A 262,472-nucleotide genomic window follows, 5' to 3' on the forward strand; every position below is an offset into this window, starting at 1 on the left:
TTTGCTAAATTCACTTATTAGCTCTAGTAGTTTCTTTGTAGACCCTTTTGGGCCTGTTAGATATATTGTCATATCATCCGCAAATAGTGATAATTTAAGTTCTTCTTTTCCTATTTTTATGCCTTTAATTTCTTTCGTCTGTCTAATTGCTCTGGCCAGTGTTTTGAGAACTATATTGAATAGAAGTGATGATAGAGGGCATCCCTGTCTTGTTCCAGATTTTAGAGGGAATGCCTTCAATTTTTCTCCATTCAGAATGATGCTAGCCTGAGGCTTAGCATAGATAGCTTTTACAATGTTGAGGTAAGTTCCTGTTATCCCTAGTTTTTCTTTTTTTTTTAAAGGAGAGAGAGAGAGAGTGAGAATGAGAATGAATATCTTTTTTGTAGATGAACACAACACAATGCCTTTATTTTTGTATGTGGTGCTGAGAATTGAACCCGGGTCCCGCCCGTGCTAGGCGAGCGCTCTACCACTGAGCCACAATCCCAGCCCCTATCCCTAGTTTTTCTAATGTTTTGAACATAAAGGGATGCTGTACTTTGTTGAATGCTTTTTCTGTGTCTATCAAGAGGATCATATGGTTCTTATCTTTAAGTCTATTGATGTGGTAAATAACATTTATTGATTTCCGTATATTGAGCCATCCTTGCATCCCAGGGATGAATCCTACTTGATCATGGTGCACATTTTTTTGATATGTTTTTGTATCTGATTCGCCAGAATTTTATTGAGGATTTTTGCATCTAGGTTCATTAGAGATATTGGTCTGTAGTTTTCTTTCTTTGAGGTGTCTTTGTCTGGTTTCGGAATCAGGGTGATGTTGGCCTCATAGAATGAATTTGGAAGAGATCCCTCTTTTTCTATTTCCTGAAATAACTTGAAAAGTATTGGTATTAATTCTTCTTTAAAGGTTTTGTAAAACTCTGCTGTATACCCATCTGGTCCTGGGCTTTTCTTGGTTGGTAGTCTTTTGATTGCTTCTTCTATTTCATCCATTGATATTGGTCTGTTCAAATTGTGTGTATCCTCCTGACTCAGTCTGGGCAAATCATATGACTTAAGATATTTATCGATGTCTTCACTATCTTCTATTTTATTGGAATATAGGTTTTCAAAATAATTCCTAATTATCTTCTGTATTTCTGTAGTCTCTGTTGTGATGTTGCCTTTTTCATCCCATATGTTAGTAATTTGAGTTCTCTCTCTTCTTCTCTTCATTAGCATGGCTAAGGGTCTGTTGATCTTATTTATTTTTTCGAAGAACCAACTTTTAGTTTTGTCAATTTTTTCAATAGTTTCTTTTGTTTCCATTTCGTTGATTTCTGCTCTGATTTTAATTATTTCTTGCCTTCTGCTACATTTGCTGTTGTTTTGCTCTTCCTTTTCTAGGGCTTTGAGATGAAGTGTGAGCTCATTTATTTATTGGTTTTTTCTTTTTTTGAGGAATGACCTCCAGGCAATGAATTTCCCTCTTAAAACTGCTTTCATTGTGTCCCATAGATTCTGATATGTTGTGTCTGTATTTTCATTTATCTCTAAGAATTTTTTGATTTCCTCCTTTATGTCTTCTGTAACCCATTGATCATTCAGTAACATATTGTTCATTTTCCATGTGATGTAGGAATTTTCCTTCCTTCTTTTATCATTGATTTCCAGTTTCATTCCATTATGATCAGATAAAATGCATGGTATTATCTCCACCCCTTTATATTTACTGAGGGTTGCCCTATGGCTTAATATATGGTCTATTTTTGAGAAGGATCCATGTGCTGCTGAGAAAAAAGTATATCCACTTGATGTTGGTTGATATATTCTATATATGTCAGTTAAGTCTAGGTTATTGATTGTGATATTGTGTTCTATAGTTTCTTTATTCAACTTTTGTTTGGAGGATCTGTCCAATGGTGAGAGAGGTGTGTTGAAGTCACCCATAATTATTGTGTTGTGGTCTATTTGATTCTTGAACTTGAGGAGAATTTGTTTTATGAACGTCGCAGCACCATTATTTGGTGCATAAATATTGATAATTGTTATGTCTTGTTGGTGAATGGTTCCTTTTAACAGTATATAATGTCCTTCCTTATCCCTTTTGATTAACTTAGTCTTGAAGTCGATTTTATTCGATATGAGGATGGCCACCCCTGCTTGCCTACGGGGACCGTGTGCGTGGTATATTTTTTCCCAACCTTTCACCTTCAGCCTGTGTATGTCTTTTCCAATCAGATGTGTCTCCTGGAGGCAGCATATTGTTGGATTTGTTTTTTTTAATCCATGTTACCAGCCTATGTCGCTTTATTGGAGAGTTTAGGCCATTAACGTTTAGAGTTACTATTGATAGATGGTTTGTACTTCCAGCCATGTTTGATTATTTATCTTTTTTTTTAAATTTAGTTTGTTTCTCCATGATTAGCTTTCCCCCCGCCCTCTGTCTTTACTGAGGCACTTCACACTGATGGTTTTGGTTATTGTTTTTCATTTCTTCCTCGTGTAGTGTTTTGCTCAAGATGCTTTGCAATGCTGGTTTTCTGGCTGCAAATTCTTTTAACTTGCAACTTTATCAGGAGATAGAGATTATAAAAAAAATCAAACAATAATTCTAGAAATGAAGGAAACTATAAACCAAATTAAAAACTCAAATGAGAGTATCACTAACAGAGTGGAGCAAGTAGAAGCCAGAACATCAGATATTGAAGACAAAATATATCATCTTGAAAAGAGTCAAGCCAACTCAGAAAGGCTGGTAAAAAATCACGAGAAAAACATCCAAGAGATATGGGACAACATAAAAAAAACAAACTTAAGAGTCATCGGGATAGAGGAAGGTATAGAGGTTCAATCCAAGGGAATGAGTAACCTGCTGAATGAAATAATTATAGAAAACTTTCCAGAAATAAAAAAGGAAACGGATATACAAATTGTAGATGCATACAGGACACCGAGCATACAAAATCACAGTAGACCAACGCCAAGACACATTGTTATGAAGATATCCAATATACAGAACAAAGAGAAAATATTAAAAGCTACAAGAGAAAGGAGGCAGATTACATTCAGGGGTAAACCAATAAAGTTAACAACGGATTTTTCATCACAGACACTGAAAGCGAGAAGATCCTGGAACAACGTATTTCAAACACTGAAAGATAATGGATGCCAACCAAGAATTTTGTATCCAGCAAAATTAAGCTTCAGGTACGACAACGAAATAAAAATCTGTCATTTTTTTAAAAATATTTTTAGTTATAGATAGGCACAATACCTGTATTAAATTAATTTATTTTTATATAGTGTTGAGGATTGAACCCAATTCCTTTTGACTAGGCAAGTGCTATACCACTGAGCCCAGCCCCAGCCATGATCATATAATTTATATTTATTGTGACAATTAACACTGTAGATGTCGTAGCAGTAACTATTTGATTTAATGCTATATAGTGCTTGCATTTATTATTGTTATATTTGTCTTCCCATAAACTGTGAAGGTACTGGAAATAATCAGTGTTTTCACAGAGTAGTAGCTCCACAGGATAAGTCCACAGGGTAGAAACTCAACTGCCTCAGATTCATACTGTTAGATGGGTATACACACAAACAACATAAAAAGGCAAGGGAACAAATTGCCCCAAACATACCAAGACACTTCAATAGCAGAATCCATTGATACCACAGTGTGAGAATGTCAGAAAAGGAGTTTAGAATGTACATAGTTTTGCTGATCTGTGAGGTAAAAGATGAATTAAGGAATAAAATCAGAGAGAAAATACAGGAAGTGAAATATCAATTCAACAAAGAGATATAGATTCTGAAAAAAATCAGGCAGAAATCCTTGAGATGAAGGAATCAATAAGCCAAATTAAAAATTCAATGGAAAGCATCACCAACAGCATAAACCACTTGGGAGACACTTTCAGGCAATGTAGACAAAATATATAATCTTGAAATTTTAGATGACCATGGAGAAAAGATGTTAAGGGACCATGAACAGAACTTCCAGGAAATATAGGATAACTGAAAAGACCACGCTTAAGATTTATTAGGATAGATGAAGGTTCAGAGTTATGAACCAAAGGAATGCACAATCTTTTCAATGAAATAATATCAGAAAAATATCCAAACCTAAAAATAGAAATGGGAAATCAATGCAGGATGCGTATAGGACCCCAAATGACCCAACAGCAAGGCACATTATGATGAAAATACCTAACATAAAGATTGAGGATAGAATTTTAAAGGCTGCCAGAGGAAAATAAAGGTCACATTTAAAGGGAAATCAATCTGGATCTCAGCTGATTTCTCAACCCAGACCCTCAAAGCTAAAAATGTCTTGAGATAATATATACCAAGCTCTGGAAAAAAATGGATGCAAGTCATGAATACATAGGTTGTTGAAATCTGTTTTCAGGTATGGTTCCTTGGTGACATAACAGGCTGATAGTACCTCCATGTTTCATAGTACATTACCCAGTGATGTGACCTGAAGAACACTGTGCTAGATTCTATGCCAAGTATGGCCAGCATAGGGGGGTTTACCCATTAGGTCAGAAACAGTGACATCATTAGCTTACTTTGCCCAGTTATATGGCAAGCATCTCAAGCAGCTTAGTGAATGTCTGAGAAATCAGTTTCTCCAGAGAGCACACGTTTGCTACAGTTTTCAATGTGTGAATACTGAGAGATAGAAAAAGAAGGAGAGATAATACAAAGATGAATATATAGGTTCAGGACTGCTCTCAGTGTTGCATTGCCTTGGCAGGTTCTTGGGAATGACAGGGGCATTTCTGGGACATGGTATTTTACTGTCCTTTTTATTTTTAAGGATGACTCAGGTGGACATCAATCTCCTCTGAGGGAACATCTGGGCACATAAACAGGCAACGTGCCAAGACAGCAGCACACAGCCTGTCCAGCAGTGCTGTACCCAGGGCCCAACCAAGAGTACCTGGGTGACCAAAATAATGCTGCTTGCCTGCTTTGTTGACCTTCCCCTTACTATGTTCAGATCTGCTGACAGAGTGACTATTTTCATCGGCTCTTTTGCTGTTGTGACTATAGGACCTGGCCAGAACAATAATAGGGGAGGAAAAGTTTATTTTGGGGGCTCATTTTTTTCAGAGGTCTCAATCCATACACAGCAGCCTCTCTTCCTCGGGGCTCATGGTGAAACAGAACACCATGGTGGAAGAATGTGGCAGAGCGAAGCAGCTCAGTTGGTGATCAGAAAGCAGAAAGAGCAAGATGAATTTATTTTGACTGGATAATTTCTCTTGTCATTTCAAAACTCTAAAATTCAGTAATTCTGAAAAGATACAAATTATTTCTCAATGCTTCTTGAACTTCTTCCTAAATTTGAAATACTCAGCTTCAGCATCAGCATTAACCACACATCCTAGATACCTATTTTACATACAGTTTCTGCTATCAAGATCACAACTTGAATGGGAAGGCAGTATATTTTTAAAAATTTTGTAACAGTAATTCCTTAGTATCATTAGTAGTACATTCAAATTTCACCAATTGCTTAAAAATTCCTGCATTAGTCAGGGTTCTCTAGAGGAACAGAATCAACAGGAAGTATAGTTATAAAAAGGGGACTTATTGGGTTGGCTTATGCAACCAGGAGCTGGACAGTTCACAATGGCTGTCTGCAGGCTGTAGAGCTGGAAGAACCAGTAGCTGCGTAGTTCAAGAGGCTGAAGCCCCAGAACAAGAGGGATAAATGGTGCTACCCTAGTGTGAGACCTAAGCCTTCTGGAGAATCACTGTCAGAGTCTGCATTGGAAGAGTGAAAAAGCAAGAGTCCAGTATCCTCAGATAATTGCAGCATCAGTCAAGAACCTGTTCAAGAAGAATGGAGCTTGCATCTGCTGCTGCTTCTTGTTCTTCCAAATTTTATTCCATCCAAGCCATCATCCTATTGGTTGGTGTTGCTCACATTTAGGAATGGTCTTCATTTCAGTTAGCCATCCCGCATGCCAATCATTCCTAGACATACTCTCATCGACATACCCATGATCCTCTCAATACTTGGTATCTCTTAATCCAATCAAGTTGAAAATTCAGATTACAGCAGGAGGAGACCTGCCTCTTCAACTCTGGGGCCATCTGTAGGGCTCACTCTCTGTCTTCTGCCAACTCCATACCTAACCTAGAGCTTGCCCTTGCCCCATTAGTCCAGCTTGATTCCTGATCCCTGCCAGAGAGGCCCTGAGCCATGCATAGCACACACAGGCTCCTTCTGTTGTGTCTGGCCTTGCCCTTGCAAGCAACCCACTGCCCAGCTGGTGGGCCTCCCTTGGGTTCATGACTCACTGTTCACCCAACTATAACTCCCCAGGTGTCTATAACTCCTGAGTTCTTTAGGAGGATGGTCACATCTGGTACCTCAGACCTTCAAAGGAGCCCAGCACAGAGAAGGGAGGCTGTGGGGTAGACCACCTGCCCAGTCTTACTTATTCTACAGCTGCACATGGAGCCACCTAAGACCTGGACACAACTGAGCATGGTGATCAGATTTCCTTCAGCTCTGCCACAGCTGGAATAAAAAGGATAGCCTCAACATGCAGCACAAGAGAATTGGACTAGGTACTCAGCAGAACTTCCTTATAGGATCCTTTGATGGTCCTTCTTCTCAGGTCAGGTCACAATGGCCATCTGTGTGTGGGGTCAGCCACCTGTGTCTTGGAAAAGCTGGTTCTAGGGGAGGAAGACCTATAATTACAGGTGGGACAGAGCCTCTGATCCTTCAGCTAGTATAGATGAGAGGACCCAATAGGCACAACAGAAGCATACCCATCCATTCTCCCTGATCCAGCCTCAAGCCCAGTTACTGGAAAGGCATCTGTCATTTTACTGTCTCCTCTGTCTGTATTGGTCAATGTCTAACATGTTCTGTTCCTCCCACATTGCCCAGAAACTTGGTCCACACTGAGCTAACCTGGTGACCCTTCCACCCAGCCATGGCTCCATTCAGGTCTCTCCCCACAACTGACTCCTCTCAAGGTTCTGCTCTCCCTAACCTCTGTGATTCTTTGTGGGGCACTGCCCAAGTCTGGCAGCCCCAAGATGGGCCAAGAAATACCTGGTTCCTCTTCATTCTCAGGTCTGGCCCTTTGATCACTCTCTCTGCAGTTCAAGATGTAGTAAGGGGAAGACCAAGGAAGCAGGCAGACAGCGTTGAACTGGGCATCCAGGCATTCTTGGTGGGGCCCTGGTCATAGCACTGCTGGACTGGCTGTATGCTGCTGCCTTGGCAGGATGCCTGTTCCCTCAGAGGATATTGGTGTCCACCTGGATCCTCCTTAAAGGAATAAAAGAAGGACAGTAAGCATCATGTCCCTGAAATTCCCCTTTCCATTCCCATGAATCTAGCCAAGGCAATGCAACACTGAGAACAGTCTCAAAGCTGAAAATCCATCCATGCATTATGTTGAAGAACACTGTCCCCCTTCCTATATTTCCCAGTATGTGCACCTTAGAAACTATAGCAAACTCATAGTATCTGCAGAAACTGCTTTCTCAGACATTTGCTAAGCTGCTTGGGATGCTGACCATATAATTGGGCAATGTAATCTAATAATGTCACTACTTATGACCTAATGAGTAAACCCCCATGTTGGCCATACTTGGCATGGAATCTAGCACAGTGCTCTTCCAGGCCAGCATCACTGGGCAATGCATGTACTATGAAAGATGGAGGTGCTATCAGCCTATCATGTCACCAATGATAGGAACCAACCCTGAAAGCAGCTTCCAATAACCTATATATTCTGGGTTGGCATGAATTTTCTTTCAGAGTTTGATATATATTATTCCAAGACCTCCTTGCTTTGAGGGTCTGGGTTGAAAAATCAGCTGAAATCTGGTTTGGTTTCCCTCAACATGTGACCTGTCATTTTTCTCAGGCAGCTTTAAAAAATTCTTTCTTCATTTTGTATGTTAGGCATTTTCATCATCATGTGCTTTGCTGTGGGTTTGTTGTAATTTTATACATTTGGGGGCTTTCAAGAGTCCTGATTTTGATTTCCCATTTCCTCTTTTAGGTTTGGAAATTTTTGTGATAGTATTTCATTAAAAAGATTGTGTATTCCTTTCGTTTGTAACTCTGAGCCTTCATCTATCCCAATAAATCTTCAATTTGATCTTTTCAGGTTATCCTATATTTACTGGAAGTTTTGTTCATGGTATCTTAACATCTTTTCTCCATGGTCAACTTTATTTCCAAAATTATACATTTTGTCTCCATTGCCTAAAACTCTGTCTTCCAAGTGGTCTAGTCTGTTGGTGATGCTTTCCATTGAATTTTCAATATGGTTTATTGATTCCTTCATTTTGAGGATTTCTGTTTGATTTTTTCTTTCAGAATCTCTCTTTATTTAAGTGATCTTTCACTTTCTGTATTTTCTCTCTGATTTCATTCCTTATATCATCCTTTACCATGCAGATAAATTTAACCATGTACATTTCCAACTCCTCTGTGTTGTGTCAATGGATTGTTATTGAAGTATCTTGTATGCTTGTGGCCATTTGTTCTCTTGATTTTCATGTTGTTTGTGTATCTCCCCATCTAACAGTATGGATCTGAAGCAGTGAGGTTTCTACCCTGTAAATTTATAACATCACTGAAAGTTTCTAGTAACTCACAGTTTAGGGGGAGACAAATAATAACAAAATCCAATGCAAACAATATACAGCATTAAACCAAATAATTCCCCCTATGACATCTACAATGTTTATTGTCACAATAAAAAAATGATGTGAACAGTTATTGCCTACAGTAAAACAGTAAGTTTGCAAAAAGGTTTACAATTTTGAAAGGTGGATAGGCACGGAATAGAAGTGATGTAGGATGTGATGATTATAAGGGAGGAGGAGAGAAGACAGAAGTAAAAAAAATTAATGGGAGATTGAAAAGAGAATAATAGATATTGGCTGTTTGCAGAAGAAAATAGAGAAAGGTAATCATGGGGAAAAGATAAGTGAGAGAAAAAATACATTTACAACTAGATGGTCTGCACTACAGAACATTCTCAGTTAAATATCCCATGAGTAGAAAATGAGAAAAAAACAATGAAAACCAGCAAAGGGAGGAACTACACAAAGTCTATCAAAGGAGAAACTTAAGTCAAGTTATATAATAATAAATATAAATATAATAATAAATATAATAATAATTATTATTATATAATAATTATAACAATAAATTAAAAATAAACCAAAATAAAACAGGAATACAAATCACCTTGAATGTTAATGGCCTAATCTTAGCAATTTAAAAAAAACACAGAATGGCAGATTGGATTAAAAAGAAAGACCCAACATTAGGCTGTCTTCAAGAGATTCACCTCGTATGAATAGACATCCATAGAATGAAGGTGAAAGGTTGAGAAAAAACATACCACTCACATGGACTGTATAAACAAGCAGGGGTTTCCATCCTCATATCAGATAAAGTAGATTTCAAGCCAAATTTAGTCAGAAGGGATAAAGAAGCACATTTCATACTGATTAAGGGAATCATATATCAACAAGACAAAACAATCATAAATACTTATGCCCCAAACAATGGAGCATCTATGTACATCAAATAAACCCTTCTCAATATCAAGAATCAAATAGACCACAACACAATAATACTGGGTGATTTTAAAACATCTCTCTTACTGCTGGATATATCTTCCAAACAAAAACCAAAAAAGAATCTATAGAACTAAATAATACAATCAATAATTTAGACTTAGTGAATATATACAGAGTATTTCATTCATCAACAAGTGAATACACTTTCATCTCAGCAGCACATGGATCCTTCTCTAAAACAGACCATATTTTATGGCACAAAGCAACTCTTCGCAAATACAAAAAATAAAAATACTACCCTGAATTCTATCAGATCAAAACAGAATGAAACTAGAAATCAATGATAAAATAAAAAGTAGAAGCTACTTCAACACCTGGATACTAAATAATACACTATTGAATGATGGATGAATAGCAGAAGAAATCAGGGAGGAAATAAAAACATACTTAGAGGTACATGAGAACACGAATAAAACATACCAAAAACTCTAGGATACTATGAAGGCAGTGCTAAGCAGAAAGTTCATTGCATAGAGCTCATTCATTAAAAGAATTAAAAATCAACAAATAAATGACCTAACATTACATCTCAAAGTCCTAGAAAAAGAAGAATGACTCAACACCAAAAGCAGTAGAAGACAGGAAATAATTAAAATCAGAGCTGAAAACAATAAAATCGAAACAAAAGAAACAATTCAAAAAATGAAAAGTTGGTTCTTTGAAAAAATAAATAAAATTGATAAACCCTTTGCTACACTAATGAAGAGAAAGGGAGAGAAAACTCAAATTACTAAAATTCATAATGAAAAAGGAAATGTCATAACGGGCATTACCGAAATATAGAAGATAATTAGAAACTATTTTAAAAATTTATACTCTAATGAAATAGAAAATCTCAAACATATCAACAAATTTCTTTTTAAAAAAATATTTATTTTTTAGTTTTAAGTGGACACAATACCTTTATTTATATTTATGTGGTGCTGAGGATTGAACCCAGTGCCTCATGCATGCTAGGTGAGCGCTCTACCACTGAGCCACAACCCCAGCCCCCATCAACAAATTTCTAGAGACTTATGATCTACCTAAATTGAATCAGGAGGACATAAGATATTTAAACAAATCAATTTCAAGCAATGAAACAGAAGACATCATTAAAGGCCTACCTACAAAGAAAAGCCCAGGACCAGATGTATTCTCAGCTGAGTTCTACAAGACCTTCAAAGAAGAATCAACACCAATACTCCTCAAAATTTTCTATGAAATTGAAAAGGAGGGAACCCTTCCAAGCTCATTCTATGAAGCTAGTATTACCCTGATACCAAAACCAGACAAAGACACATCAAGGAAAGAATACTTCAGACTAATATCCCTGATGAACATAGACACAAAAATTCTCAATAAAATTCTGGCAAATTGCATACAAAAACATTTTGAAAAGATAGTGTACCATGATCAAGAAGGGGTCATCCTAGGGATGCAAGGTTGGTCAATATATGGAAATCAAAAAAGGAACTCATCATATCAATAAATTACAGACAAGAATTATATGATCATCTTAATAGATGCAGAAAAAGCATTTGACAGAATTCAGCATCTCTTCATGTTTAAAACACTAGAAAAACTAGGGATAATAGGAACATACCTCAACATTGTAAAAGCTATCTATGCTAAGCCCCAGGCCAACATCACTCTAAATGGAGAGAAATTGGAGGCACTCCCTCTAAAAACTGGAACAAGATAAGGATGCCCTCTTTCACCACTTCTATTCAAAATAGTCCTTGAAACTCTAGCCAGAGCAATTAGACAGAAGAAAGAAATTAAAGGGCTATGAATAGGGAAAAAAAAAAGAACTCAAACTATCACTATTTGCTGATGACATTATTATATATTTAGAAGATCAAAAAATTCCACCAGAAAACTAATAGAACTAATAAATGAATTCAGCAAAGTAGCAGGATATAAAATCAATACACATAAATCAAATGCATTTCTATACATTAGTGCTGAATCTACTGAAAGAGAAATTAGGAAACCTACCCCACTCACAATAGCCAAAAAAAACCATAAAATAAAGTATTTGGGAATCAATGTAACAAAAGCTATGAAAGATCTCTACAATGAAAACCACAGAACACTAATGAAAGAAATTGAAGAAGACCTGAGAAGATGGAAAGATCTGCCATGCTCTTAGATAGGCAGAATTAATGTTGTCAAAATGACCACAATACCAAAAGTGTTATACAGATTTAATGCAATTCCCATTAAAATCCCAAATGATGTTCTTCATAGAACTAGAAAAAGCAATCATGAAATTCATTTGGAAAAATAAGAGGCCCAGAATACCCAAAGCAAGGCTTAGCAAGAAGAGTGAAGCAGGAGACATCACAATACCAGAACTTAAATTATGCTACGGAGCAATAGTAATAAAAATGGCATATATTGGTACCAAAATACACATGTAGACCAATGGCATAGAATAGAAGACACAGAGCCAAACCCATATACATACAGTTATCTCATACTAGACAGAGGTGCCAAAAATATATATTGGAGAAAAGACAGTCTCTTCAACAAATGGTGCTGGGAAAACTGGAAATCCATATGTAGCAAAATGAAATTGAATCTCTCTCTCTCACCCTGCACAAAAATCAAGTCAAAGTGGATCAAAGACTCAGGCACTAGAACAGAGACTCTGAGCCAAATAGAAGAAAAAGTAGGTCCAAATCTTTATCATGTCAGCTTAAGACCTGAATTCCTTAACAAGACTCCTAAAAACAAGAAATAATCAAGAATCAATAAATGGGATAGATTCAAATTAAAAAAAACTTCTTCTCAGCAAAGGAACAATCAATAACATGAAGAGAGAGCCTACAGAATGGGAGAAAATCTTTACCACATGTACCTCAGAGCACTAATCTCCAGGATATATAAAGAACTCAAAAAAAACTTAACACCAAAAAACCAAAGAACCCAATTAATAAATGGGCAAAAAAAACCTGAACAGACACCTCACAGAAGAAGAAATATAATTGATTAACAAATATATGCAAAAATGTTCAACATCTCTAGCAATTAGAGAAATGCAAATCAAAACTACTCTAAGATTTCATCTCATTTCAGCCAGACTGGCAATTATCAAGAATAAAAGCAATAATAACAGTTGGTGAGTATGTGGGGAAAAGGCACACTCATTCATTGTTGGTGGGACTGCAAATTGGTGCAACCACTCTGGAAAGCAGTATGGAGATTCCTCAGAAAATTTGGATGGAACTACCATTTGACCCAGCTATCTTACTCCTCGGTTTATACCCAAAGGACTTAAAATCAGCCTACTACAGTGACGCGGCCACATCAGTGTTTATAGCAGCTCAATTCATAATAGCTAAACTATGGAACCAAACTAGATACCTTGCAACAGATGCATGAATAAAGAAAATGTGGTGTATATATACAGCCTTAAAGAAGAATGAAATTATGGCATTTGCAGGTAAAAGGATGGAGTTGGAGAATATCATGCTAAGCAAAACAAACCAAACCTCCCAAAACCAAAGGCTGAATGTTTTCTCTGATAAGTGAATGCTGATCCATAATAGGCGGGTTGTGGGGCTTTAGAAAAGATTGAAGGAACTTTGGATTGTACAGAGGGGAGTGAAGGGAGGGGAGGCGTGGGGATGGGATGGACGGTGGAATGAGATGGACATAATTACTATATATATATATATATATATATATATATATAAAATTGCACAATGACTGTGACTCTGCATCATGTATAGCCAAAGGAATGAGAAGTTGTGCTCCATTTGTGTACAACATATCAAAATGCATTCTACTGTCATGTATAACCAATTTGAACAAATTTAAACAAATAAATATATTTAAAGTAAAAATTTAAGAATTAAAAATAAAAGAATACAAAACAAAACTGAAGTATACTAATTAAACATGTTAATCCTCATTAAACTGGTCCATGAAAAATAACTGGCTTTAGAAATGACCAAAAAATATGAATAAGTATAAGTGTCCCTGAACCATTTTGGTCACAATGAAACAGAGAAAAGAAGTCTCAATTGAAAAGTTTAAGAATTGTTTCCACTGGAGTCCAAAAGATTCTCAGTTTGCTTCTCATCATTAGGTTGGGTGGTCTGGAGTGGGATGCTTGCTCCACCCGCAGAGTGGGGTTGCTAGAGTGAGAGAGGTAATAATGTAAGCTGTAATCCTGGAGGCAAGGTTTAGGCTTAGGCAGGCTCCAGGTTCTTTGCTGAATGCCAGTTGGGCTGGAGATTTTAAATCAGAGCAGAGCACCTCTAGGTCCTAGCAATTGCTGGTCCATGCTGGAAGACTGCACCCCAAGGGATCTCTCCTGGTTCCAATCATGTGGTGGAGGAGCCAATTTCTACTCCAGTCCATCATCTGCAGACCCTAAGTTTCCGTTCTCAGGTTAGTCTCCATTACTCCCAGTCCCTCCACTTTGAATTCCTGACCAGGCATGTCCTTCCTAGAGGGTCCTACTACCAGCTGGATTGGAGGAGGAGGGGGAGAGCCGGGTGGGTTTCTTTCACCACTATTGCCCTATGTAAATGCCTCTCCATGTTTGATTTTCTCCTGGTCACTTAGGCACACTCTATGTTGTGCAGTGGGTGTTTGCCAGGCCTGTATTTTGGGCCAATCTCTAATTCACTAGGAATCAGCTCCCACAGCTGCCGGCCCTCATGCTGCAGCTGCAAAACGTTCCTTCCTCTGTGCTCCACACAGAGCCAGGAGAGATGCAGCTTCTTTCCTGCACAAAGATATTGTGCAGCTAGCCTTTCAGATTCATCGGGCAGTGTCTTTGATCTCTAAACACTCCATGCCCAGAAACACTTTAGGTCTTCTAAAAATTTGGGCTCCTTTAATCCCCTTATCTCTACAATTTGCTCTGTAAAGGAACCATTCTGGCTGATGAATCCAATAGGGGCAGTCTGGTAGTGTTGGGTATTTCTTCCTAATTTTTATCATCTCCAACTTCTCGAGTCCCTGATTTACTTTGTCCAGTATTAAATTCTCCCTTATTTTTGTTCACCCATCTGCAAATGAGCTGCCTATCTGCTTTCTTGGATTCATGCCTTGGAGGAGCCAGGAAAGAAATCTTCTCTATTCTGTGATCTTGAAAGCTAAGTGCCCAACATTCATCCTTCATTGATGTTTCAGCCCAGACTAAACCACTGAAACTCCTGTTAAGAAGCTCCTAAACTTGCTGTCAGATTTGCAGGACATGACTAGGTCTTCATTGTCCATACTCCCCGAGCAGGATTCAACAGAGGTGGCCTGGTCCATTTGAAAACACATTTTGTTTGGCTCCAGTGAAACTACTCTTACCTGATTTTTCTTCCCTACTACTGGGCACTTCTTCCTAGTGTCCTTTTCTGCCACTTCCTTCTAAATGTTGAAACATTCCAGAATTTATCCCTCCACCCAGTCCCTTCTCATCTTTGATGTGATTTTATACACTTTCTATAGCTAATGATTCCCAAATCCTAATCTCCATCCTGGGCCTCTGTTCCCCTTACCCATTCCCGGGATCCACTCGACTGGCTCGTACGGTTCCTGTGGAGAGGAACATGCCCTAAGACTCTGCCTTCAGAAATTATTTCTTTTTTTTTTATTGGTTGTTCAAAACATTACAAAGCTCTTGACATATCATATTTCATACATTAGATTCAAGTTGGTTATGAACTCCCAATTTTATCCCAAATACAGATTGCAGCATCACATCGGTTACACATCCACATTTTTACATAATGCCCTATTAGTAACTGTTGTATTCTGCTACCTTTCCTATCCTCTATTATCTCCCCTCCCCTCCCCTCCCATCTTCTCTCTCTACCCCATCTACTGTAATTCATTTCTCTCCTTGTTTATTTTCCCATTCAGAAATTATTTCTATTATTCGTTCCTGGAGAAATTTCTCTGACCTTGTAGAGTACTGGAACCATGATGAAAGGGTCCAGAGTTCCCTCCTGAGGGTGAAGGTAGCTCTTGGTGTTGCTTTACTACAAACATTTTTTGGCCATTTGTCATTTCTTCTCTCCTATATTTTGGGAAGGTGAGAAGAGGGAAATGCTTCTGAGATATTTCCACTCACACAAAAAAAGGACAGTATCATGACTGTCCTTTCTAGAGTATACCTCATTCCCACCAGTATGATTTTTTTAAATGGGTCTATATTAATGTCACATGGCACCTACTACAAATTGCAGGGTTTTGTGTGTGTGTGTTTCTCCTTGTAAAATGAAAGCACCAAGGAAGAAATGTCTCCATCTTTCATGTTCAGTATTGTAGCCCCTCTCCTAGGGGAAGCGCTGGGAACCACCGCAGCCTCGCCAGGGAGTTGCTGTGTGACCTAGGACAAGCCACACTTATTTCCATGGTTACTGGTTGGATGTGTAAACACCTCTTCCTAGCTTACTGACATCTTAAGGGAATCAGATGATGTTGCTATAAAGGTTAAGGTTTTCTAGGATGTGTTCCTAACTAAATGTTGCAAATCTCCAGATTAAATCCCAAGGATCTTAACTTTCTTTAAAGGACTCCCCTGCCCGTAGACCAAGTTATCTGAGAACAGGTATCAGTTCACTCATTTCAGCAGACCATCTGCCCCTCCCCACCCTCCTGTGTCTTTCTCTCCTCTCACCATCTAGTGGCCCTGCCAGTGTCCCAGGGGCTGGGCCTCATTTTCAGATGGACTCTGTTGTTAGAAGCAGCACAGCTTTCTCTCTTCCTCCATTTTCCATTTGTCTCACCTGAGGACTCTCCACCATGAAGACACAGGAATGGTCTATAACTGTGAAGAGGTGAACAGCAGGGACCAAAATTATAGGAGCCCAGAGGATGCCTTGTGTGGGATGGATACACTTGAGGAACATGCTGGTCCTGACTCATACAGGAATGGAACTGAAGTGGTTCCATATCAGGACTAGGTGAATAGCCAGGTGCCCTGGTGCCACCTGTCATCCAGGTACTAGAAGGCTGAGGCAAGAGAATCCGACTTCCTGGCCGGCCTTGACAACTCAGAAAGACCCAGTCTCAAAGCAAATATAAAAGATCCAGCCTGGGGATTTCACTCAATGGTAGAGCCCTTGTTCATCATATTGAGTCCTTGAGTTCAATTCCCAGCACAGAAGGAAGGAAGGAAGGAAGGAAGGAAAAGTAGGTTATTCTTCCTTCTTTTTTGGGAGTACTGATCACTGAACCCAGGGGCACTTAAACACTGAGTCACAACCCAAGCCTTCCTATTTATTATTCATTTTGAGACAAGCCCCAATAAGTGGCTTAAGGCCTCACTAAATTTTTGAGGCTGGCCTTGAATTTGCATTACTCCTGCCTCAGCCTCTCAGGTCACTTGGGTTTACAGACAGCTGTCTCTATGCCTGGCTACTTTACTATGGCTTGAACCCAGGGAAGCTTAACCACTGAGCCACATCCCATGCCCTTTTTAATATTTTATTTAGAGACAGGGTCTTACCATGTTGCTTAAGGCCTCACAAAGTGCTGAGGCTGGCTTTGAACTCCTGATCATCCCATCTCAGCTTCCCAACCCGCTGGGATTATAGGCATGCGCCATCAAACACAGATCCTTTTTGATGTCTTGATGCACATATCATCACCTCTCAACATTGTCCAGGGCTCTGAGGTCATTCTCAGGAAGGAGTCTGTACTAATTGTTCCTATAAATATTAAACAGGTGCCTCCCTTAATCTCCACAGCATTTACTAATCTACAGAAGTTGCTTTTTCTTTTGGAAGTCTGTTCTGAGGACCTTGCACCTGCTCAGCACCTGCTCCACTGCTGAGCCACACCCCACCTCCTATAACACAACATGCCATTGACACTAAAATGTATTAGGTTTTATCTTTGTTTACCATTCCCGAGCTTCCCCATTATAGAAACATCTCTGAGATAATTAGCTCGTGGAGAATCCAGGTTGATTTTGACAATGGTTTCAGAGGTTCTAGGCCATCCTCAGTTAGCCTTGTTGCTTTGGAGTTCATGGAGAGGCAGCAAATACTGGCAGGATTACAATGTGGGAGAAAACCACTCACTTCATGGCTGGGAAGCAGAGAGAGCAAGAACAGGCCAGGGTCCCACTGACCCCTTCAAGGACATGTTCCTAACAACCAAAGTCCTTCCACGAGGTGCCACCACTTTAAGATTGAAGCACATCCTAAAAACACCTCTCTGAGGATCAAGGCTTTAGCACAGAGGGCTTTGGTGACACTCAGTGTCCACACTGTAGCACAGCCCTCTGGAACATGTTCACTGTTCCTACCTCCCCTCCTCCATTGGAGTATAAGCCCCAAGAAGGCAGGAGGCCCGCCCCAAGAAGGCATGAGGCCCTCCCCACCTACCCTAGGCCCTCCTGGAGCATGAGCCCAGAGACTCCTGCATGCCAGGCAAGCACTGCAGCATTGAGCTGCACCCCCAGCCTGAGGACGGGATTTCTGTCTGCTTTGGACACTGGTGTTTCTGAGCATCTGTAACGGGGTGCATCAGCAGATGGGGAGGGGGTGAACAGAGGAATTAGGTCAGTCACACTGGGACATTATACTATGGTAATTTGTGAGCACAAGTTAGGTTGAGTGAGATCATTTTGGCCACACAGATGGGTGGGAGGCCTCCCTGGGGCCATGGCTGGGCTCAAGTCCTTGGCCTTGAAGGCCAGGAAGGCCAATGACCTGCATGTGCAACCCAGGTCAGCCTGATCAGCTCCTCGGGCTGGAGCTCACACTAATGACTCAGGGTCAGCGACTGCAGGCCAGAAACACTCTGGGACCTGCCTTACTGTGTTGGCCTCAGAACCTATGGAGGAAAGTGACATAGAGGAAGGGGAGCCCAGGGCTGGCCCATTCTCCTCTCCAAGAGAAGAGGGGGCTGGTCTCTCTGACACTGGCTCTTATCTCTTCCTCATTACTGCATGTGGGTGCCCCAGGGAGCAGCCTGAGAGGGACTTTAGAGACAGTGTGTCTGCTGCAGTGGGCCTGGGGAGGGGCAGGGAGAGGCCCAGGCAGAGGGGCCACTGCCTTGCAGACCTCAGCTGACCCCACAGGGAGCTCTGGAGCTGAAATGCCCCTTCAGAGCAGAGGTGTCTTGTATTTGGGCCCAAATGGACCAGCCACTGGGTGTGGTCACCAGGAAGGGTGTGACCCTGGGCCAGGTTGCTCTGTGCCTCATTCCTAGCTGCTGGTTGGCAAGCACTTTGGGAAAAGGGAGTCTAGGGAGTCCCTCTCTTTTCCTGTTCTTAGGATTGAATAGCACTCTTTCCATGGAGCCTGTCTAGATATAAATTTCTCTTTCATTTTGAGAAATTTGCTTCCAGTGCATTTGGTGCATAAACTAGCAGGTGGACTCTTCTAGATGCATAGCATTGCTCCTGTCAAGGGCTCCCAAACTTCTGTGACAAGGATCTGGGGGCCTGGGGTAGGCAGAGGTCCTGGACTTCCACCTCTGTGTCGCCTGTGGTACCTACCCTTCCAACAATCCCCTTAGCACACCTTTGTTGCAGCCACAGGCCTGGGGCACTGCAGGGGCTCCTCTTCCCCAAAGGCTTCAGGCTCTGCAGTCAGGGCAAAGTCAGAAAGTCTCATCATCTGTTGACCCAGTGCAGCAATTCCATGGCGCTGGAATCGCAGGCCACTGTTTCCTGGAGTCAGACTATAGACCTGAGGCAGTACCTTGACTTCTCTATGTACTGGGATAGGCCCTGTGGAGATGGATGCGGATGAGCATGATCAGGGAGGCGGTGGGGAAAGTGTGGGCACCCAGGAGCAGCACAGACTGGGGTTCCAACTCAGGAGTGCAGCTAATACCATGGGACTGAGGTCCTTGGGCCAGGTGGATCTGGAGAGCACTCAAGGGTAGGTGCAAAATGGACTGAACACTTCTGTTTTCAAGTGATTGAAGACCAGCTCTCAGTAACAGCCACCAGCATCCTCACCTTCAGTTGTGGAACGGGTCTCCCTGGGCTATGACAGAGGGACACCTTCCTCTTCAACAATGAAACCACCACTGTTGTACCCTCCTCTGTCATCTGCCCACCAGACCCCTATTGCACTTCCCATTACCCCATTATTCAAACCTCTTCCCTAGGCCCTGGTAGAGGGCCCCTGACCATAGGCAGAGCACACACAAGCCTTTTCTCCCACTCTGGCCTTGACCTTGCAACCCAACACCAACCGAGCCAACCTTACTTAGGTCCATGATCCAATACTCACCTGCTAGGTCCCCCAAATGGGTTCCAGGGCCCAGAACCCTGGGGAGGACAGGCACCTGTGGGGCCTGAGACCATCAGAGGAGCCAGGCACACAATAGGGAGGCTGTAGGGGTTGCCCACATGCCCACTCTCACATATCCCACAGCCCCACGTGGAGCCCCTGTAAACCTCAGCAGAACTGAGCTGGGGATCAGACTTCCTTCAGCTCTGCCACAGCTGGCATAAAAAGGAATTGGCTGGACACACAGTAGAAGAGAATTGGGTTAGGTACCCAGCAGAGCTTCCTTGCAGGATGCTTGGGTTGTCCTCCTGCTCAGGCCAGCTTGGATCAGTAGGCCTCTCTGTTTGGGGACAGCTACCTGTGGCTGAGAGCAGTTGATGCTGGGTGGGGAAGGCCTGGAATTGCAGATGGGACAGAGCTTCCTATCCTCCAGCTAGTCCAGAGGAGAGGACCTAACAGGGCCAACACACCCTCCCTACTGCATTCTTCCTGATCCAAACCCAAGCTAGTTACTAGTGAAGTATCTTTCACTTCTCTCCATCCCCTGGTTAGATGGGGTCAGTGTCCAACAGCACCTTCTGCTCCTTAAGACTGGTTTCTCCCAAGCATTCTCTCCTCCTAGGCCCTGCCAGTACTTGGGCACTCATCACAACAGGCAGCCCCAAGATGGGCCACAGTGGTACCTGACTCCTCTGCATTCTCACTCATGGCTGTTTTGGCACACTTTGGGCAGTATGTGGGGTGCTACGCAGAGGTGAAGGCCAGTAGACCAAGGAAGCAGGTGGCAACAGAATGCTGGGCATCCTGGTACTCCAAGGGAGGCCAGGGAACAGTTCTCCTGGGCGGGATGAATGCTCTGCCTTGGTGGGCTATTTATATTTATATTCCACAAGTTCTGTATGAAGCAACATTGTGGCCATCTGTGTGGTCCTCTTAAAAAATATTAGGAAAATAGAACACCACGTCCCAGAAACACCCCTTTCCATTTCCAAGAACCTGGCCAAGTCAATGAAACAATAAAAGCAGTCCCGGACCTGAATGTCAATATATGTTTTATCTTGAAGATCTCTCTCTCTCTCTTTCTCTGTCTCTCTCTCTCTATCATTGGAAACTCTAGCAAACTACTGCTCTCTGTAGAAACTGCTTTCATGGACATTCTCGAAGTTGCTTGTGATACTGGGGTCCTATTATGGGGCAAAGTAAGCTATGCCGTCACCACAACTGTCATAACCTAGAGCCCCCTCTTCCTTCCTGGTGTGGACCCCAGCCCTGTGGTTGCAAAATGCACTACGAAAGACATGCTATGACCCCTGCCTGTCACTAAGGGACCTTTTCCAAAAGTAATTTCCAAATAACCTATATCAAACTCATGATATCTGGAAAACTGCTTTGTCGGACATTCACTAGGCTACTTGGGATGCTGGCCATATAATTTGGCATAGTATGCTAATGATGTTACTGCTTCTGACCTAATGGTTGCCCGCTATGCTGGCCATACTTGGTATAGAACCCAGCATGGTGCTCTTCCACACTGCCCTCGCTGGGCAATGCACTATGAAAGATGGAGGTGCTCTGAGTCTTGCCTGTCAAAAAGGAAACTTTCCTGAAAGCAGTTTCCAACAACCTGTGCATCACACTCCATCTCAGGGCGTGTTCCTGGGGTCTCAGAAAAGATCCACTATCCCAGCCCAACTGGGATGGGATATAACCAACGCCTTCCCCAAGGCTTGCACAGCCACCAGGTCCTAAACCATCTGCAGTATTTCAGGCATCTGGGGACACACTGGTCTGTCTGTGCTGGATATGTTAAAGCAAGGGCTCAGGTGGCCAGAGTGATACTGACCACAGTGTGACAGAAACTTATAAAATTATGACTCAGTATTTGGGAAAGGGACATACTGTGTGTCATCTGGAGATCATCTCTGAGCACTCTGGCTGTCTTGAGGTTGCTGGGGGTCACAGGGCCCATTCCCCATGACACTGCCCCTGGAATATGGGCAGAGGTTCTAGGGACTGCTGTGTTAGGAGCAGCATCATGCTCCAGGAATTGTGATTCAGGGGACAGCCAAGATTGTGAGGTCTCATCCAGTTAACCCGTGGCAGGACAGGTGGCAAAGAAAGACACATCCAGTGTGGCCATTTTAAAGGCTTTGGAAAACAAATCCCTTTCTGCAGCCTCATGGGCAAGGTAGCCACTGTGTGGAGTCAGAGTAAGGTGACAGAAGAAGCACAGGGGACTGTTCCCATGGGAACAGGGTTGTGATTGACTTTAGGGAAAATCTGAGGATGCTCCCACCACTCCCATGCCACTATATGTTACAGTTCAGGGACTCAGGCCCTTAAACTGGAGACCTTGGGGTCAATTCTGTGGCATGTCCCTCATCACAACATTGTCAGTCAGAAAGATGGGCTGGGAAGACACTGTGAGGTGCAAGAACTCTAGGGCCAGTAAGTTCACAGGTGCAAGGAGATCTTCATGGGTCCCAACAGCCACCTGCCCCTGCAGTTACCCTGGACCCTAGGAAGTGACATATCAGGCCAGGGTGGAGTGGGGTCCATGTGAGCTCTGGCCTAAGGTGGGAGGAGGAGTTTTCAGTGAATGGACCCAGCTCAGGAAAGCTGCCATGTTCCTGACCTCAGCCTGGCAAGTCTAAAGGGTCAGCCTCTCTCACCCAGGCCACTAGAGTACCACTCTGGTCCTGGACCCAGGCTGGGAATCCATGCTTCTCAGGCTGTGCACACTCCCCAGTTCCCCCAGCCCTTGCAGGTGCTTGGCTCCCTCTTGAGGCATGAGGGCCCTTTAAGGAAACTCCAGGGGATAGGTGGATTCACCCTACCAAGTACATTAAGAGGTGGGGTAGACAAGGAGGGAGCCTGCCACACTGAGGGCCTGACACAAGCCTTTCAGGAATGACCTCCTAGGGACTAAAGAGCCTTCAAAAAGAAGTCATGGGAAGTTCATATTAGGGACACTGGAGACCAGTGGCCAGGGGCAGGACCTGTCCTGTATTGGTTGGAGTTTCCTGATTGCACAGGTCACTGATCTCAATGCCTCACTTTCCTCCAGAGTAAAGTAAGGCAGAGCAGAAGCCACTGCACAGTTGTTGTGGGCACTGAATATTGAACATGTTAAAGTTTGAGGAAACTGTGCCATTGTGCAGTTCATGAAAAGTAGTATTGTATTCTTCAGGTCAATCCTAAACGCTGAAGAAAATTTTCCAGATGTAGCAGCTTCCTGAGTCAGGTGAGGAAGAACCCTTTCATCCACCTGTGTCCGGAAACAGGCCAGGTTGCAAGCCACTGTCCACGGGCTCTGTGCATTGTAAGACAGGCCAAGAGCAGATGTGCATTGCCCACACCTTACCCTCCCTGCACTTTCAGTCCTAGTTCCTATCTGAAAACACTTGGAACCAGACTGATTCAGGAGCACAACTGCTGGCACCAGCCAAGACATCCCTGTCTCCATCAGCCATACCTGCCAGGGTCTTCATTCTAACACCTTCATTTCCACCCCAGGTCCCATTGTAGACCCCAAAGTCCACTTGGGCACAGAGCCTGCTTTCCAAAGTAGCCACCACTCAGAGCACTGAGTGATTGGGAAAAGTCTCTTTACTGTTGACTGGTTCCATTTCAAATGCAGCATCTCACATGTCACATGGACCCCCAGACAACCCACCTTCCTTCCATACTTCTCTTGTGGTTTTCCTTGTCAAAATGACTTTTTCACACTTTCTGCAATCTCACATTTCTATGCCTCAACTCCTGATGTTGATTCATACATTTTGTAGGAAAGGAAGACTAACTCTTTAACCCTTCGTCATTACATGTACCCTTCATCCACTGTCTCCTTTATACAATGATGACATGAAGGTTAGAGCAGCATGACCAGTTTGGGTACAACCACATCCTTCTGAGCTAAGCCACAAAGGAGAGAGAGAGAGAGAGAAAGATCTTCAAGATAATATACATATATATATGGACATTCAGGTCCAGGACTGCTTTTATTGTTTCATTGACTTGGCCAGGTTCTTGGGAATGGAAAGGGGTGTTTCTGGGACATGGTGTTCTACTGTCCTCCTGTATTTTTTCTTTTTAAGGTATGACACAGGCGGTTGCCACGTTGCCTCTTGCGGAACCTGTGAAATATAAATAGACAACCCACCAAGGCACCAGCACAGATCCAGCCCAAGAGCACTGTTCCCTGGCCTCACCCAGAGAAACAGGATGACTGGCAATCTGCTGTTCGCCTACATCATTGGCCTGCTGGTCTTCACTTCTGCATGCCACTCCACGGGCTGCAAGCATGGTGTCACACAGGGCAATTCAGAGTCAGGTACTATTGTGGACCATCTCGGGACTGCCTGTTGTGATCAGTGCTTAAGCAGGGCCTAGGAAGAGAGAATGCTTAGAAGAAGCCAGTTTTAAGGGGCATAAGGGACTGCTGGACACTGAACTCATGCACACAGGGGCTGGAGGGAAATGAGAGATGCTTCTCCAGTAACTGGGCTTTGGCCTGGATTTGAGAGAATGCACCGGGGAGGTCTGTGTTGGGCCTGTTGGGACCTTTCCTCTGGACTAGCTGGAGGATAGGAAGCTCTGTCCCATCTGCAATTCCAGGCCTTCCCCACCCAGCATCAACTGCTCTCAGCCACAGGTAGCTGTCCCCAAACAGAGAGGCCTACTGATCCAAGCTGGCCTGAGCAGGAGGACAACCCAAGCATCCTGCAAGGAAGCTCTGCTGGGTACCTAACCCAATTCTCTTCTACTGTGTGTCCAGCCAATTCCTTTTTATGCCAGCTGTGGCAGAGCTGAAGGAAGTCTGATCCCCAGCTCAGTTCTGCTGAGGTTTACAGGGGCTCCACGTGGGGCTGTGGGATATGTGAGAGTGGGCATGTGGGCAACCCCTACAGCCTCCCTATTGTGTGCCTGGCTCCTCTGATGGTCTCAGGCCCCACAGGTGCCTGTCCTCCCCAGGGTTCTGGGCCCTGGAACCCATTTGGGGGACCTAGCAGGTGAGTACTGGATCATGGACCTAAGTAAGGTTGGCTCGGTTGGTGTTGGGTTGCAAGGTCAAGGCCAGAGTGGGAGAAAAGGCTTGTGTGTGCTCTGCCTATGGTCAGGGGCCCTCTACCAGGGCCTAGGGAAGAGGTTTGAATAATGGGGTAATGGGAAGTGCAATAGGGGTCTGGTGGGCAGATGACAGAGGAGGGTACAACAGTGGTGGCTTCATTGTTGAAGAGGAAGGTGTCCCTCTGTCATAGCCCAGGGAGACCCGTTCCACAACTGAAGGTGAGGATGCTGGGGGCTGTTACTGAGAGCTGGTCTTCAATCACCTGAAAACAGAAGTTAAGTCCATTTTGCACCTACCCTTGAGTGCTCTCCAGATCCGCCTGGCCCAAGGACCTCAGTCTTATGGTATCAGCTGCACTCCTGAGTCGGAACCCCAGTCTGTGCCGCTCCCGGGTGCCCACACTTTCCCCACCGCCTCCCTGATGGCGCTCACCCGCATCCATCCCAGTAGACTCTCCGGTAGGACAGAAAGCGCCTCGGGCGACTCAGAGTCTCTGTTTTCCTTAGCACACGGGCATGAAAACCGAAGGCTTTCTGGGGCTTCTGCAGGAGAAGCAGCAGGAGCAGGAGCAGGAAACGACGACGAAGGGCTCTCAGGGTCGGCCGCAGCAGCAGACAGCGTGCCCGGACTGTCTCTCACAGAGGGACTCACAGAGGGACTCACAGAATCAGGAAATGCCGCGGAGAACGCTCTGGCGGCCATAGCCAACAACGCCGCCGCGGCTCTGGCGTCGCTAGCAGGACAAGATAAGGACGCCGCCCCCGCCACCGCCGAGCTGCTCCGGAACAATCGACAGGCAGGGGCAGGCCAGCTGCCTCTCGTGCGCCGGGCGATCGCTGCGCTGCGTCGACGGCACGAGCTGCCCGCCCCAGCCCTGGCGGCAGAGCCCGCGCACCTCCCCAGGCCCACGCTGCAACAGAGGTGCGCTACTGCGGAGGGTGGGCGGGGCGGGCGCCCACCGGGGGGCACAGAGGTGGAGGTCTGGGAGCTTTGTCCACCCCAGGACGCCCACACTCTTATGGACCTTCCCACAGATAAGTGCTCCATCGATTCCGCGTGCCACCAGGACTTTGATGAGGCTTGGCAGCTAGCGACAGGAGGAGCAATGCTCTGCAGCTAGAAGAGTCCACCTGCTGCAGCTACCTGGGGATGGAGCCAGCCCAGCTCAGAAGGCCCATAGGGGTCTGAGCTGCCTTCACCTGCCACCCCAGCTTCTTTGCCCTCCCCTTTGCAAGGAAATAAACCTTCGTAATCGCACACCAGCCTCAGTCTCTCGGGGAGGGAAAGATGATACCAGCTGGGGCACAGACCCCCAAATACTCCAGCTAGTTTATGCAAAAAAAAAAAAAAAAAGAACTGGAGGCAAATTTCTCAAAATGAAAGAAATTTATATCTAGATGGGCTCTATGGAAGGGGTGCTGTTCAATTCAGAGAACAGGAAAGGAGAGTCACTCCCTAGACTCCCTTTTCCCATAGTGCTTGCCAATCAGCAGCTGGGAATGTGGTCAGCAAGTGGCCTAAGGGCACAAAGCAACCTGATCCAGGGTCACACCCTTCCTGGTGACCACATCCAGTGGCTGGTTCATTTGGGCCTAAATGCAAAACACCTCTGTTCTGAAGGAGCATTTCAGCTCCAGAGCTCCCCGTGGGGTCAGATGAGGTCTGCAAGACAGTGGCCCCTCTGCCTGGGCCTCTCCCCATCCCTCCCCAGGCCCACTGCAGCAGACACCCTGTGTCTAAAGTCCCTCTCAGGCTGCTCCCTGGGGCACCCATATATGATAATGAGGAAGAAATAAGAGCTGTGTCTTGAGTGGTCTCTGAGCGGCCTGCCCCCTCCACCCTTGCTGATGAGTATGGGATAGCCCTGGGCTTTTCTGTCCTCATGTCACCCTCCTCAAGGACGTGGAGAGGCTGAGACAGTCAAGCAGTACCAGAGCCTTCTGTCCTGGAGTTGCTGACCCTGAGTCATTAGTGTGAGCTCCAGCCCTGAGGAGCCGGTCAGGCTGACCTGGGTTGCACATGCAGGTCATTGGCCTTCTTGGCCTAGAAGGCCAAGAGCTTGAGCCCAGCCATGGCCCCAGGGAAGCCTCCTAAACACCCTGTGACCACATTGACCTCATCCAAGCCAACATGTGCAAATAATTATCATAGTATAATGTCCCAGTGTGACTGACCTAATTCTTCTCCCCATCTGCTGATACGCCCCATTACAGATGCTCAGAAACACCAGTGTCCAAAGCAGACAGAAATCCTGTCCTCAGTCTGGGGGTGCAGCTCAGTGCTGCAGTGCTTGCCTGGCATGCAGGAGTCTCTGGGCTCATGCTCTAGGAAGTGGGCCTACATTAGGTGGGGAGGGCCTCCTGCCTTCATGGGGCTTATATTCAGGTAGAGGAGGGGAGGTGGGAACCGTGAACATGTTCCAGAGGGCTGTGCTACAGTGTGGACACTCAAGGTCAACAAGGCCCCTGTGATAAAGCCTTGATCCTCAGAAAGATGTTTTTAGGATGTGCTTCAAAATTGAAGAGGTGGTGCCTAGTGGGAGGACTTCGTTGGGACCACGTCCTTGAAGGGGTCAGTGGGACCCTGGCCTGTCCTTGCTCTCTCTGCTTCCCAGCTGCAAGGTGAACAGTTTTGCTTCACATTGTGACCCCTCAGTATACGCTGCCTTGCTGTGGACCCAGAAGCAACAAGGCCAACTGATGAAACCTCTGAAAGCATTGTCAAAATCAACTTGAATTCTCCATAAGCTAGTTATCTCAGGTATGCTGCTGTAGTGTGGAAACCCAGCAATGGGAAACAAAAGTAAACTATAGTAGATTTTGGTGCAAAGACACATTGTGTTATAGGAGGTGGGGTATGGCTCAGGTGCTGAGCATATGCAGAGTTCTGGGCTCAATCCCCAGCACAACCCCTCAAAAAGAAGAAAAAAAAAACTTTCGTAATTAGAGAATGAAGGAGGGGCCTGTTTGCACATTTCTAATGGTGGTCATTGTTGACTCTTCCTGACCATGACCTCAGAGCCCAGGGAAATGGTGAGTAGAGATGCCATGTTCATGGAGGCAGGAGCAGTGGGACTTTTTGCAGTGCTGGGGATCTCCATTCCAGGGGCCCCCAGTTGCTGGGCAAAGTTTTTGCCATTGAACTGAATCTTCAGAACTTTTCTTTTTCTTTGAGTCTGTGTCTTGCTAAGTTGCCAAGGCTGGCCTGGAAGTTGCAGTCCTCCTGCCTCAGCCATCCAGGAGCTGGATGACAGGTAGCACCAGGGCACCTGGCTCTTCAGCTAGTCTTGGTGTGGATCCACCTCAGTTCTGTACCTGTTCGACTTAGGACCAGCATGTTCTGCAAATGTTTCCATCCCATCCTCTGGGATCCTATAATTTTGGTCCCTGCTGTTCACTTCTTCACAGTTACAAATGATTCCCATGTCTTCATGGTGGAGAGTCCTCACATGAGACAAATGGAAAACGGGGGAAGAGAGAAAGCTGTGCTGCTGCTAGCGCAGAGTTCATCTAAAAATGCGGCCCTGTCCCTGGGACACTGGCAGGGCCACTAGATGGTGCACATGAGAGGAGAGAAAGACACAGGATGGGTGGGGAGAGGCAGATGGTCTGCTGAAATGAGTGAACTGATACCTGTTCTCAGATAACCTGGTTTAAGGATAGGGGAGTCCTTTAAAGAAAGTTAAGATCCTTGGGGTTTAATCTGGAGATCTGCAACGTTTAGTTAGGAGAACATCCTAGAAAACCTAAAACTTTTATAGCAACATTATATGATTCCCTTAAGATGTCAGTAAGCTAGGAAGAGGGTTTGCACATCCAACTAGTAACCATAGAAATAAGTGTGACTTGCTCTAGGTCACACAGCAACTCCTGATGAGTCTAGAGTGATGGCCAGGGCTTCCCTCCTTCCCTTCCTTCTTGCCATTATGCACTGAAAACCCCCCATGTGACAGACCCTCTAGCAGGAGAGGCCACAGTATGGAACATGGGAGATGGAGACACGTCTTCCTTAGGGCTGTCATTAGAAAAGGACACACACACACACACACACATTGAACTGCAAATTGCAGTAGGTGCCATGTGATCTATTAACAGAGACTCGAGTTAGATAATCATAGTGGTGGGAGTGAGGGATACTCTATAAGAGAGTCAGGACGTGCTCTTCCTTCTTTCTTTCTTTCTTTCTTTCTTTCTTTCTTTCTTTCTTTCTTTCTTTCTAGTGGAAAGCTCTCAGGCTGCATTTCCCCCTTATCACCCTCCTGAAGAAGGGGATAGAAGAATAATCATCGATGGCAAAAAGACAGTTGTAGTAAAGCAACACCAAGAGCTGCTTTCACCCTCGGTAGGAAACTCTGGGCTCTTCTTCGTGGTTTCCAGAACACTTCAAGATCAGAGAAACTTCTCCAGGAACGAATTCTAGAAATGATCCCTGCAGGCATAATCTTAGAACTGGTTCCTCTCCCTAGGGCCCATATAAGCCAGTTAAGAGGATCCTGGGCAGAGACGAGGGGAACAGAGCCTTCTGGGACAAGGAAATGGTAGGATCTAAAGCAGGACTGGCAAGAAGCAGATAGAGTTGTGATGCATGTGAGAGGTAGGACTGACAAGGGTGAGGGAAGAGAAGGAGCAGGGTGAGTAGGGTGAGGGTCAGGTGTGGGAGGAGCAGCTGGTGGGATGGTGGTTGATGGCAGAGTTGGGGAAGCTTGGGAGATGCAGGGGGCAGCAGAGAATCCAGAATCCAGTTGACTAGGTTAAGTCTCAGAGGCCCATTGGACACGCACAGGGAGGTATCATTGGGTACTATAAGTCTGACAGTTGGGAGAGAGGCCCAGGATGGAGATAAGAATTTGGGAATCATTAGCTATAGAAAGTGTATAAAATCACCTCAAATAAGAGAAGGGAAGGGATGAAGAAATAAATTCTGGGTTGTTCTAACATTTAGAAGGAGGAAGCAGAAAATGACATTGGGAAGAAGTACCCAGTGTTAGGGAAGAAAAATCAAGTAAGGATAGTTTCACTGGAGCCAAACAAAATGTGCTTTAGAAATGGATCAGAGTAACTGTGTTGAATGCTGCATAGGGAATATAGACAGTGAGGACCTAGTCTTATCTACCAAATCTGGCAGCAAGTGCATGACCTTGCTAAGAAAAGTTTCAGTGGGTTGGAGTGGGCAGAAACCTCAATGGATGGAGTTGAAGAATATGTTGATTTGGGATTAGCATGGCAGATGGCCACAGATGAAAAACAAAGGCAATCACTAACTCGTGGGAATACAAAAAGCTGTTCTGAGATAGAAGAGTCATCCTTCATTGTTGTATGAAGGAGACAGTGAATGGAGGGTACACTGATAAAGAGGGGTAAAAGAGCTAAGCCTTCCCTTTTTAAAAGATGTATGAATCAACATCAGGATTTGAGGCATAGCAAATGTAAGGTTGCAGAGAGTCTGGAAAAGTCTTTTGGGAAGGGTAATTATAAGAGAAGTGTGGCAGGAATGTGGATTGTCTCATGGTCCATGTGACATGTGAGATGCTGTATTTGAAATGGGTCCAGTCAACACAGTGAAGATACTTTTTCCATCCACTGAAGGCTCTGTCACAGTACTTGACTAGGGTCCCAGAGCTGGTAACTGTTAGGGTAAATGGTTGTCAGTTCTCATGGACTGTCTCTGCACCTTTGAGCTTTACTGGTTCTGGAGATCTTGCTCTTTAGAATAGCTCCTCAACCCTGAGAACTGTAATAGGGGACATGTCACAACTGTTCCCTAAGGTTCCGAGTCTCAGGGCCTGAGTCCCTGAACTCATAGTGGCATGGGTGTGGTGATAGCATCCTCAACTTTCCCCTGAAGTTGGCCACAACCCTGCCCCCATGGGGACAATTCCCTGTGCTTCTGTCACTTACTCTGACTCCACGACAGTGGATACCTTGCCCATGAGGCTGCAGAAAAGGATTTCTTTTCCGAGTTTTTGAACTGGCCTTTCCTGGTCTCTTGTCCTGCTCAGGGCTAAATGGATGGGACCCCACAACCCTTGCTGTACCCTGCATCACCACTCTGGGCTGGAGCCTGACCGTATTCCTAACACAGCAGCCCTTACAACCTCCACCCCTGTCCTAGGGGCTGTGTCAGATGGTCCTTTGACTCTCAGTAGTCTCAGCACAGCCAGAATGCTCAGAGATGGTCTCCAGGTGACACACAATCTGTCCCTCTCCCTGAATCCTGGGTCACAATTACAGAAGTTTCTGCTACACTGTGGTCAATAACACTCTGGTGACTTGAGCCCTTCCTTTACCATGTTTGGCACAGACAGATCCATATATGTACCCAGATGCCTAAAACACTGCAAATGGCTTGGAACATGGTGGCTGTGGAAAAAGGGGTTGGTAGCATCCCAGCCAGTTGTACTGGGGCAGTGGATACTTTTCTGAGAGGAACACACCTGAGATGGACTGTGATGCATTGGAAACTGCTTTCCAACTGCTTTCAGGAAAGGTCGCTTGGGATAGGTAGTGCTCACAGCACCTCTCTTTCATAGTGCATTGCCCAGTGTGGTGGCCTGGAAGAGCACAGTGCTGGATTCCACACCAATTACAACCAGCATGGGGGGTTTACCCGTTAGGTCAGAAGCAGTGACGTCATTAGCTTACTTTGCCCAGTTATATGGCCAGCATCCCAAGCAGCTTAGCAAATGTCTGAGAAAGCAGTTTCTGCAGATACCATGAATTTGCTATAGTTTCTAAGGTGTGCATACTGGGAGATATAAGAAGAGGGACAGTGTTCTTCAACATAATGCATAGATGGATATTCAGCTTTGGGACTGCTCTCAGTGTTGCACTGCCTTGGCTACGTTCTTGGGAATGGAAAGGGGAATTTCAGGGACAGGGGGTTTTACCATCCTTCTTTTATTTTTTAAGAAGGACCCAGGTAGACACCAATCTCCTCCGAGGGAACACCTGTGCACATAGACAGGCATCCTACCAAGGCAGCAGCACACAGAAAGTCCAGCAGAGCTGTGACCAGGGCCCCACCAAGAATAAGCCTACCTGCTTCCTTGGCCTTCCCCATGCTACAACCAGAACTGCCCAAAGGGTGGCCAAAGGGCAATGCTTGAGATTGAAGAGGAGTCAGGTACTTTTATGGCCCATTGGGGCTGCCAGACTTGGGCTGTGCCTAAGGACTGGAGGGATTAGGGAAGAGGGAGTCCTTGGGAGAAGTCAGTAAGGGGAGAGAGATCTGAGTGAAGACGCCATGGCTGGGTGGAAGGGTCACCAGGCTGGGTCAGAGTATACCAAGTTGCTGGGCAAAGTGAGAGGGTCAGAAGAAGCTCTTAGACATTGACCCTGTCCAAATGGGGGATATAGAAAAATGAGGGGCGCTTCTCCAGTAACTGGGCTTGAGGATGGATCAGGGAGAATGGGTGGGGTGCTTCTCATCTAGACTAGCTGGATAATAGGAGGCTGGGTCCCAACTGTAATTCCAGGCATTCCCCACCCAGCACATACTTCTGCCAGACACAGGTGGCTGACCCCACACCCAGAGGGCCATTGTGACCTTTCCTGAGAAGACCACCAAAGGATCCTGTAAGGAAGTTCTGCTGGGTACCTAGTCCAATTCTCTTGTGCTGCACGTTGAGGCTATCCTTTTTATTCCAGCTATGGAAGAGCTGAAGGAAATTGATCACCATGCTCAGTTGTATCCAGGTCTTAGGTGGCTCCATGGGAAGCTGTAGAATATCTGAGACTGAGAGTGGGCTACCCCACAGCCTCCCTACTCTGTGTCGGGCTCCTTTGAAGGTCTGAGGTACCAGGTGTACTTTTCCTCCCAAAGAACTCAGGACACTATTGACACCTGGGGAGCTATAGTTGGGTGAGCAGTGAATCGTGAACCCAAGGGAGGCCCACCAGCTGGGCAGTGGGTTGCAAGGCCAGACATGGGAGGAAGGGCCTGTGTGTGCTGTGCATGGCTCAGAGCCTCTTTGGCAGGGCATAGGTATTAGGTTGGAGTCATGGGGCAGGAGGACATTCTGGAATAGGTATGGGGTAGGCACACGACAAAGGGTAAACCCCAGAGATGGCCTCAGAGTTGAAGGAGAAGGTCTCTGCGTGCTGCACCCCAGGGAGACCCATCTGACAGCTGAAGGTGAAGATGATAAGGGCTGTTCCTGAGAGGTAGTGTTCAATCACTGAAAACCAGAGTTACTTAATTCATTCCTCTCCCACCCTTGACCACTCTTCACATTCCCCTTACCCAAGGTTCTACAACCCCATGGGTATCATTGGTGCTGCCGAGCCCTGAACGCCAGTATGTGTCCCTCCCACCCACCCGACCTAGGGTGGTGGAGCACCACTTATCCACCACCTATGGATCACCTGTACCCATCCTCACAGTGCATCCCCTACAGTCCAGAGAACATGGGGCACTGTATGGAGCCCTACATCTATGCCATGACCAGATGGGTGACATGGTGTGCTCGTGGAGACACTGTGCTGCTTGGAAAACTTTGTGACTTCACCCTGTCAGTGGGTTCTGAAGCCTTGTAGGAGCAAGGATCTGTGTGGCACCTCCAGCCTGTGCCACAAGGAAGGTGTGCACTTGGGACAGACAGGTCCCCACTGATAACAAAGAAGATGAGGTCCCAGAGCTATGCACACCCCCAGGGCATACGTGTTCTTTCCATCCAGGTGAGTGCTGGAGCAACCTGCCCACCACTATGCCCGTCACCACGGGGCGAGTCAAGCCGGTTTTACAGAGATCTAAACGTTTGTAAATGCACCCCAGTGTCGGTCTAGGTCTCTGGGAATGGGCATGGGAGAAGAAACTGGATATCCCAGCCCCCGCTGTCGCCACCTCCTGTTCTTGCCCTGGAAGTCCTGGGCATATCCACCCTAGAACCGGACACATCTTGTCCTGGAAAAGATCTTGGGTACAACAGAGAGGGAAAATCCCATAGGAGAAAGGAAGGAGGATGGAGAGTTCAAGGCCAGCCTAGGCCATTTGGCAAGACAGTGTGTTAAAAAAAAAAAAAAAATCCTGTCGAGTCTTCACAAAGGACTGTTTTGTTTCTATATTTTTATATAAATAGTTTTTCATCTTATCAGCCTCCCCTGTTGTTTTTGTGTGTGTGGTTGCTTTTTGTGTGTTTTATCCTGTTTTGTTTTTGCAATGTCAGGGATGGAACCCAGGACTTCTTACTGGCGAGGCCTGTGCTGTACCACTGAGCGCCTTGTTTGTGTTTTCTGTCCTTTGTTATTTTCTGTTTCTCCTTCATGTATGTTTGGGCTTTTTTTGTTCCGATCTCTCACAGTTCTCAAGTTCAATATTTAGCTCATTAAGAAACAGGCAGAAGTTGGAGGTGGAGCTCAGTGGGACTTTTGGTGGAGTGCTCCAGCTCTTATAATATTCCTATATTGGGGATCCCAAAGGACCCCCAATATATGGAGATTAGTTCAGGACCTTCATATAATCCTTGAAGCAATGGTCCCTTGCATCCAGTTGTTCTACTCTCCTTACCCAGATTCCCCAGGGAACTACTTATTATACTGTCCTAGATTTTTAGGAAGTCTTTTTCTGCATTCCTTTACATCCAAAAAGCCAACCTCTATTTGCCTTTGAGGATCCTATTCTAAGGCAGGACACGTTACCTGAACAGTCCTTCCCCAGAGATTTAGAGATAGTCCCCATCTGTTTGAATGAGCACTGACACAAGACCTTATGGACTGGTCACACCCTAAAACAGTGTTCCTTCAGTATGTAGATGGCCTTCTTTTATGTGGCCCTTCAGAAAAAAACTGATTTCTGAGGACACTGGCTCTCTTTTCCGTTTCCTGATCACTAGGGGGTATAAGGTCTCCAGAGAGAAGGCTCAGCTGTGCTATCCCAGGTTACTTACTTGGACATGGTATTGAAAGGTGAAACTCGGAAGCTTGGCCCAGAAAGAATTCAACCCATACTCCATCCCCTTCCTCAGACGGTAAAGTGACTCAGGGGCTTTCTGGGAACAGCCCAATTGTCCCATTCCCGGCGACAAAAACACTCAGAGTCACTACTGGGGAACTGGGCTGCACAAAATAACCACACAAGAGAAAGAGGTACCTTTTTCTTTGGGGTCAGGTGACGGCTCCTCTGACCTTAAGGGTTGGGGGAGAGAGAGAGAGAGAGAGAGAGAGAGAGAGAGAGAGAGAGAGAGAGAGAGAGAGTGCTGGCCCCTTTTATTGAGGAGAAGCCATTCAAAAGAGGCAAGGGGTCAGGTTTCAGGGGGCTGAGTCTAGTTTCATGATGTTCACTGTCAGCAGGTTAACTGACATCTAGGAAGGCCACACCCAAGGGCAGAGTAAAGAAGGGGACACACAAAGGTCATTTCCATGGAACATTCTATCCCAAACAGGGCAAGGGGGTAATATCACAAATGAACTGGTGAGCGTAGCTCGCATGGGGCTGCAGGAAGGCACACCTACTCATGAAGACACATTTTGCGACATTTTGCGACTTCTGGGATCAGGGCAGCCATCTAGGGCCACGTTGATGTGGACAGATCACGGGAAGTGACTGACAGAACCTCAACCAATCAGGTAAGGAAAATACTGGTCGCACAGCGCAACGGCCTCCCACACTCCATATTGTGGAATTTTGATCCCTGAATATGCTGAGAAGGCAAGACCCCTCTATGAATGCCTTAAGGAAGCACAGGCAATTATTAATTGGACTCCAGAGGTGAGGAAAGCCTTCAATATGTTAAAAAGAGCTGTTACCCAGGCCCCTGCTCTGGGCTTGCCCACTCAGTTGGGGAATGGATTGGCACTATGCAATCATGAGGGGCCGCTCTCCAGCCAGGGAGATACCTAAGTAAAGAATCATACAAGGTGGCCAAGGGGTGGCCTGGATGTCTTAGCACTGTGCCTGCAATGGGACTATTGGTCCCTGAGGAACATAAACCTACTCTGGGAAGCCCCGCTAACTCTACTTACCTCCTATGGCACAGGAGGAATCCTAAATGCTAAAGGTGTTCTCTGGGTAACAGACAACCATATACTCAAATATCAGGCTCTTTTGTTGGAAGGACCTGAAATTACCTTAAAGACTTGTCATAACCTCAATCCAACCTTTCTTACTTGAGATAGAGGAAAAACCTCTCCACTCCTGTGAGGAAGTTTTAATGTAAACTTATACTGCCAGACCAGATTTATCTGAGCATCCTACAGATAATCCTGATCTCACTCTGTACACCAATGGGAGTTTATCGGTGATTGATGGGACTTGGAGATCTGGATATGCTGTTGTGACAGATTTTGAGGTTCTTGAATCAGAGCTACTCCCTACTAATACCAGTGCTCAGTGGCAGAATTAGTTGCGCTCACTAATTAAGTGAAGACTGCTTAACTGCTGTAAAGCATGCCAAGAAGTTTCTTTGTCTCCTAGAGGCAATCTTTCTGCCTGAGCTCTCAGGTAGCAGTTATCCACATTTCTGGACATCAGAAGGGAGAGGACACAATAGCTGAAGGAAATAGGGCTGCGGATGTAGCAGCCAAGGCAGCTGATTTACAGGGTTCCACAGTTGCCCCACTCCTATAGGAAAATTCTTTTCTGTCCCCTGAATGTCCCCACTACTCGATGGAAGAGACTCAGCAAGCTATTAATCAGGGATACCAACTAGATTATAGAGGGGGGTGTGTTTCTCCTGAGGGCATCCAATCACTTCCCCAAGCATCCCAGTGGAAAGTTTTAAAGTCTATCCATCACCTCTACCATTTGGAAAGAGATAATACTCTCACCCTAATACAGAAAATGTCTTCAGGAAAACACTTGAAGGACATCATCCAACAGATTATCCAAAGCTGTAAAATCTACCTCATGGTTTTTTTCCTTTGCTTGTGCCTCTGTCAGCCCTGTTGCTAATTCTTTGGGGTCCTTGCATTATCAATTTGCTTATTTGCTTTGTTTCCTCTTGGGTAGAGACAATAAAACTTCAGATGGTGTTACAAATGAGCCCCCTCCAGACTTCTACCGTGGACCCATTGATGGACCCACTGATGTCTATCATCAGTGTTGGCCTCTGGACCTGCCTGCTGCTTCCCACTTACCCTAGACCTTCCTCGGCAGGATATCCTGGTTACTCCATTGATGCCCCTTGTAGACCTGAAATAGCTACAGTGGTCATCGCCCCAACTCCCAACAGTAGTCAGGGTATCCTCTGAGAGGGAAATTGAGGGAGATGTAAAAGGACTTAGGCAGCCACGGTAAGATGGTTAGTGAGGAAGTTGGGGGCAGGGTCAGAACAAAGGAGCGTGGAGAGGTCTTCTGATGAGGTCAACTTCCTGGTTGACAAAAGTACTCATGGATACAAGCAGAGGACCCAATTATAGAGACACTTCCATACTTGTGCTCCTAAGCAGAGGACCCAATAGAAAAACTGAAACAGATGTGTGGATGGAGGGGGGACCAATCAATAACAGTGAGGAGAGCATAGACAGGGGAGAAGATAAGGAAAGGAGAAAATTCCAGAGACCATAAAAAGAAAACGCTAAAATTCCCCCACTGGATTCCCAGGTATGCATCCCCTTCTCTTTGAAATCTATATCTTGCTTTTGCAAAAAACATACTACTTGCTTGCTATCTCTGTGTCCTGTTCTTCAATTCTTTGCTGAACAGAGACGATGAACCCTCCCCTAGACAGTAAAACACCCCTCCTGCCTCAGCATAACCAGTAGCTGGGGTTACAAGTGCACCACCACGCCCAGCAGTTTAGTTAATCTTATAAACTAAACACTGTTTCACCAGCTTCCAGTCCAGGAAACAGGATGTGAGCAGCAATCCAGAAGTCTCTCAGCATCCCTTTGTGTCATTGTGCCATCCTAGAAATCCAGCACCATACGTTAGTTTTGACTATTTTTATAATTGATATATACAATCTTCAATCCCCATCACCAAAAAAATAATTGGTAAATTAATTTCAAACCTTGTATCCTCACAGAATAAATTTTTGAGTCTCTACCTTGTGATTGAGCCTCACCCATTATTGGTGGGCCATTGAGGCTCATTCTTGATGGTCTCCACTTAGTCAGATATGGGAGAAAACTACAGAAATGAGATATTTAATTGTTATTTACTTGTACTTTATTTATTTATATGATTATTTATTTTCACAGTGTTAGGAACAGAACCCAGAGCTTCCCTCACATGAGGCAAGCTCTCTATCAGTGAGGTACATTCACCCGCACTTTGGAGTAGGCTATGAGCAGGGCCTTCTGAGGTGTGGCCAGCCTCATGGGCAGGTGAATGAGGCGTGTTCTGGGAGAGAGGGATGGGCTTTTATCTGATCCCACAAAGGATCCTTGACCTGGGAATAGGTGGGCAGTATACATGGAAGGGTCTCGTCAGTTTGCTCTCCCCTCTGTGCTTGGTGGTCATTTCTGTGGCTGTGGGTGCTGAGGACTGCAGGTCCTCTGGGTGGTGCTCATCTCTGACAAGTTCTGATTCTACACAGGCAGGAGTCAGGCCACTGGGTTGAGACCCAGCTATAGGGAGAGCAGGGGAGTGTCTTGTGGGTGCCCCAGTCCAGCCTCCCCAACTCAGCACAGCAGTAGCCTCCTTGGGGTGTGACAGTCCAGCTCTTTGAAACATGGTGGTGGTCCTTCAGCTGTCCCCCCAGAGCTGTCCACTTGGCCAGCTCTACCCCTTCAATCTGCAAGCAGGAGTACGTAGGCAGCCTCTCTCCAGGAGTCAGGGAGTCATTGGATGCCCACTGTCCCTTCCCCTTCCCCTGTTCCCCTCTCAGACACTGTGTGCAGATGACAAGATGCTGTCCTTTTGGACTTCCTCAGGTGTGCCCTGCTCCAGGTCCCAGACCCTGCTGGAAGTGGGATGCTGGGTTCTTTTCACTGCTCTGGAGCTGGCCCTATTGGGGTATTTGAGACCCTCATGACCTCAGTTGGACCAGCACAGCTGAAATGCAGTCCCAGTAGGGAGCAGTCACTCATTCCCTGATCCCTCCCCTCATTTCTGACAGACGAGAGAAGAATAGGAGAGGAAAGATCTACTTTATTTCATTTCATTTTATTTATTTTTGCAGTAGAGGGGATTGAACACAGGGCTGCTCTACCACTGAGCTACATCCTCAGCCCCAATCATTTTTCACTTTAAGACAGGGGCTCCACGGCATCGAACTTGGGATCTTCCTGCCTAGACACCAGTCACTAGGTATACAGGCGAGTGCCACCGCGGTGGTTTTGTTTGATTCTCATTACTTTGGGGGTGCCTTTGGGAAGGGAGGGGTGCGGTGGGATATGTTCGAAGTACCACCCGAAGTCATCATTCAGAAAAGTTGGTCTCGGGGTCGCAAGCGGGGTCGGTGCGGCAGCCATCTGCAATGAGAGTTGTTGTCAGTGGCGGTTTTCCCTCGCATCCCACCCAGCCCGGGTCCCCGCGCTGGCCTCCCAGGGCTCACCTGAGCTGCAGCAGAAGCCCGCGGCCGCGCACCGGCCCCCGCTCCCGCAGGGCTTCTGGCCCGACTGGCAGGGCGACGGCAGGTAGTTCTCCTCCTGGCAGCGCAGCGCCTCGGCTGTGCCCACGAAGCAGCCCAGCTCGTCCCCGCAGCAGATGCTGGGCCCGAAGCAGCGCCCTTTGCCACCGGGGCCGCAGGGGAGGCACTGCGGGGAACCGAGAGGTTGAGTGGGAGGGAGATCGCGGGGAAGGTGGGGACCCCCTGGAGGCTCCACCCCTCGGGGTACTCGGGATTGGGTTGCCGGGACTGAAGCTAGGATCTGGCTCCGCAATGCTGGCCAGATCCAGGGGGCTAGAGGTCCTGGGGCCCGACTGAGCTCTAAGGGCAGCAGTGGAAACCTGCCAAACTCCTTGGGTTCCCATGTGAGGAAGGGACGGGATCCAGGGGACAGAGCGGCACGGTGGTGGTCCCTGTGGGCCCTAGGGTCGGGTGGCTCACTTTGCGCACGTCCAGCTCCAGCGTGGCCCTCTTGCCGCCCAGCGGGCAGTTCTGGATGTAGCAGGCAGAGGTCAGAGCCAGGAGGCCCAGCAGGCAGCAGGCGAGGCTGTGGCTGGCCATGGTGTTGGCTACTAGGTCCCCGGGATCCGCAGCTGCTGGAGGTCTCTCAAGCCTGGCCTTTTTATGCCTGGGCGCTGGACTTGCCTAGTAGTGTCTAAGAAGGCAGTCGCATTACTAGTCACAGCAGGTCACTCGGGTCAGACCATGTCAGCCAGGTCGGTCCCTCATTACCACAACAGAGTCAGAGTCAGTGTCTTGGCTAATGGACTGATATATGGATGGTGAGTGCTCTAGAGAAGGGAGCAGGCTGGGTCACCTGGGGCATGAGTGTAGGAAAGGGAGAACTGAGTGATGGGCTTGGGGGAGGGGAGTCCAACCAAGGGATATTTTTCCAGATTTCCGAAACCTAAAGGAGGCTGTAAGGGTTGTGTTGGTGGATCCTGGGGCCTCTCCAGGCAGGAATAGCCTCTGGCTAGAATCCCCATCCATACACCCTGGTCCATACACATTCAGTCCTTGACCCCTAGTAAAGGTCTCCTCTTCCTAAGCCTAAATAACCAGAAAACCTCCCCACCCCAACACACAGCCACAGCCACTTCCCTGCCCCCAGCACTTGCATGGACGAGATCCCAGCTTTCTCCCACCTCTAACTGCAAGTCAACCTTTCCTCCAGCTAGGAGCTGGGCTACAGTCCACCTGTACTGGAATTGGTAATATCTGTGGCTATGTCACCAACACAGGTGACAGGCAACCTCCCATCATGTACAGTTACTGCAAAAGTCTCTAAGGATTGTTTAGAATCATGGTCACCTGGAGATTAGGGCATTCTTCTGTCTGCCCCTAGAGTTTGTAATCGAATGGTTTATTAAAGAATCAGATTTAGGACAAAATCAAAATGTGTTGTGTCATATTGACACCTGAATATAAATGTAATTGGTTTCTTTTGTAACCCATCATCTTTTGTGTGTATGTGTGTGTGTGAGTGTGTGTGTGTGTGTGTTGATGATCAAACGCATCTTTTGTTTTATATATTTAAAAACTTCTGGGGGCTGTCCAGGTGCAGTGGCACACGCCTGTAATCTCAGCAGCTCGGGAGGTTGAGGCAGGAGAATAGCGAGTTCAAAGCCAGCCTCAGCAATAGTGAGGCCCTAAGCAACTCAGTGAGATTGTGTCTCTAAATCAAATGGAATATGGTTGAGTGCCCCTGACTTTAATTCCCAGTTACCCCCCAAAAAAATTTTTTTGGAGGCTGATATGGTGGCACGCACCCATAATTCCAGTGACTTGGGAGGCAGAGGCAAGAGGACCACAAGTTTGAGGCCAGCCTCAGCAAATTAGTGAGGCCCTAAGCAACTTAGTGAGACCCTTGTGTCAAAATAAAAAATAAAAAGGGCTGGGGAGGTCATTCAATGTACATCATCCCTGGGTTCAAAATCCCCAGGACCAGAAAACAAAGAAACAAACTTTTGGGGAACTGAGAGATAGCTGAATTCTAGAAAACTTGTGCAACATGTGAGAAGCCCTGGTTTCGATTGCTAGCACCGTGGGGGAGTCATTTCCTCCTTTATAAGTTTCATTTTAGTGGAGCAGGAGAGGTGTGAAATATCCTAGTGAACAACTGCTTATAGTTGTTCCATCTAGCTGTTTCCCAAAAGGTCACGTGTTAAAGGCTTGGTCCTCAGGATGCTGTTCTTAGGATGTGGTTCGATCTTTATGAGATGGGACCTAGTAGGAGCACTTTTGGTGGTTGGGTGCATGTCCTTGAAATGGCTAGTGGGACCTGGCTCCTCATGGCTCTCTCTTGCTTCTCGACCATGAGGTGAGTGGTTTTGCTCCACCACATGCTCCTGGTGCCATATGCTGCTTCCCTATAGACCTGTAAGCAACAGGCCCAAGGGACCGTGGACTGGAACCTCTGAGAGCATAAGCCAAAATAAGCCATTTCTCTTTATAAGTTAATTATCCCTGGTATTTTGGAGTGGTGACGAAAACCTAGCAACACAGTTAGGAAACAAAGATCAGCCTTATTTTTCTAGCAATAAGCACATTGCATCCGAGGAACTGGAGTGTGGCTCAGGGGTAGTGTGCTTGCCTAACATGCACCAAACCCTGGGCTTGATGCCTGCACCCACCCCCTGGTAATATTTTTTTTTCTTTTTTTTTTTTAGAAACAGGATTCGCTATATTGCCCAGGCTCGTCTCAGTTCTCTGGGATCAAGAAAGAGATCCTTCTTTCTCAGCCTCCTGCATAGCCAGGATTTCAGGCATGTGCCACTGCATGATTTTAGCAAATTTAAACAGAAATGCAACTCTCCTCATGATCCGGTTTTAGGATACTTCCACCCCCATAGAAACTTCCCTCATGCATCAATCTTGTTCCCATTCCCAGGCCCAGGAAACCACTGATGTACATTTACCATTTCTAGAAATTCTCCACCAATGGGACCATAAAATACATTATTGTTTATGACTTGTTTTGTTTTTTAAGAGGTGGGGATGTGATTCAATGATAGAGCACTTGCTTAGCATGTGTGAGGCCCTGAGTTAAAACCCCAGCACTGCAGTATTTAAAAAAAAAAAAAGTGAGAAAGATCACCTCCATCTATGGGGAAGTGCTGCTGCCTGGTGGTCCCTGAGCACAGACCCTCCCTCTCCAGATGCTGGAGGGAGTTAAGGCTGAGTGGATTGTGAGATGATGCACCAAAGCCTTGGTCTTTGGTCACATGTGTTCAGCCTGTTTAAGATGGATGCTGAAACTTCCTCCTCTATTTCTACACCCCACTGGCAGTGCTGCCACCAGAAATCTCAGAGCTGTGAAGAGTGACGCAGCGCTGGCTCTGGGGTTCCAACTTCACTGAGGCTATGGATACTGTTCACGTATATGTCTATGTACATCAAGTCCTCCCAGTTGCACACCCTGAATATAGATAATTTTTATTTGTCAATTATACCTCAGTAGTGTTCCAGAAAATAAACAGAAAAAAAAATGTTTCTCGTTAATTCTTTTTCTCTGTTATCACCCCATTCATGTTGTTGTTGCTGGGAGAGAGACCCCATGTTGGCTGCTGGTACAGAACACAATCCCTTCCCCAGATGTCTCTGGGCCAAGAGCCATACCTGGGCTTCAACAGGCTGTCCTGCTGTTCTCCAGGGCCAGCTGCCTTTGGTGGATGGGTGCTTGGTTAGACCAGAGAATCCATTGCCCTCCTCTTTTCCTATAAGTTCCTGGATCAAAAGCAATGTGTCAGCCTGAGGCTGTAGCCCAGGGTGGAGTGCTTGCCCAGCTGTGCAAGTTCCTGGGTTCAATACCTAGCCTGGAGGCGGGGAAAAAGCATCTTTGAATGTTGGTGCTGGAAGTAGCTTGCTGGTCCCCAGGGAATAGTGCCCAACTGTGGTATCTGCTATTGGTGGAAAGTACCAGGTTGGCTTTGATGAGAAGTGTGGTGGAGCCTATGGACAGCCTTGCCACTGTTGAACCCTCGACGCAAAGAAAAGACCACTGACTCCAATTTAAACCAAATTAAAGCAAGCTTATATTGTGTACACAAGAGGGCTGACCAGTGACCACCTCACTCAGAAGCCGGCCAGAGAACAGCCCTAGTCTAAGGGCAGAGGGGGGTTTTACAAAACAAGGTACAAAGGCAGCTTGTTTTGGGAACTTACAGCTAACAGGGTTCTGGCAAGCGTAATACAAAGGCAGATGGTAGGTGAATGATCTACATGACTTCATATTTCAAGTAGGGAGTAAATTCAGATTCTAACATCAGAATTTATGAGGCACCACTGAGTTTTCAGGGAGGCTTGTTATCTGGTCCAGGAGAGCCAGGCACGGGTGAGTTCAGAGCATGGGCAGGAATTCCAAACAAGCTTAAACATCAGAGTATGATTAGGCCAAATACAAATCTTAGCATTTTATAGTAAAACAGAAATGAACTTTTCATGACCTTGTGACAAGATGGCTACCAATCTTAAAATGGAATTAGGCTGAGTTCATCAGCCACCATGGCCACTTTTTGTAAGGATTCCAGTTGGACAGTGTTATCAATAAGATATAAAATTTCATGTTATTTTTTACACTGGCGAACAATTTAAATATGTTTCTAAGTTAATGAGAGCCTAATCTATGTAAAGGTTGACAATTGTAAAACACAAAAACGTTTTGCTACTTTTCCACAAAAGGTTAAAAGCTCCCAGCCTTTCTTTAATTCATGTTTTAAATGTAATATCATGTGTTAGCTAATATTCATGTGAACTCAACAATACATGTAAACTTTACAAAATGATATTTATGAAACAAAGATCAGCTTCAGAACTAGAACACTTCCCCTAAGATTTGTGAGGAGCTCCACCTTACCTGAGATAAGGCTCGCCTCCCACCTTACTACTTGTCAGAATGACTCCAAAGTAGGCCCCTGAGCCTATCCCACAGCACCACAACTCCAACTCCAAACCCCTACCCCACAAAATCTCAGCACCCAAACATCTCGGGGCCTCTCTCCACCCTATAGAGACGGCCTTTATTGGTCAGCTTTGACAAATAAGCCTTTGTGTGGATCTCTGCCTGGTCTCTGTCCTTCATTTCTCGCTTGCCCGTCTCTTGCTTTCTCACTTTCCTTTCAGACAGGGACAGAGAACCCCTGACAGGCAGTCATCTTGTTTACTTGATTAGTGATAGCCACTTTTGCAGTGAGTCTTTCTGCTTAGCTTCCAAGAGGGACATAAATATTCTCCAACTTTAGGTCCATTCTAATGATACCACCCGTTATCTGTGAGTTCTGCTTTCTCAAATATTGAAGTTTGAACATTAGAGAAGCACCGAGGCAAGCATATAAAGCAGGTTTTATTTACAAAATGTAACACAGAATTCTCCTGGGAGACAGAAGGGGGCCATAGCTGGTATCCCAGTATCCCAAGAAGTGAAAGCATCCTACCCCTTTTATACATTTTAGACTTTCTTTGTTCTCCTACTCTCTTCCCCCTTATCTGTCTCCTTCCTGCATAAATGACTAGGCCCAGGAGATGGTGGTGGGATGGCTTGGGGAGAAGCAGGTGGGCTGGAAGGGCCAAGGTGGAGTGATCAGGGCAGGAAGGGAGCAGCAACCCAGGGGGCCTTAATTAGTAGCTCCCTGCCTGTTCAGGGGGTGCTTCATTACCAACCTTCTGGGAGGGGCACTATAGGCAGGTAATCTTGATAATCAAAGTGCTCTGGAGGCATTAACATTCTAATCTCCCAGGGATGGTTTCCAACTTCCCGGACCCAAACCGGCCTCCATTTTCTCCATCTGACCCGATTACCTATCTACACTGACTGCCTGTCTTTAATTCTTCTTCACTAAGAGATCCATCCAAGCACTCTTCCACAAACCTCCATGTCATCATCCGCCAATCAAATTCATACTAGGTTCCAAATCCTTTATCATCCAGCCAAATCAGTAGCTACTTGTCTGTCCCCAAGGCTTCTCTAGTTCCAAAGTGGTTGTCATATTATTTGGAGAAGTAGATTCCCTTTCCTTGTCTTTCAGAAACACCCTGAACAAGACAGCAACGCCATAACTATCTGCAATCTGCATATGAGCTATCTGAAAACTGGGTTCCATTTTTTTCTCTTTGGTCAACTGTGCCCCTGAGGTTTTAAACCTTAGTTAGGGAAGAGGACCCCTGCCTATAAGGCTCATCCACCCCTGCTTTCAGGAGCAGAGTGGTCCCACCTAACATTGTGGCCCATTGTTAGAAGACAATTCTCCATAGTTTTCTCCATGGATTTCTCACATTTCTGCATAATTCATGCCTTCTTGAAAGTGGAGATGCCAAGCAAATGGTCTTGGGAATTAGAAGCGGTGTGGCTTCTGGAGGTGTTTAGAGACATATCTTTTTGGAGACACCCTAGAATAGTAAAGATAAAGCTGCCTCCCCTCCCCTATTTTTCTCTTCCCCTTTAGGAGATTTGCTTAAATTCCAGAAAATGGATAACCTCTATTTCCAGTGGTGGAATATGTATCAAGAATGTGAGAGGCCCTGGGTTCACTTTCCAGCACTGAAAAAAATTAAAAATTAATTTTCCATATAAGGCAGCAATTCCATCTCTGAGTATATATCCAAAACAATCAGAAGCAGGGTCCTGAAGAATCATTTGTGCCTCCATATTCATAGCATTATTCCCAATAGCCAAAAGGTGGAAGCAACCTAAGTTTACAGTAGTGGATGAACAGAGAAGCATAATGTACTCTGTACATATGATGGAATTCAGCCTGAACTAGGAAGGAAATTCTGCCACAACGTGGAGGAACATTGAGGACATCATCCTAAGTGAAATAAGCCAGTCACAAAAGGTCATGATTCCACTTACATGAAGTACATAGAATAGTCAAATTTATAGCAACAGATGTAGAATTCTGACTTCTAGTGACTCTGGGGAGGAGAAATGGAAATTCAAATGTTGGGATCAAAAGTTATTTGATTTCTTGGGTAGATAGTGGCATTCTGGTTATGTTGGAGGGTCCTTGCTCTGAAAAGATATAAGTTGAAGTATCATGATGTCTGCCATTTACTTTCAAACGAGAAAAAGACTGTAGATGCAGAGAGCAGCAGATTAAAGTCAGTGAGGTTTCAGAGAAGACAGAAAGAGAATAACAACTAGCTAATTTCCTTTGTGTTTTTTTTTTTTTTTTTGGGGGGGTGCTTATACTGGGGATTGAACCCAGGGGTGCTTTACCACTGAGTTATATCCTCAGTACTTTTTTTTTTTCAATTCATCCTGCTATATTTTCTTTAATTAAGTACAAAGACCTCTACTCTGTAGGCATATCACCTAGGGACCATTTATTTCACCCACTGCTCTGTTTGGCAGCCAGTCTCTTATCTCTCTCTTCAGCAATGGTGAGTCAGATTCCTTTTCCTCCGGAAGAGAAATCCATAGTTTGTTGCCTCTGCCAATAACAAAAATGTTGGAGAGCTGAGTGGCAAAGCTGTTGCCATTGGCATCTTTCACATGAAACATGTCAAAAGAGCCAGGATGTCTCTCTCTGTTGGTAATCTCACCAATTCTTCCCAAGTTAGCGCCTCCGGTCACCATACACAGGTTACCAGTGTCAAACTTGATGATATCAGTAAACTTGCCAGTCTCCAAATCAATCTGAATGGTATCATTCACCTTGATTAGGGGATCAGGGTATCGAATGGTTTGAGCATCATGAGTCACCAGATGAGGGATTCCTTTTGTGCCCACAAATATCTTTCTCACTTTGCACAACTTGTACTTGGCCTTCTCAGGTGTAATGCGATGAACAGCAAAACGACCCTTGGTGTCTTGTCTTAGATCAGACAGAAATTCTCTCCAGTCTTATCAATGCTGATGACATCCATAAAACTGGCGGGGTAGGTTATATCGGTTCAGACTTTGCCATCAATCTTGATGAAGCGCTGCATGCAAATCTTTTTTACTTCCTTTCCTGTCAGGGCATACTTAAGTCTGTTCCTTAGAAAAATGATGAGAGGAAGACATTCTCTCAGCTTGTGGGGACCAGTGGATGGACAAGGAGCAAACACACCAGTCAAGTTTTCCAGCATCCAATGCTTTGGAGCTGCTACCCGCTTCAGATGCTTCTTGGGACCACAAGCCATGGCTGCTGTAGGCACAGAAAGAGGCCCACCTTCTTCCCCCCAGAACTTTTTAATTATTTTATTTTGAGACAGGGTCTTGCTAAGTTGCTTAGGGCCTCACTAAATTGCTGAGGCTGACCTCTAACTTGCAATCCTCCTGCCTCAACTTCCTGAGCCACTGGAATTACAGATATGAACCACAGTACCGGGCTCCAGCTAGGTTTCTAACGCCCTTCCTTCATTATTTCGTTTGTTTAAAAAATAGGGGCTGGGGATGTGGCTCAAGCGGTAGCGCGCTCGCCTGGCATGCGTGCGGCCCAGGTTCGATCCTCAGCACCACATACAAACAAAGATGTTGTGTCCGCAGAAAACTAAATATTAAAAAACTTTCTCTCTTAAAAAAAATAATAAAGTACTTAATAACACTGGTAGTGAATTACAGGTGAGAAAGCTGAGGCACAAAGATGTGAAATTATCTCCAACTATAAAGAAAATTGTATAAACAATTGGAGATTACATTGCATTGTTTTTCACAGAATTTGGCAGCTGGAGAACAGGAAGGGCAAAATCTACTAGAAATGATTCAGGCTTGCAATACCTAGATTTTTATTTATATCAACATTCATGTATAGTGCTGTGCTGACCCAGATGGTCACTAGAAAAGTGTGGGGGCTGAATGAAGTGTTGCTATGTAAATGTCACAATATGTCTACCTTGGACTCAGAAAACTTAATAGTACCAAAGGGGTTATTGTTTTTGTTTTCCAGTACAAGAGGTGTGATGGACTCAGATGGGATTGTGTTATGTATCTTCTATCCTTCTTTTTCATCCTCATCTGTGAAAAGTCCCAAAACTAAGTGTTGAAAGAACTTTAGATGTTCTCTAGTTGGTTACATGGCTCTTGGGACCTCAACTAATAATTTGATTGATAGTCAACTGGGAGAAGCAAATGAGTTTAGAAACATAAGGAATCACCTGTAGCCACTGCGCTCATGAAAGAAGTATATGGACCTTCTTCCTTCTGTAAAGACAGTCCAATTTCCCCACCTTTTGAGCATAATTCGCTGGGATTTTCCTTCAGTAATGTACATAGTTCTCCCAATGATTTGCTGGCTTCACAGATACTTTCTTTTTTATATAATATTCTTTTTAGTCATAGATGGACCTAATACCTTTGTTTTATTTGTTTATTTTTATGTGGTGCCAGGGATCGAACCCAGTGCCTCACGCATGCTAGGCAAGCGCTCTACCAGAGCCACAACCCCGGTCCCTACACTGGTACTTTCTCAGGCCAATCCATTCACATTTTATTTGAAGTAAAGGTCTTTATATAATAATAATAAACATAATAAACTCAAATTTACCAGCTTCACCTTCAGAATTTTAAGAACCCTGTCACTATTTTGATGAGACTGTCCTCTGCTGGAAATAAGGGGAACTGCAGGCAGAACTTGGCCTCTCAGGAATTCATTCCCAATTGAGTACATTTGGCAGATAATTCTTCTCCTTCCATGATATGAGATTGAGACCACTCTCCAAAAAAAAAAAAAAAAAAAAAAGAGGGGAGTGGCTAGGGGTGTAGCTCAGTGGTATAGTGTGTGAGACCCTGGGTTCAATCCCCAAAACAAACAAAACAAGTGCATCTAACGTGTATTGAACATTTGCATCCTTGTCACCAACTTTAGAGCTTAGCTTTACATAATTTCTCATTTAATTGCCACAACAGTATTATAGGTATATACCAGTATTATCCTTACCTTACTCTTGAGAAAACTGAGGCAAAGAGCAACTAAGAAATGTTCCCAAAGACACGCCAGTGATAAGTGGACAAGCTGGGATTCAAGCCCAAGGAGATGCATCAATCTTGTAATTACAAAGCTATGTAGCCCTTTCTGGTGCTTTCTCTATTTTTAATTTATTCTGTATGGATTTCCATGTAGAAGAGGTGAGTGGGGCATCATGCAAACACTCTTCCATTTCTCTTGGAGAATTTCCTCCTTTCTTGTCTTCCCTCCTTCTCTCTTCCCTTCGTTCCTTCTTCCTTTTCTCCTCTTTCTTCTGCTTCTCTTCTTCCTCTCTTTTTTTTTTTTTTTTGGCAAAGTCTTGTCAAAGCATATTGGTCTCAAATTTGATTTCACTGTGTTTTAAAAATGTCTGGGGTTATAGCAAAGCTCTGGGTTTGATTTCCAGCACTGAATAAAAAAAAATTCCCTATAAAATAATTCCACTTTCCCACTGTTAATTCTACAAATTGTGAGAAACAATTCTTCTAAAAAATTGGTCTGATGCTGGTACTTTTTCTGTAGTTCTCAGCTCCCAGGGAAACTGCAAGCCTGAAACCACATTTCCCAGATTTCTTTACTAGCTGGCTTCTCTTTAGGAGGAACAATAATCTAGGAGACATTGGAAAAATATATTTTTTTTTATAAATGACACATAATGATTTTACATGTTCATGGGGTACAATGTGTATGTGAAACTATTATATCCATCATTTTAAGCATTTATCATTTCCTTGTCGTGAGAACATGCCAAATCCTCCTTCTTTAAAACAGAGCATTATTGTTACCTTACTGTGCAAAAGTACCAGCATTTATTTATTTCTGCCATCTAACTGTAACATTGTACTGGTAGACCAACATTTCCTCTTAAAAGATTTATTTTTATTTATTTTTTTTAGGGGCAGAGGAAGGCAAATCCATTTTCCCATGTCTGGGGCACCTCTGGCAGTTACAACAGATGAGGGCCTGAGTTCTGCAAGTGACTATTGTCCAACAACAGCAGCAACGAGTAGCAGCAGTAGCACCCACAGGCTATGGCTCTGGCAGTAAAGGCAGCTGTGCCGTAGCCATGATTGACATTTAGGCCTCAAATTTCAAATTTCCCAAACACAAAATTCTACTCCTAGACCATTTCTCTTCCTTAGTAGCCAGCAATTAAAAAAAAAAAAAAAAAAGGAAGAAAGAAAAAAAAGTGTGAAATACAACATAACTTTCCTAGAAGCTTTAACCATGTGTGCATTATTTTATCCCCAATAAGGGGAAATGCCCAAACACATGGGGAAGATGACTGGGTATCGGTGATCCACAGGCCACTGTGCAGTACTGGTGAGGGTTTATGTTGCTCTGAAGCACTGAGCTTCTGTCACTTTCCCAGTCCCTTTGATGGCACTACAGTGGGATTCTTCCTCACAAGTTCTTGACTTCAAGGGGTTATAGCCTCTGAAGTTGACCCAGGCAGTGTTTTATTCTTTGACATGGATTTTCACTTTATAATAATTCATTAAGCTTCATATTTATTGTTTATGTACTTACCTGTACTGAGAATATATTTGTTAAAGTACCCAACCAGGGAAGTGCCCACTATCATCCCTAGACTGGTCTGTCTCAGGTTTTTTGGATTGCAATATTGTCTCCCCCTATCCGCCACTGTTGGAGATCCAATCCAGGACCTCCTGAATGTTAGGCAAGCACTCTACCACTCCACAGATTCTTGGGGGATCCCCCCAGCCCTGCAATATTTCTTTGGACAGAAGTCCTGCGTTTGGGAAGGAAAAAAGAATTCCAAGCTTGACTCTTCCTGCCAGAATTGTCCTATTTCAGCAGTCAACTGGGCTTATTACCCATGTGTCGGTTTCAGCTCTGTACTTAGAAGTTTAGGGGGAGTTTTCCCAAAGATTTCAGAGAATATTGAGCACCTGTGACTGTTTTCCATGCAGAAAATTGAGTACATTGGAAAAATATGGAGAAGTAACTTCAATTAGACCTAGTGAGGTGTCCTTGATAGAAAAGATTAACAAGGCCCCAGTGCCTGTTAACTTGGCAAGCCCATCCTTCTCTTTTCCTGTCTGCCCACCATATAAGCTGTTTCCCTTCGCTTGGCAGCAGTCTGGCACCCTCACTATTCAGCCTAAGAAATGACCAACTCTGCAAATTTTCAATCTTATCTTCAAGACCTTAACCACCCATCCATCCCTAGGACTTCATGAAAGTCTACCTCATTGATATCATGCTGCTTAGCTTGGAGGATTAGAAGGAGCCAGAGCCAAGTGTAGTAAAACACTTATTCATGAATGAGTGGGGAGACAAATCCTGGGGCAGGGTGGGGGGCCCTGTACTTAGAAGTTCAGGGGGAGTTTTGGGAAAACTCCCCCTGAACTTCTAAGTACAGAGCTGAAACCGACACATAGGTAATAAGCCCAGTTAACTGCTGAAAATAGGACAATTCTGGCAGGAAGAGTCAAGCTTGGAATTCTTTTTTCCTTCCCAAACGCAGGATTTCTGTTTCTGGAGGAACAGAAAACCTTCCCTCCCCCGAGTGGAAATACAAATTGCACTTGTGTCCTGATCCACCCTGTTTACTCCAGATACACAAATTGACCCTCCTCAAATCTTACGAAAGCTCTCACATTTGGATGTCCTACTCCAAATGTATTCACTGGGTAGCCCTCAAATCTACCATTCATCTGTGAGACCTTGAACAAGGGAAGATTCTCTAGGTGGTCCAGGCTGCAGCAAGGATGATTCTGGCAACCCTATTCCTCACAACACAGCAGAGCATGTATTGTAAATAGGAAACCTAACCATTTGGAACTTGAGGCAAGAATCAGAAGAGACCTTGGTATCTGAGAAAGACCATGGCCATCCAGGATTCTGCTGGAAGTTAGACCATCTAAAGGGGGATCCCACAAAACTGCAGACCAGACTGGTGGGAACTGATAGCCTATCTAAGCCCCTTATAGCACTAATTCATTAGAAATAGTACAGATTGACTGGACTTGAGTTAACCTAAAGGTAACACAGGCTGCCTATATGAGGAAGATGGCTGTGGGTAGAGAAAAAAATGCTGAAGCTTGGTTGATAGGTAGACATGTATGACATACTGACCTCAGCAGAAGGTGAATGCTAAGGCGATATAGCCCCCATGCAGGATGTTAGCAGTAGTGAAGTGAAATCAGCCCAAAGAGCTTCAAGATCTGAAGACAGGGGCTGGAGTTGTAACTTGGTGGTAGAATGCTTGCCTTGCATGTGTGAGACATTGGGTTTGATTCTCAGCACCACATATAAATAAATAAAGGTCCATTAAACAACTTAACAAAAAATCTGAAGAGACAGATGGCTTGTGTCTCAATCTTGGCACAGAGAACTTGGAAAGAATGAAACTGGAAGATGGTGACAAGCAGGCTGAGAGAGGAGTACATACATAAAAATGGGTTTCCTAACACAGGCTATGTCCCATGTCAAAGTTTACCACAGGCTTCCATTGCAGGGAATCAGATGTTGTCTGAGGCTGTGGACCAACTGGTCAAATCATGGCCCACAATGTGTGCCCATCAGCTCTCATCCTGGAAGCTACCTTGGGCACCTGAAAGCAGAGACTCCACTGTGCTCTAACCAGAATCAGTGCCCCATGTTACCAGCTGAGGAGGAGGCCATGGCTCTCAGGGTTTGAGTGCCCTGGGGGGGCTGGGTACAGGGCACCACCTCTGCTTGCCTCTTCACAGCTGTTTTCCTCACCTAGAAACATGAGGGTCTGCCCATATTCCTTAGTCTCCATGAATTCTTGGGGATCCCAAAGCCTTCTAGAAGTTAAGGGTCATGGAAAGAAGCTGGGTTTGGTTCTTTTTCCTCTTAAGGTATCTAAAGTTCATGCAAATAGCAGCAAAGGGGAAGCAACTCTATCTGGGAGAAATGTGTCTTTGTCTTTATGTGACATGTAGCTTTAGGGCCTGAACTGGGCTATGGATCTACCTGCTCACCTTATTCAACTTTCTGAATCTTTTTAAAAAATTTATTCTGGTTTGTTATACTTAATGGCAGAATGCAATTCATTTCATATTACACTTATAGAGCACAATTTTTGAAGACACTGATTGTACACAAAGTATCTTATAATATTCAACTTATTGGGTTGCAAATTGTAAACTCAAAATCCTAGTTATTCCATAAGAGTCAAGTTCTGTTTACAAATCTTAATACTCTATGAACAAATCTGGCAGATTCTCTATTCACCTTAAAAGGAGATTTCCTTCTCAGTTAATTAAAATTATTTTAAATGTTTCAAATTCAATGAACTCAAACATGACATGGTTTCAAATACTTAAAATTCTAACTATATACATGTTATTTCTAAATTTTCTTGAAGTTAAAGATTTTTTTCCCCCCAAAAGGAAAACAACATGTCAAGCTAGACAGTTTTAGAACCACCTGCCCAAAGGATAATGGAGGGTTGGGAGTGGGGAGGAAAGCTGGTACTATGTTCCATCATTACTTCATTTTCAAATTGAATTAAAACCACAAATTCCTTCCCAGGTGACTATACAGCTAACTTGACTTTGCACTTTTTTTGGCTCTTAAAATGATTATTTTCCATCTCATTCCAAAAAACAAAAACAAAAACAAACTTTCTTCATTTTCATCCTGTTTGCTAGGAATACACAATTCTTACAAATATTAAAATGATATGATATTCAATAAATGTTATTAAATATAAAAAAAAAAATCCTACAATTTTCTGAATCTTGATCACCTGTATCCCTGGCACCCATAAGGCTTGGTCCAAGGGCTTGACAAGCCACATGAACTCAAAAAGCCTTAGTCAACCAAGCCTCCCCTCCAGCACCAATTCTGAGTGGCCCAAGAATACTGGGCATGCCAGGGCAGATGTAGGTCACTCAAATCACAGGTGGAGAGCAACTAGGAGAAATGCAGTCATGGACATGCCACACCTAGCCAGCAAAGCCCAGGATTAAGCAAAAGGAGACCCATAGCTAATGGTTAATTTGTAGCTCAGGTACCAGGTGTTACCTACTCTTAGCCAGTAGTGTCTAAAGCTCCAAATCAGGGACCAATAAACTTTTTCTGTAAAAAGTTATAATATTTTAGTTTTGCAAGTCATTCAGTAACTATTCCAACTCTTCATCTCTATCATTGTAGTAGCACAATAGTAGTAAAAGAATAGACAAGGTTGTGTTCCAATAACACTTTATTTACAGGCAGGAGGCCACACTTGGCTCAAGGACTGTAACTTGCCAACTACTGTCCTTGATGTTAGGAGATGGTCTGGCTGCCCAAGATAACTGTCACCCAGTCCAACCCTCTGTGAAATGGAAAACATTCGACAGTCTGGTACAGTCCTAAGGTTGTACTTGAGGAAGAACAGGTTACTGTGGTTGAGAATTTCTGACCAAGTGGTGGGTGCAGAGACCAGATGTGAGGGTGGTCCTGGAAAAGTCTAAAAGCTTTCCTCCTTGGAAACACAACTGCTTCATTCTAGATCAGGCCCAGCCCTCCTACCCCCATACATACTCTGTCCCTGATAGGAACTGTCCTTATTGGCCCACTAGGAGCCCCTGTGCTGAGGTCTGACCACCAGACCCTCTTTGGTGATGGCCCAGTTGTAGTCCTTTGGAGAGTCCAAAGCTTCTTCTATCCGGGCCTCCAGATTCTCTTGGGTGATGAAATTTTTAGCCTCCTCCTATTGGGAGAGAAAAGGCCAGCTGCATGGGAGCCCTGCCCATGCGGACAGCCTGGGAAGCCTGCTGGCCTTTAGCCCACCTAGGGAGAGGCTCCAAGCTCTCCCTAGGAAACCATACCTGGAGCCCAGGGCCTATTTGAGTGCCGCACTGACATTCCAGTGGAATAATGTCAGACAGCCTTGGTCATATTCCTCTTTCTTAGACAATCCTCCTGGGTCACAGCCAGAACTTCAAGCACCACCTGTGATAACCTCTGTGTCCCAAGGGGTGGATTCAGTTCCTTGATGCTACCTGGTTATTCTCACAAATTCGGTACTTTCTGCCCTATTTAATTCAAGTCTCATCCACTGCCTCTGGATTATGCCTCACTGGTCTTACATGCCATTCTCAGCTTAGCATAGTAAATCTTTATGACTTTATCAACTGCAAGGTCAAACACACCTTCCTTGTGTGCCCGAGCTACCACCTGCCATAAGCTTGTACACTTTCCCAATTCCACTCCCATCTCCTTCACTCTTGGTGCTTCACAGGCATTCCCCTTGGGCCCCTTCTCTCAGATCCCTCTGGTAACTGAGTCTGCATGCCCAGGAGCCCCAGCGCCTCCGGAGCCGTGGCCCACCTGCAGCTGTAGCACCTCTTGCTCCTTGAGCTGCATCCAAGCCTGCTCTTCTCGGGTGCGGCGGGCCCGTTCCTCGGCCTGCCGCTGCTCCTGCTCCTGCGCCTCCAGCCGCAGTCTCGCTAACCTGCGAGGGGCAAGAGGCCGAGGCTGAGCGGGGTCCAGCTAGGCCAGGGCACCCGGCCTCGGGTCCCACTCACCGCAACTCGTGCAGCCTCTGGTTCTCCGCCTGGTTCCAGGCCATCAGCTCCCGGTGCTCGGCGGCGTCCTCCTGCGCCTTGCGCTCCGCCAGGACCCCGGCTCGGGCCTCGTGCACCTTTTTCCGCACCTCCGACACGAACTCCAGCCTGAGCGGGGACGCGCTCCAAGTCGGCACCCTCTCTACCCGCCCGCTCGCCCCAACACTCCCCAGAGGGCGCCGACGGTCACCTGCCCCTCCGTCACACAGACCTGAGGGCGCGCACAGTCTGGCGATACTGCCGGTAACGCTCCGCCAGCACGAAGAATTCCGCAGGATCCACCGCGGGCGGAGTCTTCACGCGCCCGACCTTAGACTTGGCGGGAGGGTCGTGGCGGGTCTTGCGGCCGCGCGCGGGCAGCAGTAGCAGGGCCGGAGCCCGGCACGGGGGCAACGAGCCCAGGCCGCTCAGCGTGCGGAGCATGGCCGCGTCGCTTTGCAGCTGTCCGCCGCCGCCGCCAGGCCCGGAAGCGGCCGCAGGGCACCTCGGGACCTGCAGTCCCCGGGACCCCGCCCCTCCCCGGGGGGCGGAGCTCGCGCGCGGCTATCCCACCACTCATCCCCGCCCCCGGGCTCGGTCCGGCCCTCCCGGCAGGCGTCCAGGCGGCGGGGTCCTGCCGCCCCTGCTCCATTAGGGAGTTTCTGGGGGAGTGGGATTGGGAGGGGATGAAGGAAAGAGCTCGAGGCAACAGCTTCGCAAACTTCACACTTTTATTGAAGGATGGCTGGACGGGGCGCTCGGGCTGCGTTCTGTGAAGGGAGAGGGGTGGTCATACCTCGGGCTGCTCGGTCCCCTTCCCTCCTGCCATCTGGTCATTTGACCTGCTTTCACGTTGCTCGGATGCACCCGGCTCCTACAGGAGCCTGAGAACCCAGCTTGGGGATTTCCAGCCCGTGACCCTGTTCACCCCAAGCAAGCTTGATGTGTCAAAGCCCGAGCTAACATCACTTAAATTAGGCGATAAGGCTGTGCCTCCTAGGAATTTACCACTTCCTCCTTTAGTTAATGCGCACCCCTGGTGCACTTTACATGTGTTCTATTTGCAACTAGTAATAACTCATTTTCCTACACCTGTATTCTTCTATGGTCTTGGGGAGGTCTACAGTCACTGAGTTGTTCCGAGTCCAAGTCAGTGATCATTTGGCTCTTTGAGCTCTGTGTGAGGTGCACTCCTTCCCTCTTCCCTCTGGCCAGAGGGCCTGCCCACCTTGAAACACACCGACTTGGCTGTCATGAAGTCTAGGGAACACCACAGCTACCACTCTTTTATATGGGCCTTTTTAATACCGTTGTTCTACTGGGGAAAGGGGCATCCCAGTGGTATTTCACACTCCCCAGTCCCCAGGCAGGATGGCCAAAGGGGACCCATGGATAGTCTTGACCGAAGGGGACCTCTTACCACACTCACCATTAGGGTCTACACCAGGTGCTGGTTCCTGTGGAGGGACAAGCGGGCCATGGTCCTGCCCTTCCAAGACATTGGATCCTCAGGGGGAGCCAGTGCATCATTTGGTAGGCTATCGGCAGCCTGGGTTGGGTTGCCAGCTGCAGGGCATAAGACCCTTCCTCAGAAGGGAACAAAGGCACCTGCCCCCACCTCCCTAACCCCAGGAACCAGCATTGTCTTCTTCCCACTCAAGCTGGGAAGACCTATCACCAACCTGAGGACCTAAAAGCACTTGGGAGGTCCTGGAGTGAGCTGGAGGCTCGTTTTCCTCCGGGGTACCAGCCATAGGACCAGTGCTGAGCCCTCGAGGGTCCAGGGTGGACAGTCAGCAGCAGTAGGAGCAGCAGCAGAAGGCCTAATCTAGAGCTAGCCATGGCAGCACTGCTCTGTACGACAGTGGAGAGCACTCAAAAGTCTGACACTGCATCTCAGGGCAGCTTATTATTTTCCAAAGCCTTTCCCTCTGCGCCAGTCCTCCCCCAGAGCTCTGGAGCACAGGCTCCCTCCCCAGTTCTGAGGGCCCTCTTAGTTAGCCAGGCCCATCCCTCCTTCCTTTGGGAAGTTCTAGAAGTGGAAGATTAAGAGGGGAATAGACTTCAGGCCAATAGATGGGAAGATGGTTGGATGGTCAGGGGAATTCTCCATAAGTCAAGTGGCAGAGTAGGGTATTTGGAGCACCTGAGTTTCTGCTCCTTTTCTCTGTGGCCTGTTATCTCTCTTCTTTGGTAGTTGGGGATATGGAATGGATGTGTGGTGACTGGAGTAAATGTTTCCACCCCTGTCCCTCTCATGCCAGGAGTGACAAGCTCAGGAAGAGATTAATAGAATTGGGGGAAAAAGGAAAAGGGGTGGAAGGGCTTGGGAATAGGAAAGAGGGACATTGTGCCATGCACCCAAAGAGAGCTCCAGCTAGGGCGGCATTCTCACTCACCAAGGGAGAGCTGTGGAGGTTGCTCCTTCAGGCAGCTGCAGACCCTAGTCAGACAGCCCCGGTATTTATTGACCAGGAGGTGGCTTCTCTTGCTCCTGGCCCATGGATTCCAGTGACGTCTTGAAAAGGAGGTGGGGTGGAGAAGTGCTTGCCACTCAACCCCCTTCCTGCTGGCTCTAAGGCCACCAGACCAATGCTCCCTCTGCTCCCTCATCTTCCCAGGGGGCTTAAGTCAAACATAAAAATCAAAATGGCTGCAGAGTGGTCAAAAGGAGAGCAAAGATCCTTTTCCAAGTCTTGAAGTTTTACTGACAGTGGTAAATTGCCACAAGGTTTCATGTTGGGAAACGAACTTGACAAAGGGCACAAATTTCTATTATTAAATACCTTGTAAGGTTTGAAAAACACCACAATGACCAGTTTTATCTCCTGACCTGGATATTTCAATGGACTTAGAAAATTCACCACCACCCCAATTTGCACTGGACTTCACTCGATCCTATTTCTCTCCCAAAGCTGCATGGTCCCTTTCAGAGACACCTAACCTGTTTCCCAATTTGCAAATCTATTTTGCACTTGGATAAGACTAGCTTTGCTTTTATTTTAACCTTCTTTATGATTTCTTGTTTACAGAAGTCACAGGATTTCTGCTCTAGCTGGTCCATGTCCTGGTCTCACCTTTCCACTTCCTAGGGTGTATCAAACTCTTGCCCTGGAGCTGTATATAGCCCTTCCTGACCCCCAAAGAAAACTGTGGCCGAGAGAGGGGCAATGCATTGGGATTCCCTGACCCAGCTCAGGGCTCTGCCCAGTGGAAAAGAGGTGAATAGAGTGGGGTGCTCAGCAACCTAATTGGAGATCTGGGGGAGGCGTGACCACTCTCCCGGAGAGCTTGTTACTCACCTATAAAATGGTCTGAATGGAAGTGTTCACATTCATACACCTGGCACCAGGGTTGGGTCACTCCAGTTGTAGGTGGGTTTTTTGCTGGGGTATTACCTACCCCTGCTTGTTGCCCACTTAAACATGCCCATGTTTGGGGACCTGAAGTCTCCTTTAAGCTATCAACTGGGGATAATTTTGTCTCCCAAGGTTCAAACCCCTTTTCATCCTGTGCTTAACCCAAGACCATTTGTGAATTGGACATAGCTAGCCTGCGATCCTGGAAACCAGCCTTTGCCTCCAATCCTGTGTCAGTGGCTCAGCCTTCCACTGCTAACCACTGGTCTCAAGGGGTCAGAGCTCTATTTACAGAGTTAATAGCCTATCTCCACATCTGAAATCAACAGCAAATGCCAGTGCCAGGGTCAGGCTCGGCAGCGTGGTGACCAGAATCTTTGGAGAGAGAAGATGCGTCATATCCTGTGATAAGGATGGGGAAAGGTCACGACAGACATGAGGGGCAGCCCTGGCACCTGGGCTTCAGGATGGGCCCAGATGTGACTTTCCAAATTGACTTATCAGCAGAGACCTGAAATAAATCTGGGGACTGTATGTTCAGTTAAACTGTATTGGGAAATACAGAGACTTTGTTAGCTAGGTTATTCTTAGGAAAATATTTGCTTTATGCTTTAGTGAAAATAATAACTCTTTGAATTCGATCAACTAGTCTTGTTGTCTGGTTGAGTTACAGAATGTTCCAAAGGCCCCAATGGTGTATGCATGTACAAATGTGTAACAACAAATCCCACCATTATGTACAACTATAATGCACCAATAAAAAGTATGGAAAAGAAATAAAAAACAGTCCCTGGTGGTAGTAGGTGTGTTGATGTACACCCTGTAATCCCAGCAACTTTTGAGGCTGAGGCAGGAGGATCATGAGTCTCAGGCCAGTCTCAGCAACAGCAAGGCCCTGTCTCCAAAACTGAAACCAAACAAAACAAGTCATAAAGTTCCTGGTAGTTTGCCATCCCTCCTGGCCGGGGGGTGGCTGTGGGGATCCAACCCAGGACCCTTGCACATGCTAGGCAAATGCTCTATGACTGAGATATATCCCTGTGCCCTTGGTGTTTATTTTAAAAGAGGAAAGAGAGGCTGGGGTTGTGGCTCAGCGGTAGAGTGCTTGCCTAGCACGTGCAAGGCGCTGGGTTCAATACTCAGCACCACATAACAATAAATAAAATAAAGATATTGTGTCCAACTACAACTAAAAAAATATTTTAAAAAAATAAGAGGAAAGGGGTGACTTTTTACATTTGTGTGTGTTTGGGGGTGGGGTGGGATTAAACCCAGGGCCTCATAAATGCTGCATGCTAGGTAAGAGATATACCTATGAATTAACTCCCCTTTTCTGTAACCCCACCCCCAACACACACCAAAAATTCCAAACCAAACTAAGCTTTTTTAAGGCAAGGTCTGGTCCCTTTCTTTCTGGCCACATGCTTAGCTTTTCAGGACTGTTTCATGTCCCTTCCAGACCACCAACCCTGGAATTCATCCTTGTATCCCTTTTGGCAGAAGAGGAAAGCCACTTATTTACTACTGAGTTCCAACTACGCCTGGTTCTGAGGGTATCAAATCACTCACTGTAGCTAGGGTCAGTTGGGAAAGCAGAGGGTGAGAGCAGAATGCTTAGGTGTTGTGGGAGACATGCACAAACCTTGGATAGTGGCCCAGGGCCAAGAATAAAGATGCATTAGCTAGCCAGGTGCAGTGGCGCATGCCTGTAATCTAAGTAGACATGGGAGACTAAGGCAGGAGGTTCACAAGTTCAAGGCCGGCTTCAGCACCTTAGTGAGAACTTGTCTCAAAAATTAAAAATAAAAAGGCTGGGGATATAGGTTAAGTACCCCTACCCCAAAATTAAAAACATATGCTGTTTGTAAATGTTATGGTTTGGATGTGAGGTGTCCCCCAAAAGTTCACGTGTGACAATGCAAGAAGGTTCAGAGGAGAAATGATTGGGTTGTCAAGAGTCTTAACCAAATCAGTAACTGAAGTGGTAGGGTGTGGCTGGAGTAGGTGGGAATTAGGGCATGTCTTTGGTGTATATATTTGTATCTGGCAAGTGGAGACACCCTCTGCTTCCTGATGATGCGAGCTGCTTCCCTCTGCCACACTTCCACCATGATGTTCTGCCTCAGTTGGAAGGGTGGATCTGCTTACCATCCCCAAGGAACGCAGCTGGCCTTCTGCGGACTAAGACCTCTGAAACCATGAGCCCTTAAACTTTTCCTCTCCTAAAATTGTTCTGGTCAGGCCCTTTAGTCATAGTAGCAAAAAAACTGACTAAAACAACAGAGTTGTGGACTCAGAATGGTATTCTGGGGTGATCTAGCAAAGGGACAAAATGGAGAAGGGCCAACAAAGGAACTGCTGGTGATCTGTGGGTTCTAGCATGGCAGGGTGGAGACTGGGTGGAACCCGAAGGACTGGGGGAAGCCTGGGGATGGGGGCCAGCGACAGGTACCTCTGGACCACTCTGGGGAAAGGAGGCAAGTGGAGGAGAGCTGAGGGTCCACATACACAGTCCAGGACCTCTAAGCTCTAAGGAAGGAGACTGGAAGCAGTTAATGAGGTCCAAAAAGAATCACTAGTGTTGGCAGCAGGTCCACCTTGGCCCCTGGAGCCCCTACCTCCACTAGTTTGTTCTGCATGCCAGTGTGGCCAGCTCACAAGGCCATGGCGAACTTGCGGTTTTTCTGTTCCTGCTTGTCCGTCTGAGACATATGTATCCCACGGGAATGCCTTGATCTTTTCTGGTCTGATGGACTTATTGTTAAGGGAGGTTTCAGTACCTGACAATATTGGATGTTGAAACTAAATTTCTCCCCCCTCCCTCCTGCTTTTGGGTAGTTTTCCACTTCTGCTGCTTGGGGTATAAAAAAAGGTGTGTTAGCAATAAAGATTATTGACTCCTGGATGAAGAACCTTGGTGTCCTGTGTGTCTTTTAACCTCGCCGTCCCTCGCCGGACTCGGCTCCCTTGGCCGGATGCGGCACACTAGTACCAGCGGGGAGCTGGTGGACAAGGGGAAAGGGATCCCTGGGGTTTAGCACCTAGGCTGCCCTGGCAAGAACCAGTGAGAGTCGGGGTGAAGTGAGGAAGAAGTAGTAGTCAGAGGAGAGACTTTCTTACAAGCAAATAGGGACTTATGACAGCATTGCAGGGGAAGAACTTAGGTCTGGGGGAAATGACTTTTCCCCCTTTTTTCTTCAATGAAAGAGACTTGAGTATCTGGGGGTGGTGGTGAAAGAAAATGAAGCCCAGAAGGGAGCCGACTCAATATTAAGTGAGATCTCTAATGAGTGGCAGGACCCAGAATTTGGGGTGCACAGTGGGCGCTGGCTGTAACTCTTCCCTGCAGGGAAATAAACTTACCCACCCTAATTCCCTGGGGCCACAGCTGATTGGATGTGAGGTACCGGATGAAGCAGTCACCCCAGCCCTTCTCACACACTGTGCTGTGAACGCCCAGGACATTGTTCTTTGAACTTACACTAGTTCCTGTTGGGTTCATGTCTCTTGCACTCTGAGTAAGAAAAGAGTTAAGGGGGAGGGATGAAGGGATAAGGGTTAGTTCTATGGAAAGGAAGCAAAGAGATGAGGTAATTCCTGCTGGAAGATAATTGATTAGTAATCAGGTGAAATTTAAAATATTGGCCCAGCCACTGACCAAGTCAGCACAGACTCTAGCAGAAACCTCAGAAACCTGGTGAGGCCACATTGATGTGCTCTGCCCAAAGCCAGCCTTGCAAATAGGAGATGAGCCACTTGCTGGGAGTGGAAAGGCAACATAGGGACAGAGCTTCACTTGCATGTTCAATGATGGCTTGCTGACCCCACCACCATACTCCTATATCTGCTGGACTTAGTCACACAGAGGGTTCAAAGGGTAGCTTGCAAGGGCCAGGGTCTTCTCTTCAAACCAGCATCCCTAATTGGAGATCTCTCAGATTCTTTGTTTATCATGCTTCTTTGGAAACTACTGAGTTTTGAGTCAATTGCCTCCTGTAGTTCCAACAGAAGGACTGAATGCCTCTAATGACTTGCACTCACCTCTTGAAGCTTCCAGAAGTAGTCTGTTGTAGTGTCCCTGCCTCCTGTAGGCCTCTGGACTTCCTTTCTCTCGTACTTCACCCAAACATCATGAATATGTGGTGTACACTGAGTGCCCTCTTGAAGCCCGAGTTACAGTCTCATCTGGATTTAGAGCCTCTGTAATGCAGCTCCACTTGATCTTTTTCCCTCTATATTCAACTCAATTTCCAGCATCCCTTCTTGGATCTAGTTCAAGCTGCATTGCTCCAGCAAGCCATGGAACACTGACCTGAATGTGCCTCCATGGGCCAGGCTGGAGTGCTACCTCTCACTCTTGAAGCCTTTGAGCCCAGAGCCTGCCACAATTCTTCAAGGAAGGCCAGAGGCTGCAGGCTTCCTCCCTCAGCCCTGCCCTGCCAGCCTGGGCAATCAGTTTATCTTCTGCTCCCATCATGAGCTGCTCCTGAGGCTAGGAGGAGTGATAAGCAGACCCACCCTTCCAACTGTATCCCAACTAAAGGTCACACTTCTCAATACTCCTTGTAATTAGGTACAGCCATAGGATTATGTTTTAGCTACTGGGCTATGAGAAACCAAAAATGCAACTTTTGAGCTGGGAACAGTGGTGAATGCTTGCAATCCCAGGTACTGGGAGGCTGAGGCAGGAGGACTCCAAGTTTGGGACCAGTTTCAAACTTAGTGTCTCAAATAAGACAGTGAGAACCTGCCTCAAAACGAAAAATAAAAAGGGTTGGAGATGTAGCTCAGTGGTAGAGCATCACTGACTGGGTTCGATTCCCAGTGTTGCCTGCCCCCACCTGCCACCACCAAAAAAGCAACAACTTTTGCTAAAAATGAAATTGTTTTGTGTTTACACTACATACTTTTCCCCCCTTGCCTGATTCAGATGCAGATGTGGAAGTGATTCAACTCCTGCCACAGGGATGAGAATTATATTTTGAGGACCATGAATCTGGAAGGTAGAAGGATACTGGGTCTCTGGGTAGGGCAGACTGTTATATAAGGAATACATAAACATTTATATTATTTAAGATACAAAACTTGACATGTTAAACACATCAGATTTGAGACCAAGTTGAAATCTAAGAATCCCATCATCTTGGCTTCTGGATTTGAGACTTTTCCACATTAAAGTCCTGGAAATTAGGACATATATGAAAGGATGTGGAAGCCATTTGACACAATCAATGTGGACACAAAGACTTTTCTGGGTAGTGACACAATCTAAATGGCTTTGAAGCAAAGCAGCAGAGCTGGAGAGGACAGAGACCAACCTCAGGTCTAAGGCTGAGCCAGTTCCTCTTCTCCTGGTGGCCCTACCCTTTGCCATCTTCTCCAGGGTGTGAGGCTGGATGAGACCACTAAACAAAAGATGTGCTGGGAAAGAAAGGAGGGTCTTGGAGATCACATCAGAGATGGAGGAGCTGTGAATGATAGAAATGGAGAGCTGGGGAACTGAGAGACAGCAGCAATATAGTAGGGCCAGGAACAGCCTAGCCCTGTCTGGTTGCCCCACCCCAGACAAAGGGAGAGACATTTCCTCAGGGAGTCAAAGCTTTTATTACCTGATAATCCCTAGTGTGGTGCCAGAGATACCGCCCTGGTCCCATTACTCCCCCCAGGGGGCTGCTGGGATGTGGAGGTGTGTTTGAAGGAGGTGAGATAGAGAGAGGGATATTTACAGTGTAGGCAGGGAATGGAGACTTGCATGGGGATCCTGGGACAACCATTTCCTCAAGAGTTCTGAGAACTTTGTGCTTTTTTCTTAGCTGGTGCCAAGCTACCTGGAATGGGTTTATCTTCTTTAGGAAAAGATGTTTAAACCAAAAAACAATCCAGCCCAATTTCCAGGCTGAGGATTACACGATATCAGTCAAACATCACACTATTTAATTCCCCAATAAAACATTGGAAAAAGGACTATCAGTGCTAACACATTTACATATAAAATCTCCACCTAATAGGTAATAGAAGCCTATGTACCAATTTCTAAAACAGTTATAAGATATATACACAATTTTGGGTATATTAACAAAACAGAATATTACAAAATATTAAAGGCAATTCTCCTGTCCACGGGGCCTTGTCGCCTGTTACTTGAAGTTGGCATAATCTGAGAATGCATCAATGTATTCCTGCACCACCTTGTAGCAGAACTCATACTGCTCCTGGAGAATGAAAGTGGGAAGAATGCCAAGGTTATTGAAGAGTATGTGGAACCATAGTTCCTAACAGAGCTGTTTTTAGAATGGAAATTGGAGAGGAAATGAATGTTTGTGGACTTCCACATGCACCTCGACCTGTCTGCCCAAGTTCTGATAGCTCTGCCCTCTGGATTAGCACAGTGGATGTTCTGCAAATAGAGCTGACTGGACTGGCAAGGACAAATACGAGTATGCTGGGCTGGGAAATGGTGCACCTTCACCATGGCTGCCAGACTGGCATGTGTTCTGCTCTTAATGTCTCATCTCCTGGTAAACCTCCTAAAATTTACTTTTCTTTTTCCCCTCAAACATTTCTCACTCCAGAAGTTTTAGGAAAACATTTGTGGATGTCCACACTGTTAAAAGTCAGATCTCTTAATAGGGAGCCTGAACAGAACAAAGGTAAGTAGTCCTGCTCCCCGACCCCCAACCCAGGGAGAAGCATAAACAAGCCCTGGGGGCACCCGAGTACCCCTTGTCTAACGTGTCACATTCCCACTGGTGATAGAGGGTATATTCCCACTGCAATCCTGCCTCTCAAGGCACTTGTGGGTTTGGACACCTTGGGGAAGGGTGGGACTCCTGAGGGGGACTCTGAAGGCCTTCTCCCTGATGGGGAAGGATTGCAGATGGTGGTGGCACAAAGACATGAGCAGCATACCAGTGTCTGGACCATATGTGGCCTCTGAAGCCGCAGGCTCTTGACAGTCTGGAAGACATCCAAAATCCCCTCTGCTTTCACTCGTTCCAGGACTGTGCTCAGGGCACAGAAAGTCCCTGTCCGTCCTGCCCCGGCGCTGAAACAGAGCAGACAGACTTACCATGCCTGCTAAAGCTCTCCAAGCAGAGTGGGTGAGTATGAGTGACAAGGAGCAGACTGAAGCTGAGTCTGGTGCCTGGGAAGGTGCATGATCCATAGAGCTACCACAGGAGGGTATGAGTGGGGCAGGAGGCCTGTGCTCACCTCTGCCAGCCTAGAGGAACTCAGCATACCTCTGGGGAGGCAGTGACCCCTGCTGCCTCTCCTTCATGGCACAGGTTACTCCTACTGAGGGCTCACCTGTGGGACCATGCTAACAACCCTCATCTACACTCCACAAGTACTAGCTCTTGACGTTCACCTACCAACATGCCCAGGTTGACCTGACCCTACCACTGGATCAGGTTAGAGTTCTATTCCTCTCTTCCTTTTCCCTGACAAACCATTTGCAATGGTATGTACCTGCTGGTTCTTTCCTGTGTCTCTTATCTTCTTTGTAAATCCAAGGAATTCAGACCTTGACAGTATCTACCCCGCTCAATGTCATCAGCTGATTCTCTAACTGGACATTGAGTGCCTGCTCTGTGGCAAGGACTGCGGGGCTTAGCAATCTTTCTAGAGAAAAAGACATGCAGTCAGGGAAGGAGAAAGAGGAGCAGAGTTCAGGTAGGGTGCTCAGGAAGGCTCTCTGAACGAGTGCTGTGTGAGCAGACATACCAAGAAGGTGAGGGTGAAGTTCTATGGATATCTGGGAAAGAGTCTCTCAGGACAAAGGCAGGAGTGTGCCAAGGGTGCTGAATCTGATGTAGGAAGGAAGGATAGTGGTGAGGGTGAGGTCAGAGCCCTGGGAGAATGCCAGCCTAAGTTGCATCCTGCTTCCTGGCCTGACAGGGAGCCCTCAGATCATGTTGGGCCCTTGTTGTTGGGATTCTAAATAAAGGAGAGATTTATAGTTGTTTATATATATGTTTGGTGGTGATGCGCATAGAACCCAGGGCCTTGTGCATGTTGGCAAGCACTCTACCTCTGGGCTATATCCCCAGACCATGACTTACATTTGAAAGGCTCCTGAGGCAGGGCGAGAGGCAAAAATAAATAAATAAAATAAAAGGCTCTCTTAGGCTGCTGTGTTGAGAACAGATTGCAGGTGAAGGTGACAGCAGAGAGACCAGCCAGGAAGGAGATTGGTACAATTACTGCAGAGGGAAATTGGCTTGGACAGAGAGGATCCTGGAGGAGGCAGTGAAAAATACTTGGATTGTTAGATTATATGCAGGTAGAACACAATTTGATGATGGATTAGATATGATATCTGAGAAAGAGCAGAGAACAGGTTAGTTCCAAGGTTTCTCTCTGGAGTTATCTGGGAAATGGCAAGCTACTTACTGATGTGGAACAGCAGGCCTTGACAGAAACACCAGCAGTTCTCACTTGAACCCTAAGCTAAGGATGCCCATTAGATATCCTTGTGGAAATGACAAGTAGGTAATTGGATAGATAAACTTGGTGTTTGGGGGATCACTTAGAGAACTGGTAATAAAGACTTGGGAATTGCTGTTAAAGCCAGGAGACTGAGTGAGCTCTCCTAGGGGTGTTGTCTGTTGATAGAGAAGAGGTTCAAGGACTGGGCCTTGGACCACAAATGGGGAGGAATCAACACAGGACACAGAAGAAGAGCACATGAGGATGAAAACCATAACAGAAGCCACTTGGGGAGTGTGCTGCAGAGAGATCAGTGATAAACTGTGTCCAACACTGATGAAAAGTCAAGTATGATGAGACTGAGAATGACCACTGGCTTTAGCAATCTGGAGGCCACAGGTAGCCCCAGTGGTGCAGTTGAAATGGAGTAAGTGTGTGAGTGGGTGGTATGACTGGAATGGGCTTGACAGGATAAGAGAATAAAGGAAAGGAACTAGAGAGCTAATATGGACAAATCTGTTGAGAAACTTTACTATTAAGGAAACTCAGGGTAAACATTTCTTTTTCCTAAAATGCAATCTCAAATAACATGTTCCATGTAAAATTCACCTTTTCTCTCCAAACAAGTCTCCTTATCATCTTTTTTTCAGTTGCTTACATCAACTGCTACCAGTAACCTAGGCTCAAACCTGAGAAGCACCCTTGACTCTTCTGCTTTTTTGCTAAGCAGTCTTAGTCTTTTCATTTTCCCTTGACTGTTTTCAGAACATTTGCCATTTTCTTTCCCTGTGTTTAAGGAGGCCAGGCCCTCATCCTCACGTTGCCCAACTAGTCTCTCTATAGCTCTCCCATCACATCCCACATGTTCCCCTGCATAATACCTCACATTGTTCATGTTGTTAAGTTCCCTAGTATTTAATGTGCCAAATTCAAACTCCAAGACACTCTCTGAGCACTCACTCAGCTCTGTTATGACTGTCAAACTTGATTGTCACAAGTGCTCACCTACAACCTGCTCCTGCACAGCTTTCCTCACCATCTGACACATGTTCACCACTGCACCCCCGCCTCTGCCACCCATCTGAGAGCTGGGGCCAGCGATACCTGCAGTGCACAGTGATGGGGTGGTTCCCCGACTGCTGCTGCTGCTTCTGTACAGCTGCAATGATGCTGATCATGCCCTTCCCATCACTGGGGATGCCCACTTCAGGCCAGCCATGGAAGTGGAACTGTCGGATCTGCCGGCTCTTGTTCTCCTTTGGAAAAAAGAGGGTCAGGGAGGCAGGGGTAGCTCTGCTTTCCCTGAGGGAGGAGCCCCACCTACCGCACATCTTACCCTGGTGTTGGTAACCAGGAGGTCTCGGACGGTGTAGCTCTCACATTCTTCCTCCTTCTTCAGCTCCACTGTTATGTCTCCATAGGATACAAGGCCATCAGATGGCCAGTACTGGGCACACTTCTCCTGGCGAGACAAATAAGAGAGGCCAGGGGCTAGTACTAAGTGTGGCAAAGGCAGCATTGCTCGTGAGCAGCCTGACCTCTCACTTTTTTTTTTTTGGTACTAGGGGTTGAACTCAGGGGCACTCAACTACTGAGCCACATCCCCAGTCCTATTTTGTATTTTATTTAGAGACAGGGTCTCACTGAATTACTTAGCACCTCACTATTACTGAGGGTGGCTTTGAACTCGTGATTCTCCTGCCTCAACCTCCCTAGCCACTGAGATTACAGGCATTCTACAAGAAATAATTAGTTAATCATTTAGTGTCACTTGTTGACAATCTAGTTTACAATATGACAGAGTCTATGAAGAACTCTGCTGCTCAGTGCTATTCAACACTCAAATGGCTGTGGGGAGGATGAAGAGGGATGGATGTTTTTGTTCCACCCTTAATCCATGATTCCATATTTTATAGCTGCTTACATGTGCCACCTTGCTAATCCAGAAAAGTGGAACCCATTTACACCCTCACCCAGCCATGCTGCTTCACCATAGCCCAGTTCACAGTATCCTTTTATTCCTCTGATCTCGATCTCCTTAATCTGCAATGGTACTTTAAGGTTGCTAGTTCTAGCACTCCTGTCCTTGCAGGAGATGGTTTACTGTCTTTGCTTGCACCTAACTCAATTCCTTCTAAAGCTCCCTGCGTACAGGGGAAAGGATCTATCTCAATTCATCTTTGCATCTTTAGCACCGTGACCCAGGCCTGGCATTCTATAGGCTCTCAATAAGTTCCTGGTAAATGAATGTGTTTAATGTCTTCAGAATAAGTCAAGGCATAAATATGTAAGTAAAACGTGGTCCATTTCTTTAGAGCATTGTGTGTGTGTGGGTGGGGGGGGGGTCTGAGATTTTTTAGTTTTTAGTTTTTTTTTTTTTTGATGGTACTAGAGATTTAACCCAGGGCTGCTCTACCTCTGAACTACATTATCCAACTGGTCTCTCTGCTGTTGGTCTCCCTTGCTGCTCTCCTGAATCCCATCACGTCCTGCATGCTCACCTGCCCAATACCTCATATTGTTCACGTTGTTAAGTTCCCCAACATTTAATGTGCCAAGTTCAAATCAGTCCTGCTTTTTATTTTATTTGAGACAAGGTCTCACTAAGTTGCTGAGGCTGGCCTCCTGCCTTAGCCTCCCAAGTTGCTAGGCTAACAGGCATGCACCACCACAACAGCCGAAACTTAAAAATTCTCAGCCATACATGTGCATTAAGATTTGAAAACATTAAGTACAAAAGAAAAATCATTGATAGTCTCACAGTACAAATAAAATTACTATTAAAATACAATTTATTGGGCTGGGGCTATAGCTCAGTGGTAGAGCACTTGCCTTGCATGTGCACATGTGAGACACTGGGTTCCATTCTCAGCACCACATAAACATAAATAAAGATTTATTTATCTTTATTTGTTCTTCTACAACTAAAAAAAAATTTTTAAAAATCCAACTTATTTATGTGAGTCAAGGCAGGCCTTGAACTCCTGGCTCAAGTGTTCCTCCAGCCTCAGCTTCAGTTTCCTGAAAAGCTGAGACTCCAGGAGTGTCACCTCATCCAGATTAAAAACCCATTTTACGGACTTTTATTGCTTTTCCTAAGTGTGATCATTCAGTAACTCCTTTATAAATGACAGTGAATTCATTCTAACAGACAGGTTATTAAAGTATTGGAGCAAAGAAATGCCGTAGACCAGTGCTTTTCCACCTGTGCTCTCCAGAAATCTTGAGGATCCCTGAAGATGGGGTGCTGAACCACTCTTCAACCATAACTGTTTAAAAAAATCCTAACTAAGGTGCACCTCAACTAGTTATTAATCACTGGTCTCCAGGGCACTGGCAGGTAGAATGATTTTGCTGTCACAGTTCCCTTGAAACAATACCGCCTTCACACAATTTCTCAACCAGGACTGAAGATGGACTTCAAAGTCATTAGAATCACTAGGTTCCAGATGGGAGTGAGGTCAGCAGATTGAGATAGAGGGAAGAGAGCAGCAAGACCATATTTTACAAGAGAAAGAAATACTATGGGCCCTGCAACCAACAGCTTTTAGTACTTTAGATCTTCTTAGGTATGCATAGCAGAGAAAAAGGGCAGAAGGTGGGGAGTCCCCAGGCAGGCATAGCTGGGAATTATAGGAGAGAAGCCCTTCCTAAAGCTGGAGACAAGGGGCTTATCAACAGAGACAAAAATGGGAACCCTTCCTTGGTTAGCTAATGGGGACAGTCAGTCACTTGAGGTGGTTCTGACTGACCTCAGGGGGCAGACTTGTACAGTGAGTTTCAAGGGGACACAGCTATTAGAGGGTTACAGGGAGGCAGGTAAGGTGGGCTGAAAGAAAACAAATCTGGTAAATATGTGATTAGGATTTAAGGAATGACATGGAGTAAAGAAAAGCTACATAAGACTATAGGACAGATAATGGTAGGGAATTATCTTACTTATCCTGGCGAAGGGGACAGGATTCATTTAATTTAGCCCTCCACATGGGCTCAACAACAAAACCAAAGGAGCAGGTTACACTCAAAAACAAAGCCAAAGGCTGGGTATGGTGGCATGTGCCTATAGTCCCAGCTACTATGGAGGCTGAGGTAGGGGGGAATCACCTGAGCCCAAGACAACTTGTTGAGTCCCCATCTCAAACCAAGTCAAATCATCTAAGAGGGAAAAGGTGGGAAACAGAGGGAAACAATCCCCAGAGGCCTCTCTCTCTCTCGTCTATGAAACGGCGGCAGTGACAGCTGTCTGGCATTAGTTCACAGGCTGTGGTAAGTTGATGGAAGGCACAGAGCAGTTTCAATCAGATATCTATTATCCTCTGGGCTAAGGGACCCCTTCCTTAGGAGGCAGGATGTAGGTTTAAAGAATCCAGAAAAAACTGTAGCAGCACTGGCTATCCTAACTGTAGCCCAGGCTAAAAATGCCAAGATTCTGCTGGGATGGAGAAGTGAGAGAAGGACAATGGGAAATGCATGGCCATGAGGAATACGGGAGACCCGTCTCAAGGACAGAGGCTGTGACCCAGCATATAAACCATGCCCTACTTAGCCCATTGAGGGTAGAGGGGATAGGAGAAAATGAAAACTAGGGGATTTAAAATAAGCAAGTGAAACTAAAAGGAAGGGCCCAATTTAAGTGTGGGGACTAAATAACCAAAAAAAAAAAAAAGTTTCTAAATTTCATATGCATAGGTAGATTTTTTTCCTCAAGGTCTCTAAAAGCCCAAAGATGATTTTAAGATAAAGAGTAACATGATTACATTTGTATTTTTCAAAAGGGTGCTGTGGAGATTGTGGAAATCAAAGAAAGAAATATTCCTGGCTGCCATGTGAAGAACTGACTCAATGGGACTGGAAGCAGGAAGACAGGTTGCCAGGAAACTCCAGGTTGACCTAGTGCTGGCATGGTTTATGAGAGGTGTAACCACTGCCCCATGTGCATGTCCCTTAGTAGGTTAGAGATGATGGTATATTGTATGAGTGGCATTGTTAAGCTAGAGTGAAGTGGATATGCTCAGCAGGTATCAAGATTCACTGATAAACTGCATGTGGTGGTGACGAAAAGAGAGTAAGGAAGGGAAATCCTAGACTTGTAGCAGGAGCAGTGGGGTGGAAGATGGTCCTATTTATTGAGACAGTTCAGAGTGGGGTGAATTAGCATGAAGTGTGGGGAGAAAAATCAAGTTTCATTTGGGCCATATGGAGCCTTAGATTCTTTTTTGGAGAGGTACTGGGGATTGAACTCAGAGGCACTTAACCACTGAGCCACATCCCCAGTCCATTTTTTTTTTAAAGAGACAGGGTCTCACAGTTGCTTAGTGCCTTGCTTTTTGCTGAGGCTGGCCTTGAACTCACAATCCTCCTGCCTCTGCTTCCTGAGCAGTTGGGATTACAGGCATGTGCCACTGGCCTGAGATTCTTAATAATCAACCACATGAAGATATCAGGTAGGTACTAGATACATTAGTACACAATGGGAAATGCATGGCCATGAGGAATATGGGAGATCCCTATTGGAAGGGGAGTAGGTAACTGTGCTGGGGGCAAAGATTTAAGGCTTTGGTGTATGGGTTGTATTTAAGACCACAGGCTTGGCTGAGATCCTCAAGGACAGCATGTCATAAGAGAATGGGCTAATAAGGCCTGAGTATAGAATCCTCCAGAGAGTGTTTAGAGGTCATGCAGAGGAGAAGGAGGTCACAAAATAAATGACAAAGGAGCTAGCAAGGCTAGTGACAGGGGTGAGATTGTGGAAATCAAAGAAAGAAATATTCCAAGAAAGAGGGAAGCACTGACTATTTCGAATGTTGGTATAAGGACAACAACAAGAACAAACAAAAGGAAAAAGAAAAAAAAGAGAGAAATGATCTTTGGATTTGGCAAGATAACAGTCAATGTCACCGTGATCTTAACTAAAGCAGTCCCACTGCCGTCAAGAATGAAAGGAACAGAGTGAGGTGAGAACCTAAAGGGGAAAGCAGATGCTTTAAAGGAACTTATCTAGAAAGAAGTACATAAAAATAGTATCTAGATGGAAGGGGATGTAGGATTAGGGGAGATAATTTTGTTTTTTAAAGACAGGAAATGTAAGAGTGTGGGCTGCTAAGTAGAGAGGGGAGCTGTTGATGGAGACAAGACTAGCAAGGATCTTCCAGTGGCAAGATCCTTGAGGGAGGTGGGAATGGGACCAAGAGCACAGTGGATGGCTGCATCGAGCTATAGGATCCCTTTCCCCAGGATGGTAAGAGAACGGTTACAGATGTGAATGGGCTGCTGCTTGAGGAGGATATTCTTGTCCAATTTCTTGAAAAATGAGGCCAAGCTATAGCTAAGATATATGGCGGGATAGGCAAGGGGATTCTGCAGATCTGAGGGAGAGAAAAAGGAACAGGGGGGCTGGGGTTGTGGCCCAGTGGTAGTGTACTTGCCTGTATTGTGAGACACTGAGTTTGATTCTCAGCACTGAATATAAATAAATAAAATAAAGGTTTATCAACAACTTAAAAAAAAAAGAAAAAAGAAGGAACAGCAATAGAATTGCTAGGTAGTGCTTTACCCACATTAGATTTGTGGTGGTGAATTCAGTGGGAGAACAGTCAGCAGAGTTTTGGTTTTTTCCCAGTGATGTTTGCTATCATATGTAGATATGTAACTGGATTTAACAGAATAGAGGCCTTGCCATGAAAGAAAGTAAGAAAGTATGAGGCAATAATGGGTGTTAGAAAGGGAAGGATAATAATGACAAGCCACACAAACTTTACAAACAGAACACACAGGAAGGTGAAAATATGAACCAGGTGACTGACAATGAGAAAGTGGAGCAGTCAATGGCTCTAAGATTTGGTGAAGATAAACAATTACTGGAATAGAAGTAAGAAGTACCATGTTGTATTGGAGGTGATAAACAGGGTATAGAATGTCCTATCAAGATTCTAAAGGCATGGGGATGAAAAGATCATGATTTGACCATGGGAACTGGTAGCTGAGGAAGCCAAGAAACAGAAAGACTAAGGGTAGATAGATCATCCTCATGGATACTGATGCCTCCAAAACCAGAGATAGAAAACCAGGCACAGGGACACATGCCTATAGTCTCAGCTGAGCTGAGGCAAGAAGATCACTTGAGCCCAGGAATTCAAGATCAGTCTGGGCAACACAGTAAGATCCCACTGCAAATCAACCAACACCCCCTCACCAAAACAAACACCAAATCGACAAAAGAACAGAAACAGGAATAAAGGCCCCAAAGGGGTGGTAAACCAGGTGAAGAAGTCATTAAGTGGGAGAAGAGAGCTTGGGAGCTGAGGTTTAATCTCAGATTTAATTTTCAGGTTATGGACTCTATACAGTGGCATCCTGATGAAGCCTAAGCCCAGCTTTTCTGTCTTTTCTCCTGTGGTCTTTGTTCACCCTCCTTGCCTTAGACAGCACTAAGTCTCTTTATGGTACAAGGCTGACAACAGTAGTAGGGACTCAACTTTGTGGGCATCGTGTTCTACTGATGCTTTAAAGAAGCAGAATGAGAGTCAGATTGGGCTGGCACAGTGCGGGAGCTGGTAGCACTGCCCTGCTCACACTGATGCCTGTTCCAAGCTGTGGCCACTGAAGGAACCCATGCCTTCCCAAGCATCTTGATGCATCCTTTTGGTTAAAGTGGAGAAGAACGAGAAAACTCAAGAGAAATTTTAATTCCTTTGAGATTTTTATTTATATGGTAGAAAATTTATATTTGGGGATCAGACTTTTATACTACTGACATAAGGAGTGGTGGTGTCACTTTGTATAAACATACACACCCTTCACTATGTTATTTAGGCTTACTGTGTTTATCTCTGGGAGCTACACCTGACATGAATGAGAGATGAAACAATAAGTGAAATTTTATCTTGGAGGCCAGTGAGGCCCTATGAAAAATGCGACTAATGTCCTGTTCTGATTCACTAAGAAGTTTCTAAGATCAAAAGCTACTGGCTATTTTGATAGCCCTGGGAAGACAGAGGCTAAGGCACAGTGGCAGAAGGAAAGGGGGTCCACCCAACTGATAACAGGCTTGACCAATGGATTGGAGGACTAAGTGTGCATGGCTCTTCCCCTCACTGTTACCCAAGATAAATGCTTCCTGCCCCTCTACCCTAAACTCTCATTAAGCTCTCTTCAAGACTGAAAGAGTCTGAGGGGTAGGGATGTAGCTCAGTGGCACAGTGTTTGCTCAGCATGTGCCAAGCTGTGGTTCATCCCCAGTACCAAAGTAAGTTTAAAAAGAAGCCTGATAATCAGACTAGACAGGGTCAGAGATATTCACTGAGCTACATTTCATTATAGGGCAGTGGACCAAGAGATGTCTCTGAGCTTCCTATTCTAGCTCTTCTGCCTATTCTTTGGGCCTTCCCATCATTCACCTGCAGACGGAATGGGGAAAAACATGTAAAGCTCTGGTCTAATCCACATATCCCCTTGTGGCTATCAGAGGGCTAGCAGACATGCACTAGGCCCTGATAACACAGCCATTTCTGTCCCAGTTGGCCTTTGTTACTCAGTGCATGTTTTCTTGAGTGCAAGGCCAAGGACTTAACCAAACCTCCCATTTCATCAATCTTGTTACTAATAATAGACAAAGATCTATGAGGGATGCCTGTCAATTTGGTACATAATACAAGCCTGGGAAGACTAGCTACTGAGTGAAATGACTGAGCAAAAAACAAAAACCCACAAACTACAAACCTGACATAATGAAATGTTGGGGTATTGATACAGGTATGAAGCCTGTATCAAAGTTAAATAAACTGCACAAGCACAGAATGGGAACTAACTGCTTGGAACCAATGTAAAACATGCTTAATGTTTTTAATTTTTAATTGACAACAAACTCAGTGACTCCTGAGTGGGTGCTGTGCTTAACTCTTTTCCTATTGGGCCCTCCTCACCTCTCCACTCTCTCTGACCAGCTCAGCAGAGTTCAAGCCATCAATAAAACTTCCATAGTTCCCCTCTGCTTCTGGCTTGCCCATTTCTCCTCACTGTTCTCCTGGTGTTACCAAGGGATTAAAAACAGAACAAACAAAAACAAAAACAAACAAAAAAACACACCACAAACTGGATTTGTCAAAGACTCTTAAAGTGCTTTAAAAAGTCTCAATTCTTCATTATAGCTTAGGAGAAACTTTCCTACCAAGCCTTGCTAGCTTCTCCAGGATCATTTTATTGATTCTGATCCTTGTTACATAACATCCCAGGCCTAAAGAAGCACCCAATTACTTCACTGTATAACCTCAACAGAAAGAGTGTTTATAAGAATAAGTGGGCTGGGGATGTGGCTCAAGCGGTAGCGCACTCGCCTGGCGTGCGTGTGGCCCCGGGTTCGATCCTCAGCACCACATACAAACAAAGATGTTGTGTCCGCCGAAAAAAACTAAAAAATAAATATTAAAAAAATTAAAAAAAAAAAAAGAATAAGTGGGCTGGGGATGTGGCTCAAGCGGTAGCACGCTGGCCTGGCATGCACAGGGTGCTGGGTTTGATCCTCAGCACCACATAAAAATAAAGATGTTGTGTCCACCGAAAACTAAAACACAAATATTAAAAAATTCTCTCTCTCTTAAAAAAAAAGAATAAGCACAGTGGAAGCACAGACTGGCTGCCAGTAATGAGAGTTAGAGGGAGAATCCCTGAGATGAGAGTGCCCCATGGAGGTGGCATGACTGAATCAGTAGTAGTGGTGAGATTTCTTCTATTCCCTGGGAGCTCTGGGGGACCTCTGAGTCCCCAGACAACACTTTTTAACTGACTTGAGGGAGTGTTTTTTTTTTTTTTTTTTTTTTTTAAGACTTCCTTGTTAAGCCTGTGAAGCATGGCTGGTCTGGCACTGGGTCACTTTGTCCTCTGGCTTTATCCCTCTTAAATCACGTACTCAGCCAAAAAAGGGCACATGTTTCTAGGGGGAAAACTCCATTTCCTTATTAATGAAATTTAAGCTGTACATTTCTTGCTTTTGTTATTTCTCAAATTCTATTGTTTTCTTTCATTTAGCCAGAAGAGGTGACCCCTTCTTAGAGACACTCACCATGCCCTGGACTGGCTCTGTATCCCTCCTCTTGCCGGTTCTGCCCTGCCTGGGGGGGCTGGGTGCAGAGAATGTGTGCAAAGGCTAGGCTGGGGGCTGTATTCTGGAGAAAAGTGAAAGGGTGGGAACTGTTTTGCTTTCCAGTCCTGGGAGAAGCTGATGATAGCTCAGACCCTAACAGACTAGATAGTAAGTCTGAAAATGGCTTTGTGGACAGTATAATCAAAGTAAAAATTAAGAACTACCTTCTAGCCTACCCCTACCCCTATACACACACTTGTTCACACTGTCTCTCTCACAGCCCAGGCCCTTTTTGAACTCACCTGGCCTCTCTCCTCCAGTTCTGTTAGCATCACGATGGAACATGATTTCCACTCCCAGATCATACGCCAGAAGTCTTCAATTGTGTGGAGAAGAGGGCCCTGGCTGGCAATGTAAGAGTCCTTCTGCCGGTAGCCCTATACAGACAGGTCAATTACAGGGACGAGGTGGTATAATCAGGGAGGGGTGAATGGAAAAGATGGGCCTTTCTGGGAGGCAATGAGACAAGACACTAGGAAAGGATAGGAGCTGCTGGAGGCAAATCCATCCCAGGCAGAGCTCCCCAGTGGCCAAAGATCAAACTCTGGGGAAAGGAAAGGGGTGCTGGAGCTAGGATGAGAAGAACAGGAATGGGAAAGGTCAGGTCAGTTTTTTTAGCCTAGATGAGTGTGTGGTAAAGTTTCACTTTAGGTATCACACTGGAGTGCACTATGTTTTGCCCACCTTCTATTCTTTGGGGCTGGACAAACCTAGTAAGCTAGGTGGGTGGGAAGGTATCAGAATTCAGTAATTGCTGACTGATTCAAATAAGATCCTCCCAGGGAGATTTGTGAGGGAAGCACTGTTAAGTCCAGGGAATTTCTATGGGGTGCTGGGAGCTCAGGCACAGCCAACACTTACATCAATGAAGGATGCATTCACATAGTCTGTGTTCTCTTCACCTCGCTTAACTGGAATGATCACTCTGTTGAATTCATCTGCAGGAAGAACAGTGGCTGGTAGCTCACCAACATGCCCAATCTCTTTCTTTCCACTGCTCCTGCCCTTGGCCCTTAGCAGATGTAATCCCAGCTGGGCAAGGGCAAGCTTGTTTTTTGCCCAGGAGAAAGAAAGGCTTTGCCTCTTTATGATATTTTATTTACAGGGGCCATTAAAGCACTGGGAGCATCAAGAGGTAATGCCCTGATTCTTGTCTCCAAACCAATCATTAATTAGTCCCTGAGAAGTAGAAAGGGTGGAAAGAATTAGGAGATAGGGCACTTACATGGAATGATCTGTAAAACTCTGTTCTTCTTCATGTTGGCTGGAAGGTTTCCAGTCCGCATCTTGTCATTCTGGATTTTGATTGATGTTAACTTCTGAATGAGGGAGGGAAGTAGAACATTATTGACCCAAGTAACTACACCTAACAAGACTGCCTGTCACCGGACCTGCATCTCCAGGGTCCTTGTCAGCACTCTGTTCTTCCCCTAGGGTCCTGATCTCCATTTCTACATGTTTTTGTTGGAACACTGTTTCTTTCTTTAAGCTCAGGAACAAGTCAAGTCAGTGTTTAGTAAATACTGCCTTCCAGGCTGTTTTTTTTTTTTTTTTTTAATATTTATTTTCTAGGTGTAGATGGACACAACACCATGCTTTTATTTTTATGTGGTGCTGAGGATCGAACCTGGGTCCTGCCCATGTTAGGTGAGCGCTCTACCACTGAGAGACAACCCCTTCCAGGCTGTTGTATGAGTTCTTCTGGGATTCCTTTGGCCTAGAACTTTATGATCTGGAGCTAGGATTCCAGTATGAAGAAGGAACTAGGCCCACCCGATGCCCACCTTGCTGTTCTACCCCCAGAGGTAGTCTTAGACTTCTTAGAAAAACTTATCCAAATGTGTATCCCCTCTTCCCCTCATATTCTTCCTGATCCTTGCTACTCAGAGTGTAGCCCATACATCATCAGCATTGTCCCCATTTTGTTAGAAATGCAGAATGTCAAATGCAAAGTGTCAGGATCTAACTCAGACTTGCTGAATCAGAACCTGTATCTGTCAGGATCCCCAGCGTATACACCATAGTATGAGAAGAACTGCTTTTAAGGAAAGGTGTCATTCTCACCTGAAACTACAAATCACTTGCTTCTGGGAGCACTTTTCATTGATGAGAGCATGACTTGGGATGCTTTTGGTGGAAAGGATTAAACTCAGGATCTCATGAATACTAAGTACATGATCTACCAGTGAGCTACACAGCCCTGACACAGGCCTTATGTGTTGAGAGACATTATCTAATGGCATTCAGTAGCAGTCAGCAATCTAAGATCCATAGGCTAAATCCAGACTGCTGCCTATAAATAAAGTCTTATAGAAACAGCCCTACTCATTTGTTCACAATCTGTCTATGCCTGCTTTGGTGCTACAATAGCAGTAGTAAGCAGTTGGGACAGAGACTGTATGGTCTACAAACTCTAAAATATTTATTATCTGGTCCTTACAGAAAAATTTTGCCCTGGCTATATATAATCACCTGTGGGCTTTTTTTTTTTTTTTTAAACAAAACAAAACAAAAACATTGTTACCTGTTTTTCTTTCCCCCTAAACAAAACTGAAGTGACTCCTAACAAGGAAGATGAGTTGAGAATAACAGGAGCTGAAAGGGCCACTTCCTTAAACCACTGGCATGCCTCACCAGGGGTCTTACCATCTGCGGGCAAATGCACAAGGAGTCATTTACCCAGACCCACAATTCCCAGACCAAATGGACCCTTCAATCTGGAGTTGGTCATCTAGTACCAACTCACCTTAAACTCTTCTTCCAATCCATTGTTGCTGGTCCCTGGAATTTTGTTGTAAATTTTTTGCAGGTGGGTTTCTAGAGAGGTCACTTCCAGTTCTGTATCCCCATAGAGATAATGCTCCAGAAGGGCTTGGTATATAAAAACATACTGCATCTGAAACACAGATGATGCCAAGTTCTCAGTTATAGACAACACAGTCCTAATGATACCACATCATCCCTCCCATCCCCAGACCATTTTTCTTTTCTTTTGATCCTAGCAGGGACAAAATGATTCCTCTTACTGCCCTTACTCAGAGAAGCAGGACTCGAAATGCATGAGTCCTTCTGGTGGTGGTTAGCTTGGAAGGCAGTATTCCTATCTGCCTTGGGGATGGTGGAAGCTTAGTGAGGGGGACACATGCAACACTTCTCATTCTGAGAGGGCAGATTCAAGTTTGAAAGGACTGTCAGAAGTAGAGATACATAAAGTCTGTGATAATCTGTAATGGCCAGCCTCCTGACAGCTTCCCTCCTCATGCTGTGCCCTGGCCACAAAGCCCATCTCATTCCTTTTCTTGGATGTGGCTGAGCTACATCATGACTCACTTGCTTTCCTCAAGGACTGTTCCTTTTTTTTTTTTTTGTGGTGCTGGGGATTGAACCCAGGGTCTTGTGCATGTGAGGCAAGCACTCTACAAACTGAGCTATATCCCCAGCCCATGTTCCCTTATCTTTTAAAGACCAGTGAAATGACAGCTGCCTTCCTGACATGCCCATACCCAAAGTCAAAACCTCCTCTGTGCTTGCTTGCTTTCTTTTGATACTAGGGATTGAACCCAGAGGTGAGGGGTGCTCTACAACTGAGTTATGTCCCCAATCCTTTTTTGAGACAGGGTCTTGCAAAATTACCAAACTGGTCTCATACTTGCGATCCTGCTACCTCAGCCTCCTGAATAGCTAGAATTATAGGCATAAATCACCGCACCCAGCTTGTATTCTCTTTAAGCACTTTGTTTTGGTATCAGGAATTGAACCCAGGGGTGCTTAAGCCACATTCCCAGTTCTTTTATTTTTTTGAGACAGGGCCTCACTAAATTGCTGAGGCAGTACTTGAACTCGTGATCCTCCTTGCCTCAGCTTCCCGGGCTGCTAGGATTACGGGTATGTGCCACCGAGCATGGCTGAGTAGATAATTTATAAGGGCTCTTCATCACACTGTATAATGACGATCATTTACAATAACCTGGGAGACTGAGTGAGCCCTTGAGGTAGGCAGATATTTTAGCCCCAGGAAAAAACCTACCGCCACCTTCATCCACAGATTACTCACATCTGTTTGCACCATCTGGCAGCGCTGGGCCCGGATTCGGCTCACAAAGCCATATACATCCACCTTCCGCTCTGTATGCATCATGTCCAGCATGGCATCAATGACGACAAAGGTACCAGTACGCCCTACACCTGCACTGTAGCCAGAGGGCAGAGGATGGTTACTGGGATGAACAGCATGCCTTACTGGAGGAGGCAGGGAGGACAACAAAGGCTGGGGCTCTTTTTTCTAGGCCTCTAAATTCTAATTCTGAAGGGGAGGGAGTTAGGACTCTCTTGGAACCAGAAACTCCACTCTTCCCTGACTTTCTGATCTCTAGCTATCAGCATTAAGAACTCTGAATCTGAAGCTGCAAGGATACATGGTCATCACATACTCCAGCTCCACAGCAGGGTCTCCCCACTACCAACCTTGGAGGACTGCTCTTCCTTCCCTCTTTTCTCAAGTCATATTCTCTACCAGCAGTAGAACTTGAAGAGTCTCTCTTGGTGCTCCCCCCTGGGGCCCTAGTGCTCATGTTCTCTATGCCACCTTCCTCAGCCAGGGACCCTATGCTGTTTCCTGCTCTGGCCAAGTGGGCAGAATGTGGGGAGCAAAGAGTCAGGACATACTGACCTGCAGTGGACCACAATAGCCCCTGCATACTGAGGGTTACAGGCCTTCACTTTCTTGAGGAACTTGAGCATGCCGATCGGGGTGAAAGGCACCCCAAAGTCTGGCCAGCTGGTAAAATGGAACTGAGTGATGAGGCGCTGTGGTTTTCTGTTGGTCACATCACCCACCTGTGAAATGAGGAAATCTTTTATGTTGGCCTTGATAACCAGGACTGGGCATCTCACGGGAGGGAAGGTACAACAATGATTGTCAGTTACAATGAGAAAGAGAGAGTGTATCCAGAAAAGTTCTGACCATGGCCAGAGAATCTTCCTAGTAACTCCTAGTAACTCCATGAGTTAGGCAGGGCTGTTAATATTATTCTCAACCTATAGGTGTGGAAGGTAAAACTCAAGAAAACTTCAATGACCTATCAAGGCTTCAGAATGAGTAAATGGCAAGGTCAGAACCAAGGCCCTTTCCAAAGCACCACAGGCTCTTCAGCTAAAGGCAACTTTGGCTCAGGCCTCCACGGTTGCTCTGGAGTGCCAAGAATATGCCCACCTGGTCCTTGTCATCAGAAGCCTTTGAAGTAGGAAAGGTGACTCTAGTACCTGGCAGATTATGCTACCTCCCAATCCCCTACTCCATAGTGCTTGGTCACATCTTGGATCAAACTCCACATCAGTTGATACTTTACTCCCAAGTCATGAAAACATTGTCCTCTTAAGGTCTGAGAAGCTCTCTGAAGGTCAGATCTCTGGTTTCAGACTTAAACATATTGCACACTTAGTGATTCTTGACCATATTGGATAGGAGTGGGGACAATAGCCTGTTCCCATCCTCTCAGTGGTTAGCTGATCCTAAACAAGACTGGGAAAGGAGGCGGGAGACAGTACCTGCTGAATGCAGAACTTTCGTACTGTGTAGTCCACCAGGACAGTCACATCCTCTACAGACACACGGATATTCCCATAGGTCCAACAGCCTTGATCTGGCCAGTACTGGGCACACTTACACTGGAAAGAAATAGACACATACCCCCTCATCTCAGATTGCCCCTGGCTGATGCAAAGGGCCATAATGAAGTCCCCAGAAAGCCCTAGCACTTCTATTTTCACCTCAGGAAGCTGTGGACTTATTCATTCTAACTTCCTTTTATCAAATTCCTCAGCTTCCATAATCTCTTCACAGAGCATCAGTCCCATACTTATCTTTCCCACACTCACCCCTTCAATTCAGGGCAAATCTGAAGTAATTTTATTTATAAAATCTGTCCTTCCACAATATCCCAGATCAGGATTTAGGGGCAAGCCTGTCTGAACTCCTGGAGCCAGCAGTCTGATATGAGAGGGCCACCAAGATGGACTATGGCAGACTATAAACCTGCTATGAGAGGTCTAAGGCCTTCTCTGTTCACCGAGTCTTCGGCAGCTTTAAAGAATCAGAGGTCTATTTGAAGGAATCTAAACTAAAGCCCAGTCCTAGCACTATCCCTCTTAGGCACTGGGGAGCTGCTGATCAACCCTTAAACACCCCAGGACGGTGAGCAAGGTGATTCAAAGGCCATCCTTGAGAAATATTGCCACAAACGGGGATTCTTCTCTGGGGCTTGATATAGAACCCAGAACTGGCACTGGCTGTGACCCACTGATGATGCTGGGTAAGGCCAGGAGTAGTCGTGGCAGCCACACAAGGAAAAGGAGCAATCAGAAATCTGACTACAGGAGCCAGGCCCCAAGCCTCAGGTTGTTCTGCATTCCTTCAGGGTGTCAGTTCGCACAGGTCCCTCTGTCAACTTTAGGATATACCTAAAGGCCTCAGGAGATGGGATAGGAAACCAGGGGAATAAGGGACTTGAGAAACTACGGGAGAATAGCCTCTGTGGTTTTCCCTTAACTAAAGGCCTATGTCTTCCTTCCAAGTTATTTTAGAACCAGAGCAAGCTGTTTGACTACCAGATGTGGGAATCTGCCCTAGCCCCCCTAAGTTCATCTGAGGCTTCCAGGCCATAGAAGAGTCTAGTACACACATCAGCTTGTGTTTGCCTGAATGATCCATGGCACAACAGCCACAAAGAATAGATAGCCAGGCTCCAACTCAGAGCTCCAGAGAGTAGCCCTTCTGCTGGCCACATCCATATCAAGACCCCCCTTATCTAATTTCTCCACTCACCTCTTTTCGCTCTTTTAGGTTGGTCACCATGACGATGGTGGCTGTGTTTTGTTCCCAGATCATCCTCCAGAAATCATTTACTGTTTCTTCTTTTGGTCCTAAAGTAGCCAACAGCAAAGATTAAACACACACACACACACACACACACACACACACACACACACAAAAGGGAAGAAAGGTGCTAAGAAATTCGGAAGATCCATTTCTGGCTTTTGAAATCCTATGTCCATGTTTTCAGCTAAATATCCAACCCAGCTACCTAAAAGTTGAATGTTTCCCTTGTAACCACCATGTATGTGCCAGGCACTTGACCATGATTGGAGGCAAGAAGCTGTCAAAACATAACAGAACACAGTGTCTCTCAAGGATATTAAAGTTATGGATTAGAAATCATGACTGCTTACTGAATACCTACATTATGGTCCAGATAGTAGGCTAGATGCTTGATGTGACATTTACTCCTTCCTATCATGCTGAAGTGAACGTTTTCAGCCCCAAAGATGAGTGACTTGTCTAGGCTGGAATTCAAAATTTATAAGAAGATTCTAAACAATTATCAGGTAACAAAGAGAGAAAGAAATGGGACCTAACAGAGACTAATGAAATTCCCAGAGTGTTTGTAAAGGGAAGCTTTAGGAGACTTAGGAGGCTAGAGAGCCTCTGACAACCAATCCAACATGGAGCCAAGGAAGGCTCCAGAAGGAATTTAAATTAATTTTTTTTTTTAAATTAAACCTTGTGTATCTGAAAGTACTGAGAGGAAATATATATACTTCTAATAATGATTTTAGGGGATGCCTAGTGTGTGCAAGGCCCTGGGACTGATCACCAGCATTGCAAAAAAGTTTAGGGGAAAAATTAGAGGTAGGCATATTAAAAAGGTAAATGACTAAGCCTCCTTATATCAAAGAAAACATTTGGCATTTGGTTTTTTGGGATTGGCTAACTTCACTTAGCATTATCTTCTCTAACTCCATCCATTCACCGACAAATGTCATGATTTTATTCTCTTTTATTGCTGAGTAATATTCCATTGTGTGTATATGCCACATTTTTTTTAATCCACTCACCTATTGAAGGGCAACTAGGTTGGTGCTATAGTTTAGCTGTTGTGAATTGTGCTGCTATAAACATTGATGTGGCTGTGTCCCTGTAGTATGCTGTTTTTAAGTCCTTTGGGTACAGACCGAGGAGAGAGATAGCTGGTTCAAACGGTGGTCCAGTCCCAATTTTCCAAGAAATTTCCATACTGCTTTCCATATTGGTTGCACCAATTTGCAGTCCCACCAGCAGTTTATGAGTATACCTTTTTTTGATATAAGGAGGCTTATTCATAGTGGGAGAGGGAACATGGGAGGAATAGTCGAACTCTAGAAAAGGCAGAGGGGTTAGAGGTGAAGGGACGGGGCATGGGGTTAGAAATGATGGTAGAATGTGATGATCATTATTATCCAAAGTACATGTATGAAGTCACAAATTGGTGTGAATATACTTTGTATACAACCAGAGATATGAAAAGTTGTGCTCTATTTATGTAATAAAAATTGTAATGCATTCCACTGTCATGTATAAATAAAAATAAAGAAAGAAAGAATGGGGGCTGGGGTTATAGCTCAGTTGGTAGAGTACTTGCCTCACATGCACAAGGCCCTGGGTTCAATCCCTAGCACCACCCCCCCCTCCAAAAAAAAAAAAGAAAAAAGAAAGGGAGGGAAGGAGGGAGAATAAATGACTATGAAAAAGTGCAATCATTAATTCCCAAAAAAGAAGGGGCAAAATGTACAAAACAACACAGTATTCCACGTTTCAGTTGTGAATATATGTATACTCATGAAAATGGAAGTAACAAATATTACCTTAACTCAAAACTGGGATCCAATTTTATTGGGAAGATGGGGAGAAGGGCACATTGTGCATGGCTGCCTGACTGAGGGAGAGGAGCTTTATAAGGGATTAGAGCACCTACCAGGAGCCAACAGATTAAAAACATTGCCTCAGAGGCATTAGACCACAAAACTAAAGAAGAAAGGGGAGAAAATTGTTGTTGATTTATATTTGTTTATGAGAAAGGACCCTGCTATGTTGTCCAGGCTAGTCTGAAACTAGTGAAGTGATTCTACCACCTCAGTCTCCCCAGTTCTGAGACTGCAAGTATGAGCATAAATTTGTTTGTTTACAAGTTTTACATTCCCTTTGACTTTCTTAAATTCTTTTTCTTTATTTCCTGAATAATCCATGGTACAAAAGCCATGGATATATTTATATATATCCAGTTTTCTTGATTCTTTTCACTTTTTAATTTTTTTCCTTCTCTGCCTTTTATTACTCCAAGTATTCCCTTTAGTAAAAATAAAAACAAATTTTATTTTTCATTTTTTACCTTTTTTTGTGTGTGCTAGGGATTGAACCCAGGGCCTTGAGTGTGCTCTACCACTGAGCAACATCCCCACCCAAAATGAAATAGTCTGAACTAAGAGGTGGCTGTATACAGAGGGAGGGAAAGCAGAGCCTTGTCAGGCAATAGGTAGGCCCCAGGGGAGGCTGCTGTAACAAGGAGTTTCTGAGGCTTTCCCTGACTACCTTATTTCATTGCTACATCTGTTTTAGTTTGTATCTTTTTTATCATCTGATAGAACTTTCTGCAATTATGGAAATGTTTTATATCTGCACTAACACAGTAGCCTCTAGCAACATGTAGCTATTGAGCCTTAAAACAAAAGATCAATAAGTCTTAGTACACAATCAAGAAACAAACTTTAAATTTTATTAATTAAAATTTAATGTAATGTGGGTTTTTTTTTTTTTTTTTTTTGAGGTGCTGGAAATGGAACTTAGAACCTCACACAATAGGCAAGCTATATCAAACTTAAAATTTAATCTTAAATGGCCACATGTGGCTAAGTGGCCATTATAATGAACAGCATAGTCACTTATTCACATTTCTGTTAATATGTTTACTTGCCGCAAACTTTACCAACTAAATGCTCCAAAAAGGCAGAGACTTTATATTGTTTCATTCCCTCCATAGCCCCATCACTTAGGCCAGTGTCTATTATATAAGATATGGTCAATAAATAACTGAATAAGTCAGTGGACCACATTAACATCAATTACTCACTCCCCCACCCCCCACCCCCCGCTTTTTTTTTAAACCCTTGGTACTGTGGATTGAACTTAGGGGCACTTTACCATTGAGCTACACTCCCAGTTCTTTTATTATTGTTATATTTTTAAATTTTGAAATAGGGTCTACATTGCTAAGGGTCACTAAGTTGCCCATGCTGAACTTGTGATATTCTTGCCTCAGCCTCCCAAGCTGCTGGGATTACAGGTGTGTACCACAGTGCCTGGGCAAAAGAACCTCTTTTAAAGGATCCCTGGATATCAAGTCATCAAGATGAATGAAAGCCCTTAGTTGTAACCTGTGAGGTGGGTTTCATTTCTTTTAAATAGTAATAAAACTACAGAAAAGCTACTGCATTCTCGCTAATCCATTCAGTCTTTGGAATAGGGGAAACCCCAAATCCACTGGAGATCACGGTTAAGACCAAGAATAAAATGTTGTCATTACTTTACCTTGTGCAGCAATGAATTTGTTTTTTTCCTGGTAGCCCTGGGAGGCGGGAGAATAAAGTGAGAACAAAAAGTTAATAGGAATGAAATTCTCTAGTCTAACCCTGAACCAGTTAACAAGGCCTTCCTTGTGAAAAGGTCCAGGCAATTAATGAGAATTTCCATTACAGAAATTCCCAAGAGATTAGCTTTGAGGATAAAAACAAGATTACAAACTGCAAACAGTATAAGTAGTCTTTTCAAAAAATTATTAGGGAATACTGGTATAAGGATATTAAAATAACAACTCCTAGGCTAGACTATGTTTCTGATGTTTTATCAGCAGCCCATAATGTATGTTTTAGTGTTACTGGGTAAGAACCTTCCAAGACAGAAGCATATGAGGTAATTGCAGGGATGAAGCTGGGCCTACTCTGAGAAGAACAAAGGGTTGTTTTATTTCTTTACGTAGCTATGGGGGGGGGGGGTCTCACTATATTGCTCAGGTCTGAAACTCCTGGGCTCAAGTAGAAACTCTCACCTCAGCCTCCCAAGTAGCTGGGAATAGACTCATATCACCATGCCCTAGCTTATTATTACTTTTTTTGAGGGTGTTTTACCCAATGCAAAACATTCTGGGAATAGCTCCAAGTGTTTTGAGAATAGGTTTCCCAAGAAAGGCAGTGGGAGACAAGAAGCAAAGGAGCCTGGAGAGGCCACTCAACAGATAAGGAACCTCTGAAAAACTAAAACTGCATTAACTTTCTTCTTTTAGTCCTTACTGTTCCAGTTACAACTTTCAACCTAATAACTTACATATGGTACTCACTTGAGAAGTCATAGGAAAGTGAAAAATCATTTTAAGGGCTGTGAATCACCCTCTTCCCCTTTTAGACAGCAATACAATGGGCAGTGAAGGAGGAAGTTTCGATGGGATGCCAGGTCATACCAAGGTAATGATATGAAACACAAGTCTACAAGTCAGAGGCCAAATAGAAGAAGGGGCCTAAATCTGAGAAGCCATTTTCTATTCCAGTTTAAACAAGGGCAGCATAGATGTGCTTCTGAACACAGAAGGAGAAAGCATTATAACTCAGAGATGGACATATGCAGAGTCAGCAATAGGAAGCCTATTAAAATTTGTACTGAGAAGAATTTAAGTTTGGGCAAATGTTTCTAATCACTGGAAGATAAAAACTGAGATATATTTTTAAAATATTTGGTCTTTTAAAAAAAATCAGACTTAAGGAAAAATGGCAAATATCCCTCCTAACATACAGCTGGGAAAAAACCCAACAGATGGTAGACAATGGTCTTTCAGGGAGATAAATGAGAAAAGCATGAGTTCCTTACATTGATGAATGAAGCATTGATGTAATCAGAATCCGGAACCCCTTCAACAGGTGTCAGGTGGACTCTAGAGTGGTCATCTAGGAAAAATCCAACAATTACTATTCCAGTAAATCCAATTTTATTTCTCTCTGATGCAATTGTTTAGGTCAGCTGAGACATCTGCAGTCTTATGTGTACTGAAATACTGATGTATAAAGATGTCATTCCAACATATTTTTAAGATCCCAAATTCTTAAACACAACTATCATCAGGGAATACATACTCACATATACCCACTGTATGAAATACTAACCAATTGATAAAAAGGAAATTGTTTGACAGATGAACTGATAATATATAAGGTAAAAAGAAAAAAGAAAGGGGTTTGGGGATCTAGCTCAGTGGTATAACATTTGCCTCATGTACAGGAAGCCCTGGGTTCAATCCCCAGCACCATCCCCCTTCCACGCCCCCCCCCCCCCGCAAAAAGTTCAATGTGTACAATATACCAATTATATTTTTAAAATATATAGCAAATACATTTATGTATATACATATATAAGTATACAAATAAGTGGCTGTAAATGTCTAGTAGAGTGGTCTTAATTTTTTGGGTCCCATATGTAACCAATAAAAATTTAAGCATGCATCTCCAACATATGTTCATTTACTGATAAATTATGCATAAAAGCTAACATAACTATGACCCTAAAATATAAAAATTTTAGAAGGATAAATTTTTTAAAAAGCAATATAAAATCAAGTTCAAATATTTTCCTCTTATACCTGCCTGGATTATGCATGTTCCATTCTGGAGACTACTGGGCTACAAAAATATTTTTAGATTGTAGATCAACTGATGAGCAAAGACTAACTCTGGGAAGGGGTATAAAGAAAACTCTGTATTGGAATTTCTTTCAATGAGCATTACAATAAAACAACACCCCAATAACCTACTTCCTGTCTGGTCCTATTAAACTTTTCTCTCTGGCCTCCTAAAACTTTAAGTCTGCAACAAAAATCTTGATGAACCAGCCCAAGTGACCCTGTGGGGTGGCAAGAGAAGCCATGTAATGGATTTTTCAGCCTGAAGTCTTGACCCTAGTCTAGCTATCACCCTCCCGTGATTCTTTCCATCCTCAGAAAATCTGGTCAGAGATTAATTTCAGGTCATAATCCCCCCCAACACCAAACCCAACAAACACTCACAAGGCAAGATGTTTACATAACGATTTTTTTCCTTGTTTTCCTCTTTGGAGGCAGCCTCACAGGTGGCCTGGATAGGACAAGCAGGGAGAGCCTGAAAAGGTAAGAGAAATTAGAGGACTTTAAAAAGGGATAAACAGTAAACGTACAGACTCTCACCAAACCTGACCTGGCAGCAAGTTCTACCTTTACTCTGGGGATGAGGCCTAGACTCAGGTGAATACTTACAGTCTAACAGAGAGAATGCTCCTCTCCTCTAAACAACTGCAAGCCCCTCAGAATTAATACCAAGAATCCCCAGGAGGTGAAGTGCCATTCCTGCTACTATAAGCATAGCATACTTTTTTTATGATACTATTTGATTAGGGCCTGTTACAATGCTGGGTCGAAATAAACCACCTTGTAATAGTAATGGGGTACATAACAGAAAAAAATGGGCCATTCATCCTCATGCATCTCAGTGAACCCAACAAGAGGGCTGATTTAGGCTCTCTTTAGGTCTCTCATAGAGGGGCATGGCACCCCATCCTATAGCATCATGAAGCAAGAAAGCAAGGACTAATCGGTGGGAGGGAGGGCATTCACATGGATGTAGCAGCTGGGAAGTAGAGTTGGGTAAAGTGGCACTGTTGCAGCAGTTTTAGAGCAAATGTAATTTAGATAGCACAGGGAGGTATGTGGGCAAGCATAAAATGTTTTGACACAAGACAGCTTAGGTTGTATCAGCTTGAGTAAGCCTGTTAACCTTTCTAGGCTCAAGTTTCTTCATATGTGACCCTGCGATAATTACACCTGCCACAAGAATAAATGAGATAATCTTACATGTGGCACAAAATAAGCATTCAATAAATGAGTTTTACAAGAGTGGGAAGCTAAATTTTATTCAAACAGTTCGATTCTTATGTTCTATTTATTTAAAACTAAGAAAACAAAAAGGGAAAATAGTTTAAAATTCCAACCTAGACAATCTTTCTGAGAAGTGATTTGAAAGTATATTTTATTAGCCTTGAAAAGAGTCATAATCTTTTGACCTAGTAATTTAACTTCTCAGAATTTAATCTGAGGAAATAAAAATCTCTATGTTCAAATCATTTACTTAATCATTACTCAGAATAACCCAAAACTGAGAACAACCTTAGTATTCAGCAGTAGGAGAATATAATTAGTAAATTATGGTTCATGTATTATTTTTCTTTCATTTTTTCAACAAATAAATATTGTGTACCTGTTAGGCTAGGTACAGAGCAAACAGTGGTGGATCAAGCATATACACAATATAAACTTGTGGGTGAAAGACAGACATTAAACAGATAAAACAAATATATAATTACACATCATGATAAATACTATGAAAGAACAGGACACTATTAGAGATAAAGTATCAGAAAGGGCCATATTTAGATTAAGGGTAGGTGTTCATAAGGAAGGATGAGTGTGGAAGACAGTATTCCAGGCACAGCGAACAGCACTTGTGATGACCCAAAGGCAGGAGAAGGCTTGCCTGTGTGAGGAACTAAAGGTCAGTGAAGGTGTCACACACTTGGTGAGGTTGGTGGCGATAACAGTAGGAATGGGAGGAGATCGAACTTAAGGTCAGATTATTCATTTACATGTAGGTCTGTGAATAAAGTTTGGATTTCAAGTGTGAGGAAACTACTGAAGGTTTTAAAAATGTGACTCAATTTACTCACTCCAATTGCTACGTGGAAAATAACCGTGTAGAGACAAGAATTGAAGCATGAAGTGGAGGCAGGGAAAGATAGAACAGGGAGATGGAATCATTTAAGGTATACTCTAGAGTTAGAATTACTAGATTTGTTGACAGAAGGAAAATTGCCCAAGTAGAGAAAGCCAGGAATGAAAAATGACTTTTAGATTTCTGGCTTTATACAAAAAAAAAAAAAAAAGATAAAATAAAAAATGAAGGAAATGCCAGCCCAATGAGAACCAATTTTGCCAGAGGGAAACAAGTGCTTTAAGAAGGAACAAATATAACCACCATGATAGTAGTAGAAAAAATTAAACTGAAAGACCTCAAAATAAGGGAAATCAGAGTCTCATAATCCATCTGACTTCAATTACTCAAGGGATTTTCTTTTCAGAGTTAAAATTCTGGAAGTTATGCATGTCATTTTACTAAGGGGGCAATTCCCTTTGCCCCAATTCTGTCAATACATGAAAGGGAGAAAGTTTCCTGGGCTGGACTCTTGTACATGGAACAGAGACCATACTAAAGACTGGAATTTCCTAAATCACCCATAGTTTGCCTTCTCTTCCTTCTCATAGATTTCCATAGGTTTCCATCCTGGTTTAAATCAGGATGAAACACCAATTTTTTAAGCCCTCAATACCAATATGGAGCATACTCTTTCTCTAAAATTCCTGTATACCCCTTCTCTAAGTGATGTAATTTAGAAATAGTAAGAGCAAGACTCTTGAAAATAGTCTTCAGTACTGAAGGGTCAGAATAACAATAATCATCACCTCACAGTCCTATTGGAATCCCTTACTCCCCTAGTCATGATGAAGAAAAACTAGGTCTCCAGGTGGGCTAAGGCTCCTAAGAGGAAAGTTAGGAAGAACAGGAACCACTGTTTAGCAAGAGAAAAGACAGGGCTTGCCTCGGAGAACAGTGTTAGCTGCAAGATTCAGGCTGAAGAGCCTAAGCTGGGGATGAAAATAAGGGGAATCCTACTGCTTTTAGTGTCTACTTTTAAAAACATAGCCCACATAGGTAGGGAAGGAGCAGCTGAATCACAAGCCTGCAGGATGTTATATTCTCTGAACAGTAGGTGGCATCAAGCACCATTTCATCTCTTGCTCAAGCCTTAACTATATCCAAGGCTAAATCCTCATTTTTTAAAAAAACATGCCAGTTTTTTAAAAAATTGTTTTTCTAATTCAATTATTTTTAAAACATGTGCCTAACATTCAATTAGAAGTTCTCTTTGGATTCCTATGTCCTCTTCCTTCCCCTTGCATAGGTAAACTTGGAATTATATGTTTATCATTACACTGCTTTAATATATGTGAACCCCATATACTTTGCCTCCTTAAATAATATATTACTATTGTTCAGTCTATTTTTTATAAAAATAAAATGATAATCAAGTAAGTGACTTGCTTTTTTCCCCCCTTGGCTCAACATCATGTTAAGATTTTTCCAGGTGGTCATATGTAGCTGAAGTTCATTCCCTTTACTTTGTAGTGCTCCATTTTGTAACTATACCAAAATTTATTATTCTGTCCTACTACTGATGAATATTTGGGTTGTTAACAGTTAACAAACAGTCCTGCTCTAAGCATGAATTTCTATGTTTTTTCTACAAGCAATCAAGAATTTTTGGGCATGAGTATCTTTAACCTTAACAGATAAGACCAGACTGTTTCTTACTGTATTTATACTCCCACCAACAATATAAAGTGGTCTTGTTGATATGTATCTTCATCAATATTTACTAAGGTCAGAAATTTATTAAACACAGTTTTATTTATGTTTCTCTGATTATTGAGGGTCATCATCCTTCCTCAGTTTATTGGTCAAAACTGATTCTCCTTCCATGAAGTACCTAGTCTAGAGTTTTTCCCAACATTCTACTGGATTATTTTCTTTACAGTTTGAAGGAGTTCTTTAAATAGTCTGGATACTTATTCATCCTTTTTACCAAGTTTGTGGCTTGCCTCTCATTTTCTTCATGGTATCTATTTATGAACAGAATTTTTGAAACCTTATATAGTCAAATTCATCAAATTTTCCCTATATCAACATTTTTTTTTTTTTTGGTAGTGTGGGGAACAAAAGCACAGTCTTGCAAATGCTAGGCATGTGCTCTACCTGAGCTATACCTCTCAACCTCCTTTATGCATATTTTAAGACTTTAGAAATTCTTTCCTACTGTGAGGTCATATTTTCCTACACTATGGTCTCTATATTTTCTAGTACTGTCCTTTAAATCTCAATGTTTACACCAACTGGGATCAGTGTTTGTGTCTAGGATGAGACAAACATTCATTTCACATACTCCCAGAGGATTGCCCAATTGTCCCAGCACTATTTCTGAAAAGTCCATCCTTTCCCCGACCAAGACAGCAGCAGCATTTCTATCATAAATAGGTTTCCATTTACACATGGATCTGCTTCTGGGCTCTCTATTTTATTCCACTGATCAATCAGATCTATCCCAGTGCCAATATAAAACTGTCTTACTTATTAAAATTTTATAATAACTCTTTATATCTGGTAAGGCAGGTCTCCTCACCTTGTTCTTCTTCTTCGGGAATGTCTTGGCTATTCTTGGATCTTTTCTCCTCCATATAAATTTTAGAATCAGCTTGTCAAGTTCCACAAAAAACCTGTTGGGATTTTTATTGGAATTGCATTGAATCTATGCATCAGTTGGGGAGAATTGACATCTTTACAAAATTGAGCCTTCTAATCCATTGATCCTATCTCTTCACTAACTTAAGCCATTTTCCTTTAATGTCTTCAAACATTTTTATAATTTTCTCTAAAGCTTTTATAAATATTTTGTTAAATTTATGCCTAAGTACTTTACTTTTCAGATGCTATTGCAAATGGTATATTTTAAAAAGTTACTAATTTTTTCTGTTTGTAGCCTATGTATAAAAATGCCTTTTTTTCAAGCTGCTTCTATATCCAGCAACCTTGCTAAAATAACTAATTCTAATAATTTATCTAATGAGTCTTTAGACTTTTCTGAAGACAATATTCTCTTGAGTGAAAAAATTCCTATTTTGTCTCTACTTTTGCAATTCTCACGCCTGACATTTTTTTCTTGCTTTGCTGGGCTGCCTAGGATTTCCAGAACATATTGACTCTCATTCACTTTTAGGTTTGAATCCCCTTTTACATACTCTCTCCTAATAGTCACCAGTGCCCAAACACTCTGGGATTTTACTAACTTTCAAGGCAGCTCTTAAAACGAAGGACACAACATCCAGATACACAATTTCTTTTGAATTTCCCCTTGTACTAACTAGTGTAAACTAAGATGTCAGCTGGTGCTTTCTCTGCCCCTTGCAAAATTGGAAGCCCCTGCTTCCTGGAACACTGAGTTCCAAAGCCCTTGTCACAGTTGCTGATAGTCCCCATGGGACTTTAGCTCTGCTTCATTTATTAGGAGACAACTTATCAAGGTAGAGGCTCTTTTGTTCCCATCTCAACTTAAATGTACCCCCTCAGTCCCATTAACAGATGACTCGCACAGCCCTTCTTCACCTAGTAACCAACAATGAAACTGTCTTATGGGTCCTGAGGAAGTCAGGCTCACCACACACAGATACTGGCTCCACCTCTTTCACTCCCTTGTCTCTCTCCTGGTCCCTTCCTATCAGGAGCTACCCATATTTTATCTTTTTTATTTTCTTCTTAAATCCTAAAGCATACTTTTTGACCTCAGTAAGTGGCTTTTCAAAGTGTTTCTATTAATCAAATCCAATGATTCCTCCTAAGACAAATGCTGGTGAACAAAACAGTTCCAGCTTGCAACTAAGATGAAAGCCATAGCCTGGAACTTCCAACCATGGTGGGGATTCATAGAAATGCTACACAGTCTCCTTTTAGCCTGAAAACAGTTGTCATGTGGTATTCAGATTGTTCCTTTCAGCTGTTCAGCCCTGCGCTACAGTTTCTCTCCAGAACAAAAAACCATTTGATGACATGACTTTTCATAGTGACCTGACCACAAGTCTTCTGGCACAGTTCAAATGAAACAGCAATTCCTTCATTCTACATGCTATATATCCACCAATGCATATTACAGACATTTAGCTTTATTTCTTACATAAAAAAAAAAAAAAGTGGGGTATGTGGATACAGGCTTAAAATCCCAAAGACTTAAGAGGCTGAAACAGGACAAATTCAAGGTCCACCTGGGCAAATTACCAAGACCCTGTCTCAAATTTAAAAAATAATAAAAAGGGCTGGGGATATAGCTCTGTGATTTAGTATTTGCCTAGCACATGTGATGATCTGGGTTCCATCCCAAATACTGGGGGAAATAAATAAATAAAGCTACCTTGTAAAAGGTAGCTCAATAATTTAGTAGAGCAAAACTTCCCTGTCACTGTCTTTCTTATTTTCCATACCCCTTGTAGGTAGCCACTGGTTAAAGTTTGCAGTTTCTTCCAGACTAAAAAAAATGCATTAATACATCTGAGCACACACAGGTGTATTCATAGAAATTCTTAAAAACAAGGGCTGGGGCTGTAGCTCAGTGGTAGAGCACCTGCCTCGAATGTGTGAAGCACTGGGTTTGATCCTCAATACCACATAAAAATAAACAAACAAACATATTGTGTCCATGCACAACTAAAAAAATATTTTTAAAAAATGGGATTACACTATCATATTTATCTGTAATGTGTTTTCTCACATAATGTCTTTCTATGACAACACATTTAATGACAGTGTAGAATTTCATAATGGATATGAAAACATTTTGCAATTTGGTTATTTGGTAAATTTTATTTTCTATTGTAAACAATTCTGTAACGAACACACTTTTACAAATATATATTTGGTTGGGCATGTGAAAGTTTTTCTGTTAGAGCCTCAGAAGCTAGATAATATAAGATTTAAATTTTGGTTGACAGTGCCAAATCAAACTCCCTTATGCTTACCAATTCAAACTGTCCCCCAACCTGTGTAGAAGAATATCTGCAATCCCCTTCTTTTGCTCATACTTGATATCAATCTCTTCAAAATTTCCAATCCGACAGGCCTAAAATACTGTTTGGCTTTAATCTCTACTTCCTTGATTACTAGATATAGTTGATCTTCTTTCTGTATGTTTATAGACTATTTGTATTTCTTCTGTGAACTGCAAATTTTCCAATAAATTATTTACCTTTTTCTCCCAGGTTGCATATGCTCTTTACATATTATAGAAAGTTCTTTGTCTACCTCTGGCAAATAGGTTCTCACAGTTGGCTACTATTTTATGACATCATTTATCATAGAGGAATTTAATATTTATTCATTTCATAGTACTATGGAATGAAACCAGAGGCACTCTACCATTGAGCTACAGTCCCAGTCCCTTTATTTTATTGTTTTTGAGACGAGATCTCACAAAGTTGTCCAGGCTGGCCTCAAACTTCAGATCCTCCTGCCTCATCTCCCAAGTAGCTGGGATTATAGGCTTATGCAACCACAATAGGCTGAGATGCTTAACACTTTAATATATTAACTTTTGTTCTTTTCCATGCTGACACTTGAATCTGGTATTTTGCTTAGAAAGGCTTTCTCCTCTGGATAATTATAAAATATTACTATGGTAGTAGACATAAACTGGAGTGTTTGCAGCTGGGTGCTGTGGTGTATGCCTGTAATCCCAGTTACTTGGGAGGTTGAGGCAGGAAGACTGCAAGTTCTAGGCCAATCTGGGCAACTTAGCAAGCCCCTGTCTCAAAAATGAAAAAAAAAAAAATTAAAAAAGTTGCAGAGCACTTGTTTAGCATGTGTGAGACTCTAGGTTCCGTCTCCAAGGTGACATAACATATACAAGTTAGTTTATTTTCCCTGTGTGCTGTTTTTTCTCTTCCTTCCCTTGGCTGACTAGTCCAAACAGTCACATCTGACCCAATCAGATTCTCTTTCCCAGGATTTTGAAAACTGGGAAGACGTAGGGGTTGCCTTAGGAGGGTCTCAGAGCCATCAAGATAGGGTGTACTCTGACAAAGTCTTGGTTCTTAAACTCATCTTTTGATTCTGCCAGCTTCCCCAGTGTCTTTCCAGTAGACAGCTGTTTGTTTTTTGTAGTACTGGGGACTGAACCCAGGGACTATGTACTAGTCAAGTGCTCTGCTGCTTAACTAACATGCTATATCCCCAGTGCTTTTTGTTTTGAGACAGGGTCTTGTTAAGTTGCCCAGGATGGCTTTGAACTTGTAATCCTCCTGCCTCGGCCTCCCAAGCAGCTGGGATTATAGGCATGCACCACCATCCGCATCAACTTGTTTTTTAAGCCAGAAAACGCTTGGCATTAAACAGAGGAGACCAGAGTGTTATATGGACTTCAATGGGCTCAACCTTTCTATTGACATCTTCACTGTGTCCCTGATGGGATCTATAACACATGCCTTGCTGGAGTGTATAGACTAGTGAAGAAAGCACTGGTATCTTTCATAATAATAAAAATGGGAGGCAGAAGACCTAGCTTATTTGAGAAGATTACCAGACATACCACCATTCTAAAGAAAGGGTCCCCCTTATCCAAATCCCATGCCTAGGGCCATTTCATAGACCCAGACCCCTCAAATAAGAGGGAGAGGTCAAAAACCTATGAGAAATAACTCTGCCAGAGCATATCAACATTCATATAATATGAACCTCCCTATTCACCCTCTCCTAAGAATTTTAGTTATTTACCATGATGATAACGGTACATTGAGTAAAGGGAAATGCATACTTTGGAGTCTACTGGGTTCTGGTCTTGGGCTAACTTATTCCTGGGAACCCAGAACACCACTATGATATGATGATTAGAATGGAGCCTTAGCAGGCCAGGTGATAGGATAAATTTTAGCTTGAATTGGCCTCACATTAGGAGCTACCTATTAGACAGCAAAACACCCACAATGATCCCCTAATTCACTGAATAAAGAACATATAGAAAGAGCAAATGCCAGCTCCTAGAACAGTGATCTCTCTTTACCAAAAGGTTAAGTCTCTAGATGAAGAAGAGATAAGTGCTACAGAAGACTTAAAAGATTCAGTGGTATGCACCTGTAGTCTAGGTACTCAGGAGCCTGGGGTGGAAGAATTTGCTTGAGCCCATGAGTTTAAAGCCAGCCTAGGCAACATAGTAAGAGCCTGTCTCAAATTAAAACAAAAACAAAAACCTGCAGGACAATGATGAGATAATCCACTACAATCCCTGAGTTTAATGATGAAATGGAGTGAATGTTCAATAATTACCATTACTGATGTTTTCTGCAAGCCACCAAACACATTTAACACAAGAGATTGATGGATGGTCTTTAAGAAACTCAACAGATTATGGTAAACTAAATCAGTTGGAGCTACAGACTTATAGTTGCTTCCTCAGATTAACATACAGCCCACAGTGCCTGGAAAATCCCTATTGATGTTCTTTCCAAGTTGCACAGACTACTTGAAGCAGTCTCCCTCTCATGAAAGGAGCTAACTCAGTGATAAATCATCCTAACCTCTCTATGCTGCAATCTGGTTCATCAGGATTTTTTCTCACTGTTTCACAGGACATCACCCTGACAACCATACTGATGATATCACGCTGAAAAAACCTGAAGAACAGGAAATTATGCATCTTAGATATATATGCTAGACATAAGAAAACATTGGCTTGGTTACTCAGCTGAGTTTTCTGAAGGTCAAAGGCCTGCAGCTTGTTAGGGCTTTCTCCTCTAAAATAAAGGAAAAGTCACTATTTCTTGCTCTACCACATCTCCCCAACTAAAGCAGAGCAATGCTTTCTGGGCTACTTTGGGTTTGGAGATAGCATATACTACATTCTGATATACTGTTCTGGACTATTTATTGAGTTATCTGAAAAGAAGAGGCTCTCCAGCTAATCTAGGTCAGGGAGAAACTGACTCTGGTAGATTCTGTGGAGCTCTAAATAAAATGTCTACGGTAAGGCTGAACAATGAATCACAATGAGCCCAGTGTGGTGGCACACACCTATAATTCTAGAGACTCAGGAGGCTAAGGCAGGAGGATTGCGGGTTCAAAGTCAGCCTCAACAACAAGATGCTAAGCAACTCAGTGAGATCCTGTCTCTAAATAAAATACAAACAGGCTAGGGATGTGGCTCAGTGGTTGAGTGCCCTTGAGTTCAATCCCTGGTACCCATCCCGCAAAAAAGAATCACAATGAAAAAAAAGTCCGATGATATAGAAAAAAGACCATAATCCTGTTAGCAATACCATGCTCCCAGCTTAGAATTGAGGTAGAATGGAGAATGTGAGCCTGATTATGGGACACTAGGTATCCAAATGACTTCAATTTCCCATCATATACTAGGTAGTATTATATGAGCAATAAGCTACAAATCTGAACATGTCCAGAAATCCATCATAGCTGGAAGTGATGTACACAGAATACCTGCCACATAACCCATTACTTCAACAGACACTTCTGACTTCCTGTTGATGTCAATGGCTGACCAAGGAAGAAAAAGGCCAGCCTGTATATGATGACTCTGCGTGACATGCTGGTCCATGCTGGAAGTAGTCTGCTGTAGAATGATGTACTTAAGTTATAGCTCTGAATGAGTATGAAGAGAAATCCTAGGAATACCATACTCCAGGAATGTACTCCAGGAATGCTTTATTATAGGCTCTCAGGGAATATTACCTCTGAAAAGAAACTCATTTCATTTCACGGAAATGTATGGCAATATACCCCATCATCCAGGAGCAGTTGGTATTACAGATTACAACACACAGTATAATGCCTATCACAAATCCAGCTATGGTGCTACAGTGGTGTCTTGTGAAATGTGGTAAATGTTCTCAATCATTTTTCCAATAGTCAAAGAAAAGGGTTCAAGCTATTCCATTAACTCTTGCCTGGTAAATGGTCTCCAACTACAAGTCTTGCCTCCCTTTCATCTGTTTATATTGAAGCTAGTAATTTGCTCAGGATTTGACCCTAGTGATTTGACCCTTTGGTGGTAGAACACAAAGTGGTAACTCACCCACCCAATAATCATTCCTCTTTTCTTCCCTGCTACAAGTGTTCCCATTCTGTGGAGGCTGTCTACTTAGGCCCAGGAATAATTTGAACTGATCTTAGCTGCAGTAACCCTATTTTTCCCTTGCTGTGGTTTGTTTAAGAAGAAATAGGTAACAGGGAAGCCTCCAGAAGCTTCTGGGAAAATGTACCTCATTGACAAAAGGAAGAAACAGTCATTATTTTCCCACTGGACCTGATTATATCTCCATGTAACACCTAGAACTGGGGCAGCTGTTTTGACATCATGAAAAGAGCCAATCTACAAGACAAAGCTGACACATGGATCAGTGGAAAGATGTGAAGGTATGGAACTGCTCCTCTGTGTCAAGTCCATTCCTCTTCCTTAATCATTAGCACTTGAGGTCCATCATACAAGCTCTTCTGGTCTTAACAACTGCTGTAACCCCCAGCTGTATTCCCCGTAACTATTCTTATCTTACATAGGCTATTCTCCATAGAATACCATTCTTTAATTTCCTGAATATATTCTTCCCTCACTCCTGACAACTTTCTTCTGCTATTTCTAGTGCCTGAAATGTCCCCTACTCCCCTTCCTCTTATTTCTTCATCAAAAATTTTGACCTGTGATGAGAACTGGTGGGCTAGGATCCCCAACTGGTGGTTTAGACACATTCTATTTCCTTCATGGAGTTATAAAAAAATATAAGAATTTCAACACTTAAGATGAAACCTGTTCTATTGCAGTCTGCCATGGTTCCCATTTTCCACACTGATCTACTTCTATTGTCTATTCTAGAAATTTTGGCCCACAGATCTAGACTCTAAAATATCACATCTTTTTTTTTTTAAATATCTTTATTTATTTATTTTATGTGGTGCTGAGGCTCAAACCCAGTACCTCACATGTGCGTGGTAAGTGCTCTACCACTGAGCTACAGCCCAACCCTCAGGTCACCTCTTAATATGGGTTCCTACAACTATGTACCAGTCCTTCATGTCCTATTTTGTTGTTTGAATTACTCATTACTTTTGTTTGTGGAGTTTCCCTAAAGGGCAGTAAGTTCCTTAAAAAGTAGGGACTGGATCTGGTTTTGCTCCCCATCATATTTCTGGCATCCAGAATACTGCCCTAACACACATGAGATGCTTGGTAAGTATTTATTAAACAATGAAGTAACAGATGCAATAATGAATGGATGAATAGATGGATGGGTAGATGAGGGAGGCAAAGCAAATCTTTTTTCACTTCTCGACCATTAGAAACCTGTTTTTCACTCTTGACTCAAAAGGCCTGACCTTAGGTCTGCCTTCTGTCCTGCTGATACACCAGTCACAACAGAGAACTCACGTTGAATTCTTCCCTGAAGAGCTTATTGTCATCGGCCATTCTCCGGTTAATCTCCTCTTCCAGCTTGTCCACAGGCAGGGGTGGGTACTTCCTGTTGGTGCTTGGGGACCTGGCCAGAAGTGGCACACTTTGGGGCTCTGCAGGGCAGAAAAAGGGAAGGTCATTCAGGTGCTCTGAGGATTTGGCTCCCAGAACCAGAGCTGGTTTCTTCAACAGTCTTTTTTTAAAAATAGTTTTACTATTTTTTAAAGGATGGAGAAACCCCTAATATTTTGGTTTTCTTCTCTGTAAAGGGTCCCCATGCCTTACCCACATCCTCAGTGCGGCCATTTGATAAACGGAAAGAATTGGAGTGGCTCCCAGCTTGTTTATATTTCTTAAACCTAAGAAGAAAATGTTCTTAATGAAAAACTAAGCATAGAGGCAGGACAGGCTAATCACTGGCTTTGTACTCCTGCTCAGACTCAGTCTTTCTAACTCTCTTCTATCAAATACTCAGGCTCTTTTAGAAACAGGTTAATTCACATCCTGAGGCAGCTCCATTCTGTGGAGCACCTCAAGGTATTCGTGCTTACTCTTGGCACACTAGACTCCAATCCAAGTAACACTACCAATATATTCTGGCTTGTTTGGCTCCTCTATACAGGTCTAGTTCTAGAACGCACGACTGCACAGCCACACCAGGTAGAGATAGGGTGAGTAGAATTCAATGAGGGTAGGGGACAACAGAAGATCTTATATGCAACAAAAATCCTGGTATTTCCCTAGTACAGCTTGGGAGTTGCAGGGACGAGAGCTCCAGATTAGACTGACACAAATCTGGGCACACTTCTACAGAATAACAGAGACACAGGCCAAATTAAAGTGAGGGTAGAGGAGGCATGAGTGGATACAAAATCCCTCCCCAACTTTTTTTCTGCAGAGGAACAGAGGGAAAACAGATCAGGTTAAGCCAAAGATAAGGCAGAGTTAAACACAGGTGGTCAGGGCAACAATTTCAGCAGGAAGAGAACCAATGTACCACCCTCTTCTATCCTTTGGGTTCCTTCTCCTTTCTTCAGCTCACAGTTTGAGGAGGTAATGTCTACAGACCCTTGAAAGAAGGCCAGAAAGAGGAAGCTATTACTCCCATGGTTTATATCAGGACAAGGGGTCCCAGAGGAGTTTAGGGGCAAAGTCCCAATTAAAAACAAAGCAAGCTTTTTTTGTTTTGTAGTGCTGGGGATTGAACCCGGGCCCTGTGAATGCTAGGCAAGCATTCTACCATTGAGCTATATCCCCAGCCCTAAAATAAGCTTTTGTTATGCATGTGATTTCACTGGGGCCCTTTTAGGATTTGCTTGAGCAGCGCTATAGCACTGTCATGAGTCATTCCCTTTCCATGCTATTCACTGTCCTTATCCTACTATCTTCTGGACTATGTGGGCTTACTGAGACTCTGCAGTATTGAAACAAACTGCAGAAACATTAGCATACTCACCTTAACATGTACAAAACTATGATAATAAACACAATCACCAGCAGAGAGGACAGGGCCACCATCACTGCAATAATTGGAGTCTCATCTAAAACCAAGAGAAAAGAACAAGTCATTACTGTTTCCTAAGCAGCTCAAGTCAGCTGCTTAGGAAAACACCCTGATGAGGAAGAAGGGCTCATTCAATGCTTCTGTAGATGGTAGGATATGGAACAGAGAGAGAGAGAAAGAGAGCAAGGGAAAGACAGTGCATCTCCCTCTGCCACCACAGGCTACCGGGCATGGAGTAAAAGGGGGAAAACACAGGGCCCAGGGTGACATGACCACCCCATTTCAGTATGTGTTTACTCTCTGTCTCCCGGCGTTAGAATAAAAGCTCTATGAAGAAGGCAGAGATTCTTTCATTCATTGCTCTATCCTTTGAGTATAAAACAGTATTTAGCACACAGAGAGCACTCAAATATGTGGAGGCACAAACACATCCAACTGTGATGGCATTTGGGGTATGCAGGGTCAACCCTATATTCTCTTCCAGCCTCAAAAGACTCCATCTAGAGGAAGATGCCAGAGAAGAAGGAAAAAGAGATGATTTTTTTTTCTATCACATAAACCCAAATGATTTCCCAACACAGAGAATATCATTCTTGATTAAAACAAGGAGATACATAGATAGGTGCTACTTTCTACCTCTTCCCTTATCCTGCCTTCCCCATCCACCATCTGCCAGGACTGCTCACTGAGAGGAAATATCTAGAGGCTCCTGAAATAATGTCAAAAAGAGGAATCTTGCAACCCCCCAGGGCCCCAACTGTAACTTCTGGCTTGGCAAAGACAGGCAAGCCTCCTTCACGTTCCACAGGGCCTGGTTCCCCTTCCACCTAGTACCTAGCACCATTTCTCCTATAGCAACCAGGTTAGGGCTCTACTCTCTCTCCCTCCACAAACTGCACAAGTCTACATTTATAGCTATCTTTGTCATTTACATGTTTCTCCCATATAAAGGTTAACCCTGTCATTTGGGCTCTGATTTACATTTATTACTGCTACCTCAAAGATTTATCTTCTTGACCTCACTTAACTTCTGCAGATACCACCAGTCCCATGTCTGTCTTCTCAGTTAACTTCTCAAAACTGTTGTCTAATATCTTTTCTCTAATTACTTACTTCCAGGTTCTCCTTAATCAATTTGTTCTGACTTGCACCCTTAGTGCTCCATTTAAACTGTTCAGCAAGGACACTGACAAATGGCATACTATCAAATCCAACAGAAATATTCCTGACCTCATCGATTTCAACCAATTAGCATCGTTCATTCAAAAAATACTTATGGACCAGCAAATGTATGCCAGGCATTGTTTGGACAGTGGAAATAGAGAAGTGCTTAGGTGACAAGAAACAGAAAGCTTACATTCCGTGGGGAAAGTGGACACTGTTCATAAATAAGCAAACAATTTCAGACAGGGATATGAAAAACAAAACAAAAGAGTAAAAGGATAAAAAGTGATAGGGAAGCAGTGATAGAGTTGTTTGGGAAGGTCTCTCTGAGGAGATTATATCTGAGCAGAGTTCTAAATGATAAGTAGTGAACCATGCAAATTGGAGTGAAATGCTTTCTAGGCACAGGAAATAACAAGCATAACAGCCCTTATGAGCTTGGTGGGATCAAGACATAGCACAAAGGCCAGTGTGGTATAAGATGCAGCTGAAGAATGGGCAGAAGCCAGATGACTTCCATTTTGTAGGCCAGGGCAAAGGGTGTGGATTTAATTCTGAATGTGATGAGAAACATTAAGTGACTGGAAAGTTTGAACAGAGGAGAGATATAACTGTGTTTGTGTGTGTGTGTGTGAGAGAGTAAGTGTGTGTGTGTGTGTGTCTCCAGTGCTGGAGAATCAAACTCCGGTACATTTATATTCATTTAAAGATCGGTCAAACTGACTCAAATAGCAGCTGGCAGATGATTTCTAGTGGAAAGTGATTTTGGGGAAACCAAGAGTAGTTTTTCAAGGAGGGAGTAATCAACCCAATCAAATACTGCCAACAGATCAGGTAGGATGAAGACAGAGACATGAAACTATACTTTATAAGGCAGCCCTGGAGACCTTTTTGAGTGGTTTCAGTTGACTATAGGGGGGAAAAAATCTAAATGGAGTGAAACGAAGATAGAGGATGGAGACAACTGCTCCTTTTATGAAGACTTTTAGGGATGCAGAGAAAAGCAGCAGCAGTTAGAGGGAGATATGGGGTAAAGTTTTTCCCCCCTAAGAGATGGGAGATATCATACTTTGCTTCTTCTTTCTTTTCTTTTAGTACTGGGGATTAAACCCAGTAGTGTTTTACCCCTGAGCTACATTCCTAGTCCAGGGTCTCACTAACTTCTCCCAGCTGGCCTCAAACTTTTGATTATCCTGTCTCAGCCTCCTGAGTCACTGGGATTATAAGCATGTGCCACCATGCCTGGACCATGCTTCTCTGTTGATGGCAATTTTCAAACATACTGTGGCTATCATCTTCAGATGAGCATTCATACTGGTTGACCACTGCCTCTTTCTTCAAGTATTTTCTTGCTTTCCATGACAGAGCACTTCCCATATTCTTTCTCTCTTGATTGCTCCCTCTGTTTCCTTTGCTAATTATTGTTCTTCTAACACCAGCTTTCTCACCATGAGAACTTCTCAGGGCCCTGTCCTCGGCACTCTTCTTTATACTCTATCTAGCTGATCTAATCAGGTAGATGGATGTAAGTACAAATGATATATTAGCAATTCCCACATCTGTATTGCTTGACCTGACTTCTCTTCTGAGCCTCAGGCTTTCAACTGCCCATCTGCCACCTCCACTGTAAATTTCATAGGCATCACAAACTTTCTGCATCTACACTTTTCCCTTCCCATTCAGTGGCTAGCACTTCCACCCTCCCTACTGTTCAAACGATACGGAAATCTCCTTGATTTCTTTCTCATGCTTACCATCTATATCCAATCCAACTGCAAGTAATGTATTTTATGGCTAGATCAATATCTCAAATCTGTCCACCTTTTTGCCATTCTCTCTTGTCACCATCCACTGTGGTCCCAACCTCCATCCTCTCTTGCCTGGCTCACCATAGTAAGTTCTGACCCCTGCCAATCCATTCTCAAAAAAAAAAAAAAAAAAAAAAAGAAAGCAAATTGAAACATGTTGCTCCCTTTCAATGACTTCCTGGGCCTAGAATAAAGTCTTGTTTCTTATTCTGGCCTATAACAACCTCCCTAACTTACCCCTACCTATTCTATCTCCTGCTACTCTTTGCTTCACTAAAACTTAGCCCCTTGCATCTGTAGAGAATGCCCAGTTTATCCACCCTTATAACTCTGACCATGTTATTCCTCTGCTTCACATGGCCCCCCTTCAATCTTTGCCTAACTTCTATTCAATCAGTTCTTATTTTAAGTGTTCCTTTCCCAGAGAGGTCTTCTCTGACTGCCTCATACTAAATTTATCATCTATAAAGTCATTCTGAAGATTAAATCAGATCATCTATATGAAGTTTTTGGCACAGTTACTAAATAGTACACATTATTAATTTGGTCAGTGTTATGGGCTTTTATTTTTATACTATTCTCATACAGCACCCTTACTTCCCTTGGTAATATCTCTCCACCTTGGTAATTACGTATCTATTTGACTATAGCTTATCAACTGAGTGTCCCTCCTTTATGCCACAAACTTCACAAAGGCAAGGATTATATATCTGTGTTTATTCTCATTGAACAACACCTTAAAACCTACCACAGGATCTCACACCACTATAGTGGGAACTAACACTACTGGGTTATGTTGAATGAATGAATACAAGAACGAATGATTTATCACTAAATATGCCTTTGTTAAATTCCAAGCACAAAGGGCAGTATACCAAGAATTATAAGAAGGTAACCAAAAACATCTAGCTAATACGAAGGGAAAAGACTGGACTTGGCATCCTGAAGCCTGCACACTAGCAGACAGTGTCAGTCTGACTTCACAGGTTCAGGCAGGTCTTTAGAACAGCAGTCAGCAAACTACTGCCCAAATCTAGTCCACCACCTATTCTCGTGACCACAGTTTTATTGGACACAGTCACGTTCATTCATTACGTACCGTGTATGGCTGCTTTTGCACTACAGAATTAGAGATGAGTTGATGTGATGGAGAATGAATGGTTGCAAACTGAAACTATTTATTGTCTGGCTGGCACTTGATAGAAAAAGTTTGTCAAGTTTGCCAACCCCTAATCTAGAACTTTGTTAACTCCTCTCACACAGTTATAGTTTGAATATCACCTTTTCTGAGTAAATCCTTCTCTAAGTACTACCTTTGACAAAATTAATTGCCCTCTTCTTGTACTTCAGTAACACTATGTACCTATTTGGCTACAACATTTATCACATTGGATTAAGGTCATGGATTATATGTCCATTAAATAATAAACTTCTTCTTCTTTTTTTTTTTTTTTTTTTCATTTTTTAGTTCTCGGCAGACACAACATCTTTGTTTGTATGTGGTGCTGAGGATCGAACCCGGGCCGCACGCATGCCAGGCGAGCGCGCTACCGCTTGAGCCACATCCCCAGCCCCAATAATAAACTTCTTAAGGACATGGATTCAAGACCACCTCCAGATATCACAATTTATTCTTTAGGGTTGAAGATATAGAACAGTGGGAGAGAGCCTGCCTAGCATGTGTGAGGTCCTGGGTTTGAGTCCCAGCACTGGGGGAAAAAAACTCATTCAGTAAATACTGAGTGAATAACTGTTTTAGATGAGTCCTGAGGATTCAGCAGTGAACTAATGATAGTTTTTTGCTCTTATGAAGCTTATATTCTAGTGCGAAACACAGAATAATAGATAAGTAAGGAAATGTATATTACAGGTAGTCATACATGCTATGAAGAAAAAATAAGGTAGACTAAAAGAAGGAATGAGGTGGTCAGGAAAAACCACAAATGAGTGAGTGAATGGAACAGTGGGCAGTTTCTAGTGAAAAGTGGTGTTAGGGACACCAAGAGCAGTTTTTCAAGGAAGGAGTAATCAAGCCAATCAAATATTGCCAACAGATAATGTAGACTGGCATTCTTCCTTATCTATTGTTTACGACTACGTATGTTATCTGTCGGCAACCTATCAGGCATATTGTTTATGACTACTAAGAGAACTGACAATTACAAGCAATATGGAAATAAGGGATGCACCTAGCTAATTTAGAAATCATTATACATATGTTGCTGGCACACAGCAGAGCTCAATCCTATATTGTAAAATTCTTACATATCATTTTTATAACCCTATTTTACAGATGAGGAAACTGAGCTGAGAAATTAAATAACTTGCTCAGGATTACACAGCTGCAAATCTAAAGCAAGAAAACAAATTTACACTATTTTCTAGACTCTTGATAAATTATAGGATCAAGAGCACTTTAATTCTCTCAAGCTTACAGGCCAGAACAGTCCACCCTCATTAAAAGTCACATTTTATTAGAATTATTCTCATGTTTCTGTTGTGATTAGAAGACAAAACAGAGAGCACAGATGTCCCCAGACTGCTGTGAGGGAAGGAGACTCAGCTCAATTAAGGGAATCAGAGAAAACTTAGTTCCCTGTGCTTGGATATAGCCTCAGAGTCAAGTCACGCTCCTATGGTCCCTGCAAGACCAAACAGATTCATCACTTATGTTCAGGACTGTCCTGGACTTGGTAATCCAAAGAGATGGACCTGCACAATGCAGGCTGGTACAGCGAAGGTCTGTTCCATCCTGCCCAATAACTTTGTTCTCAACTCCCATTCTAACAAAGTTTCACTCTCTAGACTCAGGCCAGGGGTGCAAGCATTTCAAAACACAAACAAGGCATCGTGAGACAACAAATGTCTACTTGCTATACCTCTTTTTCAATAAAATCAAAGGGTCATATTAATCTAACAGCTCACATGTAGATAAGTGAATTATATAAGTTCTTAAAATATACTTTGGTTAAGTACAAACAGTGAAATCAAACTCCTATACACCTAGTCCCTAAAGCTCATTTATTTATCTTGTGTTCACACTTTTTAGAAGTATTTATTGAGTCTCAAAGGTGTAATATTGTTTCAAGTACCATTCAGAAACCTTGATATCCATTGTTCATCTGTCTTCCCTAAGGCCTCTGGATAATCTTTCTAGAACAAAACTGATCATGTCACTTCCTCCCTCCCTACCACCTACAGGAGATTCTCTTGACCCCTGAGCTCCATGTACCACCAGGCCAATTCTGTTGAGGCCACCTCTGACCACTCTTTACCTTGTGTACATCAACTCTGCAGAGTTCCTCAACATGATTTGTTCTTTCATGTCTCCCGCTTTTGCCCTCCCTACCTGGTATATCATTTTCCCCATTACTGTTTTAAACTGCCCAAAGCTCATCTCTGTGCCTCCTTCCCATTTCCCAGGTATAAAGAGTCTTCTGAGTTCTCTGAGTACTCTGTGCAGGACATCTAATAGCATGTAATTGAATGGACTTTGATTCCAGGAGTTCACATATTTCCTCCAAGACAGAAAGAATTTTCTTTTTCTTTGCTAGAATCCTCAGCATCTAACAGGTACTGAATGAATACTAAATGTATTATTAAAGGTGCTTAGGGAAAATCATACATGGAATTCACAAGAATAATGTTGCTTACTATGATAATCCAAGAACACATCTTTAAACAAGAATGTTAACCCCATTATGGACTCCAGCTCTTCAAAATACTGAAGGAGAAAGCCAGGGGAAGAGGATCCAGATGATATGAAGAGCTGAGAAACTTTAAGGAGTCTGTGGGTTTCAGTAGAATGCTTATCCTCACTGGTTCTGGAACTCTGTAGGTCAGGGACTCTTTTATAAAAATAAGACGGCATTATTTTCTTATTTTAAAAGGCAGCTAAGTAAATGATTACATCTAAAATAATTTTAGAGTACATTTGTAACCAGCTTTATCTTTTAAAATTTTTTAGTTGTAGATGAATATAATACCTTTATATTATTTATTTTTATGTGATGCTGAACCCAGTACCTCACGTGTGCTAGGTGAGCACTCCACCACTGAGCCACAACCCCAGCCCCAACTTTATCTTTGATATTTAACAAATACCACTTGAAAGGTCTTCACAAGACTGCCCCCTCCTCCGCAAAAGAATCAAATTACTAAAACTAAAAAGTAGGGCAAGACAGATTTAAGCAAAATTTTGTTTAAAAGATACAAGGCAAGGGCTTGGGGTTGTGGCTCAGCGGTAGAGCGCTCGCCTAGCACATGCAAGGTGCTACGTTCAATCCTCAGCACCACATAAAAATAAATAAAATAAAGGTATTGTGCCCAACTATAACTAAAAAAATATTAAACAAAAAAAAATACAAGGCAGCAGGTTGCTGTGATACACCTGTAATTCCAACTACTTGGGAGACTGAGGTAGGAGGACTACAAAATCAAAGCCAGACTGGACAACTTAGAGAGAAGCTGTCTCAAAAAATTTAAAAGGACCGAGGTTATAGATTAATGGATATAGCTTAGCAGTACAGCACTTGCCTTGCATGTGTGAGGCCCTGGGTTCAATTCCCCGGACTGCAATCAATAGTAAAGGGCAGGGAACTGGCAGGGAACTGCACTTGTGGTTGTATGGTTACACAACAGGTTCCTAGTGGTTTGTGAGAATGGTTGAAATTCTCAGGTCTAATAGCAATGGTAGCAGAAAGGTGGTGGTAACATAAAGATAATAATATGACAGCTAACACTAGCTGAGCAATTGTTATGTACTGATCTCAGCACTTCATATGCAATATCTCGTTTCTCACAACAACCCTGTGAAAGAGACAATGTTCCTATCCCATTTTGAAAATGGAAAAGTGAGGCACAAGGAAGTTACACATCTACTCATCCTGCTAGTAAGCAGCAGGCTTAAGACACCAACCCAGGTGGTCTGACTTCAGAGCCCATGCTTTTAAGTACTGCACTACACAGTCTCCTCATATATTCTACTATTTGTGCATTCTCCAGCCTCAATACATATGTCAAAATCAATAGCATTTTCTTAGATGGGAAAATCTTTATTTGCAAGTGGCATCCCTATCTTGTTCAGACTTCACAGGAACTATAATGGATAGCAAAATCTCCTTCAAGACCAAAGAACCTATTCCCCCAGCTGCTGGGAGGGTTAGTGGCTAATAGCTCTGAGCTATGTCTATTCCCAAGAACTGTACTTGGCCTAAGAGAGCCTGGCCCAGGGGATTCCAGATCCAGAGTTTCCTATGTGATTGGCCTTAGCTCTGATCACATGATGTCTCATTTCCTTCATCTATCCAATACTTCTGCCTTCCCTCCAAGGTGCTATAAGAAGAAAATACTTTCCCAGTAAACGTGTTACATGCAAATCTCTATCCCAGTTTATAACTAATAATTGAGCTATAAAACCAGTGAAGGCCAAGTAACAATTGGAAAACATAGTCATTATGACCAATGACTTCAGTGCTAAGGAGTTACTTGGCAGACAATGCCAGACTAATTTCAATGCATTACTACATATTACATAAATTATCCAAACTGACACCAATAAAAATGCTTGAATAAAGGAAACTAGTTCCAAAAGGACAATGTATAATAATGGCATTTAAATGAGGCATGTAGAATAGACAAATTCATGAAGTACAATAATGGTTTCCAGGGGCTGCAAGGAGGAGGAAAAGGAAGTTATTGTTTCATTTGGGATGATAAAGAAAAGTTCTGGAGATGCATGGTTCACAATGATAAATGTACCTAATGCCACTGTACACTTAAAAATGATTAAAAGGTCAATTTTATGTTAGATATATTTTACATAATTTTTCTTTTCTTTTTTTGGTGGTGCTAATAGTAGAAAACAGTAAAATATTCTTTTATTAAGAAAATATAATTAGAAAGTAACAAAGTAAGAAATGAACAAAGTAGATTATGAGATTAATATGAAAACAAGCGAAAGTAAACAAAAAACACAGACACAGAGGTACAAGGTTACCAGACTGAGCAGAGGAAACACTGAAGAATACACTGTGTAAAAGGGACAACAGATACAAGGTGAGCAGCTCACCTCTTCTGTCCTTCGAGTCAGAATTACCTGTGTAATAAGTGACAAATAAAAACATTCACTCAGGTTAAAGAAAAACATTACTAATCAATTTAAGGTAAAAACAAAACAAGCTCCAGGAATATAGATACTCTTTCTCCAGGTACAATGTTGGCCTAGAAGGAGGTATCCTCCAACAACTGAGAAATAAAATTGTCCAGATTCACTAAACTTTAGTCAGCAGCCTGGCCTTCTTTTTGAGTACACAAATAATGTAACATCAATATTCATAAAAAGTATAAGAATGCAAGAAGAAATACAAATTACAGAACTTTATATTTCAGGAGTTCATATCTTTTGGATCATTAAAACTCAAAAGGACAAAATGAAGGAAGGATATAAGACCTAAATGATAAGAGGTAATAAAACCTAACTGGTATATACCCAATTCTATATAATTACAGAGAAAATCTTTTCAAAGACCTGTGGAACATCTGTGAGTTCTTACAAATTCCCAGGAATAAAAAACAGTACAATATTCTTTTATCACCATACAATAGAATTAAAAATTAACAAAGTAAATTTGATTAAAAATCAAAATCCACATCAAAATAAAAAACATCTAAAAATAATAATAATAAAATAGAGGTATAGCTTAGTGGTAGAGAACTTGCCTAATACATGCAAAGCCCTGGATTTGGTCCCCAGCACAGCAAAACCAAGCAAAACACAATGATGAAAACACCTCTTCTTGCCTTTGGTACAGACCTCTTATTTTTTAGCTGAGCACAAAGTTGTCCAGCTAGAGACTATATTTCTAAGAATCCTTTGTGCCAGAGTCATGTGATAAATTCCAGCTAATGGGATGTGAGCAAAAGCAATGTGGTAATTTCCAGGTCACATCTTTTGGAAAAGAAATTGTTTATCTCCATTCCCTCTGTTCTCAGAACCTAGAACTAAGGTCCAATGATGAAAGCAGATAATCAAGAAGATAAAAGCAATATTGTTGGGATGAAGAAAAAAAAAAAAAACAAAGAGACTTGGACCCTGATAAGGCAAAGCACTCTGCCCACCTCTGGGGAGAGAAAGATACCGTGGTCTTACTTCAGTCACTGGATTTTGGTGTATCTTTGCTAGAGCAGCTCATACTGAATCTTGATTAACACGACTAAGTACAGGAATACCTATGGAGTATGTATGTCTAAAACTGTGCTTGTACAAAATTCACAACATTAAATATGTTAATTAACACAAAGAATGATAATAATTAAGCATTCAAGATAGCAGTCTGCACAAAATAAATTTAAAGAAGGCAAAAAGAACAGGAATTTAAAAATATCAGTGAAATTAAAACTGAAAAATGAGAGAATAAATAGTAGGTTCTTTGGAAGAAAAAAAGCAAAGGACCATGAACTCAAACAAGAAAACAAAGAATATTAAAAAATATGCAAAGAGAACTATTCATAGCTATGCAGGAAATTAAATAATTTTAAGAAACAACTTTTCCTCAAATTCATTCAAATAAACTTTGTGAGTTGAATGGCTGGTTTCCTATGTAAATTTTCAGATTCTTTTCATGAAACAAAACACTGATGAATTAAAACTTATCAAAAACCACAGATCAAGTTCATTTAGAAGTTACTTGCCAGTATCAAAGGGAAAAATCCTATATAAAATAATATCAAACAGATTGCAACAGTTTGTTACGAAAATGATACATTACCAAGGTGAGTTTTGCAGGAATGTAGACAGTTTAGAATTTTAAAAATCTATTAATATAATCTACCATAGCAACAGAACAAAAAAGAAAACAAACAGATCTTGCTGACACCAAACAAGCAACTGGCAAAATTTAATGGCTATACATAAATCTTCATTAAAACTGGAATAGCCACGGGCTGGGATCAGCGGTAGAGTGCTTGCCTGGCACGTGCGAGGCCCTGGGTTCAATCCTCAACACTACATAAAAATAAATAAAATAAAAGTATTGTGTCCAACTACAACTAAAAAATAAATATTAAAAAAAAAAAAAAACACCTGGAATAGCCAGGAACAGTGGTTCATGCCTGTTATCCAGCTACTAAGGAGATCATCCCCAAATAAAAAATTAAAAGGGCTTGGATAGCTGTGTTATAGTGCCTCTGGTTCAATCTTTAGTAGTGAAAAAAAACAAAAAATTCTACAGAAAACACAATGAATGTCCCCAAATACTCAAGTACATATGGGAAACTGAATCTCCATATCACATATAATAAAGGTGACATTTCAAATCAATTTTTTTCAGGATGATTCTGGATTTTTAAAAATTACTTACCACTTCATAATTGGGAGCAAAAATAGATTATTCATTAAGGGGCATTGGGATAACTAATTAGCCATTTGGGGGAAAACACATCTATAGCTCACAATTAATATCAGAATAAATTCAAGCACTCATCTTCGGGCACACATATCCACTCATCCTCCCAAACTCCCCCACCTCTGCAAAGAAATAAAAGGAAACAAAGAAAGAAACCATAAAAGTCCAAAAGAAAACACGAAGTAATTTATTTTAGAATTTTGGAGTAAGGGAGGCCTTCTTAAATATGGCCCATTACCTAGAGAACATTTAGCTAAACAAACTCATATTCATATTTTAAAAATTAAAAATTCCTAATGCTATCTTCTGCAATACAGAAAAGCTAAAAGATTAAGGTATGTGTGGGTGACATGTGCCTGCAGTCCCAGGTACTTGAGAAGCTTGAAATAGGAGGATCACTTGAACCAAAGGAGTTCAAGACCAGCTTGGGCAATATAGTGAGACCTCGCATTTAAAAAAAACAAACTTCACTGTAGGCACAGAAATCATTTCCCAAATTTTTAAAGAATGCTTTTGAGTTCAAAAAAATCTGACACCCTAATAAGAAAAATGGTTGAAGAATATCAACAAAGAATGCTCAGATAAAAAAAAATACAAATGGTCTTTTACAATATGGAAAGGGGGAGTTGGGGGTGTCATTTAGTGGTAGAGTGTTTGCCTAGTATATGCAAGGTACTAGGTTTGATCCCCAGTACTATAATATTAATAACAATAATAAAAATTTTAAAAGGGGAAAGGTCCTCAATTTTATTCAGAGGAATGCAAATTAAAGTTACAATGAGAAATTAATTTTATCTACCAACTTGGCAGAAATCCAGAAGTTTGATAATTCACTGTATTGAAGAGTATAGAAAGACAGGTACTTTGATATAATACTATTAGGAAGACATTTCCTAGTAAAGAAAAGTTGGCAATATTCATCAATTTATAAAATGCACACTTAAAATAAAACTTATCCTACTAATATGCTCATACATGTTTGAAATGACAAGCTGTATTGTTGAAAAGAATGCTCTGAAAACAACCTGAATGTCTTATTCATAGGAAAACTGAATAAATATATTAAGATATAACCACATTACCAGTTCTTTACTAAAATATAGAATAAGTTGGCTGGGAGTATAGATTAGTGGTAGAGCGTATGCCTAACATGTTTTAGGCCCTGGGTTTGATCCCCTGCAATATACTGTTTAAAAAATACACATACACACACACTAAAAAAAAAAAAAACAAGTAGATAAGCTAACTGAAAAAAATCAATATGCAGAAATGAATATAATATATTGTTTTTGTTACATATGGAAGAAAAAGGGAATATATGTATGTGCCTCTGCTTTCTTTTCTTTTCCTTTTCTTTTGAGGTACTGGGGATTGAACCCGGAGGTCTTACCTGTATAAGCAAGCACTCTACTAATGAGCTACATATTTTATTTTGAGACAGGGTCTCATTAAGTTAACCCAGGTTGACTGCCAACTTGTGATCCTTCTTGCCTCAAATTCCCAAGTAGCTGGGATTACAAGCATGGGCTACTGTCCCTGGCTGCTTATTTTCAAAAGGAAAAAAAGAGACTCAAAGGAAAGGTCAATAGGAAAGAAAAATTAAAAAGATTAAGGAATGAATCCAAGAATAATCCAATATCTAAATAACAGAAGAGTTTTAGGAAAAATTCGAAGAAATAATAAAGTTTTTAAACACAAAAAAATTTCAGAACGGAAGGACCAAGGCTTCAGAGGGCCTATAAAGTAATAAAAATATGAATGAAAAAGACCCACATCATAATACAACTTGATGAAATTTCAGGAAACTGATGATAGCACCAGGAAGAATTAGGAATTAGAACAGCAACAGAATCCTTCAAGCTTGGTAAATTAGAAGTCAGGGCAGCACTTCAAAAATGCCAGGGGAAAATTACTTTCTAAAATTCCATACACAGCCCTAAAGAAGCTTTAGACATGTCAGGTCTCGTGTAGTTTACCTCCAATGGACCCCTTTCTCAAGAAGAATGTGTTCTACCAAATGATAGATGAAAGAAAACAATATGGAAGACAGGAAGAGCAAGGGGAATTCCCAGATTGACAGAGAATAAATATTCTAGGCTGATATTTGTATACAGCCCTAGAGATAACAAGCCTAGACTGGAATAAGACAATGGAGACCTCAGAGGGAATTGCTATAGGTTTAAAAAAAAAAAAAAAAAAGAAAAAGAAATATCAGATTATCTAATAGGCCTGCCTTTGTAAAAACTGTACTGCAGGGCTGGGGATGTGGCTCAAGCGGTAGCGCGCTCGCCTGGCATGCATGCGGCCTGGGTTCGATCCTCAGCACCACATACAAACAAAGATGTTGTGTCCGCCGAAAACTAATAAATAAATAAATATTTAAAAAAAAAAAAAAAAAAAACTGTACTGCAGGGCTCTGGAAAATGTGGGAATTGGCCAGCAATAACTAAAAAGAAAACTAAACAAAAAGTCATGCAATTACCAAATTCAGGAAAAAAAAGTACACAAAGAAAAATAATTAAATGGTTACTTATAGTTTGGTAATAAACAATATTTCAAGTCATAAAGACTTAAAACGGGGCTGGGTATGTGGCTCAAGCGGTAGCGCGATCGCCTGGCATGCGTGCGGCCGGGTTCGATCCTCAGCACCACATACAAACAAAGATGCTGTGTCTACTGAAAACTAAAAAATAAATATTAAAAAAAAAAAAGATTCTCTCTCTCTCTCTCTCTCCCCCCTTCCTCCTCTCTCTTTAAAAAAAAAAAAAAGACTTAAAACGTCAAATACTAATTAAGCAAATATAGTGAGTATTATGGGAATACTGGTAAGATGATGAATAGGATGTGGGGTTTAAGACCATGAAATACTCATGTACCCATACAGTTTCCTTGTTTTACTGATCTCCAATAAAAGTCACTAGTGATATGTAACTCAGTCTCCTCCGACATGAAATGTGTTAAATATACAATGGCTGGATTCTTAGCTACAATAAAATTCAGGCCTACATCAGTGTACGAAAGATGTGGGAAAGCCCACAAAAGTGAGAAATATGCTTAATTTCCTACTTATAAGCATTGATATCTAAAGCAAATCATTTATGCTCTCTATATAATCTTAAATTAAGCATGTATCAAAAGGAGCTAATTATCCATGTCTCTTCATAAAACTGTCAAATGAAGGACATACAAAATAGAACATGAGTCATAAAATTAGTTAGGCCTGAGTACAGTCTCACCTCATCCACTTACTCCTTCAGCTCGTACAAGTTATTGTATGTTTCCTCTCTAAGCAATTACCATAACCCACAGCAAGAAATACATTTTACAGTGTCATTCAGTAGACATATCTACACTGTGCTTGTGTATAACAAAAGTTTCACAAAATTATATGCATAAGATTTAAAAAAAAAAAAAACAGAAATAGAATAGGACCATTCACTGAAACAAACAAACAGCAGTGGTGGACCATTAAACTGATTTCATGAATGGGTCATAAACTGCACATTAAAAAATACTCCATAGGGCTGGGGATGTGGCTCAAGCGGTAGCGCACTCGCCTGGCAAAATAAAAAATAAAATAAAGATGTTGTGTCCGCCGAAAACTGAAAAATAAATATTTTTAAAAATTCTCTCTCTTTAAAAAAAATACTCCATAAATTATAGTTTCATCATTAGAAAACTCTTTCACCTATAAAATATAAAACTCCCTTAATCAGATTATTCCATAAAACTCTTATATGTTAGGCATTGTAATAACTGATAAAGTATAATTAAAGCCCAAAGCAAATAACAGACCTTATTTGTTTGCAGCTGTCTATCTCATCAAGGATAGTGGAATGCCATTACATTCATTTATTTTATTAGTAACTATCAGAGCAATAATTGTAACATAATAAAAGCTAAAACTTCAAAAGAGTGCTTATCATGTGCAGGCACCATAATATGTAATTACCCGTATTAATCTGCTTAATCAGAATAGATTCTCTGTAAGGTAAAAACTATTACTATCATTCACACCTATTTTACAGATGAAGAAATTGAAGTACAGGATTAAGTAAATTTGCCAATGGTCACAAAAGGAGCTTCTGTCAGAGTTGGGATACAAACAGGTAAAATGGCTCTATGCTCTTAACTGAAAATGCTACACTGCCTTTATTGCAGAAAAAAATGAGATTAACATAAGCAGATATTAGGTCTGGGCTTTGAAGTCTAGATGAAAGATGTCATCTGGAATAACCAAATAAGATGTGATTTTGCAAGTACTTTCTGAATGCTCTCCCATGCACCAGACATGAGTCCACCCAGGGGAATTCATAAAACAGGGAAGAAATTTGAGCTAAAAGGATGAAATCATAGAAGAGGCAACAGTGATTTTGCTAGAAAAAGGAATGACAGTAATATGGCAATCAGAAAACAACTATTTATTCTTCACAGAAGCTCTTTCAGGGATCCTCTAATCATCTTAGACTAGGAACCTGATGTTCAAAGTCAGAAACTTGACCTATTCCACCTGGTCTCAGACACAGGGCTCTAATTCTATCTCAGGGACCACCTCTGCTTTAATCCACTGGTGCTGATTCAAGGAGAAAGGGGACTAGGCCAAGGTCCTAAATAATTGTCACTGCAATGTAACAGTTTCCCTGAGCCCCTTTCTAATTCCATGCCTTGACACTGGTCTTCCATTCTGCAGCTAATTGTTATGGGACATTCATTTTCATTTTCTTTCTCATGGTCTCCGTGATTCTCTCCTTTTCAAAGCTAATCATTACTCAGTCTCTGTATCCTTTCATCTTCAGTCTCTTGCATCATCAATTAGCTCCCCTCTTTTGCTTGTATTTACAACCTTTTTCTTCCCTTTAAACACACTTAGGCCTCCCCAACCTAAGTAGGATATCACCTAGCAAAAAGATATCCTCTAGAATCTTCCTTTCACTTCTATCTATCTATCTGTCTGTCTGTCTGTCTGTCTGTCTATCTATCTATTTATTGGGGCTGGGGATTGAACCCAGAGGTACTTAACCACTGTACCATATTCCCAGCCCTTTTTTATATGTTATTTTGAGACAGGGGCTCACTAAATTGCTAAGTTGCTAAGGCTGGCTTTGAACTTGTAATCCTCCTGCCTCAGAGTCCTTGCACCACAGCAAGTACTTCCTTCCTCTTAACTCTATGCTCACCAGATATTCTTAAGAAGTTCTTACATCCAAAATAAATAAATAGAATAGAATAAAAAGAAGAAGAAAAATAAAAAGAATTCTTTACACCTAGGTTTTATTACTTTCCTTGGGCAATTTTACTTATTTCAAGAAACTTTACAGCTAGAAAAAACAAAGATGATAAAAGGGTGAATACACTCAAAAAGTGAAAGAAGGAGCAAAAACCATCTCTGGTACCTGAAGGAGGGAAGGTTTCTGGAGTGGTTGCTGCAGTACTGGAATTCCCTTCCCAGGGTTCTGTTCTGGCATCTGTGAATTGGTGATCTGGAAGCCATGTTCCATTTGGTGAAATGGTAGTGCCTACAGAATCGGTGCTTACAGATCGTGTGGTCCCATTGTCAGAGTATGAAGAATTGACAGTGGTTATGTAGGTAGGTCCCAAAGTTATATTTGGGCTGAGTGTTGGTGCCACAGAAAGAGAAGTTACTGATGAGGTTGGATTTGAAGTTCTGTTCTGTTCTTTGACTGATTCTGCTGTTGATGCTTTAATTGATCTTGTAATTTCCAAGGAAGGTGAAACTACAAACAGCAAAACATAAGAAAACATTACACAAAGAATGCGAGACTCAAAAGTTATAACATAAGGCAGTAAACCTTAATAAACTCATCAAATATCTGGAGATCAGACAAAGGCCACACACACACACACACACACACACACACACACACACACATTTTTATCTTAAGTGAATCATTCCTCCAAAGGGCTACCTATGGGAGAAGTAAATGAAATTCTTCACTCAGTTCAACTTTTTTTTTTTCCAGGAAAGATCACATTTCTGATATGTTTAAAATAGTAACATGTAGAACAATGCTAAGCATTCAACACAATTCAGAGATTTCCAAACGTATTTATTTTACTATCATTTTTAAAGAAAAGTTTAAAATTATATCAACTAGGTCTTCAAATCTGGGTCATTATATGTGAAAGTAAAATTCTGTTTCAAATATCAGTTTTATCAAATGACAATTTACCTGTGGTAGCATTACTGGCACTGACGTGTATCAGTCCACTGCCAAACAGAACAAGAAGAAACCAGGAATCCATGCTGACCTGAAAAATGGGAAGTCATGTCAGACGAGGCCCTATATTATTATAACTATGTCCAAATTATTCAAAATACAAGTATTTGGGGAAGCATCCTCCTAGCTGTTAAAATATGTTTACAGGGCCAATGATCTTTATGAAGTCACATTTCTTCAGGAGTTCAACTATTAATTGAATCTTTATACATATAGAAGTCGATCTAAATCAGAACACATTTTTAAAGGCAACTCGATTACACTTTAGAATCACCTGAAAAACTGTTTAAAATTCCCAAGCCAGAATGTACCTCTGTGGGTCACAGCTAGGTAACAGTCCTTTTCCCAAGCTGATGGCTATCTTTATAGTCCAGAGAAGTATCAAGAATGTAGTCTGAATGCATTAATGTACTACTCTTTGAAGTAGACATTATACAACTACTATCAAACTATCCTACCTCAAACCACATAAGACAGCAGCATATTCCCACCAGTAATAGTGACTCATTCATCCATTCAGATTTCTTTGCCCTAATACTGGGCTAGAAATTAGAGGAACAACAGGGAAGCAATTTGCTTATGAACTCCACTTCATAAGACGTCCAGTCTAGAAGTAATTCAATATTGTACTCACTCTTCAAGGGAAAGAGTATATGCTTTCTTAAGGGGCACCTGAAAATCTCAGGGGGGAAGGGCAGAAGTGAGAAAAGACTGAGATGTAGAAGGTTCATATACATCCTGTAAGTTTGCCATGGTTAGCATGGCAATGCCAAGCAGGGGAATGGGTTCAGACAATGGCTTTCACCAGGTGCAGCCACACAAAATTTTGACCACTTCTTCATTCTTTGTGGGTTATGATTATTAAATCAGTGATATCTGTATAACACTGAAAGATCTGGACAGCAAACAAACATTGATCTCTAATAGAAACCAGTTCAATTCCTAACCTTGCTATATTTTAAAATTGGCAATGCACATAATTTTTTCCACGAGGATCAGGAAAATTGGAAGGATGACTATTATATATCCATCAAATCTATTATTGATAAATCAACAGGAAGTTGGGAAAAATAAATATGTAGTTGAGGGGAAGGAGTTAGTGCATCACCTTATTCCACATACCAAAATAAGTTCCAGCTGGGTTAAAGAATTAAATGCTTGCCAGGTATAGTTACACATGCATATAATCCCAGCAGCTCAAGAGGCTGAAGCTCTAAGCCACTCAGACCCTGTCTCAAAAACAAAATAAAAAGGGTTGGGGATGTGGCTCAATGGTTAAGCACCCTGGGTCCAATCCCTATTACAAACAAACAAATAAAATCAAATAGTTAAAAGTCACACTTAAAACGAAGATAAATAAATATTATGTGAGCTCAGGATGAGAAGTTTCTAAGCATAAAGACAACGCAAGAAATTGTGAAGGTAACAATGGAATAAAAAATAAGTAAAAGGGCTGGGTTGTGGCGCAGTGGCAGAGCACTTGCCTCACATGCGTAAGGCCTTGGGTTCCATTCTCAGCATCATATAAAAATAAAGAAATAAAAATAAAGGGGACCATATCTAACTTTAAAATAAATAAATAAATGCCACTAAATGTAAAAGAACTCAATCTTGAACAGATAGGAAAACTCAATAATATTAAGATATCAGTTCTTCCCAAGCTGGTCTATACATCAATATAATCTTGATCAATATCCCAGGTAGTCTATAAATGGCCTCTAAAGTTTATATGGAGAAGCAAAAGACTCAAGAAAGACAACTCAAAATTGAAGTAGAAGAAACAGTCAAAACTGAAACTACCTGACATCAAGACTTACCTACAAAAATACAGTGATTAAGACAGTGCAATGCTGGCAAAAGAAATGCACAAATAAATCAACATAACAGAACAGGACAGACCAGAAATAAACAAACATAAATTTGAAAAAAGAGTAAAGGTAATACAATGGAGCAAAAATAATCCTTTCACCAAATGGTGCTGGAACAACTCACCTACCATCTACCTACAAAAAATTCTAGATCAAACATCACACTTTTCACAAAATGGATCACAGACCTGCATGTAAAACACTAAAGTATAAAATCCCTAGAAGACAACCTAAGAAAAAAATAACTTCATATAATTTTTCCTGTATCCTGACAATGACTTTTTAATAAAACATCAACCAAAGGCACAATTCAAAAAATAAGAAGCAAGAAAAAAAATAAGCTGGACTTCTTTAAAATAAAACTTCCACTCAAGAGAACTAAGCGGGCAAGCCACAGACCAGAATAAAATATTTACAAAAGGCATGATAAAGTGCTATTCTCCAAAATATACAAAGAACTCTCAAAACTCAGAAAATTACATTTAAAAAACAGATAAAAGATCTGAGTAGACACTTTTCCAAAAAAGATAGATGTATAGCAAATAAGCATGTGAAAAAATGAACATTACTATACATATTAAGAATTGAAAAATTAAAACAAGAATGATAGATCATTATACAGAAATGATCAAAATCCAACACTGACAATATCAAATATTTGTGAGAATATAGAGCAACAGGAACTCTCATTCACCCCTGGTGGGAATGCAAAAGTAAAGTCACTCTGAAAAACAATTTGGCAATTTCTTATTTTTTTTTTTTTAAGTTATCGGCGGACACAACATCTTTGTTTGTATGTGGTGCTGAGGATCGAACCCAGGCCGCACGCATGCCAGGCGAGCGCGATACCACATGAGCCACATTCCCAGCCCGGCAATTTCTTATAAAATTAAACATACCCTTATCATACGTGACCAAGCAAGTGTGTTCCCCTGGTGTTTACCCAAATGAGTTGAAAACCTTTGCCCACACAAAAACCTGAAGAGATGTTTATAGCAACTTTATTCATAATTGTCAAAACTTGGAAGTGTAATACAGCCCCTTTGAAATTAAAAGACTCAAAGTGTTTTTTCCTTCCCAACTTCCTGGTATCCGCTTTTCTGCATCTGGAGTTTGCTTGTACTAAGTGGAAACTGAGAAGCTGCCCTCTGGCCTAGGCAGGTGCATGCGCAAACCGAAATTATAACAAGTTCCTATAGCACAGCTCCCCCGGCCCCTGCATAGATTGTAGCCACTTCTATACTAGTGGAAACAGTTTGGTCAAATTGTAATTAAATTCACTTTTCCTTTTTACAATATTTGCTTATTTCTTATGAAGGCAGATGACCAAATGCAGTCAGCCAGGACCTAGGCAGGTTCTCTGGCTTGGCTGGCCAAAACAGAAGCAACCAAGATATAAACTGGTATGAAATATTATGCACTGTTATTATTGTGATGCCTTCTGCTTCACTTTTTTCGCTGAGGACTGCTTTGACTATTCTGGACCTTTTATTTTTCAAAATGAATTTCATGACTGCTTTTTCTATTTCTATGAAGAACGTCATGGAATTTTAATAAAAATTGCATGAAATCTATACAGTGCTTTGGTAGTATGGCCATTTTGGCAATATTAAGGAATTAAATCTTGCAATCCTAGAACACAATATTTTCTTCATTTATTCAAGTTTTTATGTCCTTAAAATATTCTTTTTCACCCAACACATTTCTTCCTGTATTTATTCTGGAGTATTTTATACTACATTATACTATTGTCATTTATGGATTATTTTCGGCGGGGGGCTGGGGATTGAACTCAGGGACCCTCAACCCACTGATCCACATCCTCAGCCCTATTTTGTAATTGGATTTAGAGATGGGGTCTTACTGAGTTGCTTAGCACCTCATTTTTGCTGAGGCTGGTTTTGAACCTGAGATCCTCCTGTCTTAGACTCCCCAGCGGCTGGAATTACAGGCCACACCACTGCACTGGACAATTTAGGGATATTTTTTAAAAATAAGAAAGTCATTGGTTTTTCCTCTTCCACCATTACACATTATCAACTATGGGGAAAAAAAGGTAAGGCATGTTCATTAAAAGAAGTGCAAACCAGAGGGGTGTAAAACATTCACCACCTGCTAGTCCCATTTCCCAAAAGGGATTGCTAAATACTTCTTTCTATTGCCTTCAGAAGTTTTCTGTACTACATGAGTGTATAGCCACACTTAAAATATAAACAGAATTCTATTATACATGTCTGCAACTTACATTTTTTACTTATACAATAAATCTTAAACATATGCCATTATCAATACATAGTTATCTTTCTTGTCAATGGCTGCATAGTGTTTAATCATATGGATACACCAGTTATTTTAACTATTTGCTTTTGTTAAGTGATTTATATACAATTTCCTCTCCTGTCTTATACATCATTTTCTATTAGGCAACAATGCCCTGAGTAAAAACAGAATTTTATAGTCCAGAAAAGACACAATAATGGGAGAAACCCAAGTTTATAACTGTTCATTTTTCAAAGCACACTTTGTGAACCACAAGCTTTTGGTTAACTGAGTACAGACAACTGAACAAGGAGATTTGGGGAGAAGAGTCATGAAGTCTGGGCATTTCCCTAATATACTGGACACAATGGCACACACATTGTGTTCTCCTTCCTGTTCCACCCACTCAAAAGGCCAATATATGGTCCTTTCATTACAAAAATATTTCTTACTAACTTAAAATAATATTTCTACTGTATATACATTAGGTTGCTCAATTAGCAAAGTTCAACATTCAAATAACAAATAAAAGCAAGATGCCATTAGTAACAATAATTTCAAAAATACTGAATGTCTAAGAACATTTCCTAAATATACTTAAAATTCAAATTCAGCATTGTAGATTTGAGATATTTTCTATGGATATATGTGGAAGCTCTCAACTCCCCAGTGGGCTCTTAAATCACTCCCAATCTCCCACTGGCTGTTAAATCATTCACACCTGCTCTCTCATCACAAAAGCCAAGTTTCTCTGAGCATTCTGTATGCCTCATTTCATTTAATCCTTATCAACCCTGTTACACTGATATTGGTGTTATTATGATTTACTGTGCTGTGTACCTGGAGGTGTCTCTCTTGAATTACAGAAACTTTGAATGTTTAGTCCACAGACAATTGATTAAACATGCTGACATTCATTTCAGGAGTAAATTATTTGAAATATATGTCCTGTACCCAAGATGAAGGAACCATTCATGGGCATGCCCAGTGCCTGCCTCCTTGCCCAGATACACATTCCCTCCCTGGCAATGGATGCTAAGGCCCTGAGGGCAGTGCCTTCTCACAGGAGGGCAAGGAGAGGAAAAATAAAGAAAACTGAATGCTAGTATAAGGAGAATATACCTATTCCTCAAATAAGTGTGGACAGGTGATTAAACTCTCAGTCAAGGAGAGAGAAACCAAAATATGTTATGAGATCTCAATGAACAACGTGGTTTAAAAGGGAGGAATTGAGTCTTTTTCCTTTCTTCCCTTCTGTAATCTGAAATGCAGATGTGATAATGAGAACTCAGGCAGCTATTCTAGACCTTTACGTCAGAACAAGAGATAAAAGACTAGGTTCTTTGATGACACTGTCAAACTGCCACACCAGCCCAGCTTACCTTCATATTTTATATACCTGAGAAAGAAATGAGTCAATTCCATTGTCTGATGTATGTGACCTACCCCAATCCTGATACAGCTGCTCACAAGGAGCTGTATTCAACTCCTCAGATTATGACCTATGATGCTCGTGTGATCAGAATTACCAGTGGGCCCTGCATATACTTACTCAAAGTTATAAAAAACATTATGAATTCCTCACTAATAAAGGAAAACTAATCTGCACATTTTCCAGAGTTTACACTTTGGTTGTGACAGCTTTCATTAAGAGTCTTGCTACTCAAAATTAAGCATTCCATATTTATTCATTATTACTGATACAATGCGATCAAATGACATCTGTGACATTTTCTCAGATGTCATAGCAACTCTTCAAATTACATACTCTTACTTCCATTTTGCAGATAATGAATGAGAGATGGTTTCACAGTTTGTATATTGCAGAGGTAGAATTCAAACCCAAGATTACCTGGGTTTTTCTTCACCTATCACTATTTGATCTTTAAAGATTTAAAGACTAATGAAGAAATAGGTGAGTCTTCCCAACACCAACTAAAACTAATTTCGATTATTTCCATTTTATACCTTTCTCAACAGAGGGGCAGTGATTTTTTAAAATGTCGTCTGATATCTAATATCTACATTCAAGTACTAGTCTTGATTTTTAAATAAACTTACCTCTTTGGGGGAGATTAAACTCTTTGTGGGAAAGATACAAGCTCAACTCTTAGTCTTGCTGAAGATGCCTCCAGGGTGTGAGAGAAACAAAGCAGCAGCTGGGAGCAATAAACTCTGCCCTAGAGTTGGGCAGGTTCTCTAAGGAAAAGGTGACTAGAGGGGTTCAGTAGCTTCAGTTAAGTTGTTTACTTAATCAGAGTTGTTTACCATTAGGAACAGAAAATATTTTTCACAACTATAATCTTTGGTTGCCTGCTGTGTGCTAGGCACTGGTTATTATACTTTTTATGTACCTTTAACCCATTTAATCCTCATAACCCTATGAACCAAGTACTATTTTTTTTTCCCATTTTGCAGATCATGAAACAAAAGAGCCCAGAGATTAAGGAATTTGTACAAGGACACATATTTAATAAACATCTACTGGTATTCAAACTCAGGGCTTTTGAAACTCCAAAGTTCATATTCTTCCCTTAATGACTGACCAAATATTGGGGGGCACACAGGTAGAGTAGTTGTGGACACTGTCACCAAGGAGTTCGCTAACTAGTAGTAGGCACAAATAAACTATTCAAATCCTGAATTTTTACCTGCATTAAAAAAAAAAAAAAAGAAAAAAAAACTTGAGCCAATTAACTCTAAGGTGAGGAGGGAAAACTGTATACCAGAGAAGGAATTTTCAAGGAGAGAAGATGTTAAACATGGAAGACTATGACTAGCTAGCCTTTCAAGCAGAGAGGAACTGGAAACTTGAAAAAACATCTCATTCCAGGAATACAAAGAGCTGGGTAAGGCCATCAAGCAAGACTTCAATAAATTTCTGTTAAATGAATATAAAAATGACAGACATGAAAGACTAATGTCCATGAGGATGCAGGCAGGAGGTTAAATGAACACCATGAGGCGAGAAGAGGAACCTTTTCTCAATCATGATGTAGACTGAACACAATAAAAAGCACTCCCCCACAAAAAAACAAACCAAACAAATAAAACAAAGTAGGGGCTGGGGATGTGGCTCAAGCGGTAGCACGCTCGCCTGGCATGCGTGCGGCCTGGGTTCGATCCTCAGCACCACATACAAACAAAGATGTTGTGTCTGCCGAAAAAACTAAAAAATAAATATTAAAATTCTCTCTCCTCCCTCTCTCTCTCTCAAAAAAATAAATAAATAAAACAAAGTAATGACTTACCACTTAACACAAAGGGGAACCACTAAAGATTTTGGGAAGTTGACTGGAACAATTTGGATTTTAAAAATAATAATTAACTGCAGAATGGAGGATTCAACTGGTAATATTTATAGTAAGGCAGGTCACTATCCAAAGCCTTCAAAATAATCTAGCTAATAAAGTAGGAGGACCTCAGAGCAAAACAGGAATTTCTACAGGAGACTTGATTATTTATGGGAGTCAAATTAAAGACTTAATGAGAAGCTGAGGTAAGGAATTCCAGTGCTATATGCTGGAGGATGACTGGTTTGGGGGCATACCATGTGGAAGATGATGAGTGTAGTTCTGAACGTGAAGAATGTGCAATACTGCAATACATGTTGTAACTGCAAGAGGTGGTGGGAGAAGGGGCAGGATAGCAGACATGCAATGACAAAGCAGCTGCCATGGAAGACAGGCAGGAAGCCAAAGTAGGGAAGAGGACAGCTGTACAACTGACAAAGGCAGCAATGAGCAAGTCAGGCAGGAGACATCTGACAAGCAGAGTAGGTGGGTGTTGATGAGTAGAAAACTGATACTTGCCACCAGGAGAGTGGGGTAGGAACAGCACAGTGAAGAGCTGTTACTGAGAAAAAAACAGCCTGAAAAAATGCTGAAGAGCTAAAGCTCCAGGACATCAGAACCCCACTCTCTTCTTAGGTCTTCTCTTGAAAAAGGCGATATAATAGAAAAGTCTAAATCAAAGGATAGAGGACCCCCTGCAGCTAGTGGCCCTGGAGAGCAGCTCCCTTCTGCAGATGAAATTCCACGGAAAACAAATCTGGACGACTAAGGAAGGCTATGAATCAAGATTCTTAAGTTCTCCTGCCTTTAGGTTACGCCTCAGGCAAAACTCAGTTTGGGGCCCTGGCAGAGAAGACCCTGGAGGTAGGAATGTCAGTCATTGTTAGGACAATGAACAAACATAAAATAGAGTCTGGTATACATTTATATTGCAAATTAATTAAAACATTGAACAATATGGAAAAGTATTTGTTTTTAAAGCATGCCATTAGATACATAAAACCACACATAGTATAGCTTATCTATATAAAACCTAAAACTGAGACAAACCAGGAAAATAAGAGAGAGGAACCTTGCTACCCAATGTTAAGGTTTACTGTGTAGCTACCATAGTTAAGATAGTGTAGTCTTAGCACAGAATAGACATAAAGAAAAATGGGATAAAATACTGAACCATGAATAGACACACACAAATATGCTCAAATATTTTTTTACAAAGGTGCAAAAGCAATTCAATGGACAGCCTTTTTAAAACATGTAGCCTGGAAAACTAGATATTCACATACAAAAAACTGAAGTCGGATCCTTGCCTTTAACTATATACACAAATTAACCCCAAATGGGTCAAAGACCTAAATGTAAGAACTAAAACTATAAAACTCTTGTAATAAACATAGGGCAAAACTTTCATGACACTGAATTTGGCAATGATTTCTTATGACACCAAAAGCATAGGCAATAAAACAAGAGATAAATTTGGACTTCACTGTTTTAGTCAGTTATTTCGCCACTGTGAATAAAAGACCCAACCAGACCAAAGTAAAGGAGGAAAGGTTTATTTAGGGGCTCACGGTTTCATAGGTCTCAGCAGAGTGGCTGGCTCCATTCCTCAGGACTCAAGGAGAGGCAGGACATCATGGTTGAAGAGTGTGGCAGAGGGAAGCCACTCACATGATGATCAGAAAGCAGAGAAAGACACTCTACTCTCCAGGCAAAAATACAGCCACACCCTCAATGAACCACTTCCTCCAACCACACCACACCTGCCTCCAGCTACCACTTAGTTAATCCCATCAGGGATTAAATCAGATTAGGTTAAGGCTATAACCCAAAAAATTCTTCCCTCCAAACTTTCTTGCATTGTTTCAAACGTGAGATTTTGGGGACACCACATCTATACTATAACATTCATCAAAATTTAAAACTTTTGTGGGTGTTGATTTATAATGGGGCTGGGGTGGGGATGGGGTTGCAAGCAGAATGGAGGAACTTTGACTGGGCCAAAGGGAGGGAAAGAAGGGGCATGGGGGTAGGAAAGATGGTGAAATGAGATGAACATCATGACTCTAGTACATGTATGACTGCACATGTGGTTCAACTCTACATCATGTACAATCAGAGAAATGAAAAGTTGTGCTCTATTTGTGTACAATGAATTAAAAGCTTTCTGCTGTCATGTATAACTGATTAGAATAAAAAAAATTAAAAAAACTTCTGTGAATCAAAGAATACTATCAACAAATGAAAATGCAATACAAAGATGGAAGAAAATGTATATAAATCACGTATCTAATATGGAATTGAAACCCAGAATACATAAAGAGCTCCTACAATTCAACAACAAAAAACAATCTGATTAAAAAACAGGGAAAGGACATGAACAGACATTTTTCCAAAGAAGATATCCAAATGGCCAAAAAACACATTAAAAGATGTTCAATATCACCATTAGGGAAATGCAAATCAAAACCATAATCAGAGACCATTTCATACCCACTAGGTTGGTTACTACTAAAACAAAACAAAACAAAACAAAAACATAAAAACCAGAAAATAACAAATATTGTTGAAGAATGTAAGGAAATTGGAACCCTATGCACTGCTGATAGAAATGTAAATGTTACAACTGCTTTAGAAATCAGTATAGCAATTCCTTATAAAATTAAACCATACAAGCCAGGTGTGATGGTGCATGCCTATAATCCCAACAATTTGGGAGGCTGAGGCAGGAGGATGTGAGCTGGCCTCAGCAAAACGAGGTGCTAAACAACTCAGTGAGACTCTGTCTCTAAATAAATACAAAATATAGCTCAGGATGTGGCTCAGTGGTTGAGTGCCCCTGAATTCAATCCCAGATATGTATGTATGTATAAATGAATGAATAAACAAACAAACAAAAGTTGTTGAGTGCCCCTAAATTCAATCTCTGATATAAACCAACCAACCATATGATCCAGAAATTTTAATTCTGGTAATATATCCAAAAGAATTGAAAGCATGGACTTGAAAAAATCATTTGCACACCAATGTTCATGTAGCTGCACTATTCACAATAGCCAAATGGTGGAAGTAACCCAAGCATCCATCAGCAGATGATAAATAAAATGTGGTATATACATACAATGGAACATTATTCACCATTGAAAAGGAAAAAAATTCTGACACATTACCACATGGATGAACCCCGAGTATATTATACTAAGTAAAATAAGACAGGGACAAAATGACAAATATTGCATGATTCCAAGAGTAGTCAAATCTAGGAGTTAGAAAATAGAATGATGGTTGCCATGGGTTACAGAGGAAAAAGGAATGGGAAGTTAGATTTGAACAGATACTTTCTTTTCTTTTGTTCAGTACTGGGGATTGAACCCAGAATTCTACCAATGAGTGGCACGACCAGTTCTTTTTATTATATATTGAGACAGGGTCTTGCTAAGTTGCTGAGGCTGCCCTCAAACTTGTGATCCTCCTGCCTCAGAGACCCAAGCTGCTGAGATTACAGGTGCACCTACACCACACCCAGCTGAGCAGATATTTTCATTGAAAAAAATACACAGAAGACAATCAAGCAGATGGAAGATGCTAGAAATTATTATTCAGGTACAGTGAGACCAACAGACCAGCGCAGAATGTCTGTGACTGAAAAGATGGTTCCAGTTTTAAGGAGGAAGGTACCTGTCATGCCATAAGGAAACTAAAGGAGGAAATACTAAAATCAGTTGGGAGGCTGAGGGAACAAGGTGAAAACACAGGCAAGAATCCTTATTGTGGTTTCAGTGGGAAGGAATGGGCAAGGAAGGGTAAGGAGGCTCAGGATTGGCTAGTTTGAATAATTTCAGTGGGTTCTGGGGGCTTGGGGCTGTCCCTAGTTTTCTGTTACCTAGTGATGAAGTAAACAGGGTAGGCACAGAGTGGTCCACAGTGTGAGAGTCCCTTGGGAGCCTGATAACTGAGGCTGATCAGTGGGCTCCGGATTGGTTGGTTTGTATTTAAAAGGCACCTCAGAGCAAGTGAATTTTTTTGATACTTGGAATTAAACCCAGAGGGGATTTACCACTGGGCCACCACATCCCCAGTCCTTTTTATTTATGTTTATGTATTTTTAAAAAATTTGAGACAGGGTTTCATTAGGTTGCTTGAGGCCTCACTTAGTTGCTGAGGCTGACCTCAAACTTGTGATCCTCCTGCCTCTATCTCCCAAGTCCCTGGGTTTTTACAGGTGTGCGCCACACGCAGGGCCCATCTTTTTAAGATTTCTATGTGATGTATGTAGCAGGTCAAAGCAGAGAGCCAGGTGAAGACAGTAGGATAAAGTTTTTGTAAGTGATTAGTATAGTAATAATGCTGCAGAAAATAATAGGAGGTGCTGACTTTGGGCAGCCCAGATGAGGTAAGACCCATTTTTCTAGACTTCTTCTCTAGAAAACTGCTCTATACACTAACAATTTGGAGAACACACAGAATCAAGGTTTTGCTGGATAAATGTAATAAAACTATAAGCAAAGGGGTTGAGTACTGGCAAAAGAACGGCTGAACTGCTGAATCACTAAGCATAGTATATTGATAAGAAGGTAGATAGCAATAATGATTGATAAAATAAAGGATTTAAGAGACTAACACCCCAAAAGATGTTGGAGAATATTTTACAGTGGGAACAACTGCAGCAGGATACTGGCAGACCCAAGACTTATTTCACCAAAATTGAATGGAACCCATTATAACTGATGGGCTGTAGTCCTTCAAAAATCAAACTTATGACTAGCCCCATATAGTTGTAATTTTCTTGAGAGGTATGGATCTTAACAGAATGCAAATGCCAGTAAATGTAAACCCTTTATTACCCCTAACTATCCCTTGCTAAAAGCAAGTTGCTAAGTATTCCTTCAAAATCCCAAGTTTCCTTTTCTTCCACTCCTGTGGTCAAAACTTGAAAAATTTATTTCAATGTTAACCAGCTTCTTTAAAATTTTTAATTATGCGTACATTAACTAGATTATTTGAAGCATTTATAAACATCCTATCCAACTGAAGTGACAGAAATTTATAGATAAATTTCAGATATGTCACTTTAATATAAACACTACTTAAACTTTGGCCTCATAATCTGGCCAAAATAAGGTTGCAAGTCACCATACCTATTAGATACTGGCAGACACTAACTTCTGTGGCTGTAATACTAATCAATACTGAATCTCTAATTTAGAAGGAAAACTATTCATGGATTCAGTGTTTGCAAAAAGATCCTGCTGAGCTAAACATAGTCTAGTGTACAGTCTATGAAAGAGTCCATGAGACCAGCATGGGGGAGGGTGGGTAGCTTAATTCTTTCACAATGCCTGTGGAGAGTCTGGCAGTGATGAAAGCCTAGAATACTCATGAAAGGCTCTTTTATAACTAGGGTGAATGTGAAGCACAAAAGCAAAGTCAGATGACCTACTTAAAGCTTTGCTTTTACTGATGAGAATTCATTCTCATTCCAGATTAGTCTCTTTCTAGAAAAAGAAAACCCTACATAATAATTGGAGAATTAAGATACAAGAAGTATAACTACCAAGTTGCAATCTTTCCCTCCTAAATATCACCTCAAGTCCTAGGGTCCTTAACTAAAGGCAGAAAAGACTCAGAAGGCTCTGAGAGGTACGCTTGTTTACCTCAGAGTAACAAGTTCTCTGATTGCTGGGTTTTGAGGACATTTCAATTATATAATCCATGGGCCAGATCAGAAGTTTGGGCTAGTAATATCATCAGAAGAAATAGTTTCTTAATCTCTTTATGGAATGCATATAAAACAAATGGATGGTAAACTACTTGTAAGGTAATGATAGTCCAAGTTCCCTTAAAGCAGAGAAACACTCAGTGATTTGTTAATTACATTCCTTGTCTTGTGTCCTGTGTGGAGGCAAAGAATAAAATAGCTCCTGCCCTTGAGACATTTTCTCACCTCTCTTACTCAAGTTGCCCAAAACATTTCAAGTTAGTCAACAACTCTTTTCATTCTGAAAACAAAAAAAATCAATGTAACTTTTCTTCATTTTCATTCATTTACTCTTTCCTTTAAATAGAGAAATGATGGAAAATTCTTATCTTTTCTTTAGTGATAAAAAAAATTATCTAATCTGTTCTCATTCTGCTAAATTAACAGGTATACTTTTAGAATGCCTACTACAAATATCAAACTGCAAACACTTGTGAGCAACACGAATTTGTCAGTCTTCATGTGCTTCCTTCCATATTTTCTATCTCACGTTCATGTTTGCCATCTTCTTCCCTTCTTTTGCTTTGTTTTGAACGAAAAGAAATTAGGTAACTAGGCCTAGATCACAAAGCTAAATCCAGAGTCCAGATTCATCAATACTTAATTCACCAATTTTTCTGAAGGGAAATAGGAGAAAAATGGCAGCTAGGTAATGTCCCAGAGTTCATTATTATAATTCTAAGTCAATCTTACATTCCCTTCCCCACTGTCCTCTTCCCTTTTATCTCTCATATACTTTTTTGGTTGTTATCTAGTTTTCACTATGGCAACAGTTTCTGACTAGCAGTTTCTATTCCTAGTTCTTTCTCATCAGCCAGGTTACATCTTAAACAGAACTTGCCCCAGTTAGTTATAATACAACCATTCTCGTTCCCTTTCTACTCCAAATACTATCACAGCAGCCTATTGTGTAAAGTATTCACTGCTTTCACAGAACTTAACATATTAATTGTATATATATTTACCTGTCAATCATAATCATGCCTTTAATTCATGTAGACCAAAGACCAGGTCTGTTTTGCTCACAGGACTTACACAGCATCTAGCAAAGTGTTTCACACAAAATAGGTGTAATAGGCAGTAGACTGAAGTTGACCAGCCCTATAGTGATTGTGATACTGCAACCTCTGAAACTGCATTAAAATGATTTAAGGCACCTAGGAAAGACTAGAAAAAATGTAAATCCTTTCTACAAAAAGATAGTATCCTAAATCTCAACTATTTCTACAAACAATTTTTAAAACACAGTGTATTAATTCATCAAAAGACAACATGAGCATCAGTAGAAAGCAGACAAGAACAGTCTAACAAAGAATTTCAGCCAAGAATTAGTGCTATTAAAAAGAATGTTAATAGTAGACCTAAAATAAGGGTCAAATAGAAACTCAAGAATTGAAAAAAAAAAAATACAATAACTGAAACAAAGATTTCATTAGATGGATTTAAGAACAATAAAATACAGCTTAAGAGAGAATTAATGAAATGAAAGATAAATCAGAAAGAAGTATCTAGAATGACACACCAAAGGATAAGAAATAAGGAAATAGGATAAAAGGTAGAGAAGATACAGTGAGATAATCTAAACTTACATGTAATTTGAGCCTTAGATAGAAGGGAAGAAAGAAATGGAACAGAAGAAATATTTAGAGACCAGGGCAGAAAATTCTCCAAATCCAACAAAAGACACCAAACCACAGACTTAAGAAGTCCTAAGACCCTCAAGCAGATAAATAAAAAGGAAACCAGCGTCCCTGTGTCTAGATACACCTCAGTCAAGACTTTTGAAAACCAGAAGAACTATTAAGGAAAAAAAATCTTAAGGCAGCCAGAGGGGAAAAAAAGACATAGTGGGTCAGACATGGTTGCGCACACCTGTAATCCCAGCAGCTCAGGAAGCTAAGGCAGAAGGATCGTGGGTTCAAAGCCAGCCTCAGCAATGTAGTGAGGTCCTAAGCAATCCAGTGAGATTCTGTCTCTAATAAAATATGAAAAAGGGATGGAGATGTGGCTCAGTGGTTAAGTGCTCCTGGACTCAATCCCTGGTACCAATACTTACATACATACATGCTACATAGTGGTAGATTGTTAGCAAAGATGGATACAAAAACTCCCATCCCTGTCCACATACCTTTTACAGTGAGACACTGCCACTTTTCCTATAGAGAGTTGAAGTTTATTTTCCCATTCCTATAATTAGAGCTGGCTCCATAACTTGCTTAAACCAATAAAATGCAGAGGTGATGATGTGATTTCCATGTTGACGCCATGAAATCTTGCAGCTGTGGAAATGCTAGTGTCATAATGTGAGGAGGGAGCCTCAGCTTACCTCCTTAAATGGACAGCCCACTCCAACTGCCACACATGTGCTCAAGACAATCTCAGTCCCAGATGAACCAATAACTAACTACAGCAACAAAAATGACTCCAATCAAGACCAGCAGAAGAACCAAACAGATAACCCAGCACAGAGTGCTATTCACAGAACTGTGAGGCATTTAGATGGTTTACTTTAAACTAGTACATTTGGGGATGTTTTGTTATGCAGCAGAAAATGGATAGAGATCTTTTCTTCATGGAATATGATCAGATTAACAGTTAATCATAATATTTAAGCATTTCTAACTTCACATTATAGTGTTTAAGTTGCAGAATACCAAAGAAAAGATAAATATCATCCAAGAACTTTGCATCTGCTTCTGAGGAAAGAGAGTGGTTTACAGTTGTATGTAAGACAGCTCTATAACATGAGGTAGAAATAGGACCTTTTAATTGTCTTTAGTTAGAAATTAAGTATAATTTATGCTGAGTACGATGGCTCATGCCTGAAATCCCAGTGGCTCCAGGAGGCTGAGGCAGAAGAATTGCACGTTCAAAGCAGCCTCAGCAATCTAGCAAGACTATGAGCAACCTAGTGAGACTCTGTCTCAAAATTTTAAAAAATTGAAAAAAGGACTGGGGATGTGGCTCAGTAGTTAAGTGCTCCTATGTTCAATCTCTGGTAACAACAACAAAAAAAAGGTATAAGCAATTTATGTTGCTTCTTGGTTTTGGTACTGGAGATTGAACCCAGGGCCCTCTACTACTGAGCTACATCACCAGTTCTTCTTACTTTTTATTTTGAAAGAGAGTCTCACTAAATTGCCAAGGACGGATTCCAGTCTCCAATCCTTTTGTCTTGGCCTCGAGTCACTGGGATTACAGGCATGCATCACCACACCTAAGATTAAATATAATTTAAAGAAATGGGTACTGGTGCCAAGTTGACAACAGATGGACTTGTGATGGTTAATTTTATATCAATTTGGCTAGGCTACAGTGACTGAATTAACTGGTTAAAAACTGTCTTAGATGTTTCTGTGGGGGTGTTTTTGAATCAGGTTTACATTTAAATGGGTGGACTTTGAGTGCAGTTGAATGTCCTCTAATCAGCTGAACATCTGAATAGAAGAAAAGGCTAACCTACCCCAAGAAAAAAGGGAATTTTCCAGCAGAGTACTCTTGGACTCATGCTGCAACTCCTTCCTATCTGCAGACCTCCCAGATCAAGTCAATTCCTTAAAATAAATCTACATATATAAATATACACAGATGGTTCCCAAGTTATAATGGTTTGACTTATGATTTTTTTTTTAACTTTTCAATGCTGGATGCTGAGAAAGCATATAATCATTGTTTTTCTCTTTCATTACAGATTGAATAGATTTTGTAAGATATGCAATACTTTATTAAAAATTAGGCTTTGTGCTGGGTGCAAAGGTACTCACCTGTAATACCAGCTATTCAACTGCAAGGTCAAGGTCAGCCTGAGAAGCTTACTTAGTAAGACCCTGCCTCAACATAAAAAAGGATTGGAAATGTAGCTCAATGGTAGGGCAACCCTGGATTCAATTACCTTCACCACTGAAAAAGGCTTTGCATAACATGATTTTGCCCAACCATAGGTTAATGTATATATTCTGAGCACATTTAAGGTATACATCTACGCTAAACTATGATATTTGATAGGTTAGGTACAGTGAATGCATTTTTGACTTACAATATTTTCAATTTTGGGGATGTATGCCTATTTTCTAAATCAAGGAGCATCTGTAAATATGTATAGTATATATTTAATGTAATATACAATATGACTAATATTTCACATAATTAGTAATATGGTATATAATTGTAAATAGTATGTATGTATACACACACACACACACACACACACACATTCTTTTCATTCTGTTCTCTGATGAATCCTAACAAATACAGACAGAAGTCAGAGGCAATGGAATGATTACTTTCAAAGGTCAGGAAAGAAACTGTCAACCTATACCCAGCAAAAATATCTCTTGAGAATATAACAGTGAAATAAAAAACCCTGGACCAGGAAATCTCAACAAAATTCATTACCAGCAAAACTACACTAAGACATTACTAAAGGATGTTTTCATGAGATTATTTTCCATCTGTTTAAAAGATTAAAAGGAGTGAAAAATAAAAGTGTTAATATGTGAATAGATCTAAATGATCTATATAAACAATAATGTCTTATGAGGGTTACAATATATATGATTAAAATACAAAATAAAAATAGATTACACAAGGAAGGGATAAAATAAATCGAAGTATACCAAGATCTTTGTACTGTCTAAGATGAACCAATGCATTAAAAAAACAATTATAGGGCTAGGGTTGTGTCTTAGTGGTAGAGAGTTTGCCTAGCATGTGTGGGCACTTGGTTTGATTCTCAGCACCACATATAAATAAATAAAATAAAGGTCCATCAACAACTAAAAAAATGTTTTTTTAAATTTTAGGAAAAAATTGCATTAATGTGATAAATACTAAAAGAAGAGAGTAAGCTGAAAAGAACAGTATCTATTTCCAAGATAAGAGGAGGGAAAATAACAATAGCAAAAAAGTCTATCAAATCAAAAAAGAAAAAAGAACATAGAAAAAAAAATGGGGCAAATAAAAAGCCAAGAGTAAGATCACAGATTTATATTCAACTGTATTAATTAAATAAACTAACAAAAACTCAACTACGTGCTGTTTACAGGAGATATTTTAAAACATAAAAATATAGAAATGATAAAAAATAAAGATAGTTTAATAAAATCATCCATGAAGACACTACTACGACTGATGTCAAAATCTGACAAGGCATAACAACAACAACCAAAAAAAACTAATTTTAAAATCTCCAGCAAAGAAAATGCAGCATGTTATAATCATACTACAAAATGACCAAGTAAGGTAAACTTCAGAAATTTAACCACAGTCTATTAATAGGAAAATATTAATAAAGAGTCTCACAAAAACAATTCAAAATATGCCAGGCTGAGGCAAGAGGATTGCAAGTTCAAGCCATCCTTGGCAACTTAGTGAGACCCTTTTTCCAAAAGAAAGGATTGGGGATATAGCTCAGTGGTAAAGCACCTCTGGGTTCAACTGACAGTACCACTTCAAAAAAAAAAAAAAACACTACACGATTACCCTAACAAATATTATAAAAATTCTTGATTTTTTTTTGTGTAAAATTCATTCATGGGGGGGATACATTTACTGAGCATTTTCTATGTACTAAGCCCTGTTCTTGGTACTAGAAATGAAATAATAAATCTAACTGAATCCCTAACTTCATGTAACTTACATCCTACTAGCATTAAACAAATTACCTCACAAATGTGACAAGGAAAGAGAATTACAGGACTCTAAGAGCCTATATAACAATTTTTTTTTTTTTTTAACTTAGTCAGGGAGCTCAGCCAAGGCCTCCCTTAGGCACCAACCCTTGAGCTAAGATGTAAAAGATGAACAGGAGTCAGGTAGTCAGGGAACTTCTTTTTAGTCAGGGGCCACAGAGAGGGTAGAAGCCACTGAAAGAAGTCATTGTGTCTGGAGCACAAAGAGTGAACAGGAACATGGTGCCAGGCGAGGCTGGAGATGTATACAGAGCAGGACCACACAAGAATTTTTCTTCTTTTCCAAGGATTAAGAAGCCTTTGAAGAATGTAAATCCCTGTATTTTGGAATGAACACTTTAGCTAAGTAGAGAGGGCAGAGTAGCAATGTGGGCAGCACTACTAGATGATTAGGTGGATACAAGTAGGAAGATATTTATGAGATAAGCTGCAAGAACTTGATAGTGGACTTGCTCATGTGGTAGGAGAGGTAGGTGTGAGATGCTACTCTTTCTGGGTTTCTGGTTTACCAAGAAGGTGCCATTCAATGAGTAAGGGAACAGAGGAAAAGAAACAGGTTTGTGAAGGAAAACTCTCAGGGAAAAAGCATATAGGTTAAAAAAAAAAAAAAAAACTAATGAAACTGAGTATAAACTTCATAGTTTAAAACTGCAAAGAGGCTTTACCATTCGGGAAAGATGGATTAAGAATATTCTATTACTCCCATATACAAGCAAAAACCATGAATAAAATTTATGAAACAACTCAAGGATTATGAAAGGTAGAAAAAAGAAAGGACTGGCTAGGAGCCACAGGACACAAAGACCAATGAAACAAGAAGTTCCCTATCTCTTGTTTTATTTCATTTGACTTCTAATATGTCCTAGCTTCAACTTTCAAAAAGTCCACACCTGAAAACATGAATAAGCACAAAAAAGAAAGTGGCAAGAAAAGTCTGTTTTTTCTCTAGACAAAAGACTAAGAAAGGGGCAGCACAGACGGGCAAAACCATTTTGACCATTCTTGCCCTATTTCAGACACACAGGAAAAAAAAGAGGCTCCCCACCACCACACCACCATCAGGCACTGTGGGGCAGAATTGTTGCAATCATGTAGCAGCTGTGGAGAACATGGATGGAGCTGTCTTCCACCTCAAAGCTAGAAAAACAAGAGAGAACCAACTCCAGCACAACCATACTCAAGAGAGAATTATGGTGAGGAGGGAGCTAGAGAAATGAACTTTTAAAATCTGTGTACTAAATCCTCCTTCAGAGAAAGGAATGGCAGGGGTGACTAGATGGAAAATAGGGGACTTTTACTGCAGTGAAATTATTCTGTAAGATACTACAATGGTGGGTATATGTAATTATACACTAGTCCAAACTGGTAGAATGTAGAACAAAAATAATAAAATCTGACATAAACTGTGGCCTTTAGTTAGTAATCATCTATCAACACTGGATGACTAATGGAAAAAAAAAAAAAAAAACCTACCACATGAGCTGAGTGCAGTGGCACAGGAGACTGAGGCAGGAGAATCATAAGTTCAAAGCCAGCCTCAGCAACTTAGTGAGGCCCCAAGCAATTTAGTGTGACCCTGTCTCAGAATAAAAAATAAAAAAGGGCTGGGAATGTTGCTCAGTGGTTGAACCCCTCTGGGTTCAATCCCCTGTACCCACCCTCCCCCAAAAAAATCTACTACACAAATGCAAAGAGGGGATGTAGGGGTATGGAACAGAAGTGAGGTTATATATGGGAACTCTCTGTACTTTTCAATTTTTCCATACACCTAAAACTGCTTTGAGCTGACATAGTTATATTATTATGTGACATTCTTCAGAGCAAGGAATATTATCAAGGACAAAGAAACAATACATAATGATAAAAGGGTCAATTAGGGGCTGGGGATGTGGCTCAAGCGGTAGCTCGCTCGCCTGGCGTGCGTGCAGCCCAGGTTCGATCCTCAGCACCACATACAAACAAAGATGTTGTGTCCCCCGAAAACTACAAAATATATATTAAAAAATTCTCTCCCTCTCTCTCTTTAAAAAAAAAGGGGGGGGGTCAATTCACTAAGAAGACTTAAAAATTCCAAATTTGTATGCATGAAAGTACAGAGTTACAAAACATGCGAAGCAAAACCTGACAGAATTAAAAAAAGAAACAAACCAACAATTGTGATTGGGAGTTCAATAACTCTTTTTTTTAGTAATGGACAGAACCACTAGACAGAAAATCTGTAAGGATACAGGAGAAATGAACACCATCAACCAATAAGATCTAACCCACAGCAGGCTATACGTTCTTTTCAAGTGCTCATGGAACATGTACCAAACATAGACAACATACTGGCTCATAAAATAAATCTTTGTAATTTGAAAAGAAGACATTTCAGGGCTGGGCTATTGCTTAGTGATGAGGCATCTGTCTTGCATGCACAAGGCATTGTGTTCGATTCCTAGTATTGCAAAACAAAACCCCCCCCCAAAAAAAGAAAGAAAGAAAGAAAGAAAAAGATGTATTTCAGTATTAATATCACAGGCATTAAAAGAAGAAGAGGTGGGCTGGGGATGTGGCTCAAGCGGTAACACACTCGCCTGGCATGCGTGGGGCGCTGGGTTCGATCCTTAGCACCACATAAAAATAAAGATGTTGTGTCCACCGAAAACTAAAAAATAAATATTAAAAAAATTCTCTCTCTCTCAAAGAGGAGGAGGAGGAGATAATTTTTGTGCTGGGCATGGTGGCACAAACCTATAGATATTAAAAAAAATTCTCTCTCTCTCAAAGAAGAGGAGGAGGAGGAGGAGGAGGAGGAGGGAGGGGGAGGAGGAGGGGAGAAGAGGGGGAGGGGGAGGGGAGGGGAGGGGAGGGGAGGAGGAGGAGGTGATAATTTTTGTGCTAGGCATGGTGGCACAAACCTATAGGCATTAAAAAAATTCTCTCTCAAAGAAGAGGAGGAGGAGGGGGGAGGGGGAGGGGGAGATGATAAATAATTTTTGTGCTGGGCATGGTGGCACAAACCTATAGGCCTGGCTACTGTGGAGGCTGAAGGAGATTAAAAAGTTCAAGGCCAGCCTGGACAATTTAAAGAAATCCTGTCTCAAAAAGAAAGAAAGCTGGGGCTGGGGTTGTGGCTCAGTGGTAAGAGCTCTTGCCTAGCATGTGCAAGGCCCTGGGTTCAATCCTTAGCACCACATATAAATAAAGGTATTGGGTGCAACTACAACTAAAAAATAAATAAGGAAGGAAGGAAGGGAGGGAGGAAGGAAGGAAGGAATAGATCAGTGGTAGAGCATCCCTGGTCCAATCTCCAGCACTCTAAAAAACAACAACAAAAACAGAAACCTCTCATACAGAAATCCAACAACTTAAACAAAATAGACTAATTCTTTGAAAATCACAACTTCTAAAATCCAAAATTCCTATGAGTTTTAAAAGAAATGCTTCAACTCCTGTAAAATAAGTCATCAGGCCCAGATGGCTTTACTGGCAAATTCTACCCAACTCTACATAATCTCTTCCAAAAAACAGAAGGGAACATTTCCCAATTATTATTTTTTTTAAAACAGTTTATTCTGATAACAAAACCAAACAGTAAACTACAGACCAATTTCCCTCTTGAAACAGACACAAAAATCCTCAGCACATTACCAAAGGAAATACTAGAATAGGTAAAAAGACAACACAGCATGCCAAGTGGGATTTATCTCAAGAATGCAAAACTGATTCAATTAAAAAAAAAAAAAAAAAATCCAGGGGCTGAGGTTGTGGCTCAGCGGTAGAGCGCTCACCTAGCACTTGCAAGGCCCTGGGTTCAATCCTCAGCACCACATAAAAACAAATAAACAAAATAAAGGTTAAAAAAAATCTCTTTTAAAAAATCAATACAAACAAATAAAGAAAAAGCCCCATATAATCATATCAATCTATGCAAAAAGGCATTTGGTACATTGGGGCTGGGGTTGTGGCTCAGTTGTAGAGCGCTTGCCTGGCATGTGCGAGGCCCTGGGTTTGATCCTCAGCAACACATAAAAATAAATAAATAAAAAGCCTGGCTGCCCTTAAAAAAAAAAGAAAAAAAAAAAGAAAGGCATTTGGTACAAACATCCATTCACAAAAATAAAGTATTATAAAATCCCAAAATCCTCAGTAAAGTAGAAATAGAAGAAAAAATAAATCTTCTACCTGACAAAAGGCATCTACAAAAACCCCACAAATCTGAATATTTTACCCTTAAAAGTGTGAACATGACCAGGATGTTCATTTTCACCACTCCTATTTGATAGAGTACCAGAAGTCCTCACCAGTACAATATGGCAAGATAAGGGAATAAAGTTTCTACAGATTACAAGTATTTTCATGTTCTAGCAATGACCAATCAAAAACAATATCATTTATAATCACTCCCCAAAATAGGAAATACATAGGTATAAATATAATAAAACATGGTAACAAATAAAATTAGACCTAAGTAAGTAGAAGGATATATTATGTTCACATTTTAACTATCTATAGATATCAGTTCTCCCCAGGATGATGTTTAGATTTAAAATACAATTGATGTTTATTCAGACACAAATTAATTCTAAAATTTATATGGAAAAACAAAGGGATTAGAATAGCTAAAATGATACTAAAAAGTAGCAAAGTTGGGGCCAGACATGGTGGTGCACACCTGAAATCCCAGCAGCTTGGAAGGTTGAGGCAGGAGAATAGGATCACGAGTTTAAAGTCAGCCTAAGGAAAAGCAAGGTGATAAGCAACTCAGTGAGACCCTGTCTCTAAATAAAATGCAAAATAGGGCTATGGGTGGTCTTTTCAATAAATGGAGCTGGAATAAGTAGACTTCCATAGACAAAGTGAAGAATCTTAACAAAAGTCTTATAAATTGTATAAGAATTAACTCAAATTGACCTAAATATAAAACAGAATTATACATTTGTAAACAATATATAAAATTTTAAAAAGCTTTGAGAAAACATAAGGAAAAATCTTTGTGACCCAGGGTTAGACAGTTTTTAGACATCACAATAAACCAAGACCCACATAAACTCATAAATTTACAAATTAAACTTTTACCACTTTTAAAAATCAGGTATGTAAAAAAGATTTTAAGAGAATGAAAAGACATGACACAGACTGGAAGGAAATATTAGCAAAACATGTTTAATGATGAACTTTTACCAATAAAGCATAAATAGGTAGTGTTGTAAATTAGTATAGCCATTATGGAAAACAGTGTGAAGTTTCTTCAAAAAACTGAAAATGCTGGCTGGGCATAGTGTAATCCCAGGGGCTCAGGAGGCTGAAGCAGGAGGATTCTGAGTTCAAAGCCAGCCTCAGCAAAGGGGAGGTGTTAAGCAACTCAGTGAGACACTGTATCTAAATAAAATATAAAACAGGGCTGGGGATGTGGCTTAGCGGTCAAGTGTTCCTCTGTTCAATCCCTGGTACCTCCCCGCCCCCATATACACACACATAGAAACTGAAAATGTAACTCACACCCAGTGTTATCCAAACAGGGTAGGAGAGAAAAAAGCTTCAGTTAGAGTCTTGGGTCTCCAGTCTTAAGATTATGGTTTCAGGTTTCTTAGATGGGGACTTCAGAGTCTGTATTTTCTATAGCACTGAACTACTCCGGCCTTCTTCTGAGTTCCAATTCAACTAACATCCCTCCAATCCCACTCCCAGGAGTCTACCTAAAGTGTCACATTCACCCTGCTCATGGTTTCCACATTAAATAAATTATATATTTCAAAATATTTGGCCTGAAAAGGAAGCCTTTCATAATTTGGTCCCTCTTATGGGCTGAACTACATGTAGACAGCCTAAAAAAAAAGTCCAGATTGGCCTAGAACTCAGTATATGACTAGACCACACTTGAGCTACAGTGGATGGTGTGGACAAGTCTTAAAAGACTAGGTTGTATGATCGTGAACTTGGGGGAAAGTAAGATCCTAATAGACAAACAGACAAAAACAAAAGAAAATTAGAAACTCCAGGGGTAAAAATTGTATAAGAAAGTTATAGTCAAATATGAAATATATAGTATGACTAAAAGCAACTGACAGTTTCAAAAAGAGAATTCACTTTTTAATTTTCTCTCCTTTCAGTAGCCAAGGGTTCAAATATTAAACCTACAAACAAAGAAATATAAACCCAGAAAACACTGCTTGGCCTCACAATATTGGCTAACTACAATGTGAATACCGCTTAACAGCTTTCAATTTTGAGAGAACTTACGGACAGACCATGAAAGGTTTGTCTGTGTTCAGAGGACAGGATGAAGAGGTTAACAATTTTAACAGGGTAAGTAAGTGGAAACGTGTACGTGAAAGGTACTAATAAACAGCAGGAGAACTAAAAATTATGCAAAATCAAACGGATGGATAATGTGAGGTAAATCCTCATCTTTCATAATGGACAAAACTGTCAAAAGTTAAATCACCATCTTCCATACTGAAGAGGCAAAACTGTTAAGCTAATTTTTCAAAAAGCTTTACACACACACACACACACACACACCAAAAACAAACAAAAAAAAAAAACAGCATAAACACATAATCTAGCATTACAAAGGCCATTAAAAAGTAATAATACTGAGAAGAATATAAAATGCTAAGGCACTGTGGAAAACAGCACAGTGATCCCTCCCAAAACTGCTGGATCAGAGAATTGCCATATGATCCAGCAATTCCATTTCTAAATATATATTCAGAAGGACTGAAATGGAGACTTGCACAGATGTTTGTACACCCATGTTCAGAAAAGCATTAGTCACAAGAGCCAAAAGGTGGAAGCAACCCAAATGTCCATCAATAGATGAACAGATAAAGAAAATGTGATATAAGCAATATAAAAATATTCAACCTTAAAAATCAATGAAATTCTTATAGATGCTACAACATAGATGACTCTTAAAAACACTATGCTGCCAAATACAGTGGTGCACACCTGTAATCCCAGTGGCTAAGGCAGGAAAATTACAAGTTTGAGGTCAGCCTCAGCAACTTGGCAAGCCCGTCTCAAAATTAAAAAAATTAAATTAAATTAAATTTAAAAAAGAATCCGGTTGTATTTCAGTAGTTCAATCCCCAATATGAGAGAGAGAGAGAGTACAATTTTTTTTTCTGTGAAGAGAGAGAGAGCACGCATGCCATATGGTAAGTGGTATAAGCCAGACAAAAGGACAGATATTCTGTGACTACGTTTGTTGTTGTTGTTTTTTAATATTTACTTTTTTGTTGTAGTTGGATACAATATCTTTAATTAATTTATTTATTTTTATGTGGTGCTGAGGCTCGAACCCAGGGCTTCGCCCATGCTAGGCGAGCACTCTACCTCTGAGCCACAACTCCAGCCCCTGTGACTACTTTTATATGAGGTACCCAGAGTAGTCAAAACTTATAAGGATAGGAAATAGACTAGTCGTTATCAGAGACTGGAAGACACGAGGAATCAGGAGTTGTAGTTTAATGGGTAGAGAATTTCAGTTAGGGAAATGAATGGATGGTGGTAAATGGCTTCACAACAATGTGAATGTACTTAATTCCAGTAAATAGTACACTTAAAATTTAATACTTAAAATGATAAATTTTATGATAGTATATTCTGTTACAAGAAAAAAAAATAAATATGTAAATGTACACATTAACATAGAAAATGCTTTCAGTGCAGCAGGGGCTCCCTCATACATATCTCCTTCCACTCTGAACCTCTGGCCAGAGGAGCCATTAACCTGACTTCTATAGTTTAGTTTTACCTGATAAATGAACTACATCTATTTGTATTTGTATGTTTCTGACTTCTTTTCACTCAACATTAGGTCTATGAGATTCAAACACATTATATATTGTTAGTTTTACTCCTTTCAATTGCTAAGTAGAATTCTATTGTATAAACACATTACAATTTATGATCTATTTATGTTTTGGGACATTTATTTCCATTGTTTTCAGCTACTACAAATAAAGCTGCAGTGAATATTTATATATCTTTGTGTGGACATGTTTTCATTTCTCAAGGGCAAATATCTGGGAGTAGAATTCCTGGGTTACTGCATTCATGTATCTTACTATATTAACTTTAGTGAATATTGCCAAACAGTTCTCCAAAGCTGTAGTAATGGTTGACACGCCCAGTAAAACCTGGAGTTCAGCTGTCATCTACCCATAGAAGCTTTAGTTCAATAAGGGCAGGACAGCAGGATATTTATTTTGGTCTTTTTTTCTTTTTTAAGGTCGTGATTCTGATACATGGCCACATTGAGAACATCATCTTGAAGGATTACAATTATGCTTTTAATCATGAAAAAATAAGCTACTTTTACAGCTTGAAAACAAAACAGAGTGGGAAAGAGCCTGGTTTTAAGCCTTTTTTTGTGAGGACATTAACTTGTCTGACAAGGCCTTCCCACAGTTTTGGTTTTATTTTTCTTACCTTAGTTATTTGAACTGCATCATCCATCACCACTCATTGGAATTCCATAAATACCCTTTTTAAAGTTGTGCTACCTGCAACCAAATTGAAAAACAAACAAACAAAAACTTTAGAAATATAAAATGGCCTCTAAGCAACCTAGCAAGACCCTGTCTCCAAATAAAAATTTTAAAAAGGGCCCAGGATGTTGCTCAGTGGTTAAGTGCCTCTGGGTTCAATCCCTGGTATTGGCAGCAGGTGGGAAGGAGATATAAAATAGCCCTATTAGACACCATGGACTATTCCAGGGAAAGGTGTAAACTCTTACAAGATGTCCCACAAAAGTGTGCTTAAAATTCTAGAAGCCACAGAACAAAGCTCCATCTTGGTTCATATCACTGAAGAGCTCATGAGAATAGGCCTTTCCATGGGAATAGGATGGAACATCATTATCATTCCCTTTTCCCAAAACTTAGGACAATGTCATTACAGCATCATTTATGTACCATGTACCATTAGCTACTCCACCCCACCTCCCACCCCAACCCAGGAGGGGACTTCTGGCAATGTCTCAAGTTAGTTTTGATTGTCATAACTGAAGGCAGGGGGTTGTGCTCTGATATCTAGAGGTCTATGCTGCTAAACATCTTACAAATTACAGGACAGCCCTCTGTAACAATGAGTTTTCTAGCCTCCAAATGTAAACAGGCTGAAAAACTCTGCACTGAATAAAGACCCACTTTCAGGTCTGAGCTCTGCAATTTATTTAGCTCAACGATCCAAGACATATCTATTATCCATATCCTTAGGTTTTTTATTTTCTTGAAGTTTGAATAACATGTTCTTTCCTAATTAATGAGACAGTAAAATAACCAATATTCTAATAAAACCCAATATTTGAGCATATGCAATGGGTCATAGCCCATACTAAGTGTTTTTATATGTTCTACCTCCTTTAATCCTCAAAACAGCCCTACAAGAAATAAATTATTATTACATCCAGTATTCAGTATTCAGATGAATAAGTTGATATACCAAGACTTGCCCAAGGTCACAAAGTGGCAAACGGAAGACAGGAAATTTGAATCCAATCAATCTGATTTCCAGAGCCCTCATTTATTCATTAACTTCTCCCATCATTTTGGATGCAGGATTGAGTTAAGACATCCTTCAATTCAAAGCCCACTAAACACCATATGAGACCACAGATCAGAAATGCAGATGTCATTTTCAGCTTTGAATTAGCCAAGATTAAGAAAACAAAATTCAAGGCTACTGAGGGCCTAATGCTATAGGTCATAATGCTCATATCCTGTACTAACACTGTATATAACCACCCTTTTCAACATGAAAGGTCTTAAGAATGATCTATTTTGTTTCTAAAACTGTTCTGATAAAATAATCCTAAATACCTTGTAAAAAGCCTTATATAAAGATCTCACCACTGTTATTTTTACTAATATGAAAAATTTAGCAACCTACAGAAGGTATATATATAAACCAAATACATGTTGAGATATTATAAACTTTTAAAATGCATGCACAATAACCACAGAATAATCCACATGCTAAAGAGAAAAGGACAGACACAAAATTTTATTTCATGGCAGACACAGATACAACAAACAAATCCCTCTTCAAGAAAGGACATGCTGTCCAGCTGCATGGATGTGGTTAGCTGACAGCTTCCTTCTGTTAGTTTCTGCCTCAGCTTTTAGCAGAGGTCACCCTGTCCTCAAGAATGTCCAATGACTGGGCAATGTGGTGGTACAAGCAACCATCCATTCCAGCCCAGTGGCCTTTCTCTATCAGGCAATCTGGGCAGGCAGAGACTTTGTAAGGTGTGAATTACAGTTTGATGTTTCTTTGCACCCAAACCTGCTTCCTTCCCTCCACCTCAGTGTGCTTTTCTAGGGAACTCTACTGGCACATAATTTTCTTTATTTTTTTTTGATTTAGGGTTTGAACCCCGTGGAACTTTACCACCGAGTTACATCCCCAGCCCTTTTTATTTTGAGACAGGGTCTTGTTAAATTGCTTAAGGACTCCTAATTTGCTGAGGCTGGCTTCAAACTTGCACTCCTGCCTCAGCCTCCAGATTGCTGGAATTAGGCATGTGCCACCATGCCCAGCTTTAGCACATCAATTAATAATGTGTACGTGGAAGCTGGGGTTGTGGCTCAGTGGTAGAGTGCTCTCCTGGTATGCATGAGGTTCAATCCTCAGCACCACATAAAAATAAAATAAAGATATTGTATTCACCTAAAACTTATATATATATATATTTTTTTTTTAAAGAAAAAAAGAACCTGCACATGGATGGAGAAACAAATACTGCCCCTGGGGAGAGAGGAACTCCCAATAAAAAAACAAAATATTACCAATTCAAGTTAGAATTCGGTACTAAGTTTTCCATAATGACCATCTTCTACTTACACATTAAAAAAAAAAATGAAAGTAAGAGTTTAAACTAGATTTTTCTCTACAGAAATGTTATAATGGCAAGCTAAATTGGTATACTTTGTATACAATGTCCACAAATTCACAGAAGAATGAATATAACCAATCTGCTGATGTTCTTCATAAAAAGCAAATGCCAGGTACTAATACAACTATGGGCTTCACAGACATTTCCTCATTTGTTTAATTAGAAGTTGTACTAGTTTAAATTAAAGGCTTTTAGAAAAGACCATGCAGCCCATTCAGTTAATGCTCCTGTTTTCAGAGATGAGACCAATGCCCCAGAGTGACTGACTGGGTCAGCAAAGAACAGTTGTTAGCTATGTTTCTCACTGCCTGGGTCCATTTCTCTTTTCAGATACACTGGTGGTCTATCCAAATGCAGAAAGAACATTAAGTATATAATTCCAAAGAGGCTATAATATTAAGATTATTCCAAAAATTAATTAAAATCTAGCTCCTTCATTCTATGAAAACTGAATGGTAGCATCAGTTATGTTCCTTGAATGCTGACTCCCTGAGCACGTAAAATTGTATCAAACTAACAGACTTCTCTTTTGAACAAACTACACCCATAATTCTTCTCCAGTCCAGCTATCACTTTCTCCCACTTTCTTTTCCCTTCACTCTTTTCAATAGTTTACACTTAAGTGCCTTTCTACCTCCACCTCAAACTGCTGCAAAACAACCAAATGGAACTTCAAAATAAAACTTAAAATATAAATATAAATATAAATATAAATATAAATATAAATAAATAAATATATTATATATATATCCTAAAATATAAAACTCCATAGATGAGTTAACCACTAGAGAAGACACAGCTGAAGAAAGAATTAATAAACTGGAAAATATGTCTAAAGAACTTATTAAAAATGCTACACAGAGAAAGAAATGTCTTGATTTAGAAAATAACTTAAGGCTAAAACATAAATACCTGAGTTCAAAATGCAAGGACACTTTGTGTTCTCTGACCCTAAATTTCAAATAATCTAAATAAACTCCTCTTAGCAAATTATGAATTATAAGATAGTTTGTTGAACTGAAAAAAAAGCCATTTATGAAAAATTTAAAGCAACATCATATTTAGTGGTGAAATATTAAATCCCACTCCTAAAATCAGAAAAAAGGTGAGAAAAAATTTTAGAAAGAGACATATAAAGCTAGAAAAAGAAGTATTAAAACTATCTTTACTAGAGAATATGATTTTGTACTCAGAAAAATGTTAAAAAATCTATAGCCTGGCAGGATGGCACATGTCTATAAATCCCAACTATTCAGAAAGCTGAAGTAGAAGGACCACAAGCTCAAGGCCAGCCTAGGCAACTCAGTGAGAGCCTGCCTCTAAATAAAATAAAATAATGGCTGAAGATAATAGCTCAGTGGTCCAGTGCTTGTCTAACATGTACAAAGTCCTAGATTTAATATATTTTTTTCTTTTTATGCATAAGAAAAAATCTTCACAAGCTTGAGATAGTGTATTAATTTTATATGATTGCATAACAAATCACCTTAAGTGTAGAAGTCAGAATTCTAAGCCCAGCAGGGCTGTATTCTCTGCTTAGGGTCTCATAAGGATTAATTAAAGATGTCTGCCAGATTTCGTTCATATCACCATTTGGGAAACTCTTCTAAGTTCACATGATTGTGGTAGAATTCAGTTCCTTATAGTTGTAGGACAAAAGTCCCTATGTCTTTGCAACTTTTCAGCCAGGGGCCATTCTTACCATCTAGAGCCACCTGCAATCCTTGACAAGTGGTCTCTTAAAACTTCAAAGTCAGCAAAGAAAAATCTTCCTTTTGTCAAATTCTTCTTATGCTTCAAATTCTTTGACTTCTTCTAACTCTGACCTTTGAACCTATATTTAAAGGATTTATGTGATTAGGTCAGACCCCTCAACATAATCTTCTTTTCAATTAAATCAAAGTCAATTGTTTAGTAGATTATGTCAATGAAACTTCTTCTGTCAGGTAAAATTGCAGTAAAATTCTGTCATATTCACAGGTCCTACCAACACTTATAGAAATTATACAAGGGGCTGGCCTTGTGGTCACTTTAGCATTGTACCTGACAAAGACAGACAAAAACTTTGAATTAAAAAACACATAATACCATCAATACATGCAATAATTTGAACTTCATCAAAATTACAAACTTCTGCCAAATGCAGAGGTGCACATGTGTGATCCTAGCTGACTCAGAAGGCTGAGGAAAAGGACCCCAGGTTCAAGGCCAGCCTGGGCAATTTAGTGAGATCCTGTTTCAAAAAAAAAAAAAAAAAGAAAAGAAAAAGAAAGAAAAGAAAAAAGGACTGGGATAGAGCTCAGTGGTAGAGCACTTGCCTACCACATACAAGGCACTGAATTCAATCCCTAGTACCTAGGGGGGTAAAAAAAAAAAAAAAAAAAAAAAAAAAGAACAACAGACCTTTTTCTCTTAGATACCATTAAAAAAAGAAGAAGAAAGGAACAAAGAAAAGGAGCTGGGGAAGTGGCCCAGTGGCACAGTGCTTGTCTAGCTTGTACAAAACCCTGGATTTAATCCTCAGCACAACAGCAACAACAAAAGGCTATACACAGGCTGGATTTGTAATTGTAATACATATATACGATTAATGTATTACATCCCTAATACATAAATAACCCTTAAGACTCAAGCAACAAAAACAACTTAACAGCAAGGAGTAGTGACACACACCAGCAATTTGGGAGACAGATCGCAAATTCAATGCCAGCAACTAAGTGAGGCCCTAAGTAACTCAGTGAGACCCTGTCTCAAAATAAAAAATAAAAATGGTGAGGGAGGGATAGAGCCAAAACCAAAACAAACAAACAAACAAAAACTCAACAAGAATGAGCAAACAAAAACTCAATAAGAATGAGCAAATTGAAAGAGACACTCAAAAAAAGCAAACAAACAAATGCAGTGCGCAATAAACATCGTTAAGAAAATGCAAATCAGGGATGGGGGTGTGGCTCAGTGGTAAAACCCTTGCCTAGCACATGCAAAGCCTTAGGTCTGCTCCCCAGTACTGGGCAAAAAAAAAGGAAAAAAACCGAAAATTAAAACCAGAATGAGATAGCACTACACACTTTATAATAGCTAAAAACTAAAAGGCTGGCAATACCAAGTGTTGGTAAATATGTGGAAGAACTGGAACTCATGTGTGTATGTTAATGGAGATGAATACAGGGTCCCAGCCCCAGGCATGTTAGGCAAGTGTTCTATCAAGCTACATTCACCTGGGAACACTTGCATGTTCCTGTTGAGAATGTAAATTACATATACACACATATCCAGGTCTGTTTCTGAACTTTCTGTTCTGTTCCAATTATTTATTTGTTTATTCTAAACAAATGCCAAATCTAACTTTCAAATATATTTTGCTATCTGGAGGATCCAGTGTTAAATATACTTCTCCCCTCTATTGCCTACCAACTATCCTTCTGTTTCAAAATTTCTGAAAATTTTCAACTGTTGGATGTATTCTTTTTTTCTGTACAAGGGACTGAAGCCAAGGGCACTTTACCACTGAGCCAAACTCCCCAGCCCCTTTTTACAGTTTATTTAGAGACAGGGGCTCACTAAGTTGCTGAAGCTGGCTTTGAACTCATGATCCTCCTTCCTCCACCACAACCCAATGCGCTGGGATTACAGGCATGTACAACCATGCCCAGCTGGATATATTCTTCTAAAGGAACTGTTCAGGCAATTTGTCAAGTTCTCAAAAACGTTCACCCCCCCACCCAGGGCTTACAAATTAACGTGCATTAAATCTACAGAATGATTTGGAGAGAATTAACATCTATACAATACCTTTATAATATTTGTATTTTTAAAAATCTCTTATTAAAACTTTAGAATTTTCTTCATACATCTTACATATTTTTTATTAATTTGTGTTCTCTTCTGTCTCTGTTTTTTTTTTTAATTTTTCTACTAGTGTAGCACTTAACAGAATGAATTAAGTTTTATAACAACAGGTCATCCTCTCTTCTTTGCTCTCCTTTATTCACACCTTCCAAAATAGGAAGTTTTTTTAGGGAAAAGAATGTATTTTATTCCCCTTTGTGATTTGAATACCTAGCATGTGCTAATCAATCAATCCTGAAAAATTCCTTGCTAAGATATGGAAACCTAATACTGAATCTTTAGAGGGGAAACAGGATAAAAGAGAGCTTATTATTTGGTGTACAGAGTAATTCCACTTCTCATTTGTGAATGGCAGTCAACACTTGCTGAGTGCTCCCTATAAATTAGGTGTGTTTTTACATAATGCAGCTTGTACTCTGTACCACAATCCAATGCTAATATTATATCCTATTTTATAGATGAGGAAACTGAGGCACAGAGATGTTAAGTAACTTGCCCAAGGTTACATTCTAAACAAGTAACAGAGATGAGATTTGAACCTAAGCATTCCAGCTTTAGAATCCACAAAATAATTTTATATTCCATTTCATTAGTGGATCGGCTTTAACCAACCAGTTAAAAATCTTCATTGTGTTCAATAAAAGCTCAGCACATCTATAACATGTGGCATTTTAAAAAAAATAATATCCTCAAATTATAATTAGGAGTGTTTTTAAATATTAAAAAGGACTAAATATTTGTTGTTCTAATATAGATCTTCCTATTTAGACAAACAACTTTAGTTAAATCATTAAAGTCTTACCTAGCAACCTATTAACACCTGACTCATTTATATCAATTCAACAACATTCCCAACCCCCCTCTAGTATGATTTGGAATCATTTGGCAGCAACCTTCCCAAAATGTATTATTAAAGAATCTCATGCTTTTAAAAAAAGGATCAGACCATGGCTGGCAGATGCCAAGAATGAGTTTACTGCCTTGTTTCCATGACTGCATCAATCTGAGACCGGCTAAGAGAGAAGGCGTATCCTTGGAAACGAATTCATTGCTTCCCTCAACTAAGAAAGGGAGTAGAAAATAAAGAAACTTCAGAATAATTTAACTTGTATTTAATGTGCCCACTGCTTATGATAATCATGGGCAAAAGTCCTGTCCCAATCAAAGTTGTGATAAAATTGTGCTTAGTGGAAAATCTCAAATTGACTATCCTGTGACTGAGAGTATCCTATGATTCATATGCACTACTTTGGTTTCTTTAAATGAATCACAATAGAAGCTGTACTAATAAGACTTTAATGAATAATGTCTAACTGGGGTAAACATTTAGTATCCCTCAATATCTTTGCTGTTCAACTGCATGCTAACAAACACCTGAATTTTTCATGTACATCCTTATTTGCTCTAAAGGGCCCTTTATTGCAGGTATTGTATACTCTGAAATTTCAAAATGAAAGAGTTTTCCAAATACAATAAGTTACCATTCATTTTAATTACTTTTCTTTTTTTTAGAGAGAGAGAGAGAGAGAGTTGTGTGTGTGTGTGTGTGTGTGTGTGTGTGAGAGAGAGAGAGAGAGAGAGAAAATTTTTTAATATTTATTTTTTAGTTTTCGGAGGACACAACATCTTTTGTTTATATGTGGTACTGAGGATTGAACCCGGGCCACACGCATGCCAGGCAAGCCCGCTACCGCTTGAGCCACATCCCCAGCCCTTAATTACATTTCTAAGGCAAGAACTTACAATGAAGTGCAAATTAATTTTAATGAAATGAAGTACAACCTCTCAGGTTTTCTTAAACCAGGACTCATTCCACCCCTCCTTCCCTTCTCTGGAGATATAAATATACTTCCTGCCATCAATAGCAATGGCTGAAGTAACGCTTCTTTTCAAAAGAACTAAAAATACATTATTGTACATATCCTCCCTTCTGCTACCCACCCACCATGCCAAGAGGAACTGACACAGGGAAATGCAGAGCTATGTAAAGTTCAGCTGAGAACAGTGCAAAGACAGTAATTTTCCTTAAAAAAAAAAAAAAGTTAGCTAATTGAACAGTGTTTAAGTAGTGTTTAAGGATGTATTAATCAGCTACCATAGGGTAAGAGTAAATTTTTTAAATTTTGGAGAAACTTCCTGATCACAAGCTATATTTTACATTTTACTAATATTGGGGACTGGTGCTATTTAATTAAAGCATGGTAATGGAAATTTCTGCATATTGGAACCATGTGAAGTGAAGACTGAATTTAAAAAAACAGCTCATGGAACTTCAGTAGTGTTTAACCAATACATTCAGTGGGATTGAGGACAAGGGGAGGGCTCTTATAGTCAGGAGACAGTTACCTACAGAGGGACAAAGTAAAAAGGATGAAAGCTAGATTTTTCAATGTCAGAAAAGGAGGTAACAAAAACAGAAAAAGACTTTTTTAAAAATCCTACAGTGTTGGAAAAATCATTGCTTTCAATATTTATAGGGATATGGATAGACGAATGTTTTACAGGTGTTAAAACAAGTCTTCTGAATAAAATATTAACATTTAAAATGTTTACAGGCAGATAAAGATATTTGTAAATGTTTATATACACATGAATGTACAGACATACATATATACCTATAATAATACTCTTGATAGTCTGTAATTGATGATTTGGCATATTGAAAGCATGGATTAAAATAACAGCCAATGGTGGTGATGTTCAACCATTCCTATGTTTTGGAGGGTATGCTAAAATCTTATTACAAAGCCCCAACCATAGACCCCAATATCTGTGTTTGGTTTTTGCCTAATAAGGGATACATGTCACCACCTAACAACGTCCCATCACTATAGTAAAAAAAGGTTCTCACTTATATGTCTTCCTCTAGCTCCTCCTCCCTTCTGAAAACTCCCTGTGGTCCTGTACACATGGTATGCCTCCTGTTTCTAGGAAATTGTGAGGAATATACTTTCAATGGTACTGACTTCTCTGTGTTATCACTCAGTCACACCTATACATTAAATCCAAGGTACATTTTAAAACAATATCCTAGGAGCTGGGTTGTGGCTCAGTGGTGAAGCACTCACCTAGCATGTGTGAGGCACTGGGTTCAATCCTCAGCACCACATAAAAATGTATAAATAAAAAATAAAGACATTGTGTCCATCTACAACTAAAAACATGTTAAAAAAAAAATATATCCTACTTCTGTCCTCGGCAGAAGAGCAATGACACACCGGTAGCAAGGAACATACCTAGTAATCAGATCTTATTTTCTAAATGCATTCTCTAACAGAAGAATCAAAAGCTCTTTGATAAAATGGTTGATTCCAGGACTGAAACAAGCTAATGTGTAAGTATAAAAAATCTTATTGTGCCAAAAAGTATGGTGAAAGAAAGTGGTCAAATAATGATGAGGACATGAAAAAAGGACACAGGAGCCAGTTTGAAAGAGTTCCCATTGGCCAAATCTGGAACAATTTGAAACATTAAAATAAGTGAAAAGTGAATAAAATAAGAATTCATGAGCCAATGCTGGCATTTTTTTAAAGATTTAAAACAACAAGAAGAGAAAGCAGAAAGCTTTTCCTTGTAATGAAATGTCAAACAATGAATGCAAAAGGAATGATGAAATTTTTAAAAATTCACCATCTGGCAACAAGCACAGTAATAAATGATTCAGAGACAAATCATCAATGGATATGAAAACTTGTTGGTGGAAATTTGAAGACAACTGGGCTATTTACATAGTTTTAAAGTATCATCCCCACAAAATGCAAAATGTAGAGTGTTTACTTATTAATTAGTAAGCATAAAATACTTTATAGATACCTGTCAGACATCTTAACCAAGATAAAATTGAACTTAACCTGTAATGGGATAAACTGATGTGCCTCCTGATACAATACAGGGAGAACACAACATTAGGTTTGCAATATTCTAGCCAAAAATGCATAATCTAAATTTACTCATGAGGAAACATCAGACTAATTCAAATTGGGGAATATTGTGCAAAGTATTTGGCTTACTCTTCAAAAATGTCAAGATCATTGAAGAGATAGATTGAAAAAACACTCCAGATTGAAGTATACTGAAGAGACAAGATATAACTAAATGCAAGGCATAACCTTGAATAGTTCCTGAATCAGAAATAAAAGAAGTAGGTAGCTACCAGGTGTAGTGCTGCATGCCTGTAATCCCAGCAACTCTGGAGGCTGAGGCAGGAGAATCACAAGTTCAAGGCCAGCCTCAGCAATTTAATGAGGCCCCTAAGCAACTTAGGGAGACCTTGTCTAAAAATAAAAAGGAGTAGGGATGGGGGCTGGGGTTGTGGCTCAGTGGTAGAGCACTCGCCTAGCACATGCAAGGCGCTAGGTTAGATCCTCAGCACCACATAAAAATAAATAAAATAAAGGTATTATGTCCAAATAAATAAATAAATAAGGAGTAGGGATGTGGCTCAGCAGTTAAATGCCCCCGGGTTCAATCCTTTGTACCAAAAAAAAAAAAAAAGTAGCAAAGAGGTTTTCTCTGTTTTCTCAGGGGTTTGAGGGTGGGTGTTTTTGCTACAAAGGATATAAATGAGAAATTAGTGAGATGAGTGGGGCCTGTGAATTAAATGCATTTTATTAATATTCATTTCCTGATCTTAAGGAGGGGGCAATGGTATGGATATGTAAGAGAGTACCCTTGTCTTTAAATAAATGGAGCATTATGTCTACAACTTATTTGTCGAATGATTCAGAATTGTCTTATAAATGAATAAATAAGAGAAGGTAATCGGTAAAATCTTAACAACTGTGGAATCTGGGTAAAGGGTGTAGTAAGCCAAGTAGCAGATAAAAATTAACAATTTTAAAGATCTAAATGTGCATAGGTCATATACTTTTAACCACAATGCTAATAATCTTGCCCATTACAAAACAGTAACTAGGGAAAAAAAACATATTTGAAAGTTAAAAAGACATATACATATCCATGGATTAAAACAGAAAATCACAATGAAAATTAGAAAATAGTCTGAAATATTGTTGGGGGAAAAAAAAAACAACTAACCAAGACATCAATAATCTGACTCCATTAATAAGTAACATATACCATGACCAAATTGTGTTCAAGTTTAAAAACTGATTAATGAAAGGTAGTTGCCAGGGGTTAGGCCAGGGAGAAATAAGAAGTTAAGGTTTAATGGATACAGAGTTTCAGTTTGGGTGATGATGAAGTTCTGGAAATGGATGATGCTAATGTGAACATACAATGAAATGTACACTAAAAAATTAGTAAAAGGATAAATTTTATGTTTATTTCACTACAATAAAAAAGTAATGATTTTTTAAAGAAAACACCATTTTCTCATAAAAAAAATATTGATTGATGGTATTGCCAATTTAAAGAAAAACCATAACTACCACTAGCTAAAGAAAAAAACATGGGATATAATTCAACATTTAATCAAAAAATTCTCACAGAAAGGAATGGAAGGCAACTTCCTTAATCTGATAAATGGTATCTACAATCAAACTTTCCCTAAGAATCACAGGGATGGATTCAACATAATCCTGCCAGATGGATTATATTACTTGAAATATAAACCCTTACATCCTTCTTTTAAAACTCTTATCAGAATTATTGGGAATGTAAAAGAAAAAGAAATTATATATCAAAATGCATTCTACTGTCATGTATGATTAAAAAAAAAATAAAAAATTTAAAAAAAAGAAAAAGAAATTATCCTCTCAGTTGATATATTTTGTTTTGATACCCAAAAATAATTGTTGAAAGTTGAAGTTAATATCTAACAGTTTTCCTTAGTACTTTAAAACTCTTGTTTGCTACAGTTTTCTTTTTCAAAAGAATTGTCCTGTTGGACTTACCAGGAAATGACACTATTTGAAATTCAGCAAATCACAGGCATCTTTCATTAGCCATAAAAGTAAGTAAGTGGGTTCTTGAACTCTGATGTTTTTTCAGATTAAACTCTCTAGCATCATGCTCTATCGGTCGAAGAGAAGGATAGAGGCCTGGGTTAGTCAGTCATTTGTGGGTTGAAGCAGTCAGACTCCCCACACTCCCTTGGTTGTTTTTTTTTTTTTTTTTTTGTACTAGAGATTGAACCCAGAGGTGCTTTACCACTGAGCCATATCCCAGCCCTTTTTATTTTTTATTTTGAGATAGGGTCTCACTGAGTTGCTTAAGGCATTGCTAAATTGCTGAATCTGACCTCCAACTTGCAATCCTCCTCAGCTTCCCAAGTCACTGGGACTACAGGCATGAGTCACTACACCCAGTATTCAGGATCCTTTTTGATAACCATCTAGTCCTGCCTACAGTTGCTTCATGTAGAGATGAAATGGCCACCTATTCGAGGGTATGTTGTCTTTTGACTACTCTAATTTCCAAAGTAAGTTAAAATTGTCCTTAATCGGCAATTTTTAAAATAATTTCAAAGTTTCTTTTTCTAACTCTCAACAAAATTCAGTTATGAGAAATGATGTACACGTAGAAAACTGCCTTTCATTTGGTGCTATTCTTATTTCCCCATCCTCCTCCTCTTCATCAACAATCTATGTATTCTTCTGTAATCGCAAGTTGTATGTTCATATAGTCATCTACAGATACCAGGTGGCCCTTGTACTCCATTCCCCACTCAGGTTTCACCATCACTGGTGTTCCTGTTAATCCATTGAGGAAAGGTTTGGGATTGGGGGAAATCTGCTTAGAAGATCTACAACCAGATCACTACAGCAGGGTTTTTCAAATGAGAAAGATGTAAAACCCTTTTAAAATTCTTATACACCCCCCAATACTAAAGAAAATATTTTTATAAGAAACATACGCAAACATAAAATTATCCTGTCATATAGCTACAGAACCTGTCAGTTTTTGTGCTGACTGAATTCATTCTTTTATCAGAAATCTATTCTTGCTGCATTTCTCCTGATGCTTAGCAGTTTGGGCCTGCAGTAGTAGCTGTTCCAGTCACAAGACACAGATCTCACTCAGGAGGTTATTGGTAAGTAGCCTGCAGCATTCACTGGTATTCGCAATTAGTTTATCCCTCAATTCCAAACCTTTCCTCAACGGATTAACAGGAACACCAGTGATGGTGAAACCTGAGTGGGGAATGGAGTACAAGGGCCACCTGGTATCTGTACATGACTATATAAATATGCAACTGGCTATTACAGAAGAATACATAGATTGTTGAAGAAGAGCAAGATGGGGAAATAACAGAATAGCACCTTTTTGTGGAGGAATTTTATATATACATTTCTAGACGATAAAGATTTGTTTTTGTTTTTCAGCTTATGAACTATTCACAGACAGACATTTACATGCAGAGTTCAAATTTGAAACAACTGAAAGATGAGTAACAGAACTAATGCTTTAAAAGTCACCCAACTTTCATTTAAATTGGTTTTCTTCTGTAAGCCCAATGTTTTTTTTTTTCCTATAAAGGATAATTAATTATATGCTTTAGAAATTTTTATGAAGGTGAACTTCAGCCCTTTTCTTGTTATTATATATTAACTGAGACCTTTTTTAAAGCAACTGATTCTTTTTTTTAAAGTTTTTGAGCCACTTTCAACATGTATAAAGTTAAACATTTTCTCAATTATTTTTTATTTATTTATTTAGGTACTGGGGATTGAACCAGGGTCACTTTACCACTGAGCTATATTCCCAGTCCTTTTCATTTTTTATTTTAAGACAGGGTCTCACTAAGTTGAATAGAGCCTTGAAAAATTGCTAAAGCTGGCCTTGAACTTGAAATCCTCCTGCCTCGGCCTCCCAAGTAGCAGCAACATTTTCTCAATATTAATATCTCTTATTATTTTAGTAAAATAATAGTATATAGTAAAATATATTTTATTAGAAAACAGTATATTAGTAAAATAATGTTAACTCTATATATCAACATAAGCTAAATAATATACATATTATAGCAAAAAATGAAACATCTGAATTCAATCCCCAGTATGGGGATGGGGTAAAGGTGGGGTAGTCAACATCCCATCTCTTAATACTGTTATATAGGGCATTAAGTTTCCAGCACATCCATTTTAGGGGACAGTTCAACTACAGTAGAACTAAAACATACATATAAATTAATATAAAAATATGAAATTAATAAAACTCAATTTAACGATAATAGACTTAATGTTAAAAGTAAATCATCTCTTACAATAAGGACAGTAATTACTACCCTAACAGTTTTTTGTTTTTTGTTTTTGCTTGGTATGCCTTAATGTTGCTACTTTCCCATTTCAAACAACTGCAAAACCTTTATTCACACAGTATGCCCAGCACTACTTAACAAACAAAGTTGGTAGAGCATGTGCTCACAAGCACTGGGTTCAATCTCTAGCACCAAAGGGGGAAAAAAGGGAAAGTGAGAGAAATATATAATCATATAACAAATGATCCTAAACAGACAAGCAAACATGAACACTGAAATTTATGGCAATAATCAGTAGTTATAAAGTGGGCAGCCATTTATATGCTTGTATATCAGACTATAAGAATTTAAAAAGGGTCCACTCAGAGAAACTTCCCTCCAAAACATAACAAAGGACCTCCATTTGACTGTAGAGTTATTGAAAATATCTTCCACAATAGCTCATAACACCTCTTTTAAGATAAAAATGGTTGCTCAGTGGTAAAGAGTTCACCTAGCATGTGTGAGGCACTGGGTTCAATTCTCAGCACAACTTTAAAAAAAAAAAAAAAGGTCCATTGACAATTAAAAAAAAAAAAAAGATAAAAATGCCTCAAATCTTAGTGCCAGAAAAAGCTGCTTTTCACAATTTTATCTTGTAAGTCAAGTGAATTTCTTGGCATCTCTTTCTTGGCTACTATAACTTGAGAATTCAATATACAGTCTTCTTTAAATAGCTGCATGGGGGACTGAGGATGTAGCTCTGTGGTAGAATGCCTGTGTTAGCATGCACAAAGCCATAGGTTCAATCCCCACCACCAAAATAAATAAATAGATGCATAGGATCTAATGAACTGTATTCTCTGTACTAACAGTTTTTTTTGTACTAACAGTTTTGGACTGGTTCCCACCAATACACCCTTACTTTCCCTTTACTCTAACTTTTTTTTTATGTATACATTTATATTCAGTTATGTGCCTCAATAACATTTTGGTCAACAATGAACCACGTATGAAATAGTGGTCCCTATATTATAAAGGAGTCAAAAAAATAACTATCATCTGGTGGCAAGTTGTAGCTAACATAATGTCACAGCACAACATACTACTCACATGTTTATGGTGATGCTGATATAAACAAACCTATTGTGCTGTCAGTCATACAAAAGTATAGCATATAAAATTATGTAGAGTATGTAACATTTGATAATGATAATAAATATTTACTGTACTTTTATTGTTATTTTAGAGTGTACGCCTTCTACTTGCAAAAAAATAAATAAATAAGCCAGGTGTGGTGTCACACACCTGTAATTCCAGCAACTGGAGAAGCTGAGGCAGGAGAATCACAAGTTGGAAGCCAGCCTCAACAACTTAGCAAGGCTCTAAGCAACTCAAAATCAAACATAAATAAAAGGCCTGGGGATATGGTTCAGTAGTTAACTGTTCTTGGGAACCAAAAAAACAAAAAAAAACCTGTAAAACCACCTCACACAGGGTCCTTCAGGATTTCCAGAAGAAGGCACTGTTATCATAAGAGTTTACAGCTCCATGTTTGTTACTCCGCTGAAGACCTTCCAGTAGGATAACGGTGGAAGTAGAAGATACTAATATTGATGATTCTAACCCAATGTGAGCCTGGGCTAATAATATGTATGTGTTAGCTTTTAACAAAAAAATAAAAAATAAAAAATAAAAATAAATTTAAGAATAGGCTATATCATCTACCCTCTGCTATATATGCAACAAGTAAATCTTGTGCCTCACTGTTGATACAAGATTATATTTAAATTGTCTTTATTGAATGGATAATCAAATACATGTTATAAAATTCAAAAAACACAAAGGAAAGTATAATAAATAAAAGATCTCTTCCCACCAGCCATCCAGGTCCCCTCCTACCAGACCTAGTAATTACTACCTATTTATTCTTTATCTTTCTAGAATTCTTTAACACACATGCACGTGCAGGCGTGCACACACAGTATTAGATATTTTTCAATAAACTGATCAAACTCTTCTTAAAATGAGATAAGGTCATTCACTGTGTGTTAACATTTCATTTAGAAATTACAGCATTTTAGAATTAGATCATTTTAGGGACAGAACAATTTTAGATGATCAAGTCCTTTATCACTTTACAGATGAAATATAACTGACCCAGCTAGAAGTGGTGGTGCACATCTGTAATCCCAGCTGCTTGAAGGCTGAGGCAGGAGGATTTCAGTTCCAGGCCTGTTCAGCTTAGCAAGATCCTTCCTCAAAATAAAACATAAAAAGGTCTGGGATGTAGCTCAGTGGTAGAGTACTTGCCTAACATGCATGAGGCCTTGGGTTCAATCCCCAGTAGTATAAAAAGAAGAAAAAGGAAAACAATCACCCAAAGAGATCTGTGACTATCAGTACTGCTAGAAACATCATTGCTAGAAACAAAACTGAGGTGTGCAAATTCCAAATCCCTTCTTCATTCAAGGGATACTAAAATTTCATTATATTTTCTAAAAACAGTTTTTTGTTTTGTTTTTGGCACCAGGGACTGAACTGAGGGGCGCTTGACCAGTGAGGCACATACCCAGCCCTATTTTGTATTTTTTATTTAAAGACAGGGTCTCACTGATTCACTTAGTGCCTCACTTTTGCTGAGGCTGGCTTTGAACTCACAATCCTCCTGCCTCAGCCTCCTGAGCTGCTAGGATTACAGGTATATGCCACCATGTCCGGCTCCAGACCTTTTCTTGTATCATTAGCTATTTGTGATGAACTTGTTTGGTCATCATGTGTGCAGAGATTTGTCAAAATCAAACCCAACATGGATGTATCATCATTAACATTCTTAGTGATTCCCAAGAAACATAGGTAAAATTTAGGGGAGATACAGTTGGGCACAGTGGTGCATGCCTGTAATCCCAGCAGCTTAGGAGGCTGAGACAGGAGGACCAGGAGTTCAAAGCCAGTCTCAGCAATGACAAGGTGCTAAGCAACTCAGTGAGACTCTGTCTCTAATAAAATACAAAACTGAGCTAGGGATGTGGCTTATTGGTTGAGTGTCCCTGAGTTCAATCCCTGATGCCCCCCACCCCCCGAAAAAAAAAAAAAAAAAAATAGTGCAGACACAGTATTCCAAATCATTATACAAATAAAAAGAAAGAAATGTTATGCTAGACTACCCTCACATTTTAGTTTTAAACAATCTCTCCCTGTTTAATGTATGCCTGCTACTTTATGCAATATTTAACACAAATGTATTGAGCTCCTACTAGAACTAATAAATATGCTCTTAGTCCTCAATAAACTACCAGAAACTAGACATGAAAATGAATAATTAAAATACATAAAGCAATCTTAAGGGGAAAAATGTACCTGGGAAAATTAAGGAGCTATTATTATGTAAATATTATTTCAGATGGGTATAAAAGAATAATAGTATAATTACTTAAATTTTTGTTTAATGATTCAGTTTCAAATAGAAACATAAACTAAATTTTATGCAATCTTTAATAGTTCTTTCACAGTTAATATGAAAGTCACAAATCCATTACATAATGTGTTAAAAATTTTAAAGAAACAAAACAACAACAACAAAAAACTACTTTAGGTAGACTATAGAACCCCCAATGTAACACAGAACCCAACAGATCAAATTTTCTCATTCACACTTCCTGCCTGGCCTCCAAGATATATTTGAGTTACCAATGCATAACTTAAATAAGGGGGTGGGGGTGGGGAAGAAGTGAAGAGAAGTAAAAAAAAAACATCTTAAAAACATTATGAAGGATTTGGGGATAGCTCAGTGCATGCCTAGCATTTGCAAGGACCTGGGTTCAATCCCCAACACTACAAAAGAAAACAAAATTTTATGAGTTCTGAAAGTATTACAGAGACTTAAAATTTTTTGTTTAAATGTATTTTCTAGTTTAAAAACTAGAAAATACAAATTCTAAAATAGATGAACAGTGAACTAAATACTTCTATATCAATAGACCTCACAAAAATTATTCTGGTTTTCCAGGCATGGTAGTGCACACCTGTTATCCAAGCTACTCAAGAGGCTGAGGCAGGAGGATCCACCAAGGTCAACATGGACAACTTACACCCTATCTCAAAATAAAAAACAAGCAGGGCTGGGAGTGTTGCTTAGAGGTAGAATGGAAAGCCCTGAGTTCAATCCCCAGTATTGGGAGAAAAAAATTTTTTTTGCTCTTTTATTATATAATTGTCACGCTCTAATGGCAACCTACAGGTTAGATTTCATTATACCAAAAATAATTAAATTCTTTCTTTGGCCATGCTATTATCTCCACCACATTAAAAAAAAATTATTTAAAGGAAGTACTACTGTTATTTTTTTTTATTTTTTTGTAGTTGTAGGTAGACAGAATGCCTTTATTTATAATTTTTACATCGTGGTGAGGATCTAACCCAGTGCCGCATGCACACTAGGCAAGCACTCTGCCACTGAACTACAGCCCCAGCCCACCACTGTTATTTTAATTACTTTCATGAAACTACTTCAAATCCTTGTTAACTTTTATCCTAATATTCAATATGTTAATATTAATTATGGTAAATATAGTATACTATTTACCTAAATAACCTCTTGTAGGAAGTACGTCTGTGACAAGACATCTAGAATAGAGACAAATAGGATCAAAAGCAATAATCATTGGGTTTGAAGGTCAAGAGGTAAGAAGAAAAAGGTTCTGGACTATGCTTCAAAGCAGGGTAAAAGAGTTCACAAACAAAATGCAGATTTTCATAAGCCATATGTGACCAAGAATAAGTAGCCATTTGACAAAAAAAGAAAGAAAAGAAAAAAGTCCCCATATCATCTGGGGAACAAAAAACAGTTAAAGATTAAATATGGTTAAATGATAATTAAATATGATATAAATATTTCTAACCTGAACTGTTATTAAAATGTAAGCAATCCCTAGTTCCTCAAAATGTCCATTTAGGGCTGGGGGATGTGGCTTGGGTGATAGAGCACTTGCCTACCAAGCAGAAGGTTCTGGGTTCTATCCCCAGCTTGTGGGGTTGGAGTTGGTAAATTCCCAGTTAGCGTGCACAAACTCCATCTCACAGTCACGCGCTATCTGGCTGCCTTGCAAGACACACAGCACTGTTGCTGGAACCAGGTACCTGGACTATGCCTAATAATCGAGTTGTGTTTTTTAATTTATAAGAAATACCAGTTTGTTTCACAAGGTTATCAATTTGCAATCAAAAATCAGAGGGTCTTTAATATGGTTCTACTGCAAGAAATCCTTCATTCCCACTATAAAGCAGATACTACATTAGAGCTGGAGGTAAAGAAGACTATAAAACAAGTCACACAGTCCTTGTTCTCAAAGAGCAACCAGTGTAGCAGAAAAACTAACAAAATTCTGACATTCAAAAAACCACACACACAAAAATTTCAAGTAAATGGGGATATCATGATTTATTTTACAAAACACAATAAAACATAATTGATGTGAGATTCCTATAAATCTTGATGACTAGATAAAAAATAGAATTAATTTTTCCTTCTGAATATCACTTTTCACACTAAAAGTATTAATGATTTTTTTAGAGTTGTGGCATGCCTAAAACGGAAACATTAAAAAGAATTTGATGCTGAGTGAGGCTATCTACCTACGTTCACTGAATACTGAGGTGAACTTAGTTCTGCTGCCACTAAATTCAATGGGCAAGTAAAGTGAACACATGCCTCAGTAAATTTACATATTACTTAACATTTTGGCCATAAGGATTCGTCTAAGAGTATAAAACATTTAATCTGCACAAGTTGATGTAAAGATTATCATAGAGGGCTGGGGCTGGGGCTCAGTGGTAGAGCACTCACCTGGCAAGGGTGAGGCACTGAGTTCAAGCCTTAGCATGGTGTACTGTGTCCACCTACAATTAAAAAAAAAAAAATGTATATTTGGGGGGGAAAAAAGTACTTTGCCCATTTGAAAAAAAACATCATACAGTATAAGCATATGGATTATACACAATCAGATAAGTGACTTGATAGAAATAAGCACAGGATCAATACTGAAGTCAGTCTTGTGGCAGTCAGTAATGAAATGCTCATTGAAGGAGATGCTTTCTAAGAAATTTTAATACTTTTTAAGAAAGAGGAAGATGGGCAGTCCATCCAAAGGCAGAGAGCCTGAAAGAACACAGCAGACAACAGTCAATAGGCTCAGGAAAAGGGTTAAAAGGGGTTAAATTCCCAAAGCTTGCTCTGTTAAGAAGTTTGGATTTTATTCAAAGGATCTTAAACTGGTGAGTGCTGTGATTAGATCAGAAAATCAAAAAGATCACTGTGACAGTCACGTGATCAACAAATTTGAACAAGGAAGTAGTAATGATTAGAAAATTGAGAATATGCAACAGTTATCTACATGAGAAGCAGCCTAAACTAATGGACAGAAGAGATGGGCAAAAGTAGGCTAATTTGAGAAATACTAAAGATGGACAAGAATGTATCACCAGGCTGGAGATATGGCTCAAGCGATAGCGTGCTTGCCTGGCATGCGTGCGGCCTGGGTTCGATCCTCAGCACCACATACAAACAACGATGTTGTGTCCGCCAAAAACTACAAAATAAATATTAAAAAATTCTCTCTCTCTCTCTCTCTTTAAAAAAAAAAAAAAGAATGTATCACCAACCAGACGAACATCATCATCCAAGCTTTCTGTGTAAGTTTCTGGGTTATGCCATTCATCAAGACAGAGATTATAAAAATAACATATTTAAAGGGAAGATGAGGTCAGATGAGGTCAGTTCTGAGCAGGTCATAGGAGACTTGGAATTAGCCAAGTGAGGAAGCAAGCAGGTTGGTGGCTATCAACCATATCTGTTCTGTAGACCAATTTCTCCTGGTTAGCAAGGAAGATGAAACACAAGGCTGAGGATGAATATCTTGGTAATTTTAAGAGTGGCCAAAGAAGGAGGGTATGAGGGAGCTGAGGAAAAGCCAGAGACAGGAAAAAATGAGGACAGTGTGTCATACAACTAAGGGGAAGATAGTTCAAAAAGTAAAGACCACACAGTTTATTGCATTTTTACTCAATTCTTTTCCCTTCCTATCCCCCCACCCCATGACCACATTTTCCTGGAGCTGAGGGTGATGGTGTACACCTGTAAACCCAGTAATTCTGGAGATTGAGGTAGGAGGATCACAAGTTCAAGGCCAGCCTCAACAACACAGTGAGACCCTCAACAATTTAATGAGACCCTATTTCAAAATAAAATTAAAAAGTGCTAGGGACATGGTTCAGTGGTAAAGAGCCCTGCTACCACAAAGGGAAAAAAAAGGAGGAAGGTAAAATGTTACTGTGTTAATTCAAATAGCTACACTGGATCCTGACTCAACCACAAGGAAGGAAAGACAGATATTTACCAGGTGAGGAAACTGAGACTCAGAAAGGTTAAGTATCTTGTCCAAGTTCACAAAACCTGGCATGCAAAAGATATGAACCCTAATCAATCCAACTCCCAAAATTAAAATAATAGGCCTCACAAAAAATATATGAAAGAAACACAAAATCCAAATTGATTTGGGGGGATGATTAAAGGGTTAATTTGAAAAAAAGAAAAAAATACAAAGGGTAGCAAAACAAACTCTGGATATGGATTCTGCCATTGAGACCACATTTAGGCTTCTCCTACAAAGAAGGGTACCTCTTAAGTAGGATTATCCTAAAAACACAGAGCCTTTTCCCAGTCTTAAATCTCTTGACCAATAACTATACCATAGTCCTGTATTTTCAGTCCAAAAAACCTGTCTCTCTGACATAGTAAATCTGTCCTCCACATTTGAGTGACACTACAACTGTGAGAAGAAAATGGTGAGCAATAAAATGAAGTATGTCAAAGACATAGTACTAATACTTTGAGTTATGTTTAGGATTCTTTTTTTGCAGGAGAAAGGAAGAACTAGTATTGAACCCAGGGGTGTTTTACCACTAAGCTGCATCCCCAGACCTTTTTATTTTTAAGACAGGTCTCACTAAGTTGCTGAGGTTGACCTCAAACTTGGAATCCTCCTGCCTCAGTCTACTGAGTCACTGGGATTACTGGTGCTGAGCTAGGATAAATATTTTTTAAGTGCTGGTAATTCAGATTTAGCTAATGAAAAGCACTGATCTCAAGTTTGACCTGTCAAGGACTGACTATGTTTGACAGACTGAATGTATAAGTGTATTTTAAATGTCTCTGGAAATTTAATTAACTGAGTAAAGAGTATGAAGGAATTTAAACTATTAAATTAACATTAACTTTTTAAAAAGTGAAAACTGTTGTTCCTTATTCCAAACAAAAGTACTATGCTTACAATAACAAAACTAAAGGAAAATTAGATTTTTAACTTGACATTTTAATAAATTAAACATTAATTTGAAAACCAAGTAATTTTAAGTAGTCCTTTCCATACACAAAAGGCCCCCCCCAATATTAGAAAACTCACACATAACTAAACTGCTCTACTAACCACCACTTGCTCTACACAAAAGCCCTTCTTAAAGTAGAACCTTTGAAAAGTAACTTAATAAGTATGACTGATTTAAGAAACCATTTCCACTGACACTGGGAAATTGAATCAAACCTCCTTACACAATCATCCACAGGCATGTTTAGCACCTCTCTAGCATGCACAAGGTCCTAGGTTTGATCCACAGCCCCAAAAAAAACAAACAAGAAGGAGAAGAGGAGGAGCACATCTTAATCTGCTAAAACATATCCTCCTTTATTGTTATTTGAAATATCAAACTTAAATAACTATTACATCGAATAGCCATGTAATATATCTGGAAGATTTTACAAGTACTATTCACAGTACCTATAGAAAGGGATGTCTTTGAAGAGGGAAGATGGAAGGAGGCAGAATTAACTTTTACTATATATTTTTAGTACTACTGACATATTTTAACATGTATTAAGTAATAATTATTAAAAAAAACACAATTTTAAGTTAAACATAATTTTAAAATATAAAAACTAAAAACATATCAAAACCATGTTTTTCTTCTTTTTTAGTAGTTATTCAACTACTAAGAATCCCTGCCTTAGAGGTTCAGAACAGCTGTAGTGGTACTACTGCTAACTGGGCATGAACTACAGGAAGGAAAAGGATTTTCCATGACCCACCAGCTAGCAGCAAGACCCTGGGCAAGGCGGAGTCTCCCTGGGCTGCTTCTGCTTCTCAGCTGTGAGGGTTAGACTTAAGGACTTGAGAGGTCCACTCTAGCTAACACACCAGACTCTGGAAAGAAAGAACCAGCAGGTCACTTTGAACTCAGTAAAGGGTATGGGCTAACAAAGGCCCAGACAGGAAGAAGGGAAAAATGGGGAGTTTTGCAGTCAGTGCAGGTAGAGGCACTGACTTAGGGATCGGCCTTACTCCCTGAAAAGTGGGAGAAGCATTCACATCACTGGAGACACAGAAAAGGCAACTAGGAGAATAGAAGCATCATAAAAGACCAGGGCCCTCAGTTTCTTTTAGAAGAACATCGGAAATCCTGGAACTATTCCACAATGTTCTGGTAACAGTGCTGCTGACACATCAATGGAAGGCATTCTCTTTATTAATGAGTAGTATCAATGCATTTACAACATTGCATTAAGCTGTCTGTCAACCAATGTTTGAAAACTAATTGTGGGTTAAGTTATTTGTCAATCAATATTTGAAAACTGCCTGCACAATTCACAGGAGCCAGATTTCAACTTCTTCCTACACACAGAAGCTCCATTTGCCAACATGTCTTCCAAAAACCCCCAAATCTGTAACCCTACTAATGCTTCTTCTTAAATCATACTTAAGTATATGTCCACATATCTCCACATCTCTCATCAGCACTCCATAACACCGTCATCACTTGTCAAATTTGCTCAAATCACCAAATAAATCTCTGTGATCTGCCCAGTTTGTTTTCCACAGTACTGACAACCAAAAGTTTTGACTGCGTACCTACTAATAAATAAGAGCAACATTCCCAACATATCTTTACCTATGGCATAGGTACTAATCTATATGTAAATACCTCAAAAAATTAATTTTCAAATGAAACAGAATCATGATCACAATAATGGTATTGATACCACTAAAATACTGATATAAACCCATTTTTTGTGTGATCCATGATTAAATATTTTTCATTATGTTTGACAAAAAATTTCATTTATAACACTTTGTCATAAAATAGTTTGAAAGTCTGATTTCAAGTCAATATTTGGTTTTAATGGCTAACAGAGCCAAAACAGAAACATGGGTCCAAAAGGAACAATCACTATAGCTATGCTTATTAACTGTGATATTTATTTTTCTACCATTCAATAATACAAACACTTTCCTTTAAATCTGGCTAAAGATGTACATCTTCCTTTTTCTCTTTTCTTATGGTACTGGAGCAAACATCATATCATTTCATTCATAAATATTTCAGTACTTGTCTCTAAAAGTGTCTTCCTTTTTAAATACAATCTCTCCCCCCCGCCCGCCCACAAACACACACGAAAAACAAAATAAATATAATCACAATACTATTATCATACCTAAAAAAAATAACAATCATCTGATATTCCCAATGGTCTCATAAATATCTTTGAATGCCGGTTTGGGTATACACTGTTAGAGTCTGTAAACAAGTCAGGATGGCGCCTGGCATTTTGCCAGAGGGAGTGGTTTGTGAAGTAAGGCCAGCGAGCCATTAAGTGTGGAGATTCCTTATTGGTTGACTGATGTATCTAGTTTATGCTAATTAAGATAAGCTGTGTGGAATGTATAAATATCCCTCTGGTCCTACAATAAACAGCTCCTACTCCTGCTGTATCAATCTACACAAGTTGCTTGTCACCCCCGGGTTATTTTGCTGCAGCCGGACTGCGGCAATACACATTACATTTAGTTAATATGTCTTGAGTCTTTTTTAAACTGTAATAATTTTTTTTACTCTTTTTTTTATGTTTATTTGCAGTAATGATTCATTTGTTCTATAGTATTTCTCACATTCTGAATTTGCTAATAGCATCCTATAAACTGTTAAATCTAGAAGCTTAATCTGAGTCAGATTTGATTTGCTTTGTGAAGAGGGGAGCAATATTTCATGAATGTTATGTTCTTCCCACTATATCACATAGAAGGAACAAAAGATGTGGTTGTCCCAATTTCAGAGATGTTATGATTCATCAGAATACTGCCAGCTTGACCCCCACCCCCGGCCCATTATAAAGCTCCAAAATGTTTTGTGTTTTGGGTTTGTTTGTTTGTTTGTTTTGGTGGGGGTGCTGGGTACTAGGAATTGAACTCAGGAGCACTTGACCACTGAGCCACATGGCCACGCATAATGGTTTTAACAGCTGCTAATAATCAATGCCTAGGTTCTTTATTTCATTAGATTATCTGAAAACTTATTTTAGAAATATATTTGGAGATTTTTATCAGGTTACAAAATTATGTTTCCAAATTTTTCATGTGCAAAATTACAAAGAATTTTTATAGATACAACAAATCATACTGAAATCATAAATCATTTGGGAAATCAAATATAAACCACAAGGCAAGTCCACTTCAAACCCACTTGGGATGGCTAGAGTTAAAAAGATAGACAATAACTAGTGTTCACAGGGATGTGGAGAAATGGATACTCTTATAGAATTACTGCTAGGATTGTAAAATGGAGTAGATGCTCTAGAAAGCATTTAACAATTCCTCAAAAAATTAAACACAGAACAAGGCATGGTGGTGCATGCCCCCAGGAAGCTGAGACAGGAGGATCACAAATTTGAGGCCAGCCTTAGCAATTTAGTGAGACACTCAGCAACTTAATGAGATCCTGTTCAAAACAAAAATTAAAAGGACTGAGGATGTAGCTCAGTGGTAAAGCACCCCTGAGTTCAATCCCTAGTACCAATAAATAAATAAATACACAAAGATCCCTGTGTGGTGGTGCACACCTGTAATCCCAGTGACTCTGGAGGCTGAGACAGGAGGGTTACAGGTTGGAAGTCAGCCGAGACAACTTAACAGGACTCTCTCTCAAAATAAAAATAAAAATGGCTAGGGATGTAGTTCAATAGTAGGATGAAGGCCACAGATTATATGATTCTGTTTTTATGACATACCCAGATTAGGCAAATCCACAGGGACAGAAAAATTAGTATATGCCAGGGACTAGAGAGGACAGAATGGGGAGTGAAGCTAATCAGTACATAGTTTCTTTTTGGAGTGATAAAAATGCCCTCAAATAAGATAATGGTTATGATTGTACATAAATGCACTAAAAACCACAGAATTTTATGGTATGTAAATTATATTTCAGTAAAGCTTGTTTTTTTTTTTTTAAAGTATCAAGGGGAAAGTGCTTTCCCACAGCACTTTTTTTCCTAAGAAGAAATAAGTTACTTTCATGTTCATTATTAAAATAATACCTTTACTTGGAGCCTGGGGTTGTGGCTCAGTGGTATAGCACTTACCTAGTACGTGCGAGACACTGGGTTCGAACCTCAGCACCACATAAAAAATAAAATGAAGTTACTGTGTCCAACTACAACTAAAAAAAAAAAAAAAATTTAAATAACACCTTTACTTGAAGATACAGATTAAGGATTACTTTTTCAAATGGTATTTGCTATGTATCACACTTATGCTAAAAAGCTGACTTTGAGGGGGTAGTGCTGGGATCAAAACCAGGACTTCACCCATGCTAGGCAAGTACTCTACACTGAATTACATCCCCAGTCCTAAACAATCGTCATTTTTAAAGTTAATTAATACATGCTGTTTTGTTACTATTATTATTATGATGATGATGATGATGATGATGATGATATGTGTGTGTGTGTGTGTATTTTACTTTATTGGTACTTTACCAATGAGCTACACCCCCAGCCCTTTTTTATTTTTTAACTTGACACAGGGCCTTGCTAATTGCTGAGGCTGGTTTCAAACTTGCAAACCTCCTGTTTCAGCCTCCTGAGTAACTGGGATTATAGGGGTATACCAGTGTGCCTAGCTTCATTTTTCATTTTGAGACAGTGTCTCACTAAATTGCCCAGCCTGGCCTTGAACTCATAATATTCCCTGTCAGTCTCCCAAATAGCTGGGATTATAGGTATGTATGCCACTGCACCTGGCAACAGTTGGCTTTTTTTTTTTTTTTTTACTGATGCATTATAATTATACATAATAATGGGATACATACATGCATATAACATAATTTGGTCAATCTCATTCCCCAGTATTTTCCCTTTCCCTCATCTCTCCCACTAATTTGCTTCCTCTACTCTACTGATCTCCCACTATCATTAACATTATTATTTTAATGACTACATTATAATTACATATAAGTGAGATTCATTATGGTATATTTGAATGTAGACATAGCACATTTGGTAGATTTCATTCCCAGTGCCTCCCCATTGTCTCCCCTCCTCCTTCCCTCTATATCTCCTCAAGAAATAAAACCAAGAGCCAGCATAGTGGCACCTCCCTATTATCCTAGTTGCTCCAAAGGCTGAAGCAGGAGGATCTCAAGTTCAAAGACAGCCTCAGCAACTTAGCTAGGCCCTAAGCAATTTAGCAAGACCCTGCCTCAAAATAAAATGGACTGGGGATGTGGCTCAATGCGTAAGTGCCCCTGGCTTCAATCCCTGGTTCAAAAAGGAAGGAAGGAAAGAAGAAAGGGAGAGAGGGAGGGAGGGAAAGAAAACCAAAAATCATTAAGGGGGATGGCATCAAAAAGCTTCTGTACCTCAAAGGAAAAAATTAAGAATGTGAAAAGAGAAGAGACTGGGAGAAAATCTTTGCCAGCTTTGCATCCAAGAGATGATTAGCATCTAGAATATTATAAAGAACTCAAAAAACACCTCAAAACAACCCAACCAATGAATGGTTAAATGATCTAAACAGACATTTCTCAAAAGAAGAAATATGAATGGCCAACAAATAATGTGAAAAATGTTCAACATCCTTAGCAGTCAGGGGAAATGGATATCAAAAACTACACTGAGATTTCATCTCATACCAGTTAGAATAGAAATCAAAGAACACAAATAATAGCCAGGTGTGGTGGTACCCACCAGTAATCCCAGCAACTCTGGAGGCTAAGGCTCTAAGCAACTTAGCAAGATCCTGTCTCAAAATAAAAAATAAAAAAGGGTGGGGATGTGGCTCAGTGGTTGAGTGCCCCTGGGTTCAATCCCTGGTATCAAAGGAAAATAAAAGAATGCAAATAAAATAAATATTGACAATGATGTGAGGGAAAAGGTACATGGTTGGTGGGAGTGCAAATTAGTACAACCACTTTGGAAAGCAGTATGGAGATTCTTCAAAAGTCTAAAAATGATATCACCCCATGACCCAGCTATTCCACTCCTTGGTATTTATTCAAAAGAACTAACATCAGCATACTACAGTGATATATACATACCAGTGTTTGGAGCAGCACAATTCACAAAAGGCAAGTTAAAGCAACTGTGAACAGATAAATGAATAAATAAAATGTGGTATATATACACAATGGAGTTTTATTCAGCCATAAAGAAGAATGAAATTATGTCATTTGCTGGTAAGTGGATGAAACTAGAGAACATCATGAAATAAGCCAGACTCTGGAAGTCAAGAGTAGGATGTTTTCTCTCATACATGGAAGTTAGATTGAGAGAAGAAATTTTTAAAAGATGTGAAGAGGGTGTCAGGAAAATAGAAAGGAGACCAACAGCTGAGTTTTTTTTTTTTTTTTTTCCTTTTATTCTTTTTTCTTTTTTGCAGTACTGGGAATGGAACCTAGCTAGGGGTGCCCTATCACTGAGCTACCATTTCCAGTCCCTTTTACATTCTTTTATTTTAAGACAAGGTCTCATTAAATTGCCAAGGCTGGCCTCAAACTTGCAATCTTCCTGTGCTGGCCTCACAAGTTGCTGGGATTACAGGTATGTGCCACCATACCTGGCCAGCTGGCATTTTTTAAAAAGAAAATAAGCCATCAACAACTCTAATACAACACAACTAACGAAGGACAACCTGACTCGACAGCTTGCCCATTAAAAGGCAATGAATGAATTTCTCTTTTAATCAAAGTAACTGTTTTGTCAGTAGTTTTCACTTAGACACTTATTCCAAATAACAATGTTCTTAATAAGAAAATTATTCACTATTAAGAGTATGTCTTCCAGGAGCTGGGGTTGTGGCTAAGAGGTAGAGCACTTGCCTAGTATGCATGAAGCTCTGTGTTCGATCCTCAGCATCACATAATGAAATAAAGTTTTGTCTCCACCTATAACTAAAAAATAAATATTTAAAAAGAAAAAAGAGTATGTCTTCCAGTAGCTCAGAAGTGGTTCTTTCCGAATTCAATTATCAAAAAGACTCTAGTAATACATGCTAAAAGCTGCTTAATCTTTTTTTTTTTTCCCTTCCCCTCCCAGTGCTGGGGATCAAACCCAGGGCCTGGCACATGCTAAATAAGCACTCTACCACTGAGCTACACCTGCAGCCCTGGACTCATTGTATACCAAACTTCCCACACTGCAAAATTTGTTCAAATACTTATTTATTTAGAGATAAGGTCTTATTAGAATGAGATTCAAGCTAGTCTCAAACTCAGGATCCTCCTGCCTCAGTTTTCCACATATCTGGGATTACAGGAACATGCCACAGGAATCAAATTTATTCTAATATTATTTGTTCACAAATTCAGCAATGTTTCCTATGCATCCTCCAACGTTATTTAGTGAAAAAGGAATGCATTTTTGGCTTCTTGATAAGTAATTTTCCATGTATTAAATCAATCTTGTTTGTTTAAGTGGGCCTGGGGGGTAAGAGAAGAACCTGCTAATGGTATGTGCCTTTTTGTCTTTCATAAGAACCAGAAATTCTGCAAAGCACTTGATTGAATAGCTTATAACTTTAAACATCATTTAAAAAAAAAAAAAAGTATCCAGGCACATTGGATTATGAGCTAAGTAGTGGCCCAGGAAGCTGGGGTAGGAGGATCACAAGTTCAAAGTCAGCCTTAACAACTTAATGAGACCCTGTCTCAAAATAAAACACAAAAACAGGCTGGGGATCTGGCTCAGTGGTTAAGTGCATCTGGGTCTATTCCCTGGCACCAAAAAAAGTAGGAGCTGAGGTGTGGCTCAGTGGTATAGCACATCCTTAGCATCCTCAACACTGGGAAAAGGCGTGGGCAACTCTTTATATTCCAGATGTTAAGTTTTCAAATGCCTTGGTACTGGTGATAGCCCTCTATTTTATTAATTACCATCTCAAGGTTGTTTTGATGAAAGATTCCTATTAATAACGAAGGCTATAAATCCATATTTCATAAAAGCTTCTTATAAATCCATATTTCATAAAAGCTTCTATTCTCCATATTAATGAGTTCATTTCTTTAATGTAATTTAATAGTTAGTCAAGAGTTCATAATAGAAGACTAATATCAGGTCTGCCATCTTATTTGTTTGCTTGTGCTTGCATTATCAGTTCTTTCTTCAATCATTGGTTTCTTTGCAAATCCATTTTGAAACCTTTGCAGGTTAGTTTAATGAAAAGTGAATAAAATAAATAACAATATGTTGCAAGTGGATGTCATAGTATATACTTGTATACCCAACTACTGGGGAAGCTGAGGGAGGAGGATCACAAGTTCAAAGCCAGCCTGGGGAGGTTTTACAAGATGGCGGAATAGAGGAGGTTGAGTTTCTGGCTGCTCTGTGCCATGCCATGAAACCAAGAAAGCAGATAGGCAGCTTCTCCATAAGTGAAGTACTGGAAACATTCAGGGACACTTAAGTCCACAGGGTAGAAACTTTACTGTCTCAGATCCACACTGTTAGATGGGTAGACACACAAACAACATGAAAAAGGAAACAAATTGTCCCAAACAAACCAAGATACTCCAATAACAGAATCCATTGACATCAAAGTGGAAGCAATGTCAGAGAAGGAGTTTAGAATGTACACAGTTAAATTGATCTGCAAAGTAAAGAACAGTATAGGGAATGAAATCACAGAGAAAATACAGGAAGTGAAAGATCACTTCAATAAAGAGGCAGAGATTCTGCAGGGGAAAAAAACAAGCAGAAATCCTTAAAATGAAGGAAACAATAAACCAAATTAAAAATTCAATAGAAAGCATCACCAACAGACTAAACCAATTGGAAGACAGAACCTCAGGCAATGCAGACAAAATATATAATTTTGAAAATAGAGTTGACCACAGAGAGATGATGTTAAGAAATCATGAACAGAACTTCCAAGAATTATTAGATAACATGAAAAGACCAAATTTAAGATTTATTGGGATAGATGAAGGCATATAGATATAAATCAAAGGAATGTACAATCTCTTTAAAGCCAGCATGGGCAACTTCATGAGACTCTGTCTCAAAATAAAGGACTAGAGATATAGCTCAGTGTGTGTGAGGCCCTAGGTTCAATGCCCAGTATGACAAAAATAAATAAAATAAAATGGGTTGGGGATATGGCTCAATGATTGAGTGTGTGCCTAGCATGTACAAGGCCAGGGGTCCAACAGTACTATAAAAACCAAACAAAACAAAACAAAAAACTGCAATCCACTGAATGGATGAGTATAACTATGCTCACTGAAGAACTCCCTCTCTTCCTTCAGGACACCCAAAATTCTGTACTTGAACATTAACACTAACATTATGTAATCTACACACTCAAGAATACGCCAATGACAATCCCTAAATTAAATGTTTTATTTTATTTTTTTAGACAAAAATGAATGAAAATTCAGAATTTCTTCCAGCACCTCAGTAAACTGTCATATCCACCTCTCTGAAAACTACTGCTCTAGATTGCAGCCATAGTGAATTTTTACAATTGCAGATCAGACAGGCTCGATCTCCTGCTTAAAATCCTTCAGTGGCTTAGCTTTGCCTTCAACATAAAGTCCAAAATCTGACTTCTGCCTCTCTCCAGTCCAGTGGCTCTCAACCCTGACACATTAGAATCACCTGCAAAATTAAAATATATACACACATTCTCAGGCCCTATCTATGGCCAATTAAATAAAAACGATCAGGTTTTTTTCTTTTTTTAAATTAACCCTGGTTAATTTAAAAGCACAGTCAGGGCAGAGAATTATGGCTCCAGTGTCACAGCAAGCCACCTGCCACTTCCTGCTCACCATGATCAGTCAGTTTCAGGTGCTCACCAACCTCTCAATTAGGCCTTGCTCCACCAAGTGTGATCCACCCACCAGCAGCATCCGCCTCACCCAGGAGGTGGTTAGCAATGCAGAATCCCAAGTCCCACCCGGATCTACTGAATCAGGACTTGGCATTTTAACAAGATGCCCAGATGGTTCATGTGCACATTCAAGTAAGAGAAGCGCTGCCCTGAGCTACCAAATCCCTTCCCAGCTCAGGGCTTTTGCAAATGTTGCTTAACTGTTGAACTTCTCTGGCACTCCCTAGACACCTTATTCTTCTCTTCTGATTACATCTACCACATCCATAATTACCACAAAGTGATTAATTTCTGTCTACTGCACTAACCCTTAAGTGCCATGAGGACAGAAATCATATCCATGTTACTCTGGGGTATCTCCTCCTCCTAGCACAATGCCTGGTATATTCAACAGAACAGCATCTAGTCTTACATTTTATGCCAATATGATCCCATTCTATATTTTCCTAATATCTGTCTCATTCAGTAAATGTAAATTATATCTATAATCTCTCCCAGCTATAGGCTGAGGTAGGAGGATCATAAGTTCAAGGCCAGTCTGGCAACTTAGCAAGACCCTGTCTCAAAATCAATTTAAAAAGGGTTGAGGGGGCTGGGGCTGAGCAGAAGGGCTTATCTGGCATGTATGAGGCACTGGGTTCGATTCTCAGCACAACATATAAATAAATAAAATAAAGGTCTATCAACAACTAAATATATATATATATATATATATTTTTTTTTTTTTATTTTTTTTATTTTTTTTTTTTTTAAATAAAGGGTTGGGAATATAGCCCAGTGGTAGAACACTTGCCTAAGATGTACAAGGTCCTAGGTCTGATCTTCAGTACTGGGGAAAAAAAAAGAAAAGAAAATTAAACTTTTCTCAATCAACATTTCTTTTAAATTAATAAAATAATTAAATATTAGGTTTTTGTTTGTGATAGCACTGGCTGTGTTGTCAAGAATCAGGGCCATATAAAATTGCTGACAGTGTTGTAAAGTAGTTCAACCTTTAAAGGTAACAATTCAGCAATAAAATATTCCTCTGATACAGTGAGCATACTGGAGGGGTAAGGGTCCAAGAAAATAATCCAAAAAAAAAAAAAAAGAAGTATTTGAACAAGGGCACTCAGGTTTATAAAAGTACCAATTATAACGGTAAAAAAGGAAAAAATAAAGATTGTACAAACTACAGCTGTTGATGCATGCAATACTATAATTTTAAAACAATAAAGATATATAAATGAGTAAATATAAAATATTTTATGCTATTCAACAATTCAAAAATTATCTGTATGTACTGACTACAACTAAAAAAATCAATGTACACGGACACAAACAGATAAATTTAGAGTAAATATAATTTTATACTTAATGGATTATCTTTTCAGTAGAAAATATATTAAAACAAATTTTAACACTGGGTTATTTGTGAGTTTCTGCTCAGTTTTATTAACTTTGTATTATATTATTGCTATTTTTGTTGCATTTATACACACACACACACAAAAAAATTTCTTCCCTTTAGCATTTGAAAACATTTACTAGTTACTATGCTGGAACTGAAAAAACAAGATTCTATATCTGGCCAACTTCCCAGCTATTAACTCAACTTTACCTGCATTCATTTTTTTCACATAAAGAAAAATAATGCAACAATGTTTACAAATTGCTAAGTGCCTCCAGAAAGATAATGGTCATACACAAATATCAGAGCTGCAAAACATAAGCCATCACCACACAACACTGCTTTTCCTGTACAAGTCACTCTGATCTTTCTGAGCCTCAATGTGGCCCTCAGTAAATTAAAAGAAATAGGCTAGAATAGGGAGAGGGAGCTTGGAAGGAATAGACGAACTCTAGAGAGGGCAGAGGAGTTGGAGGTAAAGGGAGGGGGCATGGGGTTAGAAATGATGGTGGAACGTGATGATCATTATTATCCAAAGTACATGTATGAAGATATGAATTGGTATGAATATACTTTGTATACAACCATGAAAAATTGTGCTCTATATGTGTATTATTGTAATGCATTACGCTGCCTTAAATAAATAAATAAAAGAAATAGGCTAGAATGACATGAGTGCCAGTGGCTGCTAAGAGAAGGGTAGGTATGTGGAAGTTGAAAAAGTATCCAGGTGATCCTGCTAGATATTCTGATGACAATCCATTGAGACACACTCACATTTTGGGGGAGAGAATAAATTGGCAGAATTACCTCAAAAAGTGGTAATTTGACCACGTTTAAAATTAAAAAATGGACACATCTTTTGACCAAGTAGTTCCACTTCTAAAAGCATTCTGTTCAGAAAATTTTATACATGAGCTCATAACAAAATATGTACTTTGTATTGCACTGCTGTAAGAGAAAAATATGGAAACAAATGTTTAACATGAAGACTACTTATAAATACATAAAGCTACATGTGCAAATACACAGTCATACATTAAAATAAGGTAATGTCAATACAAAGAATGAACAATTCTATAGGTACTGATTTGAAATAATTTCCTAAATATGCTTTGTTTTTGTTTTTTCCGGTGCTGAGGATCAAGCCCAAGGCCTCAAGCATCTACCATTGGGCCATATCCCCAGCCCTAAATATGTTAATTTTTTAAAAGGTGTGACTGGTCTGTATCATGGTGGAATCTGTTCTATGTTGAAGCATTATAAAGGAACAGTGTTTATAGAAGGGTCACAAACTGGAAACTTCAGCCATCCCTGGAGAAGAGGTTAGGAGACAAGAGACTTGGGGCAATTTGTTTCTCTAAATACCCTTTCATACTGCTGGAATTTCTCTCTCATACTCATTAAATATCTTTTCCCAAAACTGAGCAGAATTCTCTTTATACCTTCCTTTGGGTCTAAAAGGATATGATTTTACCTGGGTAGGGTCTGGTCACTGCCTCCTAAATTGCACAGGTATCAGCATTAGCCTCAAATGTGCCCAAGTGACCTTTACAAAGCCCACTCAAAGTCCCTGACTGCCTTTAAATTCTTCCTTCAGTGACTCTTCCAGTGCTTAAACTTAAACACACTACATATACTTCAAGCTGACCCTAATCTCATCTTCCAACCCTCTTAACTTTACCCAATCACCTGTTTAACCTCTTCCCAGTTCCCAAGGACAGTAAGTCCTTCTCCCTCCAAGCCTGCTGGTGCTGCTCTCTTTCCTATGTGTGCACGGTCCACCATGCACAAACTTCTATGCACCCTTCAGGACTAAAGGCCCATCCCAAGAAAGTTTTCCCACCTAAGGAAAGAGGGAATGTCCCCTGCACAACCTGGCAGAGGTTCTGGAACTAGACTATCAAGATTCAAATCCTGACTATAACTTTATCTGACTATACCTTCAACTGTAAGGCCTCAGTTTCCAACACTGAAAGAATTAAATGAGAGAATTCACGTAAACCCTGTCACAGGCAAGTAAAAAAACAACAGATTATTGTTACATTCTAGTAATATCTGTAACGCCATTATTTATTAACATCTCCCTGCCCTGCCCTAGAGTGAACTCCTTCAAGGTAAGGGCATGACTTCATCACTTTCATTTTGTATCCCAAGCACTAAGCCTTGCAAATAGAAGGCCCAGGAATATAGTTAGGTAAGAGGGTTTGCTTTTCTGGTTCAGTATTTCATCCACATGCTAAATAAGTGGCTACAAGGTATACAGTGAATAGCCAATGGGGATCATTGATGGTACCCATCAATACACATGAGTAAGATCACTTTAGGCAGACAGAGGTGAAAAATGAGTGGCTTTTGGCCTTTTAGTCAAGCAGATTGGAAGTCAGTGGGATGTGGGAAGTGCCGATTCTTGACTGATGAATATTTATGGGGTCTGGGTAGGATGGACATGAGAAGATAAGAAATCAGATGTGGTAAAAGTCCTGGGCATGCACTCCAAGCAGGCCTTCAGGAAACACAAGTGAAAAATTATCTTGGGTTTTGGGAAAGGATCTAGGAGACAACAGGAAAGAATTTTCCCAACAAGAAAAAGTGAACAAGACACAGCTCCTGCCCTTAAGAAGCTTCTCAAATGAAAAGAGCTAGCTAGGCAGGATGAAGCATGCCTGTAATTCTAGCGGTTTAGAAGGCTGAGACAGGAGGATCACAAGTTTGAGAACAGTCTTAGCAATTTAGCAAGACCCTCAGCAACTTAGCAAGACCCTGTTTCAAAATTTAAAAGGGGGGGGGGGGGCAGGATATACATTTTTTTTAGTTGTAGATAAACACAATATCTTTATTTATTGTATGTGGTGCTGAAGATCGAACCCAGTGCCTCACACGTGAAAGGCAAGCGCTCAACCACTGAGCTACAACCCCAGCCCTCCCCGGAGTTTGAGAGAGAGTGAGAAGAGGGGGATAAGGGGGAGTGAGTGAGAGGGGAGTTTTAAAGAAACACATGGAGCTTAGCAGGGACAGGTGGAAGAGGATCAAAGAAAATAAAAATCTCCCAACATTAGAAGTGGTCAAAAAGCTCTGAATAGCCAGGGAGGGAATGAAGGAAAGGAGAACTGAGAGATTAGTCTAAAGTAAAAATGTAAGTTGAGGCAAGAGTGTCAAGGGCCTTGGTTGACCTGATAAGGTATTTTGGGCTTCACTCATCCCATGGGAAAAAGAAAGAGAAGGAGGTTTTAAGTAAACAAGTGACAGCATCAGATCTGTGTTTTTGAAAGGAGTGGCCAGGCAGGAAGATGCTCGGCCTTTCCTACTCAGTCCTCCTCTCACCCACCATCTTCTGGTTCTCTGGCTGCCTCAACAGCTAGCAGGTGGCAAGTAAAACCATCTCTGGGGAGATATGACTGGTTGAGAGCAGGAATCCCTATTCTGGGCAAAGGCTTTTGAAGACATTTACTCTGCCTAAAAGGATCTGAATATTCCTGTTTTCCTATCTCACAATATCATCACTGACAAAATACACACACACACTACACACACACACAAAACCTCAACATTAGGTTCAATTCTGCCATTACAATTTTTATTTTCAAGAAATATATTAGAATTTTTTTAAAGAATTTTTAATTTCCCGGAAATAAAAAGGGAGGGGATGTGTATTCTCAAGTGGCTCACTATGAATTCTGAGCAGCTCTGAGTCCCTATTTTACCTTCCTAAGCATCCTCAACAGTTGGGAGTAGGCAGCAGAGAGGGGAGCCTGGGAGACGGGCGGCGGCCGGGAAGGGCACGGGGCTTTAAGGAAAAGAAAAGTTGGTCACTGCAAGAGCAAAATTTTCTCCTGTCCGGAGTTTTCCTTTCTTCCTATTAAATGAACTAGAGCAAATGCTGTTCTCGCTGTTCTAAGTTTCCTCTTACAGAATGAACTACGACAGTGCCCTGGCCTGGCGCTAGAAGGACGCACGCAAAGTTCCAGGGCAGTCGAGAGGGGTCGGTGCCCAGTCCTGCACGTTTCCGGGGACCCCCCTCCCCCTCCCCACTGCGCAGGGATGCCGGATCCGACTGCAGAAGCCGGAGGGATTCTACCGGGAAAAGGAGGATCCGGGGACCCCTCCCACCCGCACCCGAAGCCGCCCCCGCTTCCGGAGCCCACCCGGGCGGCGGCGACAACACTCACCAAGTCGGGCGTTGGGCGGGACCACTGGGGACTAGGACGGCGCCTCCGCCTGGGTTCTGCGGCTGCGTCTCGGCCCGCCACTCGCCCTCAGGGCCGCCGCCCGGCCCGCGGCCCGGAGCCCCGCGGCGGCGGCGGCGGCCTCGCCTCCATGGCGAGGGAAACCGGCGGAGGGGGGGACTGGGTGGGCAGCGGTGATGGCGGCGTTGGCCTGGGGTCCGAGCTGGATCGCGCGCGCGTCCCTGTCAGCGCCGCACTCGCTGCAGCCTCGCTCCCGACCCGGTGTTAGCTGTAAGGCGCGTCCTCATTGGCCGTTCAGAGACGGGCGCTGGTTGGTCGACACCGAACGAGCGTCTCCTGCCCTCGTGGGCCCCGCCCTTGCGCGCTTCCGAGAGCTTGCTGGCAGCCGGGGGCGCGGAGTCGGGTATCATAATCTCAGAGGCCGGGAGAGGCTCGCCCCACCGCGGCGCAATGTTTCTCGGAAAGCTGGGTTTCAGAAGTGCCGGCTGCCAAGTGCACCTCCGTCTTCCGCTTCCTTACAGTCCCCAGACCCCTGGACGTGAGCCTTCTTCCCAGCTTACAGAGGCGGAAAAATGAGGCCAGGCACAAGTCACGCTAATACCTAGCGAAAGCCCTCTTTCCAACCCTCTTCAAAAGTGGTTCTTTCGTCGTCCTTCCCACCCCGCTCCCCACCGTCCCTAATTGCTTCAAAGCAAAGGACGAAGGATCTCACTGAAGGGAGAGAGGAACCTGCCAAGTACCTAGATCGTGCCTGGCTCCGTGGGTGCCGTCTTACATCAAGCCAATCCACGCCATTTCCACCAAGCCCCAGGGAAATCTCCCCGTTTTTCGAGATGCTCATACTGGTCCTGGTCCGCCATGGAGGTGGGTGAAAACACTACACGTGGTGCTCTGCGGGGCGGGGGTTACCTCTTGCCATAGGCCTGCCGGGGATGGGGGTGGGGGGCGGGGGAGAGGATCAAAGTGCGGAGAGGACCAGGATGTGCATCACCCAGGGACGGGGTGTGGATCCCCTTCCTGGAGCCTTGGGCATCACGTCCCTCGTGTGGCGCCCGGAAGCCATCTGTCAGTGCGATGGCGGGAGCGGTTTTCCAGGCGCCGCACTGTGGGTGCTGCAGGACCAGGTAGGTCATCTGTGGCTTCAAGTTAATTTAAATCTTATCTATTAGGTGGCAAGTAGAACGTTTTGGGGTGTGGTCACCAGCGGGTTCCTCTGGACATTCGGTGGTCTGCGCCGTGCGTGTGGCTGGAAGCAGATGACACAGCAGGGCACAAGAAGAGTTATGGGGGATCCTTCAACCTAGACCGGAGTCCTGCGGTGCCCCGGGTGGGTTGCGGCAGGCCTCTCCTCCAAGCTGGCCAACCCCGAGATCCCCTCACACACAACCGACTGGTAGAGTCCCACGTTTGGAGCGCCCCAGGGAAAGCCTGTGGCCAGCCTCGACTCTTCAAGGAAGGGGAGGGTACCATAAGAACGTATTGCCCCCGGAGAAGGAGCCCACATCAGTTGCTGTTTCCAGCTTGATGCCTTTCCATCCCTAGGCCCAGCTGTTGGAGCACCAACAGTGGACTCAGTGCACCTCCCCACTCCCATTTATTTGTGGAGTAAATTAGTATGTGCTAACCCGAGCAACAGTCTGGGATTACTGGGTTGCGGTGAGCCTCTCTCAGACCATCCCCTCCCCAGCAGGGAAATCCCTCCTTGAGTTATGACTCTTGCTCCCTTTCAGCAGAGCCAGAGTACATAGTTATCAATGAGATAGATACCCAAGGCACCTCTGCCAGATAGGATAAACAACCCAGCCCCAGCCCCAGAGGCCACTGTCCTGTCTCCTAAATATCAGACCCCTGGGGCAGCCAATGAGGGCACCACCCACACATCCAACAGTCGTGTTTCCTGGAAAGTTCAAACTCCAAATGGAAAAGCACACCAAGTGGAAAAGTGCAAGGCCAGAACTTGCACTGGAACTCAAAGAGTATGAAAAAAAAAAAAAAATCTTGAAAAATTCTGTAAGTGCAGGAAGTACCTGGGTAGCTAGGAGTGCAGCAACCACACCAGCATGGTTTTATCTCATCTATATCTGACACTTATTTCTTAATGTTTCTTTTATTTATTTTCATTTGAATTTATTTATATTAACATAAAAGGGGTTGGCTACTTAAATATATATTATAAATATATGTAAGCTGTTCATATTGGTTTAATCCACATCAAATATAGTTTACAAAGGGAAAGGACAAGCACTTTGTATAGAATATACAGACACAGCATCTCACCATGGACCCACAAGAGGGGCAGGGAAACAACTTATATTTATTAATTAGAATAGCTATTTCCAGGTGTGGTGGCATATGACTATAATCCCAGTGACTCAGGAGACTGAGGCAGGAGGATGGCAAGTTCAAGGCCAGCCTCAGAAACTTTTGGGGCTGGAGATTGTCTCAAAATAAAAAAAGGCTGGGGATGTAGCTCCATGTGTGAGGACCTGATTCACTCCCCAGCACTGAAGAAAAAAAAATTTTAAAAGTTGTCATCCTTGAGACCATATAAAGAACCCCTACCCCATCTAGACCATATAAAGAACCCCTGTCCCATCTGACCACGCCTGGGGAAAATGTTACCGTTGTGTGTGACAGTTCGAGAACTCCTGGTTTCTAGTCTGTCCTGTTCTGGTAGCCTCCCTCTACTACTATTCCTGGAAACTCCCAGTGCTGTACTGAGAATTATAGGCACATACAGCTTGGCAAGCAACCCATTCTCAGGAAATGCAAGCGCTTCTTCCCACCCCCATGAGACAAGCACAATGTGATCAAAGCATTTGTGGTAGGTGTGCAGAGGTGACATAGAACATCAGACCAGGAGAGGCAGGGTTTTGGAGACTGTGGAAAGGAAGATTCAGTACAGGAACTGCACAGACTGTTTCCATCAGAAAAGAACAGAGTCCCATCCTCGCTGCCTACCTGTGGAGACTTGCCTAGCCCAACATCCTACCCAATTCCTGGAGTGTCCAGAAGCTACCCTCCCCCCAACCCACTTTCCCTCAGTAGAGTTATGGGTTGTCTTGGGAAAGGATAGGAAAAGAGAAAAACAGAGAGGGAGGGGAGAGAGACAAACTTTCCAGACCCAGGCCCACCCAAATGGGAAGCTACAGCCCTCTTGCTTCCAGTTCTGCTTTAGACCCAGCCCGTGGGGTACACAGAGGGGTAGGCACTTTTCAGTCACCCCATAGGTATCTCAACAATCAGGGTTCATGAGCAAAGGACTGAACTAGAAGGACAGCTGGAGGTTGAAAGTATTCTTCCTCCTTTAGGCAAGTCACTTCCCCTCTTTTGGGCCTCCTTTCCCCATCTAGAAAGTAGAACAATGAGTCATTCTCTCAACAAATTCTTCTTGAGTACAGACCATGTGCTGGATGCTGCAGGGAATAAGTCAGAAGAGGCCTCTGCTCTGAGGAGCTTAAATTCTGGAAACAGACAATAAACAAACGAACAAGAACATTTCCTAAGTGCTGTAATGAAAATGAAGCAAGTCAATATGATAGAAAGTTGAAGTAAATGTGAACCAAGTGCCTTTTTAGGCCCCTGTCCTAATGGTCACTTGCTAGAGTTTTATATCTAAAAGACAAGCCAGGCAGCCTCCTTGCCCTGATGTGTCTTATAAGAGCCTTTGTCCCGACTTTCATTCTACACTGCCACTAATATTCCTAATCTAGGATGACAAATACTTTCAGATTCTCTGCCTCAATCCCATCCACTGAACAATTTCTCAGCCCAGGCCAACATCATAGGCACAGGCCTGCTATTCACTTGCTCACAGTAGAAGACATTTTACACTAATATCAATTGAACAATAAGATTTAGAAAAAGGGGTTGAGATGCAGCTCAGTGGTAGAGCATTTGCCTTGTGTGAGGCTCTGGTTAGGGCCTCAAAATACATAAATATACAAACAAAAATCAGAATGAGAACTTTCCATTTTTCAGATTTTTTCCCTCTCTCTTTTGCAGTATCCAGAGTCTCATGCATGCTAGGCAAGCACTCTACCATTAAGCTAAAGTCCACCCTCCAGTTCTGATTTTTAAATATCACTACAGGTGCATGCATTGGTCAAAAAATTACCAAATGTACACAATATCTGTATATTGCATTGTATAAGATTTTGCCTGAAAGACAAAAGGTACAAATAATGAACTCCAGTTAATGAAATGAATTCTGAAGTCATTAAGGAGTGGTATACTGATTCTGCAACTTACTTTGAAATGCATCAAAAATAAAACGATTAATTTAGTATAATGTGTGATTAATTGAGTATATTAAAATGTCAATGGAGAATCAAAGCAGCAGTTATGCAGGTGTTTGCTGTAAAAATTCTTTTTATTAGGTGGGCATGGTGGTGCACACTTGTAATCCCAGCAACTTGGGAGGCTGAAGCAGGAGGCAACTTAGCAGGACCTTGTCTCAAAATAAAATATTTGAAAAAGATATTTGGGATGTAGCTCAGCAGAACATTTCTGGGTTCTGCTGAAAAAGAAATGTTTTTTTTAAAAAGGTGAAAGTTGGGAGCTGGGGTTGTGGCTCAGTGGTAAAACACTTGCCTAGCATGTGTGAGGCTCTGGTTCGATTTTCAGCACCACATATAAGCAAATAAATAAAATTTAAAAAGATCCATCAATAACTAATAAAATTATTTTTTAAAAAAGGTGAGAAAGTTTTTACAATAAAAAGTTGGAAAGAAAATCAGAGATTAACTTTACAAAAAAAAAAGTTTAAAAACTGCCTTTGATTTTCAAACAACTCTCTCCATAGACAATTCCAATATTTCTCCACATTAACACACATTTTTAATGAGGTTGTAATCTGTATACATTTGTCATTGTTATTAAAAAGTATTTCTCACATATTTTTAAAACTTCATGACAGCCGTACAGTGTTTAATGTTTGTAGAAGAAACAGGTGGTATGTTGCTTTGGGGTTGGAGATTTTTTTATTGTGTACATTCTGAAAGAACTGGCCAAGTCTTTCCTCTGACTGGGCGATTGGGTAGCAATTCTTTCTCATTGAGAACTAGAAAAATTGGAAAACATTTTTATCTATCTATCTATCTATTTTCTGCACTGGAGATGGAACTCAGGGGTATTTAACCACATCCCCAGTCCTCTTTTGCATTTTTTTTTTTTTTTTTTAGAAACAGGGTCTCACTGAGTTGGTTAGGGCCTCATTAAGTTGCTGAGGCTGGCTCAAAAGATCACAATCCTCCTGCCTCAGACTCCTGAGCTGCTGATTACAGGCATGCATAGTGATGCATGGCGAGAAAAACATTTTAAAACTTATCAGGGCAGTGAGAAATTGTGGAGCCAAGACTGAGGAGGAAAACAGCCTAGAATAATCCCAGTATTGGGGAATCCTTTCTTTTCCTTGGAGGTGTCCACTAGTTTCAAAGGGAAAAATGAAAGGCTGTGCCAGACTGTGATTCCAAAAACTGGCCATATTTCCAGTACCTTGCTATTCCCCTGTCAAGAGGTGGAGGCAATTTCACCTTGAAATTGGTAAGTTTATGAGACCGCCTTGACAAACAGAATGTGGCACGTTTGACACCATGGGACTTCCAAAGCTAGGTCGGGAAAGGCAGAACGGATTCCGCTTGGCTCCTTCTTAGGATGCCTGCTTTTGGAACCCAGCTTGTCCTATGACCAACGTTGTGATGTTGTGAGGTACCCTGGGTTATATAAATGTTCTGGTTCACAACCCTAAGGTCCTAGTTAACCAGCTTCAAGCAGACACCTGGGAAAGCAAACCCCCGGGTAATTTCAGTACCCAGCTGTCAAGTTACCGCCTGCCTTTTGATGTCCAGATACTGTGGAGCAGACACAAACCATCCTGTTCAATTTTTTTTTTTTTTTCCCAGTGCTCGCACATGCTGGGTGAGCATTCTAACAGAGCTGCAGACCCAGGCACTATCTGAATTCTTGACCACATATAAGTAGTGAATATAGCAAATGATTATTTTAGAATTTGAGCTATACCCCCTTGGAGGATTTTCACAAACTTACATTTGCAAATCAGATGGGGAAAAAGAAAAGGACATACCTTACCAGGTCCCAAGTCTCCCCCTCTTTTTAAAAAAATATTTTTTAGATGTATAGACCTTTATTTTTATTCATTTACTTATATATGTGGTGCTGAGAATCGAACCCAGTGCTTCACACATGCTAGGCAAGCCCTCTACCACTGAGCCACAGCCTCAGCCCCTCCCCCTCTTTTTTGAAGTGTGGTTATGCTTAGGAGTATTAAGGGCAGGGGTAAGGTTTGAAGCTCTAATGAGACCTGCTATCCCGCCAGGCTTTGGTTTTCCCCTTTGTCCTCCTGCTAAACAAAAGAGGGCAACACAAAGAAAATGGTATGCCCTGGGTAATGGGTGCATTGGAGTACAGACTGAAGGCTGGAGACAAAGAGCAGAGGGCCAAGAAGACTCCCTACTGATTGGAGGTGAGGTCTCCCCTGGGTGGGGGTGAGGTAAGGACAAGGAGTCTCTAGTTCACAGTTCTTAGGCAGAATTGAGATGTTCTAGCTTCCTTTCCTCTTCAACCCAGACACCACTCAAGAATTGCCACCACTATAGCAGGGCTCTCTAAGGCTTCTCCTTCAACTCCCACAACATGCCTCTCTTAAATCCTGTGGCCTCTCCTCAGGGCTCCCTGATCACAGAGGGTCTGATTCCCATTCCAGCTTGAAGTCAATCTGGGTTTCAAATCCTTGTTTTGCTACGCATTTGCTATTAGCAACCTCCCTGGTCCTCAATTTCCTCTTATGTTAGCGGGTTGATGTTATCTATCTCACAAGACTGTCATGAGAAACGACATAATAATGGCACAATGTTTAACATGGTTCTCCTGAGTGTGTGCACAAGCACATAGTGTTTTTTAGTGTGATTCTTGCTGAGTTTTGTGCTATTTATCCCCATAATCTTCCTCAGGTCTGTGAGCCTGATAGAACTTTCCTTGATAACTATATGGAGATAGACAGGGCCCTCTTGTAAAAACTCTACCTCCAGTACTAACACCATCAAATGCATGGAGTTCTGCTGCAATGTCTAGATGGTTCTGCCTCAGATTTGCTTTTCTTAGGCTGGACTGCATAAGACAAGCATTCTAAAGTGTCCCATCTTTATTTACAATGAGAGTCCCCTCCTCTCCGGCCCCTTCCTCAGCTTTGCTCTGGGGAACGAGCTGGATAAAGTACTCCTCCTGCCAAGTCCAGGGTCTAGGGGAAGAACCCCCTGAAGGAAGTGCTCCTCACTTCTTCTGGGCTTGTGCTCTGGCTCGTTGAATCTTGTCAGCTGTGGCTCCATCTGCGGCTCCAGTGCAGTGGGACAATACAAGGCTCAGCTCAGCCTCATTCCGGTGCTCGATGGCCACATCTGCAGCCTGAGCTACATCCCTATGGTTGGAGCAGAAGGGGAGATGGTATTGGGACTGCCCAAGGGCACCAACCCTGCCTCTTCTCAGCCACCTCACACCCACAGGGCCCTGATTCAACGCACCCGACGAGAAGCAAAGCCTTGACCTTTTGCTCAGGACCCACTCGGGAAGCGTACTTCTTGGCCTCATATTTGTTGTGTTGTTTCATGCAGATTTCCACAAAGGGCTTCACAGGAGAGGGAAGGGTTGAGAGGTAAGACAAAGGATAGCCTGTGTTCTCTTCTGAGCAAAGCCCAATGGATACACTGTCCATATGTATTTTATATACCAGTCCCAACAATGGCAAAACAGTTGTGATCTCAACATGCTTGGGGCAGGAAAAAAACCCAAACCAAAGGCCTGTTAGAATCTTGAAATCTATTATTTTCATGCTCCTCCTCCACCATCCACCACTACCCACTTGACAACAGGCATTTGCTGCCACTTGCCCTCTCAGGTCTTGTTTTCTCTCATGGTTGCCATTATCAAATTTGCCCGCCACACCTTTGAACCCCTGCCACAGGATACAAAACCCTGTGACGTGATATCTTCCTCTACCCAACAGGTGCACCTTTTCAGACCCCCGTTTCCCCAACTCAAGCAGGAAAGCCCAGGCACATGTTGTTCCTGCTGGCACTTTGGGGGAAAGCGGCTCACTTTACACCTCCCTTTGCAGACAGACTCCAGCCCATCCTCCAGTGCACTCAACACTGTGGATGCTATCTGCCCACACATGGGCTAATACATGGGCAGCAGAACAGGTGCCTGAATAAGTCATCCTACCTGTCTCCCTGCCCAGGACTACCCTCGCTACTGGGGGCTTGGAAGGAGTACCCCTGACTTACCAGGTAACCGATGGGTGATTTCTTGCTCTTAGAAAACTTTTCCAGTTCCTCCCAGTCTTCCAAATCTGCCAGGGCAGTCAGCTTTAGCCACCAAAGCCTGCGGAAAGCTGGGCTTAGAGGTTTTGCAGAAAAGGCAGGTTGTCCACGTGCTGCCCAGGTCCCTATATACCTCTTGTCAGGGATGCGGAAATCACGGGCCAGTTGTTCTGCACGTTTGTTATGGCCGTTGAGGATGAGGGTGGTGACTGTGTCATGTAGAGACAGGTCTAGAAACTGGCCCCCCAACTCATCTTCTAGGCGCCTTTGTAGCCGTAGGAGCCGCATTTGATCCTCTGTAGCCTGGGGACCAGGATGAGGCAGGTCGGGGATGAGAGAGACAAGAGCAAGAGGGGAGGCCAGGCAGCTCTTAGAAAAGGGTAAGCCAAACCTTGGCTGCAAACTCATTCTTGGCCTTGTAGAAGGCATCAGCTGCTGTCTGCAGAGCTGCTACTCGTCCCTCAATACGCTACAAAGACAAAGGGAGACTGAGTTCACAATGCAAAGGACCTTGGCCCTCCCCACCCAGGTGACAGCTCCCCAGTCCCTGTGCCAAGGGTCACCAAGGTCAGCCTTACCCACTAGGGGCACCACTCTGGTGTCCTAGAGGGATGACTAGCTCCTTTGGAACCAGCCCCCATTCTGGCCACACCTTTTCTCAAACTCTCCCTTCAACAGTGAGGATGTTGGATGGAGTGTGAACCAAATGCTAAAGCCTACATTCCCGGAAAAGGCAACAGACTAATAGCCCCAGCTCATGGGCTCCACCCACTCCATGGACCTCAGACCTCTCCTGTAGCATAGCTGGCTTGAATGTGGAAGCTGCCCAGCTCCTGGTGATTGTCATCTTGATTGTAAAGGTCTTTCAGCGTCTCTAGCTCCTGATGCTTACAGAACTGGGCAGAGGGCAGGCCATCAGTCAGCAATGCCAACTCAAGGGCTCAGGCAGCTCCATCCTGCTACCTGCCCACCACACACACCTGTCGGTATAAACTCAGGGCCATGGGCTGGTTCCGGAGGGTCATGAAAAAGTCTCCTCGGTTCAGCTCGTTCTTCAGGTGCAGCAATACTGTGAACACTGTAGGAATAATAAGATAGGCTGGGAACTCTACCCTTGGCCCTCCTCAGCCCAGATGACCCAGTCTGCTTCTCACCCAAACCCTGCTCACCCAGGTCAGTGTCCCCACTCTCGATGGCCTTGCTCAGTGCTAGTTTGCTCCTCTTCATCTTTAGGAGAAGGGGCACTTGCTCCCCTGAGCGTGGCTCATATTCCAGCAGCTGCAGGGTGGGGAGGAAGGCAGAGAAGAGCTGGCACAGGGGCCTTGAAAATTCATATCACAGAATCTGGAGAGGGCTGGGCACCCACACCTTGATGGCCAGCTCTGTGCGGCCACAGCCATAGGCCCGCGCAGCAATGTCAGAGTACGAGACACCAGGCGTGTCCCCCAGCTTCTGATTAATGGCCCGTGCAACATCCTCATCTGATACATCTTTCTGCTGCACCTGCAAGGTGTATGGGGGAGGGTGTCATACACATCTATATGTCACTCCTTATCTCCCAGCCCCACAGGGCCTTGATCAGACCCTTACCCCCTCATTCCACATTTTTCACCAGGGCCTGAAATCACCTAAATGCCCTTGGGTCCCACATCCTTGCCTTGTAGCAGGCCCAATGGGCCAGGATCCTGCTGACGCCCTGTACTTCTGGAAGACGCAGGTACTCACATATCTGGATGGCCAGGGGATATAGCCTCCGTAATACAAGCCTGGCAGACAAGGAGGGTGAGAGAGCACAAGGGACAAGGTAGGGCAGAGAAAGGGAGCAGAGAAGCCCCAGCCTGTGCCTCAGGCCTCCAAAACCTTAAGATGTGTCAAATACAATGACCATAAGACTCTACCCAAGGCCATAATGCCCCCGCCACTTACAGCCCTCCTATAGCATCCCTGGGCTTTCTATACCTGTCCAGCAGCACCTGGATGGTGAGCTGCTTATATCTGTATTTTCCTTGGTTAAGGATCCAGATGGGGATAAGTCCTGTTTGCCAAGTACCTGCAGACCACATCTCCAGCCCCTTCCCCAGTCACCCCCAGCTATAAATACCCTCCCCTCCATGCTTGAGGATACTGGCTATAGGTGAGGGGAATCCCAATGTGGTAGTCCCGGACAGCATTGAGCACACGCAGGTCCTGACACATGTGCACGAAACTATCAGGTGGAAATCTGTCAAGGAAACACTTCCCAAACGAAGCCGCCTGAGAAGAGCCAGAGGGCAATGGAAGAAAGCTTTCTCCACTGCAAAAACCAGTTCACCTCCTTCCCAGCATCCCCTCATTCCCAGAACCCTCTCCAGCCCAACCCTGAGCAGACTCTTCTGCATGTCTGGTCGGTGTTCGTGTCCTGCAGCCTCAATGCACTGCTGCACGGCCTGAGTCAGCTGCCCCAGCTCCTGGATTTCTCGTAGGTACTCATCTGCTTTCTGGCTTTCTTTCTGCAGGGAGAGGTTCGGTGATGGAGCAAAATGACAGAGAAACCCCACATTGGCCCTTAGCCCCTCTGGACTATAGTTCAAATGGGCTGGTTTGGAGGGCCTGCATAGGCTGGAGCCTGAACTCTCTCACTCTGTTCAGTATAACTGAGATCATCCCATGTTGGCTCACAGTTGCCTCTGGGAGGCCTTGACAACTTCTAACAGTAGTGCTGACTTATGCCTAGCTGGAGATAGCAAGGACGCCCTATCTTTTTCCATTACCATGTGGAGAAACACCCATGTTACTTGAATTCCCGAGCAGTCCACCAGTATTCTCCCTGAAGCCCTCTTTTTATGTGTCCTCGGCACTGAGGACTGAACCCAGGAACACTTAACCACTGAGCCACATCCCTAGCCCTATTCTTTAAAATATCATTTTAAATTTTATTTTGAGACAGGGTCTCACCTAAGTTGCTTAGGCCTCACTAGGTTGCTGAGGCTGGCTTTGAACTTGTAATCCTCCTGCTTCAGCCTCCTGAGCTGCTGATACAGGCATCTGAAACCCTCTCTTGATAGGTGGCACCTGGCTGTGCCCACACATGCCCATACAGGGGCAGAGGGCTGGACCAGTCAGGGGGCAGGAAGAAGGGACTTCTTCCCATCTTAGGGCCTGGGAAGAAGTCCATGGATTTACCTCATACTCCTTCTGGGCCTCCAACAGTAGTGCTCCGGGGGCCATCGAGGCAATTTTGAAGATCTCTTCACTGGCCACTGTGGGAGGGAGTCGGTGAGTGTAGATGGGGCAAGAAACCTTCAGTCTTGCCTCAATACCTAGATCCTCCTTTGGCCACTGGCCTAGGGCAACTGGGATGTTGAGGAGCCTCTACCCCGGGTTACATGATACCCTTGTGGGGACCTCACCTGGAACCTCATGTAGAAACTCATGGGTGCTGCGGGAGAAGATGCGGACCCCATCAAGTTCAGGTACCAGGTAGGAATCCTCATCAAGCACAAACCTGAGCTTGGTTAAGGTTTCCAAGAGTGTCTAAAGTTAGGGTGGGGCCAGTGACCTCCCTCCCCCCTCCCACACCACAAGGCAGCCCTTCAAGGATACTGAATGCTCTCAGGTGCATCGCCCACCACCATTAGCAGCCTCTCCCAGGCCACCACGACAGCCCTTTCCTTGCTGCGAGGACGACTGCACCTGTTGACAGCACCATACACACAAGTCTGGGACACTTCCAGGACAGCAGACCCACAGCCAAGTCTCCCACATCACTGCTGCATCCCTTTGCCCTGGTTCAGCCCTGCACAAGACTGTGCCCTTATTCTATTCTTTTGGCCACAGGATGACCTGTCTGCTTCCCTCTCACCCCTGTATCAACAGCTCCCCATGGCAGCTGAAGCCCACCAGGACAATGGTTCCTTCAGTGTTCATTGGCCAAATAGAAGATCCAAGCTCTACTTGGTTTGGCCAATAGACAGGATGATACTGGGTGTCCCCAGAAACATGTTTCACTCCCATCCCCAAATAACACCACTATTCTTACCAGACCATCTGCTTCGGGGGTGCCCGGATGTTGCAGTTGAATTCACACAGCTTCTCCTGAAAGGGGGCAGGGATGTCATGGCCCTATCCCAGCAGTCACCAGTCTGATTGAAAAGTCCCTCCCTTACCCCCCAACAGATTTTCATTGGACAAGTGTAGTATCCCCTGTTATTCTAGGATCACACCTTGAGTGATGCTGTCCCCATCCAGATATAGCCTGTGTCTGTGAAGAGCGCCAGGTGTCGGTAGGTGAAGGAGACAGCCATCTGCAGGAAGCTGCTCACTCCTGGGGCTAGGCCAGGAGGCATCTGGGGCAGGGCGGAGTAGAATACCAGATGGACACTTCTCAGAGCCTTCCCACTGCCTCCCTCGCCCCTCCGTTTCATTCTCACTCAGGCACTCACCACTGCAGAGCAGGTTGCATGGTCCAGGAGGTAAAGATCAGGCCCCACAGCCAGGAGAATGTGTGCTACTCGGTCCTGGCAGAGTGTGGTCCAGCATGAGGGTGCACTTTGTAGACCTGCAACCAGGGAAGGGGACAACCTCATGATTAATAGAGCCCTCAGCTGGTCCCACAGTCTGGAGGCACATCTGTGGCGCTAAAGAGCTATCTCAGGGCTCACCTGGTACCTCTGGCATCCGGCGGAGTTTGAGATCGCCCACATTGGCACTGAGGGTAAAACGATGGGCCCCCGTGAGGATGGCCACCCCAGAACCAAATTCAGTGTGAAAGATCCGGGCATCCAGAACCCGGTTCTGGAGCACCTCCTGGGGAAAAGGACCATGGGTTGAGGGAACCACAGGGTCATAATCCCCATCCTCTTTCCCAGCCCCCTGTGACCCCTTACATTGCCCATGCTGAAGTGTCTTCGGAAGTCACCATGAAGCCCATAAACCAGCACTGCACCGTCTTCCTGCACACAAAGCAACTCCTCCTCAGCTGACCAGCCCAGGGACACCACAGGTCCACTCTTCCACTGCAAAGAGAGACTCCTGAGGCTCTCCTTGGAATAAGGAAGCCCTGCCCAGCCCACAGACCCAGGGACAGTCTGGAATGCTCACCAGTAGGCTGGCCAGAGGCATACCGGAAGCAGAGTAAATCTCAAGTACTGGTCGCACGCTGGCAGCTTTCTCCTTCCTCCAGGGGTTCCTCAGCAGCGCTGTGGTTTGAAAAGAGATTTCTGTCCTAGACTCTCAGGCCCCATGCAGGCCTCATGGACCAGGGTCTCAGGCCTACCCATGAGGCTGACCTTAGGAGAACCAAAACTAAAAGCATTTTAACAGAGTGAGTTGGCAAAGAACTACCTGACAGCAAGGCCCTCAGGAATCAAGTTCATTCCAGGATCCCAGAGCACGCAATAGGGGAAGGACAACTTACCAATGGGGCCCCCATAGGGTGCAGCAGCCACCAGGCAGTCCCTGAGTTCCTCTTTCAGGTCCCAGTCCATGCTGTACAGTTCATATTTCCTGTCCACAGAGATGAGCAGATATTAACTTCCTCACGACCCTGCATCTAGATAGAATAAGCCCTAGAGGAACCCTTAAAGTCCCCATTTGTCCTTCATGGGGAAGGAGAGTTCCCTCACAAAGTAGAGGCAGAGAGAGGAATAACAACTAAAAATTGACTACATGCCTGCCTAGGAACAACAGAGGAGGGAGCAGAGGGTATTAAAAAGGAAGGATGGACTTTGGGGGCTAGTATCCATGATTGGTAAGAGCTCCTGAGGCAGGTTTCATGACTAATATCCAAGGCACAAACTGAGACAGGACTAGGGTGAGGTGGGAAATAAGACCCTCAGAGAAAGTCTCTCAGGGGAAGGAATCTTTATTCTATTTCTGGTTCTTAACAATGAATCAGGCTGTGAGATTTAAACCTATGGGTCCAGCTATGCTGAGTGATGATGAACTGTCCCAGAGCATCAAAGAAATCCAAGGGGAGCTCTTCTGTGAGATTGGGCTGGTGAGAGGGTTCTGGATTGATGGCAATTTGTGAATGCTTGGCTTATTGGAGGTAAGAAAATCATGAGCAGGCATGAGATGACTGCAATCTGAGATGTGCATGAATCACCAAGTGTGTATCGAATAAGTTGGAGTAGGTAACTTGAAGCATGCCGTTGATATTTGGAGGTAGGTAAAAGGGGAGAGCCAAAGGACAAAGAAAGAATGGGCACTATTCCAGGATGTCAAGAGAGACAGTATTTAAGGAGGGCATTTTGGCTAGTATCATTTCAGCAGCCTTCCCATTAATGATAAGGAAGATGCTCACCATTACCTACCATTTGACATATATCTTTGAGTTCCAGATAAAATAATTAAGGAAAAAAAATGGGTAGAGCAAGATTATTACTATAGGTTGAGTGCCCATAATCCCATAATCCAAAATGCTTTAAAATCCTGGAACATTCTGAGCATTGTTTCAGATTTTGGAGCATTTGGGGTTTCTGGATTTCCAGATTAGGAATCCTCAACTGTTATATCCATGCAAATATGCTAAGATCCAAAGAACTCTGAAATCTGAAATGCCTCTTGTCCCAAACTTTGGATAAGAATACCCAACCTGTATTTGCACATAATATGACAATCTACTTTAAAAATCCAAAGCAGCCTATGGAACATAAGATAGCTCAACAGGGTGATCAACAAAAATCAATCCATTTTCTAGAGAAAGACATTTTTTATACCATAGCAAGACTCATTTGAAATGTAACATTTGAAGGTGGGAATGTGGCTCAGTGGTGGAGTGCTTGCCTCACATGTGCGAGGCCTGGATTCTCTCTCTCACTACAGAAGAGAAAGAGAAAGACAGAGAAATATAACTTTTAAAAATCATAGAAATACAATTTCAAGATACCCAAGAATAAAACTAAAGAAAATTTTTGCAAAATCACACAGAAGTTTCCTCAAAGGTATAAAAGACATGGAGAAATTTTCCAAAATGTTTTATAAATGCATAGGAATTCTGATAAAATCCTTCCTCACAATTTTTTTTTGTGTGGAAGATGCATAAACTGGTTCTAAAGTTCATGATATGGAGGATCATCTGAAGGAAAATACCAGAAAATATTTTAAAACATTTTGAAAATATGAGAACAGATACATGCCAAATTTCAAGCACACTATATAAACTGAAGTTAATTAAAACTATTGTTTAGGATCCTTTTCAGTTCATAAGCATGGTTGTTCATGCCACTGCGTGAGATATAACTCCCTCTAAACTTGTTGCAACATGGCACATTTCCTGCCTGATGTGAAAAAAAAAAAAAAAAAAACTATTGTTTTAGCATAGGAAAAAATAAATAGATCAATGTAAGAGAGCAGAATCCAGAAAAGAACCTGGGAATTGAGCATATAAAAAAGATAGCATTTCAAAATGGTACAAATTGATATTTGAAATGAGACCATATGGGAAGATTCTCAATAATGTTATTTCGTTACTTAATCTTTACGATAATATATCTTCCAGATGGATTTCAAGATTTAAATGTTAAAAAAATGCCATATAAGAAAAAAAGATCTTCAATATTTGTACTATCTCAAAGTAGCAATAATTTATTTTTTATTTAGTGCTGGGGATTGAACCCAGGTTACTTTACCCCTGAGCTACATCCCCAGCCCTTTTCTATGTTTTATTTTTGAGATAGTGTCTCACTAAGTTGTCCAGTCTGGCCTCAAACTTGCCATCGTCCTGCCTCAGCCTCCAGAGTTGCTGGGGTTGCAGGCATGTACCACCATAGCAATTTCTAAGCAATAATATAAAATATACAAGTCACAAAGAAAAATTAAAAAATGGGTTAAAATTAAAATTTAAAAAGTAAAAATAATATACATTCATTTGCTTCTAAGAAATGGTGGAAAGACAACAATCTCTTATGAATGGTTACTTGCAGGTGAAGGGCAGAATTGTTAAATAAGGCCAGGGATAGTAACAGAACGTTGATTTATTTTGAAAAAAAAAAACACAATAACAAGAGAGCCTGCCTAGCATGCTCAAGGTCCCAGGTTCCACCCTCAGCAACCCCCTACCAAGAGTCACATTTACAGTTATTTATTAAATAATTAACATTAGAAAACCTTTATACATTTTTTAAAACAAAGTAGAAAGACATATGTCAAGAGGAAAAAAATGTATATAATACATGGAAAAAGGAATAATTTTCTCAAAAGGCTTCAGTTAATTTTTAAAAATAAAAATTATACTAAAAGAAAAATGGTCAGGAGTTCTATCATACTGTTTTATGTGAAAATATTTAAAAATTAAACATAAAAGGTTTGGAGGTGTAGCTCAGTGGTAGGTGCTTTCCTAGTATGCATAAGGCTGAGTTTGATCCCCAACACCATAAAATCAACACACAAACAATTTAACTAAAAATAAAAACTGAACATAAGAAATTTGAAAAAATCTAGGCTGATACTTTTATAATGTTGAGCTATGGAAAGGTCTTTCAGAACAAGATACAACTCAGAAACTATCAAGATTTATGACATAAAAATTTTAAATTTGTATATTAAAATTTAGTATATGGGCCAGGGTTGTGGCTTAGAGGTAGAGCACTCGCCTTGCACGTGCTAGACCCTGGTTTCGATCCTCAGCACCACATAAAAATAAATAAGTGAAATTTAAAAAAAAAATTTAGTACATAAAATAAAAGCCTAGTGACCACTATGAAAAGATGTGTAAGTTTTATAACAAAGGATTAGTATGAAGAAAAAAGGCCTCCTTTACAAATCAACAGAAAAAGAAACAACACACTAAAGAAATGATCAAAGGATATGAAGACATATCTAATTACTAGGTAAAGAATTTTTTAAGTTTTCACTTTAAAAAAATTTTTTTTAACCTTTATTTTATTTATTTATCTTATGTGGTGCTGAGGCTTGAACTCAGTGCCTCACAAGTGCTAGGCGAGCGCTCTACCACTGAGCTACAACCCCAGGCCCAAGTTTTCATTTTTTTTTTAATAGTTGTAGATGGACAGCATGTCTTTATTTTCTTTGTTTATTTTTATGTGGTGCTAAGGATTGAACCCAGTGCCTCACACAGGCTAGGCTAGTGCTCTGCCACTGAGCTATACAGACCCAGTCTTTTTACTTTTTATTTACTCTTTTTTTTTTTTTTTTTTTTGCAGTACTGGGGATTGGACCCAGGATTGCTTCACCAATGAGCTACATCCACAGCTCTTTTTGAGACAGTGTCTCACTAAATTGCCCAAGCTGCGCTCAAACCTGCCATCCTCCTGCCTCAGTCTCCAAGTAGCTGGAATTACAGGTGTGCTCCAAATTATTTTTATGTTTTGGTCATCTGATTGGAAAAAACAAAACAAGAAACAAATAAAAAATCTAGTACTGTTGAAGATGTGGGAAATGAACACTCAAGTATAAATGGATTGGCTCTTACAGAAGAAAATGAAGTGCTATCTATTTGACTTTTAAAATGCAAATACCCTTTGACTTAGCCTAAACCTTGCAAACTCTCTTTAAAAATTCATCAAAATGGGGCCGGGGTTGTGGCTCAGTGGTAGAATGCTTGCCTCACATGTGTGAAGCACTGGGTTCAATTCTCAGCACTGTATATAAATAAATGAATAAAATAAAGGTCCATCAACACTAAAAAATATTTTTTTAAACAAGTTCATCAAAATTGGACTAGTTAAATAAACAATAATAGGCCCACCCATTCTGGGGAATGCTATGTAGCCATCATTAAGGTGACCTGTCATTAGTGATGTGAACTTATCTCTGAGATACAGTGGAAAGTAAAACGAGTAAGCTGCAGCTCAACATTGACCATATAAGCCTATTTATGTAATAAAAAACTGAGTATGTGTTTTTGACAAACACATTTAAATATAAACATGTTTGTGTACAAATATATAGAAAAATGCTCAGAGGCTTCCAAACAAAGCCAGAAAAAGCAGTTATCTCTTGGAAAGGTGATAAACGGAGTGACATATAGAAGTAATGTTTATTTTTGTACTAAATATTTTATTAATTTCTGAAATATTGAATTTTATAACCCATATGCATTTCTTTTGACATTTTGTTACTAAAATCATTGGGTGTGGGGCTGGGGCTATGGCTCAGCGGTAGTGTGAGGCACTGGGTTTGCTTCTCAGCACTGCGTATAAATAAATAAAAAATAAAGGTCTATCAACAACTAAAAAAATTTTTTTTTAAATCATTGGGTGAAAAGTCTGATAAAAATATATATTTACATAGAGCTATCATGCCAGTTATCAATTGATTGCCTTTCAGTTCCAAATTCACCCTTCATAATGTACTATGATAATGGGCAGCACTCTCAAAATTTTCAACCATACAGTGAACACAATGTTAAGCTTTCCCAGTAGAAGAGTTCCTGAAAGCTATGAATAGGCCAGCAGGCAGGGTGTGAGGACACCTGGTGGTGTTAGGCCCCCTATGCATCTGGAAAACCATGTCTAGATCAACTCCTGGCTCTCTGAAGACACCACACCTTGGGCTTCCTTCCCATGATAAGCAGCAGATTCCTTTGCATACCAAGACGCCTGGTCACTAGCTGTGCCTCACTTGTACCCTATCACATTTTCCATTGACTCCCTTTGCACAATTGTACATCTTTACCTATGGATGCCATGTAGTCCAGTCACAGGAACCCACCTCTGGTTGCACATGCACATTCTGGGGCTTCCAGCTATGGTTTCCCTGCATCCCCTACCCCTTGCACCTTAGAGAGTAACCTCTTGGTTCCCCAATACTATAAGTCAGCTCTAGTCTGATATAACCAGCATCCAGTGGGCTGCAACCATATTTTCTCCAACAGGTCTGAACCCCAGTCTAGAGAGAGGCTTCTCTTCCCGTGTTTGCCATTCTTGGGGTACTCTCCCTCATCCCTAAGATACCATATAAGATTTTCTTATATATTTTATATATACTTATGTCATAGATTACTAATTCTTTATATTAACTTTTCCAATTTAAATCTCCTGGCTGGATCCAGATAGATACAGACTTGGTATAGGGAATGGCCCCAGGAGAAAAACCCCTAAAGAGGGAATTTGGGAATTGGTTTGGTGTTGAGCTCTTTGCCAAAGGGAAATGGATGACAGAAACCTATCATATGCTGTGGCATCACAATTAACCAAGCCTGAAGTTTACTCTGATGAGGTGCCAACTGAAGCACGTGCTTTGGGAATGGCTTCCATATTTAAACGTGTGGCATTAATGATGACTACAAGGATTCTGGTATGGGATGGATTATTATGAGTTCACATGAACATTTACAAAGAGAAAATGACGCTGGCACAAATGGTGTGCCAGTCTGGAAAAAGCTTTCCCCTTCCAAGTTTGCCATTCTTGAATAAGGTAATCATAGGGTTTTCAAGCCAAGGAAGGCTAATCTCTACAGAGATGGGAAGGTAAGCTACTTTTACTGCTAAGGGAGGCTTGGAGTGACAGGGGTTCCAAGATTGTCAGTTTCCTCTGGGTCTGATCAAAAGTCCCTGTTCAAGTTTCAGGATCCATTGTTTTGATCAGTGCCTTAACCTACACGTGAGAAATGGCTTGTTGTTGAATTCCACTGTTATAATTCAGCAACCCACACAATTAAATTTTATGTTTTATTTTTTATTTATTTTCTACTTGAGGTAGAGGTCTTGGAAGCTTCCCTATCTAAAGCTGACCAGGTTAACAATCCTGAGTGAGTGCCTAATATAGGGCCCCAGTTTGGCACCATTCTCAGGAGGCCAGCCTGCAAGTTGATTACATTGGGCTTCTTCCATTATGGAAGGACAAATCGGATTTTCCTTTCTTGCCTCTAATGTGTTTGCCAGCACCCACCATCTGTAGATTCACAGAATGCTTTATTCACCCTTATGGCATTCTGCAAAGCACTGCATCTAATCAAGAACTTCATTCCACAGCAAGGAAAGTGCAACAGTGGGCTTAGGGCCATGGAACCAACTGGTCTTACCATATATCCCATTACCCACAAAGGGCTGGCCAAAATTTTTTGAATCAGTTGCAAACCCAATTGGGAGCCAGCACCCTTTAAAAAGATAAGGGTCTGTCTTTTAGGATGCAGCTTATGCTGTGAATCAGGGACTATTAGGTATTACCTTCCCCATAGACAGAATACATGGGACCTGGAATCCAGGGGTAGAAGTGGGAGTGGCTCCTTTCACTATCACACCTAATAACCATCTTATAAAAATGTTGCTTCCAGTCCCAGAACTTTGAGATCCAATGGCTTATAAAGCTGAGTCTCCAAGAGGAGAATGAAACACAATGATGGATTTATTGAATTAGAAGATAAAGAGTATCATCTTGCCATCTTGGGGTCCTATGCCTCTGAGTCAACAGTGGCATAAAATATGAGGTTGATTTACTAGGTAAAGTGATTGTTCTGATTACAAAGAGTAAAATCAAGTTGTTGCTACATAATGGAGGCAAGAAGGACTGCCTGAAATCCAGGGAGTCCTGGGGGTGGGGGGGCTCTTAGTGTTTCCATACCCAACAGTAAAGCTCAATGAAAAACTTCAGTAACAAAAAACAAAAATAGACTGGGTGAGGAATGAAGGCTTGGATGACTCCACGAGGTAAACAACTATAGCAATGGAGGTTCTGGCTGAGGGCAAGGGAAGTAGGGGGTGGGCAACTGAAGAAGGAAGCTACAGATATCAACTATGACCTCGTAAGCAATTATAGAAATGAAAACTGGAATCGTTTTTCCCTATTTTCTCTATGCTTATTACATCAATGTGCTTATATTTATATACTAGCCATTATCTTCTACTTCCCATTTTTATTTTATATACAAATTACTAGAGGTTAACATTACAATTTAGTTTTGGGGGGATTTTTTTTTTATATCAGGGTTTAAACCCAGGGGCACTTAATCACTGAGCAACATCCTCAATTCTTTCTACTTTTGAGATCAATTTTATTTTTGTTATTTTTATTTTGAGCAAGCTTAGGGCTGGTCTCAACTTGCGATCCTCCTGACTCAGCCTCCAGAGTCACTGGGATTTTAGGTGTATGCCACCTTACCCAGAACAATTTAGTTTTTATAACAGAATATTTTCAGTGGGATAGTGGGTCTCAATGTGAGAACTAATGGATTCAATAATGGATAATAACTTAAGATTGTTCTCTTCTCATTTTGTGAAAGAATAGTTCTACTTGTAAGGATAATAGTATCTTATTAAGCCAGAAATGATTGTTTTGTTATTGTAAAGGAATTCATAGGTGTGCAGAAGGCTTCCTGAGAAAGCTAAGAAGTCAAATGGGCCAGTTATCAAGTTATTGCCTCTCTGCTCCAAATTCACCCTTCAGTACTTGATCTGAAGTGAGCTGAATGTTAAGCTTTCTCAATAGAGGGCGCCAAAAGGACACTGCAGGAGGAAAGGGCTCTCCTGCTGCTTCCAGCAGCTCCGTGGTCTGTGGGCACTGTGGGTTTGTGGACACCTGGTGGTTCTCTGCCCCAATAATGTGCCCAGAATACACAATCCCTTGATGAGCTCACAGTGTTGGCCGGGATGGGGGTCTACCTACCCGCAGCTCTGAATGCTTCCAGTGCTGCTTCAACTTCCAGACTAGCCACCAGCTATGGCTCACCAGTAACCCATTTGTGCCCACAAGGGCTGCTTCTTGCTTCCCACTGGTCAGCCCTGAACGATGCTCTAGATTTAAGCTCAGATGAAGACTGGGGTATGTTAACTGCAGTGAAGAATATCACTGAGAACATGGTGTTCAGGCCAGAGTAATTGGTCAGTGAGAAGAGAGAAAAGGGAAGTAAGCACAGATGGGGTCTTCAGTCAGGACTTCAGCGGGGACACAGGGAGAGAAAGAGGGGTGAGGAAGGACCTATAGGTTAGGAAGGATGGGAGATTTAAGTATGCTTGAATCTAATAGGGAACACTGGGACAGAGATGGTGGAAAACAACGCAGAGCTGTAGCCTTGAAAATATAGATCAAATTCTTATGACTCGCCCCAGATACTATGGCATCTGCCCTAGGAACCTGCACGTAGCTAACATCTCAGGTGATCTTGATGCAAGGGGCCCTGGATGATAGCTGGAGAAACACTGTGGCTAAGTGAGGACAGGGGATCGGCACATGATGTCTAAGAAGGCAGGGAGCCAGGGATGTGGCTGAACAGGGGCACCTTTCCTTTGGTTAGGGAAGAGCAGGTTTGGTCAGGGGAAGCCTAGGCTTCCATGCCATAACTTCCAGTTCTCTGGGAAACATGAGATGAAGTCAGCTATTGGGAGGGGATAGCAAGGAGATTACAATTTTTAATATTCCCCAAGTATTTTAATTACTCACAAGTATTTCATAGTGTAATCATTTACAAGTAGAGCCCTGAGGTGAGTGAGTATAGAATGACTTCATCAAGCTAAAGCTGTGGCAGCGGAACTGTAGTAGTCCCAACCTAGCTGTTGGGTGACCCTGCAGCCAGGTGCAGGTAGAGATGGTGAGAGACTGGTGCACAGGGAGGTGGTCCTGTGCCAATCAAGTGCAACCAAAGGGCAAAGGAACAAGATTGTTAGGGAAAAGGCAAGAAAAAGAAGTGACTGCCCATGGCTGTCCAGCTAGCCGGACAGGGAAGGAAACATCTATAGAAGGGGCTCTGCATGTGGACACCAAGACAAAAGAGAGCTCCATGGATGGGGACCCACTGAGGTTAAAGGGCAGGTGAACCAGGAGGTTTCAGAGTATCCATTCGGACAGGAGTCTATGGTCCAAGAGGAGGCTGTGAATTTAACACTTCTGAGGTAGAGCAGTTTTGGATGAGCACCAGGGTTGAGCGGGACTGGGGGAGAGAGTGGCTGAAGTGGATAAAATCACTGTGAAGACAGTGGCAAAAGTTGGGATCTCCAGAAGCCATGGGCCAAAACCTCCAGTCGGATGTGGTCTAAGAAACTGGCAATAATAGACCAAGTATGAAAGAGGCAGAGCCAGGCATAAAGGAGCCCTGAAAGAGGTACAGAAGAAAGGGTCAGGGAGCAAAGAGCAACAAGGCAAATCACCTCTCAAAGTCTTCAAGCTACAGTAGGCTTCTCAGTGAGGTGACTCAAGCTGTGCTGCAAGGATGCTATGGATGTGGAAGGGGAGAGTGAAGGGCAGCCTCTCAGAAAAGCCTAAGGGTGCGGACAAGCTGTACCCTCAAACGGAAAGGCCAGCTACATCTTTCTCCTCCATTTCCAGGTCTCAGAAATGGAAATCTTCTGAGCAGCGGAAATGAACCCTGGATTCTTACATTAGAAAACTATTATACCGACTGTCCTGGCAGCCTCAATTCTAGCTCCTGCAAGAAACAGTAAAGAAATCCCTATGGCAATGCAGTTGAACTGCTGGAGCATCATGGTGCACCATGATGTGACAAGAGCCCCTTTGTGAAACAGGCTGGAGTATCAAAGCCCTGGGGAGAGAGAAGCACATCAGATCTTGATTTAGGAAAACCCAATAATCCCCAAATCCCTAGTCCCTAAAGAGAACCCATTGTCACCCCTGAAATCCCATTCCTCCAACCTGTCTCAAAAAGGTTTTGTTGTTGTTGGGTACTAAGGACCCAACCCAGGGCCTTATGCATGCTAAGCATGCACTGTATCACTGAGTTACAACTCTAGCCCTACTATAAAGGTATTTGTACACCATGTTTATGCCAGCATTATTCTCAATAGCCAAGAGGTGAGAACAATCCAAGTGCCTCTTGACTGAAGAACTGAAAAGCAAATTATGGTATATACATATGATGGGATATTATTTAGCCTTAAAATATGGCTAAATGCCAGGTGTGGTAGCACAGATCTGTAACCCCAGCAACCTGGGAGACTGAGGCAGGAGAGTCATAAATTGAAGGCCAGCCTCAGCAACTCAGCAAGACTCTGTCTCAAAATAAAAAATAAAAAGGGCTGGGGATGTAGCTCAGTAGTAAAGCACCCCTTGATTCAATCCCCAATACAAAATATTAAAAAAGAAGAAGGAAATTATGACATGCTATAATGGCAATGAATCTTGAAGACATTATGTAAGCCAGTCACAAAAAGACAAATGTTATATGATTCTGCTTACTATTAGGTACTTAGAGCAATCAAATTCATAGAGACAGAAAATAGAATGATGGCTGCCACTGTCTGGGGGAGGGGAAAGTGAGGAGTTGCCATTGATGGGTACAGAATTTCAGTTTTACAAGATGAAAAGGTTTTGAAAATTGGTGGTACAACACTGTGAATATACTTAACCATACTGAATACATTAAAAAATAGGATGATAAATTTATATTATGTGTATTTAACCCAATTTTTAAAACATTTGTTTATATTAGCAAAAAAGCAAAACAAAAACACAAGTATAGTACTAAAATAGTCTTCCTCTCTTTTAAGAACATCAGGGATTCATAATCCTTTCTTTTACCATAAGAATGTTTCTGAAAAGCTTGAAAGTCAATGTGCTCACTCTCTTCTCTGCCAAACTCACTTTTCCTTTTTCATGATTTGAAGCCAAAACTCAAAGTCATCCTTGATTCCTTGTTTTTCCTCCTCCCTCCCAAGTGCAGTCATTACAACCTCCTTCTGTTTCACCAACTAAATTGCTCAGGCCCCTTCCACACCTACCATCACTAACCCAGTGCTCACCACCCACAACTTCTCCCTAGGCTCCTTACTCAGTCTCTTTTGCTTCCATTCTTCCAATTACTTCCATCTTCTGCCTCCAGAAGGAACTTAAAACACACAACAATCCCCAAGCGGTGCAAATCCATTCATGTTAATCTTTTCCTTAATTTAAATTTCTCATGTTTTTCAAATAAGATGGTCTATAAGTTCCTGTAGAGTGTGACTCCTAAAAGAAGGACATCAACCTCAGCTTTTGTCTTGCCTGTTGCCTGTAGCACTCCAATCCCACTGGCTTTTTAGGTCACTGGGAGTGTTTCAGACCTTCCTACCTCAGGACCTTTGTATATGCTCTTCTTTAACCCTCCCCCTGCACTTAAGTCTACTTATCTCTTGGATGGGACATTATTCTTTCTTTTAAAAAAGTCTTCTTGGGGGCTGGGGTTGTGGTTCAAGTGGTAGAGTGCTCGCCCAGCACATGTGAGGAACTGGGTTCAATCCTCAGCACCACATAAAAATAAAATATTGTATCCACTTAAAACTAAAAAAGAAATATTTTTTTTGAAAAGTCTTCTTTATCTTCCCCCACTCCCAATCACTCTCTTCATCTCTCTCATTTTTTATATTGGAATTAAATCCAGGGACACATACCAATGAGCTATGTTCCCAGACCTTTTTATTTTGAGAAATGTCTCACTAAGTTACTGAGACTTGCCTCAAACTTACAATCCTCCTGATTCAGCCTCCCGAGTATTTGGGATTACAGATGTGTGCCACCATACCCAGTTTATATGCTTTCTTAAGGTATGTGCTCCTACACCTCAGTGATTATCCTTCATAGTGACTAAGACCAAACAAATACCTAATGGTTATTAATGGTCTTGCCCTGTGACTGTTAGCCCTATGAGAACAGGAAGAGTACATGTCTGTTGTATTGGTCAATACAAGTTCAAACTAGCAAAGGCTGGGTCAAATTAAATAATGGCAATAGCTCAAGGATAAAAAGGCTAGACTTCTGCCAGGCATAGTGGTGCATGCCTGTAATCCCAGCAACTCAGGATTTTATTTTATTTATTTTTTTTTTTAGGATAAAAAGGCTAGACTTCTGCCAGGCATAGTGGTGCATGCCTGTAATCCCAGCAACTCAGGAGGCTGAGGCAGGAGGACTGCAAGTTCAAAGACAGCTTCAGTGATCTAGTAAGGCCCTAACCAACTTAGTGAGACCCTGTCTCAAAATAAAACATAAAAAAAAGGACTGGGGATATGGCTCAGTGCCTCCTGGATTCAATTCCCAGAACTAAAAAAGTCTAGATTTAGAGTCCCATAAGACCTGGTCACCATTTTCTCTCTTTGCCTTCCCCAATTTCAGAATTTCCAGAATACTACCTCTAGTGCAGAAGAATCCTGTCCTGCCAGTAGGACTCAAAATGCAATGTCTCCCACCTGCTTATCATTCAATTCACGTACTAGAATACAAATATGTCCTAGGATTGTACAAATATGAAGAAAATAAAGAACCTTTACTTAAAGCATTTTCAGTACTGAAACTAGAACATGTTCTTACATTTTCCTGTTTAAAAAAACAAAACAATTCTTATGCTTTAGCGCAGAGTCTAGAACTAGACCATTTGGGTCTAAATCCTGTTTCTACCACTTACTAGCTACATAACCTGGTCTACTGTAACCTGGCCTCTGTGACCCTCAGCTTCTTCATCAAAAGGATGGGGCTAATCATGATGCCTACATTATGAAGTTGTTAAGGTTAAGCAAATCAACACACAAGTACTCAGGATAGCGTCTAGCAGATAAGAAAGTTTAAATATCTGTTAGCAACTTAGAACATGTTCTCTACAGCAAGATTAAGACCCTTAATCCTTTCTGGCAGTACAGAACAGGTAAGGGTAGATTGGCCAACCAGCTCCAGGTCAATAGTATGCACTCAAGACTTAGATTTTTTAAAAAAAACTTTAGTGGTCTAAACAGGAGTTCAGTGGTAATGAGGACATTGTCTTTTGTCTTTGATTCAACAGACCTGGGCAGGCAATATGTATTTTCAAGAATACTACAAATTAATATTTTAAAAAGTGAATGCTGTGTTAACTAGGTGGTGAGTGAACACTAAATGATATGCTAACTTTGTCAGCTGGTATCTCTTCTCTACTGAAACACATAAAATCATTAGTATTTCCTACTGATTTTAAGTAAACTTTTGCAATTTTTTCATATTGTATAGGCATATTTCATGATAATTCGTGAGAATTATCATGAATAAATGCAACAGATCTCTAAAAATTGTTACCAGGCATTTAACTAGGAAGTGTATCATGTTGCAAATCAAAAATTACATTTAAAAGTTTGAATACATGAGTAAGAATAGTAGTTTCATCAGCAGAAATGAATATCTTCTATTGAAAAAATATCCTGATGCAATGTCTTTGCGATCTTTTAATTGTAATTCATATGATATCTCCCCCCCCCCACCCAGTGCTGGGGATCAAATCCAGGGTCTCCCTAAAGGCAAGGGCTCTTCCACTGATTTATATTCCCAACTCTAAAATTATTCTTTAAAAATTTAATTGGAAAACTGTTACACAGAAGACACTTCTAAACATGCACTGGAGATAAAAAAAAATGCAAGAAACATGATATCAGCCCTCAAAGGGCTTGGTTTAGCAAAAGGAACTCACACAAATATTGCCCTACTGTATCACATATAACAGATCTTAGCACCAGGCCCTGTGAAGCCTAAAGGATTTCAATCGGGACAGGGCGAAGGAAGGTTCTAGAAAGAACTCTTGAACTAAGTCCTGAAAAATGAGCAAGAATTCTTCAGTGAGTTAAAGAGGGAAATGGCAATGCCCACAGAAAGAACTGTAGGCTGATACAAACATAGAAAGCCATAAAATATCACTGTATGTTGGGGCCCTGAAATTCTGTGCAGCTGGAACACAAGCTTTGGATAAGAGAGCAACAGATGAGGTTGAAGACACAAATACGGGCCGACAAACACATAGACTGTATTTTAGTTTACAAAGGGAAGTTGTTGAAAAATCCTGATCAGGCTAACGATGTTTTACAAGTTAATTAAAATCCCTGGTTTAGGACTCCCGCGGGAAGGCTACCCCGGACCAGGGGGTCCTCACTTGCGCTGTTCCAGGATTCACTGACAACTCGCCCCCTACTCCCTGCCTTGGTCAGCACAGACACCCCGCCCGCCGTGCGATCCCGCCCCCCTCCGAGCGCCCCTGTGGTCTGACTTCAGCAGCACTTTCCAGCAGGAGACTGGGTACTCGCTGTCACCGCGGGCGGCCTCCTTCAACGAGATCTGAGCATCCTTCCGGAGGCTGACAGACCTAAACTTGGGAGTGGCAACCGCTCATCTCGGTCGTTTCTCTGAAGCAGGCCCGGCTCCCTGCCCAGAGGCAGCGGTGCATTAAGTCCCTGACTGACTGACAGGGAGAGCCGGCGCGGGGCGGACCCCAGCGCCCATAGTGACAGGGGTGAACGCCGCCGGCTCTACCCTGAGACCCGAGCCGGCGGGCGAGCGAGGTAAGCCGGGCTGTAGGCAGGAGGGCGGGGCGGCTCACCGGTAAAAGGCAGAGTCCCCGAGCGGGTTCCAGTTCGCGGTGTAGCAGTCCATGGCTGGTGCAGACAGCGGCTGGGCAACGTTAGGACAGCCACCTAGCGCGGGCTCCAGGCCGGCACTTCCGCTTCCGCCCGTCCGGGTCACGTGTCGAGGCCGCCTCTGCGGCCATCACCACTGTGGGCAGCTGCTGTCGGCCGTCGCCGTGCCCCCCGCCCGCACCGGGCTTCCCACCCGCCCGGGTGGGCCTGACCCTGGCTCCTGGGCCCCTTAGCAGCTGACCCTGCCGCTTTTCTATCCCCTCGGGCGTTGAGGGTGCGCAGGGGTGACATGGGTGACCGGAAGTGGGAGCTGTGAGCGACGCCGCCTGGGGCGCCGAAGCCCGAGGCGCCGTCGGGGCCACCGCGACGCACGCATGGAGAGCGCTGGGCGTCGGGCTGCGCACCGACAGCTAACCAGGGCTCAAGGGCTCTGCAGGGCGGGGGCTTTGCAGAACCGACTGGCCTCCCTGGGCGCGGGAACATGAGGCTAGACCTGGAGCCCGCTGCGGGTCAGGCGCGCAGTGCGCGGTCTCGCACTACTCTCCGGTGAACTGCGCGGAGCCCCGGGATTCGGTAATTGGCGCGAGCGGGCGCGCGCGCATGCGCGGGGCAGCGGGCACGTGGCGGGGCGCAGGGCGGCGCCGCCGCGCGGGAAGCGCCACAGTGCCCTGGAGGCCTGCAGGCCCGGCGACCGCCGCCTCCCGCACGGAGTTTAACCAAGGCCGGCGCTGCTATGGGCTCCCCTCTATCGCCGCAGCCGCCTCTCTGTAGCTCTGAGCAGCCTGGGAGGGGCTGGCGCAGACCTCGTTTATCCCAGGGCGGGCCCTGGGGCCGACCTGCTCCATGTCCCCGCCCTCGAGCGGCTTAGTGGCCTCTCTCTGCAGCCCGTCGTTGTCGGTGGCGGCATGGTCTTCTGTCTGGAAAACGAGGTGCCGCACCGCCCGCTGCGAAGCGCCATGGTCCACTTCCAGGCCTCAGAAGTCCAGCAGCTGCTACACAACAAGTTCGTGGTCATCTTGGGGGACTCCAGTGAGTGCCCCCTCTAAAATGACGCGTCCCAAACCTGCATCTGCAACCTGTTTCTATGTTTGCACCTTTTGCCTCCATCTCAGGTCTCTCTGCCCCCTAGTCTGTTCTAGTTAAATAGATGTCCCCCCTTTTTAATTCCCTACACATCTTCCACAGGTGTCTTGACATGTAACTTGTGCACTTTTTGCCCATCCTTGCTTAGCATTTTTCTCTCCCTCACAGTCCCCCATGATCTCCCCAAAAGGAGCTATGGGCTGTATCATGTGTCTCCTGGGGGACTTGACCAATTTGAGTTTGCCAGGTGATCTAGGGTCAAATATTCTACTTTGACAGGGGCACAAATAGAAAGAACAGGCAGTGCCAGGGCTTTTAAATCTTCCCTTTTTTCCTGTACCTAAGTGAATATTCCATGGAGCTGGTGTTGGGCAGCCCAGCCCTGGGAAGATGGGAGGCTTAGACTTGGGAAGAGCTGGGATGGGGCAAGGTCTGCCTCAGCCTTGGGAATCACTGTCTCCCTGCAGTCCAGAGAGCTGTGTATAAGGACCTGGTGCTTCTGCTCCAGAAAGACTCACTGCTCACAGCTGCCCAGTTGAAAGCCAAGGTGAGGGAGGCTTTGCAGCTATGCCAGTGGTGGGTGGGTGCAGACCCTGGCCTGGCAGGGTCCACCTCCCTGGCATGGGTCTGACCAGCAGGGTTGGGGGGTGGGCAGGGGGAGCTGAGCTTTGAACAGGACCAGCTGGTGGCTGGGGGCCAACTGGGTGAGCTGCACAACGGGACACAGTATCGCGAGGTCCGCCAGTTCTGCTCGGGTTCTGGCCACCACCTTGTACGCTTCTACTTCCTCACCCGCGTTTACTCTGAGTACCTTGAGGACGTCCTGGAGGAGCTGACATATGGGCCTGCCCCCGACTTGGTGATCATCAACTCCTGCCTCTGGGATCTCTCCAGGTTGGGGCAGGGGAGAGGTAAATACAGGTTGGAGGTGGAGGTATGGCTCTTCCCCTGTGCTCCTTGCCCACCCTTGGTGTTATGTAATAGGTATGGCCGTTGCTCAATGGAAAGCTACCGAGAGAACCTGGAACGAGTGTTTGTGCGCATGGACCAAGTGTTGCCAGACTCCTGTTTGCTGGTGTGGAACATGGCAATGCCCCTAGGCAAACGCATCACTGGGGGTTTTCTTTTGCCAGAGGCAAGTAACTGGGGCCTTAATGGACAGGGGATGAAAAACTAGCTGATAGATAGGGGACCCTCATAGAGGCTGCACTTTCTCTCTCAGCTTCAGCCACTGGCGGGCACTCTACGACGGGATGTAGTTGAGGGCAACTTCTACAGCGCTACACTGGCCGGGGACCATTGCTTCGATGTCCTGGACCTCCACTTTCATTTCCGGCATGCAGTACGGCACCGCCATCGAGACGGTGTCCATTGGGACCAGCATGCACACCGCCACCTCTCACATCTGCTTCTGACCCATGTGGCTGATGCCTGGGGTGTGGAACTGCCCAAGCGTGACCGTCCCCCTGGTGAGCCCTACCACAGAGGGGCTGGGTAGTGATGCAGGTAGGGCTGTCAGAACATAGGACTCAAGAAAGGAACGGAACAGAGGTAGAGAGTTGGGGTCTCTGAAGGACTATCATGGCTCCTGAGTGTGCCTTCATCATCCTCTGGGGAGGGTTAGCTCATAGGAACAACATTTTAGTCTGAGTCCAGTTCTTTACAGTCCAATTGTGTAGTTCCTCTGTTTACATGAGTGAGCTTATGCAAGCATTGGTTATTGCATTAGGCCAGGTGTCAAAAAATTCTACTCAACAGGTGAACAGGGAAAAAAATGGGTGTACTTTTAGCTAGGCACAGGTGTGGAGTATGGAAAGATAGAAATGGAGGAAGGGTAGTCAAGGCAGTGTGGCAGAGGCAAGAGGACCAGGGGGAGCAGTCAGCTGTAAGACTGCTGAGCAGAGACATGATGCAGGTTATTCTCACAGGAATGGGTTCAGTGGACAAGATCCTGTTGGCTCATCTCAGCCTCAGGGTCCCAGTGTCATTGGTTGCAGCTTAGAACTGCTGTCCTTGGCCCTATCACTCATTACTAGCACAGGCTTCTGAGGGTTCTACCCCTCCTGCTTGTTCTGGGGTACTGTTCCCATCACATCTAAGCCATAACATTCTACACTGCAAAACATTTGTTTCCTTGTTAGCCTCCCAGTCCCTGCCTCTTCACACCTGGGGCATCATGGCTGATTGTTTCTGTGTCTGCCTTTCCCCTCCATCCTGTCTTCAAAAGACTAGTTTCCTGCCTCACTTGTTCACAATTCACCCCTTTCATCCCAGGGTCTAGCACAGTCACTCTGTACACAGTTCCAAGAGGACAGTGTTTGTTGAATAGGAGGCATAAGTTATGTTAGAAACTGTCTCAGCACAAGGGTGGGGGACACAGAGAGGCTGGGAATATCATACGGGCAGATCTCCAGAACTTAGTAGCCAGGAGTTGGAGCATCCATCGGGGAGGTGAATTAGGACTTTTATTGTTTTATAGATGACAGAGTTGATCCCAGCAAAGAAAAGGTTTTAAGGCTAATTTGTGGTGTCTTGGGTCTTCTGAATCTAATTTGAAGCTACAGTAATTAAGGACATTCAATGGAAGAATTGATTTGAGGTGGAAGGATGAGTTGATGAGTTTGATTAGGGCAGATCTGTCTGAGGTACTGTGGAAATACAGGGGATTTGTATTTAGATACCAGGCAAGAAGTAGAGGGTATGAGTATGAACCATGAAGAAGAAAGCAGAACAGTACTCACACTTCAGATTGGCAGGAAAGAGGGACTGATGGCAGACACAAGGAGGTGAAGATAGAGAGGCACTTTCAAGGAAGACAGAGGCTGTTGACCATTGGTTAAATATGTCCATGAGTGGTTGCCTTTAGTAGGAAATGCATTGAAGGCATGGAGTAGGGTCCAAAGAGATGGTGAGCAATTGATGAGGACATGGAAATGGGACAAAATGGTCCTTGTAGAACTTTGTAAGGAAAGGGGGGCCAATGGGAGAAGGGAGAACAAGATCTTTATATTTGGCTTATTTATTGGTCTGTGGGAAGGAGTTGGGGAGAGGAAAAAGCTAAAGATTCAGGAATTGAGCAAGCACAGGAAATAGGTGTGGGAGGGAAGGATGGAGTCAGAAGAGTGGGAAATGTGAAGCAAGAAAAAAGGAGCATATCTTGAGCTTGGCCTAAAATGTGAGAGAATGAGGAAAACTAGGTGGAAGGTACATGGTACTCCAGCCTGGTAGCCCTGTTCTCTGAGAGAATAGAGAAGAACTCTGGAAGTGTGGCTAACCAGAGTTCAGGGCAGTCTGGCTTCTCAGGCCTTTCTAAAACAATCATCCCATTCCTAGACCCGTGGATTGAGGACTGGCCAGAGATGGATCATCCATTCCAGGGAAGCCATAGGCAGTCCCCAGACTTCGGGGAGCAGCTGGCCTTGCCTCCACCCCCACCCTCTCCTTTACCCCCTCCCATGTCTTTTCCTTATCCTCTTCCTCAGCCCTCACCACCTCCCTTGTTCCCACCCCTGCCCCAGGATGCCCCTTTTTTCCCAGGCCAGCCCTTTCCACCCCATGAATTCTTCAATTACAATCCAATGGAGGACTTCTCGATGCCACCCAACCTAGGTAGGTGCCTCTGTGACCCCCCTTAACACCTCTCCCAGTCTCCCCTTGTACCTCCCCCAGCCCAGCCTGCTGTACCCAGGTAAGCCGAGAGGAGTTGGGTACTCCTTTTGCCCCCAGGATTGAGTTTGGTGACAGTAGTCCCTCAATTTGGAATAGTACCTACAGACTCTTTAATCAGTTCATTGATTATCATAATTTACCCATTGGAGGTAGGAGAAGTGGTATCCCCATTTTGCAAATGAGGAAACCAAAGCCAAGAGAAATCACCCTAGCAGACCAGAGCTGCCTGAAGGCAGAGCTTTGCTCACCCTGGTCAGAAGCCCACTCTGACAGCTGGTTCTTTTGTAGGATGTGGCCCTGGAGTGAACTTTGTGCCTGGCCCCCTGCCACCTCCAGTCCCTGGCCCTGTCTCCCATGGTCAGCACCGAGGCCCAGTGGTCCACCGGGGAATGCCACGTTGTGTTCCCAACAGCCCCTACCATGTGCCAAGGATGGTGGGACCCTGTAGGCAACGGCTCAGGCACTCAGACAGACTGATCCACACATACAAACTGGACAGACGGGGACATGCCCATTCGGGAACATGGCCTGGGTAGATTGGATGTTGGGCTGGGGGCTGGATGTGCCAGGAGCCCTGCAGGGCCTGCTTGGCACCCCAGGTGTTGGGCCTGGCATTGTTCTTGTCCATTGCTGTCACCAATAAAGGCATGGAAGGACAGAGTGACATATTCTGTATAAAGGGAGTGGGCCTCCCAAACCACGGTCTTAAGAGTTGGTCAGGTTGCCTTTCACTTTCTCTGATATTGGAAATTTGGCCACACTATTTAGAAATCACTGAATGTGCTCTTCTGCTGTCTAACACATTCATGTCTATCTTTACTAAAACACATAAATTTAGCAAAGATTTTGGAGAGGTCTCTTATTGTCAGCAGCTCTTTGGGCCTGAGAAAAACCAAGGGCTAAAATTTTGGATCTGGCTAATTCTTATCTATATTTCCCAGTTGCATGTAATCATGTATATATTCAATATTCATCTATCCCTGGAGGTAGATAACTTTATCTGGCGTAATTCTTAGCCCATGGTGGCACTCAGTAAGTGTTTAGAACTAAAGCAGAACCTCCCAAATCCAAGTGGGAGACCAGTTAGAAACTCACTATTTACTTGATGTATTGTGCAGTGGGAACAAATTAAATGAAGACCAACTTTTGGTTGTGGGAATCAAAAGAAGAAATCCAACATGGTTGCGGGACCAGAGTAGTAGTGTAGAGGGTTTGCTGAACTCCACGTGGAAGTTAAGGAAAGCAGAGAGAGGTACAGCAGTTCAGCTTTGACAAGTGATCCTGACCCTTGGATTCTGATCCTACAAAGAGCATCAGCAGTGGAATGTTGGGCTGAAGTGGCAGGAGGCGTCCAGGATGGAACATGGCAGTGGGCTAATGAGTGATGTAGTGGCAGAAAAAAATGAAGATCCCTTAAATAAGTAGAATGGAGGGAGGGCATGGCACATGATTCTTGCACTTCCCATTCTTATTAATGAATCCTTTGAAAGGGATGTTAATGTCTAACACAAAAGGAGATAAATAGTAGATCATAAAATTGTTGATTCTGGCTAGCAATCTACTAGACTAAATGGAAGCAAAAGGAAGTGATTAACACATTGGTGCTGAGGAACAGGTACAGGCAACCCAAGTTGATAAAACCCTTTAGAAGAGCAGTCTTGGTACCAACCCAGTGCCTGAAACAAATACTTTTGAATTTCGTTGGCATAAACAAACAAAGGGCATGTAACAAAAATAAATTTTTTAAAGAGATATGAATAGATAATTTTCTTTGCAGAAAAAGAAGTTTTTTTCCTTAGCAAAACCCATCCTGGAGTAGCCCTTCAACTGCATCTACTTTTCCCAGCCCCTTGCCGCTTTATGCCTTTCTTTCTCAAAACCCTTTCTTGTGTCCAGACACTTTTGCACCTTTAATTCTGGAGGTTCTGACTGTTGCTAGAGAGTAGTGTGCACCTGGGTTGATTTGCTGGATAAAAACAATGTGAGCTGTCCAGGCTTGCTGGGCCTTCTCTGTTGCTTGCCATATTGTTCTCCAGGAATTCCCTGTCACCTCTCCTATTCAGTAATTCCAGGGTTTTTCCACTTGCTTCTGGAACTCCATCCTGACTCTGGAATTCTCACTCTGTAAGCAATCTTGAGACTCTTCCACGTGCTCAACCTCCCCTGCATTCTACCTCTTTCACTTCTACCCCATTTTGCAATGTGAATTACTTTATATCAATGTCCTGACCCTTTTTAGCCTTAATTTTTTCACTTTTAAAATTAAAATGTGCTGAAATATCCTATTCTCTTTAAATTTGAATTTTATCATAATAGAATAAAGACATTATTTTCAATTTGTTGTCATATAAGCATGTAGTATAAAGCACCTGTAAAAATTTGGCTCCTCTATTACAGATTTTATTCAATCATGACTGGGTAACAAGAAACTTAAAAATAGATTTATACACGCCATCATTTGCATTTAAATTATTTCCTGGCTTTTATTTTGAGATGCAGAAATAATGGAAATCTTATGTTGCCCCAGTATGTAGGCCCACTATTGGCTCTGAACAGAATTCAAACTGTGTTGTCTCAGAAACCATGATTGACCATTAACAAGTCATTCAGTAAGACAGTCTTGCATTGTCTCCTCATGGAATCTTGGTTTTGTTTTTTGAATCTTGGTTTTCAAAGAATTAGATCCATTCCTTTGCCATACCAAGATATTCTAAAAGAAGCAAAAAAATGTATGAGCACTTTACTCTGATATCAACCTTTACTTTCCAGAGGGGAAATATTTTTTTTTTAAGAAAAGTTAAAACTAGTAGAATTGCTTTTTTCAAAACATTTGATCTAAAATGGAAGTTGTCCAACAAAAGTAGATAACTTGCCTTCTGTTACATTATTCAGTTTGTGGCATAGGTTTTGTGTTCAGTTTGTGTTCAGTTCATATGTCAGATACATCTAAGACATGCTCTAGTGAAAGATAAACTCTGATTGCAAGTAAATGCACCTATTCTTTTTTTTTTAAGTCAGCTTTATCGAAGTGTAATTTATATACAATAAACTGCATATGTTTAAAGTGTACAGTTTGATAATGTATACATCTGTGAAACTATCATCACAATCAAGATAATCTTTTTATTATTATTATTATTATTATACTGGGGACTTTACCCCGAAGCTACAGCCCAGCTCTACTTACTTTTTTGAGACAGAGTCTTGCTAAGTTGTTTAGGGGCCTGCTAAGATGCTGAGGCTGGCCTCAAACTTTCAATCCTCCCCCAAGCTGCTGGGATTACAGGTGAGCACCACCACACCAGCCTAAAATGATCAGATTTATCCTTCTACTTCTTTATAATTTCTCCCTCTTACCCCGCCTACAATTTCCTTGCATTCTCTTGCTCTTGTCTCCAAGCAACCATTATACTGATCTGCTTTCTGTTACTGCAGACCAATTTGCATTTTATAGAATTTTTATAAGTGGAATCATTCAATAGGTACTCTTTTATAATCTGGCATCTTTCAGCCTAATGAAATGGGATTTAAAAATTGTTCAAGTTTTTAAAATTTTTATTGTGTACTTGTAAAATATTTGTAACACATGAAAGTTATGAAATTCTAAACTGAAGGAAACCAGGTGAATCTGAAAGACAGATGTTAGAATGGGCTGTCTTCCTGTGTATTCCTCATCTTACTCTGCACTCAGATTCCCAAACAAAGGTATGTGGAATTGCTGTTCTTAACCATTTTCAACTGGATCCTGATTTAAAAGGAATTGCTTCTAAATTTCCACTGTTAAAAATTATGATATTGTTTAGGTTTTTTACAAGTAATCTTTATTCAGTTAAGAAAATCCCTCTCCAGTAGCTGGGGATACGCTCAGTGGTAGAGTTCTTGCTTAACATACATGAGGTCCTAGGTTTGATCCCCAGTACTAGAAAGAAAAAAAGTCCATTCTTAGTTTACTAACAGTTTTGATCATGAATGGATATCAGATGATAAAACTGCTTTTTATTATTATGAGGACTAATTGGTTATTCTGCTCTGTTCTGTTTATACAGTGAATTCTATTTTTGTTTCTTTTATTAAATCATTTTTATGTTTTCATATTAAACTACTCTTATTTTGTGTGTGGGGGGGAAACCCTGATTCCTTGTTAATTGACATAATTCACATACAATATATTGTACAAATCTTTTTTTGTGGGGGGGGTGCGGTTACTAAGGATTGAACTCAGGGGCACTGAACCACTTAGCCACATCCCCAGCCTTATTTTTTTTTAAATTTTATTTAAAAAAAAAAAATATATATATATATATATATATATATATATATATATATGGTTGTAGATGGACACAGTACCTTTATTTTTATTTATTTATTTTTATGTGGTGCGGAGGACCAAACTCAGTACTCAGTGCCTCACACATGCTAGACAAGCACTTTACCTCTAAGCCACAACCCTAGCCCAGTTGCACAAATCTAGAGAGTATATCTCAATTAATTTTTTACAAATGTGAGTCCATGTAACCACAACCCAGGTCAAGATGTAGAATTTTTCCACAATCCCAGAAATTTCCCATTGTGCCCCTTCTCATTAAATACCTCCCCCAAAAGGTGTGTGCACATGTATGTGTGATATGAGGGATCAAACCCTGAGCCTCACATATACTGGGAAGCACTCGACCACTGAGCTACATCCCCAGCCCTTTTCATACTTGATTTTGAGACAGGTCTCCCTAAATTGTCCATGCTGGCTTTGAAGTTGAAATCTCCTGTCTTAGCCTCCTGACTAGCTGGGATTACAGATGGGAGCCACCATACCTGCTTTATAAATTAGCCTGTTCTTGAAATTATAAGGAACAAAATCATATAAAATGCACTCCTGTGTCTGGATTCTCCCCAATTTACATCTGTGAGATTTATCCAGGTTATCAGTAATTTATGACTTTTTATTAGTGTGTACTATCCTATCTGATAGACAACAATTTATTCTGTGGATAGACAATTGGATTCTTTTCAGGTTTGGGTTACCATGAATAAAGCATCTATGAACACTTTTGTTTAAGGTTTTTGGTAGACAGATGTACTTGTTTCTTAGGTGGAACTGTTGGGTCATAAAGTATGTATCTATTCAACTTTAGTAAATGCTCCCTGATAATCTCCAAAGTGGATATACCAATTTCTACTCCATGTACACTCTTTATTTTTTCACTCTGTCCACCTAATTTGTTTATAGTTTCTATTCTCTCCTGATTTCATCAGACATAATATTTGCATTTTTTTCTCATTTTCATCTTTACTTGGGTGATTTCCAAGATGGAAAACTATCATCATTACTCTACCACCTTCAAACTGTATAACTTCCTTTTTAAAACTAGGAATGCAAGTTTGGTTTAACATTTAAAAATAGCTAATGTAATTCACATCAAACTAAAAATTTTAAAACATGGTAATTTCAATAGATATAGAAAAGACATTTTATAAAATTCAGTATCCATTCCTGATAAAAACTTTCATCAAACTAGGAATAGAAGGAATTATTCTCACCTTGATAGAAGGCATCAATGCCACAGAAAACTTACAGCTAACATCATACCTAATGACAGAAAAAAAAGGAATACTTTCCCCTAAGATCAGAAACAAGTCTGTCTACTTCTACCATTTCTATTCAATGTATACTGGGTGTCCCAGCCATTACAATAACACAAGAAATAAAAAGCACACAGACTATGGAACATGAAGTAAAATTTATTAGCAGATAACAGGATTGTCTATATAGACCTTATATTCATGTATTTATGGTCATGGTTATGATACAGGGTCAGTATACAAAAATCAGTTGTATTTCTGTGTACTAGAAATGAGCAGGAACAGAATTTTTAAAAAATACCATTTACATGGGCCCAGGACTTGAACAGAAACTTCTCAGAAGAGGATATACAATCAATCAACAAATACATGAAAAAATGCTCACCATCTCTAGCAATCAGAGAAATGCAAATTAAAACTAAGATACTATCTCACTCCAATAAGAATGGCAGCCATTATGAAGTCAAACAACAAGTGCTGGCGAGGATGCGGGGGGCGGGGAAAAAGGTCCACTCACATTGCTGGTGGGACTGCAAATTGGTGCAGCCAATTTGGAAAGCAATATGGAGATTCCTTGGAAAGCTGGGAATGGAACCACCATTTGACCCAGCTATTCCCCTTCTCGGATTACACCCAAAAGACCTAAAAAGAGCATACTACAGGGACACAGCCACATCAATGTTTATAGCAGCACAATTCACAATAGCTAGAATGTGGAACCAACCTAGAAGCCCTTCAATAGATGAATGGATTTTAAAAATGTGGCATTTATACACAATGGAATATTACTCAGCACTAAAAAATAGTAAGATCATGGCATTTGCAGGCAAATGGATGGTATTAGAGCAGATTATGCTAAGTGAAGTTAGCCAATCCCTAAAAATCAAATGCCGATTGTCTTCTCTGATATAAGGGGGGGTGACTCAAAATGGGATAGGGAGGAAGAGCATGAGAAGAATACTACCACTAAATAGGGAAGAGAAGTGGGAGGGAAAAAGAGGGAGAAGGGGAGTTGCATGGAAGATGGAAGGAGAACCTCATTGTTATACAGAATACATATATGATGTTGTAATGAGAAAAAGAAAAAAAAGTGTCACATTAGATTGGATAGAGAGGATGGGAGAGGAGGGGAGGAGTAGGGAGGATAGGAAGGGCAGCAGAATAGAATAGACAATATGAATGATGTATGTATATTCCATGTATGTATTATATGTCAAAATACATTCTGCCATCATGTATGACTAAAATAAATAAATAAATAAAAAAGCTAAGCATCAGGAAAAAATAAATAAAATAAAAAATACCATTTACAATGATAAAAATAAGAAGCATTTTGGGTAAATATGACTAAAGATAATGACTTAAAAGTATTGCTAAGATGGTGGCTGGGATTGTGGCTCAATGATAAAGCACTTTCCTGGCACATGTGAGGCACTGGGTTCAATTCTCAGCACCACATATAAATAAATGAATAAAATAAAGCCCATTAACAACTAAAAATACATATAAAAATTTTGAAAAAAGAATTCACTTAGGGCTGGGGTTGTGGCTCAGTGGTATAGTGCTCACCTAGCATGCACAAGGCACCGGCTTCAATCCTCAGCACCACATAAATGTAAAATAAAGATATTGTATCCACCTAAAGCTTAAGAATAAATATTTAAAAATATATTTTTAAAAAAAGAATTCACTTAAAAAATATTGCTGAGATAAATTCAAGAAGATCTCAGTAAGTGGAGAGATGTACTTGCCCAAGAGGTCAGATAGGAGTCAGACCTTAAAATGTTGATTTTTCTCCAAATTCAAACACACACACACACAAAATACAAGCACAATAAAAATCCCAACAGTTTTGTAGAAACTAATCCCATTCTAAAACTTCTAGAAACATAAAGGATCTAGAAGAGCCGATATAATTTAGATAAGAACAAGTTGGACTAACACTACCTGATTTCAAGGCTTATAGAGTTAAAGACAGAGGTTGTGGTATTGGCATAAAGACTAAAAGATCAATAGCACAAAATCCAGAAATATATCCACACACATATGGACAAGTCAGTTTTAATGAAGGTACAAAGGCAACTTAATGGAGAAAGGATAGTCTTCAATAAGTAGGCTGCAACCACTATATCTTCACATAAGGAAAAAACTACTCTCAATTCATAGCTCCCACCATATACAAATATTAACTCAAAATAGACAACATATCTAGATGTAAAACTAAAAGTATAAACCTAGAAGAAAGAATAAAGGAAAATTGTTGTGACCTTGAGTTAGGCAAAGTTTTCCTAGATATGACACCAAAAGTGGAATTCATAAAAGAAAAAATTGCACATCATTAAAATTAAAAACTTCTTGGAGAAAGTATTTTTAAGTCCTGTCTGATAATGAATTTGTATCCAGGAAAAAAAATCTCAAAGTCCAATAAAAGGTCAGACACTTATGGAAAAAGAATAAATGGATTACAAATATGCACATTAAAATGTTAAACATCTTTAAGCATTAGAGAAATGCAAATTAAAACCATAATGAGATACTGTCCACCTGTTGGAATGCCTGATATTAAGAAGATTAACCATACCATGTTGGCCAAGATATGGAGGAACTAGATTTCCTCAAGGGGGCGCGCCTTGCCGATGTGGGAAGGTGAAACAGTGCAAACACTTCGGAAAACCATTTGGCAGTGTCTTAAAAAGTTAAACATACAACTACCATATGATCCAGCCATTTCATTCTTAGGTTTTTTACCCAAGAAAAATTAAAACATGTTTTCAAAAAGATACAACAATGTATCTTTTTATTATACATGAATGTTCATGGGTTTTTTTTTTTGTTTTTTGTCACAGCCAAAAGCTGAAAAAAAAATTCAATGTCTATCAACAGAGGAATAGATATATAAATGTTGGTTTACCATACAGAGGAATACTACTCTGCTATAAAAAAACTGAACTATTGATATATACAAGAAATGGATGAATTTCTCATTTTATATTTTGGGTTAGACATTTGAAGGTAGTATAGGCCAGAAAATATAGTAGAAACAACAGATAATCAAGTTTTAAATTCTTTATTTTTTGAATTAAACCCAGGGCATCACACCTTAGGCAAGCTGTCTACCACTGAGTCCCAACCCCAGCTTTCAAGTTCTTTTATTGTTAAGATGGAAAATATTCAAAAGGCAAGGAATCAGTATTAAGAAAGCAAGGAAATTTGCAAAATATAAATGGAAACGTTTGCTGAGCAGGAAAGAAAAAAATGACTTGTCCAAAATTAGGTGCCTCCAGACCCTGACAGAACCTTACTGAAAAACATCCCTTTATCCCAGAAGAAATGGGATCATATCAGACCATGACTGGGACAAGAGTAGGAGACAAATCAACAGGTTACATTGGTGCTATTCCTTCCCCAGATTCTCATGAGTCTCTGGCTTCAATGCCTCTGGTTGTCTGGAGGGGGGACCCAAGCTGGACACTTAGGGAAAGAGATAAGGCGTCAACGAAGCTGTCACTGTTATGACCGTGGGTCCCAGATACCCTTCCATCGTCCTGGGCCGTCTCCTCACTCCCAGTGGTGTCCAAGTCTGTGGGACCAGCATCTCTTCTTCCCTCTTTCTCCCACCCCCAACCAAGCCCAATCTTGCACTGTCAACTCCAGAGATTTCCTCTAGGGGGCGCGCCTTGCCGATGCTCCAGGAGCACCAGCACCTTCCTGGCTACCTATGGCCCTCCAATCCTTCTCAGTCTCAGGCCCTCACCATTCCGGATATGCCCCACAGTCAACATTCCAGCCTGGACACCTGCCAGCCATCATGCACCTGAGCCTTGGAAAGGAGCAGTGCCGCCCTCCGTGCCCCGCACCTCGCAGCTGGGCTCAAGTGTCCCATGCTGCGCAGGGATTCCCCACCGCGACTTTCCCGCAGCCTCAAGTTAGCAACTGTTTGACTAGGCGCTCCAGTTGCCTTCGTGCCACCCCCTAACCCTGCCCCGCCCCCCCCCCCCGCACCCGCAACCGGATGCGATCCTTTCACTCCCCCGCACAGCTGTGCCTGCCTGCCCCGTCCCGATCCTGGAGCATCCTCGCAGGGCTGTGCAGGCCGCCTCCAGCTCCCAGATAACACCATTTCCAGCCTCTGACTGCTGGATCTGATGAGCCGCTCATCCCACTCCCAGCTTCGCTCAACCCCAACCACCCACAAGTCTGAAGGAAAATGCTCCCTTCCCGGCTTCCTGCAGCCAGCCCTTGGAAGTTCCCCGGGGCTGCACAGTTTCCTCTTTCCTAGGGCCCTTTTCCTTCCCCCAGGTGGGCCACTGATGATCATCTCAGGGGATGCACCCTAGCAAGCACTCCCTAACGAAGCCCTATAGGACCTTGCCTCATTCTAGCTGCGCCTTCTCCTTGCAGCCTCTTCTTAGGGCGGAGGGAAGCCCTACCGGGCATCTCCCCCCCGCCCCCCCCCCGCCCTCTGCCACCTGCTCCTTGGAACCCCCAAGGGTATGTGCGTCCAGTCAAAGACCGGGACTTACTTGACTGCCAGTGCCCTCGCGGATGACCCCTCCTCCACTCGGTTTCCTAATACCCTGTCATGTCAGGCCAAAACGTGGCTGGATCCCGCCCTCACTCCGCCCCCATCAGAGCAGGCTGCGGGGAGGGCCCAGAGACCGGGTGATAAAGCCAAGCAGGACAAGCAAAGATACCCGCTCAGCCACCCAGGTCACACAGGTCAGTGGGACAGTTCTTTCTTGGTCCATACTGGAAAAGCTTAGAACTTTTTCATTCCAGCGTGTCTATTGCATTTTTAAGCCTTTTGACTCTAACTGGATGACTATGTCTACATTAAAAGGAATTTCAGGAATTGTGTTGACATCATCATTTTTCTTCTCTGCAAGGTCTTTCATTTTATTATCTTTTACCTCTACACCCCATTCCTATTTTCCTGCCACTGTGATCCATGCCATTTTGGTTATCTTTTGTTTTTATGTATTCTTGTGAAATATATACATGTATGTGTGTGTATATATATATGTGTGTGTGTGTATATATATATATATACACACACACACACATATATATATATACACACACATACATATACATAGTTTTACTGGCATATGTTTTAAGTTCATGCAAAAGGAATTGTATTGTTTCTCATTTGGTTTCTTTTCATGAGTCCTAAGATTTTAATACTAATCTATGTTGCCGCCTCTCCTTGGCCCATATTTATCCTTTCCATCTTCCTACTCCTACCAAGAGCAGTGCAGTAATATCCTCAAACATATCCCCTTATACAGCATTTCTCAAACATTCATGCACACAAGTATCACCTGGGAATCTCATTAAAATGCAGTTTCTGATTCGGTAGGTGAGGCCTGAGACTTTGCATTTCTCAACAGCTTCCAGGGGATGTTTATACTGCTGGTCCTGCCACAATTTGAAGAGCAAGGCCCTTGTGGACTTTTGTGAGAATTTATTTGGGGTTGCTGGGTCATAAGGTATGTGTTGGTCTAATTTAGTTAAGTATTACCCTTCTGCTCTCCAGTCTTGCTGCACCAGGGTAGGAGGATGGAAGGTATATATCTATGTGGGGAAAAGGCTTTTTTTCTTGTTCCTGCCCACATCCCCACCCCCTGTGCATCTGGCATGGGTCCAAACCTCTTTTCTCCTTTGATTGGAATGGCCCCAAGTGTCCAGAGAGATGTCCCTGGATAGTAAGGCATAGCAAGTCAAAGATGGACAGGACAGGCATCCTAGGGTCCATCCCCACCACATAGATACAGAAGAGTCAGGCCCACCAGACATCAACTGGTTTGATTTATAACCTCCATAGCCTTGGGTTTTATCTCTAGCAGGAAATTTTGAGAACAAGGGAAGCCGCAGAGTCTTCAGTTCATTTTTTGTGTTCCCTCTATCCTGTATGGCCTTTCCCTTCAGTAGTGTTTGTGGGGTTTGGGACTCAAAAGTCCTGACTTTCCCGCTGGTAATCAGCCATCCTGAGTCTGACTTCTCACTAAGTGGGATAGTCATGATACAGCTCTAGGTTGTGATGCTAGGAGTTGGTTCAAGCACTTTCCCCACATTCCGGGAGCTCCACAGAAGCCCTAAGACCTAAAACAAGTGCCTTGCCTTGTTTTATCCTTAAGAAAAATGAAGTTCAGGAAGGCTTAGTAATTGCCACCAATGCCAGTGACAGTGCTCAGATTTAAGCCTAGCCCCAGCAAAGTACATCATGCTAATCATAAAGCTAAGCCACCTCCATATCCCACCTTGCCCTTGCTACCAGGTCATGTTTCAGGGGAAAACTACAGAGAAATGGAAAGGACTGGTTCTTGGGTTTCAGACACTGAAGCTGAAGGCATCTGCACAAAACTATAGCAAGTGGATTTGGGGAAAATGATCCAGGGTTCTAGGGGCTGGTTAGTCCCCGGGGCATGAGTATTTCTATGGCAGGAGACAGGTGATCTTGGGTCTAGGGCTTCAGGAGCAAGGATTTTAGGGTTAGCTGTAAAGTAGGAGCCAGGTCTTGGCAGGAGTTGGGGAGGATCAGGGACTGAGTGGGAGTTAGTGGGCAGGTCCCAGCTGTGGGTAATTTTCTTTCATATACTTTATTTGGTAATAACTTATTACCCAGTGTTTGTTTGGAAGAGTCAACAGATGTGCAAATGGCCAGAATCTGGGGCATCAAGTGACACCACTTTGCAAAACCTTTCTGGGCTGTGAGCAGCTTGCTGAGTCAGTTTAGGAAATGCCTGAACTGTTTTCTCCCCATTCACACAGCCATGTGAGCATCTTCTGGCACCAAGCCCCAGTACCAAGCATTTCACAATCATAAGAGTTCAACATCTGCAAATTTTGAGATTTCATGGCACATGACTTTTTACATCTTGTCTACACCATCCATCCTCTATTTCCCATATCAGAGCCAAAATTTTATATATGACAAAGCATTTCTCTGAAAGCCTAGGGAGGCTTCCTGCTTTCTCATCAGTTTTCTGGTCAAAAGACCTCCAGAATGTTCCTTTTTTTTTTTCCTTTACAAAGTATTTTGCAAGCAGGTATTACCTTTGAAAACAACCTTGTGACAGGCTTGAGTCAACCCTGAGACTCAAAAGAATTGACCAAAACCACACATTGTGTAAGTGACTGCAATGGGACTTGCTTGTTTTTCTGTAACAGTCACGTAGACTCTTAAAAGAATGCATAGGTAAGGGCTGGGATGTAGCTTGATATTGGAGTGTGTGCTTAACATACATAAAATTTTGTGTCCTGTCTCCAGCACCACAAGAAAGGGGTGGGGGAGGAAGGAAGGAAAGAAGGAAGGGAGGGAGGGAGGGAGGGGGAAGGAAGGGAGGGAGGGAGGGAGGGAGGGAAAGTAAAACTCACTACTCTGGTTGGCCCATTTTCCAGATTTGGTGGTATAAACTGAGGCAAAGAGTAGGAAGAATAGGGAGCAGGAATGCCTGGGCAAAAAGCTCTGGAGGAAGGTGAGCAGGGCTTCTGGTCAGCCCTCTCCTGTGTAGGTTTCTATCAGTGGAGCCCTTTCTAGAGCCTGCGATCCTCCTGAAAGTGGAAAAGGGGGACTGGTGGGAGCAATGGCAAGTCCAGGGGTACCCAATTACTTCAGAAAGTCTGAATCTGAGACAGCTGAGCAGCTGTGTCAAAAAGATGCTTCCAGTTGCCAAGGCAACCCCAGCGATGTTACCACATCCACATGGGTGCTCTCAGTGATTTGACCAAGCTCTGCCCTTGGCCAAGCCATCTGTCCTGTGTCCTCAAAGCCTGGCCCTCACACCAGGTACCTGCAGCAGCAGCCTGAGGAAGGTGCAAGAGGCCAGGCCAATCTACCTGTTGGCTCCAGTCACACCACACAGCTTTGACTTGTGTTGAGACTAGAGTCTGGGGCCTGCTGAGGTCCCTCTCCCCTCCCTCTCCCCAGGGCTCACACCCTAGGTCAGGGCTCAACAGACACAGGCAGCGGAATGGGGATGCCCTTCTATTGGTCCAAGTCCTGAGCACGGCCTGGGTGAGTCATGGAGGTGAGGAGGCCCACGAGGCTCAGCAGTGTGGAGAAGAGCAGCAGGAAGGAGGCCGTGAAGAGCAAGGCAGGCAGGGCACTTAGCACCAGCAGCAGGATGGCAGGCAGCAGATGGCGCCACATGGCAGCCACCACAGGCCAGAGGGAGCTGAGCAGGTGGGTACCGGTGGTGAAGAGTGCGTGGCACAGCATCAGAGCCAGCAGCAGGTAGAGTATCCCCTCCAGACCCCACAGCACGCGCTGCAGGGGTTGCCGCAAACCTGATGTGGTCCACCACTGGGCCCAGCTCTGGGGCACGTGGCATACCCACCAGCGCACCCAGCCCTGCCGGGTGACCCAGACGGACCAGGGGACCGCCCGCTGCGGCCCCTCGCCGGCCCCGATGGGATCCGTCTCCACTCGTGGCTGCTGCATCACGGCTGGTGCACCTGTGGATAGGGCCAGGCCAGCTGCAGGAGCAGCCCTGGAGATGCTTGGGACCTCAGGGCAGGTGGGAGTGCATGGGACAGGGGGGCATCAATGTGGGCAGGGTAGGGTTTTTGAGCAAGTCTTACCTTTGGATAGAGCCACCTAAGTCATGTTGCTTCCTGCTGCACCCAGGACAGGCTGGCCGCCAATCCGAGCCCTCCCCCACCTCCCCAGAGGAGCCCCATTGTGACCCGGGCTGGGGTGGGGTCTGGCCAAGAGAGGAGCCATTGTAGAGTCCCTCTCTATGGACTCTCCTGGCTAGCAGGGGGCCCTGGGGAATCCAACAGAGGTAGTTTCTCAGACTTTCTTGTGGGAAGCCCTTCCCATCCCTGCCCCTTCTCTTATGATTGATACCAACCCACCCTACTCTCTTGCAAGTTTTCCTCTCTGGACCCTCATTTTCTAGAACCACAGAGGAGGCCAGAATGGCTGTCCCCAACCTGCAGGCCCTGAGAAGCCTGACATTTCCTGCCTGGAGCCCCCTGCTTCGTATCCTGCCTTTTCTTGCTGGTCCCAAGCCCCACACCCAGCCATCCACTGTCCGAATTGTGGAGCCATAGATCCTCTGAGATTCAGGCTAAGAATAAAGAAGTGTTCTCCTCCACACCAGCAGCAGGATGGAAGAAAGGAGGCCTCAAGAAGCAGGATGACAAGTGTATTTTTGGAGGGCACTCAGTATTTTGGGAGAGCCGTCAAGCCCAAGGATGGAGACAGAAAGCCACACCCAGCAGGGCCAAGGGCATGCCTCGGGCTCCCAGGAGCAGCCCCAGGCCCAGGCCCAGCAGGAGTAGTGAGTCTTGGAGGCTGAGTTGTCCTGGGATTGCCCCCGTTGGGAGGAGAGGAGCCACTTGCTGTCCTGGACCCTCACCGGCCCCCTGACTCTGGCCCCTTGTGATAAGTCTGTGTTGCGGTATGGTGGGATCTGAGGGCCTGTGGAGAAAAAGGGAAAGCAGCTGCGCTTAGGGAAGTCAGCCACTTGCCCACCTGCGCACAATGCCCATCTACCAGGCTGCTGCCCACTTACCTGTGGAGCAGGTCAAAGGTGAGGAAGCTGACCAGTAGCAGCAGCAGCAGCAGGGCTGGGCCAGCTGAGCAAAAGATTGCTCGAATTGTCAGCCCTAGCGCCCCCAGCCCCAGGACACTGTCCAGGAGCTGGGCCTGGCTAGGGTGCCAGGGGGACACACATGGATGGACTGGACTTCCCAATCCCTCCCCAGCACCTAGGCCCTTGGAAGGGAGTGGATTCAGATCTACAAGGGCTTTGGTCCTGGGTAAGCAGAGCCGGGTCATGGAGGAGTTGGAGGTGATGGGAAGAGCTAGTGCTGGAAGCAGGGAGGAGGAGTGGAGAGGAAGAGGGGGTAGGTGTCTAGCAGATCCTCAAGTGTGAGCTCAGAGTATAGGGAATTGGCTCCTGGGTATCTTCCCCTCCCCACCCTGCCCACCCACTAACCCTTCTCACCTCCTCCCACTTTGATCAGCCATTCTAGGACTGAACAGCTGGGGCATTGTGACCTGTTACCAGGTAGGACCCTGGGAGAGGGAGGGGGCTACAGCTGGTCTGGCCTCATAAGCTCTAGTGGCCTAGTTTAGCCAGCAAGCAGGTGAGTTCTGAGAACTAAGACTCATCCTCTTGCCTCTGCTCACTCTTTGTCCTAGGGCCCTCCCATGGGATCTGGGTTGTCAGGAAGGCAGAGGACAACTCTGCCTTCCTTAAATTAACTAACACTGATTGGGCAGCTGTCCAAGGGAGGAGGGGACGCTTTCTTCTTCCTGTAAGTTCCCAGAACTGTTTGTCAAGGCAGGAGTGAGCAAGCCATTCAATCTCTCTGTCCCTGTCTCTCTTCCCTGAGAGTGAGGTGTGGGTGGGGTTTTTCAGAATTGCATCCCTGGAATGCAGGATACAACCTGAGGTTTTCTGGGGCTGGGATCTCAGGTGACCTGCCAAATGGGGATGGGATAGGAGGGGGCCTTTTAGGTGTCCTCTAAGCACTATAGTTTAGGGGATGTGTTATGGATGCTAGGGCTCCAGAAATGGGACAGGGGCTATATACTTAAGAGAACTACAGATTGCAGGCACCAAATTGCAGGTTAAGTTTACCCTCTGATATTTAAATTAAGGAAGATAAACATGTAATGATGGGCCTGTTCACCTAGAAGAGAAACAAATCTCCACTGATAATCTGTAAATGGATAGTATGTGTTCCACAACATCGTGGTATAGTGACTTAAAAGAGTAGAAATGAGTCATTGTGCCCATATCTTACTTCAAAGGAAAAGTGATGGGGGTAGGGGCAAGGAAGACAGTGACCATACAGCCCCTAAGAAGAGGAAATAGATAAAAAGGATCAGGATCATACAACAGGCTTGGCAGAACATAGAGTCAAAACCACTAGCCCTTGGGACCATCCACCGATTTCTCTTACTCTGGCTCTTTTTATCTAGCAACTAGACTTTTGAAATATATTTGTCTATAAGGGGATCAGGTATAACAGGGGATAGGGTATATATAACAGAGGATAGAGTATAAGGGAGGATCCTAGCTTTTTGCCCCCATAAGTTCCAATTGTCTTTGTAAATAAGCACATTAATATTGAGGTTTAAGATTGTCCAAGCCAGATCAATTCTGGATGCATGAGTAAGATTTCTTTCCTGGTCATACAGATCTGAGGTTAATATCCCAATGATTCCACCAAGATGAGGAAACTATATAATGCAAGAGGTTGGTGAATGGAGGGTGACTAATCCTCCTTAAAGATTTGCTGTGTGCATAGCTAAGCTATGGAACCAAACTAGGTGCCCTTCAACAGATGAATGAATAAAGAAAATGTATTGGATATATATATATATATATGTGTGTGTGTGTGTGTGTGTGTGTGTGTGTGTATACATACATTTATATACACAAAATGGGATATTACTCAGCTATAAAGAAGAATGAAATTATGGCATTTGAAAGTAAATGGATAGAACTGGAGACTATTATGCTAGGCAAAATAAGCCAATCCCCCCAAAAACAAAGGTCAAATGTTCTCTCTGATATGCGGATGCTAACACACAATTGGTGGATGGTGAGGGAAGAATAGAAGTTCATTGGATTAAACAAAGGGGAATAAAGGGAAAGGATGACCGATGGGAATAGGAAAGACAGAGGAATGAATCAGACACAATTTTTCTGTGTTCATAGATAAATACACAACCAGTGTAACTCCACATGCACAACCACAAGAATGGGAAGTTATACTTCATGTATGTAAGATATGTCAAAATACATACTGTTGTCATGTATAACTAAAAAGATATATTAATGAATAAAAATTTTATATATTAAAAAAAAAGGATTTGCTGTGTGCCAGGTGCTCTGCATACGTTTCTTAGAGAGTTCCATTTGTGATTTACTCAGTTTATTTTTCTGTCTTTTTGGTACAGGGATTGAATCCAGAGGCATTTTACCACTGAGCTACATCCCTAGCCCTTTTTATTTTTTGTTTTGAGACAGGCTTTAACTTGCTGAGGGCCTCACTAATTTGCGGAGGCAGGACTCAAACTTGTGAAACTTGTGCCTTAATCTCCTGAGTCACTGGAATTACAGGCCTGTATCACGGGTGGGATAACAGGCATGCACCACTGCACGGAACCAGAGTTTATTTTTCATTCAACAATCATTTATTAAGTGCCAGGTACTGTGCCTGATACTGGTCATAATTCCTAAAAGCAGAGTGTACACATTATTTGCAGAGGGAGTGCTCTCAGGAGGACAACTTTTTGGGGAGTGAGGAAAGGGAAGCAGGACAGGGCCGGGATAAAATCTAAACAAGGTTGTGGTCTTGGCTGGACTCTAACCTGACTCTGACTGCAGTTGGCTCTGCAAGGTGAATTGCACTATTGAGTTTGTCCCATGTATCTGTGCCAGTCAGTCAGTGGCTGTGGCTCCTCCAAGGAGAAAAGGGGAGAGAGAAGTGGTGGCTAAGAGGTGGGTGAAGGCAGCACCTATCAGCTGAGGGCATTTGTCTGGAGAAAAGAACAGACAGCTGTGACCTAAGAGCAGCAAACACAGCAGTGGGGTGGAGCACTAGTTAGTAAAGGGGGCTGAGTGGAGAACCACCAGTATATGTCGGTGGATATTATGCAGTAAAGAATTAACTCAGCAAGTCTGGATTATCTAAGTCTTGCTCATTCTAAAGAACAATTTATCTCTTTCTAGGCTCCGCAGAGGTACCGGTACCTCCAAGTCCTTGGAATATTTTGCCTAATGCAAGTGTTTTCATTTAATGGGAGTCAAGGACCATATCAGATATTCTCTGCCAACAAATGTGATTCATTCTGGGGGATCTGGAATGAATCTCACTTTGGTCTCTGGAGGGGTTGAACTAAGGTCAGCCACATGGATAGCCAACTATATCTACACCATTGACCCCCAGTAAAATTCTGGGACATCAAGGCTCAGAGTTTCCTTTCGGGCAATACTCTGTGTATATTGTCACATGTTGTACAGGGAAAATTAATGGAATTAATTCCATTTCCATATCACAACCAGAAACTTGTGCCTGACGTTTTCTGGACCCTGCCCTATGTACCTTTTTCCATTGCAGGTTTTCACCTGTACCCTTTTTCTGTAATAAACTGTGACCATGTGTATGACCACTTTGCTGAGTTCTTTGAGTTCTTCATCTGAACCACTGAACACAAGGGTCGTCTTGGGCCCTCAGAAAGCATTGGTGTCAGAAGTGGGATTCGCTAGGTCAACCTTGACTCACTGAAATATGGTGAAAGTATGATTTGAGAAAAGGAAGGATGAGAAGATGGGGTTGTCAAGTCTTTGATTCCTGGATGGACATTTTGATTCCTGGATATCACCCACAGTATGGAAATGCAGCTGGACTGTGATCAGTTACCAGAGGTAAAAGATACCAATGGAACTTATTAATGCTACAGCATACTTCTGAGAAGTTAGGAAATCTCCCAGAAAAGAGAATAATAACTGAAGCCCATGAAGAAAAGAGAAAAAGTCAATAGAATCAGATAATCAATATTTGAATAATGTTAGTCTTAGAAAATTACAATAGAAAGGATTTTTTTTCAAAAATCAAGAAACTTTTCAGAACTGAGGGACATAAGTCTTTAGGCCATATGGTCCCATCAGTTCACAGCACATGAAAAAATTCAAATCATTGAGGGTTTCTACAAAGAACTTCCTAGCAGTATAAAGATCACATACATTAAACCAGAATATCAGACTTTTAAATCCTGACACTGGTAGGTAGGAGACAAAAGAAATGTCCTCAGAATTCTGAGGGGGAAATGAGGTATAATATAGGAGCATATATCTGTGCAAATGATTGTCAATTGACAGAATATTTTTAGCCGTATAAGTTCTCAAAAGTTTGACTTGCATGCACCCTTTCTTAGAAAGCTACTGGAAGATGTGCTTCAGCAAAACAAGGACTCAAACTAATCCAAAGGACAATGTGGCATTCAAGAAATTAGTCTAAAAATAGGGATGATGAGAAAGATCTGGTATGGCTCCTACTTTATGTGAAGAGGGCAACCAACATAGCCTGGTCCAGAAGATAGGAGCTCTAAGGAAGAGTCTACAGAGGAAAATAAAATCAATTGATTATTGGAGTGTTAAATATATTCAGAGTAAATAATCAATTCTATTGGAAATTGTGGGGTTATATTAACAATTGGTACCCAGAAAACCAAGCAAATAATAAAATAAAACATTTACTAATTCTACAAAGCACAAAAATTGAATGATATTTACATGATCATAATAAAAGTATTAAATATTGACTTCAAATGGTGATTTAGTTTTATTGGGAAGATGGAAGGAAATCTGTGTGTGTGTGTGTGTGTGTGTGCGCGCGCGCGTGCACGTAGGAGAGCTACATCTTTAATTCCATACTAGGAAATCCAGGGATAATTTGTAAACAGAAGAATCAAAAAATAGCAATAGAAGCAAATAAAAAAGGAGAAATAACAAGAGGAATGAAAGGTGATTGATTTGAAAATGGAAAGGCATAGGGAAGAGTCTTCTATTACAAACCTAAATGTGATTTACCTTGATACTAAATTATCTTTATCAAAACACTCTATTGTGCAGTATTTTGATAAAGATAATTTAGTTTAAAAAGCAAATAATATAGGATTATGCTATGGAGATCAGGAAAAAACTCCTAGAATGAATAAAAGATTATTTCTTATTGATATGTAGAAATATGATGTATTGTGGTTTAAGATAACATTTCCAGTGACAGTATCAAACACAGTCAATCTAAGAAAGTTGTGAATCTTATGCATTTTAGGCAGACATGCTCTAAACCTCTGTATAGTACTTTTCAGTCTTTAATGTGCAAATGAATCTCTGGGGGTTGAATCCTCTGAGAATCTTGTTAAAATGCAGAATCTGATTCAGTACATCTGGGACAGAGTTTCCGAATTTCTAACAAGTTCCCAGGAGATGCCAACACTACTCATCCTCAACCACACTTTGAGGGTAAGGCTGTCAAAGACATTGAGGTAAAAAAAGAGACATCTGGGGAGACAATAGTCAGGGGAAGATAGGCATGTACCGAGGAATGTCACCTTATGCATCTAAGTGTCATGGGAATCCCCATCAATGCTCATCTATATCACAGATAAAGCACCTGGCAGAGGATGAGTTCTGCCTTAGCATCAGGAACGGAAGATTGGGAGCCACAGGTAGGCAGTAGATTTTGTCACTTCAGTACATGTACAGCCAGACACATAACCTCCTTTCTTTTCCTTGGTATTTGTTTTATTCCACCTGTGTATGTGGGAACAAGAGGGCTGTGTTTTTTCCCCTACCTTTAATTCATCTGACTAATCTAGGGGCTCCTGGGACCACACATTATCTTACTTCATCATCACAGTAACCCTGTGAGGAAGATATGGTTCCCGTTTTATGGAAGAGGAAACTGAGTCTGAGTAGAAAGGTGGACCTAGTGTCCAAGGATAAAACAAAACATAGTGGGATGTGAAAATAAACCTGGTTGGTGCCAAAGTTGTGTATCTCCTCTCTATTCCCAGCAACTTGACCATACCAGAGAGCTGGCAGGAGATTTTTAGCCCCTTCCTTAAATTAAAAATCTCAGTCTCTCTCCCTCTCCTGTCCACCCGCTCTGGATTGAACTCAGGAGAGCTCTACCACTTAGATACATTCCAAGCACTTTTTTATTTTTTATTTTGAAACCGGGTCTTGCTAAATTGCTGAGGCTGACCTTGAGTTTATGATCATCCTGCCTCAGCCTCCAGAGTAACTGGAATTCCAAATATGTGTAGTCACATCCGGTTCTTACACTGAGAATCTTACACTAAAATCTCTTTTGGCTGGGTGCTCCCACCTAGTCCTACTTAGTTATGCTTTGTAATACATACTTATCGTCATGAGACCACAAAAGATCTTCTAACCTAGATATAGACATCTGGCTGGGCAGGTACTTGGGCACAAACCTGCTACTGCCTCTGAAGCAACCACCTTTGGGGGCTTTGTGCCTTTGTAGCTCCAGATACCCAGAAAGGTTAGGGCCAGAGGCAGTAGCTGAACTGGAAGCGCAGAAGGATGTGAGAAGGTGCTGGGGGACTCAGAAGGGCATGAGGAGCTCCAAGGATTGCAATATGGCAGAGAGGCAAGGAGTTTAGAGCAGTGAGAAAGAAGGTGAGGGGGTGGGAGTTGGGACAGAAGTGGTGCCAGGATCCCATAGATCCAAACCATTAGTGACTGGTGGGAGGAAGCCAATCGTTTTACTCTAGTCCTCTTGGCTGGGTGGGCTTTTGGTTCATGGCCTGCTGTCTCCTCTTGTGCATAACCTGGCCCTGTTTGGTCCTCTATAACCTTGAATATATCATACACATACTTTTGAGTGTGAGTAGGGACCAGGCGCTGTTCTAAGCCTTGAGGTGTGGCTGTGAACATTGGGTGCAAAGGCTCTTCTGGAGGGGTACCTACCTCCTAGTAGTGGTGATGGTGATGGTGGGAGAATGTGACCACGAAGATAAAGCTTACTTTAGAGAGGTCAGGATAGCCTTTGCAAGCAAGTGACATTGAAAGGAAATCTCAGTGAGAAAGGAAATTTCTCAATTGTGAGAATGCAAACTTGTCGAACAATTGCAAAGGTCCAGAGGCTGGGTGGGGCTGGTGTGTTGGATGAACAGCTAGAAAGGCAGTGTGGCTGGCTGGAGAAATAGGAGCCAGGGGAATTGCACAGGCAGATGCAGCTGGAACGGAATGGGTAGGAAAGAACTTGGTTATGAAGGACCATGCCAGTGAGCACACTAGGGACTTAAGCTGGAGGAATTTGACAGGATTTGTCTGCTGTATGAGGAAGGACTTGGAGGAAGGGGTTGAGAAGTTTGGGAGGCAGAGATGTCCTTTTTTTTTTTTTTTCCTCGTACTGGGGATTGAACCCAGGTCCTAAAGCATTTTTGGCAAGCACTGAACTACTCTGAGTTACATCCCCAGTGCCCCGCCCCCATCCCCACCAATCCCCCTCCCCCCCTTTTGAGATAGGGTCTGCTAAATTGTCCTGGCATGCAATCCTTCAGTCTCAGCCTTTGGAGGCCCTAAGGCCAGCAAGATATCCGGTTTCTTGTGCACCAACCCCCCACCCCACCCCCTCCACCTTTTTACACCTCTCAGGGAAACCTGAATGGCGTTTGGGGCCAGAGACAGAGAAGCTGTCAGACTGGGCATTTGTGGAGCCCCGGCAGCCCCCACCCCCCCAGTAACTGTTCAGACCGTGGCCTCCCACTCCGGGAAAGCAGGCAAGTGTCAGTCTGCAATACTGTCCATCTGTCTCAGCCCTGTGCCAAGGGAATCCCCGCTTTGGAGCGGTTCCCTTTAAATTTTCAATGTTCCTCTCTCCTGTGCCCTGGACCAGACAATGCTGTCTAAGTGGAGTGCTCCAAGAAGGGATATGGTCACGCGTGGGCCCTGTCCAATTACCCCCTTTCCGGGGACTCTCTAGCCCTCTACCAGGACGCGTGGAGTGCACCAAATGCCCTGAGGAGCTAAAGGGCTCCTGCCTAAGTTATGTTCCCTGTCAGTGGTAGTTCTCAGTTTTGGGAGCGCCTTGCGGTATTTCTTTCGAGGGATCGTGTGAACTTGCTCCGCTAGCATGGTGCTGACACGCTGATTTGGGGTGATTCGAACTGCTTATAGAGAGAGTGGCCTAGCAAAAATAAAATAAAATAAAAAAATATTTGCCCAGGACCCCGAGCATTCCAGATGATTCTTGGCTGCCTCTGGCATCTGTTTTCATGGGATGACAGCAAAGAGCTGGCCAAAGGCGGGTAGTGGACGCATTTTCTTCCCCGGAGAGGTGACCCCGGCTTGGAAGCACTCAAAGGGGACCTTGGAGGCAAGATAAGAATGGTCCTGCGCTCTGTAATTCCGGGATCTGGGGTAGTGGGGCGAATGGAGAATCAGGGCTGCGGACTCCCGGAAGGGAACAATGGGAAGGGGCTAGGAGATGGAGCCGGGAAGGGAGGGAGGGGGTCCACTCTCTGTTCCTCTCCTGCTGGCCCCAGCCCGCCGGGTATCACTCTGGCCGCTCTCCTCGAGTTATGTAACCCCGGAACAGAACGTGGCAGCCGAGGGAGCAAAGGAGCAGGGAGGGGAGGGGAGGAGAGAGGGGAGGCGGGGCTGGGGGCGGTGTGGGGGTGGGGGTGGTGATGGGAAGAGTCGACTCTGGTTGAGTCCCTGGAGTAGTCTGTCAGAAGGATTCCTGGACGAAAGTCCTTTCCCATCCGCACCCAGTGCCCTGCCTCAGTTTCCCCGTCCTCTTCTTCCCCTTCTGTCCCGCCCGCCCTGGCAAAGTAACCTGTGGTTCTGGATGGCTTTCCCTCTCGGGTTATTTCCACCCCAAACTTCTCAGCTTTGCTCCCTTGGTTAAGTCAGCCGCTCTGAACCTCAATTTACCACTTTGTAAAATGGGGTTTGACGGAAAGACCACGCATAAAGTGCCTGGCATCGTGTACCGTGCAAAGTAGGTGCTCCCAGTGGGGACAAGCGCCTCCCAGGACTTAGCGACATATATGGCTTTGCAGATAGTAAAGGACAGCGCACGGATGAGGCGAGTTAGCCCGGGATGGCCAGAGAGGGAGGGGCAGGTCCAGAGACCCGGGGCCGCCTGGTCGCAGCCCGCGCTCTCCCGGGGGTCTGAAGTGCTCCGGTTCTCCCCCATCCTCGCAGGTCCAGGGCCAGAGAGGCGGCAGTGGGCGGACCAGAGGCTGCAGAGGGGCGTGGGGCAGGCAGGAAGGGGCGGGGGGCTCCTGAGCAGCAGGCAGGAAAAGGCAAACCCACCGACCGCTCGCAGTCCTGAGCGCCGGAGTTCTGCGCCCGACATGTGGGGTCTCTTGCTGGCCTTGGCGGCCTTAGCGCCTTCTGTCGGCCTGGGTCTGGGGGCGCCCAGCGCCTCCGTGCTGGGCCTAACACCGTCGGCGACCACCGAGGCCACGGGCTCGACCCCGGCTCCGCGTAGCAGTCCTGCACAGCCGCCCGGGAAGACTAACGGTGAGCTCCAGGACCCAGACCCCGCAGCTCCGGCTAGTGGTGGCCCCACTCCCCGGTCCCCTGTGGCGCCCCCTCCCCAGCACACATACATACTCGCACCCACACACTCTGCCCCACTTCCGGGCCCCTTATGGTGCCCCCTCCTCAACACAAACAGGCGCGCGCGCGCGCACACACCCCCACACCCACACACACAAACGCACACACAGAAAACCCTGCTCCATTCTTCTGCTCCTTGGCGCCCCTTCTGTCCCTCCCTCTCTCCCTCCCTCCCCTCCCTCTCTTTTACTCACTCACTCGCTCTCTCTCTTTCTCTCTCTCCCTCTCACCCTGCCCAAAGCAATAGTCGCTGACTCAGCAATCCCGGCCTGATTCCCAGCCAGATTTAGCCAGCAGCACTGGGACACACACCAGTGGAATGCTGCCTGCTCTAGCCCCAAGCCTTCCCTTTTCTCAGATAAAGAAACTGAGGCCAGGGCTTGAAGAAAGGGACAAAGAGATGCAGAGGCCCCAGAGGAAAAGGTTCAGGGCAAGCTTGGACAGGACAGAGTTTAAGGAGAAGGGCTGGAGAGAAAGAACAGAAGGAAAAGAGGGAGAGGCGAGGCTTTGGGCTGAGGCTGCTTGGAGGAAGGGAGCTCTGATTCTGGACTGGAGAGGCCGTCTGCATGACCTCCCAACTTCCCAGATGGGGAAGCCTAGGGGAGGAAGGCAAGGAGATGGCAATGGCGGGCTTCTAGAGAGGTAAGTGGATCCAGGCCCTGAAGGGATTTCTGAGTCAGGATGAACTGACCAGAGGGGGCTGGTGAGAAGAAAATAGTATGTGCGAAAGGGCAGGGGCCCCAACACCAAAATGTGAGGCACATTCTGAAGGCAGCTGTGGCACATATACGGTTAGAAACTACAGTACTGCCCTGTGCTGTGAGCAGGCAGGCCCAGCTGCCAGGCAGATGTGGATTTGGGGATGTTTCAAGTCAGCCCAGAGGGCAAATGTACCAATACAGGCAGCCCTGGGGCCTTGGGACATGAAATCCAGTCTGAAGCTGAGGAAGGATAATATTTCAGGGGAAATGGACAGATACTGCAAGGCCTGGATATAAAGAACCAAACTCAGCTCTTTGGAACAACCAACCAGTTTCTGGTGGCTGGGTCTGTCTCTCCATAGGGTCAGAAGTAAGGCTGGCCAACCATGTGGTTATCAGAAAGAAGTGGATGCCAGTGAAATGACTGGAAAGGTCGATGGGGGCCCAACTGCATGCCTTCATTGCCATCCTAAGCCCTTTGATACATTGAGCCTGCCATGGACTCACATGTCTTCTTGGCTGGAAAATCTTTCCATCTGAGGTTTCATGCTGTTCTTCCTTCTCCCTGGTGCTGTTCCTCTGGACCTTAGCGACTTCAGAACAACAGATTCGGATTCGAGTCATCAAAAAGAAAAAGGTCATTGTGAAGAAGCGAAAGAAATTAATTCGCCCCAGTCCTCCAGTGACTGCCAAGCCCATGGTGACCACCAGCCCAACAGGGTCTCCTAATATCCCTGAGAAACAAGAACCAGGTACTTCCTTTCTAGAGACTTCCCAGGCTTAGGGCTCTCGGGGCTTCATGGGCACGGGTATACCCCTCTGTCTACCCAGCACAGGGGCAAGTTATGCTCAGCTTACCTGCTCTGACAACTCTCTCTGGTTCTATTTTTTATTTTTTTGTGGGGGGAGGGTACTGGGGATTGAACTCAGGGGCACTGAGCCACATCCCCAGCCCTATTTTGTATTTTATTTAGAGACAGGGTCTCACGGAGTTGCTTAGTGCCTCTTTGTTGCTGAGACTGGCTTTGAACTTGCAATCCTCCTGTTTCAGCCTCCCGAGCTGCTGGGATTACAGGCGTGCACCACCATGCTCAGCATCTTAATGCTCTGTTTTTCTACCCTAGGCTGTCCCCCTTTGGGCCTGGAGTCCCTGCGAGTTTCAGATAGCCAGTTTGAGGCATCCAGCAGCCAGTCCTTTGGTCTTGGACCACATCGAGGTCGGCTCAACATCCAGGTAATCAACCCTGGCTCAGAGTCCAGGTCCAAGGGGTAGGCAGGGGAATACCTGAGACCTTCTCCCCTGCTCCCTTCTTGTCCCAGTCCACCCTACTCTGCCCGTTGGGCCTGATCACCTTGTCTTGGGTCCACAGTCAGGCCTGGAGGATGGTGATCTATACGATGGGGCCTGGTGTGCTGAGCAGCAGGACACTGAGCCATGGTTTCAGGTGGATGCTAGGAACCCCATCCGCTTCTCAGGCATTGTCACACAGGGCAGGAACTCTGTCTGGAGGTGAGGCAGGCCAGCCCTTGGCCAGGTAGTTGTGGGTGGACACAGGAGGGCTGCTGTGGGACTCCTGGGGGCACTGATATCTCACCTCTCCTGCCAGGTATGACTGGGTTACATCATACAAGGTCCAGTTCAGCAATGACAGTCGGACCTGGTGGACAAGTCGGAACCACAGCAGTGGGATGGATGCGGTGAGTGGTCCCATAGTTACTGGGACCCTCTATGCTGGGATTTGGGCACCCAACCCACCGTGGTGTGCTTGGCTGGACTGAGACTCCTTTGAGGATAATAGATGTCCACTTAACCGATCCAGGAGAAAGAGTGTTTTGGTCAGGATGGGTGACACCAGCAGGTATCTTGGGAGCAGGCTGCTTTGGTATGTGTCCATGTCCTTGATAACTCTGCCATGGGGTGGATGCTACCTCCTGCTTAGCTTCCTCTGGGGACATCCCTTCTGGCTTGAATCACTTCTCATCTGTTCATTGCTCTGGGTTTCTCTAAGTCAGTGACCCCTTTTATACCAGACTACAGATAGGCTTTTCCCAAGTTATGTAGCCATCTTGATCTAATGAGCTGTGACCAAGCCAGAAAACATGACTCTCTAGGGCTGCCCATGGGCAGGGGCTTGGGCAAGGAAGGGGTCCACATTCAGAGGAGAGTGCAAATCTATAGCTGAACTACCAGGAAGGGTTCACTGGTGAACTTGGAGGCCTGCTCTTCTTCCCTGGATCCTGAGCCAGGCTGGGATTTGAGCAGCCTCAGCAAAGGACTTGATGTCCCCAGGTATTTCCTGCCAATTCAGACCCAGAAACCCCAGTGCTGAACCTCCTGCCAGAGCCTCAGGTGGCCCGTTTCATTCGTCTGCTGCCCCAGACCTGGTTCCAGGAAGGTGCGCCTTGCCTCCGGGCAGAGATCCTGGCCTGCCCTGTCTCAGGTGGGCAACTGGGCAGAGGCTGGATGGGCAGGGCCTGGATGTACAGGGTGAATCCCCCACTGTGAACTTACCCTTTGCCTTGAACTCATCCACTACCAGATCCTAATGACCTACCCCCGGAGGCCCATTCACTGGGATCTTCTGACCCTCTGGACTTTCGGCATCACAATTATAAGGCCATGAGGAAGGTCAGATATGACCCTATAACCCTATGAAGGCTGGTTTGCCTAGCTGGTGTCCTTCTCTCACCCAGGCATAACAGTTCTGACTGCTCACATCCCCTACTACGTCTCCTACCCCTATCTCCTGCTTCTCTTCTGTTGACCACTAAGCTTTCCCCCAATTGCCCTGTCATGGCACTTCCCTTGCTCTGCCCCTTCCTTCCTGGTACGCTGCTCTCTTCTTGGGCCACCACTGACTCTGTAAATCCTTCCATAGTTACATGTGACCTAAGCCCTGCATGTAATCCCTCTATGCCTCATGTCATGCTGTCCTCTGTCCCTCAGCTGATGAAGGAGGTGAATGAGCAATGCCCCAACATCACCCGCATCTACAGCATTGGGAAGAGCTACCAGGGCCTGAAGCTATATGTGATGGAAATGTCAGACCAGCCTGGGGAGCATGAGCTGGGTACTGGCAGGTGGCATGGGGAAGAGGTGGGCCCAGGGCAGACCATGGGTGTGAGCCAGGTGCTAGCCCCTTGTGTTCCCAGGAGAGCCTGAGGTACGCTATGTGGCTGGCATGCATGGGAATGAGGCCCTGGGGCGGGAGCTGCTTCTGCTCCTGATGCAGTTCTTGTGCCATGAGTTCCTGCGTGGGAACCCACGAGTGACCCGGCTGCTCACTGAGATGCGCATTCACCTGTTGCCCTCCATGAACCCTGATGGCTATGAGACCGCCTACCGCCGGGTAGGCCACCTGGCACGAGGGCCCCCTGCCCCTTCTGCCCTGGTGCCCAGATCCTGTATGGCTTAAACAAGCCCCTTCTCTGTCAGGGCTCAGAGCTTGTGGGCTGGGCAGAAGGTCGCTGGAACCACCAGGGCATTGACCTTAACCACAATTTTGCTGACCTCAACACACCACTGTGGGATGCCGAGGATGATGGGCTGGTGCCCCACGTTTTCCCCAACCATCATGTGCCACTGCCTACTTATTACACTCTGCCCAATGCCACTGTGAGTATTCTAGGGGCAGTGGTGGAGGACCACCTAGGGGAGCCTTGTCTCTGTGTCCGGCCCTCCTGACCCACCCCTATTCAGGTGGCTCCTGAAACACGGGCAGTGATTGAGTGGATGAAGCGGATCCCCTTTGTGCTGAGTGCCAATCTCCATGGGGGTGAGCTGGTGGTGTCTTACCCATTCGACATGACTCGGACCCCGTGGGCTGCCCGTGAACTCACCCCGACGCCCGATGATGCTGTCTTTCGCTGGCTCAGCACTGTCTATGCTGGCACTAATCGGGTCATGCAGGACACAGATCGCCGACCCTGCCACAGCCAGGACTTCTCTTTGCATGGCAACATCATCAACGGGGCTGACTGGCACACAGTCCCCGGGAGTATGTGCCAGAGGGTGGAGTTGGCCCCATCCCTGTAAATCCCTGCCCCATAAGACAGTCTGCTCTTACGTGCAGTGCTCATGGCAATTCCCACTCTGAAGTGTCTCCTGGGGGAGGGCCCCAGGAGGGTGGGACTCCCATCCTGCTCCTTAGGCTGCAGTGTCTGTGATACCTCTAGGCATGAATGACTTCAGCTACCTACATACCAACTGCTTTGAGGTCACTGTGGAGCTGTCCTGTGACAAGTTCCCTCATGAGAACGAGCTGCCCCAAGAATGGGAGAACAACAAAGACGCCCTCCTCACCTACCTGGAGCAGGTTGGATGTGAATCCCCACAGCCCTCAGCATGCCTGTGTCCTGACCACTCCACTCTCCAGTTAGGCTGTAGTTACCACCAGGGAGTCTTCTTTTTTTTTGCAGGGATACTGGGGATTGAACTCACGGGTACTCAACTATTGAGCCACATCCCCAGCCCTATTTTGTATTTTATTTAGAGACAGGATCTCACTGAGTTGCTTAGTGCCTCACTGTTGCTGAGGCTGCCTTTGAACTCGTGATCCTCTTGCCTCGGCCTCCCTAGCCGCTGGGATTACAAGCTGTGCTACCATGCCCGACTGTCAGGGAATCTTCTAAGATACCTGACATCAGATAATTTTGGAAGGATCTAGAACAGGAAATGTTTTGTAAGTGGGACAGTGTCAGGCATTGTAAGCCAGTGGGACTAGACCCCAGAGCAGTCTAGAGGTGGTCCTAGAGCTGTCCTAGACCTATCCTCAGAAGAGGTCTTCTCAGAAAAAAACATTAGGTAGTGGCAGAAACTTCCCTGACACAGAAACATCATGTTCATCAGGGACTCCTATGCCTTGCGATGGCTCCATAAGAGCAACTTCCAAGGGTTCTACAAAAGACAATGGCTACTAAACTTGGGGAAGCCCAAAGGTTTCTCTTCCTACCAGTCCAGATGTAATTTATTAACCAGGAGGAAATTTTACCAGAAATGTTGTCACCTAGGAACATATAGTAGACATACTCTCTTTATCGAGTTTGCAGGGGACCAGAGCCAGAAAGCTAGCTGAGAGTCACATTCTGTGCAGAGGGGAAAGGGTTTTGATGTCCTTTTCCCACACAGGTGCGCATGGGCATTGCAGGAGTTGTGCGGGACAAAGACACACAGCTTGGGATTGCTGATGCTGTCATTGCCGTGGAGGGGATTAACCATGACGTTACAACGGGTATGTGGGGGGGGAGTGAAGGAGGGGCTGGGGGGGTATTGAGAGAGGAGCTCGAAGACTTCAGGCTGGGTCAGGAGCTGAGGATTGTTGGACCCTGACCTTGCCTTTTACTCCCCTCAGCTTGGGGCGGGGATTACTGGCGGCTGCTGACCCCAGGGGACTATATGGTGACCGCCAGTGCTGAGGGCTACCATTCAGTGACACGGACCTGCCGGGTCACCTTTGAAGAGGGCCCTGTCCCCTGCAATTTCATGCTCACCAAGACTCCCAAACAAAGACTGAGAGAGCTGCTGGCAGCAGGGGTCAAGGTGCCCCCAGATCTTCGAAGGCGACTGGAGCGATTGAGGGGACAGAAGGATTAAGCTGAAGAGAGCCAACGTCTTGGACAGGCTGGACCTGTCCAGAACTGAAGGGGAAGAGTGGGGAGGGAGGGACAAAGTGGGGGTAGGGGTGCTTCAGCTCATTAAAGCTACCTGGCACCTTAGCTGATCTTCCTGTTGTCTCCATGTCCCAGATCTTCTCCCCAAGGGCAGGCCTCAGCCCACCTCTTATCCTGTTGTGCACCCACTCTCACCAGGTGACTTCTGAAGACTGTGTGGAAAGAGGATCTTACCTGGAGCCTTGGATACGGGGCTTGGCAAAGCAATACATTTGTGCCTGCAAATTTCTGCTGGAGGTGCCCTTACACTCTGTAAGCACCTGCCAAGCATGCAAGGGTCAAAATGTCTACCTAGCTTCCTGAGGCTTCCAGTCAAGAGGGGACAGTTTAATACATAGAGAGACATGCCAAGTGGAGGCCAGTTACTATGAAGTGTAGGCAGGGAGTCACACACATGGCAAATACAACAATGCCGGTCAGCAGGGATGACCTGCACCGATTGTGTCAATCAAGAGAGTAACAGAGATGATGGTTCTAGGGAGTTCATGATGGAAAGTGGGCTGGGTATGGGGGTTCCTCCAGGAAGAAGGGAACCAAAGATAGATTAGCTGAGAGCATTTGAATTTGCCTCATCAGATATTCTCGGGGAGTGTTGATAAATGATAGGCTCAGATTAGTTTCTGTCAGACTGAAGGAGGAATTATGTGCGAGTTCTATGTGTTGCTGGTAAAATAACCAATTCTAGTTATTTCATGCAGGGGAAATTTTAATTCTAGAAAGTGGATATGAATATGTTCAAAGAGCTGGGTGAGAAAAAGGGAGAAGAAAATTTCACCCAGAAAGCTGATAACACCTTTGGTCTTGTGTCCATAAGCCTGTATTTGCTTATGTTGTTTCTGGAGCCCACCGTCATCTGTGGTCACCTGTGATCACTTGTGGTCACTTGCCATTGCTACAGCCTGCAACAACAATCTCTACCTTCTACTTTATAATCTCTAGCCTTTGAAGTCCACAGGCAAAATTGCAACTGTAACCTACAGAATGTAGGCTCCCGGCATCCCTGCAATTCAGAGTAGAGCTTCCGAGGACAAGAATGGGGCAAACATTAATAGGCAGAATCTGGCATTAAGGCACCATGTAGCTTCTTTTGGGGAAGTTTTAGTGAAAAAAAAAACACTGTTTTTTATTGAAAAAAATATATAGTTTTTTCAAAAATCAGTTGGCCAAAATAAAGAAAAACAAAAGGGAAAAATAGGAAGGGGGGAATCAGTTGATCATACTTGTGTGGGTGTATTTCTGGAATTTTCAGTCTGTTGCATTAGGATTGTTACCAAACTCTTGCTTCTTGGATCCAGAGTTGTGGAAATGAACACTGGATCTGGAAAGAATTTAAGCACAGGCAAGGCTTTATCAGGGACTTCTGCTCAAGCCAGAAGGAAGTTATAGCACTGAAAGAGTGTGTTAGGCCAGTTCAAGCAAAGAACAAAGATGAACAGCTTTTATGCATCTGTGGGGTAGGCAGGAGCTGGGACCTTCTGTGTCATCACAGACAAAGGTGGGACATTAGCCCCTGCATCATGCTCCTTCATGCACTGCCATTTTTTTTTTTTTTTTTGTACCAGGAATTGAACCCAGGGGTGCTTGGCCACTAAGCTACATCCCCAGACCTTTTTGTTTTTTATTTTGAGATGGATCTTGCTAAGTTGTTAAGGGCCTCACTAGGTTGCTGAGGCTGAACTTGAACTTGGGATCCTCCTGCCTCAGCCTCCCAAATCACAGATTAGAGGCATGTGAGCCACTGCACCTGGCTCTCACTACCATCATAAGTCTTCCCCTGGGGGTGTGCATTTTACTAGGCTAATAACTGGGGGTCAGTTTCGTGACTATTCTATGTGTGCACCCGTCCTTCACTACTTGGAGTTGCCCCTTATCATCTGGGAAAGTCTGATGTCTGGCTTTAGCTGGAATTTTGTGGACCACAAAATCTCAGAAGACTAAGATAACTTTTCCAGCCTCCCATCTCCTGGCATATAATCTCATTCCCATAGCCTTGAAGACTGGTGCGTCTTTTAACTCCTAACTTTCCAGAAGACAGAGAGCTAGCTTGGCTGTCTTATTTCCTCTAAAAGGTGTTCAACCCTAAGCCTAAGGATCCTGTTTTTACTGTACAGGGGGTGGGATGGGATGGAAGCAGGGAAGCTGACCATGTCAGTATGTATCTATCCTTTCACCAATACCACACTGTTTCAACTACCACAGCTTCATGATACATCTTAAAAATAGGTAGTGTGCACAAGTAAAAGAATTAAATGGGACTATTACTTTACACTGTATATAAAAATCAACTAAAAAATGGATCAAAACCCTAAACTTCTAAGAGCTAAAACTATAAAACTCCTAGAAGAAAATGGGAAAAATCTTCATGGCATTGGATTTGTCAGTGGTTTCTTGGATATAACCCCAAAGCACAGCGAAGAAGAAACAAAATAAGTAAGTTGGACTTCATCAAAACTAAAAACTTGGGGCTGGGGATGTGGCTCAAGTGGTAGCGCGCTCGCCTGGCATGCGTGCGGCCCGGGTTCGATCCTCAGCACCACATACAAACAAAGATGTTGTGTCCACCAAAAACTAAAAAATAAAAAATAAAAAAACTAAAAACTTTTCTTCATCAAAGAACATTATCAATAGAGTGAAAAGACAATCCACAGAATGGTCAAAAATATTTACAGAAATTTAAGTATACAGAATATATAAAGAGCTTCCACAACTCAACAACAACAGCAAAAAACTCAAGCAACATAATTTAAAAATTGACATAGGATTTGAAAAGACATTTCTTCAAATAAGATATGCAAATGACCAATAAGCACATTAATAGATTGGTCACCGTTAGTCATTAGAGAAATTAAAATTGAAACCACAACTTGATATCACTTTATACCAATTAATTTGACTTTTATCAATAAAATTTAAAAGAAAAAAGTGTTGGTGATGATATGGAGAAAGCTGAACCCTTGTGCATTGGTGGGAATATAAAATGTTGCAACCACTGTGGAAAATAGTTTAGTGGTTGCTTAAAAAATTAAACAGAATTACCATGTGACCCAGCAGTTACATTTCTCAGTATGAGCAGGAACTCAAACAGATACTTGTACAACAGCCACAAGGTGAAAAAAATCCAGGTGTCCATCAATAGATAGATGAATATACAAAGTATAATCAACACAAACAGAATATTTCTTAGCCATAAATGGAATAGAATTCTGATGTAAGCTACAGTAGGGATAAAATTTAAAAACATTATGCTAAGTAAAATAAGACAAATACAAAGGGACAAATATATGATTCAACTTGCTTAATTTGTCTAGAATAGGTAATTCATAGACAGAACATGGAATTGAGATGGCCAGGGGCTGGGAGTAAAGAGTGAGGAGTTAATATTTGATGGGAACAGATTTTCTGTTTGGGATGATGAAAAAATTCTGAAAATAGATAATAACAACGGTTGTACAATGTTGTGAATGTGCTTAATGTCATTGATTATACACCTAAAAATGGCTAAATGATAAATTTGAACTTATGCATATTTTACTACAATATAAAACTCCAAAAAAAAAAAGCAACCCTGAAAAAAATCAGGGTCTCCTTTGCTCTAAGTCATTCTCTTTGACAAAATAAAATAAGTAAGTTGGACTTTATCAAAACTAAAAACTTTTGTTCATCAAAGAACATTATCAATAGAGTGAAAAGACAATCCACAGAATGGTCAAAAATATTTGCAGAAATTTAAATTGTATTTAAACTGTATTCCAGGAACAATAGGTTTGATCAATAAACAGCTTGTGATGAGTTGAAACTACCTCCCAGGCAACAGGAACTCTCTTAAAGCTGCCTACAAGGTTCCACCCGATCAATCCTGAAATAATGATCAGTCAGATCACTTTTTTGACCAAGACTGCTTGACTGTGCACACTTAGTATCCCCAAAGACAGGGCTGGAAATGCTGGTCCCTTGCCTTCCCAATGTGACCATACTTATATTAAAATTCCTTTCCTGCTTGTCACTATTACTTTTCCATTTGGTTTTCAGGGCAAGTGGCCAGACCTGATTGGTTGGGGACCCCAGACTCTGGGGGTCTGGCCTAGGTTTCTGGTAACACGGTGTTTTTCAGTCCATGAAAAACATGGTCTTCTTTGATCTCCGTTAACATTTTGTAGTTTTCACCATATGGATCTTGCACATTTTTTTAAGATTTATATCTCTATAATCATTTTTTGATCAAACTGTTAAATAATACTGTTGTAGACTAAACTGCATCTTCTCAAATTCATCTGTTAAAGTCCTAACCTCCAGTCTTTCAGAATGTGACTGTGTTTGGGGACAGAGCCAAGGTAATTGAGGTTAAATAAGGTCATGTGGACCCTGTTCCAATATAACTGGTATCCTTATGAGAAGAGGGAGAGGTGCCAGAACTTGCTCTCTCTGCCATTTAAGGACACAGGGAGAAGGTGGGCACCTGCAAGCCAAGGGGAGAGGTCTCAGCAGAAACCAGATCTGATGCTCCTTTGTGTGTGTGTGTGTGTGTGTGTGTGTGTGTGTGCTGAAGACTGAGCCCAGAGCTTTGTGCATGCTTAGCATGTGCTCTACCACAGAGCTACACACCAAGCCCTCTGCTGACACTTTGATCTTTGATATCCAGCTTCTAAAGCTGTGAGAAAATAAATTTCTATTGTTTTAGCCACCCTATTCTTAGCAAAACTTTAAGATTAAAAAAAACCTCATTTTCCAATTGTTCGTCGCTGAGATACTAAAATATGATTGACTTGTATATGGACTCAAGTCTTGTGATCTTGCTAAATGTACATAAAATCTTTTAAAAAAAATCTCTTAGGGTTTTCTGAATAGATCATTATATCTTCCAGGAATGGAGATAGTTTTATTTTTCCCTTCCAAGATTAACCTGTTTTTTTTTTCCATTCTTTTTTTTCTTTCTTTCTGCCATATTGCACTTGCTAGGATTTCCAGTCTTATATTAAATCGGAGTTAAGAAACAATGGTTGAAAACCTCTAAATTTGGTGAAAGACATACATATTCACAAAAATTCAAAGAAGCATAGAAGGAACCCCCAAATAGAGGAGTAAGAGTGGGCATTCAGTCTGATGTTAATTGGTAAATTTTCATAGATGCCCTTTATCAAAGGAGGACAGACCCTTCTATGCCTAGTTTGCTGAGAATTTTTTATGTTAGATGTCAGGTTAGTCAAATGCTTTTTCTGCCTCTGTTGAGATGATAATTTTTTTCTTGCTATTATGGTGAATTTTATATTAGAATTCCACTCCAAATGAAACAGAAGAACAGAAAAATTTTCAAAAAGTGATTAAAAAAATATGAACTTAGAGTTTTGCTCTAGGGCTGTGTTAATTTTTTTGGCATCTACCATAATATAGTTTGAGGATCTCTGGACTACCTGTATGTTGCAGAATAATACAATGATTCCTTATGTTATTGACATCATGCCAGTTCTACAGAATGAGCACAACATGGCTATCACACTGGAGATCTTGGTAAGACAAATATACTTCAGACAGTAGGAGAGATAACCCTATGAAGATTCAGAGTTATCGAATCTGCCTTTTTGGTAAAGTTTATAGGGTCAATTGTTCAAGGGAATGCCAGGCTATTGCCTCTAAAATAAGAGACTAATTGCTTATATCCCTACCAGAAAGAAGGAAGCACAGTGCTTAACAGTCTCTGGATTCTGGAAATAACACATTCCTTACCTAGGAACAGATTTGGACCTCCAAATTGGAATTCATAGATTCAACCAAACAGATCAAAAATATTCAGAATGAATAATAAATCTACACTGTTATATTATGTATTGTAAATAATCCAGAGATGATTTAAAGTATCTGGGAGGATGTATGTAGGTTATATGCAAATACCACAACATTTCATATAAGGGCTTGAGCATCCACAGATTTTGCATGCATGGGGGTACTGGGTCCATGGATACCCAGTGACAACTCCAGCCCATATAGCAGGTGACACGGAGGCTGTCAGCTTTGAGGGAGAGGCAGGGTGCTTCTGTATATTTGTCCTAATTATTGTTAAGAAATAAATATTAATGTAGCAATTTTTTAACTTGAGGAAGAGACACTCTTTTATGATTTATACAAAGATATTGTATGCACTATGTTTGAGAAAGAAACCTATCTGATGTCCAAGGACAGAAAGACAAAGATGAGAGAGAAGACTCAAGCTAAATGTCTCCAATTTTCAAAGACAGCGTGAAGGAAACAAATGACCATAGGCTCAAAAATTTAATGTAAAACTGTCACTTACTAAATCTACCAATCACTAAAACTATCACTTAAAATATCACTCACTAAAATCTCCACGCAGGAAGAAGAATTAGGGGAGCACAATCAACATAGTGACTTAACTCCTCAGGTTTCTTGAAATTCTGAAGTTCAGATGGTTTGGAGTTTTTTGGTTTTTTTTTTTTTTTTTTTTTTTTTTTAATATTGCCATTGAACCCAGGGGCACTTAACCACTGAGTCACATCCTCACTCTTTTAAAAATATTTCATTTACCACAGGGTCTCACTAAGTTGCTTAGGGTCTCCCTAAGTTGCTGAGGCTGAACTCCTCCCTCAGCCTCCTGAGCTGCTGGGATTACAGGCGTGTTCCACCATGCCTGACATAGATGTTCTTTTAATTATGCCTTTATCAGCACAACTGTATGGAATTAAGTTACTAATTCATGCCAAGACATCAGAGGTCTCTCTTCAAATGGTGAAGACAGATTGTGGGCGCCTATGAAATAAGAGTTAAGTGGGGAGTTTTCAGCCAGTATTTCTTCAAGGACTTTTTCGGCCCTGCCATCATTTCCCCCACTTTCTGAAATTCCAATGAGACTAATGTTATCTCTTTTGTAATAATCCCAAAGGACTCTAAGGTTTTCTTTATCTTCTTTTTCCCCTAGTCTATTTTCTTTCTCTTTTTTTAAAATATTTTTTTCAGTTGTAGATGGACACCACAATATTTTTATTTGTTTATTTTTATGTGGTGCTGAGGATCAAACCCAGGGCCTCATGTGTGCGAAGTAAGCGCTCTACCACTCTAGCCCTAGCCTCAGCCCCTCTATTTTCTCTTTGTACAGATTTGGTCATTTCTATTAGCCTGTCATTGAGTTCACTGATTTTTTTTCCTTCGTCCTCTTCATTTGGCTGCTGAATCCACCCACTGAGATTTTTATTGGTCGTATTTTTCAGTTCTAATGTGCCCGTCTGATTCTTATTTAGACCTTTTATTTTTCACAGACTTTCTGTTTCTTTGCTGAGTCTATTTTTTCATTTATTTAAAGCATATTCGCAATTGTTTGTTGAAACATTTTATCATGACTGCTTGAAAACTGTCATAGGTTAAATCTAGTTTTTCTGTCATCTCAGTGTTAAATGTTCTTTTTTTTTTTCAGTGAGGAATTTTTTTTTTTTCCCATTCTGATCTTCTTGGTTTTTGGCATGATGAGTGATTTCAATTGCAACCTGGACATTTTGTACTATTATGAGACTTTGAATCTTTTATAAATGTGTTTTAAACTGGCCTTTTACTGACACCAATCTGGCAGGGCAAGGTGGGGACCGTTCTACCAGATGGAGGTAGAAAATCCAGGTACCCCACGATTTCTGTTGACTTCTGGAGTAGGTGTCCCTTTTTACTGATGACCAAGGGTAGAAGGTCTTTCTTGCTCCAAGGGTCATCTCCACGGTCATCATGGTGTACATGTGTGGGAGGGAACAGCCTTATTATCTCTTGGCCGTGGTGAAAACAGTGACCCCACACTGGACTTCCTGTGACACCAGCAGGGACAGTGAGTGGTCCCTTGTCACTACTGAGCAGTGGGTGGAAATCCAGGTTCCTTGTGCGGTTTTTGCTGAGGAGCCAGTAAGACACATAGGTGGGAGGAGGCCTCCTTCCTGGCTGACATGGGTGAATATCTCAGTTCTCTACTTGCTCTTCTCTGACACCACTCTCGCAGCAGTTGTTGGGATATCACATCGCAGCCCTTGAAGGGTGGAATTCAGGCTCTCTGCTGGGTGCTTGCTGGTGTGGAAATAGATGGGGCCACAGTTTTTCCTGTGGGGTTTGGTCTGAGTACAGTGGTTATTATCTCTAAGTTTCTGTCTTATTCGTTCACTCCTTATTTGATCCTTTGGCTAGAGAGAGCAAGGTTTTTGTTGGTGGTGCTGTTACTGTGTTGTTGTTTTTGCACACATTGGTATTTGGTTTCTGGCTTTGAAAGTTCCAAATCAGGACCTATGGGGCAAAAGGATAATGCAGAGAACTCTCTGCCACCGTCTTTTCTCAAATGCTGAGGTTCCTAGATAATCTGCCTCCTTTTCTCCTCGAGTCCTTTTATGTTTGTCTTATATATAATCTTATATATAATGACTGAGTTTAAGTTAGCAGAAGGAATAAGGAAAACTACATTACTCCACCTTCTAGGAACTTTCTACAGCTCTTTGATTTATTTTCTTGGTGCATAAAGTGCTCTCTACACATCCTTTATATTTTCCCACTCCTCCCACCACCTGTTGAGTGCCCCTTTCTCTGCACTCAGCCTCCAAGAGCATGCTGCTGTATATTCTCTGGACACTGAGCTGTGTCCCTGTGGACTTCCTTTTCATGTTTCTGTGATCTTTCTCCTAATCAATCTGTAGTGTCTATACTACCTGAAGGAGAATTAGGATTGCTGTCCTGGCTGTACAATGAGATAAACAGAGCAGGCTCAGTATTTATTTTTGTGTGGAGCATCAAAAGGAAAGGAAAACAGAAGGTGAAGCCAAGATGATCTCTTGGAAAGAGACCAGAGGAACAGCAAGACTTCCACTCATCACTTTACCTTGGGGACTGGAGCAGGGTCACTTCCTGGGAGGTAAGAGAGAAGGGAAAGGGAACCCAACATGGGTAGGGAGTGAGTGGGAGGAGGACAAGCACAAGAGAGGGGGTTGATTTTAGCAACGTTTGTGGCAACAACTGTGTTAACAGAGACAACAAAGACACCACTACTGCCCTCCCAGTGAGTGACCAAGATCAAGTCAATTGTCTGTTTGCTGTATGTGTGCACTTCTGCTGCAGAGCTCTACCCTGCCTCACCTCATCTTCCTGGGTGGAGCCCTGCCCTTTGTTTGTCAGAGGCCTAGAACACATCCTGTAAGCTTCACTTGAAATAGAGGGGAGTCTTCACCCAAGAACTTGGGGTGCCCTAAAAGAAGGCCTTGCTGCTGCTCTTGGAGAGACTAGGTAGATGGGCACAGTGGAGGCTCCAAATATCCCACCCAGATCCTCTTTAGCAACCAGTGCGCCCACCCCTCCACTATAGTGAAGGCTGGTTGGTAACAGCTCACTGCTGCCTCCTCTCCCAAGTATTGCTCATGGCCAAAAGGGAGGTGCTCCACATTCTCCACTCCCACTCCAGCAATTTGCAGCCAATGACTGACTGGCACAGGGATACTAAAGCAATCTCCTGTCTACAAGGCAGGTCCAACTATGTAACCCTCCAGTCTCCAGAGTGGTGACCATGCCAGCCTCCCATGGAGACCATATTCTTGTCTAGCTTTTCCCCCAGTCCTGATCTTTCCTTCTCCTCCTCCTCCTCCTCTTCCTCCTCCTCCTCCTCCTCCTTTTTTCTTTCTGCCCAGAAATCACTTTCATGTGTTCCCCAATCCCCAGGTTGAGATCTGCTTCCAGGGAATCCCACCTCAGGCTGTGTTGCACACTGAATAAATTGAGGACCTGATTGCAATGTAGACCCATCATAGTGGTTGTGTGGAAGAAAAAGGAGGCTTCCTGAGAGCTCTTTCTTTTTCTCAGGCAGCTCCTGCTGCAAACCCAACCCTTGCCTGGGCACACTCAGGCACCTATGCCACCCTGCACTTCTCCTCTCTCAACACCTTCTGCAATGAGTTGCTCCCCAGAGGAAATGGGTTTGGAGGAATTCTGTCAACCTGGAGGTTTGATGATAGGCTTTTGGTTTTCAGCCAAGACCAAGAGAGGGGACACCCTTGCCTCACTCACCAATGGATCAGAGAGATGCCTGGCAGTCTCTTGGTACCTGCTCCTGGCCTGGCCTGACCTTATGGACCTGCACAATTCCATGCTGGGGAACCAGTAGAGGCATTATTGGCAGGTCTACCAGGTTGGGGCCACTTTATCACATTCCACTGGCAACCACAATTTGTCTTGGCAAGGTGAACCCCTAGGCCTAGCTCCAAGGAGGGCCTGGAGAATGGCCCAAAAAAACCAGCTCTCGCCACAGAAGCCAAAGCTGGCTGGGCTTAAGGCAGTGCCAACCTAAATTGGTTGGATCCTCCCCTATCCTCTGAAAGGTGAACTCAGTACTGGGTGAGTGGCACAGGGGTGGCTAGGCTCCCAGGTATATGGAACCCCAGGAGAGGCACCAGGGACATGGACCCAGGCCAGAGGGCTTTTCTGCCCTTCACTGAACCCGAGGCAAGCCTTCAGGAGCTGTACTCATGGATGAATACCAGGGCTCCAGGCAGCCTGACACCCTCCCCACCCCAGCCAGAGTTGTATCTGGGGCAGCTTTCATCCCTAGGCTGGCAAAGGATAGGGTAGGAAAGGCTTTGGAAAATCCAGATGCTGGGCCCAAGGAACAACAAACCTGCTATTTGACGGAGTTTTTCCTTCCCCCTTTAAACACTTGGCTCTTTCTCTCTCAAGGAATAAAATAGTCAAAAA

General features: G+C 42.3%; 10 protein-coding genes, 2 long non-coding RNA genes, 1 other non-coding gene and 3 pseudogenes across 20 annotated transcripts; 6 read left to right on the forward strand and 10 right to left on the reverse strand.

Moving 5' to 3' along the window:
- Positions 1-15,492: 15,492 nt before the first annotated feature.
- On the forward strand, positions 15,493-15,696 carry LOC124085977 (small nucleolar RNA U3; annotated as a pseudogene).
- Positions 15,697-23,796: 8,100 nt separating this feature from the next.
- Positions 23,797-25,457, reverse strand: LOC124085813 (uncharacterized). The gene is made up of 2 exons (XR_009225795.1): positions 25,336-25,457; positions 23,797-25,165 (listed from the first exon to the last, which is right to left on the reverse strand). It is a non-coding gene; the product is annotated as an uncharacterized LOC124085813 (long non-coding RNA).
- A 3,670-nt stretch (positions 25,458-29,127) lies between these two features.
- Positions 29,128-29,347, reverse strand: LOC124085973 (small nucleolar RNA U3). The gene has a single exon (XR_006849651.1). It is a non-coding gene; the product is annotated as a small nucleolar RNA U3 (small nucleolar RNA).
- A 9,588-nt stretch (positions 29,348-38,935) lies between these two features.
- Positions 38,936-41,085, reverse strand: LOC124085722 (oxytocin-neurophysin 1). The gene is made up of 3 exons (XM_046433656.2): positions 39,833-41,085; positions 39,338-39,539; positions 38,936-39,254 (listed from the first exon to the last, which is right to left on the reverse strand). The coding sequence occupies exons 1-3, from the start codon at positions 39,950-39,952 to the stop codon at positions 39,202-39,204; spliced, it is 375 nt and encodes a 124-aa protein (XP_046289612.1). The 5' UTR covers positions 39,953-41,085; the 3' UTR covers positions 38,936-39,201.
- Positions 41,086-43,401: 2,316 nt separating this feature from the next.
- LOC131423780 (small ribosomal subunit protein eS4, X isoform-like) lies at positions 43,402-47,547 on the reverse strand (annotated as a pseudogene).
- A 6,910-nt stretch (positions 47,548-54,457) lies between these two features.
- Mrps26 (mitochondrial ribosomal protein S26) lies at positions 54,458-56,289 on the reverse strand. Its single transcript, XM_046433433.2, has 4 exons — positions 56,035-56,289; positions 55,785-55,931; positions 55,588-55,711; positions 54,458-54,967 (listed from the first exon to the last, which is right to left on the reverse strand). The coding sequence occupies exons 1-4, from the start codon at positions 56,244-56,246 to the stop codon at positions 54,833-54,835; spliced, it is 618 nt and encodes a 205-aa protein (XP_046289389.1). The 5' UTR covers positions 56,247-56,289; the 3' UTR covers positions 54,458-54,832.
- Positions 56,290-57,078: 789 nt separating this feature from the next.
- LOC124085360 (progonadoliberin-2) lies at positions 57,079-64,936 on the reverse strand. Its single transcript, XM_046432983.2, is given in 4 exon segments — positions 57,079-57,117; positions 57,232-57,368; positions 57,485-57,656; positions 58,202-64,936. Coding segments are annotated over 3 exon segments (336 nt in total). The 5' UTR covers positions 57,645-57,656; positions 58,202-64,936.
- A 138-nt stretch (positions 64,937-65,074) lies between these two features.
- Ptpra (protein tyrosine phosphatase receptor type A) lies at positions 65,075-187,551 on the reverse strand. 6 transcript variants are annotated; one of them, XM_046433688.2, is made up of 24 exons: positions 187,351-187,550; positions 153,296-153,427; positions 149,127-149,200; positions 121,790-121,868; positions 120,992-121,333; positions 113,264-113,290; positions 104,174-104,258; positions 103,003-103,076; positions 102,694-102,830; positions 90,647-90,737; positions 89,458-89,534; positions 88,129-88,165; positions 84,553-84,650; positions 83,277-83,396; positions 82,399-82,565; positions 81,784-81,919; positions 80,476-80,625; positions 78,955-79,048; positions 78,591-78,667; positions 77,972-78,106; positions 68,928-69,053; positions 68,696-68,847; positions 66,071-66,206; positions 65,075-65,373 (listed from the first exon to the last, which is right to left on the reverse strand). In XM_046433688.2, the coding sequence occupies exons 3-24, from the start codon at positions 149,151-149,153 to the stop codon at positions 65,299-65,301; spliced, it is 2,442 nt and encodes an 813-aa protein (XP_046289644.1). In that variant the 5' UTR covers positions 149,154-149,200; positions 153,296-153,427; positions 187,351-187,550; the 3' UTR covers positions 65,075-65,298. The 6 variants fall into 6 exon arrangements, with proteins under 6 accessions (XP_046289644.1, XP_058431519.1, XP_046289643.1 ...); XM_058575536.1 differs by lacking the exon at positions 153,296-153,427 and adding an exon at positions 169,428-169,480; XM_046433687.2 differs by lacking the exon at positions 153,296-153,427.
- On the forward strand, positions 161,769-162,631 carry LOC124085361 (small nuclear ribonucleoprotein F-like). The gene is made up of 2 exons (XM_046432984.1): positions 161,769-161,791; positions 162,475-162,631. Exons 1-2 carry the CDS (start codon positions 161,769-161,771, stop codon positions 162,629-162,631), a joined length of 180 nt encoding a protein of 59 aa, XP_046288940.1.
- Positions 187,552-187,579: 28 nt separating the features above from the next.
- Positions 187,580-188,992, forward strand: LOC124085754 (uncharacterized). Its single transcript, XR_006849546.2, has 2 exons — positions 187,580-188,232; positions 188,538-188,992. It is a non-coding gene; the product is annotated as an uncharacterized LOC124085754 (long non-coding RNA).
- A 5,520-nt stretch (positions 188,993-194,512) lies between these two features.
- Vps16 (VPS16 core subunit of CORVET and HOPS complexes) lies at positions 194,513-216,049 on the reverse strand. Its single transcript, XM_046433694.2, has 24 exons — positions 215,899-216,049; positions 201,100-201,188; positions 200,784-200,881; positions 200,570-200,698; positions 200,345-200,489; positions 200,126-200,241; positions 199,907-200,029; positions 199,723-199,778; positions 199,287-199,376; positions 199,094-199,188; positions 198,867-198,943; positions 198,062-198,193; positions 197,830-197,957; positions 197,664-197,699; positions 197,362-197,470; positions 197,073-197,207; positions 196,874-196,982; positions 196,685-196,782; positions 196,493-196,600; positions 196,096-196,173; positions 195,838-196,007; positions 195,669-195,765; positions 194,907-195,010; positions 194,513-194,803 (listed from the first exon to the last, which is right to left on the reverse strand). Exons 1-24 carry the CDS (start codon positions 215,949-215,951, stop codon positions 194,659-194,661), a joined length of 2,520 nt encoding a protein of 839 aa, XP_046289650.1. The 5' UTR covers positions 215,952-216,049; the 3' UTR covers positions 194,513-194,658.
- On the forward strand, positions 202,875-202,969 carry LOC124086022 (small nucleolar RNA U13; annotated as a pseudogene).
- A 325-nt stretch (positions 216,050-216,374) lies between the features above and the next one.
- Pced1a (PC-esterase domain containing 1A) lies at positions 216,375-221,345 on the forward strand. 2 transcript variants are annotated; one of them, XM_046433695.2, is made up of 8 exons: positions 216,375-216,508; positions 216,820-216,964; positions 217,486-217,565; positions 217,674-217,912; positions 218,003-218,153; positions 218,241-218,487; positions 220,352-220,627; positions 220,976-221,345. In XM_046433695.2, the coding sequence occupies exons 2-8, from the start codon at positions 216,841-216,843 to the stop codon at positions 221,221-221,223; spliced, it is 1,365 nt and encodes a 454-aa protein (XP_046289651.1). In that variant the 5' UTR covers positions 216,375-216,508; positions 216,820-216,840; the 3' UTR covers positions 221,224-221,345. The 2 variants fall into 2 exon arrangements, with proteins under 2 accessions (XP_046289651.1, XP_046289653.1); XM_046433697.2 differs by lacking the exons at positions 216,375-216,508; positions 217,486-217,565 and having other exon boundaries at positions 216,571-216,964.
- Positions 221,346-234,251: 12,906 nt separating this feature from the next.
- On the reverse strand, positions 234,252-234,731 carry Tmem239 (transmembrane protein 239). Its single transcript, XM_046432972.1, has one exon. It carries the CDS (start codon positions 234,705-234,707, stop codon positions 234,252-234,254), a length of 456 nt encoding a protein of 151 aa, XP_046288928.1. The 5' UTR covers positions 234,708-234,731.
- Positions 234,732-235,453: 722 nt separating this feature from the next.
- CUNH20orf141 (chromosome unknown C20orf141 homolog) lies at positions 235,454-236,051 on the reverse strand. Its single transcript, XM_046432971.1, has 2 exons — positions 235,786-236,051; positions 235,454-235,691 (listed from the first exon to the last, which is right to left on the reverse strand). Exons 1-2 carry the CDS (start codon positions 236,049-236,051, stop codon positions 235,454-235,456), a joined length of 504 nt encoding a protein of 167 aa, XP_046288927.1.
- A 9,060-nt stretch (positions 236,052-245,111) lies between these two features.
- Positions 245,112-251,742, forward strand: Cpxm1 (carboxypeptidase X, M14 family member 1). Of its 2 annotated transcripts, none has more exons than XM_046433449.2 (14): positions 245,112-245,295; positions 246,686-246,847; positions 247,220-247,329; positions 247,466-247,605; positions 247,703-247,793; positions 248,386-248,536; positions 248,636-248,724; positions 249,043-249,166; positions 249,249-249,445; positions 249,532-249,711; positions 249,796-250,093; positions 250,272-250,411; positions 251,224-251,326; positions 251,447-251,742. In XM_046433449.2, exons 1-14 carry the CDS (start codon positions 245,127-245,129, stop codon positions 251,686-251,688), a joined length of 2,196 nt encoding a protein of 731 aa, XP_046289405.1. In that variant the 5' UTR covers positions 245,112-245,126; the 3' UTR covers positions 251,689-251,742. The 2 variants fall into 2 exon arrangements, with proteins under 2 accessions (XP_046289405.1, XP_046289406.1); XM_046433450.2 differs by having other exon boundaries at positions 246,695-246,847.
- The last annotated feature ends 10,730 nt before the right edge of the window (positions 251,743-262,472 follow it).

Source organism: Marmota monax, unplaced genomic scaffold, assembly GCF_021218885.2.
Source record: "Marmota monax isolate L192 unplaced genomic scaffold, Marmota_monax_Labrador192_F-V1.1 WCK01_AAM20220418_F8-fsc00014, whole genome shotgun sequence".
Lineage (NCBI taxonomy): Eukaryota > Metazoa > Chordata > Mammalia > Rodentia > Sciuridae > Marmota > Marmota monax.

What these genes read in the sequence shown, in the direction of transcription:
- Cpxm1 (XM_046433449.2), top strand. Translation starts at nt 245,127, where the DNA reads ATGTGGGGTCTCTTGCTGGCCTTGGCGGCCTTAGCGCCTTCTGTCGGC. An exon ending in ACAGCAGTGGGATGGATGCG is followed by an intron (nt 247,794 to 248,385) that starts GTGAGTGGTCCC and finishes TGATGTCCCCAG; the next exon opens with GTATTTCCTGCCAATTCAGA. An exon ending in ATGAGACCGCCTACCGCCGG is followed by an intron (nt 249,446 to 249,531) that starts GTAGGCCACCTG and finishes CTTCTCTGTCAG; the next exon opens with GGCTCAGAGCTTGTGGGCTG.
- Tmem239 (XM_046432972.1), bottom strand. Translation starts at nt 234,707, where the DNA reads ATGCAGCAGCCACGAGTGGAGACGGATCCCATCGGGGCCGGCGAGGGG.
- Ptpra (XM_046433687.2), bottom strand. Translation starts at nt 149,153, where the DNA reads ATGGATGATGCAGTTCAAATAACTAAG. An exon ending in ACCTAAAAGAGCGAAAAGAG is followed by an intron (nt 83,397 to 84,552) that starts GTGAGTGGAGAA and finishes ATTTCTTTCCAG; the next exon opens with TGTAAGTGTGCCCAGTACTG. An exon ending in TCCTGGTTACCAACACCAGG is followed by an intron (nt 68,848 to 68,927) that starts GTAAGATGTGCG and finishes TTTTTTCCAAAG; the next exon opens with GAGAACAAGAGCCGGCAGAT.
- Mrps26 (XM_046433433.2), bottom strand. Translation starts at nt 56,246, where the DNA reads ATGCTCCGCACGCTGAGCGGCCTGGGCTCGTTGCCCCCGTGCCGGGCT. An exon ending in CAGAGGCTGCACGAGTTGCG is followed by an intron (nt 55,712 to 55,784) that starts GTGAGTGGGACC and finishes TGCCCCTCGCAG; the next exon opens with GTTAGCGAGACTGCGGCTGG. An exon ending in AAGAGGTGCTACAGCTGCAG is followed by an intron (nt 54,968 to 55,587) that starts GTGGGCCACGGC and finishes CTCTCCCAATAG; the next exon opens with GAGGAGGCTAAAAATTTCAT.
- LOC124085361 (XM_046432984.1), top strand. Translation starts at nt 161,769, where the DNA reads ATGAAATGGCCACCTATTCGAGG. An exon ending in AAATGGCCACCTATTCGAGG is followed by an intron (nt 161,792 to 162,474) that starts GTATGTTGTCTT and finishes ATTCGCAATTAG; the next exon opens with TTTATCCCTCAATTCCAAAC.
- Vps16 (XM_046433694.2), bottom strand. Translation starts at nt 215,951, where the DNA reads ATGGACTGCTACACCGCGAACTGGAACCCGCTCGGGGACTCTGCCTTT. An exon ending in AGGCCCAGAAGGAGTATGAG is followed by an intron (nt 198,194 to 198,866) that starts GTAAATCCATGG and finishes CTCTCCCTGCAG; the next exon opens with AAAGAAAGCCAGAAAGCAGA. An exon ending in CCAGCTATGCTACAGGAGAG is followed by an intron (nt 196,174 to 196,492) that starts GTCTGAGGTCCA and finishes TTGTCTTTGTAG; the next exon opens with CGTATTGAGGGACGAGTAGC.
- Pced1a (XM_046433695.2), top strand. Translation starts at nt 216,841, where the DNA reads ATGGTCTTCTGTCTGGAAAACGAGGTGCCGCACCGCCCGCTGCGAAGC. An exon ending in CTGCCCAGTTGAAAGCCAAG is followed by an intron (nt 217,566 to 217,673) that starts GTGAGGGAGGCT and finishes GGGGGTGGGCAG; the next exon opens with GGGGAGCTGAGCTTTGAACA. An exon ending in CAAGCGTGACCGTCCCCCTG is followed by an intron (nt 218,488 to 220,351) that starts GTGAGCCCTACC and finishes TCCCATTCCTAG; the next exon opens with ACCCGTGGATTGAGGACTGG.
- LOC124085722 (XM_046433656.2), bottom strand. Translation starts at nt 39,952, where the DNA reads ATGGCCAGCCACAGCCTCGCCTGCTGCCTGCTGGGCCTCCTGGCTCTG. An exon ending in TGGAGCTGGACGTGCGCAAA is followed by an intron (nt 39,540 to 39,832) that starts GTGAGCCACCCG and finishes GGTTCCCCGCAG; the next exon opens with TGCCTCCCCTGCGGCCCCGG. An exon ending in GGGCTTCTGCTGCAGCTCAG is followed by an intron (nt 39,255 to 39,337) that starts GTGAGCCCTGGG and finishes CTCTCATTGCAG; the next exon opens with ATGGCTGCCGCACCGACCCC.
- CUNH20orf141 (XM_046432971.1), bottom strand. Translation starts at nt 236,051, where the DNA reads ATGACCCGGCTCTGCTTACCCAGGACCAAAGCCCTTGTAGATCTGAAT. An exon ending in ACCTTTGACCTGCTCCACAG is followed by an intron (nt 235,692 to 235,785) that starts GTAAGTGGGCAG and finishes TTTTCTCCACAG; the next exon opens with GCCCTCAGATCCCACCATAC.